Here is a 285807-nt window from a genome sequence, read left to right as displayed (position 1 = left end):
CAATTTGTTAACAATACTGGGGTTAACCCAATTTTTTTTTTTTTTCAGTGTTTCCGTAGTTCTTTTTAAATGTTGTTTTTTTTATGTTAGAAAAGGGTTCACAGTTTCCACAGGTTCACATCACAGCAGGGAGGTTGGGTTTTTGTGTAAGCTGTGACTCTGCCCCTTTTCACCTTTTTTTTTTTTTTTTTACAATGGAGAGTTTGAGCGGAAGAGATTAGCAGACCTCTCGGAGGACGAAGGACCCATTTATTCACTGAGGGCTGGTGGCTGAACACTGTTAGACTTGGTCTGACTTAGCTTGGAGTGATTCACTTATCGTGATCCTATTTAATGAAATCCGCTCTGGCATAGGATCGGGGTTATCAAAAAGGCCAACAGCTGCAGCACAGGAGGAGATAATGTTCTTGTTGTTTCAAATTGCACCTTAGAGCACTGGGAGGAAGTCAATTTAAAAAAAAAAAAAAAAAAGAACCTACAAACCAACGTCAGCTTCTATCTATTGCAATACAGAGGATTTTGAAAATATTTGTTTGGGTCAATAACCTTAAGAAGCTGTTTCCCATCCAGTTTCCGGAACTGTTTTTCTGCAACCTGAGGCCTGTCTGTGCAAATGAGAGCCGATCTCCTGCCTCTGTACAGCCTTTGTGAGCAGTGCTGTGGGGTTTGGGGCATAGCTGGTCCATTCCTCTGTGTTTCCATGGTTCTGTATGGAGTCTTTCTGCTTCAGCTGAAAGGAGCCCGTTGACTGGGCTCTGAACCGATAGGGTTAATGTCGAGTTCACACGCCTCTCTCCCTGCCTCACGATCCCCCTCGCTCACTCCCTTCTCTGTCTCCTCTCTGTGTCTCTTTTGGCTAATCCCTCCTCCTCACCACCCTGTCTCCCCTCCCTTCCTTTTGTCTCCCCTCAGCGCTGGCATTGCTGTCGGTTTCTATGGGAACGGCGAGACTTGTGATGGAGTGAATCGGCTGACGTATTCCCTGCGCCATGCTAACCGCACAATCACTGGGGTGCAGAAACTGGTAGGACTGAGAGTATAAATTATGCCAGCATGTTTAATAATTCATCTCTCTTCTGCCATGAGCTTCCCTCGTTTTCCCAAAAAAGCTCTGCAGTGAATCCTTGTTTTTTTAATTCTTCTCCCCTTTTGCCCCTTTTTTTTTATTATTATCCCTGCACTGGGTCCAGGTATATGACAGTACATCCTCATTGAACCAGACTGTAGATGACGATCTGCAACAGCTTGAAGGCGAGTACGCACAGCACGCAGACTACCTGTCCATCATCCAAAAGCTGCAGGGCCAGCTGGATGAGCTGGTCCGGCAGATGGTGGACATTCCCTTCTGGGACAACGGCAACATCTCCCTGGAGGAAATCGCGGTCCAGATTGAGCTGTTTGACTGGTACAGGTAAGACTATAATGGTGCAGTCCCAACAATCACTCCCACTAATTATGTCATACGCACTCAGATATCATCAAACCTTGATTCAATGTTGGTTAAAAATAATATATCACCCCCTTCAACACCATGGCAACAACAAAGAAGTACAAGCTAAATTGGTCAATTTTGTTGTTTAGAACCTGCACACAGCGCTGGGGATAGCCTACCATATGGAAAAAGGCTCAAAAATAAAACTTGGTAAGGAGTGGCATAGCAGCAGCAGCAGCAGTGATCATTAGCATATGGGCACCACAGACAACAATGGAGCATGATTCCTTTCCTCCTTCCCTTCATTAAACTTTAACGCCAGTACATATTCCTTTAGTTATTCACTGCCTTGTGAGGACTTTGCTGTCGCTCCCCTCACTTTATACATTGTTGCAATTTTAAAGTTATTTTGTCTCCTCCAAGCCGAATTTGAATTTAAATCAAATAAATGATGAAATGATTCACATTTCTGAAGGTTCAGTTTTGGCTGCAGTCTTTTTTTTTTCCACTGGTCCTGGTTTGACTCAAAATCCTGGCGCCGTTTGGTTCCTGTTATGTTAACAGCAAGTGGCTTCCCACATGAAGAGCATCGTAATCCATGAAGCGCCACAGATAACGCAACTTAAAAACTGGGGGGTTTTTCAGGTACATATTGTAAAACAAAACACGGATGGGGTTTTACGAGATTAATTATTTCATCCAACTAGAGTACAGAGACACTGAAGTCAAATCTTTTGTGATATCATCAGATACTAAATCATCATTAAAAAAGTGAAATAGTCTTTAGTGATGGACCAAAAGAACATTTTATCCTGAATCTGCTGATTTGACGACTTCACAGTCAAGTATTGTGGGGATGTCATGATTTGAATTCTAAACTTACAATTGAACAAAATAATACTCATGAAAAATGATATGAGGACACAGCTGCTCTTTTGGAGACATCAGGGCCACAGCCTGAGTGTGAGATGATAAAGAAACCACCTCCTGCTTCCCTAAAGTCACCAGTGTGGAAATAATCTCTTCCCCTTGGTTTATGCAAACACCGGTAAATGGACTAGAGCTTTTAAAACTCTTTTCTAGTCCTTGTTATTTTATTTTTACACTGCATGTCACATTCACCCGGTCACACCACATTCACACACACTCATGGCAGAGGATGATATATAAAGTGTCCATTGGTATTAAGTTATCCCATTCATACACACACACACATTGATTCTCACACTGCTAATGCAACATTGGGAGCAATTGCCCAAGGACACTTTCCTCCGACTTGTCCTTCTGGATGAGAGACAACCGATTCTACCACTGAGCCACAGCTGCCAATGGAGCCCTGGTTCACAAAAAAAAAAGGGCTCCATTGTGCTCTGCCACACATGTAGAGCATGAAAAACCATGGGCTACATAACATACCTGGCAGCACTTACTTAAAGGTATTTAATTTTAAAGGATCATGACTTGATCTGTTCTGCTTTACCCTCTCTGCTCTTAAAGCAACATTTTTGGCTTCAGCGGGCAGCGCATGAACCCGCAGGGCACAACCCGCCCTGCACCAAACTGCGAGCCGAGTTAGCTACTAGCTGGTGAACACAGTTGAGCAGTCAGCAGCTCAAGAGTCAGACTTTTTACCAAAGGAGTTGGTAAGGACCAGAAACAGAGCTAAGATAGGGTTAATATTGGACTTCACGAGACTCAACATGACTCTTAATGAAGGTTCACAATATTCGCTTTTAAAGACAGTGGCATGTCAATGCTGTGTTCCATCTTGTTTTTGCTGCACCCAAAAGCCAAAATAGTATAGTTTCATGGTGGTCATGTTCAACACATAGACTTTTATTTTTATTTTTAAATCATGCAAAAAAATCTCTTCTTCTTACTTTGATTTAACTAAACGTTTTGAAAATAAGAATTTGGCCTCTATGAGCTTCATGATTGAATGAGTGTGCTTTCTAAAGATAGAGGCCCCCCCCCCCCCCCCCCCCCCCTCAGTTGTACCCTGTTCTGCACCCGACCACATGTGGTTAATGACATTTGTCTTCACAGGTGGCTCGGCTACATAGGCCTGCTTCTGTTCGATGTCCTCATCTGCCTCCTGGTTCTGTTTGGCCTCATTCGCAACTCCAAGGGAACGCTCATAGGGTGAGTCTCGTCACACCTGCAATGGCCACTAAGAGGACACATTTGTGCTTTGACTGTTGTTAATAGTGCAAGTGTTAATTACTGCCAATGAAGACTTTGATTAAGCCTTGCTGGTGGTAATATTATGTAGTGGTGATGAATGAAAGCACTATGAAATATCATCCTAGTCACGATTCATTTAGCATAAGCATCCCTCCTACGGTGTTCTAGTGATTACTTAAGATACTTCATGGCACAATGAAATCCACAGGTTTGCTGTTTAGTTTAACATTTAAATAGAGAAGCTATAAAAGCACTACTTTCATTTTATAGGCACTAAAACTGAAAGGTAAATGCTATAAAGCCTTCACTTGGACCATTTAGAGTTTTCATCAGTTTTTACTTTAAGAGCAGATAAAAAAGAATCTCTGTAACAAATAGTGTTAGATAAATAAAGAATACCAGCCGTTTACTGTCCTTTTCTGTAGTTTAGTCTCAAAATTCACAAATGAGATTAGTAAGAAAACTGGTTCATGTTCTTCCCTGACACGTGTATGGATTCACCTGCAAACCTGAGCGGTATTCCTCCGCAGACTCAAGGTTTCTTAAACTTCTCATTTCTCCCCGCTCTCCCCAGCGTGTGCTTGTTTGGTGTCGTTGCTCTGGTTATCAGCTGGGTCACCCTGGGGCTGGAGTTGGCCGTCTCTGCGGTAAGCGTCTCCATCAGAGCATGATCCTGTTTTCCAGGTAGAGCTGCCCAGTTCATTATGTATAATTGGATTACACATTTTTTTTTTTTTTTTTTTGTTTGCACGGCCAAGAATGCAAAATTTGGCCGCAGAACTTCTCCTAATTAGTTTCTATGAATACGTAATAATAAGTCACGATGTCGATGATGTACAGAACGGGACCGCGTCTGTCTTCAAACTAGGTGTGACGAGGTTTGTGGTGGTGACGCATCAGGAATCAGGATCAAAGCTTTGTCGTTTAAAGCTTTCGTTTTAAGCTCACAATTGTGAAAATAGTTAATTTAGCTCCTTTTAGGGAGGACCACAACATCTTCATTGATTGGTTTGTGTTATTGCTCTCTCTCACATATTCAATGCTTAATTCAGTTGATTGCATCTGTTGTGTTTGTGGAGTTGTCTGACTCTTTTTTGTATGCTGTGTATGCTCATTTTTTCTTTCATTTTTCTTTTTCTAGACATCCAGTGACTTCTGTGTCGCCCCTGATATGTATGTGACCAAAGTGGTAAACCAGTATACAGCCATCGATCAAGGTATGAATCACATATGCATAAAGTCTTCCTGTGGTACAGAGACGGCAGTGTAATGAGTTCATCTTTTTTTATTCGCTCACACAACTCACACACATCTCAAATTACATGTTAGCCTGATATAGGGCTGCCCTGCGTGTTCTGATTGTGTGCAGCAGTGAGCGAGCGTTGTTCTGTAGAGCAGGGCTTGCTCTTATCAATGGACCATTAACCAAATAAAAATGATCTGCAGCAGGGTCAGGAGGGTGATGGCACGCCTTTTTGAGCAGTATAGAAGCCTCTCCAACGTATCTTGTTTTAGTCATTTCCCATTCTGTTCCATGAGGAGAGGGAGTGCTTCTGCCTCGTTTTTATGGGTGTGAGTGAAGTGTTGTGTGTGTGAAGCAGAGGAGTGTGTGACAGAGATAAGAGCAATGGAGAGGAGGATCAGAGACTCTGTGTATTTCCTACATCCCTCTTCAGTTCTTGAAAAAAAAAAAATGAAGATGGTGCTTAGAAATAAAAGCATAGAGGACTCCCGGCTCTCTTGATGTGCTTTTCTTTTCTTTTTTTACAATATCTGCTTCGTAAAATGTGTCCCCCCCCCTCCTCTCTTTAATATGGTGATAGCTAAACACAAAAATCAAGCTTCTGTTTAGTCATGGCTGAACATTAGCTGTGAATGTTTTATTCTCCTCTGAAGCATGCGCACCCACTTACTTACAGTGCACAACACTGTTTAATGCCGCAGCTATGAAGCTGTTCTGCCTCAAGGCTGATTCATGAAGGAAGGGGAGGGAGTCGGAGTCCGTTCTATTTTTTCCTCTGTAACTCATGTTCATTATCAGCTGTTTGAAAAAGTGCCCTGTTTTTTTAGACCAAACAGACTTTTATGGTTGTAATGCACATTTATGAAAATAGAAATAAAAAGGTTTTACGTGCCATCACATCTACTTTACTTTTTACCAACACATAGCTGCCTTCAAAAAGAAGAGAATATATCACTCAGTTGTTGTTTGTTTTTCCTCCAAAGCTGCCGACTTTCTGAATTTGCACCCAAAAATCCTCCGGATAGCAGAAAGTGTGTTATGACTGTTGTGGATTTATTGCTTTCCTCTGCTGGAAAGCTGCTCTATCGTCTTGATCATGCATCATTTCAACAACCCACATTGTTATTCTTTCATTTCTCTGCTTTTTCACATTTTCCTACTCTTCTTTTCTGTTATTCAGATGGTTTCAAATGATAGCAGTAGCATAAGTGACAGAGAAGAGCTGCACCCCTGACACAAATTAAAGAAGAAACTTTAAACCTGAATGATTCTGTCAGTGCTAAAAAAACTGCTTTATTTAAGTATTTATTCACTCTCAGCTTGTTTTTCAGTTGGTTCATCTCTCTATTAAACATTTTCTTTATCACTCTGGCTCTTCAGTGAGTTCCCATGCTTGAAAAAAATCGCTTGATAATAATATGAAGCTCAAGGCACTGGAACCAGATTTGACCTGGTGGGATAAAACACAAGTAACTTCATTATAGCTCACTAATAAGTGATCAGATTGTAAAAACAAAACCTGTTCCCTCTTCTTGTTCATGTCATACTTAAGTCACATTCTAAGATAAAACACAGAGTTATGCACAAAACAAAATCTTCACTTCATTCTTTTCCTTTGGTGCCAGCTGGCAAACTTGTTGTTTTTGAGTCTTTTTATTGGAAGTAAGATTTTATTTCATGTGTCAACACAGTTAGCACGCCATGTGACAGAAGAGTTGAAACCAGACACGCCTTTGCAGTTTGAGCCCCACAGCTTTTAAATCACTTCTTAAAACTCACTTGTATCTGCTGACTGATTCTTAACCATCGGCGCTGTTGTGTTCTTCTCTCACCATGTTTGTATCATGTTTGTTAGGGATGATTGGCTCTTATTTACCCGTTTGTTTGTTTTATTAGTTGTCTATCTGTGTCTTTGTTTGTACTATGTTGCCAGGTTTTAAGCACTTTGCGACTTGACTTGTTTTTGAAAAGTGCTTTCTAATTAAACATATTATTTATTTATTTTCTGTGTAGGAGAAATAAATTAGACTCCTCCTGATAGCCCTATGTCAGTGTATGTTTGAAAGAAGCTTACTGAATATGTGCCTCTCCAGACCGGAAATCTTCCTCTCATGAGTTTGCTCAGCTGAGTGGGAAACGAGCTCCTGACACAGCAGAGCTGAGTGAGTCACCGCGCTTACACCATGTGTTATGTCGGCGGTGGAGTTCTCACAGCTTGTATTTGTGGAGCTTTTAAATCCCTCTGGATTTCTCATCGACTCCTACTCACTGATGTGAGTGAGAAGACGTAGCTGGAGTGGGTTGTAACAGTGTGTGAAAGTAAAAGGAGTTGATTTCAGTTCATGGTTTACTGAGAATGGATCGTGTTATAAGTTAACAAAACGTCCAGAGGACTTGTGCTGTTTTACAGGGGACTCTTGTTTTCAAAGAGCGGTTCATACCTAAACTCTGATTGGCTGTGTGTTCTTCTGTTCCTTAAGAGTTGCTGCTTCCTTGTTTTTAATGTTATTACATGTTTGAACTTTCACTTCACTACCGGGCCAGTTTCCTTTCTTTTAAAGTGAAGTCAAATGGTTTTAACATAAGACTCTTTATTTTTTTTATTTTTTTTTATTATTATCTCAAACCAAGTGTGGCAGCCCTCTGACTTTTGAAACAATTATTTCATTATCACTACTAGTGATAATAAAATAATTGTTGCCAATTACTCTCAATCAATGCACTTTTTCTGCTCTTTAATAGTGTTTCTAAAAATTAAAGCATCAGGACTTACTGCTCAGAGAAAAAGATGTACAGCATTACGTGATACACATGAGCATGTTAATCGTAGACCTCTAGTAATAGTAGAAAAAAGTGAATTTGTGCAATATTATTAAATATTTCAAGAACAATTCAGAGTATGATAAATACACTAAAACGTAGGAGTTCACAGCTCTATAACCAACAGCTGTTTTTAATTTTTACATTATACCTGTGTGTGCAAAATGTTCCTCCTGAAGCTTAAATAATTCCCAAAATCATTTTTTTTTTCACCACTAAATTGTCACCAATAACTATGATGCTAGCTGACAGTTAGCTTGAGCTTCTTCTGACTGCATCAAGATGAGGTGGACATATGACCATTACAATGACGCCTCCATCCAGTGTGTAAACAATAGAGTGAGAAAGCATTTCTTGTTTTCATAGAATCATTTTTCTTATTTATTGCGATAAATACATTTTTTTTTTTTTTTACAAAATATGTATTGCAAATGTTCTCAATAAACCTCTAAGTAAGTAACTATGTGTTTGTCACCTTGGCAACACTGTAATTGTTTGTAGGAAAAAAGTTTCAGCCCAAATTGCCATTCCATTGTATTTCAAGTGACCCTGTTTACTTACTCTGATCTCCATCTGTCCCCTTATTTACAGATATCCTGAAGTACTACCTAAGTTGCAGTGTGGAACAAACCAATCCCTTCCAGCAGGTATGTTGAGTATCTTTCTAATTTTGTTTCTGCATAGTTGAGTATATAAATAGATTTGTTTTCTTTTTCAGAATTATTATTATTTATAAACCTAATAGTAAACCTATAAACTGTCTGACTTCATAACACAACATTAATGATGACCATTAATCGAATCCGACCTCGTCCATTTGCTGCATGTCCTCCCCACTATCTCCTCTCAACATTTCCTGTCTCTCTTCAGCTGTCCTATCCATTAAAGGCAAAAATAGCCCGAAAATACACAACATTGGATGTAGTCGCTGCATGCATGTTGTATGATCTTGTATTCGGTGAGAATTTAAGTGGGCACAGTGAGTCACTCTCTTTTGCTACAAAGCTGGACTTTATCTCTCTGTGCAAGAGCACAATACTTTCCATTCTTCAGCAGAGCAGCCTTTTCCTGTGTGTCCACACTGATAGCAAACGAGTGCATGAGAAAATGTGTGTTAGACGCTGGAGAAGTGAAGGCCACTTCACAGTGAATATAGGGGTTTTGGTTCAATGGACTACCTTCACTTTATATTGCAAACAGCATTAATAAATCAAAAACTTTGAGTGCTATTGAACTCCAGGCGTCTATTATTAGTAAGACTGTACAGAAATGGAAGATAGATAGAGAGAGAGAGAGAGAGATATATATATATATATATATATATATATATATCTCTATGAGTAGAAGCTATATGCTGTCAGCACACTTCCCTTTGACTAGCTGAAGGCACCTTAATGATTAAAGAAATGCTTTTAGGTGATGTTTTTTTTTTTACTTTATTTCAGAAGCTTTCCGGGAGCCACAAAGCTTTAGTGGAGATGCAGGATGATGTATCTGAGCTGCTGCGCTCCGCCACCAGAGAGTATAAACAAACTAAGGTATGTTTCCAGCCGCATCAGTACACTCTACAATCGTAAATGCCCCCTCCCCCTCTCAAGGCAACAAGCTGTCCTGCTGTTTTGTGCTGTTTGTGGTGACAGAATATCCCATTCAAAGGGACCAAACAACTGACCTGCAGAGAAGTGAAGTGCACCTGTCCACATAAAGACCTGCTGACGGCCCACCTGGGACCTGCATTATGTCCATTTAGCTGCATTAGGCTTTCAGCGGCCCTTGTCAATACAACACTGGGTCATTGTCCAGCGCTGGTCCTTACACTGTGTTGACAGAGGCACAAATGAGAGCTGACATTGGGGATAGAGAGAGGCATATTTCACTTCACATACCCATGCAGACAAATTCAGCTCAACTGCTGTGTACTGTTGTATATTGATGAGAGATGCATCCTTGGTAAATGTGTCTGGGAATGATAATCAGTGAATGACCAACTCTTCAAATCATCATATCTCTTCCTGTCAGTTTGTTTTTAATTCTTTGCTGATACACCCCCCCCCCCCTTTTTTTTTTTTGAATGTCATTGGAACATGTCTTCCAAACTTCCTGTCACTGACTTTCTCACAGATGTTGGGAACTTTCCAAAACTGCAGACATTTTCTTTGATGTTTGACCATGAAAACTGCACAATAATACCCAGTTCTCTAGACCACAAGTTAGGTATACCAGCTTGAAAATTTTAAATTGTTGCAACACAACAGATTCCCATTGGCTATTGACATTGGTGCATGCCTCATTATTGCAGATAAGCCAACAGGGGGAGTATAGGCCAATACTAATGTTCAACTGATGCATCCCTAGTGTTTTCTTATGTTTTACTTTTTATACCCACTGGCTTGACAGCATCATCAAGGGGCAAGACAGTGAAAAAATCATATTAATTAGTTTTGGTTTAATGTCTGCATCCAGGCATACCCAAGACGTTAACCTGGATTTTAGGTTAAGTCACTTTTGCAGCACATTTCAAATCAACAGGAGTTGAACCAACATGTTTTAAAGGAGACATTGTATAAGAGACAAGAATAAAGAAGTCAAGTGCGGCCTGTTAAAAACGTCACTTTTTTTTATCTTCATTCATTTCCAGGGAACTTTGGAAGAGATCCAGGGGATCCTGAACACCACAGAGATCAGTCTACATCAGCTCACAGCCCTGGTGGACTGTCGCAGCCTTCACATGGTGAGCAGGGAGAACTCTTACAAACAGAGACATTCTTACTGTGGGGGGTTCTCTATGTCGGATGAAAACGGACCTGTGGATTGATTTGTTGTGGCATCTTTGTAGTGCAGCTTAGCTGCATAAAGCAATCCGTTCTTCTATGCTGGTGCAGCTGAGTAATTCTGTCACCATAAATAAAGTGTTCCTTCCTGTATGTGAGCTCTTGTCCATTTGATGCTGGCTGCATACCATTTTATGAAGCTGGCTGGATGACAGGTGCTTGGCTATCTCAAAGCTTTGGAGGATTCTTCCTCCGCAGCTTCCAGATTCTAAGTGCACATGTGCAAAGGAAGCACTATTTTTCTTTTTTTTTTTACTTTTGCTTCTTCTCTGCTATATCTTGAAAAAATCTACTGCTTCAGTGCCAATTCATTTTTTTTAACATGAAAGTTGGAATAACTTTCCTCGTATAAGTAATGTCTTACAGCTGTGTGGAGCATACAGAGCGGATATTCTCAGTCACAAGGTTAACAAATACGCTGACTTCCTAGCTTGCCAGCCATGATTTCATTTGTTCGACCTAGTTTGAATGAGAAATCCCAGAGGATGCATTTTTTAAGACCCCTCAGAGTCCACAAGCCAACATTTAAAAACAGCAACTTAGTCTTCTTTTTCTGTCTCAGCAATTTTGAAAAATAAAAAAGGAGTTGCTGTCTTAAAAATAGACTCTGATTTGGACATGCCTAGAACTGTAACACTAATGCCGACCAGAAGATCAGAAAAACCCATGCCAATTTAGCTTTTTCTTATAGAGTACATGAAGAGTCTTTGGTATTTAGATTGATAGGACATAATAAGCCATCAAGGAAATTGCTTTTTTCACAGTTATCTGAAATCTCAGAGACTTAACCGTTAATTTCTTCATTGTAAAAATAGATAGCTGATTAATCTCAAATTGAAAGTTGCATCCCCAGTCTAACCTCCTCTAACTAAAGTCTGCTCTCCCCTCTTTGTAGGACTACGTCCAGGCCATGACAGGACTGTGTTATGACGGGTTGGAAGGCCTCATCTACCTCGTGCTCTTCTCCTTCATCACCGCCCTCATGTTCAGCTCTATTATTTGCAGCGTGCCGCACACCTGGCATAGCAAGAGGTAACACAGCAGCTGCATTCACCCATCAACTCCACCACCACATGCAGCCAGGGCAAAAAGCTTTCAGCCTGAGTTTGAGGGACTGTGTACACAGTGAGAAATAATTCAAGAGGATAAGCTTATCAATTAATGATAGTTTTATGGCGTTTATTTTAACCCTCTCCAGCTCCTGTTTTTCACTCAGCATAGAATGACAAAGGAAATTACAATAAGTCTCCCCAGATATGGAAATGTGATTCCTTTTGTGTAAGACTTTTGTTTGTTTACTAGTCAAAGTAAACAAACTCTGTTTACCCCTGGGTCGTATTCAGAAGGCTGCAGCTGCTTCCTCAAATAGATTGTTTCCTGTTATCCCCCCACTAATTGTGCAGAGATGGCCTAAATCCATCATAACCACCACCGGAGCGGGTGTCTTTTTCTACAACTGCGGGGTGAAATCATTCTGATGTCTTTGTCCTGTCTATGGCAGATAGGGTTTGCAGGATAGCTACGGGGAAAGGGTTTTTTTTCCCAGCACAGCCCTTCAGCTCAGCTGCAGTATTTAATTAGCTGATCCCTAACCGGCGGGGGGCTTGTTTATCAGTTTGATCTTAGCTGGAGCTTCCTGTTATAATTCAACGGCTCACATGCTACCAGTCTGATTTTCTCGGTGACCCCTGCCAAGCTTGTTCTTTTAGATTATTTTGAAAAAGGTCAGCAAATAATTTCTTCTGTGACGATTATCTGAATGAACCTTCCTAAGAATCATCAATATTATACATGAATGAGTAAGTCACATTCTGTCTCATATGCTTACTTTATTGTTAATAGATGTATTGTAGCATACATTGAATGAAAAGGAATGACCTCATGTGTAAAATATGCAGGAAAAGGCATGCGGGATGACCACTAGAGGGAGACAGGCTCCATCATGTCGGTGTCATTGTTGCTGTTTTCACAGACCCCTCTCAGCTCATTAATGGTCCCTCTTTATACTCTACAGAGCTCCATTGTTTCAATAGAATCGATTGTAACCACAGTCTGCAGCAGCCTGCTGCTGCTTGTCGTTTGACAACTGGAACCAATGCATGTATTGTCCTGATGCAAAACCAGGTCTTTTCAATTTCCTATCCGAAACTGAACCAATTTCATGAAGCTTTGTTCAGTCCAATTCAGGTCAGCGGAAAACTGCATCTTCTTTCCTTCACACAGCCCAGAATTCATCTTGCTTTTCTCCCTCAGGCGGCAATGGAAGTGAATCAAAATGAGAATAAACAAAAAAACTGTAACCACGTGGCGCTTTCTGTGCTCCCTTTGTCATCAATCACATGAGACAGGGGGTCCCTCTGGTGGCGGTGGTTTAATGCTGCTGTTGTGTGATGTTTGCAGGGGCGACGAGGACAGTGAGGATGAGTCTCTGAGCCACGGGGGACGGCAAAACCACGATAATCTGTACCGGGTCCACATGCCCAGCCTGTACAGCTGTGGCAGCAGCTACGGCAGCGAGACCTCCATTCCTGCTGCAGCCCACACCGTCAGCAACGCACCTGTCACCGAGTACATGTACGTCATCACTGCTGCACGCTCAATGAATTAGAGCCACATTAAGGGAAAGGCAGAAGTGGTAGTCATTAATTTTTCAGAACGAGTCTGGCTGATATTAGATACTTCATGTTCTCAGGAGTCGGTTTTTCATGTCTCCAGAGAAGTGCTAAGCTCTGATAGAAAGTCGCACAGTGGCCAGCACATGCAGCTGTTGCTCTCCAGCTGTGACGCCTATGAAACCTAAAGCTCTCTGACTTATTGGGGGGGGGGAGGGGGGATCCCCATGTTTCTGTTTTAGTATCATTAGACCTTGTGTTGCTAAAATGGACTCACACAGTTTCATGTATACACTACGTGGTTAATGTCCTGGAAGCTGTGTGTAGGTGCTATGTACTCAATTTCATGTACTGATCTCTCTCTGCGTTTCATGCTTCAGGGCACAGAACGCCAACTTTCAGAACTCCCGCTGTGAAAACACGCCTCTGATAGGACGAGAGTCTCCTCCCCCATCGGTAAGTGTCGCATTTCTGTGAAAACAGGAATTCTGTAGGAACAATTTTTAGTCCTTTAAGACCCAAATGTACCATAAACTGTAGAACCAGAGGAACTAAAGCAGCAACGTGTCCAATGAAGTTAAAGAATGGATTAATAAGAGTAACAATTAAAGCAACAGCAGCATGAGTTGTTTTGTTGTTGTTTTTTTTACTAGTTGTCTTTGATGACTTTGATATTTGAGTGTGATATAATGAAATAATTTGAAGTAGAAAGACTTTTAGAGCGTTCCTCTCCAAGGTGTGACGTCTGCTCAGATTATTCTGTTACAAACAAAATGATTGCCATGAAACCATCTTTTTTTTTTTTTTTTTTTACACTCCTCCACTCACTTTGCTTCCTCCCACATGATCAGACTCTAGCTCAGTCAACTGCAGCCTCGATTTCCCTCGCTCTCATACACTCCCACTCTGCTTTAAAAAGAAAAAAAGCAGAGACAAACAAACCTAACTTATCTTTAACTTTCATATCAAGATCATCGCCAAAGAAAAACATGAAAAATGTCCACTCCTTGTCCTCACTCGTTGATACTAGTAACGACAGTCAATCAAAATCTCCCAGAACCGTCAAAACATGGTAACCCCCAGACTGCAGGGATTTCTTTTTTTTTAACCTGTAGAAGTGTTTTACTAGGACGCCCTGGTTTAGTTATTCCAACTTATCAAAAAGTTATTTGTTTCCTATGAAAGCTGCTACTTTGTAAGATGTTTGGAGTTGAATGTTAGCACTTATTTTCATTGTATTGAAAAGATTTGGTCCTCAGACCTTCATCAGATAAAGTTCTTTTGACGAGCATCAAACTACGGCAATGAACACAGTATGTAGTGAATCGGCTCTAGCCTGGAAAAAAAGAGCTCAGTTTTCTGATTATTGTAGTCTGCAGAGAGTTCCCAGTTTACTCTCATTAATGCCTTTTCCTGGTTTCAGTTTTCCAGTATGAACTATTCCTTATGACTGTCTGAGGACGTTAAAGGTTTCAGTAAACAAGTGAAAGTGTTGGTCAGTGTGCAGGACTCTTTGTTATCTCTCTCAGTTTTTGATCCTACGCTAAAAGTTGCAGCTTGTAACAGGCTGATGAGGTATGCAGAGGTTCAAACAGGTGACATACTGTGTATTAGGGCCAAGCTTCAATCACTCCTACCTGTCCCCCCCCCCCCCCCACCTGGCCTGAACCTCCAGAGAACCCCCTCCCCTCCCTGGTGTTCGTGTGTCTCCCTGGACCTAGACACTGCTTTGTGTATCTTCTCTATACTCTCTTCTTCTCGTTTTTTTTTTTTTTTTTTATGTTCTGCGATTCCATACAGTTGTATTTGACTGCCGCGGACAGTAACAGCGGTCAGAGCTGGCAGTTAAAGCCTTCGGGGAGTTCAAGATCCTTTTGGTAACCTCATCTGCTATGCTAACAGGTACTAAACATGCCCGCCTCCTCCACCTGTTGGCCTGCTCCTTCTCTGTACCACCTCCCAGCTCTACTCACCCTGTATATAGGTCCCACCAGGGCTGCTGGACCCCCTCCCTCCACTCCCAGCCCGTCCTTACTCTTGCTAAGTGTCCCACCTGGTGTCTCACCTGATGTTTGTTTCCTGTAGCCCTGGGCTGCATGCCCCCCCCCCCCCCCCCACCCCCACCCCCACCCCCACCCCCACCCTCCCGCACCCTGCACTGCAGAAACATTGGGTGGGAAATGTGAGTCTGTGCTGTAAACCTGCCCTGGGGCTCACCAACACCTTTTAATATATATATATATATATAGAAGCTGTTTAACCGTTTACATCTGCTTTGTCTTGATCCTTGGTTGGTTGGAGAGTGAGCCCTCGATAGTCTGGGTGAAACGTTTCACTCCTGCATTTTGAGAGGATTCAACTATATTTAGTTTTATGACTTCAAAAGTTAGTCGTCTTATATTCACAAAAATGAAAACCATCATTCAATCATTGTACTCATTGTTCTATTGTCTCAAATCTGAGCGTCACCTTACTCCAACTATTGAATCATGTTTGGATAGAAAAAGCTGCATGTGGAAGCAGCAAGAGATGAATCATAAAACAATTGTCAAATGTTACATGCGTTTCCAAAACATCAAAGGTAAGTGTTGTTGCTTCAACAGGCTGTTCTAATGAACTCCGGAGCGAGATCAAAATATACAGACACATACACACAAATACAAACAAATACTGTATCTTTTCTGTTTGAGTTTGAAATGCAGCCTCTGTGTGCTTGTGTCGCCTGTTTAATGAAATGCATGAGTGCATCCTAAATGTATGTGAAAGACTCCCAAAGAGGGTTTTAAGGACAAACAGTGGAGAAGAAAAGAAAACTGCAACTCCAACTGGTGTTGATCTCCTTGTTTTGATCTCCCCATCCTCTGTGGCTGTTTCTCGTATGTTCTCTCTGTATTTGAATCATTTACGATCCCTTTAGATACCACCACTCCGGAGTTACTAGTTTGGAAGGTAATCTGTGTAGCATTTTTCTACATTCTGATGAATCCCTGTAGCTCTGTATTTGTTGTGTTCCTTTGCTACGGATGTTTTATTTACCAGAAGGACTCCTCCTCCTTCCAAGAGTTGTTCAATCAGTTCATTTACCAGCACAGACCTTTTTTTACAGGCTTTACAGTCTGCATCTTTAAATATCTGTCATAAATATTAATGACAGAATCTGACATGGACTTTGTTTTAAAGTGCATTGTAAACACATGAGTGGATGATTTGAACTCGTTCATGCTCTGTTTCTCGACACAGTACACCTCCAGCATGAGGGCCAAGTACCTGGCCAACAGCCGACCAGACCCCAACAGCCGACCAGACCCCAACAGCCGACCAGACCCCAACAGCCGACCAGACCCCAACAACCCTCCTGCACACGAGCAGCGCTGACGTCTCCCGAGGTCTGTCTGCACTCCAATCCCTCATCCTGTCAGCGGGCTCTTAAGTCTCATTGAATCAAAAGCATCGAAACAGGAGTGCACATGTTCCTCCTTGTCCATTTCCCACAATCCTCAGCTGACGTTCATAGCTGCAAAAAAAAAAAAAAAAAATAGTTGTTGTTGGTGCTGGGAATTTCTCTGCACCTCTGATGTGATGGAGCCTGGACTGATGTTTACACTCCGATCTTTAATCTTTATGAACCTCCACATGAACGCACCACAACATGAACAGTGTCACGCCTAACAGGGCGGTGCAGTGTTGAGGACTCTGGAAGTTGCTCATGGACTAACACTGACTACTGGTTGTTTTACTTTGTAAATTACTGTACTGCACCCTTTCATTGCTTCTGGAGAGAAACAGAGAAATGCCTTACACATCAACATGACAGGAATGAACTGTTCTCTTCCCGACTGAAGTTTAGACGTTCTTTCTCACACTGAGCATAGATCAAACTGTCTTAGAATAGCTCTTTCTTTCTTTTCATTTTGTAAAACTTGAATTGCAACCAGTCAAGTCTGAATTACTCTCTGGTAAATGTTGCCGTACTGTATATCACACATGTACATGGGCTTGTTTTTGCATTTCCTTTTGAGTCTGATGTCTGGGACCAGTTATCCTGCAGTCTTACAGGTCTGAATCCCCCCCCCCCCCCTCAGGGGACACTGTTTTTCAGTGTGGCATTTGTTTTTGAACACATTGATGAGCCACTATTCCACAGCAGTGACTGTTTCTTGTTAATCTGTGGATTTTTATTTTTTTGCAATTTCTCGAGAGGATATGTTAAGGACAAAGATGAACTGCATGATGGGGAAAAGCAACTGAATTTAAAAGAAAGATTCTCAGCCGAATGATGACGATCTTCCTGAAGAAGAGAAAAGCGTTATCTTCTTCAGTTTGACGAGAAGTTTTTATACTACTGGAAGCAAAAACCTTTTTTTACAGCCCTTTGAGGACGACGGTGACGGTTGTGCGGGATGTTTTTCTGCTACATTCCTTTCAAATATTCAATGATTTGCCAATTCACCAGACTGCTTGTTATTCTCTCTACGTCCCCGTTAAATTGAAGAGCCTCATCATTCTTAACAGAGCAGGAATTGTCCACACACACACACACACACACACACATCCTTGACTCTGCCAGAGATGCTTCTCTCTTTAAAAGGCAGCAGTTCATAGTCAAAAAAAATCCTCTCACTGATTATTCCAAAAAAGAAACTGAATGCAGGTTTATGTAAAAAAAAAAAAAAAAAAAAAAAAAAAAAAGAATAGTGCAGCTTCTGAGAGAATTTAAAAGTGAAAATTGATGCATTGGCAATGCAGTGTCTCTGAAAATGTGTTTTAGCATTTATAACAAACAAAGTAGATGGGAGTGAGGTGATGCTGTGAAGGGACTGTAAAGACTCTGCCTTCTCTTCAATGAGAGGTCTGCTGATTCTCCTCTTGAAGCAGGCTGATGTGGAGCAATATGTTCCTACGTCTGCAGCTTCAACTTGCTTCTGTCAGAAGTGCGTTTTGACCAGATTTTGAGGCTGTGTGAACACCTTAAGCACAACTCTTTTTACAATCTTATTCTCTTTTTCGATGTTTTTTCCATTTTGGGCCAGTTTGTGAGGTTTGACATGAAAGTGAACCTGACGTCTTGTTTTCACTCTGTAAACATGATCACACTGATGCAATCTTAATTTTTCGAGTAGTAGTCATATTCTCTTTGTCGTTTGTTGTGCAAGGCTGTACAGTGTATACAAATTATTCAAAATGTAGAAAAAAAAAAAAGTGGTTGAACATGACTTTTTTTTTTAATTTCATAAATGTTTTTTTCACCTTTTTTTTTAAATTTGATTTGCTTGTAGTTCTTTTTCTATATCATTTTAGGAACTGTAGCACACGTGATGTGTTGCTTCATTAATGTGAATATGGTAAATAGATTTTAAATTCTCATTGAGTTGTATTTTGAAAAATAAAATCACTGTAGATGTAATCTTTTTTTTTTTCTTTTCTTTTTTTTTTACATCCTTTTTTGCAGTCTCTAAAATGTGTCCATGTAAAAACCTGTGGTTCTATTGAGCTTGAATGCTGTGTTTTAAAATTAAACAAACTTTTAACTGTTAATCTGCTGCTTGGATTTCTGGTCGTTTGGATTGAGATGTTTCCTCTTGAGAGGCGGATGGATCCTGACAGCCTGACCACAAACAGACACTAGGTAGCAGCACAGCTCCACCGCTCTGCTGTGAACACTGTCTTCACTTTCACAGAGGGATGGGAAGTTCATTCTTTTTCTGCTTTTTTTTTTTTAAACAGTAAAACAGGGACATCAGGGGTCTTTGGGAGTGAAAAAATAGTCGATAGAAAAAGCAAAATTAAAGAATTGTATACAGGCAAGGGTTTTTAACCATAGCAACAAACTGTCTTTCATCCAGGTGTCTGTAATGTATTATTCCATGCTGCCTTTACTCTTTAGTTGAAATTGAACCTTCTACTAACTAGAGCTTGGCTAAGCTGGCAGCATAAGATGGGTATCATATATAACTACATTCACATGATTAAATTAAAATGAATAATGTGTCTAATCATTCTGCTCCTCACAGTTATGAGAGAGGGAGAAACTGAACCATTTTTAGTGGTCAGAATCCTCATTAAACATCTCAACAGAATCTGGACACCAAACCATTTTCCCTGCAGATAATCTGGTATCTATAACAAATGTAACTTGGTCTGGCTCAGATATTATCTTGCTGAACATTGGTGATCCTGGGCAACCTGAATCACAAGGGTTTGATTGGAAGTAACGTCATCTGACTGGCTGAAATTATAAATATGAAAAGAGATGGAAGCATATGGTTAGGAAAATATACTCAACACTCAATGCCCTGAAAGCACTTTGCTGTTTGTTCTCTTTGCTGTTTGTTCCTTTGCAGTTACAGACTGGAGGCTTGCATGCAGCAGAGTCGTTCAAAGAGTCGGAGCAGAAAGGGAGTTTTGTGTTTGTGACCTTTCTGGTCCGACAGCAGGCCTGAGGTCAGAGTCAGCGCCGGGCCACCAGTCTGGTTTTGTTGACTTCCTTCGTCATCCGACCAGCCAGCTGCTGTCGCCCCAAACTCTGACCTCTCATGTGGAAGTCTGCCGGCTAAAATGGGTGGATTATAAACAATCCTTCATGAGCTTAAAAAAAAAATGTGTTTGACTCATCCATGGAATCTTAGCATATTTGGACCAGGCTTTACTTTTCTTATTATTTGGTTTTGAAGTATTTCCCTGAACTAACATCTACATAACTATAAAATATGAAAATAGACCAAGTATCTGTCAGTAAACATAACCAACACTTTGTCCAATCTTTCCAAGTATTTTCAGTCTCACAAGATGAATCCAGAGATGACATCACCTCCCACGTTCCCTGCTGTTTACTTTAGGGGCGGGACTAAACAAAGCAGTAAACAAAGCGGTAAACAAAGCGTGATGGAGGCAGACAGCCTTTTACAACGCCTCTTACACGGCGACCAGGAGATGCGAATGAAACTTCACACGGTCTTACTGTCGAAGGAAATCGAATTAGCCTGCTTGTTGCTGGACCGGAGGAATGCGGCTCTAATGCTTTGAGGTGAATGGAGAGGAAAGGAGGGAGGGGAGAGGAAGGAGGTGCCTGCACCCTCTGAACCCCCTTCCTGGGCTCTCTTTCAGGAGGTTGGGGACTTCAGCTCTCTTTTATTTCAGATGCCAGGCAGTTGCATGATAGCCAGGAGACAGAGAAGAGAGTAAAAGCGTCTCAATGGCAGAATTGACAATTGGAGAAAAAAAAAGCACAGATTTAGCAGCTTAATCACCGAACAGGAGGCACCCAGACCTTTCCATGACAAATACTATGTTTAACCTGAATTATTTAGCAGTTATCAAAAATGTAAATCTATTTGATTGCTTACTATTTAATCATAAATAAAAACGTATGTATCAATTCATTTAAGATGCATATTACAGTTAGCAGCAGATCAGTTGGACCTGGTTATAATGACTTTATCATTTGTATAAACTGTAGATTCAGTTAGGAAGGTTCATTCAGCAACTAGGGGGAGGCCATTTCTCCCCTTCTTAATGCCACAAGACAAAACTGAGGGCTCATGGTATAACCTATGTGGTCGAAAAGGATTCAAAATACAGTTTTGCCAATTCCTTTTCTCTACTGTTTGCTTTAATACTTCTTATTAATAATAATAATAATGCTTTAATCTGGTGGTAATGTACCAACAACTCAGAAACATCTGAAATGATTAAGGAGGATCACTTTCACTTTTCACTTTGTTTACTATCACGTCATTTCTCCACATTAAACCCTGTCATCGCAGGAGACTGATGAACACTAACGCAAACACAGGACGTGAGCACCTTTGTTTCTCATTTCTGGAGGCATTCCTGCGTCATCTTTTTTTTTTTTTTTTTTTTTTTTTTTTTCTCTCTTGCTTACGAGGGAGAGGGAGTGGAGGATACAGGGTGCCTGGTTTGTCTCTTTTGTTGACGAGCTCAAAGCGAGGCAGCTGTGTCCATGGGTACTTGGTGCTCCTGTTATTCACGCCTCACCACCTCCTTCGTGCGCAGCACCCCGGGCAGTCAGAAGGAGCACGTACCCACCGGAGGATTTATGTGAGCTGGACCAGTTATCCCCGTCCTCACATTTGAACTCCACACAGAAAAACCCTCTGCTCACTGTGACGCTTCAAGACTTTCTTAAAGCGTTTCCCCTTTCCTCTCTGTTCTTTGAAAGTCGTCAGAAGTCTGGATTTGTCATGATCCAGTGGTTTACCACCGTCTTGAAAATGAACCAACGGAGATTTAACCACATTATCTCAGCTCACACAACAAGGACGTTAACGTTTCCTTGTTTCCAAGGGGACAACAATGGCACAAAAACAATGATGAAATCAAAGTTTGTGCATTCAAAGACTGCTAAAATGTGGCAATAAAATAGCACTGCTTTTGTCCAAAGTGAAACTTTAACCTATCTGCTCTTACTTATTCCATCATATCATCTGTACAGCTATACATCAAAAGTGTGTTGCGGTGATTACACACAAATCTTTGTCTCATAAAGTCACTGAGGTGTCAATATTATGAGTAATCACCGCCCAAGGTCGTACGGCATCATTTGCATCCTGATTTGCATTTCTGTTCGGCCTCATGACTCCGTTATGTCACTGATGCAAATTATCATCGTAAAATAAGTTTAATGTATCTATGTAAACACGAGACGTTCATCGCAGAGTTCAAGTCACCAGCATAACCAAGCGTCTGAAAATATAACTGTGATTCGTTAAGTTTGAATTTTGAATGTAATGTGACCTTTTATTACAAACAAATCGGTATGAGGCCGAGAAATGGAGTTAATTAGTTACTGACCCATGTGAAGCAACTCAGATCATTCATGACGATTTCACACAGGTGGGATTACAAACTAAATAAGTCATCATAGTAGGAGTTATGTTGTTGGAAATATCATATAATAGTAGAAATGTAAACATGCCTTAATGTGTGCTTATAAATGCTCACTAGTAAGTTATAAAGAGTTGGTGGCATGTTTTGATTATTCTTAAACATCATAAATATCATATTTCGCATCCCATGACACACGAGTGATCACATGACATGATGAATAATAGTATTCAGTTGCCACACAACAGATTAGAGACAGAAAATGAAACTCTGAATTAATCTCAAATCTGACTAAAATATAGAAATGTAAAAAAAATAAAAAATAAAGTGCCTTCTCGTCAGACTCATCCTGTCCAACATCAGCATTTTAAAAATGTTTAAGACAGATCCAGGAAGTCAAAGATTTTAGTACAGAGTCTGGCAGCACAACACTCAATGTGAAAATGAATCATTTCCTGCAGCACAACATCTGACAACTGAGAGAGAGAGAGAGAGAGAGAGAGAGAGAGAAAAACAAAGGTCCCTGGTCATCTCCCGTCAGGCCTGCTGATCCTCTTCCAAATTCCTCAGGTCCTCCACTCAAGTGCTGCTTAAGTTCAAGTCCTTCTTTAGTCAGGATATGTGATACCTGGATTAGAGTAAACTCCCACTTGCTCAGCCTCTGGAGCACATGTTGAGCGGGATTAAGGCCTGTGCCAGTTGCTGTTGGATCTCTGTGCCGGCCAGTGGGACTTGCCCGTCGCGCCTAATCCTCTAGACAATGCAGGCTGTTAATTGGAGACTGACTGATATAGCAAAGGAGTCATGAAGACAATGTGCGAGTGGCCGGCCTTCCTGTAATCCCCTGCACTCCGAGGAATGTCCCTCTGTCGCTTGCCATCTTTGAGTCTCTATGTCTCCCAGTTCTCACCTCACACTCTGGGGTTTTCCATTTAAACACTTAAAGTGACGGTTTTGTTTTTTGAGTCACACCGACACAAAGAGAGCAATTTAACAGCGATGTGAAATTTCACATATTCCACTCAAACCACTAATGGGAGGTGCAAGAAAGCACGCCGACGTGTTTGTGTTTTAATCAGCAGGGTGCAGACTGTTTACAGACTTACAAAGTGTTTCCTGTCGACACGAGGCTGAAATAAATCCATTATTTAGACCTGTGAAGCCGTAGCTGGAGTTTTCAGGATAGATGAAATCAGTTTAGATTCTAAAAACAAAGGCACATACAGTCACTACTTTGTTGCTTTGTTTCTGCATCTGTGGTCTTTACATGTTAAATTGTAGTTGTTCTGTCTTACTTTTAAATCATTTGTGACTGTCTTTGTGGTCGTATTGTGTCTTGTCAGTCATTTACAATCACATTTGTATTGTTTTGTCCCCCTTTTAAATATTTGCATTCTCCATTAGGGCTCTCACACTTGCAGAAAACTCCTGGAAAACTCCAAGAGGAGCTTTATGTGTGAACGCAAACAGCCACATTTTTTCGCTCAGACTTCACCTGGAGTTTCTCCTGCCAGACCCCTAGTATTTTTTCTGCAGCAAGTCCGAGTGAGCGGCTGTGAGAATGCAGCAGGATGTTATCCGGAGAATTTCACCTTGAGCCAATGGGAGGGGGAGGGGGAAGTGATGTGTATATACTGTGACTGCTGCAAAATGAAAGAGACTGACAGATTTATGTCTCCCTGATGAGAAAAAAAAAAAAAAAAAGGTCAGGTGGGGAGGTAACCGTAAGTTTTCCTGAAGTGTGACTCGGAGTGAGACCGACACAAGTCATGCAGGACTCTTGTGTTTAGTAAACAGCATGATGGACAAGTCTGGATTCTTTATCAGTGTAAGATAATCAGCCACAGTAACAGCCTCCAGTCAGCTTTCCGCACAGTTCTCTGACAGTTGGTGGTCGACCTAGCAGACTGCAGTTAGATGTTTATGTTCTTGTAATCTCTCACCTGCTGCTGCTGCTGCCACAACATACATAATGCAAAAACAGCTTGACAGACGTTTGGAGATGTTACAGCTGACTTGATCATTTCAATTAGGATACTGAGGATGTGGAAATTGTTGCGACTCAAAGCAGGAGAGCAACTGAAATCCCTTTTTATGTAAAGGTTGTGAAAGATTTATGTAATTCATTTAAGAGAAGCGATCTTCATCATGTAGGCATCACTTTCATCATGTATGCCTGTTTCGATCAAGCTTAAGCGAGCTCCTTGTTAGCTTAGCTTAGTTTAGCACTAGGACTGCACAACCATAAAAATGAACAAATGATATCTTACTAATTCAAGTGATATACAAAATAGTGACTTAACATGTGTTGTTTTGTGATGGGTTCAGATCCAGATTCTCAGCTGGTTGCAGGTGCACATGGATATTTACAGATTGAACAAACTCACACTTGTGTACTTAAGATTTAAGTAACAATAGCAGGAACTAATACTTCAGAATACCTCTCACTCTAATGCGCTCCTGGCACAGCCTCACTTAGTGTCTTAAGTGGTTCCCAAAGCTCTGTCTGCCATCCAAACCGTGTCCCTGTGTGAAAAGTTGGCCTCTGCTCCCAGTGTAAATTGTAATGCTGAGAGCGTACACTTAAAAGACCTCAGTCTGACTGTATTTATTATTCCGCAGACGCTGGTATGGTAATAGACATAATTGCAATAGCAAACTTTGAGGGAAAATAAACAGAGGAAAACCCACCACAGGACACACAAGCGTCTACTGCCAATTCATTCAAAGCTGATTATTGATGTTACATGTTGATGTGTGTGTAAAGGACTTCTGATGTCTTTACTTCAATCTAATTCTTATATGCCTTCTTTATTAATTACATAAGCTTTAATGAAAGCACACCATTATAGTTCTTACACTTATAACTTAAGAAGTCCCTCCAGAGTGACAGTTCTTGACTTTAAGTCGTGTAGAGACAGATTAGACCGACACTCTAATGGTTTATTGATGCATAAACTTTCCTTTTTCTTGTAGAGAGAGATCAAAATGCTGCTGATCCGATTACTGTTTGCACATTCACAGCTTGCCACTGTAATAATACAAGAGTTTTAAACTTAAGCCACATGCCCCCTTTTTCCCATGGGTGCCGTGCCAGCTGACGAATCTCTCTCTTCCTCCGCTTATCAAGCCACGTCAGGCTTATAAACAATGATCATAGCGTTCAGTCAAACTGTTTTTGATTGTTCTTTTATACACCAGTGTATGATTTGAAACTTGTGCGCAGATTTATTCAAAACTTTATGAGTCAACGGAGAGAAGAAAGACGTCGCAAATGACTGGTGTCTGTTTGAACGGAAGATTTAGACACATTAAAGAGTGCCATTTTTGTTTTTTCCCACTATACATTTCTAGAAGGCAAAGCAGTGATTATGGTTTGTGGTGGGGATGTTTGCTCTAAGTAATTTGTCTCCCATGCATGGCTGCAGTGATGGATTTTCAGCGCTGTGTCTGCAAGAGTTCAGCCAGCATGTGTTCAGGAAGGCTGATGACGTTTATTAAAATTGCGCATGAAGCTGATAGTTAAAGACATTTACAGTAAATTAGTTTTTTGTCAGGTTTTTCATTTTCTTGAGAGGATAAAGGTATGAAAAGTTTGCTGTTTTAGAGCTATAATTCTCAATAATTCACCCCCAAAATGAACTCTCCTCTTGTCACATGAAAATCTTGTTTCTCATTTTGGTAGTTCTCCAGGTGGCACGATTCATCATAAACTCCAAGTAAGTAAAAGTCCAAAAGTATTCGACTTTATCTTGGCTGCTTAAAGGCTGTAAAGACTTAATGGACTGATGTATCGTGTAAGTAGGATGCATACATGTTTTAGCTGCTGTTTTTTTAACAATGTCATTTTTAATAAGCTTATCATAGCTTTCAAAAATGAATTATGAATAATTACATTTTTATTTTCAATCTGCTATCTATACCACTTTTTCAGTTAGGGCCTGCAGGGTGGCTGGAGCTGATCCCAACTGTCATTGGACGAGATTCACCCTGGACTGTTCGACCTGTTTGTCAGTCACAGGGCTGACATAAAGGTACAGACGTCGTACAGACGACCAGCCACACTCACATTCACACCTACAATGTAGAGTCACTAATGAACCTTACGAGCGTCTTTTGACTGGGAGGAAGCCGGAGTACCCGGAGAGAACCCACGCTCCACACAGAGAGACTGTCTAAGGGGGATTTGAACCAGGAACTTCCTCGCTGTGAGGCAACAGCACTAACCACTGCAGCACAATACATCCCCAAGAACCTTTTTATTTTTAATTACAGTATTTGATGTGAAGTGTATCTCATGCTTTCAACCATTGATTTTAAATATACATAAAAAAGCAGGAAGAACTCTAAGGCAGCTAGTCTCTTTAAACAATTGAAATGCCTTTATTTTCACAGCATGGTCGCATGACCTTTAAAATCCCACTTTTGGCGTGTTTTAGCATCAAGCCTTCATCAGGAAGTCTGACAAAACCTTTTTTTAGATTTTTTATCTATGGACAGATCCAGGCGAGCTTTTCATTTTTCAAGATTTCTATAAAGCAGACGTGAAAGTTCTCAACAAGAGGGAATGACCGTTCTTCTGATAATAAATGTGTGTGTGTGTGTGTGTGTGTGTGTGTGTGTGTGTGTGTGTGTGTGTGTGTGTATATATATATATATATATATATTGTTGTTAGTTTTAGACGGACTGTGACTTTAGGGCTTAGGTTTAATCTTACATCTCAATATATCTTCGTAAATTTAACAGATGATGGTTTATGAAATTGTGTTAGATATAGGAAAAATAAAAACAGGAACACAAGTGTTGAGTTTCTCAGTGGTTATGCATTTTTTATTCAAACTTTCAGGTCCCACCACGGGTCCAATAGATTTAATACCAGGATCAACTCATAATCCCTGAGAAGCCAATATTGGGGATGAACTGTTCAAACCCTCCAGATACTGGAGAAAAAAAAAACAGCGCAGTCATTGAGACAGTTCAAAGCAGTACAAAATCATGTTCAGGTCATTAAAAGCATGTGTTAACCACAACAGGGGAGTTACATTCTATTCATTACACATTCACGACTAATTGAAACAGAGGCACAGTACACAGTACTGTGGTTAAAATGTAAAGAGTAACCCAATATGGGTAAAGATGACACAGAGGGAGCAAACACCTCCATGTGCAAACACTGATGTTGCTCTTGTTAAGTTCTCACCTCATCGGCCTCAACAGTAACCAGCCAGTATTTTGTGTAAATAAACAACATTCAGGTTAATGACAGAGAAGACAGTCTTTTGTGCAAACTCTTAAAGACTGTGGCTGGGATTAAATGTGGGGTTATAATTTAGATGCCATTTACCAATATAGAAGTCACTTTTTCTCCACTGTTGAACCCCATGAGGTGAGTGTCTTTCCAGGAGCAAATGTCAGTCAAATATTTGAAACTCAGCTGTGCAATTTTTAAACAAACCTAAAAAATAAATCAAAAGCAATTCAAGATCTGATTGTAACCCCAAATCAAAATCTCCTCCACTCCTTATTTTCCCTGATTGTTACAAATGCAAGGAGTCATTAAATACATAAGAATAACTGGATTTTGAGATTTTGAGGGGTTATTTTTCTTTCTTTTTGTCAGTATGGACACAAATCTGAAGCATGTCATTAAAGGACGTTAATAAGGTCAGTTCTTTTTAAGACAAAAAGCTGACATACAGGGAAAAGTGCTTTGTCCTGATATACTTCAGATTAGGTCATTCAAAGGAAGGATGCATTTGGAAAATTGCCAAATGCCAGCTCAGGTTGTGTAAGAAATAAACACTGTTTACTGAAAAGTACAAAACATCTTCATCGTAGAGTTTGTCCGGAGTCATCATAGTTAAAAGACCTTAACAAAAAGGCATGAAAAAAGCCAATAATATGATAAAAGCCTACAAACAAAGACGTTTGTTTTTAAAAAGCAAAAATAAAACATGCAAGTGTTAATGAAGCTGGCAAAAAGGCTTGGAAATAATGTCAATACATTCTATGAGAATTGCAGATTCATTTACAAGCAACATATATATCACAAAGCTCAACTGATTGCCTGCAAAGCTTAACGCTGAAAGCTAATTCCTGCCAAGACCAGGAGTCCTCCACCCGTGCATTACAGGCGGAACAAGGTCCTGGTTCGGTGCAGGAAGGTAAAGTCCCGAGGCGGGCCGCACAGCAGCCCAGTAAAACTATTAAAGACCGCACGCCACTGTAGCAAGAAAACAGCAGCAATGCGGTCTAATACCAAACACTGGTCCCCACAAGCCTTTCAGATACCGAGGCATGACGGGGACGAGGATGAGAAAGGAGCGGTCGTCCTAGAAGGCAACCTGAGGGGGACACCAAGGGGTGTCTGGGTACAGTACACAGTGCACAGACTTGAACCTGGAAGACAGATAGGAGGTTGCAGGTTAGAGTTTTTTTCTGAAAAGCTTTGAAAACTGATATGAAGCCAGGCATTAAATGCAAACGCGATCCCTCACCTCGATGGATCCTCCTCCACAGGAAAAGCTCCTTTCAAATTAATGATGTTGCTCTTGTTTTCAAACATCCCATAACTGAGAGTAATCTGAAGGAAAACAGCAATAAAAAAAATAAAAAACATAAGAAAAAGGGAGAAAACACTCTCATACTGATTTATGGCACCTTAAAGTGTACATGTGTGTAATAACAGCTGTACGCTTTTTACCTGCTTGTGCATCTCAGATCTGGACACAAGTTGCAGGTTCTCCAGGTGAGAGTGGAACAGGTTGCTGCGGGTCAGAGGGACCCCAAGAACCGACTCGATGATGTAACCGATGGTACAGTCGTCGGGCAGGCGGATCTTCTCGGCTGTGTTCATGAAGTGACCGCCACTAGAAAGAATTAAAAAAAAGAAGACACACAATGCAAGGTCAGTGTTTAAAGCTATGATGTAAGATTTTTGCTCCTTTTGTCTTTAAACTAAAATAATTTTGTAACACTTAGAAATGGGTTTTATTTTTTGATATTGAAAAAGAATTGTGCAAGTGTATCTGTATCTGTATCTGTATCTTACCTGGCCCATGGGCTCATCTTCAGTGCCAGACCCCGGCTCACACAGAAGCCGGCTCCTCCAGTAGCAAACCAGAAGTTGACCGGTTTCTAAAAAGGACAGCGACAAGAGTTTGTCATTATACAGAAGAATCAGGGAAATGACCTGTGCCGATCCTTAAACTGTGAGGCATAGAAAGTAAGAGAATCTTCTTCGTACCATCTTATTGTCGCCCAGCCTCTCTGTGGCCTCGATGGGCCGATCCAGACTGGGTTTACCCAGGTACATGTCCTGGGTGTGGGGGTACTGGGACAGGAACTTCACCAGTGTGGGAACGTTCACATAGTTGTCATCATCCACGTGACAGAACCACCTGAGCGGCAGAAAAAAGGAGAATTATTAGATTTTGGATTTCACTCATGAAAAAAATCTTGATATATTCCAAGTCTCTGTAATCCTTACTTTTTGCCCGACTCGATGAACTTGTCATATTCCACCGCCATCTTGCACGACAGAGCCTGTCTGCTGTGAGCTGCAGAGCAGTTGGTGTTGACTGCATGACTCCCTGTAGCAACAGTGAAAAGAACATTAAGATTTTTTTGGAAAAGATGACACCATCAATGGAGGCTCTGTATATTTTTATCACCCCACATGGAGCGAAAACAGCTCAAAGCTATTTTTTTTGGTTGCTCATAAACCCTCGAACGATATGCTTTTTTGTTCCTATTAAATAGTTCCCATTCAGGACACTCACCAATTTTCTTTTTCAGCTCCTCGTCTTCTCCGTCTGTGAAGACGTACGTCTGTAAACACACAAAGGACAATACAAATGAGTGGACTGGGACTTGAAAGCCTTAAAACCAAAAGCATTTTGGATGATCATGTGAAGCATGTCAGATGATCAAATTCAACAGTGTACAAAGTCCCTCTTTCTCCAGTCGGGTGTGATTAGCATCAATCAACATGTCTTTTATGCAGTGGAAAACACATTGGGTTAAACAACCCCCTGCTCTAATAAAGCCCTTTTGTCCTGCATCTCACTCTCTCCATGGCAACTCTGCCGCCACCCCAAAGCATCCCAGACATAGAACAAAGCAGGAGGCAGACTGTCCGCCCCCACACACACCCCATTCATGTATCCCATCCCCCGGCTGAGCTCCCCCCCACCCCCCACCCCACCCCACTCTGATGGACCTGCTGCCGGGCTTCAGCGTGTTGCATCTGATCTGACAAACCACCAACACAAAACTTTTTTGTTGCGCGTGTGTTTGCTTGCTGCTGTATGACTGACAGTCCCGAGTATCAAACGACGAGACTGCAGGTGCTTGTTAAATGTAACAGTTAGTTATAAAAGAAGTTAACAACAAAGAGCACCTTACGGGAACACACTTTTAAAAAAAAAGAGCAGGAGGCAAGATTAGACTCCTCTTTATGATCACTCACTGAGCAGGTGCAAGCTGCTGAATGGTGATGATGAAAGTCGGCTCTGGGCTTTGTAACCGCCACTGCTGTTTACTCTTAACCTCAGGTGAGGCAGCACCTGCCGCACTTCACGCTTCCTTATCTACGCCACGTGTCTCTACACGCCAGCTCGTGGTGCCTAAACCCTCACCGACTGTCAACTAAAAGCCGCATTCCTGCAGCTTCTCTGGCCGGCTGCTGGGTGACTGCATTTGTGATTTGCGTCTATAGACGTCTTTCTGCTCCAGTGTTCTTTTTCACCACTGAACTGTTTGTGGAACAAACTCTGAGCAGATGCTGCTCGGCGCTGATGCCATGAGCCTGTATTTGTTTAAGGCAGGGTGGTAGTTTTAGCCGGTGAAGGGATCAGAGGCTGGCGCTGTTTGCTTTAAAGCCTGTTGAATAGACAGCCTAATCACTGAGGCAGCTGCCAGAGCTGCCAGGGCACTGACAGAGAGGGAGGGGGGGAGGGGGGGGGGGGAGGAAAGGAGGGGAGGAATCTCACTGCTGATTAGTAAATCGGGAACCGTGTGTGGCCATTCACCCCCTCTTCACCCTCTATCCTGCCCCCTCCTCTCCGCCTCCGGCCGGAGCCCCATGAATGGAACAATGCTCTGAGTTTTCGTGTTGGGTAAAGTCCCCACTGGGTAAATTCTAAATATGTTTGCCTGCATTTGCATACAGCTGCAGGAGTTAACTAAAGAGAAACCTCCCGGGGGAAGTTTTTTTTCTCTCTATCATTGTTTCTTAACTGAAACTTTAAAGAACAGTTACTTTCATTGAATACGTGTCCAAACAAAAAAGAAAAGAAAAAAAAAAGTGCAGTGTGTGAAGCAGAGATAAGAGGCAAGGGGGCAGAGTGTGAGGGGCGCAGGGAGATGAGAGCAAACAGAGGGAGTGAAGTGTCTGTGTGTGTGTGTGTGTGGGGGGGGGCGCTGAACTCCTGACCACAGGAAGGCCTGGCACGGCCCTGTCTGAGCTGAACGTGGTGCCTGGCTGGCTGTCTCCATCTCTACGGGAAGGAAGGGCATCAGGGCCCCCCTCCCTCCATCAAACACATCCACCCTGAGTCCTTCCCCCTCTGTGCTAGAAATTCAAAGCCTTTTCAGCACCTTTTATCAAGCCAAATTACATCATCATCTTATGGGAGTCATCTGATCACCACATGTACAGAGCCAAGTGTTCTGACTAAACACTTAAAGCGCTTATTGTTGGAGAACTGTCTAATTATCATCTGGATGCAGGTACCAGCTGCAAATGTATTCTTGCTCAGCAACTATGGGCAATTTTTATAAATCCATTTGCTCCTGAACTTTCCAACAGAAAGCATTGTTAAGCATTTTGTTCCATTGTTTTATGGCCCTGTGCCATAAAACAATGGGGGGGGGGTTAACAACACGGGGGGGGGGGTTAATGTCATGTGCAAAAAAATGCTATTTATGCCCTGAATGGGCTCAAAGATTAAAAGAAGGCCACAGGCTATTGTGTCAACACAGCAATCTCACAGATAATCTACCCTGTCTGTTCTCATGTAAACTGCAGCAGAAAGCAGCTCTATCTGCACAAGAGCGAAGAGATCTGTGAGAAGAAAATGTAGTAATAAAATATCTCCTGCATTGTGTTTCGCAGGACAAATTGTCCCTGATGTCTGCAGCAAAACAACAAAAAAAAGTCAAAACTGCACAGATGTTCATCAGCTGAGCGTGGGAATCAAACCTGAACACCGAGGATGGCCATATGTACATGATGGGAACTGGGAGCATCATATGGCGAGCATTAAGGCCGTCCTTTGTTCCATCTCTCCTGACCACCTGTCACCCTTCCTCCAGGAACTCCCTCTCTCATTGTGAGCTCAGTCTGTGCTTTTTTGTCCATGCAGGCACCCACCAGCTGCCTGCATGTATGTATGAGCCCTGTTGACGCTCTCGGATGGGTTAACTAACATCATCCAGAGCAGCCATTACTACAAATAATAACAATAAGTTCACACATAAGCAGATGTTAAGAGCACGGTTAGGATTTTAACTTAATACAGAATAACTTCCTGACAACCAAATCATAACAGGGACGGAGAAACCTCTCCACAAACTCTCCTGGTTTTGAAAGATAAAACCAGTGTGTGGCAGCACTCAAGGCAAATGAAAAGGACATTTTTAAAAAGCACACGATACCTCTGAGTGCAGGATAAAATTACTTTGACTGGCAACTTTTTTTTTTTTTTTAAACCGTGCATGTCTTTGTGAACCCTCTAAAGGCGCTTGGTTCTCAGGGCAACATTTTCACACTCAGCGTGCACAAACCAGCCTATAGATGCACCCCTTTGTCCCCATGCATCCCCATCAACGAAGCCCCCTCATTTTCCCATCCCTCCAGTGGGCTTGACCCAGACTCAGCTCCCATGTTCCCATGGAGAGAGGGGGAAGACAAGGGGCTGGGAAAAGGCTTTTCTTTCCCCCCTTCAGAAAGACGCTTTGTTAGCCCCTGGAAGGGGGACAGCGTTGGAGTCGCTGCTGTGAAGCATCCATTGCACCGGGGGCATTCACATGGACACCCAAAAAGAGGAGGCATAATAGAGGAGAGGGGAGAGAGGGGAGAGAGGAGGGGGGGGGGGGGCTGAAGGAGGGTGAAGAAGAGGGAGTCCTGGAACTGCTCCCTCCGTTCTCAGGGGCATCACTCAATGGAGAATTAAAAAAAAGTGACAGAGCTGAAGAAACTCAGCATGGTTTACAGGGGTTTTGTGGGTATTTCACTGTGTCGTCTGGTGACAGGGGGAACAATGCAGCACTGTAAGCAGCCATCAAACCGGCATCACCTGCATGTGCACACTGGCTTATTGTTTCTATCTGCAGCAGATGCCCAGCAACTATGAAGTTAACCCAAAAAACAATAATCATTTAGAACTTTCTATAAAAAAAAACTTAATTTGATCATTAAAAAACACAAATAAAGACAGATAATTAGTATTCATTACCTGTTGCATGCTTCTTGAGATCCATGTGTCCAGCAGCAGATTGAGCCTGGACTGGTGGAACTTCTTGGTGGTCTTCACAGCGATGAAGATGTCATCCGCGCTGATGTCCTCAGCTGGTTGCGGGTCAGCAGCGGCCGCGGAGGAGCGCAGGGGCTTCTCCACGTCCCTCCGTCCCCGGGTCAGTTTGGTCAAGTACGCAGAGAATCCTCTCTTCACGGGCGCGCTGCCGGGCTCCGCGTCAGGAGCGCGCATCCCGGCGTCCTCTCCGTTCGCCCCCTCATCCACCTGAACCCCGTGATGCTGCACCGCGACGAGGAGCAGCAGCAGACACAGACACGCTGTGCTGACGACAGAGACAACGATCTTCTTGACGTTATTATTCACCATGATTAAATTAAAAAAGAAAAAAAGAAAAAAAAAGGAACGACTAAAAACTATGAAGAAATGCAACGGATCTCCAATGTAAAGTCCATGTGGTACTTTTTTTTTTTTTAAATATACGAAAAAAGAAGAGCACCAGACCTCTGTAGGTGCATAACTGAATCTTAAATGAAGTGATTATCGCGAGGGGACATTTATAAGCTTCCACGGTGGTCACGCCTCCTGGGAGGTCCTTGAATGCAGCGTGTCTGCCAGTGACGCGCTAATGGGCGTGGTTAGTTTTGGGAGCATGTGTTTCTTGTGTGCTGAGTTCGTTGTGTGACTTATAGTAGTAATACATTGACCCGGTAAAATCAAACAATCAATGAATCTTTAATTGTAAAGCACCAATTCTTATCAAATGTTAACTCTAGACATGTTACAAAAAGATTCTTTACACACAAAGACGCAGCATTGATCCACCATGAGCGCAGCCCTTGACAAGATTTAGCAAAGTTAACAGTGGAAAGGAGAAACTGCCATGATCAGAACCAGACTCATGTTGGACAGCCATCTGCCGTAACTGTGCTGGGCTTAGAAAGTGGGACAGAAGCAGATGAAGGAAGAAAGAGACGGATAACTTCAGTAGCAAGGAGCTGTGCTTTGCATCATTTGTCAGAGCACTCGTCCATTTGTGACTGTTCCATCTGTGTTTTTAAATTTTATAATCAGACTCCAGACGATTTGAATTTAGTCGAGTGCGAGCCGGGTGTTCGCCATGAGAAACAGCCTCCATTGTTCCGCTCTGACCTTGTGAGGACTCTAAACAGTTGGCCATTCCCGAACACTTGTTATTCAAATTTTTGGCTCTCAAACCCGAGTGCCGTCTGGTGCCAGGGCGCTGACCAAAAGTTCCATTTTAGAACCAACACGCAGCTGTTGGAGCCTCACAGCAACCACTGTTTAATATCAAAATGATCTTAAAGTATGTGTCCAACTCTGGTGCTGAAATTCAAAGGCAAGCGTTTTTATTCTAAGATATTCAACACTTTCAAAAGTTTGAAGAGAAACTCCTAACGCAGCTGAAAACAACACATGTTGGTGTCAAGCCAGGATAACAACAAAAAAGAAGATTGCTTTTGGATAAATTCCCAAAAGGCGAAGTTGTCCTGCAATCCTGAGTTAACCCAACTGTCTTTGCATGGTCAGGAGGAATGTTTAGCAAGAGAAAAACGTCATTTCCGCTGCATGTTTGGTGATCTTTTTTTTGATGCAGGGACACCCCATGAGTTCCCTCTCTGCTTTGTTTCTCTTGACTAGGCCCTTTATTAACCTTTTAAAGAAAGGCTTAAGAGCCAGTATAAGAAACCAGGCAGACGGGGATGTCCCTGTGGCCCTTATTCTTCTTCAATCAAATGCTGCTTTCTGCAGGGCTTGCATGGCATTCATCCCACCTCAGAAGCCCTTTTTGTGTTTCTTTGGACTTGTGAAAACAATGGCAGTTGTTAAAATTTGAAAGGACAAGAAAAGTTCCCCACTCACATAAGCTCCAGCCCCACCACTCTGTTTTTTTTCTATATCTCCCTTTTGCCCCAATCAGTGAAATGAAAAAAAAAAAAAAAAAGCTTTCTTGTCCCTTTCGAAATCCCTCCAACTACTCAACCTCATCTTGGACCCCCCAAACTAACATCAAACCGCTGAATACCAGTGAGATTGAATCCAGTTTCTTCAGACAGGCCCACTTCCTCACCACGGCGCCCACAAACCCACAAATGAACCTCACAGAGTGTGTTTGATTTTCCTCCTGATTGTAGCTGCAGGGACGTCAAAATTAAAAGGATGCTATTAATAGTTCAAAGAGGATTTCACATGATGCACAGCATGCAGGTAATGAATCCCAGCATGCATTATGTCAAATAGAAACTGACTGTCTATAAAGCCTTTTTAAAGTATCTCTTCTATTTTTTGATATTCACCACAGAGGAACTGGAAACACATGTGCACATACAGCTTTGTAAGATGTCATCTCTACTCTGCACATAGATCCAGCTTTTTGTAAAACACGGAAGGCATTAACTCAAAACCACAACTTTCCTGATGTTTCCATTTATTTGATATTTCAGTCTGATGTTTGACATTCCACGGGATGACTCCATGAAAGTTTCTGTCTTTTGAAGCTTTTGTTTAAACTGAGTCAAGATGTATCCAATGGGATCGGGCCTTTCACATTGTAACAAAGGACTATAGCTGAGTCTAAGATCTCCAGCCATGAAGGTTATAGGATATAATGCCTCTGTCTGATAGTGAACATGTGCTGTAAAAAAAAAAAAATTTAAGTTTGATCAGAAGATGAGAGCTTGGCTGTAGGATCGGTCTCTGAGCTGTTTATTTTCCCAGTATGGACACACTAGCTCTGATGGGATTACAGGTCACACCCGGAGTGAGAGCCAGGGGACCGGGCGTCCTCCATCAGAACCTGGTTTCAGTTTCCCTCCTCATGCAACATTAGAGGAAAGTCTCCAAGGACCACGGCTGAGAATGCTTCAGCTGCGGGAGAGACAAATAAATACAAGCCCGTTCATTGATCTACGGAGAGAGTTCCCATCAATCTGAAAAGACATTGAACAGTTAGAGAACTGTTTTACACAGAAACGTCAGTTATACGGCAATCCAGTAAAACACAAGATACATATTAATTATTGAAACACAATCCTTCAATATAAGCACCAATGTTGCTATTAAAAAAAACTTTGAAAGAATGCCACAGTAAAAAAAAAAAGTGTGTTTTTTTAACAAAATGGTCTGGAAGTATCGAAGTCAAAGTCTTCAAAGTTTAAAAAATGGCCCCATGTAAGTGTTTACATGTATACCAATGTATGATATTTAATCAGGATATGTTCTGAGTGTACAATCTAATGTAAAACCCTGTTGATTAAAGGAAGCTGTTGGGTAAAAAGCGAAACAATTGCTTGTAAAGTAGAGTATGAAATAACACATTATAATATTTGCAGTCAATGGAAATAACTCATTTACGTGTATGTACCTCAAATTTTACTTAAGTAGCCTACACTGCAAATCTTAAGTTCTGCTTATTTATTTCCATCAATGGTTAAATGATCATTACACACTAATGCAACAGTTATCTCGCAGAAGCACAACTCCTGAACTCTTCCCTAATTTCTTTTTGAGGATGAGCAGCATGTATGAAGGCATACAGCCTGATTTTTCACTCCAACTTTAGCTGGATTTTTTACCTGCCAACCCTCTAGTACAATTTCTCCTAAGGCCACCACCCTCCTCCTGTCGCTCCCGCTGTGAGGTGTAGTCGGTAAAACTTTAGGCAGGCAGATTGTATATGTTTAAACAACTTAAGTGTCAGATTCAAAAATAAAAAAATACCTTCAAAACAATCCATCTTTAAATTAAATGTATTTTTTGATAAACTTTAGGAATGTTCTGTTAAAGGCAAAGTTACTGCATTTGTTGTGCAAATGTTTGTCACAACTCTGAAGCAAGCTTTCCATTTGACTTATTTAAACTGTAAATGATCAACTGAGGGAGTGACGGGTTACGTGCTGACATGCCTGGACATGTCAACATGATTTCTTCTTTCACATTTCTATCTTTCAATATTTGTCATCATGTGAGCCAGCACTCTCATTATATCGTGTACATGTTTGTCCAACTTGCTGAGAGCAGTATGAGTATCTCTACTTTGTAATAAAAACACAGTTACGTGAAACAGGATAGGCACTGGAGACCCCTCAGGTTTATATTTCCACTAAGAGCTCAAAAAACTCAGGGGAACTCTAAAAGCTGCCGACAAGTTTGAGTTATTTCCATATCAGATTGTGAATTTTAAAAGTTGGAGGAAGGGGGGGGGGGAGGGGTGAAAAGGTCCCTTGTGTTGTGTTAAATGGCCTTTCTTGTTCAGCTATATACTGTCTTTTTGTCTGTGGGCTGCTAACTCACCAGGACATACAAAGGGAGGTCCAGCAGACAAAAGGAAGGACACAGCAAACTGAGGTGGTTTAATAGTTTGTTGTGTCGTCTCCTCGGGCCTTTTCTCATGTAAATACATTAAACGTGTGAGCCATCTCTGAGGTGCTTTGCATAAACTGGTTTGTTTGTCTCTGTAATCACTGGGCTTTATATGAAAGGATTTTGTTGTTAATGCAGAATAACCATGACGGAGTGAGTTGACTTGGACATTTTCAGAGGATGTATCAGTTCTGGTGGAGTTTACCCTGAATTACTCAACTAAATAAACACGCTCAGGCAAGGCGAGGGAGATCTCAGCTGCACGACTGCAGATCCAACCAAAACAGGAAGCTCACGGCCGGTGGTTGATGTCCTATTTTTAAGTACTAATCGTTCCCTTTTCACTCTCCTCCCAATAACCAGTGTGAAGACCTGCTCGACACCCCCTGCCCATGCCCTACTTCCACTCCGTCAGCCTAATGCTTCCCAGCACTCTCCCGTTGTGCTGGCCCCTGTTGTTCTGGGAACATCAAATGATTGACACATTCAATTGGCAGAACTCTTGTCTTGTCTGGTCTTTACAGTCTGAAAACTGCGACTCCACACACAAACGCATTCAGTGGGGATGAAGGGGGAGACTGGCATAGTTTGCTATTTGTTGTCTCTTCTCAGCGTTACAGGGAGGGCTTTATGTTGTTGAGCATAAAGAGGTGCAGAGATATGATCTCTCTGTGTGTGTGTGTGTATTATGTTGGTAGAATAGGGGTAGTGGGATGTGATACTGTGAATATGACACAGTGAGGCAGAAGTGTCAGACTCTCACGAGACATCAGGCTGAAGCCAGAGAGTCTCCAGTGGGAAACTGCTGAGGTTTAGTCTGTGTTGTGTGGGTGTTGCACATATTGTGTCATTTCTTTGCCTCTCAGACTTGTGGGTCTGGTGGTAACAGTGGTAACAGCCTCATTGGAAATGGGTTTGTTTAGACTTTGAACCAACAGTCTGAAATAAAGTAAGATGCTAGAATACCACTTTTTAATGGATTATATGGAGGAGCCCTTCCTTCCTTTTATATACTGAGTCATTGTTTGACCTCCTATGGTACTGTTCAAACAGATGGGGGTATAGCTCAGTGGTAGAGCATTTGACTGCAGATCAAGAGGTCCCCGGTTCAAATCCGGATGCCCCCTGTCTTTATGACAAATATTTGGACTAGAATTGTTAATCAAGAATCAAGTAGGCGTGGTGTGGTGTTGTGAAAACATGCAGAAGAAACTGGCAGTTAAAACATGCCTGTCGCTGCTGGCGATGTGCAACAGTATGAACGTACATGGGCTTCTTGGTAGCAGTTGATTTAAATATTCCTGATTCAAACCTTTCGAAGTCGTCAAATGTTCATTCAAGATCCTAAGCAGTGATCCTTAAGCAGCATCGTGTTAAAAAGGATCACAAAAAAAGATCAAAAATAACTTAAAGGGAATGAATGTTACCAAAAGCCTTGTATTGGAAGACTAGGTGTAATACTAAAACTGTGAAATTAAAGATAGAAAACTTTGTTAATGGCAAATTCTGCAGTTGATGCTGATACATTATAAAAGTGATGGTTTAACTCATCTTCATCTCTGAGTGGAAAACATTTGAAACACAGCTTCTTTATGTGAGCTCAGATTCAGTGCATTCTACAGTCATCTACAGACTCAGATATTCAGCCATTTTTATTTGAGTTGTAGAATACTTTCATTCTATACAAATGAAGGTAAAAAAAAAAAATGCAGCTTATACTCACCCCAAAGCTGAGGTGTATTATTAACTGCTGACAAAAGCTCCTGCAGTATAGGACTTTAGTGACTCCTTTATTTACACTACTACACAGGTGAAAAGGGGAGAGGACTCCCTTGGGTGTCACTTCAGAGGGCCCTGTTACTTGATCTTTTAAGAAAAGACCTCCTCACTTCCCAGGCCGCGGGGCTTTCTGATAACTCTCTGTCGGCTAAAAAGGAAAATGTCACAAACATTCCCCATCAGGAACGGTCTGAACATTTCTGAGGTGATTTGTGCCCCCTGAGCTTCGACACGATATTTTTCACTGGTACCCGTGACACACCACAGGGAACAATGACAGATTGGTCACAACTTCAAGGTCAATCATTTCTGAAATTCATTTAGGATTTTTTTTTAAGTCTTCTCTGCGGCCATCATTAAGATTAATCGTTTCAGGGGGGATCCGGGTTAATTATTACTACTCATTCTGCTTCACAGTCTGCAAGATTTGAACCTTTTACTTGTGTTTTGATGACTCTTGTGGTTCTTGGTTCATGTTTTTGTAATGTGGAGTGGTAAAGTTCAGTCGTGGCTTATTGTTTATGAAGAGAGAGCTCCGTGGGGAGCCGGGTGATATACAGCAACATGGGAGGCCAGACAAATTAAGGAGCCATGACAATGAAAAGCAGATGTGACTTTAAGGCAGTTCAGTTCCTTTATGGCTCTGTGAAAACAGTCAGAGACAGTATAGTCAATGCTGGCTAATTGTTGAAGACACTGTGGTAATTAGTCAAACATGCAAAGCTCAATATAATTTGTCCTTTAAAGCAGCAGACCTATAGTTCAAAATGCTTTAGATCCATGCGTTCAGACATCTACCCAATTTCCAGATTTGCAAGCTGTTATTTATTTCCATGATCCGTTAATTGTTATTAATATCACAGATCTGTGTTTAATGACAACAGGAGGACTCAGAATTAAAGGATAAAGGGTATCAGGGCCAAGCAGGGGTTTAGCACATGGTATAAACTGAATATGCCACCTGTCAAGAAATCCTGCATCACCAGACTCCTCATACACACCACTCCTCCCAGACTGTCCAACCTGGTCAGCTGAGGGAAACCGTTCTTTTTTTGGTCACTGGGATTAATTTATAGCTCCAGCCTTGGCGGAGCCCCAGGCAGGGAACAAGAGCAGCTTCCATCCCACAGAGCAGCAGTTTATCCCTTGTGGTGGGTCCAACCGAGCTGATCCTCTCATATTAAATGGATTAGCCGAGGCCGTGTTCTACTGTCAGGAGCTCAGCAAAAGAATAGGGATTTAGCATGCTAGCATTTTTTCCTGACAACGTTTCTAACTGTCAGTTTAAATTATGCAGTCATTGAAAATAAATCTGCTAGCCTGTTCATGCTGTGGCTTCTACAATGATGAATTTTTGAAGTGTTATACCATGCTGCCGGAAACAGGATTCCTAGACGACCTCTCAGAGTATCAGCCGCGATTAGCTCTTGTAGTATCCGTGGGAAACTGTAGCATTAGCGCTGCTTACAAGGCTTTTGATTTCCCGTGGGAGACATTCATGACAGGAGCAGGTTAGGTGGGAACCTAGATGCAGCATGGAATGAGTGAAGTATAGAAGACCCTGTTACAGAATATTTTGTAAATCGCAGAAGGGTGAAATGGTAAATGGACTTGAGCTTGTATAGAAGTGATACTTTTCTTGTCTTTAGGTTGCAAGATGGACTTCATCTACACACAAAACCTTTACACTGCAACACATTTATTCAAACTCTACTGCTCTATTACGGCACCTGAAGTTTAAAAGTCAGTCTTCATACTGCATGAAGATTGCACTTGTATTAATCTCCATCAGAAGGCAGACGACCCCTCACTCTCTCGGGCCTCTGTTTGGGGCGCCACACTAATCACACTGCTTTATAGGAGGCCGCCTGTGTCCAAGCCCTTACACTAGCACAGATGATCTGAGATGAGGTCAGGAAAAAAAGCAGACCTGACCCCGGATCAGCCCTGCAATGATAAGCTTGTGTTAGTCTGTTTCTGTTTTGAATGTTTATTATTCTGCAGCTTGCAGGAATTAATACCTTGCTAACAGTAGACAGAAAGTAAGATGTGATGTAAGTGTTCCACTGAATTTATTGGTTGTTTGACTTGATGTCTTTTGATTTATCAGCTTTTACCAACTTCTGGCATTTCTAACCAAGATAAAATATTTAAAAAGTTTCGCAAAGTCCAGAATTGAATTGATGTGCACAAAATTTAAATGAGTTTTGAGCTCTGGTCATCAAATCCCAAACAGGCCAAAAACACTATCAACGACGTTAAAACAATAACACAATGTTTTCACGATATCCATGCCTGGTCTCCTCCTTGGTGCCATTCTTCTGTTGCAGTTACACATTGCCAGTTCAAGGCGGGATATTTACACCCTGTAAATATGTAACGCACAGAGGTAAAATGATGGGGCAAAAACATTCTTCCACTGATCCTTGTCATCTCAGGTGGTAGCTGCAGCATGATTGTAATGCACGGTAGCAATGTACAACGTCAGAGCAAGCAGGATGTGTGCATGTATGTGGAGGTCATGATGTTGTTTGTTTACACCTTGAGCCTCTGGTGCTTCTGCTATGCCGTAACACAATGTAGAATCACACTCTGTGACGCCAAAAGTATGCAATTGCGGATTCAATGTAAAAGTATAAGTTCGTAGTGAAGGGGGAACTTTGTTACAGTGCTTTCTTTTCCTTCACAGAAGGACTTACATTACAGTCAGTTTAGAGACTGGTGTGTCGAATGTGTATCTGTATGTGACGTCCAAGGCTGGGACAAGGCATTTTACAAAAGCTTAATTGATTGTCTATCGATGCTTAAAACTGATACGCAGACTAGAGAGAAGAGCTCAACAAAAATGCAGCCAACTGCAATATGGGTGTGTAAGGCATTGTTTGGTGGGCTTGGCAGTTAGGTTACATGTCTGTTTTACACTTTGCACACTCACTCAGAGTTACATTTGTCCCATCAGTCTTTAGTCACGTGATCTGGGAGCCCCCTCCACCTCAGCTGGACTGCGCCCAGTATCATTAAAGTTTCTGTAGTCCATTCAGCTCTACGGGATTGAGGCCACACTTACTCACTGGCCCTTTCCCACAACCTCCAGGCACCTTGGAGGAAGTCATCCATGCATAACTATGCTCCTTAATCAAAGAGTGAGTGTAGAAGTTGTCCCGGAGGTTGGCTGCTGCGAGTGCAGCATTAGCAAAGCACATGCTCTCCTTTCACAGAGAAACAATGCGGCCCTTTGTGTCTGGCCACAAGTGTCTATTTTGATTTAGAATGGGAGATGGACAATGAAGAAGGAACATCTCTGTATGACACACAGGATGCGTTCAGGACCACACACCGCAAGAAAATTAACAAGCCTCTGTGTGTCAGCGTCGTCCCCAAGATAAGAGAAAGCACATGCTTCAGTGCAACATTAGACACAGAGCCAGACCCCACCACAACTGATACCAATGAAGATTCCCTCAGAGTTATCCCCTGTGGAAAATGTTTTGACATGTTAAACTTATCTCATTTTTTAAGTCATGCGACAAGCTCTACAGGGCCTCTTTGAAATGTCAAAATAAGAGCTTAGTTTGATAAATAGATGACATCACTGGAGCCCTGGATTTCCTCCGATCACAGCCTCAGACTAATCATGACAGAATGTCTGACACATAAGGCAGCCATGCAGGCCTCGTATATATATCATGATAAAAGTTTGTATTATATCTAATATATTTGGAGAGTTGCATGTTGCATTCATTGTACAAAAACAAACCGGACATACAGTATCTTTGTGTCACATCGGGCCTCCTTACTGGTTCATAAATAGCAGTGACCCGTCCTTAAATAGGACATTGTTTTGTCTATTGTCTTTCCATCCCTTTGCTGTCCCTGATCACTGATGCTGAAGCACTACAGTAAACATCCTCTGACCCCCCCCTTTAACGCCCTCACTCCCCTGGATAAAAATTCTGACCTCATGGTCCTTTTCCCCAGTTACACTACGCAGATGTCAATGTTTGAGGAGTTTTCTGTTTTTGAAAGTTGTGAAGATAAAATTTGCATTAAGCATTGTATGAGTAGTAAACCGGTAATATTTTCGAATGGTTGTGCATCCCGCCCTCATTTCCCCCTCAGACTGGAAAGTTCTGTATTTCTAAGTCTGAAAAGGAGCTTCCAGTGACGCAAATCTCGTCATATTGCGTCACTGGAAGCTGTTGCAGTTAGCGGTGTGAAACTACAACGCTAGTTCCTCATATTTTCGACCACTGAAGCTACAGACCAATCACAGATCAGTGGGTGGGAACTCACTCCCAGAATCGAAACTTAACGTCCGCCATATTGCTTGGAAGCTATGCTAACAGGCTCTATGGAGAAAGCTGATAATGGTGAAAAAATATAAATATAGTGGCGAGATGGCTGCTGCCGACAGGCCGGTCTTGGGCCACTAGCGCTGGCCATTGAGGCCGTCGCTAGCCGCCGGGGCTGTCGCCGTCGCTGGCTGTAAATGTTTTTATTATTATATTTCTACTGCTATATTGTATATTTTGGAGAAATTGTAACGATCAAATTTCCCTCTGGGATTAATAAAGTATTTCTGATTCTGATTCTGAAATTAAGGACCTTAGTGGGAGTGGCCTGCGGTGCTGTGCATTCAGGGATTTGGTGTCTTTCATCCACATGAGCCAAAAAGACACTTTCTGCCTTTTCTCGACCAAGAAGGCACCAACTATTTTACATTTCTACTACATATATGACCCAATGTCAATACAGATTCATGTTTCAACGGGTGAAGTATCCCTTTAAGATTGGGGAGACAATTATCCTTTTTCTATGTCAACAGTTTCATTGAAATGATCATTTTAGTCAAAAGTTTTTTTTTTAACAGATAATTATTTTCCGTCTTGAGAAAGCAGTGAAGAAGCACTGGCTCAAGAAGCGTGAAATAATACTACTCGTGGTTTGTCCTTTGAAGAAGATTAGGCTCAGCATTAGACTGTTTAAGAGCAGCCCTTTAAAAGGATGCTTAGGGTCCAGGAGCAGGGGGTGTGCTGCAGTGCTGGTTCCCCATTCTTCCCATTATCCAGCGTGTCATTTTCATTGGAATGACGGCCATCTATCAGGAGCCCCTATAGGTCTTTTCAAAGCTGAGTAAAAGGATCAGTGTGAACAGACCTGTCTGTGGGCTGCCCAGACATAGGAGACAACAGATGTGTTAAACATGCAGCTCCCCTCACAAAAAGCCCAGAGAGCTCCGGCTGCACGCCCGCTAATGGAGAAGCAGCTTTGTGTTAATTGTTGAATGGAGTCAGGGAAGGGCTTTTCTGCTGAGAAATCCCACATCATAAAGATGACTTTACTCCCCTCCACTTTCAGGAAGAGAAGACCTGCAAAGAAAAGACCGTTAAAAAGTTACAAGACCCTAAACCAGACTGCATCTTTAGGTCCCACAAAAACCTACAGAGTCAGAGTTTATCAGAGTTTAACGTTACATCACGGGTTTGTTTCCAAAGGGTTGGGATTATGTGGACCACAGTTTAGAACCCCAAAGAATACTTGCCTAAAAGTCTGGTTTTGAGTATTGATTTACTGTTCTAATAATCGAAACAACTTAAAAAACTACAGATCTATTAATACTGTATTGGGTTTCTGTGTTGTCAAACTTTTAAAGTTAAAAGTTTGACAACACAAGTTTGATCCAAATCAATGAAAGGAAGTGTCCAAAGTAAATAGGTTCATGATAGTTATAGTTATAGTTCTATAATGTTTGAAATGCTTAACACATTTTGTATCAATATCAAATATTTTTAATGATATATAAGGACCATAATATTAATAACTTTATTTATATAGCACCTTTACAAACAGATGTTTATAAAGCGCTCTGACAGACAAAGCAAAGGAACATGAACTCAAGTGAATTGAAATTTGAGTTATATAGGATCCAGAAATGGAAATTCTAATATGAACTGAAAATTGAAAAGAGTAAATGTACTTGCTGACTTTCTCTGATGGCTTGTTGTTGGTAAATCATCAAAAATCTTTTAACCTCTGTTAGATTATTCTTTCATAATATCCAGTACTCGTGTTGGCATGGTTCATTCCTGATGTGACTTTGCATCAAAACTATAACATTGGCATGCCTCCCTTATTCTGTGAATGTATTTTATATGTTTCCTAAAAGTTTCTTCATTTTGTGTTGATCGCAGACAAACAACAACAACAACAAAGAACATGTCTTTAAAGTACTTAAGCAAACTGTGAGAGCCTGAAGCTGTTTGCCTACTCAGGTCACGCTCCCTCCTGTATTCTTGTGGGAATCAGGATAATCCAGAGAGATCACAGCTCTTATCCGGAGAACAAACGTCCCTTTTTTAATCCAATGGATTTTACATTTGTTACATTTTAAAATGATGCTATTCAGCTCCTATGAAATATTCGATATTTCTCTGATTTCCCCCAAAGAGTAAAGACAGAGAGTTTTAATTCAACTCTTGCACCCTAGTATCCTTCTGTGACACTGAAGGAGGAGGAGGAGGGAAAGGTCCCTGCATCAAACCCCGGAGCCTAAACAATGGGCGCTTGGCGTGGAGAGCCTGAGGCGAAGCCATCTGCCGTGGAGAGAGTGGAGTCCCTTTGTCAGCTATTGTGGAATGTGGAGGCAGATTGATGAGGGCCGGGTGATTCCTTTAGGGCCTGGCAAGGCAGCAGGCAGCTTTGCGAACCCCGAACAGACACCACAGGGAACTCCCTCTCCTTCTGTCTCCACATTCAGTGGTCCCATGACGGACTGGCCAGACATTAAAAACCTGGGGAAAGTGTTTTGAGAAACAGAGTTTTGGAATACCTAGTCGTAATGTGTTCTCAACAGACATTCAAATATAAGACACTCACAGTTTGTGAAAAACTTAACATTTTCTCCTTTGTTGTAGCAAAATGTGATGCATGCTGGAGTTTCCCTGCTTGGATGATGACCTCTGATCCTCTCAGCAGGTGTGTGTGGACGGCCTTTTTTAGTGAAAAGCCGCAGTCCAGAAGCTCTGAAAGCTCTGGACTATGGGGGTTGGGGGGGGGGGGGGGGGGGGGGGTGCGTTGTAAGACAGGGCAGATGTTGTGTGTGAAATTCCCCGGGGGAAAGTGTGCCGCCACTGAGGGAAGGGGTCAGGGCGAAAGGGCGGATCTCTGACACAATCAACACAATAGACAACTCTGGTTTCCATGGCAACTTGCTGCATCACTAAGCCACATGTCTCTTGGACCTAAAATATGACTTTAGGCTCTGGGATCACTGACAAAATGAGCCCTTATTTGGCTTCTGATAGCAATAAAAACTCCAGAAGGAGGATCAGAATCAGAGTCTGGATTAGATCATAGACTGTATAAATAATGGACCTAGCCGATGTGGCGTCACCCGATTAAATTAGATTCTATTTGTGGTTGTAGCTGACCATATGTGTTATATGTTAGACTAAAGCAGCAAGTGGTGGAGGGACAACACATGAAACCACTCTTTTGTGCATGGTTGTAAACAGGTCCATTACTTTGTGTTGTTGGGCATTTAAATATGGGTGCCATTGAGGATTGACTCAGGTTTGGAGCTGGCCTCAAGTGGCCAATAGAAAGACTGCAGTTTTTGGCACTTGTGTTTGTTGCACTTTAAGCCTTCGATCAGACTCAGTTTCAACATATGGATGCTTAAAGAAAGTTTGGCTTGATGAGGAAGTCAGTATTAGCTAGACGAGAAGAATAACAAACAAGCAGTAGTCAAATTTAGTTATGGATGAATAGCATTTTGATCAGTTGTAGAAACAAAGACCTGCTACTCAAGTGTGGCACTTCATGAGGATTTCTATTTCAAGTAACTTTTCATTCATTTTAGGAACTGTTGTGCTTTTCAATCTACAACATTCATTTGACCGATATAGTTTGTAACGTAATGTTAAAGATTAGTCCTGTGGCGTTTGGCTTGAGATCTAGTTGAAAAAAAAACAGATGAGTTGAGGGTTTCTTGTCATGCTTCAGATGTTTTTCCTCTTCCTTCCACTAATGATCTCACAACCCTTCGGTGTAATCTTCAGAATCAGCGTTATCAGCTTCACAGGCCATGTGTGTTTGCATGGGGAATTTGGCTTTTATGACCCTTAGAAGGAGCCAGAGCCCTAGATTGGAAACCACCAGACCTATAGTTAAAAAAAAAATAGCTCCACTTTACCACATGGTATAATGCTGCTTATATATCGATGAATCCTTATAAAGCATTTTGTAATACATCAGTCAAGACAAGTGTCCGCCAAAGGGTATTTTGCACAGCATTATAATACGTTCTTATACACTCAAAAGTGTTTGAATGTTAAAGAATATCACCATTAAACTGCAATTGTACAAATACATTGTTCTCATTTCATCTTTAAATATGTCCTTTTTAGCTAAAAAGTCCATGTTTGTATGTTAATAAGTGACATAAACAAAAGTGCCAGGGGGAGGATGAGTACATTATACTTTTTAAATGTATAGATATAAGTATATCTAGTATAGATAAGTATAAAGTAGCATACAATCAAAGACCTGTGCAAAATAAAAGTGTCTTAAAATGGTCCTCAGGGCTGTATTTGATCCGTTAATATGAAAAACAATTTTTGTACATGATTCCCATCATTCCTTTCTTGTCCTGGTTCCATTTTGAAATGACCACACAAACACAATACTAAATCTTGGCAAATAAACAGCGACTATAATAAGAAGCTTTAATGTCTGGGGATGGTTTCAGCTGCGGAGCTTCAAAGCCGCAGGGTGCAGCAGAAATAAGATGGAGATAAAAAAGCACAGCATGATGTCCTGACTGTTTACTGTAGCTGGACTGTGAGTCATTTCCTCTGAGGTGACGGCTGCAGAGGAATTTCACTCTCTTCTTTTGTCTTTGATCAAACCCTGGCTTCATCACGTTATCTCTGTATGCACTCAGTGGCCAATAAACCAATCACATCAATTGTTTGAAGAAAGGCTAACTTGTTCTGGTAGGCTGGTCGCATTTTAATTGCCTCTAAATAGTAGGTGGGGCATCAAATTCTCTGTAGCTGAAAATCCTCACAGGTCAGTTTAGTGGCAGCATATGATACAAGTTCACTTTACTGTCAAGCTTGTAAAAAAATGAATCACCACCCAGAGCTCTAAGATTGTAACTTTTTAATGTGAGACCTTGAACTTTAAGCTTGAATAACAAATGGCCATAAAGAGCATGTGATGAAATCTGGAAAATTAGTTTTAATTGATAAACCACACTACACTGGAACCCAAGACTTTATATATAAAAAAAAGCCTGAGGGAAAGCTACAGAGATCACATAACACTCTGCAGAAGCATTTTTTTTAGATTTAGAAAACTTTGCCCAACAGTTGTACTGTTATTTCTCCCCGACCTTGTCCTGAAAACACTATTGTTTGTCTTGCCAGAGGTCTCGGTCTACAAAGAGCCCTCTCTTTTGACAATGGTCGCAGGCCACATGTTCGCCTAGCTGTCAGTTCTGTGACACATGACATTTGGATAACATTACCAGGGTCACAGCCCACAACCAGGAGGAGCGGAGTGAATGAAAGAAAACAGGGGTCAGGGCTCCGGACAAATCTTGAACTTCAGCCGGCAAGAAGAAAGCACAGGTCACATCATACTTAGATATGCATCTCCAGCCAATGGATGGTCACAAGTGCTTGAAAAGAGCTCCTCAAAAGCCCTTCAAAGCGAACGCTCTATATGGAGCTATTGTTGAAAGAGATGCAAAAGCCCCACCCACACATACCCACACACACACGTAGAGAAAAAAAAGCAGAAAGAGTTTTTATCATAGCCTATCTTTAAATCCATAATGGGATTCAGGAGAATTTGAGCATGTACACAAAAAACAAGTTAATCCATTAAGCTCTTTGTATGAAACTACATTTTTGACTATATGAAATAACAACTTCAAAGACTTGCATGTAGTTGGTATTTGATCAAGCCTAATAAATCTCCCTGTTTTAGCTCGATGCTCAGAACGACAATGCTAACGTGCTAATGTTTTGCAGCTATAATGCCATGTTCGCTATCTAAGTTCAACATGTTGGCAGGTTTACATTTAGTGATAAGAAATAAACAGGATCAGACAAAGCATTGTTGGGCAATAATTGGGTTTATTGCTTTTGTTATAAGAAATAGACATGCAGACTACTGGGATTTTTTTTTTTTTTTTTTTTTTTAGATTTGCTGGTATTTAGTCAAACTCATAAAGATGAGGGTAAAACCTGGGGGACATACAGTATAGCTCTGTGCCAAACTCCATGAGAATTATTCTGCAGTGGTTTAGATGTTTCAGTGTAGGCAAAAAGAAGCTATACTGCTGCTAGCTTTAGCATAGCTCAAAAAGTAAAACACAAGAGAGTAAATTACATGGCAACAGGTCGATTTTGGTCTGAATAGCTTGGGTAAACATAGGGTGTTTGTTTAATAATTGTAATATACAAGAATGATGTAAAACAATGTGAAAGGAAACTATAAACCATACTTTGACAACTGTTTGAGAACCATGCATACACAAATCCAACATCACCGGACAGAAAGGATATTCAGTTAAAAATTCAGGAGATCATAAACAAACTTGACTGATGAAACTTTGGAGTTCCTCTTTTCTGTACCAAGACTGAAGACACGTTTCTGTATCCCTGTCTTCTGCCAAAAAGGATACAGGTACCGCCAATCCTCCATGAGCTAACACAAACATGGAAACCTCATCCCGGGCAGAGCAGAGGTGAAGGGAGGAGTCCTTTCCTCTCCAGGAATCTTCCTCTGATTAGCAGGAAAAGGTCATCATCCTCTGACATCTCTTTGTCTCTGCAGTATTGACGGAAAAGATCCTGATTTCCCAGGTCATCACTGTTGCTTTACTGGTCTTGGCAAAAGTTTGCCTGACCTTTCAGCAGTGACCTTGGCTGGGAGACAACAAGAATTCAGTCACATCTCCAGGAAGGGTCTGCATTGTTATTTTTCCTTTGTTGTTTGGGTGTGGTTTGGATGTCTTGGATATTTTTTTTCCTGTGTCACCAATGTTCTTTAAGATAAATTACATATTGGTCTCTCGTTTTGGGATTCAAGGAGGCCCTGTTATAGATATCTGTTTTTATATATTTAACATCTGTGGATGGTTTTTACCCGTTAAAGCCATGAAAAACATGACATCAGCCAGCTTTAGCTTCTGCAGGCCAAATTCAGCAACAGCCTGGATATAACATAATACAAGTCCTGCAAATAAATCAGTGAGGGATATCAAAACGACGAACATCAGTTGGAGGGTCTTCAAAGCCTTGGAGTACATGAAACTTGCCAATTCATGCTGTTATGTTGCATTTGGGGTCCAATGTAGATGACAAATGACACTAATGAACAAAAAAAGGTCTTATTATACAGATTCATGCTAAGACCGTGTGGCTAGTTTACCAAAATGACAACATCTGACAACTCTTTGTAAAATCCTGTGGCTTTAGTGTCATTTTGTGCTTTCATTTTCACTCGTTGGTGGAGGTCGATATAATAATCTCCTTTAGGACAGAGATTTTAAAAAGGCCTTTCCAGATGATTCCCTGGACATGTTCCTCAATCCTGTCCGTGTTGGCCAGGATTGGAATAACACAACAAGCAGTGAGTAGGATGTGAGCAGCGCAACTTTGACCTCCATCTGCACGATTTCCTCTCCAATCTCCCTGGGTGGCTGAAACTCACTCATAGCCTCTTTGCTGTTCCCCAATCATGTGTCCAATAATGGGCTGCTATGCCTTCTAAGACTGGCTATAGTGTTTCTCAGGGTGCTGAGTTTTGGGACCCCTCTTATTTGAGGGATTGTTGCAGTTGGGCTGCTGCCACCGGAGATATTAATCTGAAGCCATGGAGCAGGAAATCAAAAATAAGCTGTAGAATGCCCTGAATTAGTGGACACAGCAAGATAATCCTCTCTCCATAACAATAAAGTAACAGACATGATTCTCAGGAACATCTTTGTGCTGAGATCATCTACTGTTCAACACACAACACTGTAAGAGACGAAAACTGTTTCAACACATGACATTGTGGGAAGCAGTGTTCCATTACATTTTTTAAACAAACAGCACCATGGAAAAGATTAAAAGATGCTACTGAAAATTACCCAATAAGGTAAAACTACTACAGCCTCGTAAACAAACATCAGCATGCTAACATGCTCCCAATGATTATGCTATCATGTTGATTATTAGCAGATCCAACACTGACCCTTTGTCTTGCTTTAGTTTAACATGTTAGCATGCTGTATAATGTAATGTATGTCCAAGGCTGAAAGGAATGTCTTTAATTAGGAAGTATTTGGTCATACACTAAATGTAGTGTATGACCACTATGAAGACTAAATAAAGTGTTGATTGTGCTATCTAAGTCAAGTAATCAATGTTATTAGCATACCATTCATAGACATTTACAACCTATCGTTAGCTGCACTTTTATGCATTTGCCTGTTTGTATCAATTCATTGTAATTGTTGTCAGAGGATAGCTGATTGACTGAGATTATAAATAACGCAATTACCCTTTTTGCTCAAAATACAAGAAACTACTCAAACTACAAACAAAAATCAAAATTTCCAATGAACTACAGATTCTGAACTGATTTGCAGAATCGGTTGATGGAGACAATTAGCATACAAATTATTTGCCTAGAATAACATGTGAGCCGTATTTCATATAAGACACAATAAAATGGGCTAGCAATATTTAGATTGATGTTCACCTCATGGTGGTGCTTGAAGAAATTTCATCAGAATGTAGGCCAATGTTAAAATGTACAATGTTTTGCACCAATCTTGAGGTTGAGGTTAGTCCCAGAATGAAAGAAGTTTTTGACCCACTGGTGGCATCACAGGAAAAGTCAGAGGATCATTGAAGTCATTTTGATTTATACTCTAGTATACTTCTGTGGAAATTTTTAATCCATCTGATAGTTGATGCGATATTTCTGTCTGGATCAAATTTTTTCATCCTCACTGCTGGCAAGTCTTAAATTAGACATCTGGCTTGCTGCAAAAAGATCTTGGAATTGTTTAACTATTCAAAGAAAGAAGGCTTTTACATACAGTTACATGAGGACATGGCTACAGACGAGATCAGCATGTGGCTTGAATTTCTCTGGTTGGCTCTTAAGTCTGGATATTGAAGCACTTTCAGCCTTTTCTTAGAACAGGGTCCAGTCTTCATTCAGGAAGTGTGCGCACCAGTGCACGCAGAGGAAGTTTACCCATGCTCCACAGATCTATATTTATGTTGGGGCCACCACAGTAGAATGTACAGCCCCTTTGATTTTTTTCTTCTATGTCTTTGACATTCAATCGAGTCACTTTTTTCCACATGATGAGTGAAAAGCAAACAAACTAGACTCTGGTGTTATTGATGGAATGCAGGATGTGACTTAACCACAGGGATGGATTTAATGAAAGAGTATCAACCTCTATTACTTCAGTGTTGTCACATATCGATGTTGTTGCAACTCTACATTGAACCCTGCATATACTGAGTATGGACAGTGGATCAGTTCATGCAACAATAACAGGATGGTCACTGAAATCACCTTTGTGTCTGACGCAAGTGTGTCGTACTTTGAGTTTTCTGTTGTCTCACTGATTTACACAAGTCTGGATTTAATAAGTGCCGTGCATGCTTAAATTTTTTTGTCCGGCCAGGCAATGATCATATTTTTGTAAGAATATCAGCTTGGATCCTTTTGGAAATGTATCAAATTAACAGAAAATATGTCAGAACAATTGGATCCAATGAAACATCGCAGAGATAATGGTGGTGTTGATGACTAATAGGCTATTTTTTGTCAGGTGAGATTTTGTTCACTGAGCCGTTTTACACAAATCTAAAAATACTTAGGTTTTTAGGCATATTTATTTAACACAGCCAAACTTTGTGTTTATGCAAGTTGGTAAAAAATGCATGTGTAATTCATGGCATAATTCTTACTGGAGTAAGAGGGGAGGAATTTCAACTTAATATGAATAAGCTACGGTCAACTTAGTTAGGGGAAAGCTAAAGATCAGATCTAATTGAGTTATAAAAAGGGAGAAAATCACTGGATCTTTCTGACCTACTGTTTCGAACATTAATCTGAATCTTATGTGGTTGGCCTATATAATCATGCTAATGTTAAGCTCATTTTATAACCTGTCCTGCAAAAAATGTTGTTCTTATTTGGTGCATGCTTTGTATAAAGTACAATGTTCTGCTGGAATTAACTTGAATGCAGATGATGTACTGATATGTGATTGTGAGGGAGTTACATGTGTTTCCTGTACACACTTATTACTAAACCTATAACCAGACTCTCTCCTTTAGCACAATTTATTTTCATAAAAGTTTCAAAATGCCATTTTGTCCCCAAGAGACAAAACATTACAATCATCAGACTTTCCCCTTTTTGAATGGTGGTGGTCTTAAAGATGCGATCCATCTTGAGATAAAGAGATTTGTTGTTTGCTTAAGTGGTGGAAAAATGTCGGGTTTGTTTTTTCTGTTGGAGAATGTTTGGGATTTGCTGTTATCTCCATCATGTTATACACACAGTGGTGAAAAAAGGGAGATATTCTGTCAGCCAGGCACACAATGGTACAAGGTTATCAGCGGTGTCACTTTGGCTTCTCATGCACTAAACCCCACGTCCACTCTGTTTCTTAGGGAGGGGCTCCTGCGCTAAAATTTGTTTTGCCTGCAGAACAAGCATGTCAGCCAGGGCCATAACTTCCACACGGGACATGGAGGTCATGATCTCTGCATATATAGCTGTCTCCATTTTCATTTTTCACACAAAGACACCATTTAGAAAACTCATTTCAGTTTCCTGTTTTTAATCTTCTACTGATACTAGTCACCAAAATTCACTTCCCCTTTTTCTACCAGCGGAAAAAAATTAAACTTGCACCAACATTAACTGCCTTTCATAAGAGACTTCTCCTTGCTTTAAAAAAAAAAAACACATAATCTTATGATTGCAGACAGAGTTTTTAAATTACGCATAACATATGTGCATTTGATTAAGGGTGAATTCTTTTGCCAAGCTGAAAGGCAAACATATTTTCCAGATTTACTGAATCACAAATGGCATAAACCACAAGGCTTTGAGTCTGTGTGATATTTGAGAAGTTTTCACACAACAAGAACTCACATCCTCCTCAAAGCTGAAGTGAAAAGGTGAACAGCAAAGTGACCTTTAACGTTTAAGGAGGTCAAATCTGTAAGATATCTTAGGTGAGAATCAAACACAGTTTTTCTTTGCATTGTCTGTGATGTAAAGAACTCCTTTTCCTTCTTGCACTTTTGTTCTCTCTTACTAATATCTCATTTGTCCCATTATGAAGAAACTGGTCATGAAAGAGATCAAAAATCCGAATTGGGTTACAAATCGAATGTGTGGCAAATGTATAGGATGCAGCGCTTTTGGATGTTGATCCAAACTTGGAGACTAAATGTCTAAATGATATCCCAACCTCTGACGCTTCAAATTTGAGTTTTCAATTTGGTACTTTATGGAAATATAACACAATATCACTGGGATAGCCCTTAAAGGTCAGGCCTAATGTTCGTATGAATATGTAAGCACAACTTTTAACGTTTAAAGGTATTGTTGGGTATTTTTCAAAGAGGGACTTGTCAAGCATAAGTATATTACAAACCCTCAATAGCCCCTCTATTGAGAAAACGGGCACGGAAGCTAAGCTATACATGGTAGCAAAAGGGTAAGATTGATACATTATCTGCTGCCGGTGGAAGATCACATAGGCTATGTGGTGTGACGAAGTAAAACAAAGGGGCTCGCTAGCAAGAAGTAAAGTACAGTAAAGTAGTATAGCACACATTTACCTCAACATTGTTTTATGGGAATCATTTCCACACTATATCAAACAACAGAATTTATGTTGGTTACACATGATGTCTCAAATTGGATGATAATATCTTCTTTAACAGGTCATTCATACTGTTTTCTGTTGAACTGTCTGATGAAGAGATTCACACTCAGACTAAAGCAATGAGAGCCTAATGAATGCTCCGGCAGAGCTCAGTGAGAACTGGGCCACTGTGACAATATCTGAGTGAGACGGTGGGAACCGAGGTCACACAGGAACTGGATGGTGTTTTCTCAGGGAAAATGACAAGTGAGAATTGAAACAGAAGAGAGCAAGACAATAATCTGTTGGCAACTAGATTTGCCACAACAGTTTGCTTTGGTAAAGTAGGTTGTGAGAACCATGGGTTTTCAGAATGTCATCACTGCGGTTTACCATAGGCTGCAAATCTGTGGGGGGGGACAGTTTGTCAGCTCATGGAGAGACAGGGTGAATGAGAGGAGATGTTCTCACTTATAATTACAAACACTTTAAATAAAATACTAACAAAGAACATCGGTATAAGCCTTCAGTGTCATTTTTGATGGATGATTTTTGTGTTTGAGCATCACATGGCTTTGTTTTGCTGGTAAGGAAAGTGATACTTTTGAACACAGTAGCAAATACAGACAGGTTTTTCCAAAAGTCACTTCCTCTTTGCAATAACCACATTGTATAAACAGAAAAAGGTAAACTGCCAACCACACCTTCTGTGTAAAAACAGGAACAGCTGCCTTTTGAAATCAAAGCAATCTGTGCCTTTAACACAAACACCACAGTAGCTCGCTGCAGGTTGCGGTGAGAAATGAGATCCACCGGAGGAGGCAAGATGGAGAGATCGATTACTCTGAGGTTTCCCATGATCCTGCCTCTCTCCAGGGAGAGCCGGCCTCTGCCGCAGCACTGTGTTGGTCTCTCAACTGTCATTATCAGCGATGGGAGCCACAATAGGTCAGGGAGATGAGATAACATTGTGAGCAGGCAGAGCAGCAGGTGAGAGGCTCAACAGGGCGCGATTAAGTATCCGGGTCCCAGGGTGTAGCATTGCCTGAGGCCTCGAGGGCCTCGGCCCCGCCATCTGCCAGGGTGAATTCCTACTACTGGAGAGGAGCCGCTCAATAGCAGCGCAAACTGTTGCTTTGGGGCGTTGCTTTGAGTTTCTCCTGTTACCTTTTTATAGTGAGGAGTGTTACACTTTACATTTCCTTTGTTACACTCCCATAACACACAAGCTCGAAACAATGCCTGAAACTCTCACAAACAAAGGATGAAAATGAAGGTATTTGTGAAGTCATTATTTGTTGTTTACAGTTCTGTTACAGCTACAGTTCTGTTTTTGTAGCTAGAAAAGTGTGTAAATAAATGAATTCATCCTGCAGGCCCAAGCTATAGCATTCTCTTTGATGTGCTGCAGCACTTGTGAGATATGCAGTCCAGATCCTGCATATTTTCTGGATGGTAGGTTTTGGGGCTCCAGTGTGAGGTCATCAGTCAGCCCGAGCACACCCCAGGGATGCTCTGCTGACAGCCATGCTGGATGGTTCACACATGACCCGAGAGCTCTGCTGCACGCAAACACCCTGTCCTGTGACTTGCCAGCGCCAGCCCCCTTACTTTGATCTGACATCATGGTGTAAAATTGGAGGTGCCCACAGCTCTCACACATGTCAGACATGCAGTCTGTCTGACGGGCAGGCATGAACACGGCAAAACATGAGAATATTGAATTAGGAGCTGGCGTGCAAATCTAGGATGTGTTGCAGAGCTCTCAGTTTACCAGACAGGCCAGGTGAGCGACATCAATCAAAGGCTTTTGCAATCGATACGCCTGGACATGAAGCTCTGCAGGAATCCTGCAGCAGGTTTGAAACTTTGCCCTTCAGATTGGTTTTAATGTTTAAATACAAATCAGCAGTCTGTGTTTCCATATAGCAGGCGCAGTTTCCCCATGGAAACATGTTTCAGCAGTTCTGATCAGATGAAAGCTCTGTGTCAGTGATGAGCAGCATCCACATCTGTGAAATCACTTGAAATCAGTTAAGCAGCTCACGGTGTTGCTGCAGATACCACACACTGACAACTGTGACCAGAACCTCTGACCTGAAAGTCATAGATCTCGACATGCGCATTATCAACTGGATCTACTTTCATTGACTTTCACTGAATCCTGACACCAAAAACCCCTGACTGAAAGCCCTATCAAACCACTTTTAATGTGTAAGTACAGTGGGCAGGTCATACACACGACCATATTTTTGTGCCTGAGGGTAATCCTCTGTCTTATGAATAGGATGTTGTCAGACATGCAGACTGTCTTTGTGCACATCTGGAGTGCTGATGATGTCTGTAAAGGGCTGATGACATGTCCAGATGTGTGGTGTGAACCTGCACTGACCCTGAATAGAGCCCACCGTGTTATGCTGGATACTGATTGGTTGCATATTATATTGAAGTTAAAAATTAAAAAAAAACTAGCAAAAAGAAAATCTGTGTTAATAAGCACAAGAGTACTCCTCAGAAGGAATCAAATGCTGGATGTATTGAAATGTTTTATGTTTAAATTCAAGACTGAATGAACTTAACAACATCAGCAGCTTTTTAAAGAAGCTTACAGTAGCTTTGTTATTCCATAAATTCATGTGTTTATGATGACTAAGACATGCAATCAGAGCAGGGATCTGTAAGAAACAAATGTAGCTATAATCAATTATTGTTGAATGAAACCGTATTAATTGGCAATTTATGCACGTTGAACGAATACCCCTCTTACTGCATGACCAAAATATTAACACAATAATTTAATTCTGCAGTAGTACTTGGGTAATCCCCTTTTCACTTTGAATTCACACTCAAAGACATTTCTACCCACAGTATATCAACAGATACAATTTAAGAATAGCTGAATTCACGTTCATCTTAGACATCTAAGACTCTGCATATACCTTTGTACAGAAACCCTCTGAAGATGAGGACTATTGTCCTGCTAGGCCTTTATCTGTCACAGCTCAGGATCCTCTACATACTGTATAACATGGCCTCCATCTGTTCAGCCCATCAGCTTTGCTGCTGCAGCACGGCAGGAACACAGTCAGGGTGCTGCTGACAGGGACTAAACTACGACCCCTCCCACCACCACCACCACCACCACCACCACCACCCCTGTCCTTACCGCCTGCTGGGACACCAGAAGGACTTTGTTATGATAGCAGCTATTCCCCTCATTGGTTTGACCCGCTGAGCTAACATCCCTGCCATTAGATACACAAGTAAGCACGACTGCAGGCATGCTCCCTGACACTGGGTAAACATGTTGGCAAACCGGAGGAATGTGAAGTGAGACAGTTCAAAAGACTGTGCGCATGTTTGCATGTGAGCGTGTGTGTGTGTGTTTGTGTGTGTGCATGTGTGTTTGGAGTTGGCAGCGCAGAGGGCCATCTCTGACCTCGCTGCCTGGGTTGTGTTGTCGGCTTGTGACAGATGGAGCCCTAAATGTCAATCGAGCTGTCCACCTTCACCTTTTGCAGATGCCTCCAAATGGAAAATTACACTGGTATGGCTCCTCCATCACTGAAACTCACATCACCAACTGGAGATCTACACGGGTGTGTGTGTGTGTGTTTTTCTTTTTTTTTCCAAGACGAGAAGGAGGTAATCTGCTGTTTGAGCAAATCCAGCAGTAGAGAAAGACATAATGTATATAAACAATGAGAAACGTGCAATCGAACCAAAAATCTTTCCAGAAGGGGATCTTTATGTGTATGACGAGATGTGGTGCCTTGAAAGATAGTGTATAACAATGCTTTCCTACATTCAAACATTTGTTTTATTGCCTGGTAACCTCAGTGTTTCCATTCACTCTGAAAACACCGAAAGTCAAACTATTACATCACTCCTGCTCCGCAATCCTTTGTTTCTTTGTTTCATATAAATATTGCCATCACATTTCAAGATTCTATCCCATGTATGACTTTCGCAAAAGCACAAAGCTTAATTACTTCCACATATCTTGACTTTCTTGAAGAACAAAGATGAGTTGATAACTGGTGTCTACACCAACATGCTCCTTGAACAGCACATATCCATCACAGTTTTGACACATGCAGCTCCGGACTGTTTTATTAACCCAGAGTTTTTTTTTTTTTTTTGAGCTATCCGACCTCTGCTCTCAAACAAACTCTCTGTGGGAGCATGTATTCACTCATGAGGGGCTGGTTGGCCTGCTGGGCCGTCCTGCTCCCTGGGGTGTCTGCTCATGAGAGGGGGCCTGTTATTTTGGAGAACATCCCGGGTCCCTCCCACCCTCCTGTAGTGTCGGGGGAGAAGGAGCTGGGAAAACCCCCGGCACAAGAGAGGACAATTTGTGGTTAAGAATCTATCAGGTAAATATTGTAGCTTGGGCGGTGAGCTATTTTTTTTTTTTTTTCTTTTTTGTTTGTACCACAAAAACAAAACCTGTAATTGAGGAAAATGTTTGGTTATTATGAAACAAGCTAGCAGATGACATCAGCTTGCTCTGCTAATCATTAGATGATGGAGCTACTTACACGGCTGAGCTCCCATGAGACACTTTCTCCCCTCCACGTCATGACATATGGTCTATATTCACTGAGGATAAACATCTACAGCATCATTATGTTAATGGTGACGCCTCTGCTGTGGTACATGGTAGACAGGGGGAAGGGTGGGGGGGGGTTGCCTGTGACGCCCGTACAGAAAAGCTGTCATCCTCTCAAGCTGAAATAAGGACACATGCAAATGACTGCTGCAGCTTGTTTATCTGCATGCATTTGGATCTTAAACTGAGCTTTATCAAGCTTAAACCTGAACAAAGGAAGGAGGTCAGATCTTGTTATGGCTGCGGGGATGTTGAGACCATCAGATAACAATGATCGATTGCATTTTAAAGTTCTTTAATGTTGCTCCTGCTGATATGAAAAAATTATGACTCAGTGTACGAATAATGTTTAGGTTTCATCTATTCATTGTTGTAATAATGACGACATAAAACCCTGATTTGTACACTTTTCAATCAACATGTTGTGCTTGTGTGTCTTTGTCTCATTGATGCTGCGATTGAATTAGTCTCAAGTTACTACCAGAAAGCCAGACAGAAAAAGAGGTATTTTGAGAGAATATTTTCCATAAACTCAAGAGGAAAATTCACACATATTGGATCAAGTTCATGATGGGAATGGAAACTTCCCATCAACTATAATGCAAACAGTACAGTTTGTATAATCTAGTAACTTATTTTGTGAATACTGTCCTTACTTGTTTGTTCATCACGATTGTAAAATGAGAAACTTTCTTACTTTTATTTATACACTACAAACCTGCACAGCACAATAGGTCCTATGTTTCCTCTACAGATTGATCATCAGCTGTAATCAAGCCTGGGCTGCTGCACAAACAGTTCTCTGTCGCCATCTGCTGGACTAAATTGTTATCAAACATGTTATAAGTTTATAAACACTGGGGGGGCGCTGCTTTGCACACTTTACTGTATAACTAATATAATTCTTGCTGTTTAGTTAGACTGACAAAATCAACACGTTTAGTTTTCTCCAACATACAGCAATAAGAAACGTATAGATGTGGGAAAGGTAACACACCTTAGAAAATTAGATAAATAGTATGATTTGATAAACAAGGATTTATTTGGTGTTATCCATATATGTAGGTTGTGGATTTTTGTTCATAAAGATATTAGTGCCAGTAGATTTTATTTGGTTTGTTGATTCATGGTGTGTCACCTGATTCTATGTTGTCTGTGTTACTAGTGCCAGTAGTCAAAGACAAAACTGGTAAAATATCCAGCAGTGAGAACTACAGACCAATTGCAGTGGCTAGTATACTCTTAAAAGTATTAGAACTAATTCTCTTGGATTGCCTTCAGGAATACATTGCGACAACAGGCCACCAATTTGGTTTTAAGAATAAACACAGTACAGATATGTGTATATATGCTTTGAAGGAAGTTGTTAACATGTAGGCCTACAGGAGAACAAAAAACTCCACTATAGGCCTATTTATGTGTTTTCTGGATGCGTCCAAAGCCTTTGATAGGATAAATCACGGTATATTATATATGAAACTACATAACAGAGGGGGTCCCCCCTTATTTGATAAGAATATTGCATTTCTAGTATTTGCATCAATCCATATGCGCCCGATGGGGCAGGAGTATATCGGAACCCTTTTCAGTGACCAATGGTGTCCGACAAGGTCACCACTTCTTTTTAATATGTATATGGACGATCTCTCTGAACAGCTTAAAGCTTGTGAGGCTGGTTGTATGGTGGGAGATAGAATTGTTAACCATTTGACGTATGCTGATGACTTAGTAATCTTGTCACCTTATAGTGCTGGCCTACAGCAACTTTTAAGAATCTGCTCGAGTTATGGCGTGCAGCGTGACATAAAGTATAACAGTAAGAAGACCGTTGTCATGATTGTAAAAGCAAAGGATGATAGAAAGCAGAATTTGCCTTCCTTCATTATCTCTGCTCAAGCCCTGAGTGAGGTAGATATGGTCAAATATCTGGGACATATTATCAGGAATGACTTGAGTGATGATGATGATGTGCAGCGTCAGTGCTACCAAACTGTATGCTCAAGCTAATATGCTGGCACATGCATTTTCAATGTGCTCAGACAAAGTTAAAACTGAGCTGTTTAGAGCTTACTGTACTCCGCTGTATACTGCCCACTTGTGGCGCAATCATAGTAAAGCTAAAATGCAAAAGCTGCAGGTGGCATATAATGACGCTTTCAGAATATTTCTGAAGTGCAAGTCAGATGTTTGTTTTTAATAATGTGACCACATTTAATGCTCTGCTGAGAAATTTTATGTTCACATTTGTGTCGATTAAATAACTCACAAAATGTCATTATAATGTCACTGACCCAGCCCAGACTTCGCGACACAAGGTATTCCTCATGCTTCTGGAAACACAGGTGTAGATGTGTCTTTGTGTTGTAATCACATGTAGTGATGATACCCCTTTGTTAATGTCCTGTATTTATATATCTGTGCTTTTTTTTATAACGATATGGACCTATGGGTCTGAAATAAAGTATAAAGTAAAGTATAGAGTCAAGGACATGCGTTGTAAGTTAAAAATATAAATATCCACTCTCTGCCTTTCAGATAAATTAAGATAAAGCAAACATCCAGAGATTTTGATCTGTGAAAATAAAGAAAAACAAACATACAGATATTCTTCATCTCTCCCAAGACTTAAGGGGAATCTGCATCAGTACAATAAACATGCTGCAGACTGTGTGTGTGAAGAAAGCTTACAATACTCGTCTTTTCTGGGACTGTGTGACACTTTAAAGTAAAAGTTAAGATGTAGAGAGTGAGTATGAATTACCAACAACACTTGTGGTTATGTATCTGGGCATATTGACCAGCAGGGCAGATGAATAAGGAGATAGATAACTGGTTGAGCTGGTTAGCCAAGCTGAGCAAGAAAGCATTCACCAGATGATGGTGGGAAAAGGATCTTCTTCTCATGTTGGAAACTGTCCAGGAGAACTTGACTGACTTTGAATCTGCTGAAAATTTGATCAACAGAATTGAATGAGAAAGAGACAATTTAGCTGATTTTATCCCTCGAGACTATTGAGCTGTATCAATATGTCATGTACCTAACTGAAAGACAAGATTTTTTTTTTTTTTTAAAAGAAGATTTTTGAGAAATCAAAATGTTATTTGTAGTCTATCCTGTGTGAACAAATGGCTTTTATAGTGTACAATGTTTTCTTGCTCTGAATTGAAACTGATATTTCTGAATTGAAACATATATATATGTTTGAATATAAGGGAAAGAACTGTTGGATCATTAAACCCCCTATGTGCCTAATGTCTGTCTGTCTGTAAAACTCCTACCTCTGAAGGTCAGGCACTCTGTCTCGCTTGGGAAGTTTCCACCCATAGCAGCTGTAAACACGTCCATTATTTATGACTTTAAACTTTACAATTTGGACTTAAACCAGTCAATTTGTTCAATACCCAGTGTGCAATACTTAAGTTTGACATTGTTTTTATGACTACTATGCAGTACTTGGTGCAAATTGTTTGTTCAGGGCTGCTCTTTTGTAGATATTAATGTATTCCCTGTTTATTTGTGCATAGCTTGATTTCTTCAAATCTCTGACCTTATTAGGTGTTTACAGTATTTCTCATCTGTGCTAACTTGATTTATAGTCCAATGATTCTTACTACTGTATGATGGAGCACATTTTCCCTAGGAATTAATCAATATCTCTGATTCTGACCTGAAGGTGTGGAAGTCTTCTGTAAAAAGTAAAGGGGTCACCTCTAAATAAGACTTGGCCACCAATAATACTGTTACAAATTTACAACAGGTTTAATGCAAGACTGAGGCTGCATCCGAATTGCCAAGTACCTACTCAATTTGTCAGTAGGCAGTACCAACTATCCGTGCTGTATACCGTTTAGTACCTAGTATTCAGTAGGCAGATCTTTGTTCCTACTTCGTCTGAGCCATTCAGTAAGGAAGTGACGTCATTTATGTTTCCCGAACCGGCTGCAACACTTTTAATAGTTTAGCTTTATTCAAGAGTAATGCGCACACACAGTCAGGTCAAGAAAAACAGTATAAGACGGATAAATACCATACAGTACAAATGAAAGACAGTAATAAACAGAATATGAAGTCAACTAAACCAATAAAGACGCATTTAAATAGTGAATTCATTATTTAAATAGACGAGGAAGTGTTCCATAATGATGCAGTTGTTGTATTTTCTGTTAATTTAAAGTAGTTATTTCAGTCGGGACTTTAACTCTAGATTAAAAATGGATTCCATTAATCTACGCTCATTTGTTTTGATTTGCAGGCGGACGTGAAGTGAAGATTTACAATTAATTTCGCACAGCATTGTGGGTGGTAAAATACAATTCATTTCCTGAAAGCACGCATCCAATCCATACGGCATAAAACCCAGAAGTTGGTATCCATACTGAAATGTTCAGTATACTGAGGTGCACCCAAAAAACGCACACTGAATGACCACTGAAGTTCAGTATACTGAAACTCCCTACTGAAAAGTAGGTACAGCCTACTGAACTGTGACAATTCGGAAACGGCCTGTGTATAAACACAAAACTAAATACACAATAAATAGCGAGCAGAACTTGATGTTCACACTTTTTTAAAGCCCAAGTGGGGGTGATGAAAAATTGCAAAAGAGGCAAAGTAAACAAGGTTTCCTTTATTTGACAGTGAGACAAAGCAGCCCAAAAAGCATTTATATCACACCTAAAACTTCTGGAACTGCTTCTTGGCTCCAGCAGCCTTTGTCACTTTGAGGACGTTGAACCTCACCGTCTTGCTGAGTGGTCGGCACTCTCCAACGGTGACAATGTCTCCAACTGTGACGTCCCTGCAGAAGAAAAAGAGAGGACAGGTTGACGCAGGTTTCCAAGAGCCAATAGATGAAGTTTTAACTACGCTTGAACAAGAACTGAAAAGCTAAGCTGCATCAGTGAATGCCAAAGGCAAATTCGTCAACGCTCATCGAGCTTGGAAGACCATCGTGAGAAAAACATCATTTGCAGCAAATTATGATCATTTCACATGCATGAAAACTTAGGGGGGCCTTTGCTTTTAGATAGTTGTCAAAGTTTGGAAAGCGCAACAACAATGCATGACTCAAGTTAGCTTTCACAACAGGAACTGGAGAGAACGTAGGAAGAGCTGTACCTGAAGCAAGGCGACAGGTGGACAGAGATGTTCTTGTGCCTCTTCTCAAAGCGGTTGTACTTGCGGATGTAATGCAGATAATCACGCCTGATAACAATGGTTCTCTGCATCTTCATTTTGGTCACCACACCTGCACCGCACAAATACACAAAAAGTGAATATCACAAGATCAACAGCAATCAAGTTAGTTAACACTTACAACCTCTAACGGGGTTCCTTAGACTAGACGTTCCTTTAAGTTAAACTACATTTCTAAATTACGTAACAAGATTGCCACTTTACTACATCAGTGTTGCCTTTAGGCAGTATCGTCAGAACCCATGGGGCTTGGAAGACCATCGTGAGAAAACATCATTTGCAGGATAGTGACAAGAACAGCAGTTCAGCATGTTAAAAAACTGGGTTGCTTCACCAGTAGCTGGCCAAACATTCATTTCAGCCATCAGTTCACACATTTGATTTCTCAGTTTGATGTTAGATAACTGCATCAAACAACATCAAAAAACGCTGTGCTTGATCTTTAACTTTCACACCAGAATATGATACAAACGATGTTGCAGCATCCCAAGTAAGTGCCAACAACTTCAAACTTTAAAACTGACCAGAGAGGATACGGCCACGGATGGAGACGTTTCCAGTGAAGGGGCATTTCTTGTCAATGTAAGTGCCGTCAATAGCCTGTTTGAGGGGGGGGGGGGGGGGGGGGGGAGAAGGGAGTACATCATTACACTCTGTATCGCATGTTCTTTAAGTATATAACATTAGTAACTCTGGACTGCATCAGTAACGCCAAAGAAGGCATTTTCGTCAGAACCCTGAAGGCTTGGAAGACCATCGTGAGAAAGACATCACTTGCAGCTACTTAACTGAATCAATTAGAGGTGTTTAATGTAGTTGGAGTAATGTGTAGATGTCTAAAATAAGTCACCTCTCTTGGGGTTTTGAAGCCCAGCCCGACACTCTTGTGGTAGCGGGGGAGCTTTTCCTTGACCTCCTTGCCACCATCAGCGACCAGAACACGTTTCTTGTTCTGGAAGATGGTGGGCTGTTTCTGGTAAGCCCGCTCGGTCTGCAACAAAAAAAAAAGACGAGTTCACACACTATAACAAAAACCATTACATTACCAGCACTGGGTAAACCGCGCGGCCTCCTTAGGATTACTTCCTCTAGTCAAGGACGACAATATAAGAGCATTAATGGATTCAGGTTGTATTGTTTAATTAGTTTTGCCTGGTGTGAGACCACTTGTTTAGCATCCACAGCGAGGGACAAATAATAGAGTAAGATATAGAATACGTGGTCGCAGGCTAGGCTATGCGAATTAGCATCCCAGCTAGTTCAACGTTACACGCGGGTGTGTAGGAGGGGTAACAACAAATGCCAATTATTACATCTTAAATGTGGTCAGAGATTACTAATGATCGTGTCTAACAATCACGTAAAGGCAACCGTCCAATAATGTTTGATGAAGGTAGTCCCTAAAACGTTAAAATATCGATTTATATTCACCACGCCGTTTTCTTGGACATACTTGTGCATCCGCCATCTTTGCCAGCCGAGTCGTAAAGAGGCCTGTGAATGCGCGCGACGCACGGAAGAGCAGGAGGGACGGGAAATGACGTCACCGGAAAGGCGAGGCTAATACAATTCAACCACATGTTTTTTTGTTTTTTTTTTAATGTTTCGTTAACGTTATTTTTAAATAAATGGTGCGGTTAATTAATTAGTGTGGTCCCGAAGTCCACCAAAGTGGTCTTCACAAGGCGCTCCCGTCTAATGTCGTGCGTGCTGCGGGGAACAGATCTACATCGCCGCAGCCAGCAACTCGGCGAATTTTAAGATTTTAACGCGAGCTACACAATCCGGGTACTTTGCCCAAAACGAGGCCGGCCCTGGCCCCGCCCCTTTGTGGGGCGAACTCATTCCCGAATCAAAATGTACCAGTTTCACGCTATGACATCACACGTCACGTCACGTCACGTCAAGTGTTATGCAGGTTAGCACATTTGAGAGCCCTGCACTCGCTCTCCTCAGCAGCTGTGCCACAAACAAATAAAAAACGGTGTCACATGAGTGTACGGAAATACGAAAGACCTTAAACACAACGCAACAAGATGGCATCACACCCGGGAGGAGGCGATCAAGGTAACAGTTAGCATCATCAATATCGAACATTAAATTTGACCTGACATTGTTGTCAACGATGTAATGGGCATAGATCCGCTGAAATACAAACAATTTTTTCTTTTTTTTTTGTTCGCTGTTGTTTGCCTACTTGGGAGTGTCATTAGCTCATCTGAACTTTAGCAAGGAGGCTAACTGTTAGCTCAAGCGTTAGCTCAAGCTAGCAAAAAAAAAAAAAAAAAAAAAAACCCTGTGCCTTTGAAGTTAGCTTCATCCGCTGGCCCCGGATAGACACACAACTCTCATCAGCGAGGGAGCTAAAAAAAAAAAAAAAAAAAAGTGTTGACCGAAACCGAATCACAGGTATCAGGATGCTACTGTTTCGCATTTTAAAAAAAATAAATTAAAAAAAATCATACATTTTTATGTAACATCAGTTCTTCATTGAGTGAGTTCGGTAAATAAACTTAACACTTGTTACAACAGACCCTCGGCTGTGTGCTGCCTTTTGTACACTGTGAGTTTCTTCTTCTACCTTATTAAAAACAACAACAACGAAAGCAGAGGAGTGACTGTAGATTTACGGGAAACGTTTTGACGTAAAGAAAGTTGATAAGTAAATTTATTACGTGTGGCTAACACAGTTTATTTTTTATTGTTTTTTACACTCGGATATGATTGACAGGAAATGTTCGTATACACCACCACACATTTTTCAGTTATGACTAGTTATTCTGTGTATTATATAAGTCGTTTTGAATCAGTTGTTTTATTAGCATTGTAATGACATGACACTGACCTTTGTCCTTCAGGCAGTACTACAGATCAGATACTGGAAGTGGGAGCTGTTTTGTTAAAGGAGTAAGTATTAACTTTATAGTTTGGAATGGGAATTAATAAATTGGGATACTGTTTGAATTGTGTCTGTTTTGCTGACTGTGTCTCCCTGTGTAGTTTCATCTATGAGCGGGTCCGGCGGCATGGAGACGGCAATGCTACAGTGACCCGGGCGCAGCTGGGCGGAAGTGAGCTGTGTGACCCGAACCACAAGAAGCTCGCCCAGTGCCTGCAGCAGATCGGCGACGAGCTCGATGGGAATGTAGAGCTCCAAAGGTGAGCTCACCTGTTCGTCTGTCGGATCAGTCACATTCCAAAGTTTGAGCAATTATGAATTACAAGGGTTTTCTATTTGTATTCTTGTTCCTTTATTGCTGAATGTGATTTCCTCCAGGATGATAAACAATTCATCAATCAGTCCCACAAAAGACATGTTTGTGAAAGTCGCCATAGAGATCTTTTCAGATGGGAGGTTCAACTGGGGCCGGGTTGTCGCCCTGTTCTACTTCGCCTGTCGCCTTGTCATCAAAGTGAGAAAAGCAGCTCTGTTGTATCTAACCGACCAATAAAGACAACACAAAGTGGCGTATGTTTGTTTGATGGAATTAGGCCTGTCTGAATAATCTCTCATTTACACCACAACAGGCTCTCATGACCCAAGTTCCTGATATCATCAGAACAATAATCAACTGGACCTTGGACTACCTCCAGGAAAATGTGATCAACTGGATCAGGGAGCAAGGTGGCTGGGTAAGAAGCTAATAAGTGGATCAAAATCATCATTTACTATATTTGCATTTAGGAAGCATATTCATATTTGTGTCTTCTTCTCTTAAATGTTAGGAGGGGATTCGGTCCTACTTCGGCACTCCCACATGGCAGACCGTGGGAGTTTTCTTGGCTGGTGTTCTCACCACTGTTCTAGTCATTCGCAAGATGTGAGAGATATAAGGAAGGGATGCAAGAGAAGGACGGCAAAAAAAAAAAAAAGTACTACGGAGAACCAGATGTTGACACTTAAAAGAAAACAAAAGGAAGTAATGTCAGAATAAACGAGTGGAACAAGAGGAATCTCGATGAATTTGGACATGAGGAGCGACTTTTCGTTTCCGCCTCCCTTTCATTTTCATGATTGGGAATTAGACTGAACGCACCGTCGTACCCATGATCCTACGCCACTGAGGGAGTGAGCGGTGCGCGATTACGTGCACAAAATCGAGAGGGGCGGGAGGGTTGGTCAGACTTGAACAAGGAATGCATTTTAAATAATTTATTTTTTACTTGGTACAGATTTAAAAAAAAGTCACTGCAATGTGTTTTCAAAACAATATATCAGATAAAGACGTGGAAGTTACATTTCTCTCAGCACTGTTTTCCTTTAAGTTTTATTTCTGTTCTACTCAGTTTGCATTTCTGTTAGTTCCACTCTCACCGTGAGTCTCAACAAGGTGTGTATGGTTTCTGTCTTCTTCACTTTGTTAAGTGTTAACTGGTGTCAATCTGTGCTGGCAGTGAAACCTGAATGGGATTGGTCACATTCTATTAAGTTAAAATATGATTTGTTTTGCAAAGATTAATTAGATGTACCGAGAAGATGCTACAGAGAAATTACGTCTAGGCGACAAAAAAACAAAAAAAAAAAAAACATTTTTTTTACCCCCTTCGATACACAGCTAAACCTTATTCAAGCTAACACAAGTGCCACCTCAAAGATTTGTATAAAAGCCGTTTCCACATTTGCACTCCTGAAAATATCTCAAGAATTTCAGGAGGACTTCCCCTGAAATCATCCTGATCTGGTCAATCACACATGCGCCACACAGCGGGAGACTAGTCCTGTTGGATGGGGGGGGGGGTTCTGTAGTTCGGTCAAACCTGGTCAATAGAAAATTGTAATGCAGCAGTTAAATCCCATGCACGGAGATCGTACCAGTTGCGTACATACAATCTTTGGCCGTGCACCGATCGCAGGGAAATAAGATCACCACCCCTCCAACTCGCTTGAGCTATATTCCCCTGATTTATATCGTGCTGCGTTCTCTCATCAGCTTACCTGGACTTTCTGCGGAAAGAAATATTAGGAGGCTGGCAGGAGAAACTCTGGATAAAGTCAGAGTGAAGAAGTTGTCTGTTTGCCTTCACACATGCAGCTCATTCTGCAAACGTCAGGAGTTTTGTGCAAGTGTGAAAGCACGGCAATGTTCCCTTTTACATTCATCTCACGTAACAAATGTACAGCTTATGGAAAATTTCATTGTAGGCTGCCTTTAGGCATTTGACCAGCATTGTGACCTTAAAAAAAAATAGTTTCGAATGCAGAGACGTGTGAGCCATAAACTGTAAATATTAGTGGACGAACCCACCGCCCCCTGTTAATACAGGCTGTCTCACCCCAACTTTACGTCAACCTAGCGTCAAGCTAAGAGCTGGAATGGATGCAGGTCCTACGCCTCTTGACAAATGGTTCCATTGCGCCCGCCCGTCAGACCAGCTACACGCTAACGCTTCTCCTTCAAAAAATCAAAACGGATGAGTTATCAAAAAATTCACCACATGCTAAATGTGTGTTGATGGAGACATTAGCTAGTCATACCAATGTCTTTTTCTGAACCAGGCTTTTTTTTTTGTTTTTGTTTTTTTGAATGGGTGTTTATGTGACTTCCGGTGCATCTGCAGCCAGCCTCAAGCTGACACTCAACAAACTGCAGGATTTGCACTAATGCATTGATTTCATTTTTTCAATACTTGAGGTTGCCGCCTGGTATGAACAGATATTCCATGTGGTCTTTGGAAGAAGTTGCTCCACAGACAAAGAAAGCGCTCGATTCCTTAGAGATGCTTACCTCACGTCACACAATTTCCAAGTACTGTATTTTATGTGAGCAATTCAAACTGCAATCATACCTAAATCACAAACAGCTTTTTTATAGCCTAAATGCTCCTTGTTTGTCAGTGCCTTGGTGTTTTTTTTACAATGAAATCACTTTCATATTCTCAAATTTACTCTTTTTCTATCACATTTGTAAAGTCAAAATCAATTTCAAGTCTCCCTGAAAATCTTTTTGCAGTGACCTTGTATGTTGTAATATTGAAAATAAATCTTTAACTTACCGTCGCTGAAGACCTGTATGTTATTGGGAATGGGGATTTTATTTGTAAGGCTTTTAGCAGTACTGCTCTGAAACATGATTCTGATTTGTAAACCATTTGCCCCAGCTGGACTCTTAAAGCTTGCACGATTTACAGCATGCTCTTTTCTTTGCTAGCACCTATGGCTCTAATGAGGGCAGATTTGGCCAAACTTTACTACTTCATGATGGGATCCCAAAAAAAAGAGGAATGTCCCCAGATACTCATTCCTTCTTACTTAGGATCTTTTGCACTTCCATATAGGAGGCTGACACTTAAAGTTAAGTGAAATATTGAAGGAGTTATCAGCTGATTGATTTCCCTAACATTTTGGCAACACAAATGTCTCCCTCTGGGTGATGATAACATTCTCAGCCACATTTTTTTTTTTTAGTACCATTAAATATCATCTTATGTCCCAAGGAAGCCATATTAGGACTTCATGAAGTCACCCGAGGAACCTCTAAAGTCCTGATCCACGGATAATAGTTTCTGGTCTGTTGGAAACACAATAACATTGTCACAGAGGAAAGGAAAACATAAAGAGACACAAGCAAGAGATGGAACATGGAGCAAACTGCAAACTGCATCAACCTATACAACGATCAGATGGGTGTTGAGATAATGCTGAAGACTACGAGTACCAGAGTTTTCAAAGTGTGTGAAGTAAAACACACGTTTCACTTGCTTTTAGGTGAAAAATAAAAACAATGGTTGGTTATCTCAAAGGGAGACTGAAGACACGTCATTGGAGTATTTTAATGTCTGGAAAAAAATTGGTTTTGAAAACTGTTGTGATTATAGTTTTGAAGAAATGCTATCATAGCTGTGCTTTTCCTTTTCTTTAAACGTACCGTTTATTTGTATTATGTGTCCAATTTGTGTTGGAATTGTTTTAAATGCATTAACAGTATGGGAGAAAAAATATCAACACGATATGGTATGTTATATGAATTGGTTTATTTTGTACCCAGCAAACCACACAACAACTTGGTAGTGAGGTAGATGATATATTCATTTCTTCGTGCAGATTTCCCATGTAAGCTTGTAGGAAATGCAGCCGAGTATTTTAAACTCATACATTGGGTCACTCTTGTCAATGTGACGGTAATGCTATTTCTATACATAGCTTGTGTATGATAGCAACAGAGTAAAGGTCAGGGGTCATTAAAACCACTGACGTTCAACCTCAAGAGCTCATAAATACATGTTCGAAATGTCATGAAAATCCTGGTATTTAAAGAAACCTCATTTAACCTTTTATTCTTATATTGTCGTTAGATTTAAAACAACAAAGGCAAATTATTTTCGGGGGACTACAATTGAACGTTTGAATATAATTCAATTCTAGCTAGTAGTTTTCATGCTGAACATGTGAACATCTCCATCATGTGCTCTGATGAAAGATGGACACAGACAGGCTAACATGTTGATTGATGATTGATTTAGTCTAGGATGATAACATTCATTTAATTCATCAATTTGGATACAACAGCATCACTGTGGATTTGTTTTACTAATGAATCAGTATGATATTAAAAACTAGATGATCAAGTAACCAATAAGGAATACACATACAACAGTTTCATACAGTTTATTTTTCTCAATTTCAACCATTCAATAAAAAAACATGTAAACATCACAGTCAGAAAAGCTCAGTGGTTGGGCAGAGTCATGAGCACCCGCAAGGCAAAGAGACACATTACAAAGATGAAAGTTTGCTGAGCAGGCAGTTATGGTTAAAACATAATTACCATTCCTAAAAGCAGGATATCACACAGACACAATTCAACAATAAAACATGTGGACAGTGGTCAAGATTAAGTTGTGGTCGATCGAGAGAGAGAGAGAGAGAGAGAGCAGGGGGCTTTCATCTGGTCTCCAGCACTCCGTCTCTGATCCTCCACCTCCAGGCGGAGCTGAAGTCAGGAGCAGGAACGCAGCAGAGCTCCAGACCAGACTCCTGCACCTCCTCATCGTGAGCAACATGCTGGCCCTGCATAGTTTCCAAGGTGAAAACCCGCACAGAGATCTAAAAAGGAGAAACACAAAAGCATAAAAAAAGTGTAATTTTACTCTTTTAAAAACAGTCAAAAAGACAGACCTTTGTCTTGATACACAAGCGTGTGAAGCTACTCGCCCTCACCTGATCACTGATTCCCGTGGCGATGTGGCCCACCTTCACACAGCGCTTCTCTCTGATGCGGATATTTCTCTGATTGAAGTCTCTTATACAGACATCCACCCCTGAGCCAATCACAGAGCAAGATGAGACACATGGCATAAGGGAAAATGAATAACATGTTGGATTTGTTTCTACATTACTGTTAAGTGGTTTAAAGGAAGAGAGATGTTCTTGTTTTCATCTCACCTTCAAAACAGCAGGGAGGAGGAAGCTGTGTGTGACTCAGCAGATCCACACTGAAAACCGGCACATCTGGCTGACTGTTGAAGGAGAAAACACCAGAGCTGAAGTCGTCAGCTGGGCTCAGAGACCAGCGGCCAGAGTCCTGGATGTAACAGGTTAGGAACAGACATAGACAAAACAAACAGGAGGTTGTTAAGATTAAGCTTAATGAAACAATTATTCAAATTGACTGAGTAGTTATCATTTTGATTTCAACTTTTGTGCTTTCTGAGTTTAATGTAAATCAGTAATTTTCCTCTGGGTTACCTTTTTGTCCCATGTTTCCCAGTTCGAATAAGGGTCACTGCTGAGACAAGACAAAAGCTGCTCCTGCTTCTCAGCTGAGTGAAGCTGCGACAGACTGTTGAGGTAGAAATCTGCAAACAAGCAGGAAAGCGATCAGCAGCGTCCAAATAGTTAACATAAAAAAAATCTGGAACTTGAAAGAAGCCTCACCTCGCTCCAGTTTGCGAAGCTCCAGTACAGTGGTGGTGCCTCTCTCGGGGTTAGGCTCAGAGATCAGCTTTTGTGGAGAGAAAGGTGAGCATCGCTTGGGCTCACTGGAATCAGCCTCCTTCTCTTCCTTGTCGTCAGCCAACTCCTTTGTGTTACTCCCTGTTATGACCACCTTCCAATCAGACTTCCTCTGTTCCTCCTCATCCTCACCGTCAACGATGCAGTGGAGAAGTTGCAGGGAGTCTGCAGGTTTGTTGGCAGTGTACAGCGGGTCTGTGTACGGCCCCTTCACTGGGCTGGTGAGTCCTCCCACTGCCATCACAAGAACAGAATACATTTAGTCTTTCGACAGAGATGATGAAGATGTATCCAAGGCATTTTGGGTGTCTGCAGAATGCCTGTGTAAGGCTGTGTTAGTATGGGTGAAAGGAGGTCATGGACAGCCATCAGCACTCGCAGATTTCCAGAAAACAAAGTCTCACTATGTCCACAAATGTACAAGATCTGTGAGGTCCAAAAAATTTGGATTGGGCGTTCCTTTCAGGCTGATACGATCAACGCCAGCTAAATCTTCAGACTTAAAATGTATCTACATTTTCTTATACAGCTAGTTTTGTCTTCAGATGCTAAGATTAAAAACTCAGTACACAAAAAGACAGTGAAGCAAAAATGAAACACAACTTTAGAAAGTTATCAAGTCTTTTAAGGAAAGTTGTCCTCATAACTTTGAAACCAAATGCATACCAGTGGATGCCTGCAGTGACCTGAACACTATAGAAAAGTACACTGCAGGTTTTTTGTTTTTTTTTACCTTCTTTAAGGGCTCTGGAAGTTTTGTCTTTGAGCTCAGAGGCTGATGCTCTCTTAGCTGGATCCTTCTGAAGTCCCGCCTTGATAACTTCTGCTGTGAGACGGCTACATTCAGGTGGGATCTCCCTCAGAGGCGGAGGCTCATTTGCGATCTGTAATCATCACATGAAGACTCTGTCAAAGTCTGATTCAAGGACTGGGCTAAACATCGTGGGGATGAAACAGCAAGGTGTGTTGTCGCTGTGAAGTTTACCTTCAGGTAAAGTCTACAGGTGTAGTATCTTGTCCAAGGCTGACACCCATTGAGCATGTGCAGAAACATACAGCAGCTGCTCCACACATCTGCTTTGGCTCCGCGGGGTTCCCCTTTAACGATCTCAGGGGCGATGTGGGTCTCCGAGCCCTTCAGGTCTATATTGGATTACATCAGAAAACAATGAATTAAGACATGGAGGATAAATAACTCCTCTTCTTAACTGAATCACTAACACCACTCAGTATTTACCTCTGGACCCATTCACGCTCAGTCCCTTATTGTCAAGCCTCTCCGAGTGTCCAAAGTCACACAGGAAGGTGTCTCGACCGTCCTCCGACAGCAACACATTATCAGCTGTGGGTAAGAAGCAGAGTCAATAATCTACTTTTGTTTATCTTCACTCTGCTCAGAGCTCCTAATGGCTCTGTGTTTATTTCCATGCGTGTAGTTAATAGATTACATGATAAGACACATTGCAGCTACAAAGACAGGAACAGTCTAAGACAAAAAGATAAAATAAAAAGGAAATTTGAAGTCACTTGAGGACAGCTGCCATAAAAAAAACACTTTAATACAGGATGAAAGTCAAGTCTTGTAACTAACTGCCGGCAGATGAATCGATTTGGCAGCACTGTCTTCCTTTACTGAGACATTTCAGACACCAGGTGGCGCCTGAGCTGTGACTGCACAATCAGGCTGTTTGTCTGCCCTCCAGCTTGAGCTTGTTTGTGATTCCTCAAACCAAGGTCCCTTTCTGTTTTTTTCATTTCCTTCTTTTAAACACGCTTTTCCACTTCATTTTCACCATCTTTCTTCTCTCGGTCTGTGCCGTCTTGTATCTGCACTTTGGCTCTCTATCACTACTTCCTCCTCGTCGTCCCATCCCCCCCCTTTCTATTTCGTTCTCCCTTTCTTTCTTGCTCTCCTGATTCTGGGCACATGCGCCGTTTCTAAAGTGCAGCGGTGAGTCACACTGTGGGAAATTCCCAGCCCGCCGCTAGTGCTAGTCTGGTTTCTCAACACAGGTGCTGAGGCTCTATATCTGTGACACTTGTGTTCCACACAACAGCTGCACACCAAAGACAACAAATCCACTGATGATAACTCATTAGAAAGCTGACTGAATCTCTGTATAATCTTATTTCCAAGCTGACACGTTTATTTGTTTTGTCTGATTTGACTCTTTTGGCACTTTGATCTGTTACATTGCTGCTGTTAAAACTCGCATGGCTGTGTTTTGGTGAAAAAACAATTGTGATCCTTTTTGTTTTGTTGTGTCTTTAATAGTTATAATTTGGATAAATCACTTGGAAGAGTGTTTTGTTTGAAACAACATTTCAGAATGTATGAATATTTAGGTAGATACAGGAATGGAAACAACCTTAAAAAGCTTTAGAAAACATTGAGATAAACATTTTGATTTCAAACATCTGTTCTTCAGGGAGAAGAAAAAAAAAGGCCTCTTGCTTTAATTCTACTGCACATTCTGTTTCTTTTGCAGCTAAATTATGTCATATATAATACTAAAAATGGCAATAAAACTTTGTCATCAAAGAAAAAGAGAGAAAAATGGCAGCTCACAATGGCAAGGGGGCAAACTCCAGGTGAAAGCCAGGTGCTCTTGAAGATTAACAATTAAACTTAATGGAAGAAAGCCAGTAGGCTATCATTAGGCACACTCGCTTAGAGACAAGGATAAGGCTCAAATCAAACACGAGCAGGAGAAAAACACCAAATGGTTGCTTGTGTTGGATCTTATGACATTTGTCCTTGTCCCTAACCAAGTGTACCTAAAGACAGCCTGGCAGCTTTCCTCCCTTCACTCATAAAAGAATTGTCTTGAAGGGATTATTATTATTACTAGTTATTAGATAAGTGACTGATCCATTTTGTGGCCAGAATCTAAACAGTCTGGATCTAAACAGTCTGATCCTGATTTCACAATTCATGTGTTGACTTCTTAACAAACCTTTAATGTCCAGATGTGCCACTTTTTTCTTCCCTAAGTACTCCAGTGCTGTCAGAACCTGTGAGTGGTAATGGAGACTTAGGTCCTCTGGCAGGCGGCCACGCACCGCTATCAGCTGGCCCAGGGAGCCTGGAAAAAAACAGTACAATTTGTCCAGGTTTAAGATGATATTTTGATGTAAATACAAAGTATCTGACTCCGACTCGGTCCCTTCTTTTATGGCCTGGAATTTGATGACAAAAGCAAAAGTGCAGTTGCCTCTGCTGTGCATGTGTTTGCAATTAATTCACTCCATCTGACAAAACAGTCACCGGCCTCACCCTTACTCTCAACAGTGAGTAGCAGCATCTGTTGTGGGGGAAAATGATGCAGAAGTGAGCCTTGCTTACCAGCTTTGTGGTCCATGAAGAGGACAACATTTGGCCCCTCTCTCACAACTCCAAAGAGCTCCACCACACGAGGAGATCTGAGGGTACTCCACGTACCCACCTCCTCGTTCTTGAACCTCTGCAGGCTGACCTGGGAGGCAAGGAAGGGGCAAGTATGTCAGATCAGAGCAAACTTAAAAACAAAGCAGTTAAAAAAAAAAAAAAAAAACACAAAGAGGGTGATGGGCTCTGCGTTACCTTTTTGGCAGCAAATTTGAAGCCTGTGTTGACATCCTCAGCACTGTGTACTTCACCATAGGAGCCTTCCTTGATGAAATTTGAAAGGACATATTCCCTCCCTTCCTTGTATTCTGAGTCCATAGGCTGGATTTTCTGACAGAATAAGAGACACAAGTTAGTTTTGTTGTACCACATTACAGAAAAGAAGAAGTAGAGTGGTGGTAGAACATACTTCATTGTAAAAGATGATTCCCTCATTGATGATAGAATCAGCTGCTGAGATTTCATCTTCCTCTCTTACATCCCTCTCAACATCTTTGAAGAAAGGCCCCGCATAGCACCGGTCCCCCTGACTGACGCTGCCCCTAAGGCCTGCGAGGGCCAACGAATAGTCTCCCAGACTGCTGACAGAGTCCGATTCACTATCCTGTCCGTAGGAAGGAATCAGGGGGCCGTAGTCCTGGTCCCTCCAGTTATGAGGGGAGCAGCTGGAGCCTGTGTTGTAGATCTGTGGGCTGAAGATAGAGGGCCCTCTGTTCTGCTCTTCTAAGCTTTCAACACTGCTACAGCAAGAAGTGCTGAGGTCGCTTCTTCCTCCAACAGACGAGTCCTCCTACAGGGAGACAAGTGGGTGATCAGACTACATGATGTTTGCATTCTCAGGTGCTTGAATGACATGAGAGGCAGCTGTTTCTCAATGTGATTCAAGATGGAATCACTGTAAGCATGCTCAAGGCAGCATTAAGAACATTTTAAGACTCTTATGTTATGCGAAGAGTAGTCTGAGTGTGTACCAGGATCCGAACCCGAGAACGTCCACTCTCCTGTTCGGGGACTCCAGAGGGCATTCGATGTCTGTGTCGCTGCCTCTGCTTCTTCTTCTCATGTTTTTTCTTCCCTTTGCGCCTCTGCTTCTTTTTGGTGTTCTTTCTCAGCCTGAGCTGCGCCGATGAGCTGCTCTGCTCCGGGACTGTGGTTGGATACGCCACGTTGTTGTGCTCCGAGGGAAGACTGAGGCAGAAGTATGAGGGTGAAGATGTTAATACCAGACGTTTTCTCAAACAATTCAATATGGCTTCTCGAAATAAATATGAAGTGTGAAATGTGGAAGCAATGCTGTAAAGGTAATGTCATACCTGCTGGTGAAGCAGTTAGGAGAAGGAACAAAGGAACGTTCAGAGCAGGATGGACTGAACTCTTGGGAGTCCTGGGTTTCACCTGAGGAGAGCACAGAGTCACGTTTAATTCTCTGTTCACGTTCAGTGATTTGATTCATTACAAGAAAACCCAAAAGATAGAATTACATTCAGCTTGAGCAATGAAGGTTGAGGTCTTCAGTGGCATTTCTCCCACTTGTTCTGCAGTTCCATGTGTCAGGACTTTATTTATCAGCGGGCTCCAATGCACGATGTAGCCCATCATGCTATCCTTTCCCTCCTCTTCCTCCTCCTCTGGCTCCTGCTCCGCAGCCGAGCATGGTGGGTACGATCCCTTCAGATCGGCTTTCGATGACCCGGTGAACGGGGATGTCGAGTTAAAAATCCTTTGCCTCACCGCCATTTCATCTGCTGGATCTGCAAACAGAGAACATCACAGGGAAAAGATAAGTGAAGTGCTTCCTACAAATAATAACATTCATGTCATATTAGTCATATCCTAAAATCTCTGGGTTACTTATTGGGAAAATGATCTTGTAACATTTGACAGTTGACAGTTCATTGTTTTGTTTAAATCCCGACCGATTAATCGACTAGCCCATAATATCAGCCGATACTTGCTATTGACTATTTGATTACGATGTTTCTACATTTATTGACCAGACAAATAGAATTTCATTTTAATTTAATTGTAATACACTAGCAGTTCTTTTTCCACCAGCAGAGTGTGTTATATGGATTACAACAAGCATTATCACTCTCAAGTGAAACGGTGATGCACGTATATGAGCAGTTACTTTCCAGTTAAGTCAAGTCTTTGATATCCGCATTTGAGGGATCAATGCAATAAATGTGTAGATGTATATCCACCTCTACAGATTTCATAGATCTAAGAAAGATATCGGCCGATATATCAGAATCAGATTTTTTTCTCCCTTCCCAATATCCCAGAAAATCCCATATCGGACGGGCCCTAGTTGTGATATTAAAACAAACTTTTCTTATTTAACATAGCCAGAGTGGACATATTTTTAGATGTTCAGTGTTTCCCACAGAATGACAAGATACCTGGTGGAGAACGCGCTCTAGCTCTCTCTCGCTCTTGCTGTGTCGCGCACGCCAGCAATTTTATGAGTAAATGAAACATTTAATAAAAACAGGTCGGAAAAATACCTGAGCGGCCATACATTTACCTGGTTGGCCCGCCCAGGTATCGTCTATGTGTGGGAAACACTGATGTTTTTTTTTTTTGTTTGACTAGCTGTCCAAAACCAATGAAACGTGAGTTTGGACTTCACGTGACTGTCATGTGTAAGAGAAGAAGAGAAGCAGGAACCAGCTTATATTTTGAATTTTTCCTTTAAAAATGAGAAAAGCATTGCGCATTAATATTCTATCAATTAACAACAACATTTAAATAAGTTTAAACAACTGTATACCTTACAGTGGCATACAATTACATTACATTTATGTCCTCAAAAAAAAAAAACTGCACTTTCCATTTCTTATATCATCATCCCTAATGAAGTTGACCATGTGGCACCTCTATGTTGGATCGAGAACACCGCATCATGTCTGTACAGTTAATCACATAATTGCCAACTACCATGAATGTGATAGTGATGATGTTTAAAAGAGGAAAAACTGGACAGCGGCAACACATCGTCATTCTTCTTTTCTTTGATATTAAAGAGAGGTTTCATGTAACACCACCAGGCCCTTATACGCTGGTTCTGTTTACTCCAGGGCTGCAATCAAGTACACAGGCTTGCTTATGTACGATATCCAATCCAACTTTATTTATAGAGCACATTTAAAAAACAACAGAGATGTATGTAATTCAAGGTGTTTGGTCCTGCCATAGAGCACATATTAATCAAGTAAAGAGATCACCGTATTTGACGATGTCAGGTAAGGTCATGATCACCGGATACAAACCGAAACTATGAAAGTTTGCGGTTTGCCGAGGAGACAGGAAACTCAACCCGAGCCTTGTTTTGACAGTTGCAACTGTGTCGCTCAATGTAAGATCAGAGGAAGTGATGTTCAGCAACGTTAGGGTGGCTGAATTTTCAAAAAAGAGGTTTACATGATCGACTGTCTACAAGGTTATAACAGTCAAAATATCAGCAGACTCAGACATACTCATTTTTATCTCAGCACTGCTTCATTCATCACCGGCAGGTTAAAATGCATCAACTACAAACTGACACCGCAGTTTCAGCATGTTACATCAGTGAGTCCATTTCACTAAGCTTTTGCCTGTTCCTCAGTCCTTCATTCTTTCTGTAAACACACACACACACACACACACTCTTTTTTTCCTCATAAATATCAGACTTGGATTCATCCTCAGACCCTGACTAAAACATTCGCACAGCTCCAAAAAAGTTGTTTTCGACAATACTAACACAGAACACAAACAAGTCTTGAGAAAAAACTGCCACATATCTGTAGTCAAGCTTCAACTGAACGTTTAAAGTTTAGTAGCGTCATTACCTTGTGTGCCAACTTCATGCACTGCAATATTATCACGAATAAAGCAATTCAGCTGTCACTTCCTTCTTAAGACGCTGCACAAGTGCTGTGAAAAAGCACCACCACACCAAACCACACCACACCACACCACACCCCAGCGAATTTATGTGGAAAGGAAGTAGCGACAAGTCACAGCAATAAACACAACGACAAAAACAACTCGGTGGGTGTGTGTGTGTATGTGTGTGAGAGGCTGAGGAATGTGTAGACCTACCAACAGGCGCAAGTCCGAGCTGCTATTCTGCTTAACCTGACATCTTCATGAGTGAAACTAGGTGCTGCAGCTCTGTTTGTCTGCCTTGTCTGTTCTGATTGCTCCGCTCGCTGCCTGATGCTGGCTCCCAGCCAACGACGGGGGAGGAGGAGTCTGCTTACAATGACTTATGGGAAATGCATCTCCAGTTCCCCATATCTTCCCTCCCTAGGCTCTCTCCAGCAGGGCCGGCTTACTAGCGCTTCCCTTTGACTAGATTGAAGGATAACATGGTTGGTTATGCTTTTGATGATGAACTGTGAACTTCAAAAAAACAGAACTTAAGCTCTCTGTGGCCTACGCCTGCCCAGATTTACTGTAAGCAGGATAATTATGGTCCATCAAAGTCGAACTCTCAGATGGTGGCCAATGATTCATTTCTGACTTCCCACACACTTCTGCAGTATAACATGAAGCATGAAGGTGCGCATGACCTTTATGTGCTCTGATATCTTTATAAACATGCGCAGGCTGTGCTGTATGCCGCTAATATCTGTCCCGTCATTTGACACACCCACTCACTCTTCACAATATGACATGCCATAAAAACAAACATCAAAACGTTGTTATCGCCAGACAGAAAACTTGTGTCATATTCCCCACAATCCGTGCTTTATCTATCGGACTGATGGTGACAGTATGATATTATGGGGATCTAATGGAAAATATACGCAAGCAAGAGAGCTTGGAGAAAGTGCATGAGCTGTCACTTGAAATTTGAGGTCTGAAGCAATCTCACTTTTTCTTTTCCTTTCTTGACTCCATCTACCATTCTGTGTTAAGATGTGTTCGTGTAACGGTGACCCTTTATGATACATCTCATTCTGTCTCGTACAACAAGGTTGGGTGGCCCTCTCTCACGCAAAGAAAGACGTGATATTAATTGGCATCTTTTTATTCATAAATCTCTCATAGGAAAATTACCGTCATGCTTAAAAGAACTCGTACATCTTTCAGCTGGGCATTACCAGACACGTTCCTCAAAAGCAGTTACTGTTGAATGCTCCTCGAGTCAGAGCAGGATAGGGAAAATCTGCTTTTTTTTCTTATTCTGCACCAGAAACTTGGAATAAGATCCAACATCCCCTTTTGGGTTTTTGCATTTTACAAACCTCCCAGTTTGAAACCATTTCACACAAGTGTATTTTATTGATCGCATTTATGTTTTGAGCTTGATTTTGGACTTTTTTTAGTATTAACTTATTCCTTTTAGTTGTCTTCGCTTCTTAGAAAAGCCCAGTCTGTTGATGTTTTAGATGTTCTGCAAAAAGAGACCTACATAAAAATATACAGTACACCAAAACAAGACGATTTAGTTAAGTTTTGTAACTATTCATTCTTTTCATCATTAAGAGCGATTTCCGCAGCTATTTGTTCGTTCCAGAGGAGACAGAAGGATTAAACAGCCAGCAGAAAATGAACTCCAAACTATCTGATAGTAGATCAATCATTCATCTCAATGAATCCAGTAATTCAAAAGGCTAAGATGTACAATTTAAAGCTTCTCTAATGAGATTATTCTCTGGCCTTCTGTATCAATAGTCTTTCTTTCTTTTTCTTTTACTTTTGGTTGCACAAATCAAGATCATCTGAGATGTTTTATCGAGCAGTGGGAAATTGTGAGGCACTTTTTTTGTGTTTCTAGTTGTACGATAGAGATCAAACCAACATTAAGGGGAAAAAGGCATCAAACAGAGGGAAAATGATAAGTTGTTGTTGTGACTGTCACTTTTTCAAAAGATGTCTGACAAGTCCCATCGCAATTACCAAATGATTTATGTAACTGAAAAACTTTCAAGACTGTTTCATTTAAAATGTATAGGGAAAAGCGGTACAGATAATGGATGGATGTATTTCTAAAACTAGCAAATCCTCACCATTGCAACCCAGGAACCAATAAATCCTCTGCATTTGACAAGAAACACTTTTGTTTATCCCTTTCATTCATGATCACAGTTATAACATTTTAGTTTATTAAGTTCACTTTTCTCAGTACAATCCAAAGCTGCTATAGAAGATATTTTAAGCCAAGCTGATATACCTCTTTGAAAGTGTCGATAGGAGCTGACACGATAAGTTAAAACTCAAAAGTTCTATCAATTCCAATCTAGTGTTTTTCAGAGAGATCCAAAGCCAAAGGTTCACTTACAGTGGTCGGCTATATTGAGCAGACTTCAGCTTTACACCCACACAGATTAATGAAATTCCAAAGCCTTTAGTAAGGACAATAAAAAGGGACTCAACCTGCAATCGGCCACAGCACACACACACACACACACACACACACACACACACACAGCAGATCATTCCTTAAGGGAATACGTCTCTGTGCTGGACTTCACATGAGCAGAACATTTAAGAAACCATATGCAAGCTCGACTCACACTCTTCAATCACACCTCTTTTGTTTGTTTTTTTTAACAATTTCTCTTCCTACTGTCATGTGTCTTTTAGTTCCTATAAAGAAATATTATGTCATTACAGTGAATAACTATACCACTAAAGTCATCTTGGCAGCCCCAAATGTACAATGTGTCATTTTTATTTGAACTGATAATTACCTGTACATCTATTACAGATATTTTAAATGCCTGTTTACTTTAATAAATATTTTCGAGTAAAACAATAGTTGATAATACAGCCATGTTTTTTTAATTGTGGTGTTCAATGTTTGTCTATATCACTGGTTAACTGGTTTTAAACTGTTGGATGAACAATAAAGGGACATTTAAAAGGACATTTGGGAATTTAGAATGCACAATAACACTATTTTTTGGAGATTTGTAGAAATAAAACTTGAACTGAAAGGCCTATTAAATAATCAACAGATTGATCAATGAGTGATGAGGATCAATAATGACAGAATCCTTGGTTGTAAACCCTGTAGAAGACCTGTTCTAGTGTGTGAGCCCACACTGTTGTGATATAGCTCATTTTAGTGAAAACATTGTAAATTCTTAGTAAATGTAAATGTAAATGTTCTCATCATTTTTGCAGTGAGGGGACATCATAGTTCAGCCTACTCATTCATGCTATAAAACAAACCCATGTGCGGGGAAGGGGGTTAGAATACAGGCCATGAAAAGTCAATTGGCGTATGTATACATGTATGAAAGTGTGAAGAGGCAGCCGGCTTGGACTCCACATACAGAAATTGTCTTGTATCACTGATGTTAAGAATGAAATCTGGTAGGTGTGAGTCACCAAGTACTTAACATTTACACTGTATGAATCATCCAGAGAAGCACTGATAATGACATAATCTGAATTAGCCCAGAACACCATTAGACAACAGGAAATAGGTAAAATAGCTGCTTTTACTCTATACAAAATATTTGCTCTTGTTTTTATACATTCATGTAAGTGATTGTAAGTCTCTCCCCCCCTCAAAAAAAAAATATATATATTTCCCACTAAGTGATCGTATGTTTATTATAAAGTTTTTGGCTAATTTGCCTATTTCTTTATTTCAAAGGCAGTAGTACTTAAACATCGACGTATCTGAAGACTTTAATGAGAAACAAAGTATCCAACAACTGCGAGCAGCTCTGCGAAAAAGCCCACCAGCTGGATTCAGTGGTTTTAATCAGACACATCTGGCTTCTTCAAGAGGCGGATTTTTTTTTTTTCTTCAACAACTGTAAAGTTACTGCCGAACATAACCTACAGTAACAGCAATCGACCTTTTGATATCAAATACTGGCAACATATAATCAAACTAATGTATCGTAAAATCTCCGTTGCTGCTTGTATCCTTATTGGAGCGAGAATACAAAGTTTCAGTGTACAAGCCTACAAATGAGGACTTCCTCATAGCCACATTTACCGACATTTTTTTTTTTTTACTTAGAATTGGACACAAATGTTTAGGCCTTTCTTTTTCAGCAGTTATGAATACAAACGTTGTTGTCTGACATTGAACACGTAAACACCATAAAAACAAGGTCACGGTATATAAAACAACTAGGTTACTGTTATATGTTTAGGGTAATCTTCACTTACCGAGCTTCCAGTAAGAAGGCGTCGGCCGAGGCAATCAAATAAGCAAAGCACGAATACGGGTTTCCGGTAAATAACTTGAAACGTTATTCGTTTTCTGCGTTTGACTAAATTAAGTTAAAATGCTATAACACAAAAAACAGATGTCTCTTGAATCATTATTTTTAACTTTTAAAAACATGTTATCGCTGCTATTCGCGTTTGCATAGTGGTTGGTCGTTATGCTTTTAATTTGAAGCTTGAAATTAAGTAGGCTTCTTCCTGTATTTTTTTTTTATTATTAGATCAATTTCTATAGAAGAGTAGGAAAGAAAGGAAAGAAAACTGACTTTTTAAGCAAAAGCTCTATAATGTTTTTTTATATATCACCCCTTTTCATAAACTAGCTAAACTTACCTATCTCACTGTTTAATTTTGTTTTTTCGCGTGTAATCATTTCTTTCTATCATAGACAACTTTTTATATTTTATTTCTCTCGCTTTAGAAAAGTCAGAAAGTTCCTAGATTCCACCGGCTTTTTAGTTAGTGCTTTTAATTTGAACCATTTGAACAAATAAACTTTTTTCTGAAAATCGTTTTTTTTTTGTGTGTATTGACATAGAATCACCACTAGATGGAGTCATAAACTACTGGCTGGAAGCGTTTCTACTAGGGGTGTAAAAGCATGGTGTAAAGATGAGATGCAACGAAACGAGACGATATTTTAACAAAACTTCGATGACAAAATGATGACTGGAAAATGTGTCTTTTATTTGATTGAAACACACATAAAGGAAAGTAATGCAGGTCCACTTTGAAATTAACTAATTTAACGAATTAGTATTCCTCGATTTTCTTCACTCTTTGCTGCAGTTCCACTAATAATACAAGCCCTCAGATGAACATTAGGCCTACCTATTTTTTTATTCAGAAAATGCTTTTAAATTATTTTTGAATAACAGACTGTAATATAAAAAGCTTTGTCATTTCAAGAAAAATATGTTGTTTCCTCCCATCAGGGACATCAACTTTGCAAACATATATTTTTTGTGAATTACAGGTTTGCTGTAAAAGATTTGTAATAGTTTTTTTTTTCTTATTTTTTCTTTGAGCTTTGACAATTTTGAACACGTAACACACACTTGTGTGTATGCACTGGCTGCAAATGCAGCACATGTGATTGAGACAAAACAAATGGGGAGTGTTTTGATGAGCTATATCTTCAGTTTTTCCACCAAAGGGCTCTAATAGATTTTGTTTAGCTAAATTCACAGCTGCAGCCTAAAGCAGGCTGTAACGTTAAGTTTCTGATTGATTTTATGGGTGATTTTCTGAAACAGATGCCCTTTCAGTCCCAAGTTTACATTTTTTTCAAATACAGAGACCACAAAATCCATTCCAAATCCATAAAATGAAATAATCTGGTGTTTAGCATTATAATGCCATTTAACTTAAATACTTTTTCTTATTGGTAAGGAGGGCCAACATTTTGCATGTTACCACTGACAGTCTTTCCATTTTTATTGAACATCGAGCAAATAAAAAATTGCAATTTATACCCAATTTCTGCTGCTAAAAAAACTATTTATTGTTTCTGTTTCTTTTTTAAAACATGTATTTATTTGATTTATTTATTAAATTACAAATTTGATGCCTTTCCCCAAATTTGTTTTAAACCCTGTCACGCCATTTACCCTCTTTAAAAACTGTGCTTAAGTCCCTGTGGCATCATTTTGAAGGAAGTGATGTCAGACAAGTTGACAATGATTAACATCCTGCAAAGAATAAAATTCAGTATCCTTTGTCACCAATATTTCATTTATTTTCATTTATTAAGATGATTTTTGGGCTTTAGGGGCGGCTGTGGCTCAGTTGTTAGAGTCATTGCTTCTCAACCAGAAGGTCAAGGGTTCAATCCCCAGCTGGGCAACATGTCAAAGACACTTAACTCCAAATTGCTCCTGCTGCTTCATTGGTGGTGTATGAATTGGATAAGTTACTTCTGATGGATGATACCACATAGCAGTCACTACCATCAGTGTGTGAATGGGTTGGTGTGACATGCAGTGTTAAAGCACTTTGAGTAGCCAGAAGACTATAAGCTCAAGTCCATTTACCATTTAGGCCTCTATTCAGATAGGACAGTGGATAGAGTAAATAAGGAGAGAGAGAGAGAGAGAGTGGGAAATGACATGCAGAAAAGGACAGCAGGTTAGCCCATCAGCGCCCCAGTATTTCATCATTTTTATCATACACATGACATTGTCAAGCTTTACCTATTATCACTGATACTTGAATAATTCATAGTGAATACATTTTTAGAATAAAATAAAAACATTTCTTAATGAGCACTTTTTTATATAGCAGTATGAAAAACTATCAAAAGTAATACCGCCAATGTACATGCATATCATCAATTCAATCAATGAACACGCAGCTTTGCATGACTTTGATTGATTTCAGATTGAAACTGTGAGGTGTTGTGCCAGTGCTCTGGTCCCACTATATAGGCTACAGTCCACGGTCCCATTATTAAACCATTATTAAACCATTATTAAACGTCTGCTTTAAAATCAGTGTGCCACCAGATGTCACTGTTTTTCCTGATAACGAAACCGCAAAGCTTGTTTACGTTCTTCACAAATAAAAAGAAAACCGCTTCATGAGGCGTCATCTGCCAATCGTTGCCACGCAGACGTTTACAAAGTGGCGATGGCACCTTCCATGGTGGCTGGATTTTGGTTCTACATCAGACTACTCCCCCATGTTGGCTGCAGCTCTGCGTCTATGTGCTGACATCGCGAGATAGTTGTCACCTCGACCAGAAATATCTGCACGTTAATACCGCGAGATCTCGTCACGACCCTAATTTCTACAGTAAAATAAAGGACTATAGGAAATAACCGTCTTCGTCTTTCATGCTCAGCAATGTCAGACGCAATTAAAAAAAAAAGATTCTTCCCAAAAAATGAGGTAGCCTATATTGCAAATTTAAAGATGAATAAGTAGATCAAAATTAAAATGAACATAGTCTACTGAAAACCCAATTGTGAATTACATTCCGGTTTTAAAACGACCTTTATGCCTACTTATTTCTATAACTGGCCGATTGGATTTGAGTCAGGAACACTGGACTTAATATATTTGTTTCTTAAGTGTTACTTGTTCAAGCAGTTTTGAGTCTGTGTCATGTATGAATGAAGGCAAAGAAAATGTTGATAATTTGGTTTTCACCTCTTTCAAAAATCTATTTTCTGTATATTTTATTGTCATGGCAGGTACTTTAAAACGCATAATTAGGTCTTATGATCAAAGGCAGAGACAACCATGCAATGTGCGGGAATCGTATGCACACTTTTACCAATATGACTAAGTTCCACACCGGGATACATTATGCCCACAACATAGGTTATGTCTCTGTCTTAAACCACATAACAGCAAAAACACTTGTACCCCAGTTCAACTACTGGGCTCTCTCACACATTTACAAGAGGCAAACAATTTTCATTCTGACTCATTAGACCTAGTGCGCACCACATAACACAAATTGAAGCTCTATTATGTGGCCAGAGACCAATAGGCCTACATCAGGCAGAAGGTTAAAACAACAACAACACCTATAATGATATTTAAATTTAGGCTACAATTGCACATTATAATAATCATGACTAACTTAAAGCCCATGGAAACCCAAATCCAAAAAAGAGCTTCTAAATATGTTATTCATTGTCTTATACTACATAATATGTATATACATTTTATTTCTCTGCATTCTTCCCGCAATGGTACGTACTCTATGGAAGCCCATTTCTGCCAGTAAAAAAAAAAAAAAAAACATTACTTTATAGCTCATAATTTTGATTTTTTTTATCTCATAATTTTGACTTTTTATCTAATTATTATGATTTTATATCTCATAATTTTGACTTTTTATCTCATTATTATGATTTTCTATCTCTTAATTATGACTTTATTATTTCTATTTTTATTAACTGGCAGAAATGGGCTTCCATAGTACTCTGAAGCAGTAGCTCAAAATGTTAAACTGAACAGGGTTCAAAGTTCCTGCGTAGCAGAATTAATAAAAAAGGAGGACGGTTCCAACAAAGTCCAAAAAGTTCCTCCGGTCCAAAAACGCCTAATATCAACTCTCTGTAAGTATTTCTGTTAGTAGTTTTGATGTTTCAGTTAGTTTGACTTTGGTGAAGATGAAGCCTATAGCACCTATAGACATTTCCAAAATGTGACTGATTATTTAAACTGAATTAAAAATTAATTAAGATAAATAAGATTTTTTTTTTTTCTAATGAAGCAGGTTCTGCAAAAGGATAGCATACTTGTAAGGTACAAAACAACTTGCAAATAATAATAATAAAAAAACAAACTTGCAGCTAAAGGACACTTCATGGGCTCCTGTACACATCACGACTTCCAATTTATCTTAAAAAAAATAAAAATAAAATAAACAACCGTAATATTCTGTCAAAAACTAATCTGTAAACAATGAATTTATGTAAACAAATATGTCACTCAAATAGCATCGGAAGCACGCTTAAAACGTTGCTTATCGTAATTTATATTGGTTTACGTTATCACATTTGTGTCGGTTCAGTGGGACTGCAGCGTGTGGGTAGTGCACATCTTCACCACAGCGACACTTCTGTCGGACACAGACGGAGAGAGCGAGCAGAGACTCTGCTTGCTGCTTGGGTTCAGAAAATGGCCGACAGATTTTCTAGGTTCAACGAAGAGCGTGATTTCCAGGTAATGCATGCAACAAGAATGCACTTACGGGCACATCATGACGCGTGTTGACATTTCATAACACAATTGGGGAGTTAAATGATTTCGGACGACTTGGAAATGTGAAAACCCGTCTGGTGCATTTAGGTCTTGATGACGCTTGTTAGCACCGCAAGCTACATGAGCTAACGCTAAGTGCACTGCGGCTCTTTTGGATTTAAGTTCCCTTACGTTTCTGGGGTTGGCTACGTGCTATGTTTGACCCATGTCGTGTGTTATGAACCGTGCATTATACACAACAGGAAGTCTTCCAAATACCACCACAGCATTGGAAGTACAACCAGCTTTTTAGTGACCTTGGGTAGACTGGTTATTTATCGACATATGCTAGCGATGCGAAGCTAGCTAGCAAAATAGCTAACGTCTACGCACATTGGAAACCCTACAGCATTAGCAAGAAATAGCTGTATCATTTTTGACAAAACACAACTAGTATTACACTTTTACATTAAACTTATTGCAGTAAGTGTTTGTTATTCATTGTCATGACATGTATTCGCCTTCGTTATGTCATTAAATATCAACGATATATTTCAGTTTCACAATATGTCCTCTGCTCTCCTTTCATTGGTGTTTCTCTGGTTCTGTAGTTTTTTTTTGTTTGTTTGTTTTGTCAAAGTAACACCAATCGTCGTGCCAAATAAACAGTTGCTGCTTACCATTTAAAACGTGATTAATAATACTGCATTAACACAGGGGTTTTCAATTCAACAGCAGTGCTGGAGATGGACTGGCAGAATCTCCCAGTCCATGTTTGAGCTGTTTGTCTTTAGCTCCTTTATCTGTAATCTAAGGCCGCACCCAGTTAAACAAAACAAAACACACTGCAGACAAAATAAGCTTAGTCCACAATTTCAATCAAGGGTTTTTTTAATTAGATATTTAATCACAGAATCTCTCAGATCCGTCAGGTGGCTTTTTATTTCCCCTGCCTTACCCAGCATCCAGTCATACTTGGTGTCTTCACACATTGTAAATCTTCCTTGCAGGTTTTTAATTCTTCAATATAATTGTCTCCAACTGAAATTGAAAGTGATACATCTTCAGTAACCTTTGTGTTTCCTGTGCCACATAATTTCATTACTGAATCTGTATCGCCTTAAGATCAATTTAGTGGTTTCAGTAATTATGATTATTATTATTTTTAATCCAGAAAAATATGATCAAACTTCAGTCTTAACAGGGTGACGCTGACCTAGTGGTTAGTTTGTGAACCCTATGTACAGAGAGGCTGCAGTCTTCAAAGTGGGCGGCCCGGTTTGAGTCCAGGGCTTCTTTGCCCTATGTAATCCCCCCCCCCTAATTTCTGAGTCTATCCACTGTCTCTACAATAAAGGCATAAAAAGCCCCATATATATAATTCAGTTTTAAAAGATCAGGGAATTCATAGGTGATGTGCTGAGTTATAAATGGCTTTCTTCATCAGTTCGAAAAAACCATTAACTTTGTCCATTGCTTGAATAAAAGAATGAGTCCTTGATGTTTTTGTATATAAATAAATAAATAGTGACTGTATTTGGTGCCCATCTAAAGAACATTGGCTTGGTCTCTCTCACCTGTGTGGGCTTTGTTCTCCAGCGGTTTGTGATTGTTGTCGAGTAAACAGTGATGTTCAGGGTCAGACAAAGGACTATGATGAATAATCTGAACACCAACCCAGCATCTCTTTCTTACATTTTGCTGACAGCTTTTCTGCTATCTATAACATCCACATTAAAGAGTTTAATTTTACAGGAGAGTAAAGCCTAGTTTAGGATTAAGGCATTTGGTTTAATAACTGTTAAAGAAAGAATAGTGATACATTTTGCTTTCTAGCTGAAACCCTTTACAAATTTGTGTATTTGTATAAAAAAAAACATTTGTGGAGCGATTTTTTTTTCTCCCTCCATACCCTCTGTTTTGGTGTCCAGTGGGAACTCTGCATTCTGCTGTTTTGTCAGTAAGAGGTGAATTTCTGTATAGTCTGAATGAGTCTGTTGAGAGCTATTGCATCGCAGCACAGTAGAGCTCTGTGTTTGAGATCTGCTGTGAAGGCATTCATATGTTCAGTATTCAGAAAGTTTCCCTCTGACTCCACAGACTAAAGCCTGCTGCCAAGCAACCAGTGCAGGAAACTCCTACAGACTGTCTACCTAATATCGACAGCACAACAAGTCTAACAGCTCTGTCAGCTCTATTGATTTACATTGTTGTTGTTTGAGCCATGACATGTAGACCTTGAGTTCTAGAAACACACCAGTCAATTTATAAGCTTCCATGGAGGTGTCTTGCAGAAGTTCTCTTAATTCTTATGTGGGATGGTGTGCATCAGTGTAGTCAAAATGTACTCTTTGCTTAATGTTGTCAAGTGCTGTGCTCATGGAAGATTAATGTTGGGTCTTTGTAAATAATATAATAAAGAAAGAAAGAAAATGGTGTAGGCCTGCTCTTTTTGCTAAGTGTATTGAGAACATTTGTAATGAAGCTATACAAATATTGATTGATTGTTTGATTGATCTAATAAACATCAATGGACAGAGTGATGATCAATGCAAGCAGCATTGGCATAAGAAAAAGTGATTGGGTAGGTAGGATTTGTGCTGGTATGACAAAGTGGTCTGAGCAGTAGAGCTGGGGAGGGGGAGTCATTGATTTATTCTCAAGTAAGTCCTATGCACTTCCTTTGCATCTCTCCTCATATCCACAGCTTCACTGGAAATAATGTCTGAAAGTGTGGCATCACATCGCCTCATTATTGCAGGCTAATTTGAGCAGTTGCTTATCTCTGCAAAACCAGATTCCCCTAGAGAGTGTGTGGGGTAAAGTGTCTTTCACAGACAAGCCCATATTCACATTGTCTTTTTACGGCAATGTTAGCCACACATCTGTGTAGCTAAGCTGCACATTGTAAGTCTTCTATTATGGTAAGAAAAATGTAAATATTCTGCCGTGCATCCCCTATCATTTGATGAGTAAGTAAAAAAAACCTCAAAATTATGCATGTTTTGTGAGTTGGTTCACAATTTTGAGTTGTTGATGCTTGTCCATTGCTAGTAGCTGCAAGCCCCTAGTTAATAATGAAATGACTACTAGACTACTTGAATCGTTCAATTTTCTGCTTGTGTGAAGGTCACACGAAAACAGACTCACAAACATGACCTTCTTTTCTCCTCTGCTGCTGAAGAGAGGAAACCATCTGTCTCAGGGCAGAAACTGCTCTATAAACAACCTACTTTTGGTTTGCAAGCCTGTTTGTTACTCACACTCTGTGCCAAGCAGGGCACATACTCAAAAAATAAAGGTTCAGTAAGTCTATACAGAGCTGTGATCCAAATTCTAGAAACAAACAAGGAGGAACAAAATCTTCACTGATGTTTGACTGAACTTAAGCATTTGCTTGCAGACATGTGAGCTATACTTTAAACCTTATTTTAAAAGCTCTTTTAAAAATGAAATAACTGGATGATTGGAGATGTCATAAGGGTATAATGAGCAATAAATTGATTAACACATTCACATTTATATTTAGCATATCTGCAGTTTTTCTTTAGTGCATGTCAGTTGTATCAATGCTGCACTTTCTGGGGTTTTTTCTTTACTCATTATTGTAAGTCTGTGTATTCTTCAGATAGTTATTATTTAGGTAATGTGAGTTTTGCTTTTATGTTAAAATTAATTTCTATCAAAAAACTTAAGTATTGTTATAATTCTGCCCATTATGCTGAATGGTAAAACAAATGAATTTTGCCAAGAAGAGACGACAATGTGAATTATTTTTGTGCTGCTGGTAATATAACTACTACCAAGTACAACAAGTTATATTAATCAAGCTTGTTTTTTTTTGTCTAACGGTACTCTAAATACAAAGATTTTCTCAAAATTTGCTTATCAGAATAATTAAAGATTTTTCTTCTGTTAATAGTCTATTTCTTTATGCCCTGTCACACATCAAGCATGACTGAGTTCTATGTCTCTAAAATGAGCCTAAATGTCTGTCACTCAGGGTGGGAATCACTTTGACCAGTATGAAGAGGGCCAGTTGGAACTGGAGCAAGCATCCCTGGACAAGCCCATCGAATCGGTAAGGCAACATCTATCATTAGGCACTATTGGACCAGCTGTGAGATTGGATGAGTGGTCCAGGGAGAAATAAGAAGCACACCTTTTTTACTCAGGTCATCCTGTACATGTAGATGCATCCAGTGTTTTCTTAAACACACTCGTCACCTAACCTGTAGAATCACCTGTCTCATGTCCATTAATACCCTTTTAAGTCCTCCCCCCTTCCCATGTCCTCTGCCTACTCCATTACCACAGTTACAATAATGTAAGAACTAGATCTACCTGTTTTCATGTAGAGCTTACAGATAAATGTTTGAAACTTATGTCAATCTCCCATTAGTCATTCTTAGTCATCTTAGTACTGAGAGATGAGATGACTGTTGTATGGAGTGGATAAAGCACAGTTATTAATGCTTGTTAGGATATATTTTAGCTCTTCATCCATTTTAAACTAATCCAAAAGACATTTAAGAGATTATAATAAGAGTAATATGAGTTTATTCTGGATAACAGTGCAGTTTCTCTTCCGAGACATTCAGTTACACAAATGATCTTTATTTATATATAACACTTCTAAGGACCTTTTCCCTTTTTTTGGATTTAACTATTTAACCACTGATTTGAATTTCAAAGGGGGGGTTTCTGAACTACAGAGCAGACGCATGTTTTGGCGTTAATTTGGATATAAAACAGCCTAAATTTGACAAGTATACATCAATTTATAAGTAGGATCACACAAGTCTGGTAATGAATAGAGGGCTGTGCTTGTTCCACTCCAATTAGCAACCAAGAAATAGACATTAGATTGTGTGAATGGCTACATTTGTGTTTGAGTGAGTGGGTTTTGTGTAGCTTTAGAATTTCTGTGTTAGTGTATAGTGTTTTTGCCTATAGGACAGTTATCTTATTGTCCACAACTTGGGGTGTTCGACATTTCTCTCCTGCAGCGAATTGGCCCCTATTAGCTAAGCAGCAATGACCCGGTTTGTATTTGCACGCTCTGCTTTCTTACTCCTATCTTTAGGGTCCTTGTAACGCTTCTCTGACTGTCTCTCTCTCTCTCTCTCTCTCTATCTGTTTCACTGCTGTCACACTCTACATCTTTATTCTCTCTATCTCTCCCCCTCCCTCCCTACTACACAGTGATTCGGTGTACAGTACCCTCTGTCATTCTGTGCTGGCATGGTGCTTGTGCAACTGGGACTGCATTTTTCGCTGAAGAGGCACATAAATAATAGCGCAGGGAGCTCTTCTCTTTCTGTCTTTCCATCTCTCTCCATCCCCCCTTCTGTCTCTAAAGCACTGTGGTGAGCAGGCCCAAACTCCTCTAACCCACAGTGTAAGGTCACCTCTCCCTGACATTATATATGTGCTCTGTTATACAATCACACAGGATCAGCAGCCGGGTACAGATCAAAGTATAGATTTTTTTTTTTTTTTTTTTTTTTTTTTTTACAGTTTCATTGAGCAGCAATCTCAAGCTATGTTAATTGATTATGTACATAATTGAGAAGTTTAAACATTTGCCCTTTTTTTACATCAAGTAAAAGACCTGTAACCTATAATAATGTCACTGGGGCACTCTATTTTTCTGTTTTTATTTAGATGGCAGCATGAGGAAGTTCACTCCTTATTAATAATAAAGACAAATGTTTATATTTTTTGTTATTTTTCCCTGAACAAAAACATCTGTTGTCTTAACATGTGTTTCTGATAGCCAGAGTCTAGTGAACCAAGAGCATTTGAATATTATATCCTGGTTGAGTTTTATGCATGACGTACATGCTCACAAGCACATGCCAACAACCCTCTGTGTGTGGGTGGTGGAGAGGGAGAAAAGAATGGGAGAGAGGTGGCCTGCTCACCTGGCTTGAGTGGCTCTTTGGCTCCTGCACTATTATTTGTGGAGGGGCACTGAGGGCCACGCTGCAGCATCACACAGTTCTTCACACATCTGTGTATAAAAACGGCCACATCAGAGGTGCTGTAGGCTCTCACGTTGTCACCAGTTATTCTAATACTTGCACACCAGCATGTTCTTTGTGGCATGGAAACAAAATGGTGGAAGAGTTTTTATCTGCAGGCAAGTTACCATAATAGTTTGCCACTAATAAAACATTTTAAAGGATTTCAAATGTATTTTGTTTGCAAGATCAAATATACCAACATATTAGCCAAACGTCTATCAGCAACTGCCAAGATAAAAGATGAGAGAAATGTATCAACTCATGCTGTGCCTGATGCCTGTATGCTAGGTATGAGCTACAGTACACTTAATATCTATAGTTAAATATTAAAACACATAGCCCTACATTCATTATTTAACTATATTGTGAGGCACACAGGTCTGTCCATCTCAGAGCTGTCTGTGAATGCTTCAGCCCAGCTTCTTGGAGCCCCTCCCCTGCCACTTACTGTGTGTGATCTTTAGGCAGCTAGAGGTCTGTGGTACTTTATTGGGATCTTTTTTCTCTTTCTGTCTTTCCCCTTTTGGTCTTTGCTCTTTTTCTCTAACATTGTTTTGCATTGCATGTGTTAACTTGGTAGCATTCAGTACTATTTTCTCACAACACTCTGTCCTAATCACAACTACAGATGTCCTCCCAGACTCATACTTCCCTCGTCCCCTGCCCCTCCCAGTCCCTCCACCCTACCCTCCTTCTCTTTACCTGACCCTGTCCCTGAGCGATATGCAGCGGGCAGCCTCAGAGTCACTGTAACCACACATAACCACCATACAATTGAAGAAACACACGTTCAACAGCCAAAGATGATTTTTCCTTATTATCTAGATGGTTAACATTTTTGAATCAGCTAACTGTATCATAGCGTTTTGATACGGTTAACTCTTACTTCAGCTATATATGTTTTAAAAAAGAAAAGAAAGACTGTCAAACAATTCAGATTGTGACTGATATTTTTTACAATCGCAGGGGTTATGCATTCATTTCTGGGGTCCTGTGAATTATTTATTTTTTCCTTTTGTCAAAAATGGTGTAAGACTGGAGAAAAAAAGTAACCCTAGAGCACACGTCTGTAAACTAGTCCGACCAACTTGTTTCATACTTGGGAGACATAATGACACTTCTAGCCAAACCCAAAGAAGGGCTTCTATTTGATATAAATGTTGGAGACCCCTTCAAAATTCAGTGTCATTAACTCAAGAGCACTTTGATAAACTTCCAGTTGATGAATTGTTCCTTCACAATAATGAGGTAAGTATGTATATTTAATCATTGTATTAAAATCTACTTTAATTGGACTGTGCTTTTCTGTCATTTCCCCAATCACATAGCTAATGAAATCTTTAATCCCCTCATGTTAGTCCGAGCATCAACACGTAACCTCTATTTACTTGGAAAAGGGAGCCTTCTGTTTTAAGTGTTTTTTAGAACATTCGTTGTTTCCATTCGGCCACACCTGCTGTATTTGGGGCTGACAAAGAATGTAAAGAGCAACAAACACAAGGGAGCTGTAAGAGTTCATGAGGAGCAGCAGACAGCAGTTCCACCTTCAGCACTTGCCAAAAGACATTCTTCAGAGACACTAGAAAGGATGATGAGTAACTGCTGCAGCCCACCTTTTGCAAGAGAGAGCCTGTGCCATATTTCAAAACAAGCAGAGTTTCAGATCTGTTGTTTGTTAGTATGAGGTTTATTTAGGTTCTGTAACTTAATATGGTTGGATCATTCTCTTAGGTTTTCTTAGCGAGAGCAATCTCTTATCCCTGCACAGGGACTCAAACACACCGGTACTGTACACATATATATAGAGACTCTAAGTCTAAGTCTATATGCTGTACATGAGAAGCATTAAGATACCTACATACTCTGAGGTCTTTAGGCGAGGTCCCCTGCATATCACTTCCTTGACCCACTTCTCTCTCCATACTGTGCCAATGACTACACAGTGCACACTTTTAAAAACCACACCCTCCTATAGATATCTTTTCTTTGGTTAACATTTTGTGTTTTCCCCTTTTACTGTATTAACAGTCAGTTGGTGGATCTATTGACATACCTACCTTTTCTGTTTGTGTAAAGTATTATGTTTGTTTTAAAGCAGAGAGAGTATTGCATTTTTAAGAACTAGAGAAGCAAGAAGAATTGCAGTTTGAAAGCGTTTGGCCGGTTTCTTACGTTGTGTCACGTGTGACTGTTTCTTTGACAGCCCAGTATTTTAAAGCCAGGTTCGTATGGAAATGCCTTCACTCCACTTGCACTGCTGTTGGACTCGCCGTCGTTGCTTCCATCCGTCTGTCTGTCTATTCTTTTGGTGCACTTATTTGTCGTTAAACACACAGTCTGCGCCTCATCTCCGCCCTCTAATTTTTGCAAAGTCCATTCTGAACCTATCCTCTTTATCAGTGTCATCAGACACAACTGGTGCCTCGTCAAACCTGCCCTTCCTGTTTTTATTTTCTTTTTAAAATTTTGCTGAGATAAGGAGGACAAACAGATGCCTCTATAAACACATGTAAGTCAATGTCGAGCTTTCTAAGCTTGCAGAGGTTTGCAGTCATTCTGCCCTCATTGGTGAGACTTTTCTGACTATTGTAATAAAAAGAAAACATCAGCTTACAGATAGTGAAGATGCTGAGCAGAAGTATTTATCAGGCAGCTAGGGAGCTTAGGGTAGGGAGCATTCATTTTCCTCCTTTCTCAAAGCTTCAGTAGATCAGATAATCCTCAGAATCAATATAAATGATCATGTGTACAGTGTTACTGCACCATAATACTGCAGTAAGGGACAGAAGCATACCCAATGTCAGCTGGAGGGGAGGTGTTCAATGCAGCAAACTCTGCAGTGTTTTCCTACACAGTGAAGTCAGTGGATGTGTTGTCCACCAGGAAGAAGGCAACAAATGCCAATTGCCAAAAAGCCTCAAATTCTGTTTACCTTTATGTGCAGGACCTCCCAGCAGGGAAATCTTAAAAACTGTGACAGCATTTTTTATGTAGTGCATTTGTATTGTAGGCTGTCTTTTTTACACAGCAAAGATTCCTCTCTTATCTCATCTGATAGCGGGACAGGATCTGATGGTCACACAGTGCAAACATGGCTCATACATCCATGGAATGGAGGGAAAATAGAAACAGGAAGTGAAGCAGTCCAGCCTCTCTCTCGGGGCTTAAAAGCAAATATAAGACAGATCTTTTGGATATATGTATTATTCCACTTTTCATAATGGATAAGTGTTTTTTTTTTAGTAATTACTGAATGGGGCAAAGGAAGGCAACAGTTTGCGCTGAATTACCACACAGTGGTTACCAAATGGATTATGCCAAATTGATCCTTTTTGACACCTTGTGGGCAGAGATGCAGTGTGCGTGTGTGACTACCACTCCCCTTCTCAAGCACTAACCCATATAAGTCCAGCTCACCTCCACCACCCCAGAATCACACCTCCACCATGGCTCAGCCTGCTCTGTTCCGACCTCCTCTTTTGTCAAAGAGAACTAATTGAGCCCTGTTGAGCCATCACCCTCCACTCTGTGCCTGATCCAACCGAGACTAACACACTTGGAGTTTTGTTCACCTGCCCTCCACCTAAAGCCCATCCCTTCCTCTGTATGTGTACCATTCACTGTGCACTACTAACACCGACGATCCTTTTTGTTAAAAGTATTTAACAAAAAGCTGCATGCTGTTTTTTTCCAACACATTCACGTTCTGTTTGTGAAAGTTGATGTCAATCTCTTTGTGATTATAAATATCCTTTTTGTTTGGTTTGTATGTTTTTTGGTAGAATGCAGCACTCTGGTGAATGTTAGTTAAGCTTGGAATAGTTATAATCACAACATAAAAACACTGCTTATTAAGAAATCTCATTGTTTCCTTGTTTATTTGTGCTTGAAGATGTGCTGTAGTGTGTAGTGGTGGGATGGTCTTGCATTTCACTCAATGTTTTTTTTCCTGCTGACTCATACTAGTGATATAACAGTCTCAGACACATGCACATTTGGCCTCAAGTTTGCTAGAAATTCCTGTTGTGTATGTTCTCGCTCTCTCCAACCTCATTGAATCTTTATCAGTTGCCTGATCCTTTCCACAAAAATAAGTTTTGTTAACTGCTTTAACTGCATATGCATACTTTCTCAGTCCACTGTAAACATAATGATCAAGCTGCCTTTGATACATTTATACCTGCTAAAAACTATCACAAAGCTTTGTAAAGGCAATCTAGTTTTAGAGTTTAGATAGTAAAGATATGGATGATCAAACTAGATGTTTGATAATAGTAAGAAAATGTAAAAATGGTAGGGGCCAGACTATTGATAACAGACCAGAGAGGCAGGAGGTTGCTAAAGAAATGCACAACATCTATTTCTAGTACATCCAATGGGGCCACATGCACACAACGTCTCTTCTTGTTCACCTGCACACCCACATACCCCCTCACACGTGCATATTCTGTCCACCCTGGGCCTTGTAATGGTAATCCAAGGCCCACAAGCTCCACTACTATCTCTACCTCTCGCTGTATTTTTTGTGACAGCTGCATACGTTTCATGGTGCTCCCCTTGTCATGGTTACAGAATCACAGCAAGCTTGGAGTTTCTGGTCTTTGTTTTGTTGATGCAAGATTTCCATACCTGTTCTGTGTCACTTTTCTTTGTGTACTAAGATCTTGCTCTGTAGTGGTTCATATATGTATGCGTGTGATACATATATATTACCCTCTCCTTCCTCCTCCTCAGTTAGTGGATGTGACTTGATGTGTTATCTTTATCTTCCAAAACAATAGAAATACTCATGCCCAATTTATTTGCCTTTTCAAAAAGGTTTTTAAACTGCACTCCTACTGAAACTGGGTGTCCTGTAGTTTACAGGCTACACATAGCCTCATGTATCATAGTGGAAGCTATCCTTCCTATCAGTCTCCTACACCTCTATCTCCCATGTCCTCCCACCTCCCCTACTGCCCTTACCACTCCTTGTGCTGGAAGACACTGATGTTACACGCTGTAGGTGATGTGGAAAACGATAATGATGATGGTAGTGGTGGTTGTGCTGATGATAGCGTGATCTGAGTGTTTTCTTTAATTTATATGTTTGTTTTTGTTTTTTTTACCAGTGCCCACGAGGGAAAAGCTTCTCTTATTATTGGAATATTTTTGGTTTTTTTCTCCTCTTCTCTCTGCTAGGATAACATCGGGCACCGGCTGCTTCAGAAACATGGCTGGAAGTTGGGACAAGGCCTTGGCAAAACCATGCAGGGTAAGGAATCACTCTTCTCTACACAAATGTTCAATGTATGCTGGTGGTACAGGGCCACTGCCCTCTGTCATTTCTTTCCCCCTCTCATTTCCAGGTATTTTGTATCAGCAAATTTCCTTTTCTCTTCACACTCTCTTTCTGATCTCTCCCTTTGTGTCTGTTGCTATGTGAAATAGATTTTTATTTAGAGAACCATCGTTACAGTTGTTCCTGTTGCTCTCATGCTGTTGTTGACTGAAACTTAAAGAGGGAGGAGGATAACGGATGTTCATAGATGGCAGGGGCTGTGAGATGGAATTGAGTGATTGGTCATCCAATGTCGCATTTAGTTTACTGAATTTCTGATTAAAGGCGGCCTTTCAAAAATAGAAGGTTAAGTGCATGCAATTTTGTCCACATACAGTTTCTGGTTATGGTGTCATTGCTGATATGCAGCCATCTATAGCTTATATCTTCCTTAGATATTACTTTCTTCACCAAATACAAACATCTTCTGATAAATTAAAATTTTAGCTTTTTACTCTGGTTTCATTAGATACATGGGAATTAATTATTTATTATTCAGTAATGCAGAAGTGATAATGAAGATAACACAATAAACCCTGGACAAACAAATCAGCAAATATGTTGGCCAGAACTCAATGCATCATGGATGCTTCTTTGCAGCAGTATAAAGAACTTAAGTTAAGTTGAATAGACAAAAATTTTCTTTGGCCTTTTTTGGGCAAGTTATATTTACAGACTCTGACCTTTGGCGATGAAACTGTACCCAATTCACAACCAAGGCACAGGCGACAGTCTAAATTTCAGTCTGTGTGGATTATGTTTCTACTAGGTTTTACTGGGGCTTCAATGGAGGCTCTTAATGTTTGTAGTCTATTTCACTTTTAATCTCTTAAAGATGTATCTACACTACTTTAACATTGAAAGTTTGTCTAATATTTAAGATAAAAAATGATTGTCCCTTCATTATATTGAAAGACAAACCACATTAACGCTCTTTGTGCTCTGCACATGAATAAATTCTGCAAGATTTAGAATGCATTCAACTAGTTTACTAGAAAGCTTCAATAAAGAGGTTTGCTTTCTGGACATGAATGTAAATGGATGGTCTAGTGACTGCACAGAGCTGAGTGTGCAGGTTGGTCTTGGCTAACATCAGCACCTCATTAGCTCAACCCTGCTGTGCTCACAGGCTCATTGGTTCAGAGGCACTGCTGCAGAGCCCTGGCATGTGTCCACTGAGCCTCTTCCTGTCTCTTCACCCTTTTCCCACTCCTCATCTGTATCTTTATTCTCTCTAACTTTCTTTCCTTTTTTTTTTCAAAGCCTAACCCTTCCCTGTAGTTTCTCCTAAGAGGACAATGCTTAACATTGTCCATAAGTGATGTCATCACTGGCAAGCCAATGAGTCCTTGCAGTCCAATAAGAATGGAGCTTATTTTCCCTCATCATTTCTGGCGTTAATTTTGTCTATCTCCTCTACCATACTCTATCCCCTCGGTCCATACCTTTTTAACCTTGGGTCTATCTGTTCCATTTCTATAACTCTCATACAGAGATCTTTATGCCATTCATTATCTCTGTTGCTCACTTGGTCTTGCTCAAGTGCATTTCTCTCCCTATAAACCCATCATCATTTAAATGAGAAATACCTCTCATTCTGAAAAAAAGCAGCCCCTAGCATATGGCCACTGGTTTGACACATAAATAAAGGGGCCTATAAGGTGGTGTACTTCACTAAGACTGCCAATTAATCTATGTTTCTATTCCTACTTAACCAGTGGGATACATTTATAATACTTTCTTCTTTTTAATTTGTACTAAGAAGGGATTTTTATGTTTTATATGATGGAATAGTCTTGCAGGGAGGTCTGCTCATTAAGGTACCGGTATGTTTGCATTGTGTCCTTCTGATAGAACAGCCATGATATGGAGTGGTCTGGCATTTGGTCATTAAATATTTATTGTGTGAGTTCCCAGAGATGCACAGATCTTATGACAGTATCCTGGCTGCTCTAGCGCAACTTGTTCATGGTCATGAATGGCCTTAGTCCCCAGTCTCGTCTCACAGGTATGTTCAGCATGTCATTGGCCAGGCACCAAAGAAGACCAGGATGCTGTTTTATTCTGGGAAGGTTGAAAACTTCACGGAAAATAAATATGCAGTCTTACTTTCTGAGATTGGCATTTGGTGTCTGTTGTAGTTTATTTCAACCTGGTCTTGAACAGCTGAAAATCTTTTTGATGTGATAAGGATGAATGCTTTTTGCGGAGGAGAGAACACGTTGCAGGGGCTGACTGTGCTCTTGTCTTTGCCACTGGCACCACCAACGTGTGGTTATGTAAGCACCCTGCTTTGTGGGCAGATGAGACTGCGGCAAACTGTGTCCAGCTGTTGTGTAGGAATTAATGGCTCAGTGTTGGAGCCCACTATCTTAAATCAAATTAAGCAGTGCTCTAAGGAGTAGACTTGACTCACAGCACAAATGCACCTTTGCATCTCACTGAAGTCTGCTGGATAATCATTATGATCTTCCTCTCCTTTCCTGTCCTTCTGCCAGAATAGAAGGTTTTGACATTTTGAAGTGAAAGCATTGTGTCCCCTTTTTAAGTTTTCACTGTATTGACTTTGTTCTTATTCTTCTTTTGTCCCTTTTGCCCCTTTTTAGGTAAGGTTTGTTGGACCCCCTCTGTATGTCAGTATGTGTGTGTGTGGGTGTGTTTTCTTTCTCCCACTCTGCAGTTGACCTCAATGTAACATCCCTTTTACAGTATACTGTAGGCTAATGGCCTCTGTCAGCTTCCTCCTCTTTGCTTCATAATCACTAAACCTTTATTATAATCTGCACAAGAGTAAAGTGCTTTGATTTGAACAAAAAAAAAAATCCATTTGAAATCAAGATAAAATTAGGAAGCCATGATTCCATCACATCCCCTAGAATCATCTTCTCAACCTACGTTAGTTTTTTTTCCTCTTTGAGTTTCCGTTGCTGCTGTTGGGTATCTGATTGGCTGTAACCACGTATCAGACTTTGAATGGCTTGCAGAGTAGAGAAGTTTCCCCCCCTCTGCTTGTTTGCCTGTTTCTACCTCCAAACCTGTGAAAATTGTGTATGTGTGTGGTCATTATGTGGGACTGAGATGAGTGTGTCTGTTACTTACCGGGCCATAGAGTCAACTTACAGGGAAAACCTCACCACCCTTCGACATCCTGAATGTCTCTGTCCCCATGGTCACACGCTACCGTCCTCCCCCTGTTTCTTTGCCCCTCCTGCACAGCATGTTTGTCCCAGCGGTGCACTCCTGCCTGCCTAAAACTGTCGCACTCACCTGGGGCTTTAAGCAGTGTTGGAGGTAACACACTGAATAATTACTTTCACATCATGATAGAGTGAAATGCAACACCCCTGCTATTACATTTTTAAGTGTACTTTGGTAAAACTTCTGCTACACAGCAATGCAGACCCCACTCTAAGCACTGCTCAAAGCCTTGCTGGCTCTTTTCTCAGGTACATTTTATGTTATCATGTGTAAATGTGTTCTGGGGTAAAGCACATCCCAAAACAATGTTAGTTTCTGTAAGCTAGCCAAGAAATGTAGGGATATCAGGGAGATTTGCTAACAGGGCTGACAAGCATCTCTGAGGCAAAAAGCTCAAAGGGGGAAAATGGTGGTTGTCCCAAGAATCATCTTATCATCTCAGATTAGATATTTATCACATTTCTTAAATGACAAAATGTTGTCATGGCAATGTGTCTGTACCAGACACTCAAAGTAGATGTTAACTTTTGAATCCTGACTCTCCTCACAATGTACAGCTCCTCTGAAATTAATGATCTAGTGGGTTTTCCAGTCGTTCTGCTAGGCAAAAGAAAAAAGTTACTGGCACATTCTGGTTGAGAGAGCAAGATGGCTAGGCTAGGGGGGATGGGGACGCTTGTTTGGGAGAGAGTGGTGAGAGGATATCCCTGTAAGCACCTAGCCCTGCGTGAAGGGATTGGGGTGGGAGGGGTGGGGGGGGTTGACACACTGATGCCCCTCTGGTAATAAACCCATCAAAACCCAAAAGCCACACTCCCAACCCCACCCTCCCTTCTCTATGTGCCTCAATCTTCCTGCTTAACCAATTGGTGTTTCTTTTTTACAGCGATTTGATCCTGCCCATGTTGTGCTGATGGTAAACTTAGTGGTAAATGTTATTTTATCCCCCAATTGAATTGTTTTTTTTTTGTTTTTGTTTTAATTTTTCCCATTTTTTGTTTTCCTCTCATCAGAGCACCAATGCTACATAGGCTTCCAATTCTCTCTATACTAGTCCTCATTCTGCTGCTTGTATTTTATCATGCATATGTATTACTCTTAGAACATTGTCATTTTGTTTGTTTTCAGTTTTTTTTAACTTTGTGATTCACACCCTGTGATTTAGACACGCATTGTTTTTGTCTGGTCCTTTTTTTTCCACTGGAATGGGTAATGTGGAAGTATTGTCACTGTGTGCTCAGATTGGTGATAGCTGGGATGACTGTAATTGTGCATTAATCTTTAATCCTTGGCCTGGCTTGTGACTTCAGTCGGACTGATCACTGCAGTGGCTGGCTAACAAACCAACACTTCTTTGGTTTCACTTCTCCACCACTGTTGGGTAAAGAGAGAGAAGACACACAAGTCTACAAGTAGAGAGTCTTGTGATCTGTATTAAACACAATTTGTCTTCTCCTCTCACTTCATCTGTGGAATTAAGAGTCCACAGTCAAGCAATGAGTTGAGGTTTCCAGTTCAAAGCTCACCAAGCTGCCAGACACTGCAGTGGCACAGATAGTCCAAGCAGGCCATTGTGTTACAATGCCCATGCATTTATGATTTCCGAATTAATATGTCATTGGGCTGTGATGACTTACTTAGTCAGAAAAATAAGCATGTGCCAGGAAGTAGCTCCATTTATAGTATTAAGTATATTATTATCACACAAATTGACTGCAAACTCAAAACAGCTCCACTAAAGAGTGGCAGATTTGACATGGTATTAATGCCAAAGGGTTTTCACTCTATTAGAGAACACCCTGAACTGTAAGTAAGAAAAGCCACCATCTGTATTAGGCACAGGTATAAAATATATGGTTCTATCGAGCCTATTGCTTTTAGTTATTCCATATGCCCAATGGTATACACAGAAAATTGATTCATGAAAAGAAATTATTAAGTATGTGGGAGGAAAAAAACTGAAACCAAACTGAATTGATAATCACTATCAGTAAGATTGAATATTGTATTTGGCTGGCAACAGGAGCAGCAGACTAGTCCAAATTCTTTTTATGCCTTCTGTGTTGAGATTCCCCTGTCTATCTATCTGTCTGTCTGTCCTCCCCTACCTTCTCCTACCCATACCCATGTTTTACCAGGTAAGTATCCCCATCCCTTGCACTGTCACCATGGCGATACCTGGCCTGTGACGTCACTCTGCTGTAGTTCAGTGCTTGTGTCCTTTTTTTTTTAATTTTTCTGTCTTTCTCTCTGCTTTGTTTGGCTGATTATGAGTGGATTAAGCAATTCTGTGTCAATCTTCAAAGTAGTTTTGATTTTTTTTATATATATTTTATATCTTTAATGTTTCATTCTGTTTTGTTTTTGTTGATTTTTGGTTGTCTTTGGTTTTGTTTATTTTCTACAGTTAATTTCCTTCCGATCTAGCTCTTTTCACAGCTTACGTAATGTGTTTTAAATAGACAGGGGGAAGTAATCTTTTCAGCCCAAGTCACAATGAGCAAGGGGGCCAGGGACAAGGGACCACATTTGGAACTTGCAAGGGGGCTTGCAAAGGTCAGCCAGCCTGCAGACATTTCAGAAAGAGATGATGCAATAGACTTTAGATACTATTGGGAGGCTTTGTTCCCCCATGAAGGATGTCGCAGTGTTGTTCAGTGAGCAGTGGCAGCAGTTGTGCAGGCCTGCTGCAACTCCTTTTATACACACACACACACCAAACACATTGTCCCTCGAGCTGTAGTGTCCTTGATAAAGCAGGCATTCTGGTTAAATAGGACTGCAGCAATGCCTGGGTAAAAGAGGGGGGTGGTGGGTGGTGCTACACTGCAGATCTAGAAACAGATTGGTTTAAAGCTGAAAGTCTTGTTTCTATTGAACTTCATCTTCTAATGAACGAAATAGTGCTCAAAACACTGATGCCATTTACTTAAAAATGACACCTGTAGCTAATTTGAGTTATTCAAAATGTAAATCAGCAGCCAGGTTAAAGGAATGATAGATCAATTGATTGATACTTGATGGCTGCAGTAAGCTGTGAGAATGGCTGGTGTTTGGTTCACTGTAGCTTTCTGGTCTCTTTGCACTTCAAGGCAAAATTCTCTAACCCCAGCACCCTATGCTCTAAAAGCAGGCTGTCTCCGAGCTGGTCCTCTGTCCCAGTCTCAAAAACTCACCAGTCCTCTCTCTGTCTCTTTTACCTCAGGACGCACCGACCCTGTGCCCATCGTGCTCAAATATGATGTCATGGGGATGGGACGAATGGAGATGGAGGTATGATGCTGTTTTTTTTAATGCACATCTTAATAAGATTTTGTCTCAATAAGGACATGCTAGACACAACAGGGAATTAAAACTAGCAAAACCTCATGGACCCATAAAAAAAAATTACCAAATATTAAATCTTATAATATAGTGCTTTCACACTTGCAGAAAACTTCTGATATTTCCAGGAGGAGCTGTACATGTGAACGCAAACAGCCAAGTTTTTTCACTTGGACTTTACCCAGAGTCTCTCCTGCCAGCTTCCCAGTATTTTTTTCTACAACAAGTCTGAGTGAGCTGATGTGAGAATGCAACAAGATATTACTGACCGGAGTCACTGCATAGACTGTATGACCGAGACTTCTACGATCTCTGTTATTTGAATGGCTGCATTGTGTTCTGTACTCCAGTATTTTCTTCTCCGCTCTTTTGTTGATAATGTTATTCTGTTGAGCTACATGTAGCATTGATATAAAGACAAATTCTGTCATTATAGTGTCGTATAGCGGACTCTGTTGCTTCGTCCTCTACTTCTGCATCGGTTTTTTTACGTCATGTCCTAACTCAGGAGATCCCCTGTCCCCTCTCCCATCTGACAGGGATACCCAAACCCCCTTTGAGGTGCATATGTAAACAGCCAGGTCAGGAGAATATCTGGAGCAGTCCTCCTGAAATTATCCATATATATGCAGGAGTGCATATGTGAAAACAGCTATATATATTTCAAAGGCTGTCCTTGGTTGCATACTCACAAAGGACTTCCAAAGCCTCTTGAAGAATAATTGGCATCCATGTCCAAATTCTGAAGTTATTAATCCTGTAAACTCTTCAAATTCCAGAGAATTTAGTTTTGAGTTCTCTAATCAATTTTTTGTCATTTCAGTTGGATTATGCAGAGGATGCCACAGAGAAGAGAAGAGTGCTGGAAGTGGAGAAGGAGGACACAGAAGAACTACGGCAGAAATACAAGGTAAGCCCCCCCCCCCTTTTTTTTTTCTTCTGGGATTCAAAAATAAATCTTAAAAGGAAACAGGAGAACAGCACTCTACTATCTGTAGTTTAGTGGTTTCTTCTGCACTTTAAGATTAATTCACTCTTGTGTTTTTCATCAATAAAAGGACCAGGTGGAAAAGGAGAAAGCCATTGCAAAGGCTCTTGAAGACCTGAGAGCAAATTTTTACTGTGAGCTCTGTGACAAACAGTACACCAAACACCAGGAGTTTGACAACCACATTAACTCCTATGACCACGCTCACAAGCAGGTACTTGTGTTATCATTTCTTATGCTTTTGTGATCACTTGACTGTCTGTTTTTTTGCCTGTGAGAGAAGCGGTCCAGAATTTTTCAGTCACTTATTTGCTTTTGTCTTTTTCAGAGGCTGAAAGAGCTCAAGCAAAGAGAGTTTGCACGTAATGTGTCATCACGTTCCAGGAAAGGTGGGAAGAAGCAAGAAAAGATGCTGCGCCGTTTGCATGAGCTTGCTGAGCTGAGGAAACAACAGAACCGGTATGGATTTGTTTCCTGAGTGCCCTCTGCTGGCCAGTTTTGTGTCCCTTGGTAGCACAGTTGCACATTTTTTATGGTGCAATGGATCACTGTTAAAATGTTTGAGCAAAAAAGCGCATATCTTAAAACAAATATAGATTTAATGTTATTGTAATAATTTGCTCTCACAGCAGTTCAAAACTATTAATTTCCATGCATATTTTTTTGTTTCACAAAATAATGTCAGACTTCTGAATTCTTATACTTAAGACCATCAGGACATTTTGAGGCCCTTTGTGAAGACAAACGCAACATCCAAGTAATTCTCCTGTTGAACTGTCACTGTAGTTGTGTCTAAAATATTTGCAGTTGGAAACATTTTATACTGTCTCACAGTTATGATGCTTTTGTTTTTCAGTACTCCAGGAAGTGGGCCCATGTTCAAACCTACTACAGTCGCTGTAGACGGAGAAAAGGCAGAAGATAGTGATAACGTGACGCTTGAGAACCCAGCTCTGACGGAGAGTGTCCAGGAAGTATCACTAACTGATAGAAGTGAGCAAGCCTCCCCAAAGCCAGCATCAACTATCAGCTTCTCTTTTGGCAAGAACAGTGCCTCCTCCCCAACCTCCAGTGCTGCATCCAAAGTAAGCGTGTCCTTCTCTTTTGCCAAGAAAGCCCCCATGAAGCTGGAGACAGCAGCAGCAGTGTTTGCTGATCACGGGGAGGAGACTATGGAGGAAGAGGAGGGCCAAGAAGGAGAAAAGGCTCTAGTGCAGGAGGAGACATCTGGCTGCAGCATAGACAGCCCTAAGGAAGGATCAGTGGGAGGTGAAGTAGGAGGAGAGGTCAGTATTGTTGTAGCTACAGAAGAGGAGCAGCAGGCTGATGATGGAGCCTCTCTAGCCTCCACCCTAAACAAACTAAAGATGATGATGAAAAAAGAGGAAGGATATGCTGGACAGGAGCCTGAGTACTATCACTACATACCTCCAGCCCACTGCCGGGTGAAGCCTCACTTCCAGTTTCTGCTTTTTATGAAGGCCACTGATCAGTGTCCGAGCAAAGAAGAGGAAGATGAGGAAGAGGGGTCGGAGGAGAACAAGGATGAAGACTGCGTGGGACAGACAGAGCCCAGTGTTACAGAGTGCAAGACTGAAAACAAGATAACGTCACAAGATAACGTCACCTCAACTCCTGATCCAGAGCTAGCTCCGCCGTCTCCTAAATTGAAGACAGATGACTTGTCGTCATGTGCAGCAGATGCAGCTTCCATTGCACCCACCTCCCCCGCACAAAAAACAGAGAGCACACAGGATGCTGAAGATTCAAGGTCTGGTCCTAAAATCCCCACAGGTCCCTTCTTCCCAGTTCTGAGCAAAGATGAGAGCACCACCCTGCAGTGGCCCTCTGAGCTTCTTGAATTCACCAAAGCCCAACCTTCCCTGTCTTACAGCTGCAATCCCCTCTACTTTGACTTCAAGCTGTCACGCAACAAAGGAGCGCGCGGTGGTAAAGCAGCAAAGTCCCCCAAGCCATGTGAAGGGTCCGAGGACAAGGGCCAAGAGATAACCACGTCCACAAATGAAGCAGATACAACTAAACCTGGGACCAGCACTGACAAAGACAAACCAATGATGAAGGGAGAGCCAGGCCAACCAGAAGGTGATGAGCAAAAACCTGCAACAGGTAGCACTAATGCCAAGAAGAAGAAGAAAAAGAAGAAGCATAAGAAGTCCGCAAAGCACTCAAAGCGCAAAGAAAAAGAAAAAGGGACTAAAGAAGCAGCAGAGGGAGAGACTGAGGCAACACAGGAGAAGCCAAAAAAGAAGAAAAAACACAAACGGAAGAAGAACAAAAACAAGGCACCAGATCAAGATGAGGCAACAGGTGATGAAAAATCCAAACCAAAGTCAGAAGACAAAGCTGTTGCCTCTTCTGTTCAGCTGACAACTGGAGGGGGAGGGTCTACAGAAAATACAGGAACAGAAACAGGGAAGAGGAAACGTCCTGCTAAGGAAGTGCCTTGTAAGTCTGGAGCTGATGAAGGAGCAGCTGGTAAAGGCACTGAGAAGGTCAACTCCTCAGAGGAGCACAGCGGTACCAAGAAACAGAAGACTGACTCCAGTGCATCTAAAAGTGCCTCCTGCTCTACCTCGGCCCAGAAGAGTCCCGGTCCTGGTCGACCTCCAAGCAGTGAGAGTGAAGAAGAAGGGGGTTCCAACACTCAGCGCTCACGTCATCATAGGTCAAGTCCTCGGGAACAACGGCGCCACCACAGTGAGGAATCGCGGCGCTCCTGCAGCCGCTCCTCGAGACGTGGGGAAAGACGGGGCAGCAGTCATGGTCGCCGCCGTGGCAAAAACTCCCGTAGTCACTCTTATTCCAGCAGTTCTGAGCGCTCCTCAGCAGGCAGTAGTGCGTACAGCCACCGCAGCCGTAGCTACTCAGACAGCTACAGCGACTACAGTACAGAGGGTCGAAGACGGAGGCACTCCAAACGCTCATCAGATTCTGAATATGAGCGGAGGGGCAGTCGAGGGCGTAGACGATCAAGGAGACACAAGTACTCCTCCTCCTCCTCTGAAGAGTCACGTTCACGTTCACACAGTTACAGCCGTAGGAAGAGGCACAGGCGGCACCACCGGAGCAGTTCCAGAAGCTCTAGCAGTTGGAGCCGCAGCACAAGTGCAAGATCCTGGAGGCGCAGTTACAGTCGAAGCCGCAGCTCAGGTAGCCGCTCCTCTAGCTCCACCAAAGGCTCCCCTCGTCGAAGAGCCCCCCGTGGTCGAGCTGACAGTGACACACAGCGAAGAGACTTCAACCGCTCTCACATCTACCGCTGCCAGTCTCCCCGCTCGTCTTCATCGCGAGCCTTAAACCGCAACACACATTCATCAAGCTCACATGGTCTAAGGTCAGGAGGGTCCCGAGACGCAGGGGAACAGAAAAACAGCCTTACTGCTCGCCAGCTATTGGAGAAGGTTCAGTCTAAGAAAAGCTCTGATGATTCTTCCACAGGAACAAAATCTGGATCAAAGATTAAGGACCCACCACTGGGCTACTTCGGTCCCAAACTACCCCCGACCTTGGGAAACAAATCCATGCTGCCACTCTTTGGAAAGCTACAGGCAGGGAAAAAGCCATTGATCCCCCTCACAAGACCAGATGACGGGGACAAATCAGGAGCAGGGAAGAGCTCTGAGGCTGAGCAAGAGGTTTTCCTAGTAGAGCCTATTAGGGAGTTCCCCCCTCCACCACCACCTCCAGCTCCACCCATTCAGAAGGTTGAGGAGGCCCCACAGACCGCAGTGGTTCAGGAAGAAAGTCAGCACCCCACCGCAGAAGCCCAAGTGCACGCAGAACCACGACCATTGTATGAACAGGAGCCTTCAATGATGTTACCCCAGTACCAAGGTGAACCAGGACATGACCCTTCTCAGAACCCCATGATGGAGTCTCTCATGCCAGAAATGCAACAGCAGCAGCCACCAATGCATGCCTACCCTGCTTACCCACCACCAAGCCTGGAGGAGGACGGCATGGAGGCCGAGGAGGATGGACTGGCTCCTTTGGAGAGTCAGCCTATTACATTCACTCCAGAGGAGATGGAGAAATACAGCAAGCTTCAGCAGGCCGCACAGCAGCACATCCAGCAGCAGCTATTAGCTAAGCAGGTAAAGACGTTTCCCTCTGCCGCTGCTGCTGCAGCAGCTGCAGCAGCTGCTGCTAACTTGGCCCCAGCCCCCCCTCAACCCACCCTGCAGCAGATCCACATACAGCAGCCCACAGTGTCTATGGCCTCAGGCACTTCCATCACCACTGTGCAACACGCCATCCTGCAGCATCATGCTGCCACTGCTGCAGCCATGGGCATACACCCAGGTCATCCCCACCACCCACATCCTGCACATGCACAACTGGCCCAGGTACACCACATTCCCCAGCACCACCTAACCCCCATATCCCTTTCTCCTTTGGGACACTCCCTCGGTCATTCTCTGGGACACTCATTAGGACATGCTGGTTTGATTCCTGCCCACCCGACGGCCTTCTTCTCTGGTCAACCCATTCACATTATACCGGCTTCTGCACTTCACCACACCCCTCTTGCTCTGCACCATGTTCCACATGCCCTCTACCCCACACTCTTTGCCCAGCGGCCCTCACAGGCTGCTGCTGCAGCAGCAGCCCTCCAACTTCACCCACTGCTACATCCAATCTTTTCAGGGCAGGACCTCCAGCACCCACCTAACCATGGCTCTTGAGAAACATACCAAGTAAAGGAGTGTAGTCACAGCATCCAATCACTGGAAGAAAGACTTTTCAAGAACCATCTTGGTTTAAAGATGAAGTCTTTATGACACCATGCAGGCATTGAGACAGGAAACTGTCAATAAACCACCATGTTACTGGCCTACACAGTGCAGCTAGTTTTGGCCACAAAGTGGTTCTGCCTGTGATTGGACAAAATTGTCACTGACTATTTTTCTGCCTCATATGAGATTTTTCTTTTCATACTTTGCCCTGACTTTGTAAAACGGGGAGTATATTGAAATAGACTTAATCAAGAGGCTGGTTTATATTCCAGGTTCAGGTATATAGACACTGAAACTACTGGATCCTTTTTCCACATAAAAATATTACTCTCACTCTTTTTGGCAGCCAAAAAGAGGAATACTGGCTCACAAATGAAGCAGAATCATGTTAGGAGTAAGTAGTTTTGTTGTAACTGCTTGGATTCTGTTACCTTCTGAAACAGACTATTTCATGATTACGGATACTCTGTTAATGTTCTAATAAGACTACTCGCTCTGTTGGACTCATGGTCTAAAGTGATTTGTTATGAAGTAACTTGTACATATATCAGTGTGTAATGTGAAGAATCCCACCAATGATGACCATTTGAAACTATAACTATGGAGTCCAAATCTTTACAACATTGTCACATAGGATCCCCTCTGTAAGCAAGGGGCAATGTGATGTGAGGGGCAGGGGGGGGGGGTTCAACATACCTTTCGCCCAGAGGCAAAGCTCATGTTCCCTGTGGTGAAGGAACACCTGAATGAATTGCACTGAAATATGTACATGGAAGTGGTGCATTTGCATCCTGTAACAATAAGATTGTAGTATACTGCAATAATTGTATTTTTCTGTTTTTAAATTATTTTCTAAAATGCTCTTATAAAGAAGAGCTGAGTTTTTGCTTTTGTGTAATTTTGTAAATAAAACTGCTCTAGATTAACCTATTAACATTCTAGAGGTTGAGACTGGCATTGGAAAAAAAAAAAAAAACATAATTAGAGGACAGACGTGTGTGTATTTTATGAAGGTTGTTAACAAATGACCCTGGCTGGGCTGGCAAAAGAAAAAGAATCATCTGTCAAACAGTAGCAACTCTGTATTTTTTAAACTTACTGTTTCAGCCAATAAAATCTTGAGTCCATGTGTTGTTTCCCATATGTGGTTATTAAATGTTAAATCTATCATTAAACCAGTCAACAGTAACAATATAAAACAACCTGTATCACTTCATCTGGTACAACTTAAAGATCCTTGCAGAGGTCTGTGTGCAAATGAAACACTAGATGGTGCCCTAGTTACCCAGAATAGATATGTGAAGTCTGTAAATCCATGTTAACATCAAGTGTTGACTCTAGCTAGCAGCGATGCAAAATGTGATATCATACCATGTCTCTAGCTTAGTCAGCAATATAGCAAGGAAATGAAAACGTGTCATTTTATTAAGAGAACAAATCACTCACACAGTGAGACTAGACAGAAGCATACATCCAAGAAGTGTGTAACAGTTTCAAAATAAGTGCTGCTTCTGTTGATTTCTGACAGATTATTGTTGTCAGCCTTTAACTACACATACATGATAAAATAGATTATTAAGGGTGAACCTTTATGTTGAAATGCAAAAAGTATCATGGAGCCATACTGCATTTATTTCTTTGTAATTCTCTTTAAACTGCTGACGGGAGAATGACGGACAACATTGCTGACTGATTCAGGAAGAGGAAATGTAGCTTTTCTCGGGAGGCGAAAGCAAGTTCAGTAGAGAGATCAGTTTAGGTTACAGGAGTCGCAACAGTGATTAGCAGTTGAAGAGTGGTTCTGGTTTAAAAAATAAAAAGAACAGGGAAGCAGCAGCAGACTTAATTTAAAGTTCAATGCTCTCGCGGGGCCTCACGTGGAATAAAATACTATAAGGAAGTTCTTCAACCATGCCCTTTTTTCAATTGAACATTTTTTTTTTTTTTTTTTAAATAGCTGAAAACAATGGCACAATGAATCCAACGATAACCTCAATCGGATGTTCTGCCACTTTTCATATCATGAGGGATGATGTGCTGAAGAAATGTCCGCAGCTGATCAAAAAGTGTCATTGATTTGATGGTTGGAGGTTAGCCCAGATATCTGACCACCAGGAAGATGAAGACGCAGGTCACCAGCATGCCTCCAATCATGATGAACTTATCTTGGGTGGCTCGCCTCTCTATCAGCCTCATCACTGTGTTGGACAGCCCTAACATGTTGGCCACGTCCAGCATCTTCTTATGAGTGCCCTGTGAAGAACCAAAACAGAAGGGCGTGCAAACACTGGTGAGTAAGTGTGCTAGACTGTACTACTACAGCAATACATGGAGTGTTTTGGAGAATTCAGACAATACATGACGACATGGTAATTATCTACACTAATTCATCTGATTTGTGGAGACGTGGAGAATCAACGCCCTCCCTGACGCGCCAATCTGTCAGAGGTTACTCATGGCTAAACAACAGGGCAATAGACACACCCTGATAAGAGGAGGCCTGAAGCATAACCAGGAAGACCATCTCCTCCCTGGAAACACTGAGCATTCTCACAGTAACAATGAGACTGTTGAGATCAATGTGGACACCCGAAACTGGGTCAGAAACAGAACTTTCCACAAATCCTCTGTATTAGCTCCCTTCTTCAGGAAATTAAATAAAACTACAAAAAAAAAAAAAAAAAGTGAACAGTCTTGGCAGTGCTACAGATGGATCATTTAACTGTCTGCACACACCTTCAGCGTAGATCTTTGATCTCTGAGGCCGTTCAGGATGCCACTAGCGCTGCCCACGAGGTCGTCCATGCCTCTGTGTGCATTGTGCAGGTTGGAGTTTAACTGTAGGGTCTCATCCATTGGAATGGAAGTATCTGCATCCTATTGAAGAAGAACAAACTCTTTATTTTATTTTTTTTTCAATTCAATGTTAATTAGTATGTCATACGGAGGAAACTAGCTTAGGCACATTTGACTCACATTGGTGGTGAAGGTTCTGCTCATGAGTTCCTCCCTCTCTCTATCCTGGATCTCTCTGGCATAGCGTCGGTGCTGGAAGTTTTGCAGGGCCGTGCGAAGGTGTTGAACGTCGTATTTAAGCTGGTCCACTCGTCTAAAAGAAAGCAAAAGGATGGTTTAAATGTATTCCACTTTCTTTTGACACTTGCTCACCTGATTTTTTAAAACAGTGCGTCACTGCATCTCCTCTCATACAGTCTTTGCTATTCAAAATTGTTCTAGATAATGAGAACATGTCTCCCCTCAAATATCATGCAGTTGGAATGAAAAGCTTCTCACAGTCTCTCCTATACGTCACTCTGGCCCTACTTGAGCTCTGCAGAGATCAGAGGAGTGCTTTATGATGGGGTGCTCTTTGTCCCCTAAGGCCTGTTTACCCAGATTAGAAATGAATCTTTGCCCAATGCAGCAGGAATGCTGGTGATGACGGGACTTCTAAGGAAATGTTTTCATAGACCCATGTTGCCACAGGGCAGAACAGGGCTGTCTGTCTCATATTTTACACCCTCCCTCTGACTTTGTAAGACACAGCGCACCCTGCCAGCTTTGGAGCTGCAGGATCATCACCTATAGTTCACTAATTCCATACTCACAATTTGGCATTCTGCCGGCGGTTTAGTGGTTCCTTGCTGGCTAGGATCTCAAGTCGTTCTAAGTGATTGAAGATCTGGTCAATTCTGGCCTGCAGCTCGTTCTCTAACACTTAAATAAGGAGGAAAGAAAAAGAGACAAATTCTAAAACAGCAGTGAAGTAAGAATGATTACAGGAAGGTATACACACACAAATATTTCCCACTTGTAACTTCCCTAATTAATCATTTTGTTCTTTGTTAGATGTAATACATTTTTAAGTTACTCTTTTTACTTTTCTGACCTCAATCAGTTATTAGTTTGCTGAAACCTTGTTAATTTCAGGGTGAGTGCAGTTGTACCTTTTTTTTCACCAAGATCAAGTATGCGACATTGCCCTCTGTTAAAACACATGTTAATTACACGATTTAGGAAGGAAAGGTTGGCTAAAGGTTGTCTACTGCCTGGCTCCCACCATTATCTAGAAGAAGCCCTCCCAGCTTCTGTCACTGCACCCACCCTGCTTCTTCCTGTCCTGGCACCAGCCAGGCCCCAACCACACAAAACAATAAGCATGGGAGACACCGGCCCGTCCTCCTGTCATTACATCAGAGCAGCCATAACAAGTCTGGACTGTACAGAAATTAAGACACCATTCAAAAGCAAACAGACTGGTGGGAGCATGAACCCAAATAGTAAGTCCCATAACAATACTCACACACAGAGCAGTGGGAGATAACAATGTGCCTGTAACCCAAAGTAAATCATGTGCAGCTCTCTACTCACAGTGTACTGACTCACGATCCGTCCTCTCCAGATCTCCCATAAGAGACTGCACCTGTTGGATGTGCCTAATCCGGAACACACACAACATTAGTGAATGGGATCCCGACATATGGTACCGATATTCTAATTGTTAAGATTATTATTTATTTATTTTTAAACTGAAACTCAGTCTACTGTAAACATCACGAAGTTCAACGAAAAGCTATGTGAACATATTATAGACCAAAAGCTCAATATGCTTAAATCGGTTTTCTACAATCACGGTTTAAGGTAAATCAGCGGTAATTAGCTTGTATAGTAACACTTACACGCATATGAAGAGAATCTACACATTTTCTACAGACGACAGACGCACTCACTTGTTTGTCTGATGATAGAGCGTCTCCATCTTCAGTACTGAGTTGAAACGCTGTGTTTATCTCTTTCTATTAGAACGTTACCTTTACTTCTGACAGGTAGCTAGCTAGCTAACGGTGCTAGGGTGTACACGTCATCAGCAGAGCGTTTGTGTACGGAAACAGCGAAGCGGAAGCTGTGCGGCGTCACATTAAAGAGGGAAGAAAAAATGAAGAGGGCTCACTCCGAATCCATTTACAGACGCAGATTTTATGGCCCATTATGTTTCAACCTGTTTTAAACCAGGGTATAACTGCATAACTAATAATGCAGGTTTAATGAAGTCAACAAGCTCGACAAGTTAAAAACATTTATAAAGCAAGAACGTAGTGCAATATTGAAAAGAGTAGGCTAAAGGATGCTTTCGATGCTTAATATTTACAGTCAATGTTTTGACGCTAAATATGTAGTTGCAGCTTTTGCCTCGAAGTTTCGTTTCGTGTATGTTTGTAACCGACACTTTTTTAGGTAAATACAATTTTACTTTTTATATCTGAAATTATCACTGAGTTGAGTTCTATGTTTGTCATGGAGTTCTATGTTTGTCATGGTGCTCTGTATTTACGATCTTTGGCCCAGACATTAGGCTGCGGTAACAGAAACACCACCTAGTGTCGGAGAAACTAAGTGACATGGTAAGAAACCAAATATAAAGTCTTGTTTTTTAACTCCATGAATTTACTCTTTAGTTTTGACACTAAATGCTTTCACGAGTTGTAACAGGACACTTAATTTATTTATTTGTTTGTTTATTTAACATGGACATACTGTAACATTGGTGCTGTAACATTTAACCATGCACAAGTTCCAGTTCCCTTAGTGTTTATAGCAAAGTGCTAATTTGCAACACCTTAATGTAAGTAGTAAATGTCGTGCAGACACTGAGTCACGTATGTTGGTTAATGGAGAAGTCAACATTTCTGTTAAGGTTAGGCTACAATTTATTGCAAAACTTCCCAAATTTAAACCTAAGCTGTAGGCTGTATTTCCATTATATCTGATATTCCTTTGAAATTAGTGTCTGACAGGTGTGGTAGCAGAGATCCTTTCTCTACCAAGATGAGCTGTGAGGGCATGGAGCATAATCTGTTGACATGTAGACATGTGACAGGAAAGACTGTGAAACATGTCCCGGGGCCAGCTTTTGTCAGCTCATTCCAATTCGGTCTAATTAGGCTATCCTCTTTTTCCACAGATAGGTGTCAGAATGTCTCTTGTATGGACATCCAGAAGCTTCCTGTTCGTCTGCAGTAGGAGACACTAAAACTTAAGATATCAAACTTTTTTTTCATTTTGAGGTGAGATGATCACTAAATGAAGGGTGTCAGGTTGTGTGTCAAGTTTCCCCATCATAGCTTAGTTAGACACAGAGTGCTGTGCGGAAGTGGCCTGATTTGATTTCGTGAGAATTTCACAATAGTTCCCTGGTGATTATTGGGAGGAAAATCCTCCTGAGGCGCTACCTGGCAGGCTGGCACCTTAACAAAACCACATCTCAATCACCTTGTTGCAACCCTGCATCACAGTCGGTTCTGTCTGCTAAACTGAGAGAGGGGAAGACCAGCGAGCGAGAAATGTAAATTCATGCACCTTTGACCTGTTTAGTGCACTCAACTGATTCAAGCTCCTGTTTGCGAGTGGTAGCTGTGTTTGTTTACCTCTTTCAGCACAGCAATCAGAACATGGCCCAGACAGTTCTCCTGTGCTGCCTGATGCTACTTGAGTTGATGGTTGTTTCTTCAGGCTAGACACTTCTCATCGGAGGTCCTTTTTCAGCCACCCCCACATGTCAGAAACCTTGAGATCTGTTCATGCCAATTCTTGCTCTCACTGCTCACCGTTTTTTTGTTTTTTTTTCGGTTTTCATAACACATCCTCAGGGCAGCACAGCTTTTACCTGTTACTCAGAGTGTTGAAAAAGTAAAGGAGGAATAAGACCTCTCAAACCATTTACATAAACAGTACATGATGCAGATTCAGCTCCATCACACTCTCTCTCTCTCTCTCTCTCTCTCTCTCTCTCTCTCTCTCTCTGTCTATCAAGGTCATGGGGTTCCTTCTGTCTGTCCTTTATCTTTCAGCCCTGAGGAAAGGATGAGATGAGCTTACTGGTTTTCCTGCACACCTGAGCACCACAGGCACAAACTGGAATCCAGACTCCAGGTGCAATGCACGATCACACCACTCAGACTGACCAAGAGATCACGTGTGGTAACACCGAGTTTGATATACCAGTGTCTGTACCAGATTTTAACACACGTTATTTGCAAAAGTAAGATAATTCTCACGGAGTAATCCCGGGGAAAAGTTGTTTTAGCACCATATGGAAGATTTTCTTTCCGCAGATTACGATTCTTACAATTTGCTATGTGTAAATCTTCGTTATTAACCACATATTTTCCTGGGAGCACATGAGCTTTCGTGTCTCGTAGGTTACTCAGGATCTTTTACCTGCTTTTTGTTAAGCGTCTTGAGGTAACACTAGTTGTGAATACAGATTTTTAAGATAATCATTATAGTTTCTAAGATAATCATTGTAAATCTAGGTATTCATTTTTTGGTACAGATCTACAGCTGTGAGATGCAACATTTAACAATACCATGCTGTTAAAACAAAGAACTACAAATAAAATCCTGCAGCTGCTTTTGGTGAAAAACCCTATGATCAATATTATCAGAAAATATTGACTTTAGTATCAAAAGTACTCATTAAACAGCCACATTTAGAAGAACAGCCAAAGGCATTTTGTTCTTTAAAATGAAATATAATCTTTTTTTTTTTTCTTTGAAAGATTTATTTTTGGGCTTTTTGTGCCTTTAATGGAGAGATAGAACAGTGGATAGAGTTGGAAATCAGGGAGAGAGAGTAGGGAATGACATGCGGGAAAGGAGCCACAGGCCGGATTCGAACCTGGGCCGCCCGCTTGGAGGACCATGACCGCCATACATGGGCTGTGCGCACTAACCACTGTGCCACCAGCGCCCCGAAACTTCACTTTTTAATGTTTTCAAGGAAAGGTTAGCTCTAACATCTTTGTTAAGCTGTCGGTTATTCAAATCTATTACAGTGAATTCTTCCTGAATAACTTGAATAGATACTCCAGTTTGTCATTGCATATTAAAGCTGTTAGAAAATGAAGTTTGGCAGCAGTCCGCTTCCACAGCAGCTGAGTACTTAGAAATAATAAACTTACTGGTTTTCCGCCACTAATATTAGGACTGAATTGATAAAGGACATAGTGGCACATATGGCCACTATGTGGATCCAGATGTAGGAATGTGTATTTTGTTGTGTGTGTGTGTGTGTGTGTGTGTGTGTGTGGCCACCTCACTGGATCGTCTAAGAATGCTATTTTCTGACGCTTGGCTTTGAGTCTTTGGGGGTTTTGCTGGAACCAACCACAATTTAGCCCTGGATCAGTCTCCTGTCCGGGTTAGACCACTTGGCAGCAGAGTTATTGTTTGGTAGGTTGGTATAAAGCGCTCAGTGTATTCTCTAACTACCCCCTACACGGAAAACTGTTTAGTTCATCAAGAGAAAATTACAAGGGACTGAATCACTCCAACACAATGTACTTATTGATGTATTCTAGGCAATATAACAAATCATAACTCTCCAATGATTGCCCAAGACAGACAGTGAAGACGGCAATTATGAGGGGCAAAATCGCCTTGGGTCAACAGTTTTTGGATACCAGTCATTTTTTGTAGGCATGCTGATCTTCTCACTCCTCCCCCGGGGGAGATGATCCACTCGTCTTTGAAGCTGTGATGGGACGCTGAATGAAAGCAAATGAGGGCCTGTCAGAGATGACAGGAGAAACTCATAAGCTCCCAGGGTCTCGGTGGGTTCTGATGGGAAAGGGGTCCAGAGGCGAGGCAGAAGGGTTGCAAGTGGCTGCACAGGAGGTTACTAGGAGAAGAATCTCTGAATGAAGTTGTGAATGCTAACAATGTTTTGTTGTAAAGTAAATTAAACCACAAAAAGGAGACTCAATACAGATGAAAAATCAGTGCAACAAGGCATGTAAAGGCCACAAAGAGATGCAAAACAAACACAAGGAGACTCAAATATCCCCCTTAGACCGTCAAAATGACAACAAAGATGCAAAAAAAATTGTATCCAAAACTGAAAGAAAGACATGTAATTTCCAGAAGAGACTTTAATGTAACACAAAGAGTTCCACGGTGACCCAGAAAAGATGCAACACAAACTAAAGGAGAATACAAATGTCAACAAGGAGGCAAAGAAAGACACAAGACCGCCACAAAGAGACTCAAAATTACGACTGTGAGAGGCAATACGACAAAGTAGAGATGCAAAGTGACTAAAAAGTTCAAAATAGGCTCAGAATGAAAACAGGCACAAAATAAATAAGAAAAACAGTGACGCTGAACAACCACAAAGAGGCACAAAATGACGAAGCAGAGATTTATAATGGCTGGAGAGAGATGCAGAATGATGACAAAGAGATGGAAAATCGCTTCAATGGAGGTAAAACTGTTTATAGATCCCAAGTGACTACTAAGAGAAATAAAAAATGGATTCAAAAACTGCCACGAAGAGACACAAAATGACTGCAACGGGATACAAGACGACCATAAAGACACACATAATAAATGATGCAAGAGCCCTAAACAGAGACACATGGACACATATAAAAAGAGGTTAAACAAAGAAGTATGGATCCGAAGTGATCAAAAAGGTGCACAAGTTCACCAATAGAGCAAAGAATCACGACACGGTGTATCACAAAGAGTCAAAATGACCAGGTAGAGATTTTAAATGACTTCAGAGAGATGCAAAGGGACAACAAAGAGATGCAAAACAGATGTGAAAAATGTAAAACCACTGCATAGCAAAGCTAAACAGCTGTTTCTAACTGCCAGATGACAAAAAAAAAGGGGGGAAATAAATAAATAAATATGGGCCCAAATTACAAAGAGTCTTGCAATTACCACAATGGGATGCAAAGAGATATTACAACAAAAGTTGATTATTGACTATTCATCGACTCTCTGCCCCGCCATGGTTCCTCCATTTGAATGTTTGTAAACCCTGCCCTGAAAAGGTGTTTTAAACTTCTCTTCTTCTCTCTGGAATGGAGAAAGACTTTCTTGTGAGAGAGAGTGATCAGCCTCATTGTTTCCCGCTGTAGTTTTCCCTACCTGCTTTATTTCAGACGGACCACACAGAGCAGAGAGGGATCATACAGCTGTCAGAACACTCACACACAGCCCTGTGGCCATACCACCTGTGACATCCAGACCTCGGAGGATGAGAGATGCTGTCGGTCACTGTGGTTGGATGACAGCTCAGCCGGGATGGGAACACAAACAGCAACATGGCACGGAGGACTACGCTGTGCTTCCCCCTGCATGACAGCTTCCTACCCACAGACATGCACCCACTCTCAACCGCACTGTCATGATTAAGTCCTGTTTGTGATGACACATTATTCGGTTCCTGAATCCTTAAATGACAGTGTTGATTCAGTAAGTTAAAGCGCTTAAGGAAATCAATCGAACAGAAAGCACTTGTGTAGCACAGACAACATTCCAGACGTATATTCTTGAGATGTTCCCGCTTGAGAGTACACATAGCTCTGCTTTTATCTGTGTTTTTCCTCTGTTGGACATTGTTGATCTGGGAAAGTTTTGTTTTGGATGTAATGGAGGTCAATGTGTTTGTGTGTGTGTGTGTGTGCAGCTGGGATAAAGGCACAGGAGTGCCTTCTATTGAGAATAGGGAGTCAGTTATGAAGGTGCATGAGGTCTTATCATGTCCTATCACAGCAGCTGAAATGTAAACCCTGCAGTTATTGCTGCAGGTGTTTCTGTCGGGCAGCATGGGAACAGCCTCCCCCAGGAGATTCCCAGTGAAGGTGGCTCACAATGAACTAGTCAAGTGGGATAGCGTTTTACACTGGCGGGGTGTACAATTCTGGTAAACACTTCTTGAGCATCAGGCTGTTCTGACGCCTGCTTTATGCTTTGTCTGTTTGCCAGCAGTTAGCCACATCCTCAAGCATCCAGCCCCCGCCTTACCTTTTTCTGAATCTGTCTTTGCTTCAATTGAGAAGTTTGCTTGTTGAAAACTTCAAACACATATATTTGAATGTTATACACTCTTGTCGCCAGTCATTTGGTGTCTCTTGGTAAACAGACACTGCGACAAAAATGTACAGTTAGCTTCACTATTAATAAAGCTGTAGATTAGTTTTGGATTCATCATTTGGTCCATTAAATGTAAACAAGTGTCTACAGCCATGTTAGCAGCTCATGGCTATAATCAACACAACAATGGTTTGAAGTAAATGCTACAGCAAGCTAATATGCTCCCGATGACAACATGCTAACGTTAAGCAGAAGTATTACGTGCACCATGTTAGTTAAGGTCCAGCTAATTGTTAGCATGCTAACACTTTCTTATTAGCTGTAAAGAAACAGGACAGCTCAGGCTGATGGGCATGTGTTGAATTTTGCAGGTATTTTTTGCAATACCATTTTGAACTGATGAGGGCAAAAGAGAAAAGGCAAAGTCAATGGGATTTATCCTCAACCACAGCCTAATGTCAGTGCAAACTTTAATGGCAATGCACCAGGTAGGATGTCATCTACTTTGATCAATTGGGATCAAAGTAGATGACCGACCAACAAAAAAAGCCCTGATTGAGATAATAAAATTGTTAAAAAATGTATCACAGACTCATTTTTCTTAAATGCTTTATACTGCCAAAAACTTTAGCTTTCAGAACAAAAAGTGAGCAGGAAGTGTGAAAAAGTGTAGAAAGTTCTGTTTATTGACGGATAGCCCCTTGAGATGACCCATTTCCTTTTGAAGAAAGTCTTTGTGTTTTATGCAGTAATGTCTCTAGAAACAGAAAACTTCACAATAGTTCCCTATTGGCTTCCTCAATGTCTGCTGAAATGTGTGCGTTTCATACTACTGTTCCTGAGGTGCTTAGGTACAACTCTCATGTGTTTTTCCTTCTGTCCAAGGGAGCAAATTAATCATTTCAGCCCTGCTGCCCGCTTAATTGACCATCACACGTGTACATACACCTTCTCTACACCCGAGCATCTCATCATCCAGCATGAGGACCTCAGCCACTGTCCTAGTCCACCCCAGCCTCTGAGTTCGGCCCCCCATAGAGGTATGCACTCAGCCTTGTCATGGCTCTAGGCAGTGCATGTTCTTGTTGTGGGTTGAGCAACTGCATTAGTCATTTCACATTCCAAATTCCTACCCCATGCTGTATTCACAACTCTATGTCTCTCTCTCTGTTTTTTCTTCCTTTTTTTTCTGTGACAAATCTGTTTCTCTCTCTTCATCATTTCATTTTCTCTCCGTGCCATGTCGGTATAAGGATTAGGATGAGCTCTGATGTGATCTGAGGACCTTCTCTGCACTAGCGGAAGTATTGTGGGGTTTAGATGTTTGACCCGGGGCTCAGAGGTTCCGATTACAGGACAGGACGGCGCTTTGTGTCCTTGAGCAAAGTATCTACCAAGCCTTTTACGCTTCAGTTAACATCTACTGTTCATACAAAAATTAGTGATGTATAAACCTGAAGGCTGTGTAAGTTGCTTTGGATAAAATCTTTTTGCTAAGCAACACAAATATAATACATACATAAAGAAAAAAAAAATGCCCCTGCCCGTGTGACAATTCATCTTCATCCATCAGAGCACCATGCACTGCTGCAGCCCAGCCCGCCATAGTAACCTTTACCTGAACCAGGCCGAGGCAGACACAAGAGATAGTGTTACCACCAGCGTCATCCTACATTATCTCAGGGTGACCAAGAGAGAAGCTCCGGCATACAGCAGGCCGACTGCAGCACACACCCGCACAGAAAAACCCCCACAACAAACACTCAGTCACATATCACTCCCACTGAAGTGACCACAGGTGTGCACATAGCAAGTATGCACACACGTATGCAAAAACCTTTCTGGCCTCACCTGTCTCCTATCAGGACTGTCTGTCTCCCACAGACACACACACACACACACACACACACACACACACACACACACACACACACACACACACAGGAGCTTGCATATTGCACCCCTGCTCCGTCCAACCCCCCACCCTGCTCAAAGCAGCCACCCTCAGGGCTTGTGCGTGCGAATCCGGCTGTGGACTGAGCAGCCCCCATCACTGCACCCCCTCCACTCAGGGCAGTGAGGGAAATGAAGGCTTTAGGAGTTCATTATAAAACAACAACAGCAGCAGCAGGGGATAGGCCTCCTGGGGCCAAAAACGCACCCTCTTCATCCCTCCATCCTCATCTTTTTCCTTTATGTCCCTGAATATCTCAACCCCGGTGCACCCTGCTCTCTGTGACACACTCCCCTCTCTCGCTCCTCATCCAACTGAAAAATTCTAAAACATTTCACAATACAGCTTTCTTGTTGAGTAAAGTTAAATATTGATCTAGAATATTATAATATGACGAGTTAATATAGTGAGTCAGTAGTCTCAGTTTATGAACTTGTTTGACCTCCGTCATCAGAAAGACGGCTGACGCATTTATGTATCCTCAGCTGAAGTTTTCAACCTCGGAGGGGAAATCAATATCAAGGCGAAGGAAACGAGAAAAGCTTTGTATTTGCAACTTCATGCTGTTGCTAGACTGACAAAACATATTGTTGCTGTCCAGTCAAAACCCACGTTTTTTAGAACAGCCCAGTCTCAGATTTTTAGTTCTTTGTTTTTGTCAGTCTGATGTTTTTTTTTTAAAGAAACTTGGTTTTCAGGGTTATGGATAAGAAGTTTAATACTTAAAAGAATATACTTAAAAACTATAAAAACTTACATCTGTGCATTTTAGGGATTAAAAGAACGTCATCTTGAAGTATTTTGTCAAAACATTTCTGATCATGTTCAGTACTCAGAGGTTTCCAGGAAAATGTATTTACAGTACTTCTCTGTTTACATGAGGAAACTCTATTTTTAACTTAACTCCAGTTTAAATTGAGTGACATTTCCTAAAGTTTAGATAAATTGTCTGATTCTCGCCCTCGAGTCATGGAGTATACTCATCCCACTGAGATATCATTTGTCCTGACAATGCCAAACACTCCACACACACACACATCCATTATAGAGATTTTGAAGGTCATTAAACCTATAAAAAAAAAACATAGTAAATTAAGTTGTCTTATAATTCACTGAAATACTCAGGCTTGATGTTTTTAATAAGGAATAATACTGTGCAATCATAGTAATTAGAGAGCAAGATCAAAAGCAGCCGTGCATGCAGTATAAATACCTCGTACAATAGCCATCTGTGTGCTGCGGGTTCACTAGTGCCGCACAAATGAGTGGAAAGTTATGATTCATGGATAATAGTGCGTAAACTGCTCTCATTGTCATTCTCATGGGCTGATGAATGTTACTTTCTAATGGTGAATCAGGGGTCAGTCGCATTTCTCCGAGTCATCATTTTTGTCATCAACGTCAGTGTGATTGTCATCCCGGTCCGTACACCGGCTGGAGGCACAACACCTGTAAAGCGCGTCGTCCCCCCCCCCCCCCTCCGACCCACCCTGCCCTCGCCTGTTGCTGGGCGGTGAGAGGGTGATGCATCGAGACCACAAGCCTTTCAGATGAAAAGAAGGGCGGGGTAGTATCAGCAGGAAGTGGTTTCCTCGCTCGATAGCAAGAGTTTCAGGACAGGTGTATTGCTGCGTGTGTGTGTGTGTGTGTGTGTGTGTGTGTGTGTGTGTGTGTGTGTGTGTGTGTGTGTGTGTGTGTGTGTGTGTGTGTGTGTGTGTGTGTGTGTGTGTGTGTGTGTGTGTGTGTGTGTGTGTGTGTGTGTGTGTGTGTGTGTGTGTGTGTGTGTGTGTGTGAGTGCTGAAAAAGACACAACAAACACAGCTTTAACAAATATGTCCATGTATAAATGTTATTTATTTTAAATAAGTATGTAAAGCGACATGATTAAAAAAAACACTGACTTTTGAAATTTGGATTTGTATTATCAAATTCAAAAGAGCTGTACAACAACTTAAAAATATGAACTTTAAGACAATAAAAGAAGAGGACATGACTCTGCATAGCTCATAAATCTTACTGATATTTGCCAAAAGATGAAGTGAGGTAGAAAATGATGATTCCACATTGTCATATGCCTCGAGCCCTACCATGAGATATGCACTGTTCAGAATCAGCCCAACAAAGTAAAGCGTCCGGGGTCTGACCTGCACACATGGGAATGTAACTCTTGTGTGGATGTGAGAATTAGGGAGTAAACATGGTGATTTTCTTTGATTAGCAATTTGGGGGAATAAGCAGCATGATTAGCCCTCTTCAAAGGCATTGAGAACAAAGATGCGGTTAAATCGGACCAAATGTTTCAGTCGGGCATTTCTAAACTTGAAAGCACAGCAAAGTGTGTGCCTCTATAAATAGATGAAATACACCAGGAGAGATGGTATGTTCAGAAATCAAGCGTTTTTTTCATTCTTCTTTGTTTTTTCAAAGACATTGCTCGGTGATTCCCTCTCTATTACGCGGAGTGTTTCCCTTTGTTCTGCTGAGCACAAATTAGGCTTCACGGAGGCATTTCCATAGACATTTCCATAAGAGCAACCGAAAGCAGGCTTGGTTCCCTGTGACTGCATGTAGTTACAATGTTTCAATGGCATCAACCTCACCCCAAAGCTTCCAGTGACTCGGTTTAAACATTTAAACGTTTTCATAACTTCTAAGATTAATTCAACACTTTGTATCACATGTAGCAAGAGCAACTTAAGTGCTTTTAAAAAAAAAAAAAAAATCAGAATTAAACTGAATACAGCAGACAGAAAGACAGACAGACAGACAGGTGGGTTCCTTTGAAGGCCTCTTCGGCCTCAGTGGCAAAACGTCATTACAAGAAAGGTTTAAGTATAAAGCAGCAGTACAACAGACACAATGACCAGTAATAAATAGTCAAGTGAAAGGGGCCAATTAATTTCTATACGACAGAGTCACTGTTTGTTGTCTCACTGCTGGTGATGTCCAGTCCAGTACCTGTTTAAGAGCTCATTTCCCTCTGTCCTAGAGGAGCGGCATTTCAGTGCATCCAGCGCGAGAAGCAGAGGAGTTCATAACATTCTCACCTACAGTAAAGCTGCTGCATATGAGCAGGTGATGTTTAGCAAGTATCCTGTAATATTCTAATGATACATGTGTATATTCCTCCCCATATAAAAAAAAATATGAGTTTGCAAAGACATGCTTTGATGGAGATCCCTCTGTGGATTGTCTGTAAGAGCTAGGAGTTCAGTCGTGTCCACATGTTATTATATAAGTGTTTGCCTCCTTTCTCCTCATTGTCTCTCGTTAGTTATGCGTTTTTGCAGGTGTACACCTCCTCCTCTCTCACACACGTCTGACACTCCACATGGCAGCACCAACGGACCTGGCAGTGGCAAGACAGGCTGGTGAGGCGCATGGCCGTGTTGTAACCTCGTCCACAGCACAGACTCTGACAGCTGGTGTCTTTGGCACACGTCCGGCCGCCTGTGCCCGGGGAGTAGCGGGAAGGCCTGCAGAAGCTAGGGGAGTCCTCCAGGTAGACGAGGTCGGTGGTGCGGAGGCTCTGGCCGTGGCGACGAGGGCCTGCGAGCTCTGTCTCCCCAGTCGCCGCGTTGGTCACGCTCAGCACTCGCACGGCGGTGTCGTATCGATACTTCAGCAGCCGCCCGGTGTCGTGGAAAGGAGACAGCTGCTTCCAGCAAGTCCGTACGGCGCAGGAGCCGGAGACTCCATGACACTTGCAGGTTGTTTTCAGTGCGCTCTTCACTGCCTGAGATAGGAAAAAAAAAAAAAACAAGCAAAAGGAGGGAGAGATGTCAGTTCCTTCAGTTTGATTCATTACCTGGCCTCTTATCTGGGAGGTCTATCGGGACAGAATGAGACGGTTTCCTGCAGGCTGGGTTAGGGGTTTGGGGTGGTAGTCTGGGATAGTGCGCCTTTAGCCCATCTCAGTCAAAAATTTTGACATAATGGATTGGGGGGGGGGGGGGGGGGGACGACTGCTCAGCATGTCGTATTTCATTTGCCTCGCATTTCTCACTTGGACAGCTCTTGCCATTTGTTTTTCCCCCCCAATGTGTTGAAACTAGCTCAGTCTGCTTCTCTGCTGTCTCTCTTCATAAAGCCTGAGGCGGAGGTGACAAACAGAGCAGACATAGGAATCTCTCCACCCTGTTCTTTGTACATGCCTGTTCTTGGAAAACATTGATAAGAATTTCTGTAGTAAAAGTGCCAACACAAAAAAAAAAAAAACGAGCGGCAGTTTGTGATGGCGCTCAGGATTTAGGTTTTAAAGCTCACTGAATTTGATTGTCAGCGATCAGAGCGCCATCACTCAGCCTGAGAGCTGCTGTCGGGATCCGGGAGGGGGCAGAGACAGGTCATCCAGTGGGAGCCAGAGGGGACTTGTAGCTTGAAAAGTTCTGCTCAGTTCCTCCCATCGCAGGTATGAACCCCTCAGGGGGCTCAGAGCACCATTACTGAGAGATTGGGGGGTGCCGACCTCTTCTTGTTTTTCTTAACGTGGCTTGTGGCCTCTTCTCGGCCACATTGGTGTAAAGAGAGGAAAACATTTACCTCAGTTAAGATGAGATAAGATAGTTCTTCCTGTTGTGTTTCCCCCCCCCCCCCTTTTTTTTCTCTGGCTCTATCTAGGTGTGAGCTGCAGGAGAAGCACCCTGGGGCCTGCTTTTTTTTTTTTTTTTTTTCACAGCTACACACTGGTTGTTATGAACATTAGTTGGATTTATGAAGAGCCCAGTGATCTTGTAAGTGCAAAAAAATGCTCGCTTGTATATTAAAAAGAGGCCACGGTTATAATCGTTCTCTCTGACATGAGACCTTTAATTTTCTGTAGGCCCGCACAGCAAGCTTTATCATGCCTGAAAACACCTGGCTCCAAACCGTCCCACAGCCGTCCTGTCTCCCGGCTGCCGCTGCCTCGCCCTCGGAGTCTGTGTTCTCCAGCGAGACAAACAATGGCAGAAAATAAGGGGTGCCTTTGTCAGGCTGGCACTGTGCAAAATGTGCATGTTAGTATCACAATTCTGCGGTCTCTGAAGTTGCAGGAGTGTGTCAGGGCTATAATTGTTGTGTAATTGCAGCTAAGCTAATTGAGCAAAGTGTGGCTCAGGTATGTGTGATGTTTTCGATGCCCTGGGCTTGGGAGGCAACCTCATAAATGGACAAGGTGGCAGTTTCGCTGCAACAAATTGAATGCAATATTTCCACATCTTTTATTTTGTTGTTACTCACCCGAATTCCCACGTTGATGTTGTGGGCGTCAATCTGAGCCCTCAGGTCCTTGCTGACCCTCTTCTGGCCGAGGAACTTCTTGAGGAACTTGGTACTGTATTTCAGGTTGTCACCGCAGACCCCCCACTGCCACGCTTCTCGATGCTGGATCCCGGGGGATTCGTCGCATGTGCACCTCTCCATGCGGCCTGAGCTGCATGCTTTGGCCAGTGCATGGGTCAGCGCTGCAGAGGACACTGCCAGCAGGAAGGCAGTCTCCTTGAATGCTGGGATAAATGAAAAAAGTCATCAGAGGAGATAGGAAAAAAAAAAAAAAAGTGTAACATTCAAAATGTAATTCTTTTTTTTTTTTTTTTTTTTAAGGGGGTGGGGACAGATTTAAAGAGCTTTAAGTGCAAGATCCTTTTTGGCATTACAAAGTTGTTTCCTGGGTCAAAACCGTGTTGAACTTTAGGGATTCATTCATGGTTTAAAAACGTGAACATGTCTTCTGTGCACTGACGTAGCTTTTTAACCGAATGTTTACAAAGAGAGTTGTCATGGTTTTTTCTACAGCCTCAGCATTATACTACAAGTTTTCTTGTGTCATAATCCGTCTTCTGACCTTTCCTTTTGGTTACGCACTGTTATTTGCTCCCCCCCCACCCCCCCCCCCACCCCCCTCCAAAGCCACCACCAGGTTATATTTTGATCCAATTAATTATTATTTTGACTAGGAAGGATTTTCCCAGATGAAAGTGGGTAATCATGCCACCCTTTTCCTCTGGGAATGGGCGCTTTCCCCGAGATAAAAATAACCACAGGGCTAGAGCGCTCTCCACCGCACCACATTTCTTGGCTTTCTACACTCTCATTACCTCGGTGCTGACCTGTTCATGTTCTCCCACACACTGATATCCATATGCACTCGAGCATTTTCTGTGCACAGCAGACTTGCATGGATCTGTATGCGATATGGTGATTTAGTATGGACACTTCCATTGTCCAAGTGTAGCTAATCAATAGCTGCATCAGGTCATGGAAAAAAGTTGTCGACTAGACAAGTTCTGGAAAAGTTTTTTTTTTGTAGCTGTTGTTTTAAATCAAAGGGATGTGCAATGATCTTAATTATATAAAATAAAATAGTTTAGTATGACTCGGCTTTGGAATAAGAGCTGTATGAAAAAAAATACAAAACACCCTCAACTTAATGACCACGAGGCAGCAATAATAAATATGAACAACAATAAATGCTTTAAAGAACTATTAACTTTGCATTTTATACTAAAAGTGATTTATATCTATCTATAGGCTGTATAAATGTATTTATTTTCTGCATAGTTAACATTTTCTGTAGGCTATAATCATGACTGTAATCATACCTGCATTAATTACAGAAAACATTATTGAAATTGTATAAAAATTGGACCAGAAAAATGTGATCACTGTCTTAAATCTTGACCCCAAACATCTCTAACAGCTAAATTTACAAGCATTGGTTTAAATTTCTTTCTGCCTAATTCTGTTGCACATAATAACATGTTTTAGGATTAAATGATGTTACCATCAATAGACTAAAACGACGCACCTGTGTTACTTGAGGTAGCTAATTGTAGACAGAAAAACAGATAAAAGATACGAGACCTCAGTGGTGGATTATCACGGGATCGAGCCAAGCACTCGTCGCTTTGTCTGACGGGTCATTTCTTGTGAATACTGCGCGGCGTGCTGAATGTACAGACTGATTGCACCGCTTACCTCTTTTCAGAAGGCTTCCCCGGCCGTCCAGGCTGCAGTTCCAGCGCTCATTCCTGAACTGATAACGACACTCCAGTAGACTGAGGCGCACGGATTCCCGCAGCGTCTCGGCCAAACCGGGCTCCCTGCGACACAGCCTCTTCTGCCGCCGGGTCAGAGTCATCTGCTCGCACTGCTTCAGGTGCGCTTTACCTGTCGGAGGGTCATTGGAGAACGGACCCGGTAAGAACACCAAGGGCTCCCGACCTGTCAGTCTTTGGAGAAGAATAAACACATTAGGATTTCTGGGGATCTGAATTTGGTCCTAAAAATTGTACATGCAATGAATAATTCCAACTTGTGTGGTTCCATTCTGTCAGCGGGATTTGTAAACATTGTAAATGTATCACAGAATTACCACATAGGTGTTACAGTTAGGTTGTATTTCATGCTGTCTTCCGCTATGAAAAAGTTATTTTTTTTGGTAAATGTTGGCTATATGACGAAATGGGAAGTTTCTTTCTTGGTTTTAACTAATAGAACAAGAAAGCAAAACTAAACAGCAAAAACTATCATTTAACTAATCCATAAAAAAGGTGTAGATAGAAACACAAAGTTCAGATTTGTTTTTGTTTTTTTGTTGCTCTCTAAGAAACCAATGGTTATGATTATCACAATAGCACAAAGGTCTTTGCACCATTACGCGTGCGTAAATTGGCTAAAGGATGAAGCGATCTCTCTGCGATGAAAACAACAAAGACAGAAGTAAAACAAATAAATGAGCTGACCCAAAATAAGCTGCAGTTTGCGAGAGGAGGATGCAGAGTGCAATGAGTCGCAGTAGGCAGGCGGTCCGTGGGAGCCTGGAGCGCATGGTGCCGGATTGGCGCTGCTCTTCATCTCGATGATTCGTCAATGGAGAAAGTCTGTGCCGTCTGCTCGGTGCATCTCTTTAAACGGCCCCACATGCTCACAGACTTTCAATCCTGTGCTCCGGGCCCAGTGGTTCGCTGGGAGGCAGGGCTCTTTTTCGGGAGGTGTGGGCATCATCAAGCTGAACCCTCATTGGATTTAATTTAGTTACTGTATGTTCCCTCCCATCGCAGGTGGTTTGAGATTCAAAATGCCTGAGTTTACCTGCTGTAATAGAATTCTCAAATACATCTGGCTCTAGACCTCTAGTAGTTCTACGCTTTGAAATCCAAATCTCAAATCGAGCCTTTTTGTGGACAGTGAAACTCGGTATTTAAAAAACATGTGTTTGGCGTCAGAGGGTTTTTAAATTTATGGTCAGTCTGCCCCAAATCCCACAGAATCCACTAACGTTTTCCAAACAGTTTTGACTTTGCTTTACTTGATTTTCTTTTAACCTGAATTCTAATCTTCCAGATTTCTTTCAGTTACTTTAAAATCTGATTTTATTATTGGAGTCTAAAGACCCACCAGTTTTTTTTTTTTATCTCAAAGGGCACAACACCTCCTTCCACTTTTAAGGGTCTTCTACCAAAATGTTGGATTCCTGACCATGGATGAGAGAAACAAAAAACACTAGAAGTTTAACATTGCAGAAAAAAAAAAAAAAAAAAAAATCCTGAAATAAATTAAAGCAAAACATGCTTTGCTTTAAGAACTATGTGGGTGACAAAAAATAATTATTATAGAAGGTGATATATAGGACTGCAGTATTATTTAAGGACATTTATCCTGCGCCTAGCATCAAACCTTGTTGTTAACTTCAGTGGTCACCAGAGAAAAACAACCATGGATGGAGCCCCATCTAGTGGATTTGATATAGAAATTTAAAATGGGAACCTGAATGGATTATTACAGTTTTACCTTCTAATACAAGGAAGTTGGCCTGATAGTGTGCACTGACCTTTTTTTTTTTTTTTTTTTTTACAATATAAATGAGTCTGCAGATCATTTTGTTCATTAATTTTGTCTCAAGGAAATACGAGGAATATGAAGAAAAATTCCCATCAGAATTAAAAATAAATAAATATCACATTGGAAACTACATTGTATTGTCAAACTGATAATTCAACATCTTCAATAGCTCCATTTTTCCATCAATAAAAAAAAAAGTAAAGAAAAGTAATATTAATCACACATTAATCTCTTGTTAGATGAAACTCTGATTTTATTTTGACAGATTTCTAAACTGACATCAAATTGATTGACAACACTCAAATAATTTGACTAAAATAACATTTTCAGTGCAGGTTTTTTTTTATTTTTTTTTTTATCAGAGTATGTTTAGTTGTGGTGCTTGTTTTTACATGACATCAGGCCATACCAAATGGCAGCTATATTGTTTTCCCCCATAAAATATCACAGAAGAAGACTCTAAAATCGTAATTTCCAACAAAAGATACTGTACAAAAAAAAACAAGCTTAGGCTATAACTATAAGAGACACAAAAAGAACTCACTGGAGTAAATGTGAGGATTCAATAGGGAAGAAGAGACCCCAGCAGGAGAGAACAAAAAGGATGAGAGGCGTGAGAGTAGTTTAATCCAGCAGATGGCAGTAACGTAACTTCTTAGATACCAGCTTGCCATTAAAACCCAAAGAAGAAGAAGAATGCAGACGCTGATGACGACGACGGCGACGACGACGAAGAAGAAGACGACGCCGGAAAACGCCATTTTGTTGCAGAATTGGACCATTGAAGAAGGACCGAGAAGCATTAAAAGGTACAGATACGATTCAGCACCGTTTAGAAATGATATGTAATAGATGTAGTTTGAATTGTAACAGGTTAAATAGCAACACACGGATTCATTCTTTACATTTCTCCGTTTGTTAGATAAGCTTGAAGCCAGGCTGTTGAATTTCGTTAGCTGTTTGATTTTACCGAAACAGTGTTAGCCAATGAATCATAAAAAAAACACACACCCTCTTGTGTCTCTTTAATTTAATGTATCCTAAACACAACAAGTGGGGGTTATCATTGAGATTTGTTTTTGGTAAGCTCTGCGTTGATTCTCTTCAGTCAATTGTGACGGTGTTGTACATTTATTAAGATAAAGCGAGGCTAACATCAGTGAGCTCAGGTTAGCGCCTCTTCCTGCTTTGTGGCTGACGTCACCAAGGTAAGACGTGGAGGCACTGATTTATCTGCTCATTTCTTTACCTTACAATTATTTCTATACTTCATGAATAGAATTTACCTGTAAACTACAAATCATGTACGATGTATTATGATTTATTGGCGTCTGCTGAGCGTAAGCAAGCCTTTTTTTTTTTTTATTCCACATTAGTTAAGGTAATATTTTTTATTTTATTTATTTTTTATTTGTAAATTTTATTTCAACCTAAGAAAAACAGTCAAACATAAAATCTCAAATTTTGAATGCAAAGGAGCAGGAAGAAGATGAATCTTTATAATATCTGCCCCTCTTCTACAAAACATTAATTAAAACAAAACAGAACACTTAGATATTACAATGACTTAGTTAGTTTGTTAGAGGTTCTCCTGAACTTATTACAGACCTGAAACACAATAAGCCTATTCGTTATCCTAATACTTCTTAAAAAAAATACCTATCACGCCTTGATGGGTGAACAGGAACCTGTCATTCCTGTTTCTCGGAAAGAAAAGCTTTCAACAGCACGTCCTCAAATGTCTTCAAACCAGATGCTAAATAAATCAACATTGTATCAGATGTATATAAATACATTTTAATATTTTTGCTGATGGGAAAAAGGTAACAATGTGGCTGACAATAGTTCTTTATGACAGAGAAAAACCATCAAGAGGTTAAGTTGAACATCAACTTTTTCCACTTGTGGACTTGACCTTTTTCTGCATAGGGAGGACCAAGCATCATTATTTTTGTTTTCCTTTTTTCCATTCAAAACACACGGGTTGTTTTAGCCAGCTGATGTCCAATCTTCTACCATCATTCTTATTGTGTTAGCTTTATTCAAATAATTCTTGAGTCTGACTAAAGTTAGACCCTCTTTTTGTTTCTATGTTACTCAAGATATCATTTGGCTCCGGTGCTCCCTGCTTCATCATGCGGATTCATCTGTTGTTGTTAATAGACGAGTTTAAAGATTTATTTTTGGGATTTTTGTGCCTTTTAATGGAGAGATAGGACAGTGGATAGAGTCGTAAAATCAGGGAGAGAGAGAGAGAGAGAGTGGGGAATGGCATGCAGGAAAAGAGGCCACAGGTGGGATGTGAACCCGGGCCGCCCGCTTGATTAATAGACGAGTTAAGCTCTGTGTTGTGTGGTCATGATATTTGACAGTTTACACCAGCTGACACGTGAATCATTCATGTGTCATGATAGGACTGTGGAGGATGGTCCTCAGCCTCCACGCTTAGAAGTGCTTTGCACCGTTTACCTCTTTTCAGAAGGCTTCCCCGGCCATGCAGGCTGCAGTTCCAGCGCTCACTCGATAAATATTATTGGTATCATGCCCGAAGGAGAATTTAATTAAACAAATCCATTATATTGATGCTTTGTTTTACATTTTGAATTTAACTGATGGGTTTCTGAGAAAACAAATTAAATGAGAAGAGAAGGAACGAAGCAGGAGTGGTTTGCTGAAAATAAATTTGAGTAGTAGTTCTTCAACATATTCCCAGCCACTCTTTTAATCCGTCATCAATATTTCAACACATTGCATTAATGAGTGAGTATGAAGGCATTAAATGTAGCTGTCAGATGTTTATCATTGGGGAGGAGCCAAGTTAGTTAAAAAAAAAAGCGGTTGTGTCTGACTTTGTTGTTGACGGTCATTCTGATGGCACGCTGTATAGCCTTGCAATTATGTCGCTTACCCCGTCTACAGTCCTTGTCACATCGGCTTTGGGTTCCAGTCCAATGTCGGCCCTTGCTGTCATTCCCAACTCTCACCTCTCATCATTTCCTGTCTCTCTTCAGCTGTCCAATCCAATAAAGGCCAAACTAACTTAAAAATAAAACATACTGTAATGTGTTCTATCTGTTTATGAAGTTGTTTTTAAAGTAGAGAGTATCTGAGACCCCCACAGGGGCTGATCTGATTTATGCCATACTCTCTGCTGGCACCAGACTGATGACGTTTTTCAACTTGCATGATAACTAACCTCAAACAATTCTTTTCTCTTGCTAATTAATGATGGTATCAGATCAGTGCGTTGCCTGGCATGCTCGCCAGGTTACGTTTTAGGCCGTTTTGGAGGCTAATACAAGCCCAGCTACTAGTTTGGTATCCAAATAACTGCATGTATGCCAGACTTCTCTTGGACCTGTCAAAAAAAGAAAGACAAATGCTGAAATTTGTCAGCACTTATACTTTAGCGGCTGTTAATACAGTAAACCTGGTCATGCTCAGGGACTTTCTTTTGTGTGTGAAATACTGAAAACACAGAGACAGAAATGTGAACTAACAAGACAGCTCACGCCATCAGCATCTCTCGCAACCTTTTCATAATCACATCAATGTATTTAGAGACCTCACCACACAATTCTTTGTCCTTCTGCAGGTGAGCCAAGATGGGGATCAGTTTTAGTCATGTTTTAAGCAGATTGTTTGGCAAGAAAGAAATGAGAATCCTCATGGTAGGACTTGATGCTGCTGGAAAGACTACCATTCTGTACAAGCTCAAACTGGGAGAAATTGTTACGACAATCCCTACCATTGGTAGGTACTCTTCTTCATCTTCCTGAGAATTAATTCAACACACACTGTGACTGATATCTGTCAATCTAAAGCATGATTATTTTTCTCTCTTCGTCTGCAGGATTCAATGTTGAGACCGTAGACTACAAGAACATCAGTTTTACAGTGTGGGATGTGGGCGGTCAGGACAAGATCAGACCCCTCTGGAGGCATTATTTCCAAAACACACAAGGTGAGTGGCTTTCTGCTGTTTCAGGAGAATTTCAAGTTTCGAAACCGTTAACATCTTCCTTAACACAAAGAACCTCTTCTCTATTTTCAGGCCTCATCTTTGTAGTGGATAGTAACGACAGGGAGAGAGTCGGGGAGGCAAAGGACGAGCTGATGAGAATGCTGGCTGAGGATGAGCTGAGGGATTGTGTGGTGCTTGTGTTTGCCAACAAACAGGCGAGTCTATGTTAATATTCTTAAAATACGACAACAACTACTGGTAAAAAAAAAACAACAACTTCTTGACCAATGATCTCTACTTTCGCATGTTTTCTACAATTATTAAGCGGATGGTGATCGCAAGTAGCTTTAAAGTGATCCAGAGAAACTGTAACAGGGAATATTTATTGCTATTCTCTTTTCTCATGAATTAATTGATGTGTGTTTTTTTTTGGCTCTTTCAGGACCTGCCCAATGCCATGAATGCAGCAGAGATCACCGACAAGCTGCAGCTGCAGTCTCTGCGCGGTCGTAGCTGGTATATCCAGGCCACGTGTGCCACTAGTGGAGACGGTCTCTATGAGGGTCTGGAATGGCTGTCAAACGAGCTAAAGAATGTAAAATGATGCATCACTTCACCTCCTCTGTGTCATCTCTGTGACTGCAGAATGTGGGGGGACTACCCTGGTCCTGGTCTCGTTCTCTCTTATTTTTCCTCTCTTTCATCTGAAGTGGTGGACTGTTGGCCAGTGCCCTCCCCCTCCCCTCCCCTCCCCTCCCCTCCCCTCTGCATCTGTTCACTGTACGAGTGTGTTTTGATAAGTATTTCTGTATGGATGAGTGTGTGAGTTGAGTGGGAGCAGCCCTGCTGTGCCTTGAACACAGTGAACTCTCAAACACCTCATCCCTCCACTGTAAGACTAAAAACACAGGAGTCCTGTGTCCTTTGGATTTACATCTGATAGTGACATTAAGGTTATATTTATAAACGTTTATTCACCATGAAATCAAGTTTAATACACCACAGTGTAGGCCCTGTGTATGTTTGACACAATAGAATACCTGACCAGACCAGTTGACATTTGTTATTGAACTTAGATTTAGTGAATTTAAGTGTGACAGCAGCAGTCATCTTTTGATTCATAATTCTCTCTGTTCTTGAATAATAAGAAGACACATTTATTGAATCATTACTTTTTCTTTTTTTTTTCAAACTAAATGGAATCCCCTCTTTGAAAGTTAACCTCCTTACGGCCATGACCCCAGTATTTATTTTCATGAGGCCTTTTGTTTTTCCGTTGTCTTATTTTTACACCCAGGATATAAAAAGACCCGTCATGACTGGCTTAAGCAAAGGCAATACATGTTTCACGTTTACATCTATGGAGTTGTTTAGGTTGTAGCTACTATGTTCTTAATACATGTGTGTGCCCTCTGGGTGCTGTGTGGGATTTCCAGTCTTTTGGAAGGGTGAGGCCTTTTAAGAGTTGCTCCCACTCTGTCTTTTTCTTTACCGATGGTCTTACTTTCTGTCATATTTAGTTCTCTGGGTTATTGTGTTTTCTTTTCAATTATGGTATATTTTTTTAATTGTTACATTCAATGCACGCGTGACCTGTTCTACATATGCATGACCGGATGTGCAAGGTGTGCAGTCTTGACTTTTCTTTTGATGATGCTCTTGGGACCAAATTGGTTAGATTTAGAAAGGGCTTGTTGTGTTTGCTCAGTTTTGGATTCACTTCCTCAAGTGTTTCCTAAGGAAAAAAACTTTTTTTCTTTTTTAACAAATAGTCTGCGCTGCAATACATGGTACAGTTCAATTAAAAAGTGTTTGCTCTGGACTATCGATGCTGTAAATGCTTCCTCAATGCTTCAGGCTTAATGGTGGTTTTCCTGCATGTAGCCAGGGCTCTGCTCCTGGAAGTCGTCGATGTTAATTCCCTCTGATGCCATTTGCACAATCTCATAAACTAGCACAACACAGGCTTGTGTGAACACAGTGGGTTATCCATCAGCCCTCGCAATGAACCCACAGACAATAACGCTTCCCATTGCTCTACACCAGCAGACACCAGTTAACCCAGTAACTGAATAGTTTCCCACGCATCCAATAATCCCACAGGCTCAAGCAAGTAATAAACCAACAAACTGAGCTGCCCCCTTACTGAGTGAAGATGATTTCACGTCATAATATCACACTGACCCTCCAAATTAAAATACCCCTTCTCTTTTCAACCTCCGGATATGTTGTTTTCCTCACAGACTGTTCTTTTGGACCTTTCTTGACTTCCTAAACATCCATAAAGTTCATAGGAGAAGTGGCATGATCTGGTATACAGCAAGAAATACAAATGTATATATAATATTCTCTAAGAAAATGTATTTTAACTTGAAGTCATACACATACCCTTGTTCAGATGTGAAGCTTTAATTTTAGGGATTGTTTTTGTTGAAATTACAGGGTATGTGCATCTGTATTTCTTAATTACCTTTATGCTTTTTTAAACTCGTAGTAACATCTGATAAATGCACTATAATAAAGAGATCTCTATTGTACATGTGCTTTACTCGTCTTTTGTTCACAGAAGAGAAAATTCCCTGAGCTATAAATATAATCCTAAAATGTATTCACCAAAATCACACCACTGATAAACCTCTGTCTAGTTATCGCATAATGTTGCAGACAGCTCTGTGTGCTGGTTGCTTTGATCTAACAAAGAACGTCAGACGCTTAAGGAAATCATGTAAAAACTTAAAACCTAGGAAGACCCCATTTTTGGTGTTCACATTCGTTCCTGCCACAGCTTTGTGCACAAGTATTCGAAAGGGATTTTTCCCTCATCAATACACTGAGGGACTGTTATATTTTTATGACGTAAAAAAATAATTAAGAGCCTTAACTGGACTCTTAGAAAAATCTTTGGCTCAGTTTAAAGCTTCAGGTTATTAAAAAAAATCACATCTTCAGTCAACGTTCTTGTCCTTAGGTTCTTGTCTTTTTTTAATTAAAAAGAAATGAAAATACAAATAATAGAGAAAACTGAGATTATTGTTGCAGTTCTAAACTGCCACCACTGGAGGGCAGTAAACACTAGATAAACTCATACACAGAAAAAGGGGACACTTGCTGAGATATACAGTATAGAGTTTAAAACACAGGAATAATTCCAACAAATTTCACTGCTTTTATTTTTGTAATCACAAAATGAATCAAACATGCAAGTTGGCTTTATGCCTCATATTCATTTTTGCTTACTGAGTCTCCTTGGCTTCAGTGTGCACTTATAATGATATTCCCCTTTGTCATGAGTGGATGATGCTTAAAGGACTTATCCAACATTTTAAACCAAAAGCAAAAATGACACTTTTTACAATGAATTCATCCAGCTACTGTCGTTTTAAAACATGCCTCTCTCACACCTACGAGGTATAGCGCAGGGTGAGGTACGGGATTAATAAAGATGCATGGTCCCGAGAGACTGAGATGGACAGATGGTGACAGAGTGAAGATGAGTCTCTCTACAGCAGACCTCTGCCCAGAGCTCACCCTCCTTTTTTTCTGCTACATCTAGATTTCAGGTGGCCAATTCTCCATAGAGTTGTTACCTTGGAAACAGCACCTTATGTATTTATAGAGGGGGGACTGGGGAGAAATGGAGAATGGAGGGCAGGAGACAAGACATGGAAAGTGATACATGTAAGAGGTAGCAACAGAAGCGGATGCAGCTCTTCCATTAATTACTAAGTCCCTTTTAATGAACGGAGGGCAGCCTATGATGTCATCATTGCACACACATCATCCCTTTTATTCTGAAATATGTGCGATGACCTGATCTCATACTGTTTTTATTAGAGGTTTTAATGCTTTGTAATTAATGTTGAGCTGATATTAAAGATGTCTTCTCACAGCACTTTGAATCGGAATCCCTGTCAGTAGTTTAACACATTTTCCAACCCTCAAGTATACTGACATCATTTTCAGACATAATCTTCCTCAAGCACCCAGTGAAGAAACCCTTTGTTCCAATATGTTCCTATAAGCCCTACTGACAACTTCGATAACCTACCTTATGTTCCTTTAGTTGCCACTGCAACCAAAACAGCATTGCCCTTTTCGACCCAGGCTCCATTTATGCGAGCTATCCAGGTAGAGACAACGTCAATACTACCTACCCTTCCGCACGGCCCCCTTTTGGCCTCCACATTCAACCGTGTAGACTGATGACCAGCAAGAGCCATTGGGGTTGCCAAGTGGGACCCTCCGTTCCCAGTTGTATCAGCCCAATTCATCGCAAAACACCTTGGAAAGGCAAGCCAGAGCCACCCCCCTTCATGCTACCTCCCTCTGCCCACCGTACACACACACACACACACACACACACACACACACACAATTTCTCTATCTTACCTCCCCAACAACATGGCCCCTAAAGGCCCCCACGACCAAAATGCAACTATCCCTGGTGCCAACATTCTGAAAAAAGAACAACTGCAAAGAGAACACAAGAAAAAAATGTAGCAACTGGAAAAAGTCTGTAGAGAGATCTGAGAAAAGGGTGGGGAAATAGAGCCAGGTTTCCCTTTTGCTGAAGGGGAAAAAATCTAATAAATCCGAAATGAGTCTGAAGTAATTATTATAAAATATGTAGAATCACACTCACTGCACGCACACATACTGCGTCAAACTTGACCTTTAGCTCTGTCCACTCCATCTCACCTTGATGTGTGACATCACACCACGTTTCACAGCACATTAACCCCTCAGTCACCCGTGATGTCAACTTTTCAGCAAGCCTTTTTGCACTTCCCTGAAGACCATTTTCCCTTTTCCTCCCGAGGAGGCAGTAACAAAGAACACTTACTAAACTTCTCTCCTGAAGTACAGTTTGGAGATGGTGTATTTACTCTATGTGCTGCTTTGTGTTACTTAACATGTCAAAGGGAAATTTGTCACTGTATTGTAATGTATTGTAAGCTGTGGTTACTTGCTTCTTGCTTTATTTCATATATAGAAAACATTAAATAGGCTATTTAAACTGGCCTTATAAAGATCAAGTCACTGGTTCGGAATCCGTTTGGCTTGTGATCCTCCAGCCATGACTTTCAGGCAGTTCTACTCAGGTGAGATATTCTCTAAAGTAGCTTAGTTCAAATCAAATGGTATTAATATTTATCACAAAATTTGCTATGCTTTGCTAGCAGCGAAAAAAAAGGTGCATTTTTTATGCCAAACCTTTCAATCGGCTACAACATTTGCTTTCTATACATTCTCAGTGCATGCACATCTAACATTAATGGTCAACCGTGTTTCTTGGCGTGAGGAAGTCACAGAAGGTCCTCAGCAGTGGGTCTGTGGCTGCGCTGGTATTTTAAATCTTGTCTATCCATCCACCCACACACACCAAAGGAAACAGAGTTCACCAGTCTCTGCACCTTTCCATCGAGCCAAGTCATTTCTAGCCTTTCACATTGCCATGGAAACACAGGATTTGTCCAGTTGATTGGCAATGGACTAACGCCGAGGCCAAGAACTCTTCGATTTCATGAAACAGCTGAAACTGTAGTCTTGGGGTTGAAGAAAGATTTTCACTGTCTCAAACAAACTAGATTATTATTTATATAACTGGATCATTAAATATGAATAACCTCTGCCAATAAATGCAGTCATTTGTATGATATTAGTTAGTATTACTATTTATATAAAGCATATATTCCATTTGTAAGGGATTAAATAGCCGACATAAAACATAATTTGGATTCTTGGGTGTGCATGTTAAGTGTTCATTCATCTTGATGTTGATGGTTGAACTCTTTTCTTTTTTATATAGGCTACATTTGTTTACTTTGAGCAAGATGTTAAACCTTAAAGTTGTTAACAATGAACAAAAGTTATTAACCGACCTTCGTTCAATTAAACATCAACTTTGGCTGAGAAACTGATTTTGAAGCCCGTCTCTATGGGAGTGAAGACACACTGCTGCAGCAAACTGTAGTAACTCTATTGTAATGTTTCTGACACTTTCGTAGCAAAACCCATTCATTTATTGTTATTATTTTATTGTAGCCAATATATTTTACAAATATAGACTAATACAAATATGCATCCACAATTACAGTCCCAAAATAACCTGCCTACTTACATTACCTTTAAAGATAGAAAGAAAAACATAAGAAAACATCTTCACAAGTGGGAGGTAAAAAAAAATAAAAAAATCTCACACCTGCCGCTCGGCACTAGCTGTGACATATATCATATCAAACATACCCTCAATTAAAAGGCGGTTTAATTAAAATATGTGAGTTCATTTCTCCCCTCCATGTGAACTTTGAACAAAACTCATCTCATCCAATGTCCCCGTCATTTTTTTACAGTCACTTCGACTTCAGCTGCGAGCTTTGTGCCAAAAGGCAATGTTACCTTTTGTTTGAGGTAAGTACGAAGACAGTCAATGTTTGTTGTTTGTTTTAATTTGGAAGCTTTTACCAACCATCAAGGAGAGGCTCCTGCTGGGCTAGCTGCTTCTACCTAACATCATACACTGTAAATGGTTTTACCCAGCTTTAGCCATAGACTGTAAATATAATAATTGTGCAAATGGTTTTACCGTCTGTGTTCAATAAATAATAATAATAATAATAACATGTAGCCTACCGTGGCTTAAATGCATAATTTAAAAAAAAGTTTGTACCAGAGTTAGCTACTGGCCAACTGAAATGCTCATTTTGCAGCACATATGACACGACATTTTATTATTTTGTTAACCATTATTGTTTGATTAATCAGCTTGTAAATAACCATTAATGTTGTTGCTGATTGTGGTGGGTGTAATTTAATGATTTAACATGTTGTTAGGCAGTTACAGCAAAGCATATTTAGTGAAGTGAATTTATATTTTATTTTAAAAAGTAAGCCACATGATGTAAAGGATAAGCCTACAATAAAGTAACAAATACTGACAAGAACACTAAATGCATGGTATAAAGGCAGGAGGTTGCAAAAATGTAGTTTTTCTCTCAGTAGATAGGCTACCTCAATTTTGTTGATGCAGTTTCAATGAAGTAAAAATGTTGACACGACATCATATACTCAACCTTTTCTTTCTTATCATAACATCCTACAGTGAAGCAATCCATAAATATTTATAAAACGGTGCATAACAAAGGAAAGAAACAATGAACAATATCAGTAGAAAGATATGCAGACATTAAATGAGGTCAGGTTGAATCCTATAGCACCCATTTTTTTTATAATCTGTTCACTAAAATCTCATAAGGACTTGGCACCCTTAATGTGAGCGTTGAAGTCATCCCAGATCCGACTGGTTGTTAGCGCCTCAAACTTGATGAATAAATGAACCTAATTATTTAACCACTGGTTATGGGCATAAATTCTTCTGCCATATATTATTTTCTTTTTCTTGGTTTGCCCAATGGCAGTCTGTAGTAGAAGGAAATATTGTGTTCTAGCTGCAGGAATGTAAACATGTTTATTTGTCTTCCACGAAGGCAGAGCTATGCTTTATGTATCTTCACTTTAAATGTTATCTCGTTTTCCCTATCTGCACTAAAACTACAGTCAGCCATGTCCTGTACATGTTTTTGAACTTATCCATTCTGATGATCTTCTGTTGCTTATCAAAATATTTCTGAAAAGAGGTCGTCTGCTGCGACCCTGCATTGTCTGTTAGGATTATGTGCTTCCAAATGGACGTGTTTGGCAGTCAGTACATTTATGTACAGTTAGAAAAAGTTTATTTTTTTGTGTTAGTCAGACTAAAAATTGACTTTTAGAATCCATGAAAACATGTTTGTCAGGCTGAAATTATGCTAAATCTGGAAGCTGGATTAACTAGATAATTGGGTTTGGGATTGATTGACTCATGCATGTTAGACCCAAACTGGCCTATAGGCGTTCTGCGCATACTCAACAGTTCCCGGCATAAATGCATAGCTTAACAGAAGTCGCTCTGTAGACTGTCTTCAGATATCACCATAAACTAGAGGGTAAGCGTGCATCATTTGTATCAAAAGTAGAGCGCAGATTATGTTTAGAATATGCAGAGCTGTAATGTTGTTTACTTTTTCATTGACATACAACCAGTTAGCCACTTTCTAACTTCTCACCAAGGTCAGCTGGAAGAAGGTTTGATAGTTACTAGCTGGAAGGGCGCATATCCCCACCTTTAGTAGCTTACACAGACATACTTACATACATAAATCGATTGTCCTGAGTCCAGTTCAATCTAGCATGCAAATGTACTTTTCTGTGTGCTAAAAACCTTCCATTTCTCCTTATCTTCCTGTTTTTGAGACATTTCTGAAAACTTGTACATTTGAACGAGACACTAAATTGCTGGTATTTGTCAATCTGTGAATGAGAACAGTCAACTGTGTTGTGGCTTTATTATACAGAAGTAAAGGAATTCAGAGTGGAGATGCCGCAACCCACGGTCAGGTCAAGTGTTTACTCATACAAACAAATTCATGAACCTTCCCTTTAAGGTTGTGTAGAGGCAAGTGTTTGCAACATGATTGCCATAATCAACCAGTAAATGTTTATTTTGCCCGATTTACCCCTTTTGTTCTCAGAAAAAAAGGACCCTCACTCTTTCACTCCCTCTCTTGGTAGCTGAAAATCTGATATTAATATGATCATGTGGTTTTTGATGTACTGATAATTTTGATCAAGGTCAGTTTTTTCTATTAAACTGTAATGCGTATTAGGAAGCACGGTGCGTTAATACTTTTGCAGCCACTAGAAACCGCAGTTAATATACTTGGCCAATAAAGCTAATTTCTGATCCTGCATAGCTAATCCGTCTTAGCCGCAGAGCCCCATTTGGATGGCTTGTTGCCTTCACAGCTATCTCAAAGGGCACCCAACTCGTATTATTCAAATCAATGTGGTGGCGTGCATGGATCACAGTCACAGATAAGAGATTCCTGAGAAAAGTTGTGGTGGGCATTGTGTCTAATGCAGTTTTCTGCACACCTTTATTGTAAGCTCGTTTGGACTCGGCTGCTGTAATGTGACTCAATGGTGAAAACATTTTTCTCTATTATTTCCTCAACACTAATGGATAGAAATATTAAAAGGGGTAGATGATAAATGTATTTCATATAACTGGGTAAGTCTTTGTTCATTGTGCATTGCAGGTTTAGCAAATATAAAGAGGAGTGACATTCAGTATTGTGGACATCTAGGCTTATACCTGTTTCCTATATTCCTTATTCCCACAGGATCTTACATGTCGCAATAACGTCAGGTCAATGCGTAGTGCTCTGAAGGTTACAGTGAGACATAAACAACTGTCTACGTAGATGCATGCGGGTGCTGCATATAGAATGTTTTCTGCTTGAAGGAACGATTGATAGACGATTGAGATTCTTTGACAGGTACCTTCTCTCTTTCTTACAGTAAACACCTCTGCTTCCTTCCTACCTAGGTTGTTTTTCACCCCCTGCATCCAAGTCACACTGTCATTGACATTCCTCCCCTGCCCCCTTCTAATAACCTCAGATGGCTAGTTTCCACTGAAGCGAGGGCAGATCTATTGTGCCACTGAATGTGCTGAAGGGTCTCTGGGCTGATGAGCTTGCATTGCTGAGATGGAGAGAAGGAAGAAGGACAACCAGGACAAACTGGGTTCATTTTAACTCCCCAGGGACTAGCAAACATTTATATCAATACATGTATTCAAAACTTGTAAAATTACATCTTAAAGAGCCAAATATTCTTCTATTTGCGTGGCCGGATAATTCACTACACACTATAGCCAGACCCAGAGCAAACAATAAAACAGCAGATGCAATTTTATGGGAAAACAGTTGCAGTGTGCTCATCAACTCCACAGAGCTTACTTACTCAGCAAGTTGCACCTCTGCAATGGGCAGCTTCCTACTCAGGAAATTAGAGGAGCCCTGAGGCAAAACATGCCATCAGCACTACATAACTTCCAACATTGTTTTCCTGAACAATGTATGAGACAGTAATATAGTAGGTGGTTTCAAAAAATAAATGTTGAGGAATATGACCACTGCTTTGTCCTTGGGCTGAGAACTCATTAAACCTGCTGCAGCAGCTTTATGTTTGTCTGTTTACTAGTTGAACACAGCAGCAGGTTATTAAAGAAGAGATCCAATTTGTGCACATGAAGTATTCCACGTCAACATAAGAGGTGGACCAATGAAAAAACCCGCATATGGAAGCCAGTGATATAAAACATTAGATCTTGTTATAGCAGCCTGTTCATGTTACTTATGATTTGCCATTACTGAGAAATTACATAATTACATTTGTTGCCTTGCTGAAGTAACAATTTGGGGTTGATCTAAGCATGTCTTTTTTCGGATTCGTAACAAATGTTAAGTCAAGAAACTTTACAAACAGAGCAAGTCTTGACCTTACTATGTTTGACATATTATCTACAAAGACCCAACATTAATCCGCCGCGAGCACAGCACTAAGCAACATTTAGCAAAGTTACAGTGGCAAAGAAAAAAATTGCCTTTCAGAGGCAGAAACCTCGAGCAGAACCAGACTCATGATGAACAGCCATCAACCAATCTCTGCCTTGCAGCTCTACACTCCTTTTACAGTTGACAGTGTGGGCATTTAGCTGTGTATAAGTGAAAACAGAGAGTTTTATACGTCAGTGAACTAAACCTGTTTTTTCTATATTCAGATATTAATCACCATTTTACATCATATTATATCATAGAGAGGAACAGAGCCAGGACATCTGTACGTGACTAGTACAATTTGAACAGAATCAATCATAATTATTTCTTTTAGTCTCTGTGAGAATATCCAACCGGGACTGAGGATAAGTTTCATAATCCTTCAGGTATAAATGAGTGCTTAGAATTTTACTTGCATACTGTGAGGGCTTCTGGCTGCTTATGAAACGTATTGAAATGAATACTCGTGCCTTTGTGAACTACAAAGGTAGTCCAGACCTATCAAGAAGAAGACAAACTCTTTCTATAGTGTTATGTTTAACGAGGTTGGATTCTGTTTCAGGTGGTTTATATCATGCAGACCAAAAGAGACATTATTCTCATTTTAACAGGCATGTTTAACTGTTAGTTGTATGTCAGCCATTTAAAAGAAGCAGGAGAATGCTCTTCTTTACAGATTAGTACACAGGATCAGCAAAGATGATGTTACTGCTTTAAAGTAGTCGACTCTCTCAGACAATTCTTCATCAGCTATGTTAGGGAATTAAGAAAATGAGTTTAGGTGCCATTTGATGGTGTAAGCTGCTTAAATGTTAACTGTGATATCATCAAGGTCCTGAGCAATCAGGTACTAAACCTATCTGCTCCCTGCAGACATGCAATTTTGTGCACCAGGGGAGGTATTTTCCTACTTTTGCTGCTTTATAATGCGTTAAAAATATCAATAGTTTACCATCTCCTAGTACCAGCCCACACAACAGGGTCTTAATTTAGACTTTTTTTTCCACTTCTGATTATGCAGTAAAACGTAACACTATAATATTATGTATTTGGAAACACTTTGAAAACAATGACATTTGGAAGAAAGGTTTTCTTATACGTCATCACACGTCTTACCTAATATTGACCATCCATTGTCGGGAGGTGTTTCTTTAATGCTGGACATACGACATGATACGATTTCTGACACGTTGAAAACATTCTATTAAACTTACCTTGCCTTACCTTATCGTACCCTACCTTGCCTTACCTTCTGATGATCTTATCTGTTAATTTGTGCTGTTGCAGGGTTTTGTCAGCTTTGTCAGCTCAGGTGGACGGGCGCCAGCTGACAAGCCCGAAGCTATCTGCTCCTTGAGCCTGTGAGCCAGCTGGACATGACGGACAGGCCGATGTGCCGGGTAAGTCATGTGCAGCCTGACCATAAATTATTCATCATTCTCATCATGGCCCCTCTATCCTCTTTTATCTCTCCATCTCCTGGCATTTTACTTTCTCCCCCCCCCCCCCCCCCCCCCTCCTTACTCTCTTAATTCATCAGAAGCCATTAGCTACTTCACAAGGATAACCTCTCACTGTTTGACAGCAACACTCTGTCAGGTGTTGTGGATAAGAGAGAGTCAGTTTCCATGCTCTTCACTACTTTATTCCACTATATCTTTGCTTCCATTCCCTACCTGTAGCTCAGTTTTTGTCCTTTTCTTGTCCTCTATTAGATATCTATTGTTCATGATTGATTTCAGGATGGATTTGTCTCCATTGTGTTTCAAGGGCGTTCTTGAACAGCTGACATAAAGCTGGAGTCTGACCCACTTCTGAACTGTTAGTTTGTTGGCGCCCGGTGTTGACAGAAATCAAAAGAGCGATAATTTACGCTGGCAAACAAACATGCAGCCAGCGTGGAGCTTCAGCCCACAGGGATGCTGACGCCCTCATGAAGCGACCGTCCTCCTCTCTCACCTGCCGCTGCACTCCGGTTGCCATGCCAGTTCTTTACAGCCTTGCCTCAGGCACCGCACAGCTTCATCATTAGTTACTGTTGTCACTGGGGAATATTTCAAGTGTTCACTCAAGTCTCTCCCTTCCTTGCATCACCAGTAACACCCTCCTCCTCCCCAGTCTTTCCCCCATTCCTGGTACAGTAGACGCTTCAAGCATTTCTCCACCCGCTGCCCCCCCCCTGCGAGCTCAGCTTGGGAGCCTCACACAGGACCCTGTCCCTGGACTCCCCTTTATTACCATATCATGAGATGTGCCCTAGGCGTGTAGCAATGCAGCGTGCCGCCTATGTCTTTAAGAGACTGAGAGAGAGAGAGAGAGAGAGAGAGAGAGAGAGAGAGAGATAGAGAGAGAGAGAGAGAGAGGGAGAGAAAATGTTTAATAGGGAAGAAATAAGTCATGGAGAGAGTGGGTGAGAGAGAGTGGGTGAGAGAGAGTGGGTGAGAGAGTGTGAATTTATCATGGGTAAAATTTCCTGCCTCATTCTTCGCTGTGTGCTGAGCATCCCTGCACCGGCATGCACAGTCTCCTAAGGCTCATAGTGCAGAAGAGTATGCCCCTCTCTCTCTCTTACACACAAACACATACACTCAGGCTCCTCCACTCAAACCTCTCCCTCTCTCACACACACATACACACACACACGTGCTCGCAGTCACACACGCGCAGTGCTGTCGGGAGCTGCCGCTGCTGGACCACAGCCATCTCGCGAAGGAGGTTCCATCAGAGGGAAGAGAAAGCCGGAGCGAGAGCGAGACAAAGGGAAGGAGGACAGTAGAAGGAGAGGAGCGAATAGGAGCGCGGGGACCGGCACAAGGAAGGAGCGACCGAGCAGCTTTGTGAAGAACAGAAAGCGAGGGACAGGAGGAGGGAGGAGGAGAGAAGGGAGAAAAAAAAAAAAAAAAAAAGAGGAGGGGGAACAGGAAACGCGATCACTTTTCAGCTGCAACGGTCCGTGTCGCAGCATGGGCAATGCACCATCCCAAGGCATGTCAACCCTTTTTCTCTTTGCATACTTGTGTGTAGCAGGTATCTTTTTGATTCTGCGTGTTGTGATCTCCAGCCAGCTGGCTGTCCTCCTGTTACACTCTGTGGAGGCAGAGGATGGGGGTTGGGCGGAGGGCTCGTGGAGAGTGATGCTGTAAGGTAGCATCAGTTAATGGTCAGAGGGGAGAGGCTCGCAGGGATGTTCAATACAAGGATGAGGTGCTGGAGGTGCTGGGAACACCAGGTGGAGGCAACATTTGTGGGGGCAGCAAAGAAATTGGAGGTGGGCTGTTGTAGAGCAGAAGTACCACCAGTGTAGCAGGTGGTGCTGGTGGGTGGGTGGGTGGGTGTGCGTGTATGTGTGTAAGAGAGAGGGAGGTGAATGGTAGAGATTTCTTCTGTGTGTGTAGTTGAGCGTAAAGTGTGAAATTGTGTTAGGTAATGTATGTGTGTGTGCGTTGTGTTTTGGAGTAGCTTGTTGCAACCACATGGACGACCTCTGGGAAGTGAAGCTCTCCAAAGGGTGTGTGTTGGGGAAAAAAAAAAAAAAAAAAGATGAGAAGAAACAAACATCAATATGACAAATAAAATAATTGGTTGATTTAATATTTTCATTAATGAGGGGATTAGGCTGCTTTGCACTGACTGAATGGGGGGATGGTGTTATTTAAACGGATGATTGGGTGGGTCAACTCCTTCATGTGATGGTGTATTTATTCCCCTTGGGCCTCTGTTCTTCTCTGTTTTTTTTCTTCCAACCCCTGCATTCTTCTTATCGTCTCTGTCTTAACGAGCCTTTCGGTGAAATACCAGTTGCGTGTCTTTTATGCTGTGCTTGAATATAAACCTTACGTCTCTGGATCCTGTTTGGAGGCAGGCGTAATTTCTTCTCGATGTGTATGTTCTAGAATTCTACATTTACTATATGCAGGACATTTTGGTTTGTGTCCTATAGTGTGACACCTGTGTAAAAGGTTGAGGGGGGGTGTAAATATTCAATATTGAGACAAACAATATGAAAAAAGAGTGCAAAGGGGCGTGGGGCTAAAGTCAGAAAGATTTGAGGAAAATACACCACCTCTCCTGGGATTGAAGGGCCTCTATGACAGCATCAGAGGTAAATCGGCTATCCAGATGTAAGAAAATCGAGGTGAAAAGGGCGAACCCTCACTTTTCAGAGAGATTGGCAGCACAACACAGCTCAGGGATTCATCCACCTTCATTCCCCACTCTTAACTCTTCATCGTCTCTCACCTATATCTCTCCCCCCCCCCCTTTCTCCCCTCCTCTTTGTCCCTGGCTTGTCTGTCACCCAGGGACAGTCTGGCATTTAGTGGGTAAGGGGACGGGACAAGAGATAGAGGCTGTAAAAAGAGGAGGAAAGAATGAATGGTGGTTTGAAGGAACATATAAAAGGGTTGGCACGTAGATGGACAGGTAAGATGCAAATTAAAATCACTTTAACTTTGTTGAAATCATTTTTGGGGGATATTTTAAGGACTCAAAACACAGTGGAATAGTGAACGGCTCTTTTAGTCTGCTTGCTTGTGAGATTCTTCTCAGATGTGCTTGGTGTAAAATATTGATGCCCTAAACTTGTCTGGTCAGTTTTTGCTGCTGTGTTTTGCCTTTTTTTTTTTTTTTTTTGCAGGATGACCTTTTGAAGATTTCAGTTCTTCTTTCTTCAAGTTGATGTTTAAATTCTCTTGTCAGACAGTCACATCAGTCTCTTAAAGACAGAGGAAATCAGTTTGAGGCTCAGGTGGTGACAGACACAAGCTGTGACCTTTTTTTTTTTTTTTTTTTTACTGGCCAGAGGTCTGTATGTTCATTGGATTTTTGGCTTTATCGCTGTTAACATTGTAATCAGTGGCTATTCTATGAACATTTTTAATAATGTGCTAATGAAATGCTGTTGGGCTCATTAAAGCGGCTAATTACACTTGATGCAGCCAAAGACAACTGCCACAAGCCATGCTAATGTTTTAGCTCTGCATCCATCCATAAGTGAGCCAGGAATGTCCCAGATCAGACTCAGCTTTGCCAAGGTAGTCCGTAAAGAAGTATTACATTTTGGTATTTTTGGTTTCACAACTCCCCAGCATAGCACATAGGAGCATCTTTATAAACCCATTAGAGTTGTATCAGTTCACACGGCTTGACTAAACCGTAGAGAATAGATTAAGCAGAGTCAAGTATAAAACCCAGTATTACTCTGCTGGAGAGCAAACGCTTATCGTAATATTACCATTGTGCCGAGACATTTATTCCTCCATGTTATACCTCGTATGTTCAGCCGAGGTTTTATGTCAACACACGTCTGTCTCTGCCCAGATCCTCTCTAGTGAGGCAGAGCCAGAACAGACACGAGTCCTGCAGTGACTGAGAGGCTGTTATGCTGCATGTTACAGCGATGCTATACTGTATGAAAGACTGGTGAAGATATAGACATGGTGTGGGCGTAGAGGGTATGTGACCAAGAAGAGAATGTTTTTGTATGGAAACATGCTGGTAATGGATCAATTAAAAAAAAACAAAAAAACATTTGGAGTTAGACCACTGCTGTATTTTCTCTGATAGGTTTGCATTTGATCACAGACAATGTGGAGGATTTTGACTTGACATTGGCACAGAAATGCTGAAAACACCATGTCACACTCAATACTGCGTTTGAATTTACAGTACTAGTCTGGACGAAGGAGGAAAAATCGTCTTTTTAGTGAGTTTAGTCATTACTGTTAATGTATATTTAGAGCGCGGTTCTTAGTTTCAAACTCATGTAAGATACATTCAAGCAGCGTTAAGGAAAAGTAGCTGATAAACGCTTGTCTTCTTGGATAATGCGTGTAGTTTGAAAACCAGCTGATCCTTGCTGGTCTGCTCATCATCCTTTCTTTTCAGAGGACAATGCTGAAAGCAAAAGACAGGTGGACTGTGCCAGGTCATGTCATCATGCGCCTTTCGGATATTTATCTAACATGCGAGGACATTGCCTCAATTGAACCAGGTTACATCACTGTCTTTGTTTAAGTTGATTCAAGAACGGATCAGTTCACAAACAACACGCGTTTCTGGTGGAAATGGTCGTCTATTTTCAAATCCACACTCCGTACAGTCATGTGTGGATCTCAGTATGTTTGTGTGTTCATTGTCTTGTACTCATGCACCTGCTCTTTCCCTGAGTTGTATCACACAAAGCCACATGATGCTGCCTTGTGATTGGCTAATGATGATGCAATGTTTTATGGCAGATGAGCTGCATGTTATGTGGGCATTTCCGAAAGTAATTGACCCTGCTGGGAATAGCATCTGCCGGAGTAGTTCTGATTTAAACAAAATTCTGCTCAACAAAATATTAACATGTCAAACAGATTCCCGAAACATTCAAGAGCACAACCTTGCATGCATAAATGAGGCCGAGCACACGATAGTCGCGACGTAGAAAAATACCAGACGTCTCTTTCAAAAGCAGCAAGCTGGCCATTATGTTTGGTCTGCTTCATGCAGCGTCCTGATCACAGCAAGTTGAAAATGCAGCGCTGCTTGAGCTCGACATATGTGCTCCCACATGCATGTGTGCAAATATGTGCTCAGCTTTACTGATACATGCAACATTAAGGAGTAAACTAATGGAAGCATGCTTTAATCTCACTTAATTATTCTGTGAGAAAATGATCACAGCAGGGCCGGTCTGTCTTCACATCTCATTTAAAATGTATTTGTCATTTTTCCAAGATTGTTCATGGATGGGAACTCTTGTGAACTTGAGGTTGCAAGTCCGAAAACCAAACTCTTTGAACATCCTATGTGCTTTTACTTCAGGAGCTCGTGGCTAATGATGATGAGCTCTCACACGCAGCAGTTGTAAGCACACCAGTTAGCTCTGAAGGTCATTAATGATTTAAGAGTTTAAATATTACATATATTAATCAAGGTCCTTGTTTTCAGGCCACAATCATGTGCAGGGCAGATTTTAATGTTAGTGCTGATAACTTTTGGGTCATTTTTTGACCCATCCTAGTGAAATTGTCATTTAATGACAAAGAGAAAGAAAGATGTATGAATTATTAAAATACAGTTAGATGGTTTTATACTCTCTGATGGAATTACAAGTAAATCTAGTTTCACTTAATTTGACCTTTTCAGTAAAAACCAAATAGAAAAAGATTAGTTGAGCTGTTACTGTTGCTTGAACGACCCTTGACCTTTTTTCCCCCCTCAAAGCAAACTGGTCTCACTGTTTAATTAATCAAAGTTTTATACCAAACACACAGGTCCAACATGTTCTACTTGGATGAATTACGTTTAAAATTCTCAAACTTAATAAAATATACAAATATAGCCTTTTGACTTTGCTGTTTATGTAGGACTTCATGAAATGACTTGGTGAAAATGTTGTTTGTTCTTGTCTCCAACACTTCTGCCTTCAGCCTCTGAATAGATATTTAGAAGTTTGAGGATCTGCTTTTGGCCACATTGTTACCAAAAATACAATTTATTAGTCATGTCACAATTTAATTCAGTGTTTCTCCTTGATTTAACATTCATTAGGTACCAAGGGAACAGCGAAAAACTGATTTAAAATTTTGGGAACATTGTGGCTAGATTTAAATGACTGATCTGCTAAAATCAGAGAGAGCTTCAATTTATTGGAAACAGTATAAACCAAGCTGTAAAGGCCTGTGACTGATCATGGTTATAAATAACACAAAGAGCAGTATCTTTATTGATCCCCAAACAGAAAGGTTCCCTGTATGTTGGAAAGAAAGGCGCTCTCCTCTAAGTCAATGTCTGGTGTTTTGATGAGCCATCCATCCATCTCTGATGGAGGTGTAATGAATGACTAATCTCATGGGTTGGATTAGATCACAGATTTGTGTTATGGATCGGATTGTCTTTCAGATCGCCTATTCTTGCTGTGAATAGCATGTTAGCTGTAATCTCCCAGAAAATGAGCACTTATGAGCTTTGACATTGTTGAACATATAACATACGCACACACGCTGTTCATTGAGCAGATGTGTGTGTGTGTGTGTGTGTGTGTGTGTGTGTGTGTGTGTGTGTGTGCGTGTGTGTGTGTGTTACTGGCTTCTCCTGCAATGCATGTTGTGCGACTTAGACAAAACACCAAACAGGGAGCTTGTGATTGGAGATATCTTCCGTTTTAGGACTAAACACAAACACAGAGGTTTGTTTAGTTTACACCAGAGACTACAGCCGTCTGTGAAGTGACGGTTTTAATGTAACGCTAATGATCTTTGTCACACACACCCTCCAGCTGACACCTGACATGGTGAGAGCGAGAGGAGGAAGCACTGTTTGATTCTGAGTAACCATACACACTGTGATAGCAACACTTTAAATGTAAAAGTGTTTGCAAAACCAGCAAACATTTTTTTTTAAGTAGACTCGACAATCTTCATAATTTAACATGGGGATCCATGCACTACTTTTTAAACGCTGTTTATTTTTCACAGAGACTCTGAGACATTGATCCGAGGATCATCTAAGCTGCTCTTTAATAATAATTCCTTCTTTGCTCCTGTTGCGGACGGTTTTCTCACATCAACGCACATTTGTCTTTGTGCACGTGCAAAAAAGTAAAGTTGAATCCCTTTGTTACTTTCTGTTCAACTTGTCAGGCTAACCTTAATGTGCCTGTAGCTTGTTGGTTAACTGGCAATACAATTACCCCATAGCAGCTTGTATAACATGGTCCTGGAGCGATTATACTGCGGGTCCACTGGGCCAATATTTACTCATTATCCTGTAGCCTTTCTTGGCTCGCAGAGCTTTAGTTGGTCTACAGTGATCTGTTTGAAAAGTCTCAGTGCCCTAATGTGCTCCTTGAAAGCTCCAGCCTGTGAGTCATAAAAACAACTTGTCGTGTATTAAGGTGGGCTGTGGTGAGACATTACAAAATGGACACTAAATCAAAAGTAGTTTCTGCTGACTATTTGAGAGTGGGAGGGGTATAAAGCTACTTTGTGCAGCAGTAAGAGCACAGAAAGGTGTGTATTTATTGTCATATGCGATAAGAAAAAGTCCTTATGTATAACCGTATCAAAATGAGTTAACACATCCTGGCAATTAAACCCTGCAAAAATGCCACTTTTCTGTTTGTTGGCCTTTTGTCAGATTATCCATCTGTTAAAACCCTACTAGTAATAATGATAAACACTATTTGAAGGTGGCATCTGTTTTGCTTTGTCGACAGTTGGTACATTACAGTTCAATAAAGGAGAAATAATGACCTATTTGAATATAGCAGGTAAAGGCATTTACTTGGCTTGAGAGATTAAAGATCAAATGTTGGATCTTTTGAGAAATCATCAGTTTTTCCTGCAGGAATGTGAAATAAAGCTGCAGCCCAATTGGCAATTAGATCAATTTTACATCGAAATACAGACTTTACCAGGGTGTCAGCCTGAGCAGATGATGAAAACATTTTAATATTAGCACATTATAGAATAGATGTCCTTAAGGCCCAACTAGCCTGTGGCTGTCAGTACTCCCAGTACTGTGTGTATTTTCAGGATGAAGAAAACATACTCATTAAAGCTCACACGGTGTATTTGGCTGAATTTTATCATCAATTTATCAATCCTAAGCTTGGCAGCTGTAAAAAAAACAAAAAAAAAACACAGGTTTTTAGAGAGCAAGTGTGTGCATGAACGTTTTGTTTTCACTTTATTTTAGTGTTATAATTAAATACTAGCAGTTTCAAACATTCACTCACTGAGACCCACCTGATATAGAGAATGCAGCCTCTGAACTGAAGATAATAGGGGTTGGATTTTTTTAATGGACAATGTAAAATATATTTTGTTTTACTTCCTAGGATCGATAATCAGAATGTTTATGTGTTTCCTGAGAAACAAGCTGACATCAGCCCATAGCAGCCGAAAGACAAAAAACAGCAAACGATGCAAGCGTTGTTTCTTTCTTTCAGGTTAAATGAAAAAGCCATAACTCTGTGTCATCCCCCATCAGTCTCTCTGATTGGACCGGCTTTTACATGAAGAAGAAAAATAGAAAAATTAACAATCGTTGTTCCATCCTCAGCAATAGAAGACATCTGGTGGCTGCATGTTGTTTGTATTTGTTTCAAATAACTGTCTCACCTCTGAAGCGTTGCATAGCTAGCTAATTAGTCTGTGTTCTTAGGGAAGACAAAACATCGGGCGAGGTGTTTGGATCCAGTAAAATGCAGGTATTCATTTCAGCTTAGTGAATGTGCTTGTAGCAGGAAGCTGCTGAGATCATTGATTAAAGTTAGCCTACTAGCGTGAGCTGCAGTTAGCTTGCATGCTCTGGAAGTACATTTGTCTTTTTGCAGAGCTGTTCCCAATGAAGAGAGAGCAAAATGGTCTGTGTACTTGTGTGGCAACCGCTGCACCCAGCGTCTTTTCAGAGTGTTTAGAGGGATTGTCGCTCTGGGCGCTACTGCAGAAACATCTCAGCCTGTACTGTTCAGTAAGTTGCTTTATGTTGCTTCTCCAGGCAACCAATCATATCCTAGATCGGGCGGGACTTGGCGCCCAGGTAACAAAGAAAACTGATGCATGTCAGATAATCATCACAGAGAAAATGAATTCATGGTAACAGATCACCTGGATGTTGCAGCTGAGTGTTTGATAGAAAACAAATGGATGATAAAAAAGAAAAGACTAATGGCCTGACATGTGCATAGTTTTTGGAATTATTACTCATGATATTTCCGTCTCTACTAGTGTATTCTTCAACTTTCTTTATTATAAAAGGAAAAGAGAATCACATGAATCAATACTATCAAATCGCAGTACTTGTTGAATGGCATACACATTGGATTGGCACTGAAGAATCTTGTAAAAATCAAAAGCATATTGTTCCAGCATGAGACGATAACCCCACTCTCTGATTTTTTTGGGGTCTTTTTACGGTCACTGTCTCTATTCGCCACGTTTTAGTCATCCATAATTAAGCTTCATCCAGGTGGAAAACAAAGCTTGATGTTTGATGAAATGTGTTCATTTGCTTTCTTGTTGAAACATAGTTTGAAACCTCTCCCATGGCTGTACAGCAAATATAGAGCAACAAAAAACGATGCTCATCTTAGCGTTGTTTTTCGATGATGGAACATAAAATATTCTAGTTGAACAAAGTGGTCTAGCATGCGTTTTAACCTCACCTGGTGTTTAGTTGCACCTGAAATAGCAGCATGCATACAGTCTGCTTTTATTATTCTGTAGAAATAGGGCACAACGTGTCACATACAAATAGATCTGCCTCCTTCCTGTACACGGGGCCAGCAGCAGTCTAAACATAGGAAATGCAGATCATGTTGCACTGTTCTCCTTCCCGCAAAGGTTGTATTTTATATCACAGGCATGTTTTGTGGTTCTTATTAAACATTTAAAACCAGGTTAATGCTTAAACGGATTCAGAGAGAGTTGAGCCGAATCACTTACGAACATGTCACCTTCAGTAGTGTCTCAGTCTGATTTAGCCTACATCTGGCATAAAGACTCATTTCTGAATCCATGTCACTTTTCAAAGAGTGGCTGAGCTGAAGAAACATAAAAACCTGACAAAGGGAAGCAAGGGAAGCTTTCAGAAGAAAGGTTGAAGGAACGAAGGGAAAGAGTTAGTGGCTATAAAGATGGCGGTGGTGTTAGTGAGGCACTAGAAAGAGCAGTAATAGTCTTCTTTCTTCTCACACAGACCATTTCCTCCTACGTTCTCCTCCCATCACTTCTGATTTTCATTCCCAAGATGCTCAGGCAGGAATACAAAGCAGGCAGCGCAGGCTCTGATGATTTTTGGCAGATTAGCCTCCTTCTGCTCCCGACTGGATCCAAATATCCCTCATCTCATTCTGGTCTCGGTCTCCTAAGACTCCTTCACCATCTCCCTCTTTTGCCCTTCTTCTGTGCAAGACTCTCTCGGTTCAGACCAAAGGTTGATTTATCAAAATGTAACGAGAGATCCGGCATAACTTTGAGAGTTAAAGCATCAAATATTTCTGTGCTGCCTTGGGGCTTGGCTGCAATTTAACTTTCCATCTTTTGCTCCCAGTCAACATTTAAACCTCCATCACATTAACTGACAGTTGTGTACCAGTCTCAATCTCCTAAATTGCCCATTAATTTCAGTCTGCATGTATCCTTGTGGGTGTAGTCTCCTTCATGCTATGGCAAGTCTCTGCAGCAAAAAAAAAAAAAAGAAAAAAAAAGAAGCTGTGCTCTGCTGCAACCTTGTGGATCACTTTTTTCCATTTCCTTCCTAATTTTCCCCACCAGGAGCTACCCTTCTCACAAGGAAACCAATTCCTACATTATCGCCTGCTAATATTCATGTAATGACTTGTAACCGGCTGGGAAGCGGATACAGACTTGCATTATCCAGTAGTCCAGCCAAGCTTCAAAGATGGATTTTCTGTAGCGAGGGACCACTTCCTGTCATAAACCTTGCATGTGAAATCCATGCATGAGCCCAAACCCTGTGCCGCAAACTGTTAAGGGAGCCGGGTATGAAAAGGTCAGCACTCTTGTCCCCTGACACAGTCCTCTATCCGCCTGGTTCCACCGGCGTTTGCGTCCTCTGATTGATTAGCTGTGTGCATCCATCTCCTCAGTGAAAAGCATTAATGGGGAAGAAGGGCCTCTAACATAGTGCGTAGCATTGGCAGTTTTGAAACATCGCCTGTGACCAACAGAATTACACGACAGGCAGGAGAGATATAAACGCTTAGCGAGATTCTCCGAGATTATGAGCGGAGAAAGTGTTAAGATGGACTGGTTTTCTGACTGCACTGAGCAGTGGGTGAGGGAAACAGAGAGGCAGGAAAATGGCTGTGCTGAAATATAACTGCCTGCCCTGTTATTGTTGTTGAGAGTCACTCAGTGGTCATAATTTCTGCAGGAAGGAGATGCCGACTAATGTTTGACCTTGTTCAATAACTGGAGCTCTGTTGAGGACTGCACACAGAGGTAATCACTGCCAAAGCCGGAGCTCAGCCTCTAGGTTAGAACAAGGATATTTGAAGGTTGTTAAGATGTGGATGTTTCATTTTATGTTTTATTGCAAATTGTACAACTGCGTCGAATGATTGTTGTCATTGAGGATTATTTAGTTGTATACCTTAGCGATCCAAAGCCCCAAGCTATTCAATTTACAACAACAAAAAACAGAGGAAAACAGAAAATCAGAAAAGAAGTGGAACCAGGGAAACTAGGAAGTACACATCACGCATGTAATATGCAACTTATAAATGTGTTTGTTACACTATGTAGACTAATCTCACATTCTGCCCTCATGTTGTTTTTTTGGTTGAAGCTGGTTTTGAAGGTGTTGGTTCAACTCCACACAGGAGGATGTAGAAGTTGTAGTTTGTGATGCTGTTGAACATAATGAATAGGCTTTCAATCATTTAATCCACCTTGATATGAATTTGCTCATCGGAATATAAGGAACCCCTTAAATTCAACAGTGTATCCAACAAAATCATGATTTAATTGAATCAACACCTCTTTAAAAAAAGGTTCAAAATCAAATGAACCTCTTAAGCTTTAGGGTTCACTGCAGGATGTTGCATTAGCTTTAGATATATTTAGATACTTCACATGCGACTCAACTTTAAATTCCCTTGTTGCCGCAGATAATTCATGCATGAAAATCTGTCTGAATACCAACAAATGTAATAACTTGGAAATCAATGCATGTATGCAGAAAACTGACAGACATCTGACGATTAGAAAAAAAAAACCTGAGTTCACCAAGCCCTACATTCCTCCCACAGTTACTAGGAAACAAGAGGCGCACAGAGGAGCTTGTTGAGGCTGTGAAGGTGCAGTGAGGAAGGCAGACCGGCATAAACGGGGTAGCGTGATTATGAGAATTGAGTCTCTGGGGTTAAACGCCTTATAAATGCTGGATGCTGTATGGGATGTTTGTCATCAGGTCTGTTGGCATGACTACAATGACACCTGCGCACATGCTTCACTTATCATAAATCACATAAGCCCACACAGACATGATCTTTGTCTCTCACTTTTTGCACATCTGAAGATCTACAGTGATTCAGTGTGTCCCCTAAACCACACAATAGCATTCAAATTCACCCTGATAAACAATGCATAAACCTCATTGTGCATGCATGCAATACAACGCAGCAATTCATCAAGTACCTGATTTTTTGCAGGTGTCTAGAAACAACACGACCTTACAATTTCTGCTTCTGTTGGGGAAGGGCCATGTGCTTGTGCATATATAATTCATGTGTATTTGCTTGCCTTTAGTCTGTTTTTGTGTAGGCAGCTCTAGAGCAAGATGGTAGTGTTTCCTCAGCTGTATTATTTCCCCTCTCTGCAGAGGGGTGGGTGTGGCAGCATTGCTCCTTCAGCCTGTTCTCTTTGCTTTGGCAGATGTGTTGTTGTTTGGCCAGGAAGAGGCGTACTATCCGTCCAGCGTCGCAGCTTTCTCTCGTCCCTCGCACTTCATCTTGGCGCAGCAGGTTGCCAAGTGCCATCACGGTGGAATCTCAGCTCCACCTTCTTAGATGGCAGCAGCGGTGTTGTACTGACTGCTGCTGAGCCGCAGTGAGAAGCTCCAGGGTTTGGCAGGTGGACTTACGCAGCCCAGCCCCTTCCCTCCCACAGCCAAACAGCTGCTCTGTAGATGGAGGAGCAAACACAGATGGGTGGCTGCCTGCCTGTCATTCAGACCTGCATGATATTTGTTCATTGGGCTTAATATGGCAAAGAGTAAAAGGGGATTGTGAGACAACAGTGCACCAGGTCACAGACACGTTAAACACCCGCTTTTCCCAAACAGGATCTCATGTTGTTTTGTCTTTTTACACTTGATTGTTTGCTGTTGTTTTGTTACTGTTTGTGGTTGTTTGTGGCCTGAATAATAAGGGATTTCAGACTAAAATGTTGTTACTTAAGCTAAAGAAAAAAGCGTTCTTACACAACCTGTTACATTTATCATAAAAAAATAAAATAATAATAATCTCTCTGCAACATATTGGCCCATTGCAGGTGCATGGGCCAATATGTCCAGCACAACTACTCAGTGAATCCAGCAATTCAATAACTACAGTATATAGAGGTCACTAGCCTTGATGTATCTCAGTTGGTTGCTTTTGGTTGTCTAGAGAGTTGAAGCACAGAGGAAAATGCATCTTTGCAGATGTTGCCCCCAAACATTGGAAGACATATCCTCTGCATGCTAGGCTCAAGTCTGCACTGCGTTTATATGTTATATGTTTGTTATTCTTTTGTTTTTTTTTTAATTCAGTGTGACACTTGCCTGAATGTCTTTGTATCCCTTTTTGATTGTGCTTCCTTATTCCTTTCAAATTTGTTTTGGTGTTTGACAGGTCTGTTATGACTCAGCTTATTCCAGCAATACAGCACCTTGGTGAACTGTTTCTGATTTTAAAAGTGCTGTGCAAATAAATCAGGATTGATACGGAGTGAGTGAGTGTTATTCCTGCGGCTTTCCAGGTCGACAGCCCTCGCCGCTACCCTAAGCGTTGCTATCAGTCAAGGCGACACTCCTCTCCTCCAGTGCTTGAATACGCTGGATATTCAGCTAAAGCATTCGTTTCCAAAGAATCAATATGTTGTCCGTGTTCTGTCTGGTTTTGTATCTTATATGCTAGCTCTGTGGTCGTCTAGCAGGCTAGCTATGCTGGTCAGACAAGAGTTACTGCACATGGCAGGGGCCTCAGCTTCGCCTTTCCTTTGCGGTTTCAACGATTCCGACATTTGTTTTAGCGTTTAGAGAGTTCTGATGTTTATTTATCAATTCAATTAATTGAGTTATGAGAGACAGAGACAACGCTGTGCTCACATGCTCACCCAAGCGAAAGTCCTGGTTGAGCGAGTGTTGTCAGCAATAAATGTGTGGTCTGCTGGTCTATGTATAATGTATTAATTATACTTTTGTTCACTGTGTGATAAATCCCTTGACAATATATGATGAAGTTAGAGATATTCAGGCATTACTAGACATCAGCTCAACATTGCTTTCTCTTTTCTGCAGCACTCGCAGGGATCACTGACACTCACCCAGAAACAAAGCCTCAAATATTCAGTTTTTAATGCATCATGAGCTTAGGGGGAAAGTTTAGATATTTTTTTTTTTTTTAGCGGTTTGATGAAGCCTTCCAGTTTTTCAGGTGTGGAAATGCCAGAAAAAGGTTATTGAATCCTCTGTGGACTTGCGGTTATTGCTTTGTGTCTCCCCCAGTGTTGTCACTGAAATTGCACAACTGCTTACTTTTTATCCTTCTCACCTACTGTGATGTGTGAAGAGCAAGTTGAGAACAGTGAAGCACATTTCAATACAGCTTGAAATATTGCCCGGGAGGAGAGATAGTAATGTGCGTACATGTTCACATCGACGTTTACATGTGTTTGTGTGTATACATTGCACGGAATGCATAAAAAACCAATAATAACATTTCATACATTGCAGATATTGGCATGTAAACACATCTGCTATATTGTAACGTTTAAAGAGAATAGACCCTTCAGGAGACATTAGATGGGATGTGGTTAATAAATGCAGAGTCCAGAACAAATTGACAATTGTGTTGTAGCTCACTGGGTTATCATTGACTGTCCCGTTGTTTGTCACAGCACAATGCAAAGGCAATCGATGTTGAGCATGGTGATGGAACTGCGAGGACACAAAGTTGTTGCTTCTTTGCAATTCTGCATCTCCAATAAGCGTGTGCGCTCTGACAAAAGAGCGAGATGGAGAGGATGTTTATTTGAAGTTGATCCTTCCCGCATTAATAATCTGTTCTGGTTTGTGTGTCAGCACGTTAACCACAAACGGTTGTCGTACAGCATGCAGATGGGCTTCTGTAGGAGAGAGGTCTCACATTATGCAGGAGCACAAACAGTGAGTGCATTTTTCATGCTCATACTGCAGAGACTCTGTCAACATCTAACGGGTACAACGCAGGGGAGCAACGAGCGCTGTGTTACTTAATTGGTTAATTGCTAGTTGTGAAAAAAACAATCAGCAGTTTTCATAATGCATGTTTTTTTTTAAGGAGAAAGGAGCCGATGAATGTTGTGAATGTTTAGACTTCAATATATCTTTTGTGTTTGGACCATAGACTGCAAATATTAATGAAAGAAGCCTGAGTGTCTTCACCCATCTGTTACTACAGGGGGCTCCGAAGGCTCATCAGCAGCAGCCGCCATGCTGGAAAAGCTGTCTCCCACTGACTTTCAGTCAAACTAACGACAGGCTGAGAGCTGGAGCTGAGGTGTGTTTAAAGCCTCTTGATCAACTGGCTGCATCACACCCACCTGTCAATGATGTCAGCTACCCGCCTAAATATGGATAACATGCATCATAAAATCAAAATGTGTCTGTTCGCCCAGTGTGTGCCCAGGCTGTAAACATGATGATTTATGCTGTAAAAACAGCTTTTTTGGCTGTTGTGTGTATTTGACTTCTGGGGCTCCTGGAGCCGGTCTCAAGTAACGTTCATTCAGGTTCCTTTTTTATTTTTCAGCAATTTTTTTTGTGTTTTTAAATTACTGTACTTGTTTTACATCAGAGTCATCGGCTAACTGCTAGGCTTCATTTTTCAAAACCGGAGGTTGCCACTTGGTTTGGACTGATGTTTGTACAAATAAAACAGGAAGAGTTATCTGCAACAGTCTGTAAATCAGATTGGCAAATTGAAAATAGATTACCCTACTTTTGATATTTTACTATTCAGATATTAGATTAATAGTTAGATTTACATCCACAATAATGCCTGACTCTTGTGTCATGTAGTTTGTTGCTTCTTCTTATCTTCTGTGTAGTTAAACTCAACATCTTTGGGCTTTTGACAGTTGGTCAGATTAAACAAATCACTTTTATGGCATCACCTGTTGCCCAAGAAAATTGTGCCAAATGAAACTTTTTCGCACCATTTGGATGTTTCTTTTTGTGTGTGTGCTCCCTGCACACAATTAGTGTGAGTGTTTTTGTGTGTCCCTCCTTCTTCTACTGATAGTGATAGCCGGCTGTGTGTGTGAATGATTCATGGCTGAATACTAATGAGACAAGCAGCAGCTGTCTTGATGAAGCCAAGCTGTGCCCTTTAGGTGTCACTCAGCCCTCAGGGGTGTTGGTCACCTGCACATCTCTCGCGCATGGCTACCAACTACCCCAAAAGCTTTGTGGGAAATGTTAGTTGATGCAGCAAAATCTTAATTTCCTTCTTTTTCAGAGCTTTGACCTTTCTAACTTCGTACATTGTTATTTCAACTTATGACAACAACAAGTAATGCCAGATTGAAAGAGATGAATCATTTCTGTAGAGGCTCTACAATAGATGAGTTGTTTGTTAAGGTATAGCACAAGAAGACGTAACAGGAGAAGGTCAGGGGTAGAAAGAATATGAGCATCGTGCAGCCGAGGGAGGCTAGAGAGCTGTCTGATAACAATAGGGAGCAGCGTTGGCCTTCAAAATGTGCCTCATCGCTGTCTTCAACTCCTCATCTCTTCCTGTGCTCTCTCTCCCGTCTTTTCTTATTTTGTCTTCACGCTCGAATATACCTGATGCTGCCTGGGCATAGCATGAGTCGGTATTGATTTCTTTGCCTCTGCTCTGTAGGTAGGTGTTTGACGCAGGAGTTCAGGGACACAGGGAGCTTTGTTGTGGCTGTTTGTTCCTTTTTGCACGTCCTCAAGCCTATCCATGCCTTGCAAAAAAGGCTCGATCCATCTCTGCATGGCACACACCTGACGGGACGTCCTCTGAACGGTGGCTTTACTGGTGTCACAGTGTGGATCCCCACGCAGGAAAGAGAGAGACAGAGAGAGAGAGAGAGCAGGGTGCGCGAAAGTTTCACCAGAGCCTCTTAATGGTGAAGAAAATTTCCCAGTGATTGATTCCATATACATGTATATTAAACAGTTAGCTGAAAATCCCACAGTGGACTAATGGAGTTTAAAATGGCTGTCGATACAGTTGCTTGATTTGAGAATGGAGCCAAGAGTCACTATACGGTGCTATTTACCGCTTGAAAGCAATCAAGTAATCAATGTGTACTCAGAGCTGCAAGATGTAGGCTATGACGAACGTTGTTTACAAATGTATATCATATTACACAGTTATTTTAAAGTAAGGAATCATTGTGAAATCAGAGACAGTAACAAAAGTTCATATTTCACAGTAAATGTCACATTAGTTTAGATGATTATTTATTTTATATATATATATATATACATATATATATATATATATATACACACACACACACACACACACACACACACACACACACACACACACACACACACACACACACATGTATATATTTTTAATTAAAGATAATTAAAAAAGAATTGCTTTCTTGAAGATAAATGTACTTACCTTTTGACCAGAATTTTGTTAGTTATTGTTCATCCTTCTGGGGCGCTGGTGGCGCAGTGGTTAGAGCGCGCACCCACATGTATGGAGGCTGTAGTCTTCAAAGCGGGCGGCCTGGGTTCAAATCCAACCTGTGGCTCCTTTCCCACATGTCATTCCCTACTCTCTTTCTCCATGATTTCCGACTCCATCCACTTTCCTATCACTCTAATAAAGGCACAAAAAGCCCAAAAAATAAATCTAAAAATCCTTCTTTTATTATTCTGTAAATGGTTTTGTCAGTCCATTGTCAGAAAGGTGAAATATGTCAACTGTTGTATTAATTAACTATTAATCACACAAAAAAAAATTGAACATTTGCTTTTTTCACATCCTAAAATATAATGATTTCTGTTTCACTGTTTCACTTTCACGTCAAATCAGCCCGAGAACAATCCAGAAAAACGATTTGGTGGTGACACCTGTTGTCTCCGTTGAGCGCATAGAGCTGTCTTTTAAGAGTTCAAGGGTCTGCTTTGCCCAGAATGATAACACACTCCCTGCTGGATATCAGGGCTGGAGCTGCGTGATTCTCTCTTTGCAGCTGTGTCTCTTTCACAAAGAGTGATGTCTGTTTTTTTTTGTTTTTTTTTCACCGTCATTATCACAATCATCACATTATACGTCCTTCTCTGACTCATAATGACTTTAATTGAACTGTAGCCTAAAAAGAAAGACGTGTGTGATGGATTGAAGTTGAGAGAGGCATTTAGAAGAATTGCGCTGATAATCCTCTGTTTCCTCTCAAATATATGAATAGGTGTTAGGGGGGGTGTTTGTCTATGTGACTTTGTGTGTGCGTATTATCTAAGGGATTAAGAGGCTAATTGTCTGTCTCTCCATAGACTTGACAGCTGACTTTTGCTGTTGCCATTTTGTGCATATTTGGCGAGTTTCATCAGCAGATGAATGCTTCAGCACTCCTTTTTTTTTTTTGTCTCTTATCGACTGTCTCTGGCTCCTGGAAATCAAATTCACGACATGCAACATCTCATGACAGAAACACGCGCGCCGTAAATCTGGCATGCCGGTCACTTTACTTCAGTCACATCTGAAGATTTGAATCGCTTTCACTGCAGCATCGTTCAGCTTTTTTTTTATTAACCCTGACCCTGCAGGAAAGAGGCTCCGTGGTTACATTACAGCAACATCACTCTGCATTATCGACCTACAGCCTCTCTTATTATAGCACAGACGCGGATGTGCTATTGTTATAACCAAGACATATTGAGGAGAACTGTCTGTGCTTCTCTGTGGCTCTGTTTTCTGTGTATGCAGGAGGTAATTAGGTCTGAAAATGGCTTTCAGTGTTGCAATTTTCATTTCAATTTTTATCTTGTAACTAAGACTGCTCACATCAAGTTAAGGAAAACCCCAGTGAAGTATTATGCAGCATTTCTGATTTGTAAAGAATGTCCAGCTGAAATAGTAACTTTTAATCCTCATTTCAAGATGTTACAATAACAGAAGAGTTTCTTTTTCAATACATTTCTTCCATGATGTGGATGTTATCTATGCTCAGCCTGTCATTATCAGTCCTTTTCCTGAACACTTAACACATTCTACAGTGTCTGAACTCTTGACAGCTGCAGGCTGCATAAAGACACAGCACTGCACCCTTCACATTGATTCCAAACTCTGCTTTTTCTGGTGGCTTTTACCCACAAGAGGCAAAGTGATCCTTGATTTCTTGAGAACATTTCCTCTCACCACAGAGAGAGAGGTGAATATAGATTTTTTACTGTCTGGGGCTTTAAGGCTGTAAATCTCCTGGCAGTTTTTGTCAGTCTAGTGCCCAATGTCTGTCCTGCTTCCTTCCCAAGGACTTTACAGAAGATGACACTTAGGTCATGCTGTCTGCTTACTGCACCCTTCCCCAGGTCCTTTACTGTTTAATAGCAGAAAGCTTTATAAAGCTAGTCTTAATATCCGTCGGTGTTTATCTTCTTTAAGGTAAAAACTTAGAGCTGAATAGTCCATAGTGGTCTCCTTCTCTCAAAAAGAAAGAAAACAAACAGAAGAAAACTTAATTTGAAAACTCGATGTTTCTCTTAAGCACTTTGGGCGGCTGTGACTTTTCTTTTTGTTTTTATGTTACATTTTCTCCTTTGGTTATTTTTCTCAAGCATCCATTACATCCATTTTGGAAACATTTGCACTCAGAAATGAAAAAAGGTAAACACACAAAATCCAGGCCTTTATGGACTTAACTAACTAACTTTATCTATTACTGTAGCTCGTCTTTTTCCATGTGTTAGATGATGAGTAAATTATGTAATTAAGTCAATGACATGACGTGAAAGATTCGTAGGTTGTCAAGGAAATGTTTTGAAGTGAAGGGAGACTGAATCTTGTGCATGTTGCTGGTCTAATGTGAGAAACACGTTAGACAGAAGAATTTTGGTCTGGCCCTGAACTAAAAAAAAAAAAAAAGGAAGAGTTGTCAAAGCTTTATTTTAGGGGAGGCAAAGTGCTGTTTAATTCATCATACAATACAATATGAAACAATATGATATGAAAAGTGATATGTGGCTAACATTAACAGCAATTAAAAACAAGTATGAAAGTGATTCTGCCATAATTAATATATTGCAATCACATACATAATGATACATCATATTTTCTGATTAAGGGAAGAATACAAAATGCCCCTAAAAAGGTCAAGTGTATGATTAGGTATCTGTTCACTGCAATATGGTGTCAGTCTCACCTCTCATCATGCCTCATCGCTTCACTTCTTTTCTCCGCTGTCCGACATCACGACGCTGGCTTGTTCTTCCTTCATCCTGCTGTGAACTTTTTCTTTTTCATGTCATAATCGCCACAGTTGATCAATATATATTATTTTAACATCACAATTACAATATGCTCATGCCCAATTGTCACACTGGAGGGCGTGCAATGTCAGTAAAGTAACCTGCCAGTAATGCTGCCACTTTTGTATTGTTTGATGCAAAACCATCACCAGCCAGTTTTGTCGTTTCCAGAGTCTGTCTGATGTCAGTATCACTCATTGGACGACTGACCCCTGTGCATGCAGAGTCTGTGTGTCCCCTCCATGTAAACATGTATCGGCTTCAGGCGACGCCGCTTCAGTCACAGATACACCAGCATGACGCTCAACTACCCATCTGAAGTGAGAGTATTATTAGCAGCGCCTCGTCCCGGTGCTCCTTAAAAGCTGTAGCCAAATAAACGGGCTGTTATCGGCGAAAATGGGCCACTGATTGTTCAATTTTAGAGGCTACAACTGCAGCGTGCATGGTGAAGTGTTGTGTGAGTCACCGGCAGCCCAAGACGGTGAGTTTTGTGTAACTAGAATATGTAGGTGATGTGGACTAAAAAATAAACTTTAAACATCGTCAGAAATGGTTGATGATGCCCCGCAACTCTGTGTGTGTGTTAAGAGTTACTGTCAGGGGGCTGGACGGGAGGGGACGAAATCAGAGAATTACTCAGAGATACGAAAAGTCATTGATTGAGATTTTATCAGATAGATGGATCAAAAGACACTGCAATTATCTGATATGATCTGGTATGATGATCCTATTTTCTAAATAAAATAAAATGTCCCAACGACATTTTTTTTTTTACAATACCTTTCAGCCCAGCCCTGTGGAGTAATGCAGTGACATGGTGGGTCATATCCGTTGGGAAATCGGATAAGAACAAAAGAGAAGTATCCATAGATGGCAACAGCTATCAATTTGCATCATGAGTCAGGGCGACAATATGTTTCCATATTGATAATATAATTCTACAGACAAAAATATGAATTATGCTCAGTCATAATGACGTTTCTTCGCGTGGTTTCCTGTCCACAAATTTTTGTTCACTCACTACTAGATATATGCGTGTGAGACAGCCAGTTAACCTGAGCCTCTCTCTGATGTCACACAAGCAGTGGACGATTGCAGGGCACATCTCCATCGGGGTGGAGCGACTCTTGAGTGAGCAATTCTGGTAACACCTTGAGCCTGGAGCGCTGTCTCTGCAATCACGCTCCCATTGAGGGCAGCCTTTCATCTCGGGCCTTTCACAGAAACCTTTCAGACGCAGAAAGTGAAAGATGGAAAGAGCGAGATCAAGGAAGAAAGAGAAAAGGAAAAGGAGGGAAGTGCTTCTGCAGCCCCGAGCGCTCGTCTCCAATCCTGAGCGTGAATAAGCGTGCTGCCGATGAAGAGTGCAGATGTTGAAAGAATGTATAGTAGTGTGTGTTTGTGTGTGTGTGTAAAGAAGAAAACAAGAGTAAGAGATGCTGTTAGTGGGGCTCTCTCATTGTATGTGTTCACTGTAATATGTCGGCCACTGTATTTAGGCCTCTGCTATACTTTACCTTCACTTTCTCTTATAAACACAATCATTCATAATCACTGAGGCATGAGGTAACTTCTTAGGGAGAATAGTGTCGTACAGTTTCATTACTGTGGAGTACGGTGTATTTCAGAACTCAGTTGGCTGTGGTGGCTCCTCTGTGCTGAGCTGAGGAGGCTTTTGCAGGTGGACTGGATGGATAGAGGGCGTATGCTGGCGATGCAGGGGGAGGGGATATTTGGTGAGGACTACCAGGTGTTCATATCTGATGGGACAGCACTCAGCCAGGTGTTGGTGCTGGGACACAGAGATCCAGCTGCAGAAGGTAAGCTGGTATCCATTCTGCTTGAAATTCCACACCAATCACTTCTTTTGAAAAAAAAAGCTACCTTTTCAGATCTCCTGCACCGTCACAGAAACATCGATCTCTCCGCCAAGCTTTGCACAAGCCTGCAGGTTTGAACTGCAACAGTGATGTGGAAAACTAGCTCTCTTTTTTTTTTTTTTTTTTTTTTAACTTAAATGCCAAAAACTTTCATCTTTCTTTGTTCCCCATCATCAGGTTTGTTAGCTTTTGCTTTGTGTAGCATTTATCTAAAACAAACAACTGGCAAAGCTTTGTTGCCTCTCATAAATCATTTAGGCCGACTTTGTCTGCCAAGTGGAGCCTGAGAGAACATTTCACACAGTAGTGTGAAACTGTTTTTTGCATTGGGATTCTCTTTGCTCCTGTATTCATACACCTCTCTGTCTCAGTCCTTACACAGTGTTTATGTGAATTTTCTCTGTTGCATGTGCAATGGAGCTCATTTGATGTCCTGAAGAATAATCTTTAAGCTTTGTTAAAGGCAAACGAAGGGGAGGCATGTGGAAATTTAAGCTGTGATTGATCATTGAAAAAAGGAATGAGGAAGAGAAGTACAACTTCCTGTTTTCCTCCTTTCCCTTTTAAAGCCACTGTCTGCTATCCTCTCTTTCAAAAGCCAGGATTGTACAGGCAGGGCAGCTAATTAGTCTCCTCCAGCCCATTCAAAGTGTTCAAAAGACTTTGAAGTGAATGAGAACTGGCTAGAGAGTCAGTATCTGGTAGGAAAATGAGAAGGCAGCGATTCTTTCTCCTTCCACTATCATAATAATAAACTGTCAAAAGTTCATCTCTCTGCACCCAACCTCATGATTGGGGATGATATCATACTTTCCCAATATGACCAGATTTAATTTAGTCTTAACCACAGTGATTTCACATAGCAAACATCTGCCAGCGTTTTTTCCCACCGTCTTCTGCATTCACAAGAAAATATGATGGTAATGACTTCCACCTCTGCTGCAAGACAATCAAGCTCTGTTAATTAGATCTGGCGCTATAGCACCCTCAATCAAGAGGAATTCTCTGCAGCTACTGTATAAGCTGTGATAAAAAAAAAAATTTAAAAAAAAAAAAGTCTGGGTGTGTGCGTGTGTGCACATGTTTGTGTGAAAGTCCTGATTATGTTGATAGAAAGTGATTATGACAATTGTTGATCATGATGAGCAGGTATCAGCTGAATTTTGTCCTCTACTTTAGCAGCAGATAACAAACTAAGCTCATTTAAAAGTTTTGTTACAGTGCTGTGCTTACTGCTTCGTGTTTGCAATATGATAAATATTTATAATTTCCCCCGCTTTTCTGATTGTTTAGCACCTCAAAGATGACAGGGACTGAAACCAAGGAGAGCTAAGTCATATTTCAAAGTTAAATCATAAGTCTGGCAACCTGTCAGCTAATGTTAGACAACAGCCTAATGTTAGCATTCAACAACACGTTACGAAAATTGTGAGTTATTTGTGAACAGCGTCATAGGAAGGCTAACCGTAACATTAGCTAAGAATTATTGTAGTTAAACACTCAGGCTAGCTTTTCTGATTCAGTTGTGCTACATTATGAGTGTTGGTTTACCTTGTAATATGGCCGAATGAACTTCTAAATGTGTCTTTTCAGTTGCTGATCAGTCCATATGCTATTAAAATTGTTACAATGAATCAGATTGAGCTGCCTGCTTGTGATGTTAAAATTATATTTCGATGATTGGTGTAAAAGAATTTGAGGATGGATACAGTTTCTCTCATAAACTTGACTCACATTGCTGTCTATTAAATAATACTGCTGTCATAGTGAAGTAAAAACATTAACATCCAAAAATGTATTGATGTTGAATGTAGCCGGGGGCCAATTTTTCCATGCAGCTAGTATTCATTGATTTGTGAGAAGTGCCTCAATTCTCCGTCAGTTGTCTTCATAGTGATCGACTGAGAAATGTCCCTTTGCTCAGAGAACAAAATGAAGCTGGGCAGAGCTAAATGAAAGAATGATATTTACCCGTGTGTGACAGCAGAGACACGGAATGATTGCGAGACAGTGGGAGAGATGGAAGGAGTGTGCGTGATTGAGATAAGCGACAGATACATGGGGAGCCAGGCAGAAGTCCTCTCCCACACACTGGGATCCCAGAGATACCTCCCGCAGAAACGGTGAAGCACGCTGCCGTTGCACTGTCACGCAAGGACAAATGAAGGACACAGGGGAAGGGAGGGAGAGGGAAAGAGAGAGTGGGGGAGAGAAGGGGGATGGCAAAGAGAATTCAAACTGAACCAGGGAGAGAAAAGATCAAGGGTCTCATTTATAAAACATTTAGAAGAATCCCCACTGAAAGTGTACGGAAGCCAAAAACCTGCAAAATTGCGTGCTCCAAAAATAATTCAGATTTCTAAAAAACGTGCAACGCACACCTGCACACAATGTTCCCTTTACAAATCATAATCCACCTGATATTGTGCACAACTAGATCAGCCTCATATTCCGCCCACATTCGACCATGAATGAGCAATGCAGGCACCTCTTGAGAATGAAAATCTCACAAAGAAGCCTGCAGATCAAAACATTCCAGCTGTGAATCACGGCGACAATCAGAAGGACAACGACGAGAAACTTTCTGACCAAGTAACTGAGATGCTTTTAAATGAAGAGGAGGTTAGAAAACACATATTGTTTGTTTGCCACACAGGAAGGTCACAATCTTCAGAACATTTGAGAGTCGCACTACATTGCCTCTGCATTCATACAGTTCTCCTGAGTGCCAAAACATGCTCATGTCAGCCAGCAGTCTCCCTCATTATAACATACTAATAATGGGAAGTTTTGATCGGTTAAAAACAGCTTTTGATTGTTCACCGCATGTTGTTGTGGCTAACTCTGTGTGCTCTATGATTTTGAGGATAATAATGATTGTGTGAGAGATGCCCAGACTTGATTTCCACACTTTCCTCATTTACACAATAATTATGTGCAGGTGATGAAGATATGATGAGTAATGAGAAGGCAAAACAGCTAACAGCACAGTAGTCTTTTTTTAAAAAACAAGGCCATGGTTACACGAAAACGTCCACTGAAAACAGAATTCTTCTTCTTTTTTGTTTTAATAAAAGCTCCATGTTAAGAAGACATCATTTTGATAACAACCACTGTGCACACGGACCTGCAAAAACGTATAAAACCATTGAGAATACATGCCAGGCTGGTAGTTGGCGGTGTGACTTTGTTGTAAAACAGTGCGCATTTGCACATAATCTCCCTTCTTCAGAGCAGTAGGGTGTACATATAGAGCTGGAACCCGTGGAGGAGAAGGGCCACAGCGTCTGAAGACAAGCTTCCAGAGCCACCAAAGTAGATATCCAGTCTGAAACAAGTCAGTCAGACACTCCCTGTGCCTGAAAGCCTGAAAGTTAGAAGACAAAGAAATAATCTTTGTCCGTCTTATATTTCTGATTATTTATCGTCCTCATTCCCTGCTTTCTCCTTACCATTCTCTGCATCACTCTCTCTAGTTTTCGTCACCATGAATTAACTGTTTATTGGTCATGTGACTGCAAGGCGCTCTACTGTATCAGGGTCACTGCTCAAACAACGTAATCGCTTCATTTATCATTATTTTTAGTAATGCTTGTAGCTTAGCTGTAGGGATGGTTGTGTCGGCTCGTCAATTAGTGAGATGGTTTGTTTGGTCCTACACTTTGTATTTGAATGACATTTGTCGTCAGACGATGAATTTCCAATGACAAGCTTTTAACATCAAATGTCAAATTAAATGCCATCTTAGCACTCAACTTGATATATTTCAATGTGAAACAGGGCATTGTGAGTCAGGTTTATGCAACAGGACTAAGAGGGATAAACTGTTAACCCTCATCTTTTATTTAATTGGGGCTTTTCAGTCAGTGACAGTTTTCCAGCAAAATTTAACACAATGTTTGCAAGAAATGGAAGTGTTAAAGGATATCGTTAAAAATTTCGGCTGGGTTTATCTGAGTGCATCTTAGTCTGGCTAAGCACAGTTTTGACTTGTGGAAGTTGTCCCAAGTCTGATACTGTAGAGCTGAGCCTTAACAGCTGTATTTAAGATGTCCTTGCAAGACCACCGTACAGATGACAACAACTCAGATAACAGGAGCTGGTCCTCTTGTGCACACTCTCAGTTCAGAACATTTTCTATCCCCACTAGGAGATCTAATAAAAAATGTTTTTTTTTTCTTTTGTCCTGCATCATACATGTCCCCTCATGTCCTCTGAACCCTCTTAGTGCCCATCTTTCTGCTCCTGGTCTTCTTCCTTGTAAATTGTATCTAGTTGTGTGTAAGGCTTTTGGAGCACCTGTAAGATTGGCCTAGATGTTTGGATTTTTGATCCAGCATCATATTTCACTGCCACAACAGTTCACCACAGTCTACACTCTCCCTTGTAGAGGTACAGGCAGGAGACGTTGCATAGACGGCACCCTTGAATTTGCTGCCTCCTGCTGACCTCGTCTGGCGGGTGGGCGGCTCTGAATGTGAAGGAAGGGTCCCATTGGTAAAGGGCTGCGATATCCCCATCACCCCACTCACTGTCCTACGTTCGCACCAAGTGAATCTGGGTCAGACCTTGCGTGACGGACAGTCTGCCATTATCACCACTCAGACACACAAAGGAGGAAGGGCCACGAGCTGGAAAGTGCGAGGGGGCTGGAGAGAAGAGGAAGAGGACAGAGTGCTTTCCTCTTGTTTTGCCCCCTGGCAGGGCAACAGGATTAGATGTCCCACCCCATGGGTGTTCGGTCCTGCATCCCTTTGACACATTCACACTCACACATCCCTTAGAGTAGAGGACTAAGAGCAGACATGCACATAAGATCAAGCGTTGAGCCAGCAGAGTCAGAATGAGTGTTTAATCTTTTGGTTTGGGGTTGGGTTGTTGGAACCAAATGGCCTTGACTTGTAGTGATTCTGCCGGTTACTACACAGGCTCTCGTCAGCTGTGATGTTAAAATGACAAGGGCAGGCACCCCCACTCTATTCCTAGACTGTCAACAGATGACAGAGGCCACACTCAGACCCCACCTTGAATCTCATCTTGCCTTCACATCATCTTTTTTTTTTTCATCTTTCGTAATGTGTTGCTTTTACGTTTAACACGCTTTTATTTTAAACCCATCTCCATCTATCGCCCCTCCCTCTATTTCCCTCGCTCAGTCAGTATTAACACTCAGCGCACTCTGCGTGCTCCCTCATTTGTTCTGCCAGTGACATTGATGTGCAGTCAGGTAGAAGAGACAAACAAAGCAAATGTCGAGCCTTTCTCGTGACCTGAAGAAATGGGAGATGATTACACCTGCTTTAATGTTCCAGGTGAAAACACACACTCTCACGCAGACACTGGCACACTCCTGAGGACGTCCTAATCACATGCATGAATCTCTTAGGTGTCAGCTCCGTGGCAATAGCTCCTCTGCAGCAACCCGGGAATCAGATCTCCGGTTTGATATTCAGTCAGGTGAACAAGCCTCTCAAGTTTCAGCTCAGTCCCGTGGAGCCCAATGGGGGTTTTATGGAGACAGATGACGAATCTCTGCAGTAGAGAAGAGGATTAACCAGGATAGATAGCAGCATTTGATTGGAGTCCATTAAATCTCACTCCCTGAAGGTCTCGATGACCAAAAGGATGATGAACCTTGAGAGCCTCTAGAGATTTGCTGGCTTTAAGTGTCATGATCGCAGTAAGTTATGAAAACATGACCTTTATGCAACCTTCCAGTTTTATTGGGATTCAGTGTAAGAGCGTCAGGATTTCTGGTGCTCTCAATTTGTTTCAAACAGGCAAATCGTCCTAGAGTCTGCTCTCAAGTTCAGTAGTTCATTTCTGCTAAACGGATTCAATGAGAGGTTATCTTCTTGTTATTTTCAGTTTGGATCAGTAACACAGGATTTTGTTATGCGACACCATTTATGTCAGCGCCTCTTTTAAACTGTACGGTCTCAATGGGTGGTTAGGCTTAACGAGTGCAAAATGATAGCTTCAGATCCAGGGCTAGGCTCAGACTGAAAGTAGGGCTCAGGTAAAGGCTGGGAGTTCCTCTTGGATCAGTCAGGCTTAAAGTAATAATAAATCCACACACCTCCGCCGACAGAGGCCGGGATTACTTGTTCTGTACCCACCTGTTAACAGGGGAGTTTGCTCTGCCGTTAAGGGATGACAGCCTGGTGGCCTTCAGCTTTTATGTGAATTAAATAATTGTGTTCACTGTCACAACACTTAAAGATCAAAGTCATGATCAGTGCGCATAAATGTATTTTTAGCTGAGACAGTAAAAGCTCAAGATTTCCCCTGAGATGCATCAGATCCCAGAGCCAAAAAAAATTGTCTCTTACGGAAAAAAAACCCAGTTATCTCTCATACAGTGTGGCTGTGTGTGGATGTGCATTACATTTTTTATACATATAAACTGCGAGTAAGGAAGTTTCTGCAGTTTCTGCTTTCCTCCTCAATACAAGCGCTCTTCTAAAAACTAAACGTTTAAAAGTATCAGAGTGTTTGATAGACTGATTTGATTCCAATACCTTAATTCAGGTTAGTTACCAGTTCACTGATGTTATACCAGTTCCTTTTATGAATTTAATCATGATGTATCACACTGATGATTTATCAGGAATACAAAGGACGCTGTGATTGCTTTTCAGCTGAGGCCAGCCAATCATGGCTTAAGCCGTTTTCACATATTGGTCCTGAACATTTCGAGAGAATTTGAGGAGTACAGCTCCTGATTTCCGCTTCACCTGACTATCCAGCTATGACGTAGGAGGGGGATCTCAGAGTCCGCTATACAATGCTATAATAAGAATATTTGCCTTACTATTAACGCTATGTGTAGTGCGACAGAATCACAATGTTTACAAAAGAACAGAGAAGATCATACAGGCAGGAGAAACTCTAGAGTGAACAAGTCGGTTGTTCGCATTCACACATTCTGCTCCTCCTGCAATTATCAGGAGTTTTTGCAAGTGTGAAAGCCCTGTTAGTGAGTGTAACTGAGAAAGTCCTTTCGATCAGGATGAAAGTGTTTTCAAGGAATTATTTAAGCTTTTTCCAGGCCTTTTGTAAAGATGAAGCGATAATAGGAAAAGAGAAAGAAAGGGATGCACCAAGGATTTGTAACCAGACTCTAGGCCTGTTTGTGTAGATAACCTGTTAACCTGACACCACAACAACTGTAATTGGTCAGGTGGACAGCTTTTTGTTACACTCCTTATGTTGACGGTAGAGAATGTGCATGCCTAAAGACAACATGTTGATTAAGGAGGGTCGCTCTATTTCTGGATAAGACAATTGATAATCTGTGTGTCTGCGCCATCGACGTTTACAAGCTTCTTTTTCACATCCCTTTTTGGTGGATTACTGTGACATTTGAATGCGACCTGTTGATAAATGGATTAGTTTCAAACGATTGGGGTGGACTGTGTAACCAGTTGCCCCCATATGTGTATATTTGTGCCTTATGTACAAGAGCTATGTAGACAGGAAAGGCCCTTAAAAAACATTGCCCCACAGGGAACCCTTAAGTATGATTCACTTCACAGTGGTCAACTATTGCAGAGCAGCAGCAACAAGTAAGCATCTTGACACAGGAGTTATAACAATATTTAGCTCTGGCTTTATACGCTGACTGTGTCGAGCAGCCGGTTGAATTATTGAGCAGGAGTAATGTGACAGCAAAGGATTGGTGAACCTGTAGGGTCTCCCCGTACTGGGGCATTGTTCTCTCTGTAGCCATCAGAGGGCACTGTAAGGACTGCAGAGAAGAAACATGATTTTTGCAGTGGAAGATTTGTTGTGTTTTAGTTTCAGTTTTTTGTCGTTTAAGGAAACAACAGCATTTGAATGTGGATTCACTTCTTGAAAGTTCTTGATTGCAAGCGGCGCTCTGCTGCAGTGAGGCCGTGCAGGTTTCCTTCCCAGATGGCTCCACTTGCAGGCAGCTCAACTAGCTCAAGAGACAGACTGTACGCCCACACTCATGCTTTCTGCATCAGCAGACCTGACCTGCCAGTCCACACTTACACGCTCCATAGATTAGTCAGAGTCGTTTTTTCAAAACTGTACCTCCAGCCCATTACATGTCTGCATGTACAGTAGTGTATATCACATGTTTACTCCCTGAACATTCAACTGTTCCTACAATGGTCGATCTCTGAATTTTCAAAAGTGTCGTTACAACTGATCCCTATACTTAAATTATCAAAATCCTATTCCCTCTTTATAAAAACAAAAGCAGTGAATTTTTTAACATAAGAACATTTTACTAATCACTGTTCAAATCAGCCTCAGATGCTTATGCTTTGGTCATTAAGAAGTATGATTGAAGAGCTGGATATTTTACAGATTTTTTTATTATTTAATCATAGACTGGGCTATTGATCAAATTGTTGTACTTTTTTTTATTAAACTGACTAATGCTTTGTATAAAAATGTATGTGACACGCAAGGCCAGAGATGAATTGACAATATAATATTTTATCAAGGGCCCTTAGCCCCTTTTCTGTATTTTTGCCCGTCGATATTTCCCTGCCTATTATCTCGCCCTCTCTCTCCCCTCTTGATCCTCTCCCATTTGGTATTCTACATTTTTAAACACTGCAGGTCATTACTGCTGATATTTTAACTCGCTGTTTGATACAGATGTCTCTCTAACTGAAGCCAATTACAGTGCCAATTAGTGGATTCATTAGTGATACAGTGTCTTTCTCTGAACACAGATTATGCGAGTCAACATCTGCACGGACAAAGACTGAACAGAAACTTTACTTCTTATATTGTAGAACTGGCTTCTGCTGCCTTATTGTCAGCAGAACCTTGTCTTTTATTTCTTACAAGGACGTCTGGATTTAGACTGATAAGCTTGAGTAGAACAGTTAGAAAGCTGCTTGCTGGAGCCGGAAAGCCTCTTATTTAGGAAGCGCTCGTAATTTGCCACCCTGGAAATATTAATGCTATAATGCAGCACATCAATGTCAGTGTGGAGGCTAAATCAAGGATGAGTGTGTTGAAGTATGACATTATTACAGATTAGAAGGTGCATACAGGGTAACCTAGAGGAGAAATTCCAGTTGCACAGAATGGAAACAGTATGGTGGATTTTAGCTGCTTTATTATCCTAACCCCACCCCACCCCCCTCCCATTCCCCATTGGTTAAAATTCCTTGTTGTCATAGCAGCAATTTGATGAAGTGATCCTCTTTCTGGGTGTGATGGCTGCCAAAGTGTAGGGCAGAATGTTAAGATCCAGAGCGCCACAAATTAACGGCTGAAAAGAGAGAGTGACGGAGTGTAGCCGTGATGGTGATGGAGCCCACAGTGCAGTACTGCGGGGCCAATAGCCGATCGATATGTCACATAGTCCTGTCCAGCCTCCTATTCAAAGAGCCGCCCTACTCCCTTTGGATCTCCTTCAGACCTGACTGAGTCTTTGTGTTGTCCGCTGCTGAATGCTAATGTGTCCTCTCTGCTTTTAGGCCTGTGTGCACTCTCCAACAGTCTCTAAAAAGCTGCTTAGAATGTCACAGTACGCTGGGCCCCGCTTTTCTCCTCTCCTAAATTTATTGATGCTAATTTGGGCGAGAGTGTTCGTAGTCCTTTTTGCAAAAAAAGAAAATCGACATAACTGAAACACATAAATGCATCTTCAGGGTTTTGTGCAGGATTTGTGACAAATACAGTAAAGATAATTCAAACTCTCCCTGTAATCTGGGAAAAAGTAGCTTTCTATTATCCACGATATGAAAATGATAGAAAACACAGCTCAATCCTCTGGTCAAGCTTCAGGTTTTTTTCGAAGAAAGAGTATTGCCCTCGTCGTCGTCAGAGAACTCAGCGGTCATCGGGGGGGGGGCGGAGGATTGATGAAAAGACCTTGAGAACTGCTGACTTAGTACAGCAACATCATTAATGTAAAGCCCTGTCTATATAAAGCCAGTGGGACATTGGTACGCTTGATTTATTTTGCGTGACATCGATTTGTTTCCTTTTTCTTAAACAGAATATTTATGATTCATTTTGGTTGGAAGAAAACTTTAAAAACAAGCTAACAGTGTAGAAAGAAATCAATGATGCAAAACTGTGAAATCCTATTTTAAACACACCATTTTTCAGTGCAAACTGTCTTTAGTCCAACAGTTCTTTTTTGTACCTACTTAGAGGAGTTCTGGTGCATAATCAGCAGCTCATTTGTATTTGCTCCTCCGTTTTCACTTTCTTTTAGTGGATATATTTGTTCAGTGTTGAAAGTAAGCCTCCATGCAATAGAACTCGGAACAAACGATGGTGGTGCAGAAGCATAAAGAGGGAGTGAAACTCTGTTTGAGATGTACTCATTGAATAAAGTCGTGGGAAAGTTGGCAAAACTGAAATTAGTTAGCCTTAATTATTTCAAGAAAAGTGTTCATACAGAGGTTGTTTTAATTGTGTTTTGTGGATTTAGTTAATTGTTCTTGCTTGCCAAACTTCATGACACATCTTCACAGTAAGTAGGTCATGAAGACCCAATGTTCCTTTTACAATGACATAACAGAGGAAGTCAAAGGCGGCCCGCTTTCTCATGAACAGATTGATTCTCTTAAAAATGCATCCAGGATCATATAAGGTGCAGTGACTGTTTAACTAGGGAACCAGCACATTCTGTTTCTCCAAATCTCCTGACAGCTGTTGTTTGCTTGCCTCGCTGACACTGGTTCATGAGGCTATGAAATGCTAATCAACAAAAAACAAGACCTTTTTTTTCACCCCTTGGCTTCGTTCAAGAGTAAGCAGAAACAAGCAGCGTTGAAAATGTCTTCCTCCGTTTTGCTTTTGGTCGGTGCCGTTGAAGAAGCCCTCAGCTAAGTGAGAGGAAAAACTGTCTGAAATGTCCCACTGAGAGCGCCGAACAAACAGACAGCACTGTGATTCACTTGTGCTCTTACATTGTAGCGTTTCATAAAGCTAAACCCTCAACATGGCTGTGCTGTCTGTTTTGGATTCCCCGTGGACTGATCACATTAAATGTTAATGTAACTCTCCAGCTCCGGCTCTTCACTGACGGAGAAATTCACCCCCACACAGCAACAAACAATGACTGACGCACATTTTGACGCCCAGCCTGGAATTGTCAGAACACAAAAGGTTCAAAGAGTTGGTGTCGTCACGGCCTCTCACAGTGTCTGACTCACTCACACCACGTCTGACTCGGGTCGTTTGTCACAAAGTGCAGTGGCTCGGCTGTGGGGCTCCTGATCACATAAAACTGAGTTATAGCCCCCCAATAACATTGGATTACTGCAGTGTGGGCCAGAGTACAGTATAAAACACCTCTGAGGGATCCTCTGAGGTGTTGTTGACTGTACTAAGGGAGGAGGACAGAAACAAAACCTACATGCTGTCAGGAATAAAAAAAAAAAACAGATTAGAGGAAAATTTAGAGGAGACACAAAGTCAAGGGGCGATTAAAAACAAACCAAAAAAAAAAGAAGAACGTGCTGATGGAGGAGACCCTGCCTTAAAAAAGGTAGCAGAGTGTAAAGGCCAAAGTCGGGGCAGTAGTAATGGTGTTAACTTTGTGTGGATAGTGTGCAAAAAAAAATCTCAGCGAAGGTGGTTCAGGGTTACTGATTTTCATTCTTGTGCTCTGCCTCCAGAGGATCAAAGGAGGGCAAAACTCTGAAAACACATCTTGAGCTTCATCTGATTTCGTTCACTGCCTTCGCTCCATGTCAACTCACCCTGGATCGAGTGTTGCTACCGCATCGAACACCTGGGTGCGGACCGTATAGGTGCGGCTTTTTGACAAGCTGTTCGGCAGATCCTTTTACACGTAGGTTAAAGTTTTTTGTTATTAGAGACGCTGCGTGAAACAGTTTGTCTCAGAGCGGACCACTCTGTCTCATCGACTCACATCCACTGTGAATGCATCAGAGAGATTACCTAAACGATACTCAAGTGTCCTTAAATGAGGCAATCTAGACAGCCTTGCCTATCTATTACTATTAGTGTCATGATTAGCTTGCAGCCATTTACTCAGCAAACCCATCCATCCTCTCTCCCTCGCCTCTTCTAACCCTTTCCCCTTGCACTTCTGTCAAACTCTTTTTCCATTTTGTCAGTGTCTGCGTTTTTCCAAGACCAGTCATTATCGGCTCAAAGTTTTTCTTCTGGCTTCCTTTTATCTCGTTTGGCACGTCGGGTTTGAGAGTTGTCCTGTGTGGCCAAGGCAGGGTATGATAAGACGACTTCTTCCTCCTCATCCAGCCTCTCACAGAGACCTTTGGGCTTCTTCGCTGTATCTCTGAGTGGGACAGACTGTTTACGTGCCGTGTCAAAATAAGATCTGGCCCAAAAGGTCACGCTTGTTTTTGCTGTGCTGTCATCACAGTTTCTCTCCTTCTCTCGCACTCTGCCTGATTGTCTTATCTCCAGATGCCCGAGTTGAAGACAGTAGCAGAGAGGTTGTTGAACCGGAACGCGGCCGCGTTAATTAGGCAGCAGGCTGATCCCCTACATAGCCCAAAGCTTGACACCATGACACCAATCACCCTCACCCACCGCCATCCTGTATGCATTGCCTTCACTCCGGCTAATACCTGTATTTCACAACCTGATGAACCAAAATTTGGCAAGACATCGCTGGAAAGATGATCGTAACTCTGTCTATTCCAACAAAGCGTTTCCGTTTGAACTCTGGGAAACATAGGGTACACTTAAAGGACAAAATGTACAACACCAAAAAAGTGCCAATTCAAACAACGACCCCCCGACTAGCATCCCACAAAGTTTAAGCCTCTGGAGCCGAAGGTAGATATTTGGGGATGTAGATGTCACAAATCTGGTTTAACGTACGATAACCAGACAGTGACTTCCTTTTCCGTGCAAACTGCACTTATGTAAACATCTTACAAGATGTTAATAACTTTGTTTTCCATGATAGCAAATGGGTTCACAACATGTATCATGATATCAAATATGAAAACAAAGGATTGAGCATTCTGTTCACAGGGCAAAATCCAAATTGTTGAGATAAAAAAAATAAGCATTCAATAACAGATACAGATGGTCATACAATAGTTACTCAGAACAGAGGCTTAGGAGTGACCAACAGTGGCTACAATCTTCTAAAAATGAGTGTAAATAATGCAGTTAGGTGATGAAGGAGTTACTGTGCTCCTACAAAGATGCAGGAGCACAGGTTAGTCTGTGTGTCCTCCATACTCGTACTATAAATATTGGATGGCATCTTTCAAGACAAAAACACTCTTTAAGTCAGGGAGGAAATGTAAGAGGAAAAGCTGTCAGGCAGAGGCAGGAGATGGAGGGGAAGAAACAATTGAGGAGAGATAGACAGGAATGGAGAGATGGAGGAGTGTGATAAGGGATGCTGTGTTTGGAGGCATGAAGCGGGAGACGAGGAGGGACGGAGGGAGGTGGAGGCACGGTGGGGAAAGGCCGCAGAGCTGCATAAACACTGGAATGATTGAATGTGATGGAGAGTGGTGGAGACGGCGCCTGTTTTTTTTTTCTCCAGATGCATCGTTCTAAAGATAAAGGGAAAGAAGGAGCAACGGTCCAATCCCGGGAGAGGCTCAGAGGAAGGAGAAGAGGATGTGGGGAATAGGAGGAGGGGCCAAACCGGGGGCAAGTAGAGAGCTCGGGTAATACAAGCAGCGACAAGCCGGTCAGGACGTTTAACAGCTGCAAAGAGACGCGCAATTTATCGCACCCTATGTTCCATAACCAATTATTGCTTGTAATGGCAAAAGCATTTATTTGCTGATAGTGCATAATTGCACGTCAGAGGGTATGACTAGTGGTAACTGAGCTTGTAAATCTCTGTTGATTTACTGCAACTACACAGACATGCACACACGCAGCGACTTACACACCGTGGATCGTTCAGTGAACACAAAAGAAAGGGAACGCCGTCCTATCAGCTGGCTGAGGCACTATTCTCCCTCTCCTGGAACATTAAGTAAACCTGCAGAGATGCTAATGCAATTACAGCACGCCTGCTCTGTACACAAATCAGAATAATTAAAAGGTCAAAGAGGACACAGTAAGCCATTAATATCTCATCTGTATGTATTTGAAGGTGCTAAATTGCTTGGTGGGGAGAGGATACGCTGTTTTGTTTGCTTGTTTGTTTACTTGTCCTTGTGAGGCATTAGCGTTCTGTGTTAGCTTAACAACAAGCTTCCTGTGTGTCATTTATCTTCATTGACACAAAAAATACGAGTGTGAACGCCGAAACATATATCCCACATGCTATGTACATGTGGGCTGCCAGTTAAAACCATCTCAGAGTGTGTTTATGTGTGTGTGTGTGTGTGTGTGTGTGTGTGTGTGTGTGTGTGTGTGTGTGTGTGTGTGTGTGTGTGTGTGTGTGTGTGTGTGTGTGTGTGTTTTTGAACTCTGTGGGAAGCAAATCTGCGTGTTCAGCATTTGTAGATCCCTATGTGGTCATTGTTAACCTTGCACGGCTCAGCAGGTGTAGGGTAAGATATCTGTGGGTGTCAACTGTTGCTCTTCAGTCTACTGTATTGTGCTGGGGGGGGGGGGGGGGGGGGGGGGGGGATTTTTGCACAGAACATCACTTTGAATGTTTTATGAGATCTGCTTACATTTGCACATGTTACAATATTTATATGACATAAGATGGAAATATTCCACCTGATAAATGTGTAACATTATGATTTTGCTTCGGATTGAGACCTGTGCAACTTTACAAAAAAAAAAAAAAACAGAAACAAATGTTGAAATTGAGTGAAAAGTATGAACGTAACAGATAAACACACACGCCTCCTGCACTCATTACAGATTCTCTTTGACTGCAGAGCTTCTTTTCCTGTCATGCTGTCTGTATGGGGGCTTCACCTTGACGGCCTCCTTGACCTCTCCTTGCTTTTAATGAAGATCCGGACTAAATCTTACAAGTTAATTAAACATTATCATTGTACTCAGAGGAACAGGAAGCAAAGCCTTTGCCTTCTTCCTCTAATTTTACCAGGAAATGTTGGTCAGTGTGGTTTCGGAGCTCTACTGAGTGTTGATATGAACCTAAGCCCAGGCCCACTGGTGTTAATTACTGCTCCACTCCTTCCACCTCCCCGGCCTATGATCAGCTATCTTTATCTGAGCAAGGCGGTACCCTGGGGGCCATGTGTGTATGTATGCATGAGAATGTACGCATCGCTTTGATGGCGCTCTTTTTATTAGAGCGGATCGAGATGCAGAGATTGGCGATCTTTACTATTCCTTTGGGCTGCTTGGAGTAGTTCTGCCGGTATAGATTCCGGAGCTGGATGAAATTAAATTTAAAGACTCTTTCTCAGGTTCTGTTCAGAGCAGGAGGAAAGTAGGTAGGGAGGAAGAAGTGGAGGCAGATGATGGAGAAGGGAGGCGGGGGAGAGAGAGAGATGGGGTGATGAGAGGAGGAAGAGGAGAAGTGGGCAGGGGGCGGAGGTGTTGCTGGGGTGACATTAGAGGAGGATGAAGTGGGACGTGCCAGTGGAGCATCAGTAATCTGCTGCTCTGGCTAGCTGACATGACATCCCCACACACACGCTAGACACACACACACACACACACACACACACACACTCTCTCCTGTTCCATCCATGGCCCCCAGCTCACCACCAGTGTGAACAGGTCCACGGTCAGTGTCCGGCAGGAGGTGGCCAATCTGCAAGGTGTTTTTGCGAGGCCACAGACAACCTTGTTTTTTTTGTTTTTTTTTCTTCCTCTGCTGCCCTGCTAGCTTGGCACGACCACTCAGATGGACATAATGAGGGAAATGGAGAGAGAGAGAGAGAGCCTGCAAGACATCCAGCAAGGGACACACAATCACAAAGAGAGAAAAGAGACACTGCTTAGAACTGGCAGCCTTACTTTTCTCTTTCTTTCGCTCGCTCTCCCTCACCGTGTTTCTTCCCATACTCCTCCTCTATCCCACCTCTTTCATGGTCCTTTTCGTCCCTCCCTGCCTTTCCTCTCTTTGCCTTTCCTTTTTTTTTTTTTTTGACACAATACTCCGCCTGAGCCAGTGTCCCAGAGAGGTAGTGACGCCTTGGAGTCAAGGGTGGAGGGATGGAATGACCAAGACGAAAAACAAGAGAGTCAGAGAAAGAGGGAAAGGAGCACAGATGGAGAATGCTGGGAAACCCTCAGGTGGGCGCTTGCAGTGGTCCCCTCTCTTCCCTCCTTCTGTTTGTTCCAGTCCTGTTTGTTTTGTTGTATTTACTCCTTTCTCTCCCTCCCTTCCACTTTGTTTTCAAGACAATCCTTTTAGTTGATGCATTTGCGTGGATGCTTGAGGTATTTTATTCCAGCATTGAGGGACTCTGTGGATGTGTGTTTGTATACTTGTGTGATTGTAGTTGTTGTCATGAGAGTCACGTAGCTCTGCTGCTGCTGATGCTGCCTCCTGTACGTTCAAAGGCTGTGGAGCTCCATGGCTCCTCCAGGACTCAAGCTGCTGCTGCTGCTGCTGCTGCTGCTTCCGCCGCCGCTGCCTCATTCATGACAAGCATCTTCACAAACCCTGTCAAAGCATCCAGCGTGTCCTTTGGGACTTTTTAAGTCATTTGTTGCCAGTCACTTTCAGTTTATTTGATTTCTATCATTGCGTCTTCTGCCACCGTTGCTCATCCCCATTTGCATGTTCCTGGTGTGGAAAATGTTTTCTGTTGCAGTTGAAGCATTTTTGGATTTACTTCTTTTTTTGCAACACTGCCTGCTATTTCTTGTTTATCGGACACATCTGTTTCCAAGAGATTTCCGCAGGTCCAAATAAAAGCCCTCTCCGTCAGTCATGTGTTGCCACTCCCTTTTCTAACGATGCCTCATTTTCATTTCCCCGTCCCTCTGCTGTCTGCTCATATTCACTGACAGTGTGTGAATGGGGAAAACTAGTTGGATGGTGTTTTTCAGGACAGCTGGGCCAGCTAGACAGGTTATTCTTCAGAATTATACCACTCTAATGACCTGACAGTGTTTGTGTGTAATGTTTGTGTTGGTAAGTGTGTTGTTGGATGACCACGATGCTCACAGGGCGATGTGGACAATGAGAAGCATTCCTCTTAGAAATTACTGTCAGATATTCTTCCTTTATAACCTTGGATAAAGAGGGCTGTGGTGAGATCACACTCCGACACAGCGCTTTGACAGAAATGGGTGTGTGTGTGTGTGTACGGCTGTTTTTAGTGTGTGTTGGACTTCTCATTAGCCCACAGGGTTCAGAGTCAATGGAGGCCAACACCTCCCCTCCCCTCTCTTGTCTTTTTCCCTTCACAGCACTGAATCGCAAATTAGGAAGTGTGAATATGTTTGTGAACGGATGTGGGTATGTGTGCATCTGTGTGTGTTTATATATTTCCAATGTGTGAGTCTATGTGTGTGTGTGTGTGTGTGAAGCATGTGCAGTGATCCTTAATGTACTACTTGGCCTTCTCTCGCTCTTTTGTAATCTTGCTTCTCTTGAAGAATCTCTTCTCCCTTGATAATTAGTCAAGTGAACCTCCAGAGTTTAAACCATTATTTATTCATCATGCTCTCTGTTCCCTCTTATTACTGAAAGGGAGTGTGTGTGTGTGTGTGTGTGTTTGCGTGTTTGTGTGAGTGTGTGTGTGCCTGTTTGTGTGTGCATTTAGGATCAATGCAGGATGCAGGGTTCATGCAGAGTCGGGACCATCAAATGCACATCCACAAACTTAAGGATGTGCATTTTTAGAAAAGCAACAGCAGCTTGAGAGATTAAACGAGAGGAGCTCAACCTGACAAAATGTGTTTTCCTCATCCACCTCCTCTAAACACACCTACACTCTTTGTCTTTATAAAATGAGATTAAAGGTTCAAGACAGATAAAGACTAAGCAGTGGGCGACCGAGTGGAGCAGGTGACTTGTATTTGTACTACCATATCATCAGAGGTTTAAGTTATCTATCCATTATTTTCACAGATTAGTCCTTGTTTTCTCTTAAAGGTGTCAGGAAATGGAAGACACCATCTTTGATTGCCCATATTATGTTTTTTATTGAAATGCCAACTTGAAAATACAAAAAAATATGAGTCTACAATTATATAAAACAGAGAAATTTGAAGCCAATCATCAGAGAGCACTTTGGTTTTTTCATGATAAATAAATTTTATAAGCAAAGATGATTTTTTATGAACTTCTTACACATGCTTTCCAGATCACCGAAAATTCAGAACAAAGCCTTAATTATTGCGTTGGTTCACAAGTCAAATGCACCTTTCCCTTGCCTTGCTTTCATCCAGACATGAGGGTCAAACTTGAAACTCCAGATAAGCACTGCGTGTCACAACTGTGCAGAGGAGAAGTGAGATGTGCGGGGGAAATGGCTGGTGAATAAAGAGGAGACGATGAAGGGCTGTGGCCCTCAGTGTTTCTGAGTGTTCCCTCTTTTTATTTTATTTCTCTTCTATATGTTTTCATCTCCCCGTCAAGTCACATTGACACGACAACTACAGTCCTTTAGCTCTCTGTGGGAATGTGTTCACAATACTCATTTTTCATTTTGAAAATCTCAGCAGTTGAAAAATTATTATTATTCTATTCTATTATTCTATGCATGATATTTTAATCAATGCATGTGTGAAAGGTCATTTAAAAACATTTTATTTTAAGGGTACTGAAACAAATACAGTGCTTTATTGATGATAAAGGAAAACTATCATATTGATCAGGATCTCTTCTCTCTCACATTTTGTCCATGAACCCATGCATGATTTATTTATTATGATTTACAAATAAAGTGTCAAAGAGGCCTCAAGCAAAATAAGGAATTATGATTGAACATTTTTTCAGCTAAATTGTTTGCCCCGGTGTATGATGTCACAGCCTCTCTTTGTATGAACTGTTAAGCAGTTTAAAATGTGCCTCCAACACCTATCCTTCACATTAATAACTTATGCTCAAGTAACGATAGGAATCAGTATAATATGGATGGTGGAGTTAATATGTCCCTAAAAGAAATACAGCTGTAAAATGTAAAGTAAGCTAGCTGACATTTGCACGTTCTTGCTCCCTCTTTCCTTATTCATATGAGATTTGTGGTATTAGTTGGTCTACTTTTCAATTGTGAAAACAAAATACATATATTAAAATAAAATAGTGACAGCTGTAAAAAGATACTGTGGAATATTTCTGTGATTATATTATATTATGTAAAAGTGTGTCGCAGATTTTGAAAGAAGTTCAAGCACTGTTGGTATCGGATCTTATTTAGGAGGGAAGTAATGAAGGGATGTCTTCCATGAGAGGGTTTCTACCTTGATTGGTAGTGACCCATTACTAAAGTGACAATTAAAAGCCAGATTCTACACACTCTAAACTCCAGAAACAGCTCTTATAAATGATTTGCATGTATAACTAATGGACTTTTATGTTATACTGTTTTAACTACCACTCAGTCATTACTTTGTTTAAATCGGTAAATTTTGTTTTCCCTTTAACAGTGTCCCAAAGTTTGTCATTCCAGAGGTATATTTATTTGTTTTGGGGGGAAAAAGGCCTTAAATTTGAGCCCCTGCCCCTCTTGAATCCTTTGTACGTCCCTGGGCAGTTACAGTAATTACTTTGTCTCGCACCTTCCTCGTTACTTTTGACTCAGGCATTAAAATGAACTTAAATAAATCATTAATGATGTCCCTGCAGGTCTTGTTTATTGTAGTTCTTAAAGAGACATCAGTATTCATTTCAATGCGTTTTATAACCAGATAAAAAACTCCTCACAGTAGCTTTAAGTTTTTGTCTATGAAACATGTCAGTTACTGGAAATTTGGGGCCTCTTTGGAAAGGTGGCACTGAGGAGTGAGGGGACTAGAGAGAGCCTGATCAATAAATCAGTCGTTAGTAACGATCGGTTGGTTTAATTTAGCAGGGTTGACTATTTACAGATGGCTTCGGGTCATGATTGAGCTGTGGCTTTGAGCCGCCTCCATTCATTCCCTTCACTCAGCAACAGCTTTATGTCACTATGATCCACAGTGTAGGGCGCCCAAAGGGCCTTGCTTAGGTCAGCAGCGGGGGGCATCTGGGGGCCTCGGATCTGTGCTGATGCTTGGCGGGATTGGATTTGTAGAGCCTGAAATAGTTTATGTGTCGCAAGAGGAGGTGGTGGCAGAGGGGCGACATCATGGCAGAAGCTGTAGCTAGAGGCGCCATCTACAGACGGAGAAAATGGAGCATTTGTGCACATCTGCTCCAAGCGGCCTGCAGCGGCTGTGAGGAACAGCAGGTCAGAAACAGTACGCACACCAGATGTCTGCCAGGGATGAGAATAGCGTAAAGAATTTGTTTTCCCTTCTCAAAGGTAGTAGCTTTTGCATTTTAAGGACCGTGTTCATGTGATACAATTAAGAGCTTGGCACACAAAAAAGACCGGGCGTGGGAGTCGGCGTCATAAGAGAAAAACAGGAACCAGAAATATTGTAAAGTGGGAAGTGAATCACGAAGAGCCATACAGTTGATGCCTTGATGAGGAAGTGAAAATGGGGAGAAAAAGAGGCAGTGATGGTAGGAGAGAACAGAGTGAGATTAGACTAGTTCCCTGGGAAAAGTCAGTCTGGAGTTGTGTTAAATTAAATCGGGGTTGCTAATGGTTCTTCTTTTGGCCCATTCCTCTGTTTGTCAATCCATTCGTCTTTCCTGGGAGTTCTCTGCTGAGATTAATGTCCTGCTCTCAAATCCTAGACTCTCCTGTCAAACAAACGTTTCACAGCCTATTCATAACACATACACTAAACACTAATGAGTCTCTGTGTGAAAAATGGATTCGGAGGACACCTTGCTCACCTTAGCTTCCTTCAATGTGCTCGCTCCTCTCTCATCAGTCATCCGGCCCCTCCTGGCCCGGATACTCGCTTCCTTCTTAGCTTTTTTCTCTAGCCCTGTTTCCTTGTGTCCAAACATTCTGCTTGTCCCACTTCTCCCTGCACCTCAACTTGTTTTTCTAACAGCCATCAACTGATCTCCAATTCACTAACCTCTTTCTGCCAGCGTCTGTATTCTCATTTCCGTCTGTGTCTGTCTGTCATTCACCTCTAATCATAGCCACCCTCTATCAGTCGCTACCTCTCTGTCAATTTCAATCTCTACCCTGCTCTCAGCTAGTTGGGAGTCAGTGCTAGTGCTTACTGGATTAGCAATGGGCCGTTCTGCCAAGTGCTCTGGGGCTCTGGGGCGGAACACTTAACAATTGTCAAGATTTCAGTTTCTTTCAGCCAGCAGGTTGTGAGAATAAAGGGGAGGAACTATCACTGAAAAGAGACACTTCATGATGTCTCCACTAAATTGAATGGTACTGTGTTCTCACTTTTTAAAGAGCTAATAGCCCCCACAGGACTTCTTTTTCGATTCTTGCTCGAGCTCCAGATCCATGATAGCCAGTTTGTGTGTCCAGAAAGGCAGCGATCCTAAGGATGTTTTTGGAAGTTTTCCTTCAACCCTCAGGCCTTAGGCTGCCAATCAGACAACCCAGGACTCTTCATGAATTTACTTTTAATGCAGTTAGATATTCCTTGGTTGCTCTTATAGTCTGCAACTAAAAAATATTCTAACAGGAACACTGTGGTGGAGATTCTTGATCATAGTATTTGAGATTTAATGATGCATCTTTGATTGAAAAAACGGGTATTTAAATCAAACCATTTCTGATGTTTCTGTGCCTTTATAAGTCTCCTTTGAAGCTGAATAACCAAGAAATCTAGTGTTTAATGTTTTGCTGCTTCACTGAAATCAAAAACAAAGCCAGCTTGCCCACACAGGACACACTTGAGCGTCTCTCTCGCTCTTTTTTTTGGCCGATCAATTTTGACTGCTGCAGTTGGAGGAAAGTTTTGAAGTGGCCGGCGTTAGCAACATTGGCTAATCCTTGTCCTGCTGTGGTAAGCCGTTTGGGAGAAAGCTGAGACATGGAGGTTAGGGGACGGAAAGTTTGCTGCTGTTTTTTCTAACTTTCACCAAGTAAAACTGCAATTTTCAGCAAAAAGAAAATCATTGTAGTGTTCATTTTTACTCTCAGCACATACATTACCATTTAACTTGTCTGAACCTGACCTGCAGTTCGTAGCTCTCCTCTGCGGCTTGTACCTCTTCTCTGTGGGTGCAACAGAGTGTACGCCTGTTAGGTTGTTGTTTATACACCGGTCCTGTCAGGGGGTTGTCTTCGCTGTTTTTGTTTGTTGCAGTGGGCGCTGTGTTGTGTTGGCAGTGACAGCTTGTTAACGTCCAATTCTTCATCTCGTCCTCCTCCCTCATGCCAACCGGCTGCTCTTCCCAGCTCACCTACAGTACATCACCATAGAAACTCATGCATCCATCTGTGCAGCTGCCCCACCCCTTCATTGCTCTGCACAGAAACCCAAATCTTACACTTGCAGCACATGCAGCACCAGTGGAGACAGAGAGGGAGGAGGAGGAGGAGGAGCAAAAAGCAGTGTGCCTATAACCAGGCTAAGCCAGTAGGCTGAGACCCGTCATGCATTGTGCACAAAGATCAATTGTTGTGTGCTGACTGAATGGAAAAATATGAATCCAAACACTGGACTGCACGTAATGTTGCATACATTACTGCATGGCCATTAGTGTCTTATGAATGCGGTGTATAGGAGAGCCAGTCAGTGAAACATGCAGGAGGAAAGACGGATAAGCAGGATGTATAAATTATTTCTGCGTGAGGTCGGTGTCAAGGTTGCGCAAGAACACAGAGAGACGTTCATAAAGGCTTGAACAATCATTATAGAGAATAGATGAAATGCAGTATGCTATAACTGTGGCTTGATTAACCGCTTGGGAAACTAAATGAAATAATTACTCATAGAATGTTATCGTGTATCATGGGAATTGTATTTCACCTGTCTTCTAAAGTAGCAATAAGAAACTTCAAACTGAAATCAAGCCTTTTGCTGATCGTTTAGTTGCCCAAGAAAAAAATGAAGACCTCTAAAAACGGCATCTGTGGAAATGCAATTATGTCATGTGCCCACCCCATGTATATATACTTAGCTGCATGCCACTGTTGCAGTTGATTTATGCTGCATTTATTCATCCATAGTAAAATCTAAACAGACAAAACTGATGTCACATTATGAACTAGAATAGTGTGTTCCTGAGATGTGCAATTCTCCCCTGGTGCAACCTTTTTATATATTTTTTGACTTAATCTTTGATCTTTTTTTATTTTTTTTTTTATCAGTGGTGGAATTTCTGACTTATACACAGGGCCACACTCTGAAGTAAAAGGTAACATCATGTCATCTTGCTTTGTCTTCTGTGACAGATACAAACAGGCGGACAGCAGAGGATGAAGACAGATGTAAGACAGAGGGTGGGGCTGCTGTTTTTTTTTTTTTAACATGCTCTTCTGTAGCCCACTTTATTAAATCCTCTGGGGACTGGTGTAACAAGCAATTACGCTAACACCCCACTAGGGACTGCTGTGTGCTGCTCATCTCCCTGCTTGTTCTGGGATCATAAGAGGCGTGACAAAACCCTCCCAAACAGGCTTGTATGTCTGATAATGGGATCTCATCTCAGAGCTGTGTCACAGTTTTCCTTTACTTACACACACGGTGACTCTGTGTCTGTGACACAGCTTCAGCACATGTGTTTTATGATCTATCTATCCTCTTAGATCAGGATTTTGGCTTTAACATTCAGAAATGATTTAAAAGCTTGATTTCATAAAAGACAGTAGTTTAATTTTAATTCTGTTGATTCCACAGCCCTATGCAGTAAAAGCCCCGAAATTCAACCGCTTTCCTGTTATCCACTCATTCTGCATCTTTTCTCTGATGCCACTTGACAGAGAGCAGTTTGTACTGTGACATATGACTATCACCATCATAACACAGATTCGTGCCATGTTGACTCGACAACTTGTAATCTCTGCCGCCCTGCCTTTGCCACATCTGTCACTGGCTGCGTCTCTCACCAGCCGACCTTACACTGTCTGCTTGTCGGGCAAATGTGTCTGTGTGACTGTTTTTGTGTGTGTGTGTGTGTGTCTATATGTGTGGGTGGGTCTGGACATTCTAAATGCAGACATCTTTAACAGCTGACCTGTTGCCAAGGCGACCTATCCGCAGTGACAGATGCTGTCATACTCCTCTCAGCTAATGATTAGCTGTTTTGATTGATTTCTCCTATTTTTGTATTTCAGTTTTCTTGGAGGTGTTTTTTTTTCTTTCTTGCACCTTTTAATTAAAAAAAAAAAAAAAAAAAGCCCCGGCAGTGGCACTTCAATTAAACTGTCAGTGTAATTCTCGTCAAAGAAAAAATTGTTCTCTCCAGGTAGCAGACAAGAGAGACTAGTCGTGCGGTTATTTTACAAGGGTCAAAAACTCCTTCTGGTGACGATAACTATGCTGAAGGGTGTGTGTTCAGCCTCCAGTAACAGGATGTTCTGAGGCTATTAAGGTCATTTATAGTCTGCTTGTCCTCAGAGTATCATCCCAATCTGTGCTCTACAGCTGAACCTTTGTCTCTCTTCCTATGTTCTTCGTACTTGTTTTTCTTTACTCTGCCTGAGCTATTGCTTCAGTAAGCTGGCATTCTGCTACCTATGCATACCTATTACCAAAAAAAAAAAACACCCTGACCAAAGACTCTCTGTGCCTCTAAGTCTCTCTTGAAAAATAAACATCACCGGCTACTTTGCCTTTGGGTATTTTAAAAGTCAAATATCAAGGCTAGGGTGGAGATTTAATATGATTTCAGGTACAATGACAATAAATGTGGCAATCCCACTAAACGATAATATAACCTCTGAGTGAAATGCAGCCAAATGCTGTGCCAGTATTACTTTATTCAGAGCAGCAGATGAACTCCAAACTATTTCTCTCACGTTCACAGCTCACAATAGCATTTGTCTCATCTGACTAAATACATCCTCATTTGAACATTTCCACTTGTCTTCTCCTCGCTCTGCACCTGCTCATGTAAATCATTTAATAAGCTGATGTGAGTGATGAATGAATTCCAGAATGGTGTGTAATTCAGCTCTTTGATTGATAACCCATGGCCAGAGCCGAGCTAATCTGACAACAGATGTGTTCCTGTGGGATAGGGCTTGTTAGGTTAGCCTGTTGGCTCTGTCTGAAATCAGCATGGCAGGGTGTTAACGCAACGAGAGGCTTGGCAAGCGTTTCTGCCGGGAGAGGAGGCAACTGACTCAGTAATTCTGCCCCGTACTAGAAGTAACATCAACAGAGCTGAGATTGCCTTATTTAACCAGCAGCGATGACAAGATTTCCTGCAAATTACACATCATTAGGAAACCTCTTAGCAGCACAAATCAGGTTTAAGCTTTCACTCTACTGATATAATATAAGAATAGTGATAATCTTGTTTTAGGGCGTGACTGTTTAATAAGATACAAGAATACAAATTGTATCATGATGTTTGCATCACTACGGGGGGGGGGGGGGGTTCATCTGTCCACCAGGGAAACCCGACACTTCAGGGGTTAATTCAGTTGTATATGATGCATAATGATATATGGTGACTGACAGCCTGGTAAGATCATTGCAATGATTGTTTATTCTCCCAAATCTGTCAAGATCACAGTTTATTTTGTATCAAAAGGGAGAGTATTATAGATGTACTGTGCCATAACATCTGTTATTTTGTGTCATCTTATTTACTCAGTTTGATTTTCCTTGTCACTTTCTTGCAGCTCTTCTCTTCCTTTACCCGTTGTTTATTTAATCTTTTATCCACCCCGTCTTATCGTCACAGCAAAAATTATGTGCTTTACCTCACTGGAAGATAAAACACTTACAGCTCAATTCTGTACACAAGTCTTGATTTTTCATGTTTAACGTCTTTTTTTTTTTCACAACACTTCTCATTATGTACCTGCTGGTTTTGCCCTGGGGAGTGTTTAACTAGATTTTGAACATGAAAGTTAGCTGCTGCAGTATCTTTCAAAAGCATTCCCCGCTCCATCGCTCTCTTTCCTACAGTACATACAGTTTGGAAGTTTTGACACTTTGGGTTTCTTACTAGCAGCCTGGGCAACATCCCTGCAGTAAGTTGTTGTGTAATCAGGTTGATGCTATCAGTACGTTGGCCTCTGGAGGCGGGATACAGTTAGAGGATCTGACCTGTCCAGAGCTGACCTAATAAACATTCAGCTTCTTCTGACAGAAACAAGACTTACAGTCCTGGTGTACGTGAAAATTATTATAAATTAAGAAGTCATTTAAGGATACCTTTCCGATAGAAAAGGACGGCTGTCATTAAAAGTAACACATGAACACCAAGATTCCTTCAAGTGTTTGTGTCGTTGTGTCGCCGTGTCGGCATGTCAGCTTGCCCCCCCCCCCCCCCCCCCCCCCCCCCCAACGCTGTAAACCTAGGGGAAACACTGAATCCCATAAACACTAGACATCTTTCTCCTGCATTCTGCTGTTTAATTGTTATGTAGTTGCTTTATTCTCCCCTTAAGTTAAACTCAGACTAACTTACAAAAACATTGACATCACCACAGTATTTCAAACTGCCTTTGCTGTTTTAGCCACCATTAAAATCTGTTAGTTTCAGAAACCTGCCCTGAAGTTTGTGAAGTTTGCTCTCAGCTCATCTATTCCCCATTTCTCCATAATCTACCGAGCACATAAACAAGTTCTGTTTCACTGGTCATTTGCTCGAGAGCTGCGGGAACTCTGTTGTCTTAATAAAGGATTGATTTCTTGCAAATGCTCTACTTCTAAGTCCTGCTTGATAATCCATATCTCTGGGTGAAGAACTGTTATAAACTTTGAATGTGTAATTAAAACTATTGGTTATTTTAACATCCAGGAAAGGAGGAGAAGTGGTAGAATTCATTTAGAGCATGTTTAAATAACTGGGTCATTACAGTCATTTTGCAAACTATTACACTAAAACGATTAAACTGAAAATGTCTCAGGGGCTCGGCAGAGCTGCAAAGTTGGGCCATATTTCTTGGTGGGTTCATATCTGCAAGCATCCTCTTTCACACTACATGAAGTTATTTGAGTCATGGTTATGATACAACGTATACATTAGTTACTGTAAGGCTTACAGTGTAAGCTACACAGTATGCACTTTAATTACTTTGAAACCGTTTCCCAAACTATCAGTACAGTATGCGCTGCAGGGCGAGCCACAGTGTGACACAGTCGGATTGTACACACACACAAGGCAGAAGCGCAATTGTGAAAAGATTTATAAGACCCTTACAGCCTTCCTCCTCTGCTGTGCCCCCTCCTTCTTAATAACCCTGCTCATCTCATGAATATGCAGGCACTCTGTGTATCAGCTTAGATAGATAGGCTTCTTAAATCTTCCATTTGGTCCTAAGATTTATTTGCCGCTTAAGCAACTCGACCAAATTTCACCCCATCAGGCTCATATTTTAGTAAGTGGGGGCATTTTAATGGACCGACATACATGTGGATGTGTGTGTGGCTGTGTGGCTGTGTGTGTGTGTGTGTGTGTGTGTGTGTGTGTGTGTGCGTGTGTGTGTGCGTGTGTGTGCTCTTAATGTTATAGGACCTACGGGACAGATTATGTCCTATTAGACTTGAGTGATTTAGTGTTGAGTCTGGCAGACATCACATGGGGATGTGTAGTACCAGTAATAATAATCACAATAATATTTCTTTATGTAGCACTTCAAACAAGGGAACACATATCTTAACAAATTAAAATAAAACAAAAGAGATGGGGGGGGGGGGGAGACTATGATTAACATTTTAAAAATGACATGAGTGACCTCCACCTGAGTGTTTTTCTGCCCCCTTACTATTTCCTATCAACTGTGGCTCCCCCTGTCTGTCAGCAAGAGGCGGTGCAGTACAGTACTTACTAGAAAAATGCTGTTAATGTGTGCGCCTTACATTTCAAGTGTCAATGATTTTCACCGGGGCCGAGTGTGCCGTGAGGAAGATATGTGGCGACATCTGAGCAAGAGAAAAGTACAGCTGGCAGATTGTGATTGGATGAGTGTTTTCATCCAGCAGACTCAGCCACAGTTGGCCTGTTTGCATGATAAACAGTCTTGGTCAGCCCCTCAGGAAAGTGTGAATTTTCCATCCTTGATCTAATTCTTTCCACACTCTCTCGCTCTCTACTGAAGTCTCTGCCTGACTTTAACCTTACTAGCTTGGTTGTAATATTTTGTGTTAATAATAAACATCTGCTTTTTAGATTTTAGTTTTTCTTCCGATTTCCACTTTTTAAACACAAAATACAGCCCTCATTATAATTAAAAAAAGGCAAGACAAAAACAGGTGGATGATACGACAGGTGATGGTGTTCCCCAACTGCAAAAATCAGTCTTTTATGCTTTGTTTTGCTGCTGCTTTCATCACTTGGCTCAGTGGCTCAGCAGTGTGCCACATCGTGCTGCTCTGATGAATCCATTGAGATTAGCATGAAAGCTCACTGGGCATTTCTTTCACATTGAAGCAGTGTCTTCGTCTCTGACAGCTGCAGGGTGAATTTACATTAACAGATGCATTTTTTTTTTTTTTTTGCATGTTTAGCTCTCTTTGTGGATAAAGATTGTTATTTTTTGTGTACTTTACTTTGTAGGTATTTTTGGAGGATATAAAAAAAACAACCCTGTCTGATTTTTTTTTGGTTTAAAGTGGCCCTTACTTGATGGATAAGGTGCTACATTCACCTACACACTTTCAAACAAGGTGCGGTCTGCAGAGTCACCTATCTGCTGCCTTCCTTCAGCAATGAATCATTTTACTGTGTATACAGATAGATTACTTCAAGACAAAAGGACCGTGGTGATGAGTGAGATGGAGCTTAGATTTTAGGACCTCTTTCTGAGCCTTCATTTGAGCAAGAATTCTCTATGTTGTTGCTTTAACACCATCACCAGAAGCGATTCTATAACGGACGCTGTAAATTGATATCCATCTTGGCATTGTCAGACATGAAGAGGGGTGTCCAGCACTGATCAATAACTTATCAGATTTACAAAAATAATAGTAGATTGTCATTTAGCACTTTCATGAGCAATAGGTTCTCTGGTCTGCAGACTCTGCACATTTCTTAATACCTTCAGTCTGTGCTGTATATGACTTCTTAAGTGTTTATCAATCAATATTTTAATACTGACACGTAATCAGCTTTAAACTGCCATGCAGATGCTTTTAAACATGCTTGTTTTGCATTGGTACACCTAGTTTCCCCGTCTTATTGTTTTGCATTTCAGGTGTGGTGTTAATACAAGTAAATTTACAGAATTTCACCCTGGGATTAATAAAGTATTTCTGATTCTGATTCTAAAATGAGTTTAGACATCAAATCAAACTGAAAATATATTTTTCTATACCTTGCTGAAACTACATGAAGTGGCAAAATCAATGTCTATAAGCAGGTGTAATTTGTTGTAAATTATCTAAAAAGAGTCTCTGGTTAAACAATACGTTCAAAATTAAAGGGTGATTAATGCTGTTCTGCATCCCTTCCTGCTGTGCTGATAAGGCCTTTGACAGCAGCTTCCTCCGACTGTGACGACCAGCCAGAGCTGCGCCCTGTGGAGATCAGAGTTTCATGCACCACAGTCAGAGGAGGTGCATCTCTTTGAAGCAGCTCTGCATGCAGGCAGGCGTGGTGTCTGCACACTACTCCAACATCTTGTGCTCCCTCCACTACCTCATTACCTCTGCTTTTCTCCATCCACCATCTTATCCAAAAGTAGCATCCAGCTCCACAGCGAAGTAAACGTGAGCAGCACTGAGGTGTGGCTTGAATTGTTTTTTTCTTCACACCCACTTGCAACAGTCTGCCGACTGACCAACAACAGGCTGTAATTCAGAGGCTCTCTCACCTGCTGCCGGCCTGCTGTTCTCTCACAAAACGACATCCAGCTTTTTCAGTAAACAAAGAAGTGCATTATGCTTGCTACCCTCTCTAATTATAGACCACCTCTTGTATTCATCCTCTAGTCAAATATTCACACATTTGTAGTTTGCAAATGAGAGCTGTTGCAGTGGAGCCATAGCATGCTCTGATTATCCAAGTGTGCGCAATTATGTGTTAACAGCTTGATCCGGCTGCAATATAAACGTAGATGCCTCCACAGTGTTCTCATGTGTTGCCCAGGGAAACTAAGTTTGCATGTGGGAGAGTTGGCATGTGGATGAGAGGCAGAAAATGGATTCACAGAGGAGAGCGAAAAAGGTGATAAGATTGGCACATCACTCCTTGTGGTACTTAATGATAAGAGAGGGTATACCATCACTTCAAGTGGATTGCAGCTTTCTCTGATTGTCTCTACCTGTTACCACGTCCAGCAAGACACACACGTGCAGGATGACCTTCTCATAGGTCGCTCTTGCTACCCAGACGTCAATTTCCACCCTTTTTCCTCTCCCCTCTTGGCACAGCAGTGGCTCAAAGCTTTCAGAGATTACCTTAATGGAGAAAGAAAAAGTGAAGTGCCCATGCCTGCTGGGTGATGTGTCTTTATCGGGAGCCTCTTCGTTTTAAGTAAAGAGCAAACATAACTAGTGAGAATGCTGAAAGAGCCACATAAGAGGGATGCAAACAAAAGTTCAGACATCAAGTATAGCATGTCTTGAAGACCCAATTGGTGTTTTTTTTTTTTCAGAGGATTAAATTCAATCCTCCCATGCACCTCTCTCCCCCAAAGTATGTTTCTCCAAAGTATTCCGACTGAGACTAAATTGAGTTATATTCTGTTGTCTTAACCTTCACACATACTGGACTTACTGTTACCTATTTCTACTTGATTTTACCCCCTCCTTCTTCTTCTTCTGGTTAATAATCAGCCATTCTATGCACCTTTGCTGTCACAGCAAGAATCCCACATGGAGCCCTGCCAAATTAGGCTGCGTGTCAGAGGGACGAGCTCGCTGTGCATTCCCCAACCATCTGCAGAACGACAGACCTTCTAGGGAGGACTCTGAACTATAAGAGAAACCAATCATGGATGAATTGAGGAGTGGTCTCAAAAATCACATCATTACAGAGAATAAATAAAGTTCTTAGACCGTTCATTAGATGAAGATTAATCGATTATTGTTATTGGCACCACTAAATATATTTGTAGACATCTGTGAAATCCATGAATTTTCTGACTGGCTTCAGCATATTCTTTACCAGCTGATTAAGTTATGCAGAATGTTTCCTATCATGTAGTTAATTTAATAAGCAGATTTACAGTGCAAACACTTTTCAAGGTCTTCATTAGCCTTACTTAATGATTATCGGTGCACAGTTCAGGCCTCTATAGACAGTAGCTACAAAGGACCTTGTGTTTGTAAAAACGGGGAGCCAGACAGTAATTAGAGAACTAGTTTTCATTTCAGATAATGCAGAAAAAGTCATTAACATTTCTCATCCTGAAAGCACTCAAAAGCATTCTGTCTGGTGTCTAGAAAATGACTTTACTCAAACTTTTTATGGCTAGTAGAACTGAGAATGTGAGCTCCTCAAATACAGATTTGTTGTTTTACTTTGTCTTATTTGGTAATTAGTATAAATATATTTGGGTTTGTGCTGCTGGTTAAATAAAACAACATGAATGTTACATCGAACTCTGTATATGATACAATAATGAAAAATATATAGCCATAATATTTATGAAATGCCTTTGCCAGAGGGATTCATTCATGTAGCACCAAGCTGCATAAATCATTTTTCATTTAGCCATTGAAGAATCCAGAGCTCTGCTTGCTTCTGTGCAGTCTGCAGGTTTCTTCTCTTACACCTTCGTCTCCCTCTGACCCACTTGTTAAACATCCCTTAAAATATAAACCTTGCACTTGCCTGCTTCCTCCAAATCCATTAAAGCACAACCAATTCACTTTTCCTTCTCACCTCTCGAGTCTCCATCACACACTGGATGCACCATGCATATGATGAAACCCAACTTCTCTGAGTTTAAAGTAAAAGTCCTGTAGGTTACTGTGGGGAAAATCAAATCAAATCAAATCAACTTTATTTATATAGCACTTTAAACACAACATTGATTGATCCAAAGTGCTGAACATTGCAGAAACAAAGCATTAAAAAGTAACAGACAAGAATAACAACATTTAAAGAACATTTAAAGCAATTGAGTAAAAATATGTTTTTAAGGCGAGTTTTAAAAACACCAATAGTGGGAGAGAGACGGATGTCTGGGGGCAAAGAGTTTCATAGTTTTGCTCCTGCAATAGAAAAGGCCCAAAAAGAAGAAACACACATTTCTTTTCGAGAATATGGTTCAGGATTTGGCTGAGGAGGCACAGAATATTATTATCTCCATATGTATATAGTCGTTGTGGGTGGGTTGGCAAACGCTTGGTGTCACAGGCTGAATTTCCCTACAAGAATAAATAAACTGCTGAGAGCATTGGAGACGTATGACTCTAAAAGTAAAAAGTTGAGAATGTAGCTCATTGAGATGCACAACAGATCTGAGCAATTGACATTATTAAGACTTAAGGAAAAAAGACATTTAGTAAAAGAAAAAAAAACGATTTATTATATAAGCCTATATTCCCTATTTTTCCTACAGGTTTATTCAGTCTGTGGAGCAGCTTCCCCTGATTGAGAATTATTTTTTTATGCAAAATTTAAAACCAATACGCCATTTGGTCCTTCAGGAAAACACATTGAAAGACCAAATGGTGTTGGATTGCTTCACTAGAAGTTGCTTTTTTTTTTTCTTGCTGTATCTTTTTCTCTGTGCAGGTGATTTCTCCTTGTCTGTGTGTCTTGTCTTATCTCTCAGTGCCTACCGCAGAGTCTCTTTTTTTCAACCATCAGGTTAATGCTCTCTTGACTGTACTCTCTATCGTGACAATGCAGCCCAGGCCTCATTGGCTGGGCTCACAGATCTTATCAACTTTGATTGCAGGCCTCCCGTTGTCGTTTATGTGCTTTATCATTTCTTGGCCCAACATGATGTACCCTTTTTTCCTTGAAGCTCTGGGTCTTTGTAGTTGCAATCTAGCCTGCTGCAGACTCAAAACTTGCTGACTGACATAGCGATGTGATAAAGCGTTCTCCAGGAACCCACCCTATCAAGGCTCTTTTATGTCGCTTTAAATGGTGCTGGCATTGCGTGGGCTTGCACAGATTGTTTTGGCTGTCAGGGTTATTGTCTGCGAGCTTATGTGGAAATGCATTGGCTGTGAATGTCGAAAGTAAAGATGAATAACCTGTTCCTATTTTCTTTTCTTACTTTTCTGCCCACAACTTTTACTCCCGCTGTTTTCAAGATGAGGTCTCTGAATACAGCTTTGAAAAGTACATCCACAAACTGCAATGTGGAAAGTTTTTTTTTGGTTACCAAAACAGCTTTACAAAAAAGATTGAAAGAGTTCATATTTTTTGGCAGTTGTCTGCAAGCAATTAACTTGTTTACCTTCTTTTTCTTCCTTAAATTGATGCCAATGTTAGTCACGTGTATCTGATGCAGGGTTTCTTTCTCTTTTCAGATTTATGTTTGTTCAGAGTCAGCATAGCCCACTCAGCCTCTCACCGCCGTTGTGAATGCTCAGTCGCAATAATAAGCCATAGTACATGGGCCCAGCTTTTCCATCTATTGTAATGGGGCCCTTGAGTCAGGTCCTTGTTAGCTGATGCACAATAAGCTCCAGCCTAATGAAGTGTAAACCAGAGATCTGGGAGGCTGCGAGGGGGCCAGATGAATATGGCCAGTGGCCTCGGTGCGCAGCGGAGAGCTCAATGCTAATGCTATTAGCCAGGAGGTCAGTCCATTTTGCCTCACCCCTGCTCAGTTTATCAGCACTTCATAATGTAGTTGATGTAAGGGCATGGTGTTAAAAACAGCAAATCACACTCGAGCGCGATATCTCTCCAAGAATGAATAGAGTGGGAAATGGGTTTTACAACGAGTTTGATTGCAGCTGTGTTTGAGAGATTCCCAGACCTCCTGCCCCGAACAGGCTTCCTCTGTGTAAAGGCCGTCCACTGGAACACATCACAGCTCTGTTTGACTTCAGTCTGGCCAGCTTTCTGTCTCTTTCTCTGCATTCATTAACAGTCCATTTGTTGCTCCTGCCCGGAGGAGCTTCCCTCTGCTGCTCCTCTGCTCAGCTCATCCAAATGCTGCTTGATGAGACTTAAAGCACAGACGGTCCACTTTATCAGATATGTTGTGTGTCAGCACCTTTTCTGATTTCAGTTGTAGACTTTCTTATACATTATATACGTTATATAAATTATACTTTTTTGATACTCATCAACTAGAATTGTTTCTACCTGTGTCAAGTCTTAAGTTTATACAGTTAATACTCTTTAAGGTCAGACATAAATATCGGTCTATCATTTTTCTATCAACATTATCTGTGAAGTTTTTCCTGTGAATATGCATGAAATAGGTTATACCATTCTTAAGGTTATTGTGTGACAGTATTAGTATTCATAGCCCACCATTTCCTTACACGTTTACCCTTTTGAATACATTATAATGCATATTTAATGCATTGACTACTTGTGATTCAGAGAAAGAGCCATCATTTCATGATAGCTCTTTTCTGATGCCCATGTTTTGGTGTTCTGGTGTGTTTACCTGCACGTCCTTGCACAAACACATAAATTAACCCTTTTTTGCATGTTTTGTCTTCCAGCCCACGGCAGGGCCTGTTTTCCTAAGCAAGGTAACCTACACGGCAAATGGCAACTTGCTCTTCTATCATCCTTTGAGTTTTTTCATCACATGTATTTTTTTTTTGTGTAACCATATCGTCTCCTCCCAGCTGTCTCCCTTCCCTTTTTATGCTTTCCACCTCGGGCCGTGTTGTCTGTCAGTTAAAAGCTCTGATTTAAAGGCCAGGGGCTGTCAGAGGCCCTCCTTAAAACTGGACAGCAGAATAAGAAACCTTTAGACAAGAGACAGTGAGAATATGTAAGGCCAAGCAGTGGGTGTGAAGAGATGGAGGGAAAGCTCAGATAGATGGACAGGAGCTGGTGTGAAACAGCCGGAACAAGGACAAATATGAAAGAAGTTTTCCTTCATGTTCTCCATCGGACTTTCAATCACCTCAATTTTCTGGATTCTATTTTTTTCTTTCTGTTTCCTTAGGAAAACAATGAAAGCCACTTAAAATGACAAGAAGGTATACCGCAACGGAATATCCAGCAAGGCAAATTCAGCCGGAGCCACTACCTTTGATCTATTGCAAAAGCATTTGACTTTTCTCGTTTTTCTTCCCTTCAGAACTTGAAATCAATAATTCTGCAGGGAACCACTCCGTCCTGGTGGCAAATAGTCTAACATCCCATTCCTTTTCTTCCTCTTTCTCCCTCCCTCCCTCTCTCTGTACTGTCCTCTCTGTGCCTCATTTTTGCCACTCTCATTCTTTCTGCTCCATTTGTTTCCACCTGTGTGCGCCTGCTCTGTGTGTTTGTGCGCCTCCACCCTGAAATCTTTCTGCATGCCTGTGTGGGTGGTGATTCACATCTTTCATGCAAACTTTCCTACCCTTCCTTCCTTCTCCCCTTTTTCCCTTCCTTCCTTTCCTCCTTCCTCTTCCCTCAGATCCCGAGCGGGGTGGCAGTCACATGATCTCGACTGATGACTTGGAGTATCCACGGGAATATCGGACACTTGGGAACACCGCTCGTCGCTTCTCCAATGTCGGCCTGGTGCACACGTCAGAGCACCGCCATGGCGTCAGCGCTGCACAGAGCCTGGAGGCCCTGACAAACCTGCACAAGGCTGACATGGAACGCAAGAGGGATGCCTTCATGGATCACCTGAAGAGCAAGTACCAGCAGCAGCAACAGCTGCAGCATCCGCACCACAGCCCACACCACAACCCCCCTTCACCCTCTCCCTCCCACGCCAGCATGAGGGGTTCATCAGATCGAGCTGCACGGGAACAGGTACGCAGTTCACAATCCCTTCAGGGTTTCTCCCCTTTGAAAAGAATAGAGTGCTGCAGCAATGATGTATTTCTGAAGGCCGACCCAGAAGTAAGCATCGCACCGGTTGCATCTCTGGTTCTTTGTTTTTTTTTTTCTAAAAATAAGCTCTGTGGCAACAAAAGAAAAATATCTGAGACTGCTTTCATAATTTCTGAAGTGTAAACGCATCAGCGGAAGTAAAATTCTAATGTTAGACTATGAATAAACTACACCACTGTCCACTGACTTTAACGTCACCATCACTAAGCTTCTCGGCCAGCGTGATGACGTTGAACGCTACCAACAAACTCTGTAGTCCTTGTTAGCCAGTTAGCATCTGTTGTAAGATGTGAAAAAGAAATTCACAAGAAAGTGCTGCACTTCCAGATGTATTTTATGTCATACTTTATATGCAATAAAAGAATGGTTGAATCTCTTCAGCGTGTGTTTACCACAGACCTTGTTTTGAACATCTTACCGAAAAACAAATTGATAAATCCCATCGACTTCAAGACGATGGAAGCGGAAGTGATTACATTTAAAGTACTCATTACTGCAGCTTTCTATTTTCTCGGTTTATATATCCCTCTTACGTCTTTGTCCAATACAGTTTATGTATTCACTCATGAAACACTCAATTTGGCTGTACTGTAAGCACATTTTGGATATAAAATTAGCTGAAAAGTTTAATTTGACCATTTTGGTGATGGAAAACTGTTGGCAAGGGCCATCACATATACACAAAGAACAGAATGGTTTGTATGGACAGGAAAAGAAATAGCTCCTTGTCAAAAAGCAGCCAGAGAAAAAGCAGCACAAGGCTGCATGTCACACTTATTGGAATAATGGAGGGAGACCCAATTTAATAACAAAGGGTTTATTGAATCTGGGTTATGGAGGTTGTCTTTAAACTGTCACAGAAAGACTGCCATTTGTGTTTCTGCTGCCAGAGAACCTGCAGAACTTTGACATAGTGGGGGAGACTGTTTAGGTATGGCAGGAAATCACATGTTTAGTGCAGTTAATGTTTTTCCCTGAATCTCTGGGAGTGATATTTCTCTTTTGCTCTTTTCCAACATTTTATCTCCCCTTCGATCGTTGAGTTTATACTTTGAACAGTTCCGCAGCCTCAGAAGTTTTCTATTGCTGGTTCTTATCTCACTGAGTCCAACACACATGCACAAGCTGTACCGTATACAAACAAACATGCATAGTGTGAGCACTACTAATATGTGTGGGTTTAAAATGAGCGTAACTTGAGGGTAGTGATTTCACAAAAGCACAGCAGAGAATGAATGGGAGATGGAAAGAGAGAGAGAGAGCGAGAGAGAGAGAAAGAGAGAGAGCAGCAAGCGAGGGTGGGCGGGTGAAACACAGGTGGAGTCCATTGTTTCCGTGGCAACCTCTCCCATAAATGGCAAGTAGGGATATCGCATTGCAAAGGTCAGATTGTGTAGAGAAGGAGGAATTGTACAATAATGAAGACAGAGTGGAGAGAGGAACCAAATGTGAGGGGAAGACAGTTAAAAAAAAATAGAAGAAGCAGCCCTGTGAGTGGAGGGATTCTGAAGTGACAGGGCATTTTCACTGCACAGAGGGAGGAAGCAGCAGAGCCCAGGATCTCTTGTCATCTCGTGGATTGTACAAATCGTGGACAGCGAGGGAAGGGGGAGGGAGGATTGGGGGGGAGAGGAGGAGCCGGAGAGGAGCGCAGCAGCCAGTCAAACAGCCCTCCGCTCAATTAGCCAGCACCAGCAGGAGCCAGCCACCCATCTGCGAAGGAGTTAATCGGCTGGTGTTGTAATGAATTAAATAAAGAGTATCCGCCGCATGTGCTACTGGAGAGCGAGACGGAGAGAAAGAGAGAAAGAGAGAGAGAGAGAGAGGGGGGAGATTAAGTAAGTGAGTGGGAGGGAGGGTAGGTGAAGCCGAGGGAGGGAGAGACGGGCAAAAACGCGATGAGGACTTGCTGCACCTGACGGACAGCCGGGGATGACAGGAGAGGTGGACAGGCACAGGTGCACTGCAGGTGAGAAGGGGCTGCAAGCTGTAAGCTGGAGGCTGTTTTAGGGAGGTATACGCGTGTGGGGGGGAGAGGGTTGTTCCAGCTGGGATTAGATTCCACGCTGTGTTGTGTTTGTTGTGGTTGTTGTGGTGACGGTGTGCATATGTTCAGCAGGCTAGACGGAGGCTGAGTGGACGATTCTGTACACAGGGCTCACTGTGTGACTGTTTGGGGTGGGTGTTGGGTTGTTGTGCCGAATTGTGCATGTGTTTTCTAAATAGCAGAGGGAGAAAGGTAAAGAGGGCTGCGGTAACGTCAAGACACTAAACAGGACTGGAGGAGGATTGAGGAGGAGAGCGTAAGAATGATTGAGAACTGGATGGTGGGGGTGCAGAAGGGATGACGACATGAGAAAGAGACGGGGCTGGAGGAGGGGTGATGCGAGTGCAGGCTGCTTTAAATGCAGGTCAGGTAATGCAGCTCTTCTGTGCGAGGCTACGTCCTTCGCTCGGCAGCTCCAGTGAGTGCACATACAGGGCTGTGGGTTAAAAATGTACACATCAGTGTCTTTACTTAGCAGTCAGGAAAGCATTAAGCCCTTCAGCCTCAAGATTAATCTGCCGTCTGAAACATAGAGCAGTAACACCTTCTCCTCGGGGGCTCACAGCACATTTAAATGAACACGAGGTTAAAAAAAAAATACAAGATGTACGTTTGAGCTAAGCTCAGTCAAGAGTTTCATCTGTCACCTGAGATTACGGCTGAATGAGTTAGTGTGACAGTGCTTGAGAGTAGGTCTGTCTTGAGTATGATTTCTGCTCTGGACAAATGTGTGGGTTGATGGAGAACTGTCGAGGGATAATAAGCTTACTCAAGTTTGCTTTCGCACTCTCGCCGAGCTGTTTGCAACTCAAAGTCCAGGCTGACTGCAGGCTCATCCGCAGCTGTCAGCAGAGCAACGGTTAAAACAAACACGAGGCGGCCGAGAGTGAATGTGTGTTTACCTGAGAAGCGTGAGTGAGCCAGCCTCATTAAAGCAACAAACAGAGACAGACGCACAAGACCACAAATCACTTCTGAACCATTATTAGCCAGCCCTCACACTCACTTAGCTTGGAGGGAAAATGAAATCATTAACATTGCCGGAACATGTGAACCAACAGTTATTTATGACACATCAGCTGTGCCCCTCATATAACAGGCTGTCAAGGACAACGCTTTACTGGCTGACGACACAAAAAATGAATGACTGACACATGATGAGGGGTTCAAGGCCAACACAATTTCAACCTGAAACACCTCGTGTGTTATCTTTTCCCTGAAAGTGACCCACTTTAGGTATGACCTCTCACCCCAGAGCCTAAGTTTCCTGAAACAATCCTTAGAATCAAAGATGTTGTATAATATTCAGATCTGTCACTGTCTTGCAAAAGAAATTGATTACTTTTAAGTAAAACAAACTGTCTAGACTATGTGTTCATGCCGTTAAAGGGAAATATAGACGTTTTTAAAGTTGTTTAATTTGTTTCTTGGTAACTCGTACTGCAGAGTTAAATCCTTCAGACTATACATTGATATACATGGTTTTCCCTGGACGCTGCACAATATGGGATTTAAAAAAAAAAAACTAGCCAGGAGACATAGATTCTCCTCAGTGAAACATCAAAGAGTTGTCTTTAATAATAATTGCTTTGACATACTGTATGTTGGTAGAAAATCTTATGCTATGGGGAAAAGCAAGCGTGGGCTGAGATTAGGCTCCATATCGTTTTTCAGGGTCCCACTTGTCTCCGTTCCAGCATGGCGAGGCACTCTCAGATAAATACACTGTTTTATTTTTTCAGCATTTCAAAATTATACAGATCACACAATCCCTTCTCCCTCAGCCGACATGATGTGGTGTTCAGAATAACACACACTGAAATGCCTTGGAAAGCGTCTCCTTTTTAGAATGAAGATTTTAATGTTCCATGTTTGGCATCAGATAATTCAGCTCTGGTTTCTTGTTAAAGTTTGTAGTGTTGTTATGGCCTTTGATTCCAACACCTGCTATTATTATGCCACAATTAAGGCCACTTGCATATGATTTCTTTACTTATATTACTAGTGTGTGTTAGTTGAGGCAGACAAAACTCGATCTACATTGATTTCACACTTGACATGCGTCATTCTCCACATTCACCTGACAACACCCCCCTTCCAACTAGTGCTCTATTCAAGCTGCAAGATTTCCAGTCTCCCACTGCCCTTTCATTTCCAGCTCTGACCCGCAGTCCTGTACTCTTGCTCAGCTCTACCACCACCCCATAATCCGCTCGGAGGCTCCTACTGTGGGTTTAAGATTTCATCCCATCACTCCTCAAATATCTGCATGTAAAATAAAACTACGAGGAGATGAGGTCGGAGCCTTGACAGCAAACACAAACTATGTTCTGCTGCTGCAATGAATATTTTAACCAAATGCAAACATGAGTTGTGTGACTGAAATAAGCTTATATCACAAGTGAAATTCAGGTACCACTAGGCAGGTATGTAGTATTGGCCTTTTCACACTGCCAAAATGACAGAGTTTACCTAAAATTAATTAATTACAATTAATAAGAAGTCCTTGTTTTTTTAGTGCTCTGTAGATGTAATGTAAGCTCTGGTCCAATGATGCAACGCAAAAAGGAAAGGAGCTCACAGCTGGAAAGACAAAAATATATTCTACAATTACTTAACCAAGCCATATATGAAAAGCAAAACACTGATGACACTTCATATTGTATCATAAACAAGCAAGGAGATGCACAGCAATACAAAGAGAAAGGAAGGAAAAAAACTAGAGCGCAAGAGAAGAGCTTAGCGCAGAAAGAGACTGTCAGAGACATTTGGCATCAAGGCCAAACGAGGGAACATTATGTGAAAGTTTGGATTACAATAAAGTAGTCAACAGATGAAAATGCTCACTCTGATGCTTGGGTTTACTGAAATGATCCTGGCTATTTGTTGTGACAGTAGTAAAATGAAAGGCTGATAATGAGAAAACCACCAGCTATCATCAATCAAAACTTCCCTGGCACCTTTTTTTCCCTCCCTGTGCCAGGAGAGTAATGGGGGTACCTTGCAGAGACTGAACGGGCTGAAAACTGCCTGCAGATAAGAATGAGACCTAGAATAAGAGTTTGGATTAGAATTAAAATTCATGAACTCGCCTCCATCTTTTTTAATTTTCTTTGTCATTTTGAGGTATTTCTGGGCCATCAGTGCCTTGGCCTGGATTTGACTCTGGGGTAATTATGATTAAATGGAAAGCTCACATCCTGAGGCCTCAGCCGACATATGAGCATCTTTCTCATAAATGGCAGAGCATCAGGAATGGTAAATGGATTTATGAACTATCCAGCATGGGCTGGTGAAAACACACAGGTGAGCTGGCAAGGTTGAGTTAAAAGATTCAGGCTGGTGGATAGCGAGCGAGAAGGAGACAGAGCTATTGCTTGCCTGTGGTGGAGAGGTCTGGGAGAAAGGCCAACGTTGGAAAACAGAGTGGGCCCTTGTTTTGATTTGATTTTGCTCTTTTCATTTCCTTCCCAACAGTGCAATCTTATTTCAGGTGCGTTGTAAACCGACGCCTGCAAAACCGACGCCTGCAAAACCGCCTCCCCCTGCATTAACACCAATCAAACCTAATGATCGTGGTTGAGATGGTCGTATTAGATGAAGCTGTCAACAATATTAATGGGTTTCATAAATAGCCTGTCAGAAAATAAACAAATTACACGGAAACAATTTCGGAAATGCAACTGATGATGCTTCTTTAGGACAAAGGCATTGTATTCTGGTGACAAAGGCCTGCAGCCAGACTCTATCTCCTCTCCTGTCTAGCTTTTTTTTTATGCACCATTTGGTTAATAGTGTTTTGTTTCTGTCGGAGAACGTCAGCCCTTATGGGAGAAGGATTTTACTAACTTTTTTTTCTTTTTCCCTCTCTTTTCCTCTTTTGTCCCTCATGAACTCCACAGCAACAGCCAAACTACTGGAGCTTTAAGGTCAGTGCTGTGTGTCCCTGTATCTTTTGTCTGTCTGTGTGTGTGTCTGTGTGTGTGTGTGTGTGTGTGTGTGTGTGTGTGTGTGTGTGTGTGTGTGTGTGTGTGTGTGTGTGTCTGTGTGTGTGTGTGTGTGTTTGTACTTCACGTCAGACTCCTCGAGCATCGCCAGCCAATCTCCTTGGTCCTCTGGCTCATGCGACACCCTGCTCACTTGGCATCTCTAAGCTCTCCGGGCAGTGTGTGTGTGTGTGTGTCTGTGTATGTGTGTATTCGTGTGTATCAGGGCGGAGGTTGTGCAGAGGCAGAGGTGAGTGGGTTTGGCGACAGCTTAAACTTCTCCAGCTCCATTTAATCTGCAGAAGACGATTCTCTCTGGATTTATGATACCTCAGTCAGCTAGCATTAATGGCTAGAAGCCATGTGACCCTGTTGAAGTATGACTCAGACTGACTGAGACATTAAGAAGACATTACAGACGTGCCGCTGAGGCATTACAGAAATAATGCTCTGACATTAGCTCAGTGGCTTGAGTCACGGCTGGACTGCTGACTGTGTTTTATCCACAGGTTGCAGAAAGGAATCATGGGATGTGAATACCTGAGAAAGCCAGCATCGAGACATATTGAAAGGTTATGTCACTTATGCTAAATTTTAAGTGATGAGTAATTTGCTAGCTGTGCATCGTAATGAGTATAACTTCATAGTGTTTCATTAGACCTTGCAGCGAAGTGTGCTATCAAAACAGAGCAAATTAAAAATAAATTGACGTGTGTGTGTGTGCGCAAATGTGTGTGTGTGTGTGTGTGTGTGAGAGTATGAGGGAAGTGCCCAGGGCTTATCTACAATGTAGTCCAGTCTGAGACCCTGCTCACAATATCATTTGGACGGGTTGGAAAATGTCACTGAATATCAACAACCATTTGCCCTGACCCGCGGCGAAGGCTAAGCAATTTATCCCTCACCCTTACAAGGACTTTAACCTCTAACAACAGTAATATGAAACAGAATTTAGAGCCCTGTCTGTCACATCAATCTGTTACACAACACAACTATTTCAACTCTGCCAGACTTTCAGGGGGCTTGAAATTGTTGGTATGTGAGCATAAAAAAAAAAGGTTTAAAAACCCCAAAAATCCAAGTCTGATGTTTCTGAAAAAAAAAGTGTTTTAAACACAACTAAAAGGTGCAAAAGTTTAGTAATGGCAGAGCTACAAATAATGTTTATTTTCCTTGTCGATTAATCAGCTGGTTTAAAACTGTACAGAAATGATCGACTCCAACTGACCTCTCAAAACTTAAAGCTTTCCTTTGTTCAATTATCAAACAGTAAAATAAACATATCCACTTCTGGAAACTGGAATCAGAAAATGAAAGGTGTAACCGCAAGGTTGACTGAAATTTTTTTTTTGTAAATCAAAAGAAATTGCTGTTTACTGGTTACTTGTTTCGATTCAAAGGATCTCTGTCACGTCTCATCTTGCTGCTCTAAAGACCGTGTTACTTCTGTTTCTTTTCACTTTTTGTAACAGAGCAAATTGTTGTCGTGTTAATCGCTGTAGTTGCTTTGCAGCAGTCAAGTGAGGCAGCTTAATCACTGAACAGAGAGAGTTGCGAGGAGCTGCTGGGGTAATAAATGTAGAATGAAAACCCTAAATGGTCCACGCGGCTGCAGATCTAAAGCTATTTGCTTTCAACACACTCTCTTTTGTTGACACCTTTTATGTCTGCTTGAGAGTCTGCGGATTCTACCTGCCAGCTAATAAAAACACTAAATCAAACTATTAGCATTGCACTACACAAGTCTTACCTGTGTAATATATGCATGGTGAGGATATCGTTAGATAGTTAATATATGATGATATGATATAGTTAGAAATCTGAGCCTTCATCTGCCCTCTGAAAACAACACTGCTCCTTTTCCTTCTGAGTAAAGCGGTTGCATTGACACACACTTCACAGCAATTTGACCAGCTATTAGTTTCTCTCATTGATGATTATTATGAAGAGACAGGACTCTTAAGAGTGTTGGAGGCTGAGGACAATGTGTCCAGGCGGAAGATTGGCCTCAGATTTGGAAATGAAGGAGTGAAATAATGATAGAAGGGGAAGTGTAAGTGGCGACAAACTGATGTGAACGGTGGATCGATGTTAGAATAGAGTAGCAGTTTTCTCACTCTATTTTTCAAGAGTGAGAGCTTTGAGCCTTTTGTTGTGTGAAAAAGAGAAAGGGTGATAGGTAGAGGGATAAAATGCGATCTCTAAATCCTGAAATGTAGATGCCAACAGCACAAGCATGGCGCCTGAATGCGAGTTTTGGCCTGAACCACTAGAGACAGAGATGGAGGTAGATGTGTTGATGGAAAGCAACTTAGCAACAATCAGGAGTGAGCTTTGGGAGTGATTGGAGGGGAAATATGAGTGACGGAGGGTGAAAAGCAGGAGAGAGGAAGACGGAAATCTGCAGACAATTACAGAAAAGATCATGGGAATGGGGAACAAAAAAGCTGGAGAACAGAAGAGATGCACTGAAGGCATTAGGGGTGTGATATTAAAAATTGAATGGCGGTCTCTCTCAGATAATACCCAGGAGAAAAACATTTCATCGCCATTTTACCCCGGATCAAGTATTCTTTGACATTTGCGGTTGACATATATTCTGTCATTGCCCAGGTCCAGCTCAAAGTCAAGTCACTAAAGCGAAATGATCACAATTAGGGGAAAGATTAGAAATATAAGCCTATTACCAAATGAAAGGTATGCTTATCTCTGCATAGAGGATTTAACTGTCACATATAGAACAACTTATGACTAATAAGAAACAAGACCGCTACTTGCTACTACGTCTTTACAGCAGTGTTATTCATTCAAGTTCTTCATCTTCTTGCTAAAATGCCAGAGGGATTTTGGGATTTGCATGAAATCATGTTTAAATTTGCTTTAACTTCAAGTGAACAGACCTTGCTTTAATAACTGAATGTTCTGTTGTATGAACTGTCCACGTCCACTGGTCAACACTTGCCTGCTAACACTTGACATAAAAATGGGACCCCCAGTCAGTCCTAAGAGGCCAAAGTAATAGATATAGGGTAAGACAGCAGCACTTCATGCAGTTCTGTGACGGTAAAGTGAGAAGAAAATAGCAAAACAAGAAGCTGCAGAAGGATAAAGAGGCAAACAGTATGATCTGTGAGTCTGCTTTGCAGCCGTGTTTGGTGTAATATCCCAGCATGTCTTCAATGAAAATTGTTTAAGCTAGTCCCCTGCCGTACAGATCATTTCACGGCAGCCATGTGGGAAATTATACCTCGTGGCTCCTGAGTTAAATCAGACTTACATTTTCTGCCGAAGAGCCAGATCATTCATGGTTCAGGCAAGAAATCAGGCTTTGTAACCCCACCATCCCCTCCCCCCCCAAAGATCACAACCAATGGGAGCTGATCCTGCACAAGTTTGGCCCATTTCAGGGTTGAAATCTCCCCTCAGGCTGTGCAGATCCTCACAAAAAAAAAAAAAACATTGAAATCAATTTTAACTGGCTTTGAAGAATTCAAACTGTTTGTTTGCAGTATGAACTGTATGTTTACAACTAAGTGTCCTGGTATTCCTAGCAGCTTTCCCCAAAGGATTCAGTGTGTGAACTGCAAATATTTTCTGAGTTTGCATTTATATTGACAGGAATACTGAGGAATGCTCTGTTGCACATTGTTTGGGGCTTAAAGAGGATTACAGATAAAGTAAGACAACACTGAAGTGTCAAATTGAGTGTAAAATGCTTCCCAAAACATGAAAAAAATAATAACCAAAATACTGCTACTTGACCTTAAAGCATAAATAATAGAGCATCCAAGTGTGTTTGTGTGTGTGTGTGTGTGTGTGTGTGTGTGTGTGTGTGTGTGTGTGTGTGTGTGTACTGTATGAGTGTTTGTGTGTACCAGCACATGGGACAATAAAAGAAATGGTACTAGGAGGTTGAAATCGAGTTTAATGCAGCTTGTAGCCTCGGGTCTGTTGTCAGGCTGCTCTATCCAGCATTTCAGTGTACTCGCTTCTGTTCCTTGTAAGATCATCCTGTTCCCTACTTGTTCTCTCTCTCTCTTGTCCGTATAACAGTGTGGAGTTCTCAACAGTAATTGAGTGCTGTTGAAAAAGTCTGGATCACTCTGAAAGAAAAAGGTTTAAATGGAGAGGGAGGGTAGGGAGGAGGTGAACAGGGAGGACTGTAGGAAGGAAATTAGAAGGAGGTAGAGTCGGCTTCCCTCATTTGAGGCTGTGAACACGATCATGTATAACACTGGCATGACTAGCAGGACCAGATGCATGACCAGATGGTGTATTCACATATACTATTTACACTGCAAAATGACTGCACAGGAATATTTTCAGTTTTCCTTTCACATAAACCCTCAATATGGAAGTCAGTGTTTGGAGTCAGTTGTAACAAGGCAAGATGACAAAGCATATATATGCTGACAGCTGGGGACAGTTTACTCTGATTTATACATCAGGCTTGTATTGTTGTGTTCAGCAGCAGATTCATAGAAGTTGTTGAGAATAGAGCACGAGTCATTTTTTTTAACAGCTAAAAAACACATTGAAATATTTGTGACATGTTAGTCTTTTTAGACATTCAGACGTTTCACTGCTTTTTTAATTTAAGATATGAGTCTGGGTTTTCTATTCTCCAGATCCAGTTCCAAGTCAGTTAAATACTTTTTTTTATTAGTGTTGAGCAGTTGATACATTCCTGCTACTTTAGCTGTTGGATGGGAATAATGCTATTCTCATCTCTACAGTAAACATGAAGATATGTAGACAGTCTATGAATTTAATTTTGCACCACTTTAAACAGGTGAAACAACGAACCAAATTAAACAAATGCATTATACCTCAAAAGTTCAAATCTTGTTTATTTATATAAAAAGGGCCCAGAGCCTATAATTGACAATAAGTAGTTTTACAGTGGGTAAGGTGATTTGGGGGATTTATATGGATCCAGGCTAGCTGTCTGCACCTGTTTCTATTTTCTGTGCTCAGCTAAGCTAACCAGCTTCCTAAGGGGAAATACAACTTTAAAGAACTGACTTAAAAGTGGCAAGAAACCTTGTCTTCCTGAGCCTAGCTGAAGGAAAAATACAAACATATTTCATTTTTTTCCCCATGTGAAGTTAATTCAAAAATGTTTGCTTCCTCAGAGAAATACAAAACCGAGAGAAACCTTCAAAAAGATTGAATTCTTGAACTAGATTTAGACAAGATGAAATGCCATCAAACCGCGATAATTATTATAGTTTGTACTGTTAAATATTAATGTTAATATTTTTTGATACACCATTGTAGCCGACCAGAAATGACTCCCTGCAGTATGTGCTGCTCTTTCGGGGCTGCTGCTGCTGCTGCTGCTGTGTTTTTCTTCAGAGTGGTCCCAGTTTAGATAAATGACCCTATTAGAAGACACGCTGGGAGTTATCTGTCAGCATCACTGTCCCTCTGTGTGCTCACAACATCTCCTGCCACTATCACTGGACACCAGCACAATCATTCTGTGTGTGCGGTTGTGTGGTTGTGTGTGTGTGATTGAATTATTTATGATAGTGACAAATCAAGCGTACATGATGAAAAAGGATTGTTCCGCCTCTTAGTCCTGATGTTTGTAACCGTCCCCTGTAAACATATCAGATAGCAAAGCAGGTCACAGCAGGTCCTTTAAAGAGTGATTGACCAATGACACTTGTAGTTAAATGTTGCTACAGCCAATTTAGTTTCGTTCATTTAGAGGTAGCAAAATTAGTTGAATAATTGATTGACAGAAAATTAATCTTTGAGACTGATTTAACTTAATTAAAAATGAGTTACATAATTAATTGCTTAACCTATTAATTAAGCACTAGAGGCTCCAGCAGTGCTCTTAATTTTAGCTTCAGAAAACATTGAAAACCTGCTCATGTTAAGAAGGTATAATGTCTTTCCCTGTTTACTGTTGTTGATTAGCAATCAAACAGCGTGTGCCTTAATGAAGTGAAGGCTGATGGGAATGAGTTAATCCCTTTTTTTTTCAGATATTTATTCACCAGAGTATTGAACAAGTTTTACAATGAAATGTCTGAAAAACATTTTATTCCAAAAGCATAGATATTTGAGTCCTTATTGAAATGCTGCATCTTTAAATATAAAACATTAAATAGTTTCAGTTTCAGTCTAGTTTGACAGTTTGCCACTTCTTTCTGAGATACGTCATTGCAAAACAAGAACTTTACTTCCGAGAACTTCTGATGGCGTCGTTCTTCCTATTTTTAATTTATGATGAACAGGCTGAGTAATTTACTGAAACAAATCTGAATGAACGCAATCTGTAGATGAAGCTCTAGCTCATTGTGCAGAACAGGTTCCTTTCTTATTCTACAATTAATAAAATTATACACGAGTGAATGATTATGTTCCTTTATATTCATGCAGGGAGATGCAAAGGACAGGGATTGGCCTCTGTGTTTCTTCTATCAGACTCTTACATCAATTATTTTATTTTATTGATTACCCATTCCATGAGTGACAAGAATCAGGCTCCGTTTATGGCCTGTCCCGTACTCATTACGTAAATGAAACCCACTGTAACTCCGTGCTGCAGTTTGACTCAGGCAGAAGGCAGAGAAAAAAAAAATCCTTTGAAGAACCGCCGGTGTTCATGGTGCGAGAAGGAGGAGACATGCACAGCTACTTTGCTATGACTAAAAGGGTGTGTCTGCCTCTGTCATCCAAACGACCTGCAGACAGCATTCTGGGAGCTCATTACAGCAGCCTCCGAGCTGTAAGGGAAGCTACAGCTGCGAGGGGGATCAGGGAGCCAGTTCAGTGAGCTCAGCCCCTGCTGCACTAACTGTCTCTCAGCGAGAGGCGCCCGGGCATAGGCCGGCAGGATAAACCCACAGTGACAGCCTAAGATTTGCATGAGCTTCTCCTCCCATCCCACAAGCACTTGTTTAAAGTTTGTGGCAGCACAGGGACAAGAGTTTGGATGAGGGTTTGTGGGAGGTGTGCAGAGCTGAGCAAACATGACATAACTTATGCTAAGCTGGGGCACAATTTGAAGCTTAATTTGGCTTCTTACCACCAAAGGTGATTCATGAAAGCTGGCTCCCTGGAGTCCTGTGTGATTCGGGAACAACTTTTATTGTGTTTTTCTGCTGCAGCATTCAACTGAAGTCAGATACTGTGACACTAGTAAATCCTAGTGAATGGCTGGTGACTAAACCATTGTCAAGGCCTTTTTAATCTTGTTATGTGGTTCATTGTGTAATGTCTCATTGTGTGCTCACTGTCTTTTCTGGTTGGTCTCATTCCATCGTCCCCCGTCCAATCCATTCTCTACGCCTTGATTTCCCCTTTCAGTCGATGATTGTGTTTCCTCCCTTCCTGCAGAGCCGCAGTCCACGGCATTCCCAGTCTACCCAGTCTGGGCTTGCGGACCAGGCCGCCAAGCTCTCCTTCGCCTCCGCTGAATCCCTGGAGACCATGTCGGAAGCCGACATCCCCATTGGATTCAACCGGATGAACCGATTTCGCCAGAGCCTGCCACTGTCCCGCTCCGCCAGCCAGAATAAGCTACGATCTCCAGGTACGGATTTGATGCTCTGCTGGAAGGTGCTGTCACAACATGCTGGTTGGAATAAAGGCAGATTTGCAGTTGTCAGTTCGCCTCGTGTAGCTGCTTAAATAGATGGATGTGCTTACAGAGTACAGGAGGAAGAGTAACACTCTCAACTCATTAATCGTAACAGTTTCAGATTCCTCAAGTTTCACTGCTATAAAAACTCTAAAGTAGAGTTCTCTGCTGAAAACTCTTTCTTAAATGCTTGGAAAAATTATAATGAGTCCGGACATAATATATTCATGACACATCCATGAAAATTGTGGATACAAATATACAGTATCTACTTCAGCTAGAGTTTTATGTTGAGTTTAAATGTGCAAGTTATTGCTATGCTTTATTAATCCAGGTATTTAAGTATGTTTACTAATCCTAATCATACAGGAGGGATTGTGTCTGAGTACTTCTCAGAGTAAACAACAGAGTCGAGGGCAAGTTTACTACAAAGGGGCCTCAGGAGTGCAGAGAGGATTAGTGTGAGGCTGGCACAGACTCATAAAGACCAAGGTGTGGTGTTACATCACCTACAGTGAGATAAGACAGTGGCTGCAAAACTAAAGTGGCATTGACTGATGAGTTCAGGCAGAATAAAAACAGCGAAGCTCCAGTCTCTCTCCTTCACTAACCACTCTCTTTGTTTTCTTCTCTCCCACACTCGTCCGTAATATCTCACTCACTTTGCTTGATTTTTAATCACTGGCTTTCCTTTGCTTTCTTTGTTGTTTTTGTTTGTCTCGCCGTGTATGAAGATGAATTTTCAGGTTAGTCAGGCATCAGACTCACTTTTACCTATACAATAGCACAAAGTTTCCCATGAAAGGGGCCATTTTTTTGAATCTTTGTTAATGTTCATGGCCTATTAATTGATAAGAGGTGACATTTTAATCACACTCCAGTATTGGAAGAAAAATATCAACCGGCCTTAAACATGCACTATTGGAGCCTAATTATGAATTCTCACAAAGCTACCACAGTCTTAGTCTCACATCAAGAGAGAAATTAGTGGTTTGGCAGATCCTCTTGGTCATGATTTACAACACAATAGTTTTCAAACAATGCTACAGGATTTTCTAGCCATTCTTTCTATCCTCAAAAAGTCATCCCCCCCCTCTGATTGACTCTCCCTTGTTATTCTCCAGGTGTGCTGTTCCTCCAGTATGGAGATGAGACACGTCGAGTGCACATCACCCACGAGCTGAGCAGCCTGGACACGCTGCACGCTCTCATCGTGCACATGTTCCCTCAGAAGCTAACAGCAGGTATGCTGAAGTCGCCCAACACGGCCATTTTAATCAAAGATGAGGCGCGCAACGTTTTCTACGAGCTCGAGGACGTCCGGGACATCCAGGACCGAAGCATCATCAAGATATACCGCAAAGAGCCGATCTACGCTTCCTACCCTGCTGCTCCACACCTGGCTAATGGAGACCTGAGGGTGAGGAGAAGGGAGCGGGGGGGATTGGGGATGAAAAGGGTGAGCTGTTGTTATTTAAGAGAAAGAATCAAGTCTGATATCTCTTTCTGGATCAGATGTTTGACAACTGAGCTGTCACTGAGAACAGCAACAACTATGTGCGTCTACCTAAAGAAGATTAGCATGCTTCTTTAGAAAGTTAATAGTGTTTTTTTTGGTTTTTTTTACATTTGATTGTAACTTTGACAGGATGTTCCAATATATGGGTTAGCAATTTAGCAGGTATTCCTCCTGGAAAAGTCGTTTTCTTATCTTCAAGTAGGCCATCTGTTGCCGAGCAGACACCAGAGAAGAATGTTCCTCTGTGAAACGAGCATATTTTAACATCCGAAGCTATTTCTGCTTCAGTGATGATCAAGGATGCCTGAGGGAGACATTTTTTGTTTAATTATTTTACACAAAACCCCGCTTACCATCTGCATTATTCACACAATACAGAGAAGTCGACTGCTATTAACCATACAAACAGGCGGCGGAAAACAGCAATTATTGCTGTGCATATTGTGTGTGCATGTACTCTGCTGCATGTATTATTTGTTAGTCATGCTCAGTGGCTTGTTTGCGCCTGCTTGTACAAAGCAGTGAAGGCCAACCGGAAAGCGCTTACCACCTTGCTGAACTGCAGAGCAGATATCCATTTTAGTACTCAAAGTCAGCTCGGTAAAAGAAAATCTGAAAAGCATTTCAGTAACATGTTATTGGATAAAGAAAAGAATAATCCAAGTAACCGATCATCTTTTAAGTCCACCCCTTCATTTGATCTGTTGGAGACACTGTCTGCATTTTAAAAAGTGTCTCAGAACTGGCTCCTGTGCATGTCTCTGTGATGTCTTCAGTAGTCGTTTCAGCTCCTTTGTCTTGTTCAAGCCGTGTTCACAAAGAACATATTGTGTCAGTATACTTCATGTATGTACATTTGTCTATGGGCATTAAATGCTCAGCCGCACAAATTCCTTTGTCATGTTTAGTATGTGTTTCATGTAACATGACCAGGTTAGCTCAGACGCTCAGAAGCAACTGAAAATAGAGAGTTGAAAACCAAGGCAGATATGGATTTTTTTTTTAAAAGCATCATTGCACTTCTAACAATGTAATGATGGTCTGCCATGAAATGCAAGTCGGTGAAAACGAAAGCTGACTGAAAAACGTTTGACAGCTATTCAGTTGTGCTGCATCCTGTCACCACTTAATGAAAAAGAATAAACTTGTAATGTAGTGTTTGACCTAAAAGTAAATGTAAAAAACAGAAACGATAAACACGATAACTGTGTTGGAACTAGGGGTGTTATCTCTTGAAATCTTTCCAATTCTGCTAGACACAGTGGATGATTTCTTCTGAAGCGGACTGAATGAAAAATAAGAAACATTCAAGGAAATTTTCTGAAGCCAAATCTGCAACGGCACGAGTAATTGGCCTCTGAGAACTTCCTCTTTTTTTGGCGTCAGTGGACTCTGACAGCCTGTCTGCTGTCAGTCACACCTCATTTGTCTTCACGTCAAACTGACATATAGGAAACACAGTGCTTTCATCTGTAGATCTCCATGGTTACCACCATCCCTGCTTTTTTGTTTCCAGAGGGATATGGTGTACTCCTCCCGTGACTCCTCCCCTACTCGCCGCCTCAACACTCTCCCGTCCTCGTCAGGCTCAGCATCCTCTGGCTCCCCGTCCCGCTCACGTCTCTCCTACAGCGGGGGCCGTCCTCCATCCTTGGCCGGGTCTCACTCTCAGCATGAACAGCAGCGACATCCCCATCATCCCTCAGCTGGACATAGTGCCAACGTTGGCCTGTCTCCCTCACCCAGCGCCATCCTAGAGCGCCGCGATGTCAAGCCTGATGAAGAAGTTTCTGCAAAAAACATGGCCCTGATGAAGAACGAGGGACTGTATGCTGATCCCTACAGCCTGATGCACGAGGGCCGCCTCAGCATCGCCTCTACCCAGTCGCTAGCCGCACTTGGAGACCCTTTTAGCTTCCCTGTTTCCAGCGGCCTGTACCGCCGTGGCTCTGTGCGCTCACTGAGCACCTACTCGGCTGCAGCTCTTCAAGGGGACCTGGAGGACTCCCTCTACAAACCTGGAGGCTCGCTTTACTCCGACACGTACTCCTCAGCCACACTGGGCATGGGTTTCCGCATGCCTCCCTCATCCCCGCAGAAAATCCCTGACATGCAGCTGAGGGACAGGGACTCATACTCCAGCTCACCTAGCAGAGCTTCACCTGTCAGGCAGTCCTTCCGCAAGGACTCCGCCTCCTCCTCCGTGTTTGTGGAGAGCCCAAAGTCAAGGCCCAGCTCTGGTTCCGAACCTCTATGTCTTACAGCCGGACCTGGGGAGGGTGGAAGGGCTACGCCTGGCTTTGGCTCCTCGATGTCTGGACAAGACTCTGACAACAGCAGGTGAGTATAATTGGTCTGTGTTGTACTGCTTAAAACCGGTCCCGACAACCCTCATTTTTACATTCAGCTTAGGGTGCAGTGGGTGAGTTCTCCATGAACACAATATTTTAAAGCACTTTTAAAAAGCCTCATCATTTCACATGAAACATTTTAGGAGACTAAACCAGATTGGTTGTTGTTTTGCACACCTATAAAAAATTTGATTGAACCACTCCCACAAATTAGTAATAACAATAATCAACAGAATATTATGTCTTTAAGTTCACCGTTTTTGGGATGTATTTTGCTTTGATTATAACTTGATATAAAGTATTCGCAAGTTTACAGGTACTGTTAACCCTCTTTTGATAACTCTACAGGGCTGTGTTGAACATTTTTTTATTGCTATTTTTTATTCTTCAAATTGACTGCTTCCCTGTGTCCTTTACCTCTGCAGGGATCAACGTCTGGAGCGTATGGAGGCAATGGAGAAGCAGATAGCCAGCCTTACTGGTCTCGTCCAGAGTGTGCTGACCAGGGCACCAGACAGTGACAGCACGTAAGACTCTCCATTATACCCCATTAACCCTCTAAAACCCCCAGATACTGCTACAGCTCAGACACATCCGCAGCATTATCGACAGGAACAGGAGCAGGCTATTATCAGGGCCATTATCAGCACCATAGCAGTGAAGCGGTTCACTATTATGTGTGAGCACAGCAAAGGTATAGTCCACTAAACACGCTGCTGGGAACAGTGCTATTGATTTATGCACTGATACATAGAGATGTGCAAGATAGCTTTGCAGTAGATTCCCTCATTTAGATGGAACATTGTTATCTGCACCAATAGGGCCTCATTAACAAGAAGAGCACTTGTTAATAGAATCAGCCTGATAGTGTCCAGAAGTAGTTCTTTTAGCGTTAGCACTGTAATGTCCTTGCCCTGTGGCCGTTGATCCTCAGATGCGGCCTGCTGCGTCTCTGCATGATGGCCGGCTGCCCACCGGACCAAGGGACGGAGTTCTCACGGCCATTACCTTTCTCTTCCAGCGAGAAGACCGAAACCAACAGCGACGGCTCGGCCACTGGACGTGAGTATAGTAGCTTATTTTCTGACCCGTCTAATGGACCGTTAATCACTTGCCTTTATTTCGCTAACTCTGCTGTCCTGCCTACATTCCTAAATTCCTACAGTTTAACCTTTTTTGTCAACCTTTTTCCTGATACCAATTAAGAGAAAAATTATCTCCAACAGCCAATGATTATGGTTTATGGTGTATTTATTAAAACTGAAGATTTAGTGAAGAGATTCCGAGTCAGCGATTTAAGTTGTTGTTGCTGAAATCCTGCACCATGAACACATCATTAGCGCCCCTGAGGTGACTGACAGCAAGTCACACTGCACCTTAATGCTTTTTATGTGACACAAGACGCTAATAAAGACATAATTAGACCATGTGCATTATTAGAATACAAATCCACCATTCAATACAAAATAACAAATGGAGGATTTAAAAGAAGATATTTGTGATCCGGATTCTGCCGGATCTCTGTTTCACTCACATGTTATGAATTCAAAGAACTACCAACATACATACAGTTTGAGACCAGAACAATAGACTGCAGCTTTTGCAGCCTTTTCATTTGTCTGGTTGATTGGGATACCTACTGATGCACAATTAGGTTACCATGGTTACCAATACCGAGAGATTTGGATGAACATGTGCCCTGAATTAATTATCGCAGATTCTTTTATTTATAGAACTCCTAATGAATTCAAAATCAGCAGCTGGATCCAATGAAAGTTCATCTTTTAAAGTACATTAATGGTGAAATCACATGAATGGTGTAAAGCATTACTGGGGTAGGTCTGTGTTTGATTACCAGTATGTGCTTTCAAGCGGACAAAGACAAAGTTTTCAGTTCTCACACCAGCCCAAACAATCGGAACCAAATAGGCAAAGGCGACAAAGTTTGTTGTAACCAAAACAGTCGGAGTGAAGAAACTCAGTGGACACATGTGCGTCTTTCATCTCTCCTTCTCGTTTCTGTTTCACTGTCACTGTTTGTGTCTTTTTTCTGCCAGCTGAAGTAAAAGAGTTTAATTCAGAATAACTCATTTACCGTTTCAGAGCTATAAAAAAAAAAAAAAAAGAGGCTAATTGGATCCACTTTTTCATATAATTAAATTAGAAGCCATTTGCAGACATTAAAACAACACAGTACAATTCAATGTCTGAAAAAGACCCCTGAGTATTGTCCTACTCAGTCAAGAGTCTGTCGAGAGGTACGGAGGAGGCATTTTAAGATTCACGACGCACAACTCCTGCAAGCAACAAGACACGCTGCCCAAGCTCTATCAAAAATAAAAATAACTGTACCCTCGAACAGTTTGTTTCTTTAACACCTTTCAACAGCTCCAAATATAAATGACTGTTAACATTACCCTCTTGGCGAGGTAATAAGACAGACAGCTTTAAAGTGTTTGGAAGGCTTATATTTCTGCTTTTGACTAACTCCTAACAAGATGCACAAAGATTGATGTTAAAGTGTCTTTCTTGAAACATCTGACTTATACTTTAACTTACTTATTTTTCAGCGAAGAGCTCCTGAAATACTGAAAGAACATTTGATTTACACTGCAGTTATTCTTAATAAAACCTTTTATCTTCCTGGAATTTCTCTCATCACTGCTGATCCTTTTTTTCCCTCCTCAGTCCATATTTTTTTTTTTTTTAGCACCATTTTGGTACACATGATGCTTTTTAATAGCCAGACCTTCACAGGGAAGTGCAAGGACACCTACCCTTTATCACTAATGTATACTTTGCCAAGAGAAAAGGCCATCACCTCAGTCATTCTCTCTGCTGTAGTGGATAAAAATGCTTTCCAGGGTCATCATTTCTGAACATAAACTTTTAAGACTTCTCTCGCCAGTTGTCTCTCTCACCATCTCATTAATTCCTCGGTAACTGGCTCACTCTCTCTATATTCCAGCTGGACGGCTGAAGAAGAAAGGTAGTTGCCATCTCCTACTCTATCACCCTTTTTTATTTCTCAGACATCTCTCATAGCTCTCTGCTCTCTGTATGGGTGTGTGGTGTTGCTGGGTAGCTGGCGGTGTCTTTCGTCACGTTTTTTATTCCTGGCTGGTTTCCCAGAGAGCGGACGCCCCCCCCCCCCCCCCCCCCCCCCTCCTGTCTCTGTTTCTACCTTTTGAATTTCTGCTTGTTTTTTTCCTTTGGGAATTCCAGAGGGGTTGTTCTGTCACACACAATGCTTTCCTTTAAATGTGTATGAGTGTAGGGGTGTGTGTTCAGGAGGCATATGTGTGTGGGAAGAGCTAGCCGTATTAGCCATACTCACAAAGCTCTGTTTGAAGATAAGAGCATGGTTATCCCCCTGTGTGTCACTTCTTAATAGACTAATTGCACTTCTGTATCGGTTACTAATAGCATGAGCTCACATTTCTCCTGGTGGGCTTGAAGAGTTTTGTGACTATGGTAGGTTTTGCATTCACACACTGTATTTGTTGCAGTGTGTGTATGTGTAAATGCACCGGATTTTCTCTTATGTACTTTTCTTTGGTCCTTACTGCTGCGTGCGTGTAAACTGTTTGTACTGCGTTTCATGCTGGCTGACTGCAATTCCCACCAGAGCACAGCCCAGCGAACTAACCAATTTGTTTCCCAATGACTTGCTTTTGACCCCCCATGTCCCGCTCTGTGATTGGCAGCTCATACACCATCAGCTCCGCTAGCACTGATGCCACCGCCACCTACTAACAGCGTCAGCCGCTTTCAGATGCAACTCCACCTGCAAGGCCTGCAGCAAAACGCCACTGATCTGCGCAAACAGCTCACGCAGCTAAGGAAGACACAGGTATGGAGTTCATCCATTGTAAAAAATAAAATAAAAAAAGATAAAAATAAAAAAAGATAAAAATAAAAATAAAAAAAGAATATGTCCTCTCAAACTATTTCAAACTCATTAGGGCTGATATATAACATCTAATACATCCCCTATCTTGTTTCAGTGCTTTTATTGTATATGAGGAAGAGTGCATGAGCGTCACAGTGTGCAGACTAATGAGTCAGGTTAATAAAGGCACAACACAGACTGCCATCTGCATCAACTTTTAGAAAAACTAACTAGTTTTGGGAAACTATAATAAAAAAAACGTCTAAAACATTTTACATCTCTAAAAATAAAAAGCTACGTTTCTGTAAGTAATGGAAATTAACTGGGAGCAAACCTGCCCACAGAAATGACCGGGCCTCTGAAAGGTCAAGTAAATGGGCACTCCAAGGATATGATTTAAATCAGCGTATGCATATTCGAACAGTGGTTTTAGCGCTAGCCTCCTTGCCTACATTAGCTCCCTCTCCCTTGCTCCCAAGCTTTTGGAGCTGACTGAAATAAGATTGTTAACATGTTCTTGTTGGGGTAAAATGCCCTTGCCAGTTCCCTCCTTTTTCTTCTTCTTCTTCTTCTTTTCTGGAATCCTAACTTTGTGCAGTTTCTGGATGGCTATACATTCCAAAAAAAAAGGATCCTATCGTTTCAAGAAGAGGTGCTTTACATTTTGAAACAGGCTACATTTTAGTGAAGGAACAATTAATAAAATGTGTGTTTTTGTTGCTTTATAAGTAAATGGTGAGTATTAAGGTTTAAAATAAAGTTGCTCATTGTGTTTAAAATTAGAATGAACCATGTTTTTCCATGGGTCAGCAGAAAGCTTTCCCCTTTATCCCCCCCCCCCTTATGGGCCGCCCTTACTGTGAGTTGTTATCTTCTTTATACAATTCCTAGTACAATAGAAACAGTTAACAGTGTTGACACTGGATTATACAGAGTAACTGGGACCATTTTGTGCCTATAAGTTGATAAGAAATCCAACCATTTTCAGTAAAGCAAATGGCATCATCTCGATTAGTCTCCTGTTTCTCTGTTAACATGCAAGTCACACAGAATCTAAGACCTATTTATGCAGTGCACATCTGGTTCGCTCCAGCTGCAGAGTTCTAGAGATTGCCTTTAATGTGCAGAAAATGTCTTGATTAGCCCCAATTATTGGAAGTATTTCCTTTTTTGACATGCAGCAGTTATAGTGCATCGCTATGATGTGGAATTTATACTGTCTACTATTCAACAAATGTATGCAGGATGTGTTGCTTTGATGTTTATTTGATCTTCACTCCAGTACCATATAAAACACATGCAGGTTCACAGAACTGTCCCGCATGACACATTGAGGGCTTCGTATCTTTTGGGGATTAATAATAAAACAGGAGTAGTAAAGATGAAAGCTCTGTACACATTGTAAGGTATTTTACAGAGATACTAAATGTCTTTTTGGATGCAGAATTCAAAGATATGCCACAAGGAAGGGGGGCTAACAGAAATGTTGCTCCTGATTTATTTCATTTATCTCTCATGCAGATGATGCCATGGTTACTGTAGGAGGCGTCAGAAAGCAACGATGAGACACGGGCTTTCAGCTGCAGAGAAGACGATTCAAGTCTCTCACAGGGGAAAAGAGAAAGAAGGAGTAATTGGAGTGACAGATGATAGGCATGCAGTGCTTGTGTTTGTTCCTTGACAGCATTGACAGGGGCTCCTTGAACTAGCTAAACAGTGAGACAGACCTCCAAACAAGAGGCTGTGCTGTAAGGGCTCTGAGGACAATTTGCTATTTACCTGTAAGTTTGCCCAAGTGTGACCTCTGGGACCCGTACCCGTATTGTTACCCAGGGCGATGGCTGGCAGCTTAAATTTTACATGCGGCTCATGAATTATACAGAGCGTAGCGTACAGGAGAGACAGCAGTGAGAGAGGTAACACAGGGCTGAGAGACAAATACATAAGAATGTATTTTCCATATAAATGTATCTTTTCTTAAAAAAAAAAGAAGGTGTTTTTAATAACCCTTTTGTCATTACTGGAAGCGTAATGGGACTTTCAAGATCATTTTAGAATGTTAGGATTAGGAATATAGTTGTCTTGTTACACTTCCTGGAACATAAGGCTTATCAATAATTAATGTTTCTTGCTTACCAGGTGCTTTCATCTCAGGGAGTTGTATTACATGCAGCACTCCTGTTGAATATTCCATTCATAACAATGAGAGGGAGCTGAGTTCACGCTCAGTGCCTCTGTCATGGACATCCTTCGTTTTCCTCGGGGCTTCCCAGCTTTCTGTGTTAAGGGAAATGTTATATGCATAGCTGATACACACACTCACACATCATTGAGGAAGCTGCTTGCTGCTTATAGCAGGCTAAAAAAAACTAATAAGAGAAACATGTTATAGTGTCATAACATGGCAAAGAAGTTATAAAGGCCACACAGAACACAAAGTCCAGTTGCTGCAGACCCATAATATCTAATTTAAAAAGCCTCAAGCGTTGAATTCTTGTCCTCCTTGTCCTGTTATTATGCTGCAATGCCGACTTCTCGCAGTTTTCAACACCTAAGCTCTGTGTGTGAATGTGTGCTTGCAGCTGGAGAACCAGGATTCAGTTCGAACTCTGCTGAAACGGACAGAGGCAGAGCTGAACGTGCGCGTGGCTGACGCCCTGAGGAAGCAGGAGGATCCTCTGCAGAGACAGCGCCTCCTGGTGGAGGAGGAGAGACTCAAGTATCTGAACGAGGAGGAGCTCATCATCCAGCAGCTCCAGTCAGTGCAAGAGCAAAACACTGATTTTAGAACGGTGTTGGTTAATGAAATCCCCAAACCTCAACCCAAGTTGAAGATTTACCTCTTTAGATTCACAAAAATGAATCTGCAACAAAATCATATGTCTTGGTATCATTCAACGCTATAATGTTGGAGGCTAATTGGTCATTGTGTTGAATATATGTTGACATGTCATGTTTAATCCCAAATTTCATAAATGCCTGAAACATGTCAAAAATGTGTATATCTCTTTTTAATGAGATGACTCACAGGTTGACGCAGTGAAGGGTGAAAATGTAACTGTAATTAAGCCCTGGCATCGAGCAAGATGCTTATTAAGATGGCAGAAGCGAGATGGCGCTGCGTCTAATTGAAGTGACTTCCAAACCAAGAACAGAGAGCTACCTTGTGATTTAATAATCTGATAACTTGCTCCCCGTCAGAAGTATGGAAATGTTCGTCGCTGTAATGATCCCTGGATTTCTCTGTGAGTTTCACGAGAGCTCCTGAATCCCTCTAAGCGACACTTTGATTGGGGCCCTAATTGGTTGAACCGTTAGATGATATCAGCTAATCAATGTCTATTATTCAGCCTGGCCAATTGCCCATTTATTTTGTTTAATTATACATGTAACTTTCCTTCATTACATGACTTCAGGCAGATTTTAATGAAATGTTATGAAACTGATTCATTAAAAATGGACAAACTATAATATGTGGTTATACTTCTCCACTTCGCCCTTCAGTTGTTAAATGAAACTTTTCAATACTTGTCCATACTCCTCCGGTTCAGCTGTCCAGAGCAGTTCACAGTGATCTAGCTGTTGATTGAGAGACACTTTATTGGCAGGAATGTTCCTGAAGCTCAAATGGCATAGCTCTGAAATAAATATATATATTTTTTAAATTAGGTATATCAGAGGAATCACCGGTGTTCAGCCTTCTGTCTGTTCCTTCTCAGCGACCTGGAGAAGTCGGTGGAGGAGATCCAGAAGGAGTCGTCTGTCAACCACAAGCTGGTGACGGTGCAAGAGCTGGAGGAGAAGTCGGCTCTTCTCAGAAAGCTGGGAGAAACACTCACAGAGCTGAAAAGTGAGTCATGCTGGCACATTCTGTGCAAAGGCACAACACAGAAAAACACAGCCTTCTACTGTGGCAGACAGTTTATAATGCACTAATTACTCACTAAGGCGATGATTATCTTTAGTCATCCACAGCAAGTCCGTCAAACGTTTAACCGCTGTGAGATTGCTCAGATTGCTCATTGTCTTAATGAATTCCGTGACCATTAACACTGTTCGAAAATGTTTTCTTGAATGTTTAACACAAAAGGCTTTTAACATCTTTGACAAGTAGGACTGATCAGAGTGAGGGAACATGTTTGCCCCCTCCTCTTCTGTCCCTTACAGATCAGTTCCCAGGCCTGCAGAGTAAGATGCGGGTGGTGCTCAGAGTGGAGGTGGAGGCCGTCAAATTCCTGAAAGAAGAGCCACACAGGCTCGATGCCCTTTTGAAACGATGCAAGACTATAACGGACACCCTGGCCACCATGCGCAAGTATGAACATGCCTCAGACGAGCACTCACCGTACATCAGCATCTTTTAGTTTAAGATTGAAGTAAAAGAAAGACATACAAAGGAGCTGAGTGTAAATAAAGTTCAAATGAAATTTTCTTGCAGAGATTCTGATGGGAAAGCATTTATCTGACTGTGGCACTTTCATATCCATCATTAGCTGAAACTGAAATCCCTCGTTATTTCAAGGAAGGTCTTTCTCTTTGTACCTCTGCTAAAGAAATGATGTTTTCACACCTTATTTTTTAATTGTCAGCCGAACATAATGGAGACTGACAGGCCCTTTGACTGTGGATAATTATATATTTATTGTTGAAGCTCACAGAAATCTGCCCTGAATTAGGATCTGTTCATTTTATGGTGTCTATGGAATTGCAATCTGCCCTTCAGCATTTTGTTTGTCTATAATTTTAACGGTATTTTTTGTTTTTTGGTATCCAGCAACATTTTGTTTTCTATTCATGGTTTATTCATATTTTAATTTGTGTTGCATTTCAGACATAAATAATGAATTCAACTTTCATGTCTTACCAGACAAGCAAACGAGGGGGTGTGGAAGAAGCAGGAGGACTTTTCTAATCCTTCATCAAAGCACAACGATGACTTGCGAAAGTTTTCAGACTTTGACATCCCCACCAGCTCTCCGCTCACCATCAATGACCTTGGAGGCAACAGCCTGTCCAACTGGAGCCCCCACTCAAGCCTCAGCCGTGGCCATGGGAACCCGTCTGGCCCTCACAAGGACAATCATCCTCCTGTTCCTCACAAGGGCAAAGCCCTGGAGGAGCTGGAACGCCGCGCTGCTGCTGACAAAGCTTTATCCGTGGAAGTCCGACTGGTAAGAAGGATTTCTCTACCTTTTTTCTTCTCTCATAGCTCGGATTAAGAATCAAACAAAGTTGCAACAATGCTGCAGATCCACATTGGCTGTTTGTTTAGAAAGTGATAGATTCCCCCTCTGTGCTTCACAGGCAGCTGAGCGGGACTGGGAAGAGAAGCGTGCCAGTCTGACCCAGTACAGTGCCCAAGACATCAACCGGTTGCTGGAGGAGACTCAGGCTGAGCTAATGAAAGCTATTCCAGACTTAGAGTTTGCTGCCAAGCAGATCAAGCCTTCCTCCAACACGCCAACCTCCCAGAACCCCCAGTCTGGGGCAGGAACCCCAGAGCACCGCGTCAGCAAGCCCCAGCACAAGCTTTCTGGGAAAGAGGGACTATACAGGCGTGGCTCTGGTAAGATGGAGAGTTCAGTTTAGTCCGCATCGTGCTCTATAAATTTAAACACATTATGAAAAAATAAATTAACTTCTGATACATAATGTGTCTAAGAAAAAAGTAAGTTTCTTATGCAAATGTCACTTGGCAAAGCATTCAGTCTTACACATATTTTACACAAAATGCCTTTATATGCCTCTTAGCATGTTAGTAAATCACGTTAAATGTGTCAGAACCTTGAATGACATGTCTTTTGCAGACGAGCTGACAGTACCACGGTATCGCACAGAGAAACCCTCCAAGTCGCCTCCCCCTCCACCACCTAGACGCAGTTTCCCCTCCTCTCCAGGCGTTACCAGCCGCAGTGGAGAGACCCTCATTCCTGGCAAAAGTATAAAAGTAAGAGACAGAGGAAAAATCACAAGAGCACAGTTTTGAAATGCACTCACGAGAATCTTCCTTCTCTGCCTTCTTTGCCCCTTTTCAAAAGGAGGAAATCGGCAATTTACATTTCAAGTCTTTTTTTGTTTGTTGCAGAAGTCTGAATCTGAAGAGAATGAAATCCAGAAGCCTCATGTGAAATTGAGGAGGGCTGTTTCTGAGAACCCTCGTCCTGCATCTACACCCCCCACACTCGCCTCTGGGGACAAGGAGGATCGTGAGGAGGATAAGATTGCTGCTGAATTGGAGGTAACGCAAGAGATGGGTCGTGAATTATGTCGATTATATCCTCAATGGGCTGTTGCTCAATGAGGGGAAGAAACTGCTCTTGTTTTATCATTGATTGTAACGCCGACAATCTGCCACTGGTTTTTGTGTGTACATATCTCACATGCTCACCATCATTACCACATGTTCAAGCAGCAGGTGCCATATGTCCCCCTGCCCCTGGCGCAAAGAGAGCTCAAAGATCACATACTGCTCAGTCACACACATCATCACCCAGGGCTCACTGATCACAGCCAGACAGATGGACCTTTATGGCTGCCTGGACTGTGTTTGAGAATGAGTGCCTGAAATTTCAAATGCTGGAATTGGAATACTGAGTCAACAGAGACTGAACTTGATGATTCAGTTGCTGTTGTGGTTTTTGTCCTATGTTTATGTAAGCTTTTGAACCGCCTTTTTCATTCCCCAGCTGTTTGAAAGAGCCCCGCTCAAGCTCCCCCTGCCCTCTCCCTTTTCCCTGCCAGTTGGCCTTTACAGCAGGAGAAGTCAGCCCCCCTACAGGCTGGACCTTTGGCCCTCTGAGGCCACAGGCACTGAGGTAACAGTCCAGCTGACCCTTAGTGCTGTGGATTGCTGCCCTCTTAAACCTCTGTCTCGTTTTCCTCTTAACCTATCTACCGCAAACAGAAAACACCTGCTACTGCTCAGCCTCCACTTTCTTCCAGTCATGCAATCCTTCCAAGTCTCCTCAAAACTGATACTTTCGCTCGGCAATTCCTTATGTGTTCATGCTTTGTCCAATTAATCTCAATATTTAGACCACTTGGAGCAGAAACAATCCAAACCATCATATCATTGGCTCATTAAGGTGCAAAAGCAATCAAGTCGGCCGACAGTTGTCGACTGCACATAAAGCAGAACACAGAACCATGATAAATTGCAGTTATGTTTCAGACTCCCTGATCAATATGATCGCAAGTTGCCTTCCCTTTTCTCAGGCTTGATCTTTCATAACGTGTGAGAAAATGATCTCGGCCTTAAGTTTAATAGATGTTAACTGTTTAATTTTTCAGACTAAGAACATTGCAATTTGTCTGCCTATGTTGACGATAGCTTTGTGAGTCAAACATGAAGTATTTACTTGAATGCCAAACCAATTTACTCAAAGAAGCTTGGAAAAAAATCAATAGTTGTTAAAGCTAGCTGTAAGCGGCTATTATCTGCCGTTAACTTTAAGCACCATACTTCATCGGTCTTGAAGTGACAATGAAGAATATATTGATCAATGCAGGTCTAACTAAACACAAACTGTTTCTTTTCCACAATCTATCCTTTGGTACAATATTCCATCAATGTCAGAGGAAAGAGGGATTTCTGCAGTTGGTTTAAGGTTGATATTTGTGTGTGAGCCCAGTTAGTAAGTATTGTGTTGTAAGTACTGTTTGCTTTACTAAACTGTTCTAGACTTGAGAGCTGTGTGGGACAGGCCGCAGCACAGGCAGCATATCAGATGCTCAGACATGCTTACATATTGGTTCTTAAACTAAAAATGCAGACAAGTTCATTTTTTATATTTACCATTTCCTATTGTGCTGGGTTTCCAACTAGCAAGTTGTTGGATGTGTGTTAGCTAAGGTTAAGAGTGTATAAATTAAACTCTAAAGTGCTCTCCACATTTGTAGGAAAGGCGCTTGTCTCCTGTCCCCTTCATCGTGCTGACAGAGTGTTTGCCTGCGTCTCCCGCTGCCTCAGAGGAGCCTGTCAGAGATGAAGCAAATGACCTTGTACGCGAGAGTCCATCACAAGATCTAACTGGTCCTTACACCATCTACCAGACTCAAATAACAAAAGAAAGGGATTCATTTGTAAGCTCTCATCGAGCGGAGCGAGAGCAGTGTCGTGTTCAAGAGGATAAGGACTTAAAACGGGAAGTTTCTCTGCTGTTGACCGAGCTGCAGGTGAGGGTGGTGTCTCCCTCAGAGGTCCAGGAGCTCTGCAGGACTACAGGTGAAACTCTGCAGACTCTGACAATCTCCCCACAGACGAGAGAAGTCTCTGAGGTTCAGCTGAGTGTCCGGCCTCTCCTTGTGCTTCTCACAGAGGGAAAAACCGTCAGGGAGGCCTACAGGCTGCTGTATTCTCTTTTAGAGTCATCTAAGCCGGTGCCCAAACCCAGAATAAAATCCTCCCTCCACTCAAGCCAGCAGAGCTCCATGATGCAGGCTCTGAAGAGAGGGATAGAGACTGGGGAAAGGGTGCTTACAATTCAGCACACCACTGAAACTAAGGGAACTCCTGGAGTCCAGCTAAAGTCATTGAACACTAGTCTTAAAACCACTCGATCAGACAGCTCTGCGGACACTCCGTCCAACCAGAGCCAGAGGAAAACAAGAGAAGATGTCCAAAGCAGCACCTACAGGAGGCTGGACAGCTTGGAGGAGACTATTCGTGAGCTGGAGAACACTTTGATTGAGATAGGTGGCCACCCGACACCAGAGCAACTCTACACGGAGACAACCACCCGAAGCACCCATATACAGATGACAGACGGTGTGACCTCAGGGACCAGGAGGCCACCTGTCCCACGCAAGCCGTCCTCCCTGAGCCCAGCATCAATCCAGGTTCAATGCCTCCACCTGTGTTGCAGACTCCTTCTCTGAAACAGCATGCTCTGTTGTCTTTCTTCACTGCTTCCCTCTGGGTTCGCTTTTGAGCTTCTGATGTCTGCTCCCCAACCAAATTGTCCACTGATTGTTTCAGAAAATCGAAATACATAATTAGGGACAGACAACAGACTTCCTCCCTTCCTGTCTGTTCTGTGATTAGTACGCGGGCTGCTTTCCTGCTGAGCCCACAGTTGTTAATTGTTTCTTTACTGATTTGTTCTGTCATCTGCTTCTCTGTGTGTAAATCAGAGCTAGTTTACCCTGTTTGTAACAACAAACAGGCAATAAAAAACACTGTGGAGCTAATTTACCTTATTTCCTCCTCTTTTTTTTCTTCTTCTATGATTTGTCAGCTTTATCAAACTAAATCTGTCTTCTCATCTTTGCTCAGTGTTGAAATCAATTATCTTGCTTTTAGAAACGGTTTTAAACAAACTGATGATCTGTAAAGGTTCATCAGCTGCTGTGCCGCATTTAAACCAGCTTCCAAACGTCTTTTATGTACTGTGTCACCTTTTTAATTTCACACAGCCAAGATACTACAAATGTATTGAGTTTTCTAGAACACGGGAAGAAAAATAACTTTAGTCATTACTTCCAGGGAAAGAAATAGCATTAAGAAAAACATAGTGCGTGAAAAATCATTTTAAACAGCCTCTATAAGAACAGAAATCCTCTTATACCAGATGTAAAAAGCATTCCTTATTCTTCTAATGACCACATGTAAAACTCTATTAGCAGACATTGTAAGTACCCGTCTTTAAACTCACCTTTATTTGACCATTTGCTCAACAGCAGATTAGTGCTAATCAAAATCATTACTGCGTTCCTGGGTCAGCTGCAGCTACAGCACGGTGTCTTCACAGCTCGGTAGAATTCCCTGTTGCTCTGAATGTAGAAGCCCACTCAGGGCAGGGCTGCAATCTCTTGACAGTCCCACTGTCATGGTGAGTTTCAGCCCTCTGATGTAGAACCAGGGAGCATTCCCGTGAGCACGACTCAGGATTACAGAGTCTTCACGCATTATTTCATCACTTCAACTTCAACCACGATCATCTTTTCAACATGACCCCTCTACCTACATCGTGTCCAACACTCATTCATCAGCGCACTTAATTCACACTTACAAGCAATCTCCCATTACAGTTCAGTGTTAATTAGCACCTCAGAACAAGGATATATCCATCAAGCATCAAATATACGGGTTATTTTCTTTCTGCATTTCAAACACCGAAGAAGAATAGGCTGATAAGAAAAAAAAAAAAATTGGCTCTACAACAGTTTACCTTCAAAATATTTCTTCAGCTCATGTCTCTGTTTGCTCAAGAGGCAGAGTTAGAAGACATTGGACTTTACATTTTGTGTGTGTTTGTGTGTGTGTATTGGTGACAGAGTAACTCAGCAGGAGAGATCATTAAACAAACTGCTGCTTGGATCAGGCTATGCAACGTCAGTTTTGATGCTGCGTTTCGATATTCTGGTCTCTGTCACTTCCTGCTGATGGATGCTGAAACTCTGTGAAGTGGATTGTTGGGTTTTATCAGCGACAAGCTCTGATCTTAAAAATCCTCATTGGTCTCAGGAGACAGACTTGCTTGCTGAAATCAAACTCTGTCTAGTTGTATGTGTGTTTAAGGCGTAAACTGAATGCACTGTAGAAGAGGAATAAAAAGTGCGACATGTACAGTGTCTGTCCAATGTCTGATTAACACTTCTCTCTGCTTCTCTCCTCTCCTTTCCTCTCCTCCCCTTTCCACTCCTTCTCCTCTCCTTCTCCTCTCCTCTCCTTCTCCTTCTCCTTCTCCTTCTCCTCTCCTCTCCTCAGGGAGGGAACAGTTCTGGAAGTGGGGATGTTCAACTCTCCTCTGCTGCCTCCAAACTGAAGCACCTGCAGCAGAACAGCACAGATAAGACCAAAAGCAGCAAACGAGACGACTTCATGAAGATCCAGGGCCAGCAGCAGGTACTGTCTCATATTAGGACTGTCGGGGCCAATCACTCTTGATCTTGTAGCATTTGTACCGCTGGACTGTACGGTACTTTCTCCAACTATTTCAGTATGAGTCACATTTTTTCAGTTTTGAAGCGATGGCCACAAATTTCCATGTGCTTTAAAAAAAAAAAAAAAACCTTCAACAGAATAGGGGTGTAACAGTCATAAAACTGAAGATGACTAGTTATGAAATAGACTGATCATTCATATCATGCTCTCTGTCTGAAGTTGGGGTAAAGAGAAGTAATGACCCATGCACGATGAAGAGTTTTTCTCTCTTATTACAACGACAAATTATTCGACCTTGTTCCTGACTTTAAAAGATAATTACATATAAAGGTGGTGGCACAGTCGCTCTGTAATTACACTCAAAATCCAGTATGAATTGGCCATAACCATTACCATCACTCTTCACCTCCACTCAGTCCTCTACTTGTTCCAGGGAGCCTCTGCACATCCCCACCATGCTCCAGCTCACCTTTCTATTTGACACAGTCGTTGTGTTGTAATTGACTTTTTAGCTGATGATGATTCCTTCTAAGAATGCCAATATCAAATCATTGTGTAAGTCTCGACATCATGGGTTTGTTTGAAATAGGTCAAAGTGTCCTCTAAAGCTCATCAATTACCTTCACGATTAACTGAACATAAAGTCTTAAACTATCTCTAATTATAGTAATATTATAGTAAAGTTAAAATAACTTACTTTGAGTTACACGTTACCATAACTGACCTGTACAAGTTGTGAAAATGTAAAACAAGGAGAAGTCCTCTTAGTAGCAGAGACCTACATCAGTTAATGCCTGGGGCTTATTATTTCATTATAACTGGTATTAAGACTTAATATAACTGAAGTCTGATTGTAGAGACCTTGCAAACCCTTTGCTAAAACTTCTTTCTGTACATTTTTTTTGTCCGGCATTTATGTCTGCCCGATTGCTGGCTCTACAATTTTTTTTTAATTTGCCAGCATGTTTGCATTATAGATGAGATAAAAAATAAAAACGTAGTGGACGTAATGATGCTAGATGTCCCAGGAGGCAAGAAAATTGAACCGTTGAAGCATGTCAGTCCAATAAAGGAAAGAGAAGGTTTTGCGCCATCCCAGTGCACAGTGAGGGGGGGAGGGGGGGAGGGGGGGGACCTTAATGTCAGTAACTTGAAAAAATAACAGGAGCAGTGAAGTGGACCTAAAACCTGCATACCCCACAGAATATGACGTAGAATTCAGAAGTCAATTCATTCTGGAAAAATTGCGGAGTTAGGACACGTTAGGCGTAGAGGGAGAGACTGCAGAGATGGGGGAAGTAATGAGGCTTGGGTCGCCTCAGACTGAGAGAAGATTGGGAGTAATCTCTGCAGTGCCATGTAATAATCTCCCCCTTCAGTCTCTGGCAATCAGTGATTATTCAATATGAAGAGGCCAGTTCTCTTTCCAAATCCATAAGTCTTTTACGTTTCCTCCTTTCAATGTCTCTTTCCTACTTCCGCTTCCTGCAATCTTCAATCGCCCCATGCTGTCCTCTTTCTCCTTTTCCCTCTGCCTACCAGTCTCTCTCATTCCCTTTGATTTCAAAACAGAGTCCATGCCTTCTCTTGGTTAATGAAAGCAGAATTGATCCCATTATTTCACTCACGTTGTATGCCATTGTATGTCCACAAACTCTTCAAAATAGTGATTGTGGAGAGAAGCTGCATGTGTGAAAGTGCTCGGGATGGTGAGTGAACGCTGAGAGCTGAAGTGTCAGAACGGAAAGTTGCTGTTCAGCTGTTTCAGATGACAACATGCCAAAGCTTTTGGAAGAAAAACAAAGTTTTATAGAGACCCTAATGAGGCACAATTCAGATGATCTGGTGCTGTGTCATTGGTTTCTACAAGCTGTTACATCTGAAATCGCTCCGTCTTGGTCAGAATCCTGATGTCTTTAATGTCAAAGCAGAGAAAACAGCACACACCATGACTATTCAGCTTACAGATGGATGGTGCAAATTCTGACTACAAGATACTTTTAAATTCAGTGTAATGAAACAGCTAAGCATGAAGCATGCTGCAAGAACAGGCTGACGATCTGCAACTCATCTCATCAAATCATGGAGGTTGGCTGACTCACCTGCAAACAACCTATTGAAGCTGATTAAGAGCTTCTGCTGAAAATATGTCCATGAGCCACCTTTTCACAACCAAAAAGTTAGCAGGTTATCTTTGAAAAACATATTCATGCAGAATCCCCAAACAGTTACTTCCAGAATCTGTCTGTACTTGATCAATATATAATCCAATATTATCGAGATGTAACCTCACACAGAGACCACACAGCAGTCGTCTCACTCTTATCTCCCCCTCAAACAAACACCTGCTGATCCCAGTTTTGACTGATATTATTGTTCTGACAAGCAGACGTGCCCACCCTGGGTGACCTCTCTGCTCAGCCAACAGTTGAAGGTGATAATCCAAAGTCCCCCCCCCCCCCCTTCTAGTTCCCTGTGCTGTTTTTCACTCTTCTTCCCTCTGGCCAAAGGAGGATTGACGCTTCTATGGTCTTTTAACTGATCTTTACTGACCGCCAAGACCCAAATAATACAGTAATATCTCTGAATATATATAGATACCTTTAACATAAGTAGAATTATCCAACCAATGACAGTAACATTTCCCCACAGTTCAATGAAAGGCAGCTGGTGCACATTAACATTTCATGAACACCAGCTGGATGGAGAGTTAAACATCTTTAAGACCTTTAAGACATCCCTTTTTTTTGTTTTATATGTGTCCTGAGTTTGGCATTTACACTTTCATCACTCTTTTATGGTCATCAAGAAAAAACATGCTGCGTGATTGAACACGTTCTGTTCATCTAATCAGAGTATTGAGATGTGTGGTACTGTATCACCTGGTGTGGCAGATTTCAGGCGTTCTCCCTTTTCTACCCTTTTGCTGCTCTCCTCAAATAATGTATACAAATGAAGCCTGCTCCTTGGAGCACAACATGTAATATTTATTTTTATCTTTTTCTGTAAGGCATCAGGTTCCTTTGTCAGTCTCGGCTCTGATGTAATCCCTTTTTGTTAACTGTAGGTGAGAAAATTAGCACAGCCTTTCTGATGATGCTGGATGCTGCTGTGCTCAGGCTGTCTGCTCACCAGAGCTTTACTCTGAGGTATTAAAGCATTCCAAGCATGAGGATCCTTCAGTTCAGTGTGCTGTATAAAAACAGACAGTTCAAAGCCACAATTTCTGTCCGTTTGCTTTGGAGCAGATCAAGAAGGGCATGACAATGTGAATCACTTTCATGCTGCAAAAACCCCATTTCCATTTCCCGTTTGGCCTCTTATTACTTCTGGCGGTAAAACAGGCTAGTTAAAGGTAGCGGGCATGATGTCGGGGTTGTGAAGACCTTTCCTGTGGGGCTGTCATTTGGCAGGCAGCTTTGAGTTCAAGAGATGAAGGATGGCTGCTCTGCAGCACTCACAGACCAGAATAAACGTGTCGGCCAGGCTTGAGAGGAGTTCCTCGAGCAGAAGGAACAGCCGCGCTCTCCAGGGACGGTTGGGAGCACAGGCTGGAGCTTCACCAGAGCAGGTGTAAGCCTACCAGCAGCACAGTCCAGACCAGCACACCTGCTCTTCTTTATTCAGAACTAATCCTCATAATCCCTAAACAAACACATTTAAAAACTTTTAGAGCCGCAGCAAAAACTTTACTGCCCCTGCTTCTTACAAGAAAACATAAAAAGAGCATCCCTGTTGTGTAGAAATATTGTACAGTAATGGTAAGGTTTTAGGTCGAGGGGACAGTCAGAGCAAAATATATCAACCTATTCTGACAGATGCATTCATTTCCACCTACCTGCAAACCAGAGACAACCCCATGTTGTGACTGTGAAGCAAGTTTCATACTGTTTGAACAGTGCCATCTAATGACTCTTTCCAGCATTACATGAGACTGAAAGTATGCGGCTGTCTGTCCATAAACGTATTTTGCATTTTTTAATGAGAAAACATCATTAAAACAAATGTCAAAATAAAGGTGATTAACAATGGTGTAAGTTTGTATTTATTTGTATGTATGTTAGTGTTGCCCCCCTGTGACAGAAGCTGTATTTATCAGTGGTTTGGTCGTCATGTGTAGATGGCAGCCTGTCTCATGGCTTGCATCACACATGCTGATATCAACCTGAATAACAATCTCCTGTGTCTCTTGTTTTGTTTCCCTCACCCCTTCCCCCTCCACTACATGTTTCTTCTGACACCTGTGCCTGCGGCCAACCACACCCCCACCTACTGTTCGTGTGACCCTGCAGCAGTGAGCGACCTGTGCGTGTCCAGCCTCTTCAGCTTCCTCCTCCTCCTCCTCCTCCTCCTCCTCCTGTTAACCCAAATGGAGAGCTACACACATCCATCTGCCCCTTTTACTTTGCCCCTCCAAAATCTACACTGAACCCCAGTCTGTGTGTGTTAGTGGAAGAGTGTGAGCTTGTGTGTGTGTGTGTGTGTGTGTGTGTGTGTGTGTGTGTGTGTGTGTGTGTGTGTGCAAGCATGCATGCACGGGCATGTTTGACTGTAATGGGAAGGGAAGGAGCTGCAGGGGACAGTGCCCAGTCAATTTTCAGACTTTAACTCTCATGATTTCCCCTTTGATCCCTGAAACCTCCCCTCCCCTTCCCTGTTTCTTTTGGCCCTGCTCTCCCTGAAGGCCTTGGGGACCAACAGCACCCGCGGCAGTATGGAGCCATACCTCTCTGGTATCAAAACGGGCATTTTCTCAGGCCGAGTGCCCTCTCCTGCAGCAGGGTTTGCCCCTGGCCTGAGGAAATACCCCCAGGATGGGTCATTTCCCTCCTTGACGGCCTCCCCTATCCAAGCGAAGGCCCTGCTGGCGAGCCTGTCAGCTGCCGGCCTGAGCGCTGAAGCCCTGCTCCTCTCCTCCGCCATCCGTCATCACCGCCTTCTACGAGAGCAGCGAGCCTCCTCTTTGACCTTGCAAAGTAGCCAGTCCTCCTCCCCAACTCCCCCTGCTACTCCCTCCCCCTCGTCCTCTTCCCCAACCACTCCGACTCCCTCCCTCTCTCCCTCCTCTCCCACCCCTTTGAGTCCCCTCAGCCTCTCTTCTGGGCTTCTAAAGCGCAGCGGTTATAGCCTCGACAACTGCAAGGAAGGCGGCAGTGAGCCTGTGAAGAAGGATCTCACCCCTGGAAACTCTCCGTGATAAGGATGATGAGGATATAAGAGGATTCAAGCACCATCACATCATGACCATGAAGATAAAATTATTATAGAAAATTCCATCATTTTCTCTTTTTGGAGTCTTGTTTTGCTTCAGGAGTATTTCACTCTTCTTTCTCTCTACTTCTGGCCTCGTTTTCAGTTTGCAGTCTTCATATTTCAATTGAAAGAACTACTGGACTGTAAATGATCACGGTCACATTCTTCTTGGACATTTTTTTTTTTTCTTGGAGGGTTTTTCCAGCTCTGATCTGGTTTCCATATTTCCTCTGCAGTTCTCCCACAACGTTATACTGCCAGTTTGCAAGTAAGAGAGAACACAAATGAGGCCTCTTCTCAACAAAAGGGCCTCCCCTCCTTATCCGTGGCCTGCTCTAAGGCTCTAAGCTGAAATGGTCTGGATGGGTTTACCGACAGTAGCAGCCATGTGCACACTGTACCCTCACTCTATGGGATGTTAGTGGAGTAGAAATCTTTTTTTTTTTTTTTTCAGACTGTGACTTTTATCATAGAAAAATGGAGCTGCAATAATCATCAAGTGAGTCCCGTCGTTGTGTGTGTTCAGGGTAATATAGCTCTCAGTTACTTGCATCACCTGACAGAATGTGCACAAAACAAAGTAGATCAAGGTGATTGTGGTTTAAAAGCTGTTTTGTGTTGAAGGGGCATTCGTGGCACCTCTTTTTTTTTTTTTTTTTCTTGTGTGGCCTGTGTTTGAAACTCTTACCTGGTGCTATATTTTCCCTCTGTTTGTTCACACTTTGTAACAAGTTTACATGATGGTCTCACATCCTGATCTCTGACCTGTGCTTTGTTGCAAGACCAGTGTCTGATCTGAGAGCCTGCTTTGATTTCATGCCGTACTGTTTGAATATTTACATCCATCACTCCAAAAAAAAAGAAGAAATTATTGCATCAAAAATTAAGAACAAATTATTGAAGATTTTACATTTTAAAACTCCCTTTTAACTTGAAAAAAAAGCACATTGTAGCAAGTAGAGTAACATCAGCACATTTTCTATTGAAAACAGAAACTGGAGGAACAGTGACACAACAAAGGGGGGGGGGGGGCAATAGTAAAACTTTTATCATTGATGGATAACTGTATATGTGTATTAATTAATCAATGTTAATTAATTATGACAATCAGGATGTTTCTGCAGTAAGACTACAGGTTGCTCTTGCATTTCAGCGCCTGACATGAAAAACGCTTCTATAGCACACACACAGTGATATTCAACACACACACACATAGCTGTCACACATGACGCTGTTTGCAGAAGCATGGATTTTACACGTTTTTGTCTCAGCCACCAAGTGTGTGATGATTCGTCTTTTTAAGTCACAGCTGTCGCATAACTGAAAAAAGAGCATTCTGCTTCAATTTGCCACATCAAACAGGACACGATTTCACTCTTTTAAGTATCCGACGGATGGAGTAGTTTCTAACGAGACAGCCGTTGCTTTTGAACTTAAAAGGTTATCTGCTGGGATGAAGCGTTCAAAGTTTTCAGCAATTTGCAGGTCTCATTTCGTCTTTGAACAAGAACAAAATGCATTTCCACAAATGCAAATTCCACAGCAGTGAAATGATCGCACTTAAACACCTCTCACACTGTTTCAACTTTCGAGTAGTGTTTGAAATGAAAAGAAGGTTAGTCAGCACACATTTGGAAATATCAAGTACATTTTGACCCCTGAGTGTTTCCTGTTAAATAGGCAACTCTTTCCTCTAATTTTGACCCCTTGAATCTGGTTAACTGTGACAAGCACAAAGCCCCAAATGTTTCTTCAAGGAAGAAAAGAAGATCCCTGATATTTCTTACTGTGAGACAGTATTGCTGTTGCTTCATTTGGTTTCTTTTTCCTCCTGTTAAACATGGAAACAGTCCTGATTGTTAGGCCTCTAGTTGGCCTTAACAACAGCAGTTGAAGTTAAAGCACATCAAAGGCCTGCCCGTGATTCCCTAAGTGTACACTCTGCACAAGGAACCTTTTCTTTGAATCTCCCTTTCCTGCGTAGTCGCCTTAAGGCTGCCCACTTGGGGAGGCGACAAGGTTGAACAGCCAGTCACAGACACAGAAGTGATATTCTTCTCAGACGTTCTCTAGAATAACTGTGTGAAATCAATTCTTTGTGGCATTGAGATTAAAACATGTGCAAAAGGAGCTCGTGTCAAAGAGTCGGCAGCTTGAGGAGAGGGGATTAGTTTGGGGACATGTGTTTGAAGGCTACTTTAATAAGGCCATTGAGGGGGCTTGTGATATAAAAGACCCAAAGAGATGAGAGGAAGTGTCTGACAGTCATAGAGCCAATAAGCGGCTGTTCTTTCCCTAGCCCCTTTCACTTTGCTTTGTCTTTGGTCTGTGAAATGAACACCAGTCAGTTAAGGCTAGCCTTGGATAAGGTTTAATGGGCCTTGATTCATGAACAGTGAAAGTGTTCAGTATGTTATTAGCACTCTTACAATTGCACCAAGGCAGTGGTCTTTGCCTTTGAGGGAGGCCTGTTTGTCTGCAAGGACCTGCTACCATGTTTCTCCCAGTGCCTCTAAGACTTTGTTCTTGCCAGGAATGATCTTCTACTACAGTGTTAGATTAGCAGCAATGACAGAATAACACTTTTACCCAAAGAAGAGTCTGCGGGAATGGGCTTCTTCCCATTTTCTCGCAGAAAAAGAAAAGAGCACTTGAAATGCAGAGTGTGTCAGGTTGCAGCGGTGGCATTTCACTAAACTCTCCCTGATTTCTAACAATGTGCAAAAAGCTCACAGCACTGCGACTCTAAGCCTCACCGTGGGCGCTCTGTAGCTCTGCCAGGCAGGTTCAAGCCCTGGGTTTCATATTGAGTGAAGTCAAATGAAAGGAATTCACTTACTCATGCTGTTCCACACTCAATCCATAACTCTCGGAGTTAAATTCGCTGCAATCGCGTCTGGTGAGCGTTGGGGAGGAAGTGTTCACGCTCGGCTGCTTTCCCCAAGTTAAGTCTGAGATGAAACCTCCGAGAAATGCGTGATAGTGCTCCCTGGAATAATATTCTCGAGACAAGTGTTAGTTGGCTGTGATTGCAACACGGCCGGAGGCTTTGGAGGGCATGTTGAAGACACTCGCGGTGGATGCCCCTGGCAATCAGTAAAACTCATGCAAACTTGAAATGAAAACTAGAAGAAATATACATCTATAAATATATCTAAGTGAGATGTTTGTGTATGATATTATAATTGTGAAGAAAAGTGTGATATATATATAGGCCTAGATTCAATTATATACTGTACAATGTCATCATCTCTTCAGTTTTTATATATTAGTGACCATTTTGTACAGATTTTTCTTTTTTAAGTCATTGACAGAGATATTACATTTCACACTGAGATTATTTATTCATACACAGAACATTTTTATATTTGTTTAAAAATATCTGTATAGATAACAGTTACTCTCTGTAAAATACACTGATGTTCCTTTTTTTAATTCTAGGATTTTTCGTTATGAACACTGATTAAGGGTTTATGTCATTTTGATTTATGATCAAGCTTGTCCCTGAAAACGCTTGTCCAGCTCAGTCGCACCTTCGCCTCCTTATGTGAAGGATCTCTTATGAGGTGTGAGACGCTGGACCAGTGCCTGTGCTTAGGGACTTATTTTGCTACAAGTTTTTTTTTTTGTTTTAAGGGGTTGTTTTCTGAACCTGTGCTCTGTTTTTTTTGTTTTTTTTTGGAGGGGGGTATTTTATTAGTTTGTTCTGTTTTACCCCATCCTGTATTTGTGATTCAGCCGGTATTAGTGAGGAAGGAATGGTCCGAAACAAAGATGTATCATGGGTACTACTGTGAAAGGTCAGTTTATTGCTCAAAGGCTTTACACAGAGCCTTGCTGCTTTGACAAAAGAAAGTATATGGCTTTAATGTCCCTCTGTGTCATGTTTGCATGTGGACCTGAGTGGTAGAAATGTGAATGTTGATGCTCAGTACTCAGCATTCAGAGACAGCAGGCTCTTAACTTTCAACAGTTGGAAGCATATTTTGTTTAGCTCCAGTTGTTGCACTGAGAGGCTCTAAGTAGCATACAAAGCTAAACCACAAAAAGATATTCAAGCCACCAAGATGGGTCAGTAAAGGACTTCATGTAGAGTTGTATGAATTTAAAGTTTTGTCTTCTCTTTGCCATTTTATCTTTTTTTTTTATAATGAACCTACATTCTATATAGTATGTATATGAGGTTTTTACATGAATGTGTGGATGTTCAAAAGTCTTGGCATCAAAAGTAGAAAAACAAAATTGACTTGTAAATAGGCCGAGTCATTCCTAGCGAGTTCTTCAAATTGTTATGTCCAAAAGAAGATGTTTTATTAATAAACTATGGCAAAGGGTACAAAAGGTATATACAAAACAATGCATGAATAGTCTCAAAGCAATCGCACGGTGCAGTCGAAAAAAAAATGTTGTCTACATGTTTTTTTTCCAAGAAAATGAGATCGAGAGAGAAAGAGAAAAAGTGGTTTCCAAACACGGAGGAATGAGACAGATGTTTGGGTATCTGTGACACAGGCATGCTCAGTCTTACTGTGACGTTATGTGACCATGAGGATGATGATAGTGGCCGAGAGTGTTTGAATGTCTAGAAGGATTCGGAATGCTTGAACGCACCCCAACCAGAGAAGCCACCAGTGATGGTGCACTCTTTCCACTGAGTGATTCTCCCACTTGTAGAGTAGTGTGATATAAGAACAAAAATAATACAGAAAATAGATCTATAATATAATGATAATATATAAATTTAAAAGCCTACTGACACTGGAGATACTAATTTATCAGTGTGGATGCCATGATATTCTGTGAGAAATGTGTGTTTTTCCTGTGAGAAGACAGTCGGCAGTTGACCCTGCCTTCTTTTGTACATAATTTGCTGTGATTGTGTGTCCAATAAAGTGCAGCTCTCTTGTACACTGGTGGCGTCTCATCTTGCTTTATAAACCCTTCACACTGTGGAAAAACTCTCATTTTGTAAAGAAAAACAAAAGTAATTGGTTCAAAAGTGTGTTTATTTAAAGTAAAGTTTGTCTTGATACTGAATAGATAACAACACTACAAATTTAGAGCATACAAAGCCATGAGGCAACACAGTAATAATCAAAATTGTTTTTTTTTTTTTTTTTAACAGATTTGAAATCAAATTCATGGACGTTTTTAATAGAAACATTCAATAATTCAATCTCTATTTACACAGCAAATTCACGCTAAAATGTTTGCAAAAATACACACTGCCAAATCGCTTAATAGATATGTTTCATAAACTATATACAGAAAGTTTAAATCCTGTTCTTTTATCTGTATGCTTATAAGTGGTTCCGTTTCATTATTTAAAAAAAAAAAAAAGTCTTTGAACAGAAGTAGCTCAAGTGTCCTGGCGCTGTGCCGGCCGACGACCATCTGTCGGCCTGAACGGTGTGTTCCTTAAATCTGAGTCGGGGGAAAAGACAAGGCAAGATTCAACATCCCATAGACGTCTAACATGCAGCACACATGCTTAAAAACCTCCCCAATCATCTCCTGCAGGGGGGAATCGTGTTACCGTACCTGTGATGATGTCCTCCAGGGCGCCATCCTTCCCTTCGCGTACCTGTGGTTTCACCTGCCTCTTCTTCAGCTCAGCTATCAGGTCCATCTGGGGCATCTTAGGCATCATAGGCCCCTTATGGTGCAAGAATCAAAAGAAGCATTTAAGATTAATGAAACAACCACCTCAGAGCTTTAGTTACATGTGTTGTAACTGCAGAATTGTTGGTTTACACTGGATGTAGCATTCCCAAGCAACTTAACCTTTCAAATAACCCAAAAGCTATTATGATATTATGATACCTGGGTATAAAAAAACATTGGATATTTAATTTCAGAAAATCATTTACCTTTTGAGCCCCAGGCTTGTTTGGAGACATGTTGTCTTTTCCCTCTTTGCTCTCTCTCTCCATTTTCTTTTTCTGCTCGATGTCCTGCAGTGCTGCCTGTGTTTAATCCAGGGCAAAACAGTTAGCCTTACATGCAGCGTTTGTTGTGCATGAGTATCAGAGAGCTAGTTCACATTCTCACCTTATAGGCCCTTATCAAGCGTACAAACAGCGGGAAAAACATGGAAGGCTGTGTGGTTTTGGGGTTCTCGCCAAAATACTCCACCACAGAGAAGTACGCCTCCTGGAGAGAGAGGAAGAACAACAACTGGATGAAAAATACATCCAAAGGAAGATATACATCTATGTGATCAGAGTTGTGTGAAAGGCAAACCTGCGCTGTCTTGCTGTCTTTGATGAAAGTTTCCAGCTGCTCACTGTTGGTTTTAATGAATTCCTTCAGCACAGGACTGTCATCCTGCACCAGGAATTCCTTTTTGGTCATCTCCATTCCTCGTTCTAATGAGCGGATATCCTGAAGAATGCCATCCAGTGATACTGCAGAACGAAAACACCAGTAAGTGTGAAACAAATCTCAATTTCAACCACAGGTTACAGAACAGACGATCTATTTAGTGTTAACATACCAAGTGCTGCCTTGTCTACAAAGTGTAGCTCGGTGTGGAAATTTTCCAAGTCGGGGTATTTTTCCTGGATGATGCTGGTGATGAATTGAAGTAACGTCTGGGAGCGATCAGTTGATTTGGTCTCAAACAACTAAAAAAGGTGAAGTTGGTAAGTTTTCATTAGTTTTAAAATAACTCAACAGCTAAAAGAATGAGACTGCTCAAGGTCATTTGAATGCTTATTGCTTGAACTTTTGATTTGTAGAAGAACAAAATGCTACTTACAAGGTCCAGACTCTGCAGCCGAAACCCATAAACGGCGCCCCTTTTACTGCTGTTCATGTAGTTTCCAAAGGCGAGAATAATCTGGAAGGGAACACATGAGAAGACTTGTGAGAAAACTCAAAAGACATAGAAGATACACTTGCATGTCATATTATCCTTTAATTACCTCTAAGATCTTCTTCAGTTTGGCTGACGACTTGACGGACATTGATGCAGCAATAATGGAGTTCAGTTGCTGTGGGTGAGGTCAAAACAAAATGAGAACCCTCAATTTCTAAAGTATTTTCAGAGGCCAGTCAATAATGACTGTAATATATTTGACAAACTGACCGGCTGCAGGCGTTTGACAGTCTCTGGGAAGTTGCCCATGAAGATGAGAGTGTTTATTCGCTGCTTTAGACGAGGAATCTTCCCAAAGCGTAAAATAAACTGGTCCTCGTCAGTCAGTTCCTCGAGCGGGCGGCCATCTTTCTCGTAGTTCAGAAGCAGCTTCATCTCGAAATCTGACGGTATGAAGTGCTCGAGTAACTCCAGGAAGTCTACGGACAGAGACTGCTGGTCGTACCTGTCGAAAAAGAGTCATGATAGTCATCCAGTTGGAATGTGTTAGAGAGAAGGGGGAAGGTCTCCAATAAAGCACATACGTCTCGATAGCGGCGCAGAGTCCTGATGGGTTCATTCCTCCCTTGCGTAAAGTGATGGCCAGATTCTTGGCCTTATTGCCGTCAATCAGGGTGGTCTTGCTGGGGGCCTTCTGGAGTACCTTCTTGTTGATCTTGGACAGGTCTTTTGGAGCACCCTGTGCCCGAGTCTTAAACTGTTCCTCAAATATCTCCATGTTCAGCTCCTGATGCAGGAAGTTAAACATTATATCGACTTATATTATAAGTTATATAATATTATATTTTAAAGGCCAAGTTTTCTAAAAGAAAAAACAGTAGAGTGAACATTTTAAAAAAGATTAGAGGTGGCATCTTCTTACCCCTAAGATCTGCTCGTCATCCAGTTCATTGAAGACTGTGCCTGTCACCTGGTTTGGTTTTAAGGCCTGCCAGTTTAACAAGGGCATCTTGAACTTGGTCTGAATGGGTTTCTTTGCCTTGAGCCCTGAAGAAAGAAAAGGAGGAGGGAAAAAAATCAAATGAAGAAGAACTTGACTCTTGACAACTTTCCACACTTTTTTTTAAAATCAAAAACGCTTACCAGACTGAGCATTTGGTGCTCCAGGAGGAGGTGGGGGTCCGCCACCAGGTGGGGCAGGTGGAGGTGGGGGTCCAGAACCAGGAGGAGGAGGAGGAGGTGGGGGTCCACTACCGGGAGGAGGAGGAGGAGGAGGTGGAGGTGGGGGACCTCCTCCAGGAGCAAGAGGAGGTGGGGGAGCTCCTGGTAGAGGTGGAGGTGGCGGAGGTGGAGGTGGAGCGGCAACAGACCCTGGTCCTCCAGGAGGAGGTGGAGGTGGAGGTGGAGGGCCTGAACAGCTGGGCTGTTGGGATTCAGAATCAGTGACAGAGGATGCAGCAGCAGGAGGGTCAGCTGAGGCCGGTGCTTGGATGTATTCGACCACCGTCACAGGCACCACCTGGACGTCCAGACCTCCTGAGGCGCTGCGTCCCAGTCGAATCAACCCTTTGTCCTGCAGCTCCTGGATCTTCTGCTCCAGCTCTGAGGACATCTGAGGGGCGGAGGTGCTCAGACGCTCCCTGTCCCTCTCCCGCTCCCTGTCCAGCTCCCGCTCTCGCTCTCTCTGCTGCAAGGAGCTGACCTGAGAACAGGACTCTCTCAGACTCTCCTGAAAAACACAAAACTGTAAACACAGGGTGCACAAAAACAGTCTTTCTTTAGAATTGAAGGAGACATTTGAGTGTGGACAAACACTGCGTGTCATCTATGGATAATCATCTGCAGGTAAAAGTGCAATTACTCTCCTCGTTTTAATGTTATACTGAAGGTGATTTGATTTGAATGTACTTCTTAATTGAGATTATTGAGGTCATGTAAAGACTCACTCCTTTGCACTCATTAATAACAAATCAATGTGAGAATGCTTCACCTTGGCTTATCTGTGTCATTACACATAGATCCTGTCATACAGCAGCATACTTACTTTGAGCAGCTCGGTCTCCTTGGTGGCCTGCATGAGCTGAGTCTCCAGGTCAGATATCCTCTCTACAGACAGATTCTCGATCTCCTGAAGCCGACCGCTCAGCTAAGACACAGGCGACAGTCCTTCAACATCACAACTTTTACAAATTCATCTTCATTTTTTTTTTTTTTTTCCCATTTATGTGTCTGACCTGTGAGTTGTGCTCCTGCAGTTCATCCACGTGCTCCAGCACCCCTCCTCTGTTCTCAGCGTCCTCCAGTAGGGCTCCTACATCCAACACATTGTCCAGGTAAGCCTGGATCTGCACCTGCAGCTTCTCCGACTCTGTAAGCTTCAGACCCTTTCACATGAACACAGATAATAATAACTTTAACAAAATAAATCTTATGATTGGCATTAAAAAGAATAATTGTGTAATTATTGCAAACATATTTTTATTCTTTTGGGTGCTGAATGGTGTGCTGTGCCTTTAAGACATTTTTCACTGAATAAGTTCATTGCTGCAGGTGCCCCCTTTTCATTCTGTGGCTGGATCTGTTGTGATTTAAAGAGTATCAACTACAGCAGCTCTAACTTTTGACTGATAAAGACTGACCTGCAGACACCAGCGGTTTACTCTGAGACGTTTTTACAGACTCACCTCAAGATATTTGTCCAGCCCGAGGTGAGTGAACTCATACTGTAGATGAACTCGGAAGTTCATGTTCTCCACTGAATGGACCACAATGTTAATAAACTGCATGCAGGCCACCTGGAAACAGACATAATGGGGGATTATTTCTGAAGAACATGCACAATCTCATCTCTCTGTAGCTGTTAAAAAAAGTCAGTCAGTATGGAGGTGACATGTTTATGGACCTACCATGAAGTCTATGTTGCTGTCATCATTGATGAAGTACTCCATCAGCTTCTCAAAACGGTTCCTTTCTCTGCTCACCTGAAAAAGATGGAAACTTATTTATTGAAACATGCTACTTTGCAAATCACTTTTATTTTTGTCCGAATGGGGACGCAAGCGAGTCGTAAATGCAAAAGTCTTTTTCCATGACAAAGAGATACCTGATCTCAGTCACACTAAAAAATGAGGATATATTTGAACCTGTGCATTGTACTGGCATTTGAACTACAAAAATGTTTATGACTGTTCCCCATGTGCAACGATTATGACCATAGTGCATGTGAGGGCTGGATTGTGTCAGCAGCAAGATGAGTCACCAAAGAGGGGAAGTGTGGAACAATGGCTTGACTGTGCTTGCAACAGTCAAAGTCAAACTGAGTTGTCATTTAATTTAAAGCAAATTACTTCATAAAAACAAATTTCACCTCTTTAAAATTGTCAAAAGCAGAGAGAATGATGTCATGTCCTCCTCTGACGAGACACACAGCAGCCAGCAGCTCCAACACAAGAGCTTTGGTCCTGCCGCAGAATAGGAGGGTTAGATATGGATACAGACAGACAGACAGACAGAAAATACAAACTTGATCTACTCATTGACACTAACCTGGGATTCCTGCTGTTGAGACTGAGGGTGATCTCATTGACACAGCGAGGGTGAGTCATCACCAGATTAAACCCAGACTTTAAAAAGGAGAAGAAACCAAAGGATAAACATAGGGCCAACATATACGTAGCTGATGTGTTCAAAGATTCAGGGAAGACTTTAAATCGTATAAGGAGGGGCAAAAGCTCACATAAGTAAAACAACAGTGGGCAAAAAAAAAATCTTTCCCCATCTTTAAGAGCAAAAGACACAATAAAGCAAACACAGTCAATTCATGCTTCACCTGGTAGTTCATGATGGCTCGCAGACACATTATGCACACATGTACATCATCTCTCTGGTATGATGTATGGGACTTCTTGTGCATCTTGTTCCCTAGAGTGGAGCTTATTCTGTAGAGGGATATCAATATGAACAAATGAATACATGCTTTATAAAATAGAGAAGCTACTGTGTGAGTAAATGTTTTGTAGTTGAGGCCGATAACTGATAAGATGCATTTAAAAAAAAGTTTGTAGGGGCGCTGTTGGCCGAGTGATTAGGGTGCGCACCCCATGTACAGAGGCTATAGTCCTCAAAGCAGGCGGCCGGGGTTCAAATCCGACACTGGTTCCTTTCCTGCATGCCATTCCCCACTGTCCCTGTCCCTAATTTCTGAATCTATCCACTGTCATGCCTCTCCAATAAAGACACAAAAAGCCAAAAAAATACATCTTTAAATCAGGATATTTGCCAGACGGTTGGAATGTCCTAGTTTTAGTAGAAGCTGGTGTCAATAGCAGGTAGATGATCATGCAATTTCATGAGGAAGCAGCAGAAAAAGAGCACGCTACCAGCAATGCTCCCATAGATTTATCTCTCGCCACAATTAATTTCAGATTTTACATATCATCAGCATTTGGTTGGTCTACTTGCGCTGTCATAATGTTTGATAACACCTAAATAATCAAATTAAAAGATAAAGAATCCCTCAGATAGGGTTCAGGTTAAGCTCAGTGGTTAGCGCGTGCGCCTCATGTACAGAGGCTGTGGTCACAGATGCTGTGGGTTCAGATTCAATGTCAACCCTTTGATGCATTTTCAACTCCCCCCCTCTCTCTCCCAGTGTTTTCTAAGTCTATTCAGATGTCCTAGCCAATGAAGGCAAAATGGTCCTAAAAAGTAACTTTAAAAAAACCCTAAGATATGGAGAAATGGATGATGATCGTTTTGATCCAGTCTGGCAAATACAAAGCATTTTGCATTTGAACAACTCTGTTGTACTAAAATATCTCACCATTACACCATTACCCTCCCTTGTCTGACCATAGGTGTATCTATTAATGCTAAGAGTTGTTCTTACCTGACAGTCAGAGCGCGAGCAGCTCTGGTCATCCCGTGTGACTGGGAGCTGCTGGGGCTTTTTGTCAAGTCTTCCATGGACCTCTCCACAGGTTTTCCTCTGTCTGACAGGGTGCCACCATTTTCAAAACTGTCCACATCAAACCTAAAGAGATAGCAACAACAACAACAAAAACATCCAGGTTAATAAAGTATTGTTTTGAAGGAGAGTCATCGGTTACTTAAGAGTTCTTGGTGTTACTTACGAGGCGTCACTCTGTGCATGGGACAGGTACTCCACAAGAACATCCAAACCTTTGTTCTGGTCATTAAGAAACTCTTGAGCCCATCTACGGAAATGAAAGTATGTGGATTATAAGAAGATCACTCAGAGAGAAATATTTTACCAATGTTTGTTAGTGATTATGTGCTCTGATTGGATATAAACCCTGACTGCGATACTTGAAAAGAAAAATCTCTTAAAAAGCGATTTTGATTCATTAACACGTTAACACACTCTGACTCGAGCCATTACCCTCTGATTATACTGTTTCAACCTTTCTTGTTCTGTTTTACCTGCAATGTAATGTCACCAGTCATTCCAGTAAACTGTCAATAGCAACTGTTTTGAAACTTTTTTTATTTTCTGATTTAATTTGCTACTATCACACAACTTTATAACAACAATTCCCCTAAAACATAGTTTTAAAAAAAAAAGAAACTGTGTTTAAAGCCCAATAATCATCCCGATACTTCAAAACGTCATTTAATAAACAAAGGTGCCCTGTGTTGTTCTCTATAAAGCAATGCTTTACAAATATGCTCGTGCATATGACCGACAACATGTGCAGTGCAAAACTCATTTCTGCCATCAGACTCACAAACTATTAATAGACTGTTAGCTGGCAGCAGAAAAACAGACAAAAGGGTGCCCGCTTCATTGCACGATAAAAACATGAAAACTGAAAATAATTTTGAATATTAAAAAATAAAATCTGTATTTAAAAAATATAAAATGAATAGGAAATAAAAAACTAAACATTACACAACAAATTATAACATAAATATCACTTTTCTGTCTTACCCGATGTGATTGGTGCGGAGTGATATCTCCAAATCTTTAAGGACCTGGGTGGCCTCTTGTATCCGCTTCTTCAGCTAAAGATGCAGCAGGGGTGAGAATAAAATCAGCACTGTGATTAGATAAGAAGGTAACCATATGTAACCGTGTGTCAAATGTGAAAAGAAGGTTATGCTTGATACTGACTCTGCGAGACACTCCTCCTTGATCCTGGTAGAAGCTTTTGATCTTAGCCAGGTAAGTGGAGGGGGGGCTCTTCACCTGGAAACGCTCCTGAGGAGGCAGAATTCATAGAGCGCTCCGTTAAAATAGGCTTTTTGGACCGAGTTCATATTTTCAGCAGAGAGTTGGGCTTCACCTGAGACACATTTACAGGCGCACAGCATCTGTAGCTATTACTGTCAGTGCTAGTAAACACATCAGACACAAACCGCTCTCTGTTTCCAAGACAACGCCTCTATAGGTTGCCACCACAGAGAATGTGCAACAAGGTTTCACACATTATCACCACACATCCATTTCAGGTGATTGGTTTTTTTTTTTTGTGTGTGTGTGTGCTCGCTTCCCCAGTGTGAGGAAAAGAGCAAGGATCCTTTCAGTTTAATGACATTTATCAATGTTTACCTGTTAAATCTTACCTGATCACACACTAGTTCCCACTTCTTGTCATTGTCATACTGGCTCAACAGCTTCAGTTTATCTGGAGGTAAGTTCATGTAGCTCTGAAAAAGACAATAAGACGACCAAATCTCACAATTTCAAACTTGAACATTTTTCTCTTCTAAAGCTCCACACAAGACTTCATAAATATCCAAATATACCAAACCACAGATCGACCTTGTGAGTAGAGCAGAAGGGGGACTCACGGTTTACATGTATATATCGATGGCGGCCAGCAGGTATATATATACAGAAACCCCCACCTACACCGGTTTGGTTCAGGTTGACTCAGCCGTCTCTGGAGTTGACACAGTCAGGCCAAAGAAGCATTGTTTCATTCTGATCTGTCTTGTCTGCCCAGGGTGAAATGTCTCCCTCCTTGTATAGAGATGACTCCCCCCAGTCTAAAGAGCCTAATAAAGCTCATTTTGGATCATACATTATTCACTAAGTAATTGCTGATTTTTTTTTGGGGTGGACAAATAATATCTAAAACGTACAATGTGCAAGAATGATCCTCAACATCTGTCATGTGAATACATGGTTCCATTAAACAGGTGAAGTATTATTTATGGGTTTTGTTTTACCAAACTAATCATTTCAGTTGACACTGGGCGTTGATCTTCAGGTCTAACTGTTTGCACTTTCAAGTGGTGATGCTTGTATTTTTTTTCCTCTGCGCTCTCAAAGAGAAAAGCAGAAACGGAAACAGACTGCTGCTTCATTCTTAAGGGAGGGGTGGCTCTGTTGGCTTTACGTCTTTATAAGACTACCACACCTAAAAAAAACAACAACCTCACGTTAAGGTTACTGTTTATATTCAATTGCATTGTTTACTAAAAGCGAAAGTAATGCTAATAAAAACCAACATAAAAAAGAGAAGGTGCATTTCTCATTTCCTTGTAAAAGTGGTTACACAAACTTCAAAAAGATAAATTCTCACAGAAAAGAAGGATATAGAATGACCTCTTTCTAGATTTCGTAATGGATGTTTTTGTTAAAAAAAAAAAGGAAAAGGAAGTGATGTCATACTTTCATAAAACTGAGAGCGGGGTTGTTGGAACAAAATGGAACAGGTTACCACTCTTAATCATCTGAGTGGTAAAGATGTTATGAAACTCAGAAACCACATGGTTATTTTCAGAAGTGTCTTTTCAAAGAAAAAGAAAATCACACATGTTTTAAACTGCAAGCATCTCGGCATCTTTGCTGAGCTCCACCTATAACATGATTTAAAAAATGCCAACAAGTGGACGGGTACATGCTTGGAGATGGGTGTGTGTGTGTGTGTGTGTGTGTGTGTGTGTGTGTGTGTGTGTTTGTTTGTTGGGGGGCATGAGTTGCTAAGTGATATGTGAAGAGGGCGTTTCTAAATGTTTTGCATAAGTTACATGACATATATCAGCAGCGGTCCTGCAAGGTTCAAGGCTTATTTCAAAATGTAAGGCCTTGTGTTGAACCTAATAATAACAATATAAACACCAGCATTAATGTACTTTATGGCAGTGCAGTCATGAAACCGAGTTTATTGAGCACTTATTTATTGTTGAAAAGAGATGTTTCTTAATCCTTAAGCAGTTGGAGCAGAGCTAACATAACTGCTTCTGTTTGCACATCTGCAGACACTGAATGCAGCATTTACATGTGACCTTCAGGTACAAGGTGTATTTTATTTTCTCCAGCGGAAGGTAGACAGAAAAGCTCAAGCTGGAGAAAAAAATGAAGCCAAAGAAGTTACATTTAAGATAACGTATGGATGACAAGGAGCGCTTTACTCATGTTAATGGAGGCTCTACAGGCTGAGTGTCAGCATGACATCACTTATTTATTTATTATTTATATTATTTTTTTACGGAAATTCTTTTTTAGAGCGTCTCATGCTCATTTAGACGAGTATACCAAACAAAAAGCTGATCCTTCAGGACACTATGCCATTTATATGAGCTCTAACTATTATTTTGAATACATGAAGTGTTTTATTTATTGGTTAAAAACATCAACAAGTTGAGAGTTTAAGCATTCTTAATACCAAACAAAAGCACTTCGATGTATTTCCCTTTACCATGTCCCTAAAGTAATTTTCAAAAGTTTTGATCTTTTCCAACTTTTTGTAAGACTGAAGAAAGAATGATGCAACAGTTGGTTTCCAGGTCTTCTGGTCTGTAAATATGTTGCTCAACTTCCTCTCTGGGCCAGCTCCCCAGGCAGGCGCTAATCACCATGTTCCTAACAGTCAAGGAAAGACTAAGACTGTACCCATAAATCTTGCAAAATGATCTTAACATTATTTAGTCGATGATTCCTGTTTTTTAAATGACTTAAAATTAAGGATGTTAAAAGTGTAGGAATCATTTGTCATCGGTATCTCTCCCACCAGACAAACGAAATGATGGTTTGCAGGTGTAATGTTTCAAAACAGTGAAGAATTACACTCTGTGACAACCAAAACACATTCATGTGCACCTGCTTATTAATCCAAACCACTACACAAAGCCTCTAACCCAAAACCAGCTAGCCTTAGTAATACATCAAGTGCAACATCTCAGGTGCAGCCACTCACCAGCACCACATTGAAGCGCTCCTCCAGCTCCTTCTCTGGGGGCATGGGCAGTTTGGGGGGAGCCGGCTGCTTCTTCTGCAAGGTAGGAGCGGGGTCACTCATTCCTGAAGCTGCCCCGACTGAGTTCCTGGCTTCTCGTCCCTCAGTCGGTTCCTGCTCCAAGCCCCCTGCAGCCGCATTCCCCATCACTAATCTCCAGAAGTAATCCAGGAGGAAAGCTGTGTACAAACCTTTTCTACCAAGAAATTAGTCTATCCAAAAATAGGGTGGTAAAAGGTGACCACTCCAAATGACAAAAACAAGCAGGCCTCAATCAGAGTCTTTGAGTCTTCAGTGAGAGGAACATGAAGTCTCTGGTCTACTGAATCTGCCTATAGTCCTAGTCCTGAGGACAGGGTGGTAGAAGAAGGTTTATTATTCTCATGTCTGTCCTCTCATATACCTGTAGCTCTTTGAGAATAAACAACAAGCCTTAATGGGGCCTGTTGGGCTCCACGAGAAGAACCACCAAAGTGCACTGTTCTTTATACTACTTGACTGAAATCTACTCTGTCGACTGAATACTGAGGGCTGCATGTGAGAGGAAGGAGAGGGGAGTGTTGTCACCCTGCAACATAGACAGAAACCACAGAAGCAAAAAAGCAGAAGAGTAACTTCCTGTGCATGACAGCAACAGAACCTGAGGTGGAAGACAAGGGTAGAAGATGGGGTGGCAGCCTGGAAATTAGTCACAGTGGAAGATTTAAAAGTCAAGTAAATTAATATATTTTAGTTAATCCATGTATTTAAGTTTAAGTAAAAAATAAGTTAACATTTATACAATGAACTATTTACATATTTGAGTTTACAAAGTTAATATTGATATTCCAACATGTTTTAATGTTTGCAGTAGCACCTAGTAACTGTGACCAAAATTATATTATTATTGAATCTGCTTCTGTGTTTATCATAATGTTTGCCTTGAGTTTAATCATCCTAACCTCTGATTGGCTAATGACGGGACATGTGATGAGTAACAAGGAAGTGTTGGTTGTTATGTCGCAGAACAATGTGGATGACAGTGAAGTGCTGCCGAGAAAGTTATCCGTCTCCATCCTTCTGTTTCTCTTAACTAGAGTGATCCATCCACCTCATGTTACAACAGCATAAAAAGGTGTGCATGGCTAAAGAAACAAATGCCAAGCGAGCAAGAATGCAAAATGAACTAATTAGAAAATGTCCAACTTCTTACATGCACTTTTACTACTTTGGAGGCATTTATTGTCTATAAACCGGATCAACTTGCATAGTAGCACTGAAGTACATTTTGCTTTAGTCATTATATTTCAAGTAAGGTCATATAACTGGCAGTCAGGTGAGGGTAAAAAAAACCTGTACGTCCCAAGCTCTGATCTGAAAACTAGGAAGGTCTTGTCAGCTAGGTGGGTGAACCCGAAACTTGCTTTGAGTAGATATTGATAGTGGGTCGTTGTCAGGCTTTGTTTGGGCTGAGCACTTAAGTTTCATTCTATGTGCATCAACAGGAGAGGCAGTTGATGTGTGTCACACCCTCTGTTGATTGCAAGCTGAAAATCTGGGGCGGGATTTTCACGAAAATCCAAGTTTAAAAGAGTCTGAATCCGAAACTGCCAGCAGAACAAGCATCTGACGCTTCAGCGTGGCCACAGAGCCCGGGCAACCACGACTACTGCTTTGCCTATTTCCTCTGGTCATCCACTAAACACAACAAATGTGCTACAAAGAGATCTGTGTCATTCATGGGAACAGGAAAAGACACATCTGTCATAGACAACGAAATCTTAACAACTTGTCTCTGCTTAAGAAAGACTCTTCTACCCACCCTTGGCCTCTGGAACTGTCAATCTGCTGTGAATAAAACTGAATTCATCCAAGCACTTGCAAAAATGTCAGACATTCAGGCACTTGCCCTTACTGAAACCTGGATCCGCTCAGAAAATACAGTCACACCAGCTGCTCTTTCTGTTGACACAGTGTTCTCACACACACCCCGCTCTGTTGGACGTGGAGGTGGTACAGGTATCTTCATTTCTAATACCTGGAAATTCAATAATCTCTTCCCACTGAGCAACAACTCCTCATTTGAATATCACACAATCTTGGTTACTGCTCCTATTAAAATGTACATTGCTATCATTTACCGCCCACCAGGGTGGAATGTGAATGATTTTGTTGTGGAACTGGACATGCTACTCTCAGAAATCCCTGATGATGGAACACCACTGACTGTAATGGGAGACATGAATATACACACTGATAAAGCCCAGGTAACAGACTTCCTTGCTCTCCTATCCTCATTTGACCTCACGCAGGTCCTAACCCCTCCTACCCACAAAGCTGGCAACACTCTTGATTTAATTCTGACTCGGAACTGCTCGACAGCAAACCTGACTGTCACCCCTCTGCATCTATCAGACCACTTCTTTATTCAATTCACAATCTCCTTGCCGGAACTCCCTCAGGCACAGCCACAAATGGTGTCATACCACCAAAACATGCGATCGCTCAAGCCAGCTCAGCTGTCTAACGATGGCTGCCATACCTGCCCGTAAGGTCTTTACCGCACTACACTAGACTAGACTCTTCTCCTCTGTCGCCCCCCGGTGGTGGAATGAACTTCCAAACTCCACTGGATCTGCGGAGTCCCTCTGCACCTTTAAGAAAAAGCTAAAGACCCAGCTCTTTCATGAATACCTACTAACTTAATGATGATGGTCTCGATATTATTGATGATGATGATGGTTGTCACGATGGTTTTTGTTTGATAATGACGACTTATAAGATGGTTTCTATACCGATTAGAGCTCTCAAGAACTGCCGTCAATGTTGTGCTTTGCCTCTGTGCAACGCCTGTCAGCACCTGTGTGTCCAATCGGACTCAAAGCTGATCGTTTGCTCTTACTGACATTGTTCCCTTTTTTCTAGATCCTTACTTGTGTTGTACTTACTCTCTGATGTACGTCGCTTTGGATAAAAGCGAATAAATAATAAAAGTGTATACAATACTAGTAAAATACAATAAAAGTGAATTGTAGTATTGTAGTAGTACCTCCTAAATGACAAGAAATGACAGACAAACAGCGCCCCTCTATGTTGAAAGTAAACCACTGCATTTGTGGTTGCTGCATTCACATCTCCTCGGAAATTTCTAATTATCACCCTCGACACAAACTGTATATTTTCTTAGAACATTCATGCTGTTTTAAATGAATGGACATGTGAAAAATAAATGGTCAGATTTATACTTCTTGATTTCAACTCGTTATCGTCAGTAAATTACAGGACAAACCCTATATGTCTTTAGTTTGTTATGCGCAGTAATTACTACTGAGGGAAGGGATGATAATAATTCAAAAAAGAAAGTATCATGAATTATGCCGTGGACGCCGGGTACCAAGTATTAAATAAAAAAAACCTACACATGTATGTATCCCGATGGGTCAATAAGTAGTCCTTATATATACATATATATTTTTTTAAAACACATTATTCTAGTTTTCCGCGACCTTTTGATAAAGAAATCAGGAATTAACGGGCAGCACCCGAAGGCATCACGGGTAGTAGTTATTTTGACATTCTAAAATGACGGACCCGGATGATCACTGGAAAGTAAGAAACTAGGATTTGCTAATCTCAATTCTTTTTGTTTTTGTCAACTTGACGCAGCTACAGTCCTACGTCAGCGACAAGTGACAAACAGTCTCGGGTCTTAAAGTTGAAGATTCTGCAGATGTTAAAGAGGTGCAGGGCTTTGTTAGCTCGGCAGCTAACGTTAATTCGGCGATGTTTGCTAACGTCAGAAGCTACAGCGCTTAGCTCGTTAAACAAACACGAGACGCCACTCGAGATTTCACGTTTTAGAAACCGCGTGTGCCCAAAATAGATGTGCAAAGCTACCTTACAAAACCTTTTTTTGTTAATGCATTCCCTACGTCGTTATTTGAAACATTTATGTGAAAGTAAAGTGTAGATTTACTGCAGAGGCTTGCCAGAACAATGCAGTTAATCTACACTTTGTAAACTTGCAGAGTTATTGCCATCAAAATAAACATTAGTCATTACTTTGATACTCAAACTCAAACAGTGGACATTGCAAAATTGTAAATTGTGTCACCAGGAAATGACTTGGTCCACTTTCCCCTTTGAAAGGAGCTTTCCAAAGGACGCTTTTTTTATTATTATTATTTTATAGACGTGATATGGAAGAGCAGGAGTGAAAACAAGTTTGTATTTTCTTTGAATTTTTGTTTCTCATGTCGTGATAACAGGGACTCATGCTTTTAAGTTGTTCTGCATGTTCATGCTCACTTCATTTGTCTGTCTACTCGCCGTTATATTGTTTAGTTTCTGCTTATAATATGTCTACACTCATGCACTTTAACTTATGTCAATACTGTCCATTTACGACTCTGTTTTTGCACATTTACATTTAATCTTTAATATTTAATTTACAACCATCTACGACTTTGTTTTTGCACATTTACATCAAATCTTTCATATTTAATCTTCCTATTTAAGACTAGTAATGCTTAGTTAAATCCTGGTTGTATATATTCACATTCTTAGTTTTGATATTTTTAGTACTTATTTACTTTGTAGTTAATATTATATTGTGTTTAGATTTGCTAACATTGATTTTTTTATTTTTTACTCATATTGTGTGTTTGGATAACCTGCTGCTGTAACGCCACAATTTCCCAGTTTGGGATCAATAAAGTAATTCTATTCTATTCTAAACATATCAAACTCCTAGATTTACGAGGCAGTGATTGATGTAGATGTAGCCATGCAGGTCCTAGCCTATCAAAGTAAATATGAAACTCTGGAATCCACAAATCAAAGTCCCCTTTGTGCAGTTGTGTCCTATATAAAAACACTGCAAATGTGTGATTATTTGTTGCGGCCCTTCACCCTCGTGCACATTAGAATAGGACTATTCAGGGCATTGCTCAGTGGGGGCTCCGACTGTCAATCGGGCACACTCGCTATTGGTCAATTGTCAGTGTATTTTAGGCAGCACAATTTCCCTGTCATTATTCCAGCTCTGAAGTCTATTTTCTCTTCTTTTTTTTCTCCATCTTGTGTTACTTGGTGATGGCTTGGCAGACGGACGGTGCTTTCAGCGACAGTGGCTTTGACCATAGTGAGTATCTTGTCAGTTCATTTCCAGCTGTTTGTCATTTGATCGTGAATTTGTCTCGTGTGATGGTAACTTTACGTTTTCGGTCTCTTAAGATTAGAATGCGAATGTAGTTTTGAAATGTCTGCCGTCTTGCTCTGCAGGTTTCTTTGCTGAAACTGCTAGGAAGGGGACAGTGGTGTCCAGGGCCAACAGCATCGGCTCCACGAGTGCCTCTTCAGTACCAAACACAGGTATTCTGTTTGAAATGTGAAGACAGAGTTCATGCTACATTTAGCTTGTGGTGTGAATGTCTGCCTTGTTTACTTTGTATGAACTCGCTGCGATAAATATACTTTTATTTGAACTCTTGTCATGTCTTAAGTTTGTAAAAGATTATAACACTTATTGGCATTTTATTTTTCATCATTACAGCGTTTGTTCTGAGTCTGTCATATGTGTTGCCTCTGCTGCATGATGTCTGGTATAGGCTGGTTTAAAGTCATTCATATTCATCAGCTTGTCTGATCATGCTTGGATGAAAAAAAAAAATGGTTTAGTGTCGGCAAAACCATTTGATCCAAGAAAATAGATCCCAAACTGCGCAGGTTTTGCATTTTTGGTGCAAATCTATAAATTCATTTTCTGCTGTGGAAACCACGAAGTCTGCTCCTTGGTGAGGTCAATGTTAAATCAACATTCCTTTTAACCTATTGAGTTTGTCAGCTGCTATTCTCTGTCACATTTAGACGTTACATATTATCTAAGTGTTTGTGTATTTTTGAATAGATGATGAAGACAGCGACTACAGACAGGAGTCGTCGTATAAGGACTCGTATAAAGATCGACGGAGGCAAGCGCACACACAGGCCGAGCAGAAGCGCAGGGATGCTATCAAGGTACGCTTCAGTAGACCACAGGTGTCTGCGATTTTGGGAACGTTATTGACTCTTACTCAATGACTTTTTTCCTCTGACCTGTAGAAAGGCTATGAAGACCTCCAGTCCATAGTGCCTACCTGCCAGCAGCAGTCTGAATTTGCCGTGGGAGCACAGAAGATCAGCAAGGCTACTGTACTGCAGAAAAGTAAGATGTGACGGTGTTCGATAAACAGTCAAGAGGGGACCATGGAAATGCATCTCTAGACAATTCATAGTTTGACATTTTAAAACCTCTGTCGGAGAAAGATAGTAAGTAAAGGGCAGTTTTTTCAACATTGGTATTATTACCTCAAAGCTTTCCAATACATTCTGAATTGGTTCTTAATTGGTTGAAAGTGGGAGTAAAAAAAAACCAGCGCACACCCGTTAGTTTACTTAAGTTAAGTAACAAAAACCTTCATCATGCTCTCTGCCCCCTTAAACACATACATTACATCCAATCTCCCCTGCTCACATGTTACCTGCCCTCAGGTGAAAGAAGGATGGTATCATGTTGAACACACAAAACTGCCCTTGCATGGATTTCTTTACAAGGCTTAAAGGAATAATTATCAGTGTTTAACATGTAGGAGGGAGGTGGTTGTGGAGGGAGACCACACTCTGGGAAAAAAGGAAACTCCCGTGACCGATGCCTTTCTTTTTTCCTTTTGCAGCAATCGACTACATTCATTTTCTTCATAAAGAAAAGAAGAAGCAAGAGGAGGAAGTAACTTTGCTAAGGAAAGAAGTGATGGCGCTGAAGATCATGAAAACGTGAGACAGTGATTCACCCACTTCATTTATTCCCCATTTGGTTTTACGAACTTAAGACCTTCCTCCTTGGTGTGCACATGGCAGATAACGGGATGGATTTGATAAGCAAGTCTTTGACAAACAGAGAATGTACTGTTCTATCAGATCTAAAACTCAAAAGGGGCTTGATAGTAAAGCTCTATAAACAGCATGAAGTATTGTTTTCTGTCTTTGCAACTATACTACAATCTTTGTGAAACAGGCGAACCCATTAGGAGTTTAGAAACAGGAATATAAAGCCGTGTCCACAAAGCGGTCTAGTTCAGTTCGGTACACACTGATTGGTGTTTCCACTGTCAAAAGTTGAGAAGGGTACCAGAAAAACTGATCTGTACAATCCTACATTCTTGGTACCCTTCTGTTGGAGTGCCAACCATACCGATCAACACTAAAAGTTGGAGCTAGACACACTGATTGGTCGAAAGAATCACTGAGCGTTCATAACTGTGTTTAAATATGCTGTGCATTTAGAGTCATTTCCAGGCTGTTTTTTGTGACTATGTTCAGCACATAGCACCACCTCATGGACAGCCTCAGAGATTCAGACCTTCCTAGGAGTCATTGATGGTCTATGTTTACTCTGTCACATTCTTCTTTTTTGAATTTATTGGCTGTCGACACCATGTTGCGCACACTCTTGATTTAGTGATCTGTATCGATACTGTTGGCTGTGGAAACGCAAGCAAGATCAGGGTTAGCCGTACCAAACCGTACTGACCCAAACCTGACCGCCTGGTGGAAACGCGGCTCAAGCGAATGGGGCTGTGGACATTCATTTCTTTTCTTTTTTTATGATTTCAGAAACTATGAGCACATAGTGAAGGCCCACCAGAACAACCCACAGCAAGGAGAGGATCAGGTGTCTGACCAAGTCAAGTTCAACATCTTTCAGAGCATCATGGACTCCCTGTTTCAGTCGTTTAGTCGTTCTGTCTCGATGAGCAGCTTCCAAGAACTCTCCGCCTGTGTGTTCAGCTGGATCGAGGAGCACTGCAAGCCGCAGGTACTACCAGATATTTCTAAACACTTTGTGGACATCAGGTCAGGCGCCATCAAAACAACCTGTTTTGCTCTGTTAATATCGAGATGATAAAAGTTTGTGTCCTCCTTCTGTTCTTCTCTAGACGCTGAGAGAGTTTGTCGTTGGTGTGCTCCGACAGCTCAACTGTCAGCTGTATTGAGTGAACCTCTGGGCTGAACTCCCACATATTGACTTTGGGCTTGCTCTTGCCTCTCAGGGTGGAGTAAAAACTCCAATCAGCATCACACAGAACCACAGTATTTACACTCACTTTATCTCATCAGTAACTCCATGGCTGCGACTGGATAACCGCAACCCACGCTACGGGAGGAGATGAACATTTGTGTTGAAGGAGTTTTAAAGGGAAATCGCTGTTTTTGACATTGTTTTATTTTTCATATGTTGAATGAGTTAAACAATAAGATTGTCTACTCTCTCTTACTGAACTCAGGTTTCCACTGTAGTTTCCCTGCCATACATCACCTCTAATGAGATTTAAGAATGAGACTTGTTTCCAATTCATGGATAATTTAGAACTTGAAATCCTAGAAGCATTAAGTTCAGGTTTAAAATAACCAACACAACCTGGGTTAGGGTAAGGTTGTTCATTTGAATGCAAATGTGGAAAATGCTATTTACTTTGGTCAACGTTGGCTCTTCTAATCAGTATCAGTTCATTCCAAACTGTGCATCAGTGTGAATGTTCTTTCACTGTACCCTCAACCAGTTACCGTTTCCTTATAACCAAGGGTGTGCCGTGGACAGAGATGTGCATCTGCTGGACTTAATTGGGTTTTTATATGTACATTTTGAAAATACATATGAAAGCTACTTTTTGTCATGGCTTGGACTTTGTATTTGAGTGTGTAAAGTTAAAAGTCATTTAGATAACCGAGAGCGGCTTTACACTCGTTTCCATCAAAAGGAAATCTTGTTTTTAGTCCCTGGCTTGTTGCTTACAGTGTTTGATTTTGATAGTTCATGTATAGTTGCCATCTACTGTATATCACCATCTCCAGTATGACACCCACGATTCTAAAAAAAAAAAAGAAATATGTCGAGCATTGGTCCAAAGTCAAATGAAAAGGCAGTGGGAAAATCCTACAGCTCAGCAGTGGAGCCCAAACCTGCAGCTTATGAACCAGTTAAATCTCCTTTATGTTGTAAGATGGTTAAAAACGTTTTTGTTTTTTTTTGTTAAAGAAATACGTTGAGCATTTCATTGTCAAACGTTACAATCATAGCATTTAATAACTCGGCAGCAAGACTGAATGAAGAAACAGTGCAAAAGTTGGTAAACAAACTAAACAGGAAGATGGACAACTTGTCATTCTTTTTACATTTTTTACAACATACTAGCAGTAAAAAAACAAACTCCATTCACCTTTTATGAAAGATGTACGTTTTCAAAAGAAACGCTTTAAATAAAGATGGTGTCGTCACTCCAGACTGCTGAAGTATCTTAGCACTGTACAGGCTTACATTGAGGAAGTGGATGAACAGACGTTTTTCAGATTCTTTCAAGTGCTGGGGACAACCACCTTACAGTCCTCATCAGTCTCCACTCCAACTTCATCCTGTCAGGGCGAAAAAGGAGAGGTACGCATCAATACCGCAGATTAAAAAAAACAGCCACACAAGCAGTACACAAAAGGTGGAAGAGGCAGGAAGTTATGTTTAAGGAAATGGAGCTGCTGTCACCAGAAACTCCTTCTTGCTCTTGGGGTACCCTTCCAAAATTTGGTTCATCATGTCCGACGCCTGATAGAAGCAAAGCAGAACAGATTAGGGATTCATTTTTGATTTATGATGACAAATAACTGATGCAAGTCCTGTTTTCAGAACTTCTCTTCATTTATTGTTTGTAATACTAGCACTCAGAATTTCTGCATAATACTGGAATCTTAATTAAACATTTCATAATTATCGTTGCTGTTCATTCAAATATTTTTACCCTTAATATAAACATTTAAGCCTGAGAGTAACTGGAGTACTGTCTATGGAATGATTTAAGGTGAAGAACTATATGTCGATGTTGGTGATCCATTTGGACAAATGTTGCTGCTTTTTTTTTTTTTTTTTAAATATCTTGTCCTGTAAATACCACATCACATCCTGTAAATGTTTTCTGACAGATAATTACATCTTTCTTTCATAGTCAAACCGATCACTAAGAATAGACACAAGTACAGTTAACTTAAGTCTGTTTCATAACCAGCTAAAAGCTCCACCGATTTCACATTAGCAAAATTGACGTCTTTCACGTTCAGATTTTGTTTGACTGACAGTTAATAAAATGTTTAGACCGGGACATGAAAGAAAAATCTCATATTAGAATAGGTGGAACATCAAAATGTAATCGAAGCAGTGATTACTGATGTAGTTTGAGCTCCTTATACGTTACCATTCTCTTCCTCTTTTTCCACTCTTTCACATAAACGTTCCGCTCTTTGCAAACCTGCAATTTAAAATAAAATATGTACTACTATACTGTATAGAAGAAAACACAACGTAAACAGTCATAATATAGGTTAATTAGATGCTTTAATGACATCGGAAAGCATGCATTCCCAACCTTCTCTTTCTCTTCTGGTGTGACATGATTTGTGGCGGACTTAATCTTCTCCAGACGTCCTCTGTACCCAGAACACTCCGCTTTCAGCTCTTGGATCTCTGACTGAATTTCCTTAGTTGTCAGGGAGCTGTTGAGCTCCTTCAGCTCTGAAAAACAGCGCCCTTTCATTCTAGTGAAATCTTCTTTTTTTTAAAATAATATGACATCAAGTGGCCTACAAAGGTGCAAAACTGAAATATCTTGCTGCGATGTAAACTTGCACAGATCAGTGGTGAACTCCACCTGCGTCTAGCTGTCTGCAGGTCTGGGTGAGAGACTGCACCTCTGCACTGAGCTCTGAGATCTGCCTGTCCATGGCCTTCAGGTCTGCATCGTTCACGTCTTTGAACTGAGACTGCGGGAGAGATCGGCATATATTCATGAATAACAGGTCACGCTTAGAGCTGTCTTTCTTCAGCAGCGTAGCATTTTAAAATGAAAGAAGAAAAAAAAAAACGAAACCTGATCTGCAAAATAGATCTTTTGCTTGCCATAGGCTTTTTCCTTTATCTTGCCCTCCAAAGCCAGCAGCTCCATGGCCTTGACCACTGCCTAGTGAATTTACAAATGTGCAATAAGTGATTTAATGTAGGAAACACTAAATCTGTATATTGCATTAAGTGTTCATCTCACCGTTTTTCCCAACCCATGCTGCTTTTGTAAATTACAGAAGACATCCTGGGCACTGTAAGGACGGTTCTTCTCATTCAGATAAGACAGGATGAGAGTGGAGCCTGTGGATGACAGCAGCTTAAAGATTAAAGATTGTATTTGATCAACATCAAGAATAGCTAGAAATGACGGCTAAATGTCCCCCTACTCATTCGTGTCTACGAATCAAGTTCTTTAATGGCTCTAAGCCCAACTACTGCTTGAGTTAAACGTTATTACGTCATCGTATTTGAACTTTGTCTTTGTAGTTTTAGGAAACTTCTAGTACTGGTTAAAGAATACGTTAAAACTTTCCACAGACATTGCATAATCAAACATTTATCATTCGACGTTGACGCATTCAGAGTAACCTTACATAAAAAAAGGTTGACAAACTTGAAGTCAGCTTAGCCTATCATCATGTTTGTTGTGTACCTGTGCTATATAACGTAAGCTAACGTGGACGGACAGCTTGTTATCTTAACTTTCTAACATGTAATCTATGAAATCAAATGGACGTCGCTGGTCACACAAACAGTCAGACACGCTAAATAACTCAATTCAGTGAAGACAAAACCTCCTGACGTACTCTTACCGTTATCTTTTTTACTCATTTCTACCCTCGTCTCTTTCAATCTAACTTGCCAAACAAAGCTTCGCGCGAAATATGCGTCACTAAAAGATCGTCTATATCTGAAGATGCCTCATACCAGTTGCAATCTCTAACCTTATCTGCAAGTTGGATTTGGAGCAGAATGAGGTATCCGAAAAGAAGAGCAGAGTGAGAGCTCTGTCATTTTGGTTGGTTTAGAGAAGGTTGAGAGACGGGGGTTATCGCCCCGTCAACTTCGCGATAAAGAAATAAAAAACAAAAATCAAATACCCCATTATGGCAGGAAGGGTTCAGGATAGATGGACTGACAAGGTAGTAAATTAAATGTTCTATTACCACAATGAGCAGCAAAACTACTGTATCGTACTTATCATAGGAGTTTTAAAAACAATGCTGTTTATAAGTTGTGAAGTTTTAACAGAAATCTTGCTTTATATTTGTCTGTCAGTCGTCTGTGTTTTAAGAATTGTCTTGAGAACCTAATCTGTCATCAGAGATTCATTTTACATCTTTCAAATGAAACTACAAAATAGATTTAATTGCAAACATTTTATTCATTATGATTTACACATCAAAACATAGCAAAACCAGATACAGAGGGAAATACACAACTATGCACATGACATTGTCAAACTGACTACAGATCACTCATAGAGAGAAACTGGCCCCTCATGGTGAAGCTATAAGCATCGTCGCAAATCTTCCAAATCCCAGCAATTTCCTATCAGTGCACTTTTTTTTTGTACTTCATCTTTATAAATGAGGATCCAGCTGTTTTTTTTTTGGCGTTAAATCTGTGAAGCTATGGGTTTCTCTAAGAGTCACACATTTAAGCCATGTGTTTTCCGTATTTAAACCACCAGCATTTTGGACTTCTTGATATGGCCATCTTGACAAATGTTATCTGTGGCTTTTAGAAGTTCTAAGTTCCACTGTTGGGTTTCACATATTGACATGGTTTGTCCATCAAAAGGTCAGACTGACCTGCACACAAAAGCCACTAAACCTTTACATATACAACCCTTTAACGTAGGATACAAGGAGAACTATCTTTACCCAATTTGTTTGTAAACGTAAGTCCCCATCATAATAGCAAAACAATCCAGAAATGATTCATTTTCACTTAAAAAGGTCAGCATGGCCATTAACTATATGTAATACAGAGATGGTAAAAGACAAAACGAAATGTTTCACCATTATTTCTGGAAAGAGAAAATAAATTAAACACTAAAAGCTGTGGACTACTCCAATGTTTAAGAACAGACATATTATGCTTTTTATTTGTAGTTAAAGGGCAGGAAAATGAAAAACAATCTAAGGTTGTTCACACAGAAAAAGATGCAAACCTCACCTAGGGGCACAAGTCAATAAATACAACAATAAACAAACATAACATCATGTATTTCTCCTCCGAGTCCGGTAACTTAAGACTGTAATGTGACATTCTTTGATTGAAACAAAACTCCCACACAAGAACAGCTACCAAAGAGCAGCTAATGAAATCCCTATCCAAATATGATTCATCTCTATCATAGGAGGCCGTCCAAACCCACAGCAGCTTTCTGTAAACCTGTAACTTTAAATAAGTCATCTTCTAACAGATCATAACCCATGTTATTGAAAGGACAGCAGAGGGAATAACAGTAACATGAACTGCTGTTTTAAATGTTGTGATGTAAAAATAATTCTAAGTTCTGTTTCATGATCTCATTTTCAAAGCAACATGGCTCAGCTCCACCAACAGGAATGTCATATTTGGTCCCATGTTGTATAGCCCTGTATGTGTAGACTTCCAGGTAGAAAAGATTGTATGGGCACTGCTGTTTTTATCTAACAAGAACCCTTGTAATTTACGGGTGCACAAAATTACAAGAATCTATTGAGGCTCAATTATGCTGGTTTCCTTGATGTATGAATGTCGTACTTGTGTTGATGCACTTCCTATTGCTCAGCTTACAAAGTAAAAGGTTTCTGGATGATCAAGTTTCAAAGTCCTAGAAAAAAAGATTCTGAAAAGATAGAAAAAATGAAGAACTTCACAGTGATCAACTGAAGCCAATCGGAAGCAGGGCTGCTGGAACCTAAATCAACTTCCACTATTCACACTCATAGCTCGCCAACATGTAAACACACACACACACACACTCTCTCTCTCTTTCTCTGTCTCAGACACATAACCACACATATACACACATGCACACCTCACTGTGGTTTACCCAGAAAGCTAGACAAAAAGTTAGACCCCTGGCTCTCTCCCCGTCTACTGCCCCCTCCTCCAAGAGGATCCATCTGGTTTAGTTCAGACTGATCAAGCATTTCAAAGTCCTCCACATCCAAGTCAGTGTCCAGCTCAGAGCTGGACTGCTTGCGATAGCTCCGGTGAGCCCCGGCCCTGGGAGGGCCGTCTCTGCGCTGGGCAGGACGCCGAGGTTGCATTGCACCAGCCAGCGCCGCTTGAATCATGTTACTGGCGATGACTCCTGCAAGGTCTCCAGAAAAATCAGAAGCAGGCGGCAGGCCGCTAAGGGACAGTTCTGCATCCAGATCGTCCTGGTCTGAGTCCAGATGAGCATCCAGTACTGATGCCCGATGACTAGCTAGCCCAGATTGACCCAGGCTAGGTAGACCTATGCTTGTGTCGTCATCATCATCCATCAGAGTGGCATCAGGGTTTATCGAAGGGAAGTCAGGGAGGTCTTGAGCAAAGGATTCTTCAGCGTCACTGTGTCTGTCAAGATCTGACCAAAGCACAGACAGTCACACTGTGAGAAACAAGATCACAACTGAAAATACAGCAAAGAAATATCTGCGAAACCTGCAAACTTACCCTCGGAGCCCTCTGTGAGTGGCGTCTGGCCACGCGATAGGTTAAATGTTCCATTTTCAGTGTAGGAAACCTCAGCGTCAGAGTGCTCAGAGTCAGTTAGAGCGAGTTCCTTCGCAACAACAGCATCATCAAACTAGGAAAGACAGTAAATAGTCAACAAAGAGAAAGAAGAAAAAAAATCTCTTTTTAGATGTCAGTCAAATTCTATTTTGCTACTGTTACTAGTTTGCTCTCACACCTTTAGCAGGCTTTACTCTACCCACACACACACACACACACACCACACACTCACACGACCAAAATAAACAGGCAGATCATATCATGTGAAGTTCTTCAACCCAGCAGGAAGTTGCTCAGCTGTGTTACTGTAAATGACCCTGTACAGAAATACAAAGCAACAGGTCTGCAGTGAGAGCACTATGTGAATATTTTCACTTTCACATTGAGAGAGTGCTAAATTCAACTTGGCTTAAATCCCCATTAACCTGTTTTCTCATGGAAAAATGTGGACAGATTTTGACACTGTAGGCTGAACAGCTGCAGTATTTGTTACAGCATTTTAAGATAACCTAATAAATGTAATTGGACAGAAAATCAATGTGTTCAAAGACACCAGTCAAGTAACCATGTTCCCAAGCAATGATAACAGATTTAGTAACTGATTCATGCTTTAAATATTGAGCGATTTTGGTAATTTAACAAGCTTACTGTTGGGCAGAAGGCAGCCAGCTCCTCCTCACTGTCACTGGCTTCACCTGAGGCTGCACCATGAATCGGCCTCCGAAGAACTAAAAGACAAACATTTGTAAAAACAGATTAAAACTACAAACATGGTTTTCCTGCTGCCACTTATTCAAAGTAACAGTTAGGCACACAGAGTATAAATGACCCATTACTTACTTAGGTCATTTTAAAGCATATACTCTTCTTTTCAATGCAAAAGGCTTCCTGGATTGTAAATACACAATCATAGTTTATAGTCCAGATGATTGGCCGATTCACAGATCATGATGACAGTTAGTTAGTTAGAATCCTTGTACGTAAATAAAGAAAAGATATAGGGGTTCAACAACATATTAACCTGACTTTTAAGAACAATGGAACTTAAGACTGACATACTTTATTAAATTAATCACAACAAAACTTTCAAAAATTAAAAACTTTTTTTTTTTTTTTTAAGTTTACTGATACAACAGTATTTCCTGTGCAGAGGGCCCTAAAGCATTAAGGAGAGAAAAAAGATAATTTGCTCCAGATGACTGTCTGTGATTTGTCCTTTCAGCTCAAACTGATGAGTTACTGCCTTAAAGTGAGAAGTGTGAACATGTCACTTAAATTTAATGCTGTGAAAACAAAGACCAAGTTCAAGTCACGTTTTTTGGGGAGTTCTTAGCTTGTGTTACCGACAGTCAAAGGGAAAAGTGTTTTACATTTGTTACATTTGCATGTTCAAAGTTCCATGTCACTTTGACTTAGTAAAATAGGTACTTAAATAGAAGTTGATTCACCACTTACACTGATTATCAATAGGCTTTGACATCATGTATCCACGAACACTGAAGTCTAGCCGCTGCAGAGCCGGCTCCAGCTTCACACACACATGCTGAAAGATCCTATGATAGACTCCCAGAGGGGCCAGCAGAGTGGCCAACACTACAGGAGAGGAGCAGATTACTGATTGTTAGAAAGAAAGAGAAATGTCCATTGGAGCTGATTAGAAAATTATTGAACATGTGTTGTGCCCATTTGTGTTCTGTGCAGATTCTCATTATTGCAAATAAACACAGGTCTGTTATTCTTCATTACACACCGTAAGACAGAAGGACCAGCAGGGAGTTGACATGTAGAGTACAAGCTGCTGTGGGTTGTTTCAGACGTCACAGCAGTGGACCTTGGCAGCTCTCGCTTATTGACCCTGCAGCCTGTACTGGTTTGAGGTCAGGAGATTAGCCTGGTCTCAGTCTGAGCTTTCTACTCATTTCCTTCCCACTCTTTACTCCTTCCTTGTGTACCTCATACTGGTCTTAATCACCTCACAGGCTAGACTGACAGATCTGGTTTCACACCTTTGAAAGTTTAATAGGACCAGTGAGGAGGCGCTTCCCTACCAACCTGCTCCTGTGAAGGATCCTGGATCTGTAGTTAGGACTGGTTAAACTTCTGGGACTCACCAGCAGAGTAGGAGAGCACCAGTCCAGGAATATATCGTCCAACCACAGCCAAACAGGTGAACACTCCACAGGTCAGGATGCAGAACTGATGCAGAGTGACAAAACACAGGGAATCAAGTCAGTAGCTATAATGTATGTTGTTTACAGTGCAAGTGACCGTAGCCAACAACACTATGACATTTTCACTCTTATTCTAATCACTATTCCCTTAATACAGGATGGATCTTGCGTCGTATTTCATAACAACGTAACAGGATAGAATGAATGCAGCAGATTGTATCTATGTTAAAGTACTTGAGATTTGAATTAGCCAATCCAATGTGACAATATTTTTTACACATTTCAATTTTTCTTGCTGTGTGAGGTGCTCACCTTGCCAGGGTTCTGTTGTTTGTACTGCAGCACACTGCATGTGAGCACTGCTGTACTGACCCAGGCCTCAGCGATGTGGTGGCAGAGTTCAGGCACACTGACAATGCCAGGCTGCACCAGACCCCAGCTACACGAACAGAGAAAATGATTAACACCTTTATCAGTTTTCCACTTCACCATTATCATTGCTGGCATTATTTTTTAAGGGAATGCTGTCTAGTTACATTAACACACCTCTCATTCTCTGATTCGTCTTGGTTTTTGACTGGGGGAGAGATAATACATACATCACTTTAAGGAACATGATAAACCATTATGCACATCTGTGTAGACTATACTGAGAGTACATTACATAAAAAGTAGTCCTAGGTTTGCACTTGAGTTTTTCTCCACTCTTAAATCTCCTATAAACACTGTACACTTAGTGTGTAGATCAGGTTCTGTTCAACTGTACTCTTGTGTATTTCACGTAAATAAACAAAGTCCAGAGTAAAGGTCAGCTGACAGTAGTCATATCTATTCTTACAATGTACATGTGATGCAATCACAGTAAACTAGGGCATTGTGAAAGGTTACAGGGCATAACATGGGGAAAGCTGAACAAAAATGTAAGATTTTGTGAAAAAGATAGAAAAGGTTTCCACAAATAGCAACTTGTAGCACCTTTAATCTCAGGCCAGATCTTATTCCTCCAGGTATCAACACAGACAGCCACAGCCAGAAGAGTAGCTAGCAGGAAGAGCAGGCGCAGTGAGGTCAGGGCGAAGAACCTGGAGGGGAATAAAAAAAAAAAAAACAAAGCAACACATAAACAGAAGGCACTCATGATGCCTGTTACCCCAGGATAACACATTTAAGAAAGTGCTACAATTCAGCCATTTAGTTCATGAAACCACAAAACTCTTAGTCACAAGTGTCTCAAGAGGATGTTATTCCACCATCATTGAAGTCCCCTGACAGGAGAAGTACTGCTGTTCAAAGGGGTCTACTTTCATACTCTTCAGGTTTTATGTGATTTGATTTGGTCAAAGTCCTTATATGTGTAAACGTGCGTGGCAATAAACCTGATACTGACTCTGATCTGCTGTGAAATACCCATTACTGATAACTCAGAAATGAACAAGGAAATATGACAAGAATAACTCGTACATATTACATCTATAAACATTGCCCTAAAAACCAATGGCGCCGCTCTCGTATAAAAATAGAGAGTTAACAAACCAAGAACGGGATGATTAATTAAGGTCTTAGCAGCAGACTGTATCATAGCACAGGTGGGTTTTACCATGTGGTTTTCATCTTTGAGGAAGTATGAAGTCTATTTTCACACAAACCCCACTCTCTAAATAAACAAATTAGATATCCAAGTGTGGCTTCCAGATCACAAGACTAAAAAGGTGTTTACTGCAACGGTGTTACGTCCTTGCCAATAAGCAGTTAGAGATTATCCCAACAAAGAAACTGCTAACCAAGAAAGTGTTTTTCTTGTATTTTGGATAGGAGCGCAATAAAAAGCTAATGATAAAAACAAAACATTCATATGTAAACCTAGCACTGCAAGAGCACATACAAGAGTAAACAACTACAGGTACGCTCATCCTCCCAAGTTATGACAAAACAAATCAAAGACTAGCATCAACCTTTTGAAACATGTAGTTAAATGATGGTGTTGGGTGTTACTTGTTTGAAAGCTACTTCTATACCTGCTGTCAGAAGGGCGGCCATTGCTTCCCCTTCTAGCTCACATGTGACACTTCATCATCGGTTGTTTGAAGCCAAAATGTAGTTGATGAATGCATCTCTTGGGGGCCATTACTGGCCCGAGAGTGCACTGAAGCACACTGAAGCGAGACTGTACAGGCAGAAAATGTGCCCAGTGGTCTGATCGAATAAAGGCTGAGTGCCTGAGCTCCACAAGCAGGCCAGTCAGCCCTGCCCTCGCTCGCTTTGTCCCAGGCCAGTGACTCTTACAATGAAACCATATCAAGGTCACCTCATTTAGCTAATACCTGTCTAAAGTCCTACCCTGTGATATATTCCCTACTTTCCTCTAACACTTGATTTTAAGAACATTTTCATTGAATTGCTAACCCAGGGTTTGAGGGAATGGAATTAAATTGCACTTTGTCAAACAGATATACTGTATCTATAAACAGACTGGAGTCCATGATACCTACTTCTCAGACTTCATAGACTAGGTGTACTGAAGCCAAACCAGCTTGTGTTTTAAAAACACATGGGTATGAATATTGCAGATTCGTCCTCTTGCACAGCCTCCTACACTCACACAAAACTGGTATCGGGGATAATCCAGGGCACCATAGTGTTTCCAAGATGAAGAAAACTAATTGGTTGGGAGCAAAAAAAATAAAGGAGAGGTAAAGCAGAACCCTGAGAAGCTTGAGTCCATAAATAGATGCACTCGCCAGCCATCTGTGCTGCCTTGAATTGACAGGTTGAAACATTTGCATTGTCTCAAATCCCCCAGCTGCTCGCCGTCACGCTGGCTTTCACCCAATAATTAGACGGTCTGTTTTGTCTGGATGTAGGTTGCTATAACACTGACAAGAATAAACAAGCACAGGGGGGGGGGGGAGCAAGTTTGCAAGTCAAAACATTCAAAAGTTTCACTTAAATCAGTCGAAACGTACCAGAACACAATGTTTACCACGATGTAGAGAAGCACACACTGAAAGGGTCTTTCCCACAGGAGGACGGACTGTAGATAGGTCAGGACTGGCTCATAGGGCCCCAACCGGGACTGCAGAGCGGCTTTGACAGCCCGCACCTGACTGTCTCTCTCGGAGGAGTATGGTCGACTTCGCAGACAGACATCAGACCCCTGCGTGGCAGAGCAATCCTTCACAGGTCCGCCTTCCATTGTCCCAGTGTGGTCCATCTTTGAGTTTACAAAGTAAGCCTGAAGAAAAAACAAAACAAAAAAAAACACTAGACTTAGGTGGACGCAGGTAAAACGAGGCGCCACGGAGCAGCTCCACTCACAAAATCGGCTACCAGCTATATGCTAACCAGGGTTCTAAGCTAGCAGTTAGCGACGCCGCCTGAATCGTCGTATTTGCGTCTTAAACTAAACAAGTGAACACAACACAAGATAGCGTAGCGTCCAATGCATTGCAGAGATACGTTAAAGCAAGATGACACCTACTATTTGTTCATTTTGTAAAGAACATTTGCGCTGTCTTCGGTAGCTGACAATATGGCGTAACCTGTTTTTCTGTCAGCTACCCAATCACAATCCGCTCGAGCGCCTGTGTCATGCTGCGTTCAGGTGGAATAGGGATTTTTTTTGACAACCCCAGTCAGGGCATTGACGTATCAAATAACCTATTTATTTATTTTTTAAATATTCAACTTTTGATTTATGTTTTCTTTGGTAATCCCACATAAATGTGTATGGCCTTTTATGTAACTAACAAACCATTGGACATTTGCTCCGTCGAATTCGAATTAGGCTAGTTGGTTCGCGTAAAAAAAGTATAGATTGTTAAATTAATGTATGAAACTGACACTCCCTGTTCTTTTAAGAGTAGGCTCAAAACTTCATTATTTGATAAATTATAGTTAAGTTAGATACTTATAGATAGGGCTTTAGCTCCTTTTATGCTTCTTTAGCATAGACTGTAAATATTATATTTATGATATATTGTTCTTTAGGTTAGACCGGGCACATTACAGTAAACCAGGTAAGTGGTAAAAAGTAATAAAAAAGAGTTCCACTAGAGGGCACCACATGCTCATGATAGAGCAGTGCATTGTGTCAAGGCAGAAATGTAAGTATAGTAATAACTCTGGTTAATTTTATAAAAATGAAAAAAATCAAGAAGGCAGGAAACAAAACTAGGGGATTAAATCTTTGCACGGCCAGTCTATAACTCTCACTTTGATGGTGACTGTACTTTGGCATTATTCGTAATAATAGGTAGAGGTATTTAACTTCAAAATCAGCACTCATATCTATGTGTTTTTTATCATGCAGAGAAGTACCGGACAATATTATTTTTGCACTCTCAGGACCTCTTTATGCTCTCTGTCCCAAACGCTCGGACAGAAATTGGGATTTTGGGCTTTTTGGGTATTCTGCACCCTCAGCCTGGAATCTGCTGCAGAATGACTTAAAGCTCAAGGAGCATGGTGTCCTTAAATGTTTTTTTTAAATCTCAAATGAAAGACATGGAAGCAGATTCTATAGGACGTCGATGTTTTTAGCTCGGCTGCTTGAGTCCCAGATATGACTCATAGATGGTTTCTATTTTTAATCCAAAATGTTGTGCTTTGTAAATTGTACTGTGTCTCTCTTTTTATTTCCGTCTGTAACTTTGTGTTTTTTTGCTGCTGCCTGTCTTGGCCAGATCTCCCTTGGAAAATAGGTTTTTAATCTCAATGGGACCAACCTGGTTAAATAAAGGTTAAATAAATAAAAGAAAACAAAAGAAAAACCTCAACCTGAAACAGAGAAGTCTACAGCACAGATATGAAGTTATATCAACATAAGGCAAAATGACTCCAAAAATAAAATGCATCAAATGAGCAGTGAGCATCAACCCAATGTGCTTCACACAGAGTTCATTCACTGCATAAGAGAATTAAAAACATCCATAAATTATTTGTAGGCTATGTTACTCGTAATATACTCTTTGTAACGTAAAAATGAGTGAGGTCTTTTACCTGCTTTTTGTAACATAACAATAAATAAGGTATTTTACCTGCTTTTTGTAAAGTGTCTCGAGATAACACTTGTTATGAGTTGACGCCATACAAATAAAAATTGATTGATTGATTGATTGATTGATTGATTGATTGATTGATTGATTGATTGATTGATTGATTGATTGACTCGTACGCTTATCTTGTGTTACT

The 285807-nt window shown here is 41.3% G+C and overlaps 14 protein-coding genes, 1 long non-coding RNA gene and 4 other non-coding genes across 34 annotated transcripts in view; 8 read left to right on the top strand and 11 right to left on the bottom strand.

The window, feature by feature from the left end:
• The window catches only part of ttyh3a (tweety family member 3a), a 23428-nt gene extending 4771 nt beyond the window's left edge, over nt 1–18657 (top strand). Inside the window, exons 4-16 of one of the 2 annotated variants that reach the window (XM_065964569.1) lie at nt 913–1024; nt 1191–1411; nt 3479–3574; nt 4191–4263; nt 4758–4833; nt 8271–8326; nt 9125–9217; nt 10318–10410; nt 11406–11542; nt 12911–13084; nt 13503–13578; nt 14923–15024; nt 16363–16499. In XM_065964569.1, coding sequence (XP_065820641.1) covers nt 913–1024; nt 1191–1411; nt 3479–3574; nt 4191–4263; nt 4758–4833; nt 8271–8326; nt 9125–9217; nt 10318–10410; nt 11406–11542; nt 12911–13084; nt 13503–13578; nt 14923–15003 — 1288 coding nt within the window. In that variant the 3' untranslated portion in view covers nt 15004–15024; nt 16363–16499. Of the gene's footprint in view, nt 1–912; nt 1025–1190; nt 1412–3478; nt 3575–4190; nt 4264–4757; nt 4834–8270; nt 8327–9124; nt 9218–10317; nt 10411–11405; nt 11543–12910; nt 13085–13502; nt 13579–14922; nt 15025–16362 lie in introns of both variants that reach the window. The other variant, XM_020652475.3, reaches the window with a different exon arrangement.
• An 8113-nt stretch (nt 18658–26770) lies between these two features.
• On the bottom strand, nt 26771–33968 carry lfng (LFNG O-fucosylpeptide 3-beta-N-acetylglucosaminyltransferase). Its single transcript, XM_020652498.3, has 8 exons — nt 33427–33968; nt 29749–29797; nt 29457–29559; nt 29214–29367; nt 29019–29104; nt 28671–28836; nt 28465–28550; nt 26771–28366 (listed from the first exon to the last, which is right to left on the bottom strand). Exons 1-8 carry the CDS (start codon nt 33811–33813, stop codon nt 28300–28302), a joined length of 1098 nt encoding a protein of 365 aa, XP_020508154.1. The 5' UTR covers nt 33814–33968; the 3' UTR covers nt 26771–28299.
• Nucleotides 33969–38882: 4914 nt separating this feature from the next.
• trnac-gca (transfer RNA cysteine (anticodon GCA)) lies at nt 38883–38954 on the top strand. Its single transcript has one exon. It is a non-coding gene; the product is annotated as a tRNA-Cys (tRNA).
• Nucleotides 38955–64744: 25790 nt separating this feature from the next.
• Nucleotides 64745–66941, bottom strand: rps11 (ribosomal protein S11). 2 transcript variants are annotated; one of them, XM_020652495.2, is made up of 5 exons: nt 66782–66941; nt 66179–66319; nt 65853–65928; nt 65251–65380; nt 64745–64930 (listed from the first exon to the last, which is right to left on the bottom strand). In XM_020652495.2, the coding sequence occupies exons 1-5, from the start codon at nt 66794–66796 to the stop codon at nt 64807–64809; spliced, it is 486 nt and encodes a 161-aa protein (XP_020508151.1). In that variant the 5' UTR covers nt 66797–66941; the 3' UTR covers nt 64745–64806. The 2 variants fall into 2 exon arrangements, with proteins under 2 accessions (XP_020508151.1, XP_020508150.1); XM_020652494.3 differs by having other exon boundaries at nt 66760–66877.
• LOC114921217 (small nucleolar RNA SNORD35) lies at nt 65021–65104 on the bottom strand. Its single transcript, XR_003809508.1, has one exon. It is a non-coding gene; the product is annotated as a small nucleolar RNA SNORD35 (small nucleolar RNA).
• On the bottom strand, nt 65528–65610 carry LOC114921215 (small nucleolar RNA SNORD35). Its single transcript, XR_003809506.1, has one exon. It is a non-coding gene; the product is annotated as a small nucleolar RNA SNORD35 (small nucleolar RNA).
• Nucleotides 66022–66107, bottom strand: LOC114921216 (small nucleolar RNA SNORD35). The gene has a single exon (XR_003809507.1). It is a non-coding gene; the product is annotated as a small nucleolar RNA SNORD35 (small nucleolar RNA).
• Nucleotides 66942–67207: 266 nt separating the features above from the next.
• Nucleotides 67208–71322, top strand: LOC109997857 (apoptosis regulator BAX). The gene is made up of 6 exons (XM_020652493.3): nt 67208–67395; nt 68187–68235; nt 68329–68487; nt 68606–68741; nt 68857–68961; nt 69055–71322. Exons 1-6 carry the CDS (start codon nt 67365–67367, stop codon nt 69151–69153), a joined length of 579 nt encoding a protein of 192 aa, XP_020508149.1. The 5' UTR covers nt 67208–67364; the 3' UTR covers nt 69154–71322.
• A 1597-nt stretch (nt 71323–72919) lies between these two features.
• Nucleotides 72920–86006, bottom strand: map3k14a (mitogen-activated protein kinase kinase kinase 14a). 3 transcript variants are annotated; one of them, XM_020652490.3, is made up of 16 exons: nt 85797–86006; nt 79151–79420; nt 78983–79064; nt 78641–78857; nt 78079–78459; nt 77865–77999; nt 77628–77757; nt 77239–77367; nt 75519–75623; nt 75267–75424; nt 75015–75165; nt 74204–74515; nt 74015–74124; nt 73712–73850; nt 73487–73587; nt 72920–73372 (listed from the first exon to the last, which is right to left on the bottom strand). In XM_020652490.3, exons 2-16 carry the CDS (start codon nt 79404–79406, stop codon nt 73211–73213), a joined length of 2568 nt encoding a protein of 855 aa, XP_020508146.1. In that variant the 5' UTR covers nt 79407–79420; nt 85797–86006; the 3' UTR covers nt 72920–73210. The 3 variants fall into 3 exon arrangements, with proteins under 3 accessions (XP_020508146.1, XP_020508147.1, XP_020508148.1); XM_020652491.3 differs by lacking the exon at nt 85797–86006 and adding an exon at nt 81756–81900; XM_020652492.3 differs by lacking the exon at nt 85797–86006 and adding an exon at nt 81503–81647.
• Nucleotides 86007–90395: 4389 nt separating this feature from the next.
• gpatch8 (G patch domain containing 8) lies at nt 90396–115299 on the top strand. Of its 4 annotated transcripts, none has more exons than XM_020652466.2 (8): nt 90396–90536; nt 94558–94635; nt 101765–101837; nt 108307–108374; nt 109249–109335; nt 109484–109627; nt 109742–109872; nt 110270–115299. In XM_020652466.2, the coding sequence occupies exons 1-8, from the start codon at nt 90492–90494 to the stop codon at nt 114117–114119; spliced, it is 4476 nt and encodes a 1491-aa protein (XP_020508122.1). In that variant the 5' UTR covers nt 90396–90491; the 3' UTR covers nt 114120–115299. The 4 variants fall into 4 exon arrangements, with proteins under 4 accessions (XP_020508122.1, XP_065821080.1, XP_029136727.1 ...); XM_065965009.1 differs by lacking the exons at nt 90396–90536; nt 94558–94635 and adding exons at nt 98789–98805; nt 105988–106029; XM_065965008.1 differs by lacking the exons at nt 90396–90536; nt 94558–94635 and adding an exon at nt 95584–95599.
• A 278-nt stretch (nt 115300–115577) lies between these two features.
• Nucleotides 115578–119059, bottom strand: gosr2 (golgi SNAP receptor complex member 2). The gene is made up of 6 exons (XM_020652478.3): nt 118901–119059; nt 118542–118606; nt 117779–117887; nt 117147–117279; nt 116907–117047; nt 115578–116423 (listed from the first exon to the last, which is right to left on the bottom strand). The coding sequence occupies exons 1-6, from the start codon at nt 118927–118929 to the stop codon at nt 116262–116264; spliced, it is 639 nt and encodes a 212-aa protein (XP_020508134.1). The 5' UTR covers nt 118930–119059; the 3' UTR covers nt 115578–116261.
• Nucleotides 118212–127539, top strand: LOC136183074 (uncharacterized). Its single transcript, XR_010668897.1, has 3 exons — nt 118212–118653; nt 120982–126094; nt 126308–127539. It is a non-coding gene; the product is annotated as an uncharacterized lncRNA (long non-coding RNA).
• A 2182-nt stretch (nt 127540–129721) lies between these two features.
• wnt9b (wingless-type MMTV integration site family, member 9B) lies at nt 129722–134980 on the bottom strand. Its single transcript, XM_020652458.3, has 4 exons — nt 134733–134980; nt 133966–134219; nt 132229–132494; nt 129722–130744 (listed from the first exon to the last, which is right to left on the bottom strand). Exons 1-4 carry the CDS (start codon nt 134816–134818, stop codon nt 130283–130285), a joined length of 1068 nt encoding a protein of 355 aa, XP_020508114.1. The 5' UTR covers nt 134819–134980; the 3' UTR covers nt 129722–130282.
• Nucleotides 134981–136499: 1519 nt separating this feature from the next.
• Nucleotides 136500–142332, top strand: arf2a (ADP-ribosylation factor 2a). Its single transcript, XM_020652474.3, has 5 exons — nt 136500–136640; nt 139427–139584; nt 139685–139795; nt 139886–140010; nt 140238–142332. Exons 2-5 carry the CDS (start codon nt 139437–139439, stop codon nt 140397–140399), a joined length of 546 nt encoding a protein of 181 aa, XP_020508130.1. The 5' UTR covers nt 136500–136640; nt 139427–139436; the 3' UTR covers nt 140400–142332.
• Nucleotides 142333–152681: 10349 nt separating this feature from the next.
• srcin1a (SRC kinase signaling inhibitor 1a) lies at nt 152682–247265 on the top strand. Of its 9 annotated transcripts, none has more exons than XM_065964279.1 (22): nt 152682–153222; nt 208932–208961; nt 209843–210189; nt 216220–216246; nt 223660–223855; nt 224638–224649; nt 225028–225323; nt 226939–227762; nt 228199–228300; nt 228708–228835; nt 230742–230762; nt 231481–231626; nt 234248–234423; nt 235385–235515; nt 235833–235980; nt 236533–236836; nt 236970–237231; nt 237473–237612; nt 237751–237903; nt 239565–240503; nt 242374–242511; nt 246846–247265. In XM_065964279.1, the coding sequence occupies exons 1-22, from the start codon at nt 153201–153203 to the stop codon at nt 246846–246848; spliced, it is 4545 nt and encodes a 1514-aa protein (XP_065820351.1). In that variant the 5' UTR covers nt 152682–153200; the 3' UTR covers nt 246849–247265. The 9 variants fall into 9 exon arrangements, with proteins under 9 accessions (XP_065820351.1, XP_065820354.1, XP_065820350.1 ...); XM_065964282.1 differs by having other exon boundaries at nt 152684–153222; nt 228795–228835; nt 246843–247265; XM_065964278.1 differs by having other exon boundaries at nt 152684–153222; nt 246843–247265.
• A 5526-nt stretch (nt 247266–252791) lies between these two features.
• Nucleotides 252792–264371, bottom strand: fmnl1a (formin-like 1a). The gene is made up of 25 exons (XM_065964288.1): nt 263791–264371; nt 261209–261292; nt 260757–260843; nt 260574–260647; nt 259756–259839; nt 259512–259655; nt 258453–258561; nt 258170–258246; nt 257991–258084; nt 257530–257604; nt 257308–257418; nt 256858–257007; nt 256668–256769; nt 255767–256352; nt 255546–255670; nt 255208–255410; nt 254894–255128; nt 254730–254798; nt 254564–254644; nt 254300–254429; nt 254047–254210; nt 253855–253956; nt 253674–253769; nt 253345–253459; nt 252792–253227 (listed from the first exon to the last, which is right to left on the bottom strand). The coding sequence occupies exons 1-25, from the start codon at nt 263974–263976 to the stop codon at nt 253163–253165; spliced, it is 3348 nt and encodes a 1115-aa protein (XP_065820360.1). The 5' UTR covers nt 263977–264371; the 3' UTR covers nt 252792–253162.
• A 2980-nt stretch (nt 264372–267351) lies between these two features.
• mlx (MAX dimerization protein MLX) lies at nt 267352–273126 on the top strand. Its single transcript, XM_020652499.3, has 8 exons — nt 267352–267417; nt 268915–268951; nt 269092–269181; nt 269717–269826; nt 269911–270013; nt 270522–270621; nt 271462–271663; nt 271785–273126. Exons 1-8 carry the CDS (start codon nt 267391–267393, stop codon nt 271839–271841), a joined length of 726 nt encoding a protein of 241 aa, XP_020508155.1. The 5' UTR covers nt 267352–267390; the 3' UTR covers nt 271842–273126.
• psmc3ip (PSMC3 interacting protein) lies at nt 272837–275711 on the bottom strand. Its single transcript, XM_020652500.3, has 8 exons — nt 275542–275711; nt 274929–275029; nt 274758–274847; nt 274539–274650; nt 274257–274402; nt 274086–274139; nt 273383–273442; nt 272837–273258 (listed from the first exon to the last, which is right to left on the bottom strand). Exons 1-8 carry the CDS (start codon nt 275558–275560, stop codon nt 273202–273204), a joined length of 639 nt encoding a protein of 212 aa, XP_020508156.1. The 5' UTR covers nt 275561–275711; the 3' UTR covers nt 272837–273201.
• Nucleotides 275712–276089: 378 nt separating this feature from the next.
• retreg3 (reticulophagy regulator family member 3) lies at nt 276090–284219 on the bottom strand. Its single transcript, XM_020652477.3, has 10 exons — nt 284096–284219; nt 283581–283849; nt 281593–281699; nt 281164–281194; nt 280930–281056; nt 280558–280642; nt 279902–280039; nt 279095–279174; nt 278387–278519; nt 276090–278297 (listed from the first exon to the last, which is right to left on the bottom strand). The coding sequence occupies exons 2-10, from the start codon at nt 283826–283828 to the stop codon at nt 277762–277764; spliced, it is 1485 nt and encodes a 494-aa protein (XP_020508133.2). The 5' UTR covers nt 283829–283849; nt 284096–284219; the 3' UTR covers nt 276090–277761.
• Between the last annotated feature and the right edge of the window lie 1588 nt (nt 284220–285807).

Source organism: Labrus bergylta, chromosome 16 (assembly GCF_963930695.1).
Source record: "Labrus bergylta chromosome 16, fLabBer1.1, whole genome shotgun sequence".
Taxonomy (NCBI): Eukaryota; Metazoa; Chordata; class Actinopteri; order Labriformes; family Labridae; genus Labrus; species Labrus bergylta.
The sequence above is the reverse complement of the archived record's forward strand: the minus strand, read 5'-3'. Positions and strand labels throughout refer to the sequence as shown.

Bases quoted from the DNA above. Each gene is read 5' to 3' on its own strand.
- gpatch8 (XM_020652466.2), top strand. From the start codon at position 90,492: ATGGCCGACAGATTTTCTAGGTTCAACGAAGAGCGTGATTTCCAG. The intron at 108,375-109,248 runs GTATGATGCTGT...TTGTCATTTCAG, and splicing joins TGGGACGAATGGAGATGGAG to TTGGATTATGCAGAGGATGC. The intron at 109,336-109,483 runs GTAAGCCCCCCC...CATCAATAAAAG, and splicing joins AACTACGGCAGAAATACAAG to GACCAGGTGGAAAAGGAGAA.
- retreg3 (XM_020652477.3), bottom strand. From the start codon at position 283,828: ATGGACCACACTGGGACAATGGAAGGCGGACCTGTGAAGGATTGCTCT. The intron at 281,700-283,580 runs GTACGTTTCGAC...ATTCCCCTCCAG, and splicing joins GTGGTAAACATTGTGTTCTG to GTTCTTCGCCCTGACCTCAC. The intron at 278,520-279,094 runs GTAAGCTTGTTA...TGTCTTTCCTAG, and splicing joins TGGCTGCCTTCTGCCCAACA to TTTGATGATGCTGTTGTTGC.
- arf2a (XM_020652474.3), top strand. From the start codon at position 139,437: ATGGGGATCAGTTTTAGTCATGTTTTAAGCAGATTGTTTGGCAAGAAA. The intron at 139,796-139,885 runs GTGAGTGGCTTT...CTCTATTTTCAG, and splicing joins TTATTTCCAAAACACACAAG to GCCTCATCTTTGTAGTGGAT. The intron at 140,011-140,237 runs GCGAGTCTATGT...TGGCTCTTTCAG, and splicing joins TTGTGTTTGCCAACAAACAG to GACCTGCCCAATGCCATGAA.
- rps11 (XM_020652494.3), bottom strand. From the start codon at position 66,789: ATGCACAAGTATGTCCAAGAAAACGGCGTG. The intron at 65,381-65,852 runs GTCAGTTTTAAA...TGTGCGGTGCAG, and splicing joins CCGTGGCCGTATCCTCTCTG to GTGTGGTGACCAAAATGAAG. The intron at 64,931-65,250 runs GTACAGCTCTTC...TTTCTTCTGCAG, and splicing joins CACCTGTCGCCTTGCTTCAG to GGACGTCACAGTTGGAGACA.
- psmc3ip (XM_020652500.3), bottom strand. The intron at 274,403-274,538 runs GTGGAGTTCACC...GCTGTTTTTCAG, and splicing joins CTGCAGACAGCTAGACGCAG to AGCTGAAGGAGCTCAACAGC. The intron at 273,443-274,085 runs GTAACGTATAAG...TGCTTCTATCAG, and splicing joins GGAAAAAGAGGAAGAGAATG to GCGTCGGACATGATGAACCA.
- LOC109997857 (XM_020652493.3), top strand. From the start codon at position 67,365: ATGGCATCACACCCGGGAGGAGGCGATCAAG. The intron at 68,488-68,605 runs GTGAGCTCACCT...GATTTCCTCCAG, and splicing joins GGGAATGTAGAGCTCCAAAG to GATGATAAACAATTCATCAA. The intron at 68,742-68,856 runs GTGAGAAAAGCA...ACACCACAACAG, and splicing joins CCTGTCGCCTTGTCATCAAA to GCTCTCATGACCCAAGTTCC.
- map3k14a (XM_020652490.3), bottom strand. From the start codon at position 79,406: ATGGCGGTGAGGCAAAGGATTTTTAACTCGACATCCCCGTTCACCGGG. The intron at 74,516-75,014 runs GTAAAAAAAAAC...TTGTGATGGCAG, and splicing joins TTCCAGAGCCCTTAAAGAAG to TGGGAGGACTCACCAGCCCA. The intron at 73,588-73,711 runs GTGAGATGAAAA...TGATTGGCTCAG, and splicing joins TCCTCCCTGCTGTTTTGAAG to GGGTGGATGTCTGTATAAGA.
- srcin1a (XM_065964278.1), top strand. From the start codon at position 153,201: ATGGGCAATGCACCATCCCAAG. The intron at 230,763-231,480 runs GTAGTTGCCATC...TGTGATTGGCAG, and splicing joins TGGACGGCTGAAGAAGAAAG to CTCATACACCATCAGCTCCG. The intron at 237,613-237,750 runs GTAAGAGACAGA...TGTTTGTTGCAG, and splicing joins TTCCTGGCAAAAGTATAAAA to AAGTCTGAATCTGAAGAGAA.
- lfng (XM_020652498.3), bottom strand. From the start codon at position 33,813: ATGGTGAATAATAACGTCAAGAAGATCGTTGTCTCTGTCGTCAGCACA. The intron at 29,368-29,456 runs GTAAGGATTACA...TCTGCCGCTCAG, and splicing joins TTCATCGAGTCGGGCAAAAA to GTGGTTCTGTCACGTGGATG. The intron at 28,551-28,670 runs GTAAAAAGCGTA...GTTTTCCTTCAG, and splicing joins GATCTGAGATGCACAAGCAG to ATTACTCTCAGTTATGGGAT.
- fmnl1a (XM_065964288.1), bottom strand. From the start codon at position 263,976: ATGGGGAATGCGGCTGCAGGGGGCTTGGAGCAGGAACCGACTGAGGGA. The intron at 258,247-258,452 runs GTGAAGCATGAA...TCCTTTTTAAAG, and splicing joins GAGCCATCATGAACTACCAG to TCTGGGTTTAATCTGGTGAT. The intron at 253,460-253,673 runs GTAAATGATTTT...TTGCACCATAAG, and splicing joins ACAAGCCTGGGGCTCAAAAG to GGGCCTATGATGCCTAAGAT.
- gosr2 (XM_020652478.3), bottom strand. From the start codon at position 118,929: ATGGAGACGCTCTATCATCAGACAAACAA. The intron at 117,280-117,778 runs GTGAGTATGGAA...GCTTTCTTTTAG, and splicing joins CGCCGGCAGAATGCCAAATT to ACGAGTGGACCAGCTTAAAT. The intron at 116,424-116,906 runs GTGTGTGCAGAC...GGTTCTTCACAG, and splicing joins ATCAAAGATCTACGCTGAAG to GGCACTCATAAGAAGATGCT.
- mlx (XM_020652499.3), top strand. From the start codon at position 267,391: ATGACGGACCCGGATGATCACTGGAAA. The intron at 269,182-269,716 runs GTATTCTGTTTG...ATTTTTGAATAG, and splicing joins CTCTTCAGTACCAAACACAG to ATGATGAAGACAGCGACTAC. The intron at 269,827-269,910 runs GTACGCTTCAGT...TCTGACCTGTAG, and splicing joins AGCGCAGGGATGCTATCAAG to AAAGGCTATGAAGACCTCCA.
- wnt9b (XM_020652458.3), bottom strand. From the start codon at position 134,818: ATGCGCTCCAGGCTCCCACGGACCGCCTGCCTACTGCGACTCATTGCA. The intron at 134,220-134,732 runs GTCAGCTCATTT...TCTTCTCCAAAG, and splicing joins CAAACTGCAGCTTATTTTGG to ACTGACAGGTCGGGAGCCCT. The intron at 132,495-133,965 runs GTAAGCGGTGCA...CATTTATCCCAG, and splicing joins GGGAAGCCTTCTGAAAAGAG to CATTCAAGGAGACTGCCTTC.